Source organism: Tyto alba, unplaced genomic scaffold (genome assembly GCF_018691265.1).
Source record: "Tyto alba isolate M040663 unplaced genomic scaffold, T.alba_DEE_v4.0 Super-Scaffold_6, whole genome shotgun sequence".
Taxonomy (NCBI): Eukaryota; Metazoa; Chordata; class Aves; order Strigiformes; family Tytonidae; genus Tyto; species Tyto alba.
This window is the reverse complement of record NW_024881327.1, coordinates 2367612-2573484: the sequence shown is the minus strand read 5'-3', so window position 1 is coordinate 2573484 and position 205873 is coordinate 2367612. Positions and strand designations below refer to the sequence as shown.

At 39.6% G+C, this 205873-nt stretch overlaps 3 protein-coding genes and 2 long non-coding RNA genes across 13 annotated transcripts; 3 read left to right on the top strand and 2 right to left on the bottom strand.

Annotated features, from left to right (window-relative positions):
- The first annotated feature begins 4873 nt into the window (after nucleotides 1–4873).
- Nucleotides 4874–6983, top strand: LOC116959417. Its single transcript, XR_004405827.2, has 2 exons — nucleotides 4874–5010; nucleotides 6091–6983. It is a non-coding gene; the product is annotated as an uncharacterized LOC116959417 (long non-coding RNA).
- Nucleotides 6984–9727: 2744 nt separating this feature from the next.
- On the bottom strand, nucleotides 9728–57918 carry NEK1 (NIMA related kinase 1). Its single transcript, XM_042807835.1, is given in 36 exon segments — nucleotides 9728–11275; nucleotides 13350–13482; nucleotides 13732–13865; nucleotides 16013–16224; nucleotides 17104–17258; nucleotides 19923–19991; nucleotides 19993–20141; nucleotides 21106–21188; nucleotides 21398–21518; nucleotides 22070–22255; nucleotides 22913–23065; nucleotides 24125–24359; nucleotides 24450–24515; nucleotides 26011–26184; nucleotides 26742–26837; nucleotides 27854–27931; nucleotides 30901–30984; nucleotides 31563–31646; nucleotides 34654–34756; nucleotides 38115–38246; nucleotides 38329–38507; nucleotides 41536–41610; nucleotides 41700–41747; nucleotides 41894–41953; nucleotides 42203–42262; nucleotides 44297–44454; nucleotides 45594–45654; nucleotides 48419–48619; nucleotides 49862–49916; nucleotides 50969–51055; nucleotides 51176–51243; nucleotides 51704–51787; nucleotides 53309–53406; nucleotides 55445–55541; nucleotides 55618–55766; nucleotides 57710–57918. Coding segments are annotated over 35 exon segments (3909 nt in total). The 5' UTR covers nucleotides 55735–55766; nucleotides 57710–57918; the 3' UTR covers nucleotides 9728–11261.
- A 1138-nt stretch (nucleotides 57919–59056) lies between these two features.
- On the top strand, nucleotides 59057–132663 carry CLCN3 (chloride voltage-gated channel 3). 8 transcript variants are annotated; one of them, XM_042807833.1, is made up of 14 exons: nucleotides 59057–59193; nucleotides 74109–74284; nucleotides 103360–103517; nucleotides 105868–105967; nucleotides 108337–108524; nucleotides 109200–109322; nucleotides 110674–110880; nucleotides 114939–115019; nucleotides 116250–116795; nucleotides 120892–121078; nucleotides 122454–122552; nucleotides 124565–124781; nucleotides 127740–127815; nucleotides 129489–132663. In XM_042807833.1, exons 2-14 carry the CDS (start codon nucleotides 74125–74127, stop codon nucleotides 129645–129647), a joined length of 2301 nt encoding a protein of 766 aa, XP_042663767.1. In that variant the 5' UTR covers nucleotides 59057–59193; nucleotides 74109–74124; the 3' UTR covers nucleotides 129648–132663. The 8 variants fall into 8 exon arrangements, with proteins under 8 accessions (XP_042663767.1, XP_042663763.1, XP_042663766.1 ...); XM_042807829.1 differs by having other exon boundaries at nucleotides 122454–122852; XM_032983920.2 differs by lacking the exon at nucleotides 59057–59193 and adding an exon at nucleotides 59675–59694 and having other exon boundaries at nucleotides 122454–122852.
- A 1638-nt stretch (nucleotides 132664–134301) lies between these two features.
- Nucleotides 134302–143912, bottom strand: LOC104359300 (histone PARylation factor 1). 2 transcript variants are annotated; one of them, XM_042807827.1, is made up of 8 exons: nucleotides 143812–143912; nucleotides 142615–142774; nucleotides 140350–140536; nucleotides 139729–139827; nucleotides 138528–138678; nucleotides 137727–137814; nucleotides 136917–137089; nucleotides 134302–135129 (listed from the first exon to the last, which is right to left on the bottom strand). In XM_042807827.1, the coding sequence occupies exons 1-8, from the start codon at nucleotides 143866–143868 to the stop codon at nucleotides 134998–135000; spliced, it is 1047 nt and encodes a 348-aa protein (XP_042663761.1). In that variant the 5' UTR covers nucleotides 143869–143912; the 3' UTR covers nucleotides 134302–134997. The 2 variants fall into 2 exon arrangements, with proteins under 2 accessions (XP_042663761.1, XP_042663762.1); XM_042807828.1 differs by lacking the exon at nucleotides 143812–143912 and adding an exon at nucleotides 143478–143546.
- Nucleotides 143913–150367: 6455 nt separating this feature from the next.
- LOC116959418 lies at nucleotides 150368–153817 on the top strand. The gene is made up of 3 exons (XR_004405829.1): nucleotides 150368–150468; nucleotides 153122–153184; nucleotides 153496–153817. It is a non-coding gene; the product is annotated as an uncharacterized LOC116959418 (long non-coding RNA).
- Nucleotides 153818–205873: the final 52056 nt, after the last annotated feature.

Genomic DNA, 205873 nt, shown 5'->3' with positions numbered 1-205873 from the left:
TACTCTAATATCCCTCCATTCCTGATCACGAGATTGCAGAAGAAAAATTGGCAACTGGAAGGTAATAAAGCCAGAATATATTCCAAGGGTCCTAACAATACTTCTTGAGTAACTTCCTCCAGCAAAAACATGGCAGAATAAACAATCAGGGTATAATGAACTTGAAATGCCTTCCCCCTTTTGTTTTCATAGGACAAACTAACGATGTTTTGACTCCAGATAGTGTTGCACAACATGAAACATAGTAGTTTTAACCAAAATGCCAGGGTAATCCGGGCACAAGCTGTAACTTCATTTCTGGCATTTTTATTTTCAGTTTCCCAAGTGAATACTAGTGAGGACGTGGAAGTGTTTTTTAATCAGTTCTGATACACATCCACATACGCTGCCATCTCGAATGAGGTTAGTGCATTATAGCTGCTGCGGGAACCCTAACTCACTTGCACTGACTTTAGGAGGATTAAGTCAGGAACAATACTATTTTAATGCCATTTTTTGTATTTACTTGGCAAATACTCTTGTCAATTTAAAGTTTCCCATGGGAGGTGTCAAGAGGTCACTGAAATTTTCCTGGGCAAGGGGGTGAGAGTGGTTGAAACCTTGGCCTCCCTGCTGCTTCCTTCAGTGTTTTTCTTCATGTCATTATTGCTGTACTCGGCACTTTTCCCCCAGCTTCCATTAGAAGAGGGAGTGAGTGAATGTGAAAAAGTTAGTGAGAAGTGGAGGGAAGAAACACAGAGAAGGCTTCCCTGCTGTTTTATTTGGCTAATTCTAGGCCTTGGTAACAGTGGGCTTAGTCACAGAAAGTGAGCATATAGAATATATTGTCTAGTATGCACAAAAAATTCCCAGATGCTTTCAGCACTTTTTTTTTTTTTTTTTTTTTTCCCCAGTTCATTCTATTATTCTACACAGTCTTCTGTCCAAGGATCATAAAGCCTTCTGACCTCTCTGTTATCCTATGGCAAGGAAATACAGTTCCCTGAGGCTGAAAAAGCATCAGGGTTTGATTTCCAGAAATGAGGTACCTACAGTTTCAATGAACATCAGTGTAGCTGTGAGCGAGCAGCATATTTTTCAGACACCACTTATACAGAAATGCAGGACGGAGGGGCGGGAGAGACATTGTTTGCAAGGCCTCTGAATTTAACCTGAAAATACCTGAATTGAGGTATTGGACAGCTTTGTTAAAGCTAGTGACTGTAGGAAGGGATCTGACCTCTTTCATACTACGGATTACTGTGATCCCTCTAACAAGCACCCGTGGTTTATCATATGAGAGAACGAGCAATTTCACAATTACTAGATTTTTCAATCTATTTCAGTGATACATTTCTCATATTTTTAACTTCTGTAAGGTAGAATAAAACATCGGTGGGAAGTTTTGCCAGTAAGTGAAAACAAAAAGAGTGTTCAATAAGTACATTACAACTTGATTAATGCAAGATAAACATTATACACTACGCAGCTTCTGCTCCTCAGCAGGCCTATTTCACATTGTATGTTCATACATAAATTTCTCTTACTAACACTGCACAGTCTTGCACCATCCTTGACAGATGAGCTTTAGGAACTATTATGAAGCGGTTTAAGTTACAGCTCCATCTGCTATAAACCATCCTTCTGATGGAGACTGTTTTCATTGTGGCAGAATAAGCAGAATGGAAGATGTGTTCATATCCTCACCAACTGCAGCTCAGAGTCTGCTGACTTGGCTCAAACCCTTTTTCTCAGCAGTTTAATCAACAACGCTATGCTTTGTGCTGAGGCAGGAGGGTGGGTGCACATTTCATTCTGCTGGTCCTGATAATCATCAGCAGAAGGAAAGAATCATAGAATCAGTCACAGAATGGTTTGGGTTGGAAAGGACCTTAAATACCATCTAGTTCCCACCCCCTGCCCCGGGCAGGGCCCCCTTCCCCCAGCCCAGGGGGCTCCCAGCCCCGTCCAACCTGGCCTTGAGCCCTTCCAGGGAGGGGGCACCCACAGCTGCTCTGGGCACCCTGGGCCAGCGCCTCACCGCTATCACAGGGAAGGATTACTTCCTAATATCTAGTCTAAATCTGCCTTCTTTCAGTTTAAGGCTGTTAGTGCTCATCCTATCCCCACACCCCCTGATCCAGAGTCCCTCCCCACTTTCCCTGTCCCCCCTTTAAGCTCTGGGAGGCTGCTCGAAGGGCTCCCCGGAGCCTTCTCTTCTCCAGGCTGAACCCCCCCAACTCTCTCAGCCTGGCCTCATCAGGGAGCTGCTCCAGCCCCCCCAGCATCTTTGTGTCCCTCCTCTGGACCTGCTCAAGCAGCTCCGTGTCATTCTGCTGTTGGGGGCCCCAGAGCTGAACAGGGTACTGCAGGTGGGGTCTCATGACAATGGACTAAAGGGGGAGAATCCCCTCCCTGGCCCTGCTGGCCACGCTGCTCTTGCTGCAGCCCAGGACACGGGTGGCTTTCTGGGCTGTGAGCACACACTGCTGGCACACAGTCAGTTTTCCATCCACTGATACCCCCAGGTGCTTCCCTGCAGGGCTGCTCTCCATCCACTCCTCACCCAGCCTGTATTTGTGCTTGGGATTACCCCGACCCCCAGGCAGGACCTTGCACTTGGCCTTGTTGAACTCCATGAGGTTCACATGGGCCCCCCTCTCCAGCCTGCCCAGGCCCCTCTGGATGCCACCCCTGCCCTCCAGCGTGTCAAATGCACCACATAGCTTGGTGTTGTCAGAAAACTTGCTGAGGGTGCACTCGATCACACTGTCCATGTCGCCAACAACAACACAGGTCTCAACACTGACCCCTGAGGGACGCCACTCATCACTGCTCTCCATCTGGACATCGACCCGTTGACTGCAACTCTTTGAGTGCAACCATCCAGCCAACTCCTCATCCACCGAGTGGTCCACACATCAAACCCATGTCTCTCCAATCCAGAGACAAGGATGTCATGCAGGACAGTGTCAGATGCTTTGCACAAGTCCGGGTAGATGACATCAGTTGCCCTTCCCTTATTCACTAGTGCTGTAAACCCATCATAGAAGGCCGCCAAATTCGTCAGGCCTGATTTGCCCTCAGTGAAGCCATGTTGGCTGTCACCAATCACCTCCTTATTTTCCATGTGCTCTAGCATAGTTTCCAGGATGATCTGCTGCATGATCCTCCCAGGCACAGAGATGAGGCTGACTGGCCTGTAGCTCCCCAGGTCCTCTTTATTTCCCTTTTTAAACATGGGGGTTATGTTTTCCCTTTTCCAGTCAGCAGGAACTTCACCATAGTGCCACAACTTCTCAAATAAGATGGATAGTGGCTTAGCCATTTCATCTGCCAGTTCCTTCAGGACCCTCAGATGCATCTCAGCAGGTCTCATGGACTTGTGCACCCTCAGGTTCCTTAGATGCTCCCGAACCTGCTCTTCTCCTGCAGCAGGCAGTTCTTCATTCTCCCAGTCCCTGCCTTTGCCTTCTGCATCTTGGGCGGTGTGGCTGGAGCCCTTGCAGGTAAAGACTAAGGCAAAAAAGTCATTGAGTGCCTCAGCCCTCTCCATGGCCTTGGTGACCAAGTCTCCCTTTTCCTTCTGGAGAGGGCCCACATTTCCCTTGTCTTCCTTTTATCACCGCTGTACCTATGGAAGCTTTTTTTGTTGCCCTTGACTCCCCTGGCCAGATTTAATTCTATCAGGGCTTTGGCCTTCCTAACCTGATCCCTGACTGCTCAGATGGTTTCTCTGGATTCCTCCCAGGCTACGTGCCCTTGCTTCCACCCTCTGTAGGCTTCCTTTTGTGTTTGGAGCTCCTTGTTTTTGTGTCCAGAAGCAGCTTGTTCATCCATGCAGCCCTCCTGGCATTCTTGTCTGACTTCCTCTTTGTTGGGATGCATCGCTCCTGAGCTTGGAGGAGGTGGTCCTTGAATACCAACCAGCTTTCTTGGGCCCCTCTTCTCTCCAGGACTTTATCCCATGCTACTCTGCCAAGCAGATCCCTGAGGAGGCCAAAGGCTGCTCTCCTGCAGTCCGGGGTAGCGAGCTTGCTGTGCGCCCTCCTCGCTGCCCTAAGGATCTTGAACTCCCCCATTTCATGGTCGCTGCAGCCAGGGCTGCCCTTGAGCTTCACGCTCCCCACCAGCCCCTCCTTGTTGGTGAGAGCGAGGTCCAGCACAGCACCTCTCCTCACTGACTGCTCCGTCGTTTGGAGAAGGAAGTCATTGACAGTGCACTCCAGGAACCTCCCGGACTGCTTACGCATTGCACTGTCGTCCCTCCAACAGATAGCAAGGTGGTTGAAGTCCCCCATGAGGAGCAGGGCTTGTGAACGTGAGGCTGCTCCTATTTATCTACAGAGGGCTTCATCCTCTTGGTCTTCCTGGTCAGGTGGCCTGTAGCAGACCTTCACTGTACCATCTCCTGTTCCTGCCCTCCCCCTAATCCTGACCCACAAGCTCTCCGTTGGTCCCTCACCCATCCCCAGGCAGGGCTCCATGCGCTCCAGCTGGTCACTGACGTAGAGGGTGACCCCCACTCCTCATCTCCCCTGCCTGCCCTTCCTAAAGAGCCCGTACCCTTCCGTTCCAGCCTCCCAGTCACAGGAGCCACCCCACCACCCCATGATGCCGATGAGATCGTAGTTCTGCAGATGTGCACGTAGAATACAACAGACTGCTGAGAACAGGAGCGTCTTAACAGATCACAGTGGGATTTGACTCAAGCTTTAAGTTTTGCAGGGAGGAGGGAGGCCTTACGACCGTGCTCACCCATGCTTTGCTATTGTATGTATGGCTAGATACTGGTATGTACGGTGGAAAATGAATTGCTACTGATCTGAGCAGACTAGTTACTGTAGTATCGCTGCGTGGTTGGCAAAGGTCACAGGCCAGGACTGAACTGTGCTCCCTTTCCCAGCTGGCAATGCTTAACTCCGCTGCCTGTCAGAGTCAGAATTTGCTGGAGTCTCCTCCCAGACAAACAAGATTGCCCAGTGTAGAGAAAGCAAGCGGTGATCCGAGGAAAGGAGACACTGCAGCGAAGTAAGTGAATACAGGGGGTTAAGTCATTCAGGACACCGTGATCTTTAACTGATGTACTAAAGTCCCCAGTGGGACAGGATATACAGTTCAGTGCAATCAGGCTTTTCAACAGCTGAAAACAAATGCTATATTATTAATAGCTAAAAATCACATTAGAGATGTTTTACTGCTGTGGAAATAATTCTCCGTATATGTTTACTAACAGTAAAATACAGATCTACTAAATAAGGTGTTAAAACTATTAAGCGCAGGAAAATAAAACACGCTAATATTTCTTAGAATCAAAAAGGCATAAAAGTATGTCCAGTGTTAAGTCCAAATTTACTGAGAAGCTCAACTGCCACAATCTTCACCTTTTGATTTCCTCTTACAAAGTTTGAAGAACAAGACTAAACTACTCCAAACTGCTGTGTGAGTTATCAAAGCCAGTGTCGGTGGGAAAGGATCAGCTAGGCGCACCACAATCGTGGCAAATTAGATGCATTTTATTACTGCCCTAGAAACATCTTTATCAAGAGCTGTTACAGCTTAATACAGAGGAGGGAACAGTTTAGAGGAAGTCCAACAGCTACAGCAGTTTGTAAAAAGGAGACTGACTGACCCTTTGAGCAGTGGTCGTGTTGGGATAGCTCCACAGGAGACACAGCTCTAGCTCGTCATTAATGGCATCTCAGGTGTTCTGTCTTCTCTGTATCCCCATCAAATGAATAATTTGTTCAGAAAAAGGCTGTGTACCTTACTTGTGCAAAACTACTCTGATACCATTTTAAATAGTTCTAGCAGCAGTAGAACAAACAGCAGTGAGACCTCTCGGCTGCTGATGGGGAAGGCGACAGAAGGAAAAAATTGCATCCCTGAAGTATTGCTTGAGATCAAAAGTTGTATTAAGAGAGCCAGAACTGCAGAGTTCTTGCCTAAAATTTGAATCCGGGGCAATTTGATCCTATCTTGAAGATACGGCAAAAATGCATACCTCATCCCTTCCCCTGGAGAAGGGATTACTGCCAGGACTGTCTGCTGCAGGACACAGCAACAGTTAGGGGTATGTCAAGGACCTGATTCCCATCCCATTTTCCTCAGAGCACGCCTGCTTGAGCTTGAGCCACAGCGCTATTTAAAACCGAGCCGTATTCTCTCCTGGCTGACTACAGTCCCCGAGGGAGCAGCCACCAGCCAAGCAGAGGGGACTCGTGCGGCGCCCCGGCCTCACACTTGATACAGTCAACCTCAGGGATGACTTGCGGAGGAACCGTCACAGCCATCCTGGAACGAAGCAAATGCTGCCCCGCGGGGGTTTTCCCACCGTGCACCCCGCCTGGTACGGGCTCTTGTTGGGCAGTGAAAAAGCTCTCCGGGTCTTTGGCTCTGTGAGCTTTTAAACTGTATTGTTAAAAGGAGAGCTAACGGAATTAGCTAAATCCCGTGTTGGTTTAAAAATGTCTCGGAAATGAAACCTGGGAGAGTGCACCAGATCAGAGGTGCTCACGACAAACAAATTAGCAGGAGCAGCCGAACTCCTATATATGTCTCACAAGTAACTACAAATCTATCTTTACAGAAGCAGCTCAGTTAAGTTTTTAGTTGCTGAAGATATGTTTTTAAGACTCTTGCACAAGCCAACCGTTCAAAGTTATACCATCTGAATTGATGAACTCATCAGCTCAGCTGGAAAGCACATCAACTGGGAAATGCATCTGAAGTGCATATTGCATTAACACACAAATTTAATTTAAAGGAAGAAGCGCTTTATGGATTTTAAAACTAGTACTTAAGATCTGCAGATTGCTCCATCTCAACTACCGTGATAAAAATAGCAAAATGGTCTAGGAACGGTGACTGCTGGTTTCTATTTTATGCTAAATTTTAGTCTACATGGCTCATGAATGAACAAGTGTTAAAATAAGGTTTGAGAAAGCACACAGTTAATTGGGAAGATAAATGTTTAAAAGGATTAAAAAAATCAAGTGTTGCTATTTCTCTTTGGTTTCTCACAGTCAATGAAGTTAAGTAAAGGCGAGGTTCATTTGAGCCTTGGTGAGGCGCGTTTAGTGGAGAGGCAAAAGCCAAACCAGTGACTTAGCCAGGGGCACACTTCTGCCCTACCCAGGGAGAGGACTGATGGGGAGTCCACCCCTACACAGCGTCATAACCGGGCTGAAAGTGTCATATTTTAGTTCAATTTACGTATAGTCGTTTGGGGAACCTGGGCATACTGTGCCACGGCCCTGTCCCCAGGAAAAGGGGGTGCAAGGGCTGCACGGCTGATAGGAGCTGGGAAACTGAGCTCTAGCTAAAGGCTTGAGTAGGTTCTATGTGTCTCTCTACGTTTTTGATTCGTAAATTGTTGGTGAATAACAACGCTTAGTAAGCGTCCGGAGATTTGCGTTTACGTGTCGGGTGTTCAGAACGTGGCCAGGCACAGGGGAACGCTGAGAAGCCCGCGGAGCTCCGCCGTTGCCACGCCGACCCCGACTCGCCGTTTGGCACGCCACGTGGAGTGGGCCGGGTAGCCCCCCCACGTCCCCACGCCAGGGGCCACCTCCCGCAGGGGCTGGCACCCGCTGCCAGCCCCGCCCCCGGGCCACGCCCCCCGCCCCCGGGCCACGCCCTCCGCCCCCGGGCCACGCCCCCGCCCCCGGGCCACGCCCCCGGGCCACGCCCCCCGGCGTTCTGCTGCCACCTGGCGGTGGCGCGGCGGCCCGGCAGCCCCAGGCGGGCTCTGGGCTGTCGCTGCTCAGGGCTGGCCCGGGCGGCTCACGGGTCGGCGCCGGCCTCTAAGGCTGTCAGAGTCCTGAAAGGGTGTCGTTTCCCCTCCAAACAATCGTGGGAAAAAAAAAAAAAAAAAAAAGAACAGCCTCACGACAGTATCGTGTACGTTTTCAACAGTAGTTAGGCAAGGCTGTAAAGCTTCGGAACGAAAGCGACTGCGTGTTTTGAATAAATGCGCGTTTCCGCACAGAGCGCGAGGGAGACGGAGGCGCTGAAAGCTGACACACGGCATCGATAAATGCGGCAGATGCCTCAAGGGCACGGCCACGTGTACGCTGGGACGCTGGTTCAACCAGCTGTTTGCTGACCGGACCACACAGGCGTCCGCGAGCCGCTTCGGTTCGCGCTGCCCAGGCAGCCGATGCGTTTTCCCGAAGTACCTTCCCCTTGTAACTCCAAATAACGGCGCTCGGCAAACAGAAGAGCAAAAGCCCCTTTAGGCTCTGCTCTCGGGAACCGGCTGGAGGCAGCCGGGCTCGGGGTGGGCTCACGGCACCGCATCCCCCGAGAGGGAAGCGGGGGGGGGTCCCGCTCTGCCCCCGCCCCGGGTCTGGCTCCTGCCCGGTGCCGCTCACAAAACCCCCGAGGAGCCCGTGGAGGTTGTCACGGAGGGGGAGCCGGGAGGCTGCGGGCACCTCGGGTTTGGTTTTTTAGGGGGGGGCAGTTTTTAGGTGTGGTTTTCTGTTTGTTTGTTTTTTTTTTGTTTTTTTTTTCCTCCTTCTTTTTTCAAGATTCCTCCTCTGAACTACTGTTGGATTAAGGGGTCAAGAAGAAAGACTGAGGACGGGGACATAAAATGAAATAGTTTACAGAGTGTGTTTCGTGCCAAACCCACCATTCTATATATCTTAATTTGCTACTAGAATTACAACAGAAAATTCTTTATAGTGGATGTAACATGAATACAAGCCAAACGCTCAGCTAATTCATACAGACCACTAAATTGTGCTGCTCACATGTCCTTCATGTTGTTATAGCATCCATTTAAACAGAGATTTAAAATTTCAGCATCAATTTAAACAGAGATTTAAATAGAAATAGAAAGCATCAATGTAACATATATAGATTAAAAATATAGATTTTAAAAAATAAATAGCATCAGTTTAAAATTTCAGCATCAATTTAAAGAATATCTAAAATTTCAGATAGAAGTATTTCTTTAGCACACATATTTACTGTGTCAGTTATGTATTAGCTCTTGAAAGGTATCAAGGCTATCCAGTGTTGGGCAGTAGGTTTGAAGGTGGTTCTTGAAAAGCTGTGCACAATCTATACATCTTTGTCAATTCATTCATTGATAATAAGCTCTATGTCTGTAAAGCTTGAAATCTGCAGATTATGTCCATTTTCTCACCAGAAGCAAGCCAGCACACTGGCTAAGAAGAACGTCAATAATGCCATGATTTCAATTTAAAAAGAACTAACCCCTCCCCAATTCAACTGCAGTAAGACTGTATCAAAACCACGGAGCACACAATATACCAGCTGGTACATTTTCTCCTTTCCACGTGGCTAACCTGTATTCTTTTAAATCTAAAGGCTTTGGGCCCTCCCTTCCCCCAAAAGGTGGGCAAGGCATGGTTTGAAAAGCAAACCTGAAAGAATGAAATAATGCGGACTCATTCTTTGTTAAAGTCTTTAGAGTGTATTTGCTAAATGTCATGGGCAACGTAGCTCATGAGGACCATCCCTCTGAAGAGATTATTCATCAGTGAAAAGGGGAATGGAAAAGAGGCCTCATGAAAAGCCCCAAAGTTTCCTGTGGGAAGTTAAAAAAACAACCCAAACAACAAACCACCCACCCACCCACTCCAAAAACAAAAAGAAGGGGAAGAAGACAAGCAGCATAGGACAGAACTGGCACTATTTCCAACAATGATAATACTTCCTCTTTAGATGAAGCAAGATGTGTTTAATCAAGTGAAGAAGGACATATTAAAAAAATATATTAAAGGCATTTATGATTATTAATTTTATTCTGATCACAGGTTGCCAGGATACAGCTTAACTAGAGTAAGTTTGGTCTACCTTTAAGAATTGGATGTGTTTAAAAAAACTAACACTTTTCTGTGGGCAAAACTTTAATTAAACACCACCGTAAAACAACTATACAAAAATCATGTACATATTTTGACAGCTGTAAATAATATATATATATATATACACACACTTGATTTTACTTTGTGGAAAATAAACTTTTGACAGGTTTAGGCTGGGACTAGCTGTAGCTGAAAAAAAAAAAAAAAAACCAAAACCAAAACCAAACAGTAAATCTGTTTTTCTCCAATAGGGCAGTTGGAAGTTTGACAGTTCATTACATTTGTAACAAGAGACTTACTATATGGGTGAGCCAGTACAGCTGTTCCAGAGATGATGACTGGAAAACAATAGCATACCTAAATTCTGCTCTGTATGGTACTGCTTTTACAGGAGGAACAAGGAAATGTGCATCAGAAGAAACTTGCTTTTTCTTTCAGGGTGGTGGAAATCAAGCTACAAAACATAAGCCCAAAGATGACAAGTGTTACATAGCTCTCATGCCTGCAGTATTTAATTCTCCCCCAAGGCTGCTGGAGCAGCGAGTGTAACAGTCAGAATTTAAAAACAAACTGGGAAGACAGCACTTCTTTCAATTCAGCAGCATACTGTATTATCACTAACCAGATTCTGAAATTCAAAAGAGCTAATTACTTGGGATGTTGGGAAAGGGAAGAGGAAGAAAAATATCGGGGAAAAAAGTATTCCCACTCCCCATTAATTTTACAATCTCAAAAACCCCAAGACATTTCAATGACTGAATTACCAGTGTGCCTTGATTTAGAAACACCAGTAAGATATTTCAGATGACACTGGTTAAAAAGTGGGAGAAGCCTTCAGCTTCAAAATACAATAATTTCTTTATTAAGAAAAAAAGTGAAATACCGAAACTGGACGACTAGATTAAGATGCTATTAAAATACAACCACGGGGGTCAGTAAAAGTGAAGAAATTTCTTGACGTAAGTACACAGGGAGGCTGTTTCAAGTACACAAGTGAACAGCTAGATGTGGGGACTTCCACAACACGGCAATGCTTCCAGTTGCTTAACCATACCAGCCAACTGTTGATATGGCAGAATTGTTTTACATTAATAGGTGTCAGTTTTGTATCAGAACATCTACAGGTACTCCTGTCTATATTTCTTTTGGAATTGGAGAAATTACAGGCTTTGGGGTTTTTTGTTTTGTTGTTGTCTCTTTTTTTTTTTTTTAATTTCGGGCATCTAATATTTAACGAACACATATGCAAGTACACACAAGAGAAGTGTATAGGTATTTCAGTTTTAAAAGGCATGGTTTCCCTCTTTCATACAATCAACATTCATTTTTGAAGTCTTGCTTCTCCTGCCCCGTGTTGCATTCTCCACTACAGTTTGTTACTCAGCTGTGCAGACTTCAAACACTGATGTGTAGCATGGCATTAAGGAATCTCCTGAGTCAGCTTTATTCATCATTATCTGTAAAAAGCAGGAGAGACAGGGTGAAAAGGAGCGACGAGCACACGCACAAAAATCAAGCTGGGGTTACAAAACAAACTAGAAACCACAACGCAGGAATTCACTGAGCCAGTCACCTCATTGGTGACTGCTGTCAAACCTGCCTTGAAAGCACTGTGTGTGCAGATGTTGAACACCACGTCATCTTTCTTGGACTAGAGATGGAACTACCTTAAATTCTCAAGTGGCCTGCTTCACGTAGAACAGTCCTCTTGCTAAAGAGCAATGTAGATTTTTCACTAACTTTTCTATTTGAAGAGTATGAAACTTTTGAGACAGCAGCCCATGAACATGCCTCTGGCACTTGTCCTCTATGCACCTTTATCAGCACAGGAGATTTTCTTTAAATGTCTACATTTAAAGAACTACTTTAAACGTCATCCTTTATGTGCTTTGGTACTAAAGTACCACATGTACTTTAAAATGTCTGAAGTGCAAAGAACTACTTTTCCTTTACATTTCTGCATGCTAACACAGATGTTTAAAATACAGAACTAGAGCTGAAGCTATTGAAAACGGCCTTGTTCATCGGCATTTTGCAAGATGAAGGTCAACTCATTTTAAAAGGATTCACTCAGACAGCAGCTTACAATTTGCCAACATTTCAGCACGTTATCATTTAAGCCTTTTAGTACTAGTTTTAAAAATACCCTTAGGCAAAGTGGTAAGCAAGAGGAACTGGTAACACTGTAGTTACTGCTTTCTTCTCGTTCTGTACTTGCCAGTCCTTTCGACAGATGAAAAAATGGACTACTACAACGTATCTTTCCAATTATGTCACTGAATTAATAAACTCTAGTTGAAAAAAGTATTTTTCAGACACTTTTCTGTCATATTTCTATAAGACAGCATGGAAACAGCATGGCACTAGTTATTCTTACTGAGTGGTTCTGTATCAGTAGCGAAGACAAATTGGGAGAATGCTAATTTGTATTAGAATTTAAGAAAACTACTACTTTTTTTTTTTAATCTAGTTTTTACGACTTCCTCCCCCAGGCATTTACATAGAAAAACCATGGAGAAAGCCATAATCTTATTTGACCCTTTATTCACTGCTATTACAATGCATCTGGACAAGAATTAGAAAGATGCAGAAAGTAGACATTGGTTAACATGCATTAGAATATTTTTCTCAAAACTGAAATACATTAAATAGTCATCACCGTACATGTTTCTAAAGCCAATATATAATGCTTCTGACTTCCATAAAAATTTAGAATTTAGGTTTGGGGGGTTTTTTTGGTTTTGTTTTTTTCCCCTCTCTCTCTCTCTCCAGTAAAGACTTTAATCACTGGAAGTCTAGAATTAAATAACTGCAGCTAATTTTCTTACATGAGAGAGAAAAAAAAAGACAGACACCAACCAAACCATTTCTTATTGACCATGGTCTGTGTGGTATTTCATAGTGTGACCCTAAAAGATCTTGGAACTGTCCGTCTGCCTAGTAATCTGTGCTAAGCTAGGCAGGGCTCCCAAGGAAGATGAATTTTCTTCGTGTATTACTAAGCCACCTGAAATCTAAGATGGATGGTACCTCCACATCAAGTTCTTCTGAAAAATTACAAATGTAGGACAAAGAGCCACATGAAAGTTTGTTTTTAGAAAAGCAGTGATACTGCAACCCTTTAAAAGTAGAGTTTTGGGAAGAACAATATTCTTTTTAGCTAAGAATTCATTAATTCTTAAGATAAAATTGTTTTTAATTCGGGAAGTTTTACTCTAGACTTCCATCTTCCCAAACTCCGTAACTACAAAAATTGAAGAATTATTCTGCACCTTTCGTAAGACAACGGCTGGTACAGCTGGCAGTCCAGGTACACACTGTTAAATGAGAGTGGTCAGCAAGCTTAATCAAAGCTCGCCACGTTTTGTTGCAGGACTAAAAACACCCTTTGTGAGAAAAATTATTTTTATCTATTTAGCTCATCAATGTAACCATGCACAGGTATGTTTTAGAAGTGTATTAGAACCTACTGCACATGGCCAAGAAATAACACAGGGGGCAAGATGTAACTGCCAGGTACAGTGAGATCACCTTCTTGGTAGGCTCCGTCTGCCATTACTAGGTGAAGTATTTTGGCATACAGGTGTTTGTGTTCATTTCCAAGAACAGTCTGAACTATGGTTGAACAAATATCAATATTTTCATCTTCATCTTCGTGTATGGCCTAGGAGAAGGAACAAAAATTAAAATGGCCAAAATAAAAACGGGTATAAAATTGAATAGTTCAAATTTATTAAATGCAAATCACGGTTAAACCCAAAGTTTAATCCACTGGCATGGCATTTTCTCTGTTAGTATCAGTGTGTAGAAACAGAATAAAGACTGAAGAGAGAAGCATTAACTCTAGTCACACAATGCCATTAGTAAAGTAAACAGCCCTAGGTACTTATTTCTTAAAATATTTTCCACAAACCTTTATTTTCTCATAAACTTCAATGAATTTATCAAAGCCTATTTCCTGTTCCAGGTTATATCTCAACTCTTCCAAATGGCTGAAGATACTATCACATTCTTCACATTCACTGGCAATCTCTCCATCACTATTATCTACAAAGCAAGAAAACAACAGTAAAAACCCCTCAGCTCTCCTACATTCATGTTGTTACTACGTCCCCCAGCTTGATACCCACACAGATCTCTGAACGGAATGAAAGCAAGCAAACTCAGGAGCGCTGGACGATGTTGGCAGATGATCTCAGCCATCTCCAAGGCAGCTGGAACAGTCCCTTTCTTGACAAGAAATAAATTCTGAATCCAAATGGGAAGTTTCTAGCTATCTCCTCTAAATCCCTACTCTGACAGTTAGCCATAAGGGTATTCACACTGAAGGAAAACAAAGGATGACCTTACAGCAGACTTTTGTTTAGCAAAGCAATGTTAACAGGTCAAGCTCCACGTAACCACTCCACACATTTTTGAGGTGGAACTGATAAAAGGGTTCGGTGGCTGTCCCACACTAGGGAAAAGAGCTCTTTAGTAGAGCAGCTGTCTTCTAGCAGAAAATGAGGACATGTTCATTAAGAATCAGTTATTTAATTTCTGCACTGGGGTGCACCCTGTTCCATGGGGCGAGGCTGATCCAACACAGTACTAATTCAGCGACAGAGTTCCTCGTTCTTCTGTGAGCGCATCCTCCTTTGTGTAGCAAATTCAGTGTGCCAGTTGGTGCAGCAAGGTATGTGAGAGAAATCATCAAGATGATTTTGCCTACTGGCTACAGAAACCTTACAAATAGGTTTAACAGTCAAAAGTTAGGCAAGTTTAACAAAAAAAGGATGTATTTTAAAATACAAGATAGAATCCAGTTGTAAAATCCTATTATAAAAATGCAAACTGCTTTTGCCCATGGAAAATACTTCCTTAAATAAGTATCTGAATTATGAAAGGACTTATCTACCCAGGGAAAAAATACACAACTTTTGATAATGTAAGTTCTGAAATCTAAAGTCTTAAAGAAAAACAACATATTATTGCCTGGCAGCTCGCACACTTTGTGAGTTATTATTAAAACTCCACTACTTTCAGTTCCTGTATATGACAGGTATAATCCTGGCCAAATCATAGCCCTGATTCAAGTATCAAAAGTCACAGCAGTAAGAGATTATCACTGAAATAAAAAGAAGAGTTACATATGGGTTAAAAAAAAAAAAAACCAACACATTAGATGACTTGTAATCCTGTATTTAACTTCTGGATTTTGAGCAGATTTGGTTTCAAGTTCTGTCTGTTCCCCTAAGTTTTGAAAGCCTTCTGCCCACCCCCACCAACGAAACCTGCAATTCTTACTAAGTATCATGAATCTAGAAGGTGGGACATCGGCCCCAAGTGCCATAATGCTTGCAACAGCAGAAGCACAGAAACAGACGGTATTCTGAGTTACTAGTGGGTAACATCAGCATCGTCAAAAAATGAAAGATATTACCTAAGTTTGCTTTACCTTAAAAATACTTACTGGGATGTATTATATAGATAATATCTTACAGGGATATTCATAGATTTTCAGTTTCAAATTGTCTTCGATAAGCCAAAATTATACAAAAGCTATGTTTGAGATTAGTTATTGATCTTCTACATCCTTTTACACCTATATTTCTAAATGCACTTTACTTCTCCGGAGGAGTAAAATACTTCTATTTCAACCAGAATTTAAGAAACAGAACTGAGGCTTCAGGACACCGTTGTGTATAGCTAATGCAAAATGCTAACAGTAGTAAGAAATCTTTCTGTCTTTAGTTTGACTGCATTAGTAGCTATTTTGGGCTAAGGACAAGGTTAGTAATTTCATGTTCTTTTTGACTGCCTGTTAAATTACTTAATTGTAATGTAAGCTGGATTCCAGATACTCCAGTCACATCAACTGCTATTTCTTTTTCACCCTTCACTGCAGTCATGAATTATTCAAAATGTGCACACAGACTCCGATCTTTGAAGACAAGTTTTAGACAACTAGAGAAGTGACTTATCACTGCCTACACCAATAGCCAGCATTTAATTTGCAACACTGAATGCTGCTTAGATGATGACCTTAACTTTCAGAAAGTCTGAATATTATCTGATTTTTCTAAAACGTCTGTATAAAAACTATTAATTAGAGATTTATTCCATTATAAATACACAATACAAAAACGTTATTCTGTGTTTGAATTGTTAACATCAATAAATAACTTATAAAAGAGATATAATAGAAATTATACCTGACTGCCATTCTTCATTAAGCGCACTTTCACTGCTGGGGTTATTTTCATCTCCTTCATCCAGCTCTGTACCGTTTGTTAGGCATTCCATGACGTTAGCCTTTAAAGTAGACTCTTCCTCTTCACTGAATTCCTCACTAGGCTGCTCCCTAAGCAACTGTTCCATTGAGGCCCGGAGTTCCTGCAAATCTGTGTCTGCCTCCCCAAACATACTGAAAGAAAGTGATATCAAGTTAATTAAAACTTTGCAAGACAAACCCTGTAGGAAGAGTTCGTTTCATTTGTTAAGGCAGTGTAGCTGGAGGCAAAAAAAAAAAAAAACAACCAACAAAAAACCCTCCACAAGCTAAAGGACACAAGTATTTGTGTCATCAGGCCAACATGATTACAGCACTGATACCACTACATCACGCAAGACACAGGGAACAAAGGTTAACTAAACACACACCAGACTGTTTTGTAAAGAGATCATGATAGGTCCTCAATTCAACTGTATTATTAAGATATTTTCAAAATCTTTGTATTCATGAACTGTTATGGGACCCTGGCAAGTATAACCTTCCCAATCCAGATAAAAATGCATCTGGAGCAAAAAGAGATCTAGGTCTCATCCGAATAGATACACCAGACCACCCGAGGTGCAGGGAACAGTCAAGAGCCATCGTCAGATTTTGAAGCCCCTGAAAGAATCTGTGGTACTTGAAGGACATTCTGATACAGCAGTAGAGAAGACAGATGAGCAAAATTCCCAGAACATATGAAGGAAGGAAAGAATCAAGAAATCTTTATTTCTAAAAGAATGGTAGCCATCAACTTTGATCTGCTTCAGCAGAATGCAAGGTGCGGAAGCCAGACAGAACAGCATCTTGGATGGGATTTGGAAAGGACATCCAGACAGCTCTTGTAAGCAGTACATTAGCTTCTCATTTCTCTGCAATAAGACTCAAAGCAAATGATGATCCAATACAGGATTTTTTAAATTTGGGTAAAAACCCCATGCTGACATACCGTGTATAATTGTTGGTGTCTAACCAAAAATATTCTTGACCTAAGATGCCCGTTAAAATACTTGATAAACTTGATACACTCACATATCCTCAGAATCAGAGTGTCCTTCTTTGGCTTGCTCATCTTCCGTATCATCTATTTCAAGATTATGTTGATGCTGCACATCCGCTACACTGGGAACATCAACTAAAGTTCTGTACAGTTTGCAAAGATCCGGGAGCGAACACGTTCGCAGCATCTGCAAAGGTAATAAAAAGTCTGTTTGGTAACAATACTGAAGACAGTCTGAGGTTACAAAGTACTTTAAAATGAGATTTTTTGGGGCCTTTTTCATTTGAAGATCAATTTCAAAACAACAATGTGTCTAGCACAGATACTCTATTTGTTGGAAAGTTTAATATCTTGAATTTTGCCTCTCTGCCTAAAGGAAAGCATTCCTTCTGCCTTTATGGGTTACAGTGAATGAAAAGCTTTAAGAACATTAACTGACGTACAGATCCTTGTTTTGGGCAGATTTTTTCATTACCTTGATGGCTATATCTAAAGAAAATGAACACTGCAGTAGATAATAATAATAATAATAATAAATAATAATAATAATAATAAATGTGATAATAATAAATGTGATAATAATTTAATAATATAGATAATAACATATATGTGTAATTGCTTACAATATGTCAGTCACAGCTTAGAACAATTTAAGTAGCTGACAAAAGAATGGGTTTTTAAATGACATATTGTTTCTCTAGGTTGGTCATTATGGTATATCCCAAAGGCAGTTCCATAGTATTAGAAATAGGTTTAAGAAATATTACAAAGAAGTTCAAATTACAACAGTGATTTGTTGCAATGTAAATAAAGCAACAGGGAAACAAAGTAATGGTTTGCTCAGTCATCTACCAGATCTCTTTTTTAAGAGCCACCCCCAAAAATTACTAAATATTCACCATAGTGGTAGTAAAACAAGACCTGATCTGCACTAAGGTTTACCAATGAGCCTCACTTTCCTTCAGCATAGTCTTGAATACATGCATGTTCAGTGTTTGCTCCTAATGAACCCCCATAAATTTTAATTGAAAAAAAAAAAAAAAAAAGAATTCTTCAGCTGCAATTTATATGAGCACAGTCTATTCACATACATGCTCAAATATCAAATCTGTCAGCACATGACCAGAATATTATTGCCATCAAAGCAGTAACCACCCTTTTTGAACACTCCTACCAAAGTAACAGAACAGTTAGAAGACGGACTAGCTCATCATTTGAAAGTTTTGAGTTACTCTGAAAAATGCTTTTCCTGTTAGCCCACTTCTGTTGGCACCCAGACCTGCCTACAGACAGGACACTAACTCTGTCTGCCCTGCTCCCTGCTGAAGGTTTCCTCCGTTTCTGGGTAAGAGCTGCAGCAGAGGTATACTTGGCAAATTCCAGAAAGTTACATTTGCCCATACTGCAAAGCAGTCCTGAATGTCCTCTTGTTGCAACCAAACGTGGAAAGGGAATTTTCCTCTCTTTTGTTAAGTCTGCTGCAGCAGTAACAACACCACATCTGCTGCTTCTCTCCAAGCTGTTATCATGTAGAGCTCATCTGGTACCGCGTTAACAATTCTGTGACAAACACTCATGGCCAAAACACGTGCCAAATACGCAGTAACGAGTGACAGACCGAAGCAGTTCATACTGATACACTGAACTTCATTATAAAGCATCATTTCCATCCCTTTCTAAATCTGATAAGGGTACAAAGAATGTTCATCTTCCCCCTACTCACAAATCAGCTTTTCTGTAATCATGGTCCAACTGCCAAACAACTTCATAACCTACAGAAGTTAATGACAGACTAACTCTTGAGGAAACAAAATTAGTCATAAATCCATTGATGTGAATATATGGATCTGTGAAAACAGATACAAGCTTGTCAAGAAGCCTTATTTTCCCAGATGCAAACAGCACTATCCCTGATACGCCTCCTAGCAATGCATCAACCAATAGGTGTGATTCAATAGTCAATTAACCATCAACAGTGCAACTTCTTTCACGCACTCACAAAAAAAGTCTGGGAGTCAAAAGAAGAAACATTCCTCTTTACCTGGCATTCCCATCACCTAGGAAATCCTTTACTCCATATTGACTGAATGCAGCAACACAGGAGTGCAAGTTTCCAGAGAACCCTTGCCACCATCGTATCTCCAAAAAGCAGTTGCTCTTTTATGCACTTTCCACTTTAGAACCCAGGCAAGTACTGCGTGTAATTTAAGAAGTCTATTTCATCTACTAATTCCATACCTATTATTGAAATATTTTCAATTCAAATCAAAACTGCGTTCCACCATCCTATGCTCATTGAGCTGCCGCTCAACCCTATGTAACTGCTCAGGAAACACCCTGGAGAAAGCAGTTAGTTCCATTCAATCTTCTTCAGTCTTCCTGCTTCACAGCCAGACCTGTGCTAGGTGGTTAAATCCTACAGGAAAAAACCCAATCACTTGGTTGCCAGAAATGACAAGATACCTTTGCTGATCTGTTCAGTGTTTATGTTCGTGATGGCAAGGCAGTGATAAGTCCGAAAAATTGCACAAAAGGGAGAAAGCAGACAGAGGAAGTTAGGAATTTCCTCATGAACTCCCTCAGTTATGTTTCAGAGAAGCAGTGGCATTCCTCCACAAACACCTGGACGTAGAATGCTGAACGGTGAGACCCGAGACTCTCGCTGCTGCGCGGGTCCTGCTGATACAGTGACCGCAGTGCCGTCGTACCGCGGGGCAGAAACGGCTAGACACATACAGACACCTGCCAAAACAGTTATGCCATCTGTTCTGGCCTCATTCAGCCTCAATAAGAAAACAAGAATATTACTATAGAAAAACAAATATTGCTTTTTAGTTTCTTTTAAACTTGCCTTTGGGTCGTTTGCATCAAAAAGACCTGTAGAAAGTCCAATCAACAATGAACTTTTGCCTTTTTTTTTTTGCTGGTGATATGGAACGTGAACGAGGTACAAAAGGCTCTTCCTGTGAAGACTGAGCTGACAGAACTGGTGAAGCCGTCGGTCCAGCTGTGGGCTGTATTATCCTCTGGAATAAGGGTTCAGGTTGCAGAGAGTCACCGGAACAAGTTTCTGATATGGTAAAAGAAAGCCTGTTACAAATCTAAATAGATTAAAAACCCCAAGGTCATAAGCAAAAGGTAACTTAAGTGAATAAACCTAACTCATTTCTATTGTACGATTAAAAGGGAAAATAGATAGCACTGTCAAAGTATTAACATCTCTTTGGATTACTTTAGCAAATACATTATAATGTAAAATTCTCCCATTTGAACTTTTTTGAGAATATACAGCCCTCAGGTATAGCCTGCTCTGTTCTCATGCCTTCCAGCTTCTCATTATCCAGTCCATGCCTGAAATTACGGTGTCATCCATTTTCATCTCTTGCTTCCTGCCTTATACTAGATTTCTTTGAAGCTACCTCAACATAATTCGCCCAAACACCGGATTAAAAAAAACCAGCTTGCTTAAGGCACCCATAAATAAGATGCAATAGTATCACCAATGATACTTGACGGTATTGCCGATGTCTTTTCTATTCTGCTGTAAAACATGCAGACCTTCTGAAGTTACTTCAAAGGCCTCCAAGAGCAAGCAATTCTATGCAATAAAGATACAAGATGATCATTAGCAGCTGCTTAAAACATGTTTTTATCCAAGCTGCAGCTCAGTATTAATCTGAGATGTCTGTAAAAAAAAGCAATACTTTATTTACACTTTTATCGAGTAAATAATCAGATTTCATAACATGCTAAATAGTAATTTTAAAACGTAACATTCAGAGATTTGACATTCACTTGTAAGTATCAGCATGGGCCACTGCCTGGCTCATCTGTGCATGGTTTCTTCCAAAGTGGCAAAAATAACACCCCCAATTTGTCTTCCTAATCCATCAGAAACTTCCTTTTTAGAAGTATGAACTTAAAAATAAAATTAAGATCAGAAAACCTGCTCTTTTGGGGTTAGTGAAGAAGTGAGAGGGATGGCTCAAGTACTCCATACTGCCAGCTACAATAAACAAGAGACTTCGACTGACCTTCTGGAGCTTCCTGCTGTGGTTGCACCTTGTCAAGCACTAATTTCTCAGCAGCTGCCTCATTTCTCCTGTCACATTGTGCCCTATTATAAAATACCACATCCAGGGGAAACACCAGGTAAAGACAGTCATTAGTCTACTGAAGAAGTCACCAAGTGCAGTAAAATTAACACGTCAGACAAGCAGTGAAGCTTTAGCTAAGCTCAACATTTTAACTGATGTATCTAAATCCTACTCAGCTAAAGCTAGTTGTTTGAACTGGAGAGGGAGGGATCAGAAGCCGAGTACTTACTTGTCCTCTTTCTCTTTTACCCACACTTCATTAACAGTGATGGGAAATTCCTTAGGCTCCTTACTCTGGTGCTTTTTATCTTCTGTTTCTTCCAACATCTCTGCTTCCAAATCATCAGGCTCTAAAGTTAATAAAGTCATGTACCTCATTAAAAATTAATCCCAGCCAAAAAGACAGGAGAGGCTATGCATTTTAAGATTACACTTAAATCCTTCAGCATTACTAATTTTCTGCATTTTGCAGAAACAACTGAAGTTTTGTAACCCCAGAGCTAAAAGTTTGTTTCTGATACAAGAAAGGTATCAGAAGCTGCAGCAAACTAAGCCTTCTAAAAACCTCAGTAATGTTCCCCCAGACAGAAAAGATTCCAGCACAACTGATGAGAAACAAACAAAAAATCCCCAACAACAACAAAAAATTCGAAGCACTTCAGAATTCCGCTTGTATTCTAGAAAGTTTTCGATAAGCGCATGAAAGCTTTCTGGAAATTTACAAAGTACATTAGTGAATCAAATTACAACAGAGGCATTGAAAGCACTTGGTCCCACCTAAAAGGTGCTAATAAGGAACTGCACATTACTTATGGGAAGATACAGAAGTGTACAGGATCATTACTTCCCTCACTGAATTGGAAAACAGACTGTAATTAGAATTACTAATGAAACGACTTACCATCCAGCATAATAGGTCTCCTCTGCACCTGGGCAGGTCCAGCTCTTTGAAATTCTTCTGGTACAGCCATGTCAGACTCTGTGACACCAGCTGGTACTGAAGACTGAGCTCCGACGGCAGGAGGAGCTTTCTCTTCCTTCTCCTCTAATGAGGACCGATGATCTCCTTCCAGAAGTTCTGCAGTACCTAACACAAAATTATTCTATTATTTAAACTCTTTTGGCACAGTTTGATAATAAACTACAATGTGGCTACAAGGCAAGTTGAGAATTTTTGTTTCTTTAAAGGATAAACCGAGTAGAAAAGCTTGTATACTTTTACTATAAGTGCTATGAAGAAAAAAGCTAGAAATACTAAAATTTGAATTTTACCTGCTACATTATCATTAGTACAAGTTTATGCTTGGAATAAACATAAGTCCTTTTGTCATTGGAAAGGACAAAAAGCAGGAGTTGACCAGAAAAAAAAAAAAAATCCACTGACACAGTAAGTCACATGCTAACAAGGTTATTATAGGACCTACTGAACAGAATATTCAGTTGATGACATAATTTAAAAAAACCATACTTGTTACTATTAATAAGCAAAGTCCAAGACTTCTCAAAGCAGTGAAGATCCTTCCCGTCCAGCACATCCTTCTTAATTTCTTACCAAGTCTGAAATACTCTGGTGTCTTTCAGTATCAGCTCGTGCTGACATTTAGAACTGAGGCAACACCCCAAAGTGGAAAGCAAGAATGAGGATAGAATAAGCTTCTATGACTTCAAAATTGTTCTCAGTGAACAAACTGGCAATCTGGCACTTCCTACACTTCCAGTGTAGATAACTACCAGCTGTGCTTACCATTTACTACGTCTAGTTCCTCAAGTAAGTCAGTTTGCAGCTGCAACTCTGCTTCTCCTAGGATCTTCAGGACAGAATCTGTAGGGCTTTTGCCCCAGACTTTCCTGTGGGGTTCACCAATATCTAACCTAATTACTTCCCCCAGAGTTTGACCTGTTGGACAGAAACACAAATACAGAAACTTTTTGAAATTAGAAACTTGTATCCACTTTCTATGTAATAAACAACCAACCAACCTCCACAAAACTAAAAGCCACAAAGCAAGAACTTGTGTCACCTCATCCCAAGTCAGACAGCCTAAAGGCTGTGCTCAGAAGTCTGCAGTTTGTCTTTTGCCAATTTCATTTAGTAACAGGAGTTATTCAGTGCCAGTTAACATCTGCAACTTAAGAGCAGCAGGAGATTTTTGCAGCAATTCAGGCACTCTAGAAGAAAACAGTATGAGACATGTTTAAAACTGGCATGAGACCGTCTTAACTTTACCGGAAATGTGAAACTAGAAAGTCTCCTGTCCTGCTATCCTTTGACATTTGTTTCTGCTATTTCTCTCTTCAAGGAAAACTGAGGATATAAAGCAACAAAGAATAGAGCAAAAGAAGTTTTCTGATCTTTTAACTTCCTAGCTGTGTAAACCTACTATGCTATGAAGCAAATCTGTCACATTCTCAATTATTTACCTCTGCAGCATGAAACAGATCCTTAATAAGACACACTGAAACCAGGAAAAAGGTCTTCCACCCACAAGACCAGAGAAAGCAGATGAAAAATAGGTTTGATTTAAAAAAAGAAAAAGAGTGCAATAAGACTAACAGATAGAAATTGAGAAAACCCTGTCTTTATCATCCTACTGATAACATAAAAGGATCTTGAAGTTAAATAAGAAACTTTCATGTATCTTAAGTGCTTTTTATTCTTTTCATTAAATTAGTGCCTTCTAAAAAGATATTTACAAAGAAAGTAACCGTGCATTTAATTGGGTAACTATTAGTTGAAACTGGGAAGTTCTTAGTTGAATCTCCTGCAGGCCATTTAATTACTCAGCCTGTGCCTTACTCCTTATCCCAGGGAATACATAACCACTTCTTTTTTAGAAGCAGGTGACACACAACTGGTAACAAGACAATACTAATAAAGAGCACTTGCTCTATAGAATCAGACACTACACATGGTAAACTGATTTACTGTTGTCACGGTGACAAAAGAAGTACTTACGGTCTGTTCCAGAGAGAGAATCTTCCATTGATAACTGAGCTAGAGGAACTACCAACTCAGATGCCCCAGATTCCCATTTTTTGCGATCTCCTAGAAGTGGATGGTCACCTTCTTGTTGCTCCTTACCATCTTCAGACCTGGCTGATTCAGAGGTATTTTTACACTCCTTTTTTCCTATCTCATCTTCCTGAGCTTTCAGATTTTGATTTAATCTTCTCAGTATTTCTCGTTTATTCTGAAATAAGGGCCAACATATATCACTTAAAGTAGTACTTTTCTTAAAAGGAAAAGAAAACAAACTGAAACTGAATGCCATATTACATACTTGCACTGCAAAATCTGGCTTTTTTATTTCCTCCTCAGCTTCCTGGATAGCAGTTACATTTTCATCCTTCAAGTCCAAGAAGCATGAAATACAATGTAGAAAAATATGTCAGAAAAAAAAAAAAATCTTCAAAATATTAATAGATGCAATTGTGAAAAAACACCTCTAAAACCTTTTAATTGACAACTGTAGATAGACTGAAACAGAATGTATGATACTCCTGTGTTTATGAGGCTTTTCAAAGACAGAATTTTAAAGGCAGCTTCCATCTTTGAACTGTTCACTGTCTGAAACCGGTGAGCAAATGAATCTGACTCAGTTTAAGCAGACAAGTTCAGAGAACAAAAGATGTAGAGATAAAGGTAGATGCAACCTTTACAGCAAAATGTCACCAAATTCCAATGCTAGAAATGAGTAATCCTGTAATAGAACAAAAAAGTGGTGAGGATGGAATCAAGGAGCACCTGTAAAGAAGAGCAGAAGGTAAGAGAGACAGCTTTAGTGATATGTAAAATAATCAAACTAAAAATTGAAGGCAAAAATGTATAACTCATAAGCTTTGTGTACAAAGCTTGGCTTCACCAGCTCCCGTTGCTCTGTGTGTTAATTGGCAGTCGGCCATAGTCACCATCTTGTATTAGTGTAAGACAAGCTATCCACGTGGAAAAAACGTGCTGATGATTTAAGTATTTGTCAAAACATGATCTTCTTATTTTTCCAGCTATCAACTGATATTTTTCAGCGTATTACGTTTTATATACATTATTTAGCACTAAGTTTCACTATATTCCAAGAGTTGCAGCCTTCAGAGTTTTATACAGTACATAATCTCACGCTACACTGAAATCTAGATATAATTTAGGTAAAACCACAAAAGTTAGCATTCCAATTAGCACAGATTGTGTTAAAAACTCAAATTGTACAATGATTCACTCGTATGCTCAGTTTCACAACTGTTACTTAAATCAAATGGCAATGGTCAAGGTAAACACGTATGTATTTACAGTATCAGGACCCAAGATCACAGGAAATGGAAATTAGGAAGTCTCTAATACTGTTTTAGACAACAAGAAGAGACACCACTATCAGATTCAGTTCTCTCAAACTTTATATTCTGTTTATGTTCAGCAGATTCAAACTCACTGAAAACAAGAATGAATAAAATAGTTCTATCATTCAAAATGTATTTTCTCACTTCTACCAGGTTACAAACTCCTTAACTCCCCTCTTCAGGAGACTGATGAAAATGCTGGTTAGTTGATGTCTTCCACTAATCGTGACTGCCTTGACCAAAACTGAAATTGTAGCTGAGGATTTGTCATAAGCCATTTTGTTCAAAACTGACTGAATTTGAGTTTCAGTGTACAGATACATTTCAACAGCTTCCAAGTTTTGGTTTCTTGCTACATTTTTTTTTTTTTTAGTTTCCCTAATTAGAAGCAACAAGTATCCTTAATGATTTTTTTTTTACCCAATCTACACATTCTTCTAAAAATGATTTTTTCAAATCAGTATTTTTTTTTTCCCTCATTAGTTTTACCCTCTTAGCAAAAGTACCTACCACACCCACTTCCTTCAAAGCAGAAGTCATGGAAATGACTGGTGTACCAGGCTTCACTGGAAGTTGTGGCTTAGGAAGAGCTGCTCCAAGCTCTTGTAGTCCATGCACAGGACCATGTTCTGTAGCTCCCACATGAAAAGGCACAGTAGGATTCTTTACCCCTTTTGCTATCAGCTGTATAAATTCAATAAATAAATTTTATTGAATAAAATTAAAATAAAATTGAAATCAGCAAATTAACTTCAAGACTTCGCACATTAAACACAGTATTATCAAATAGGTCATGTAAACCTTAGAAAAGGACAATAATGTCACACGTTTTCATACAAAAGACAACTGCCAACTGTACATGTGAACTATTTCCAGTTTACGAGCTTCACAACATCCCGCCTTTTGTAGTGATATATTACTAGTTGGACTTGTTGCTCCACAGCACACAGAAGCAGAAGAAGATTAATTACAAATTAGTACAAGTTACAGATCATTAATAAAATACTTAAGGTGATCCTAATGATTCTTACGTTTGATGCTCTTAAATTCTTAAACCGAATTCTTCATTCAAGTATACCTAAGATTAGGCTTCTAATAAGGGAATTCTGAGTCACAGATGCTCTCCTCAGTTTCAAAAGACAAATTAATTATCTAAGCTTGAAAACTCACAGTATAGGATTTCAGTTATACAACAATATGGTACTACATACATTGACTGCATGTAAGATTTATTTTCTTACATGTTCTTCCCAGGCTCTTTTCTCTCTTTCATATGCTTCCTTTCTCTTTCGCTCTAACTGTTCTTTCAGAACTGCAGCTCGAGCATTTGCTTGGGCCTACAGTAAACAAACAAGCAAAAAAAGACCAAGTTAAAATCATAAAAAGCATTGGTATCCCATTCCATGGAACATTTAAAAAAGAAGCATTCTATGATTACTTCATCTTCCTTTCTCTCACTTATTTCCATATAGACTGTGAAGACTCCACTGAATCAAAATCACCAGACAAATATAACAACTGATCTTCTGTGTTGAAAATAATGGCAACAACTCAAAATTTAATTAAAGTTCTTTATTTGCATGGTTATATTTTTAGTGAACATAGTAATCCTAAAGAGAGTAATGTAAAATTAGAATCTCTACTTAAAATTAGTTTTAAAGCCAAATGCATAAATCAGAAAATATTGAGTCTAAACTTTACAAACTTACTCAACATACACAAAAAGCTTCAGTTGCTGTTTCACCTCTAGTTTTAAGGTTAGCTTGTTTTTACATTGCTCTTTGCAGATGGGAAAAAAAAAAAAAAAATCACAGAATAGATAAATACTTGTTATGTATTAGATGGTAGAGTTATTGATAGACGAACACCACATGGAATAACGTTCCAATCAAACACTGGATTTCTGTGAAACACATTTGCTTTAAATGTACTTTATCACAGGAGTATATAATTCACCTTCCAAACTACATGTAGCCCACATCAGCAGTTTTGTCTTCCCTTTATTAACTAATAGCAACTTCATTTTTAAGGTACATCTTCCCTTCCCTTTCAGTAACAAAATGCTTTTTACTTATACCAAATTGCCATTAGGGCTAAAGCTAACCTAGAGATAAATGTCAAAGGCAAGGATAGGAAAAAATCATTGACTTGCTATGCTATGTCCCAACATGTTTTAAAATTACTGAGATAAAACAGCTGAACAGAGTTGTTACCTCAATACAGTTAAAATAAAAACCTCTTGTAGGAGTAGTATGAACAAACTACCGATAGAAAAATTAAACATAGGAAGCTTCACAAGATAATAAACAGATTTGATTATACTAAGTTCCATCTCCTCCCTCTCCACAATTACCTTCTGCACTTCTATCTTTTTGCGTTTCAGTTCTGCTTCCTCACTTGATTCTTGCCCATCAGAACTGGCAGCTTCATTCTGCAAAGGAAGAGTCCTCAAAAGAATTACCACTAATTCATGTATTTAAAAGCAGAGTGATACAAGTGAAAACTTGGATCGTTTAGATGAATTGTATGACTAACATGGGTCATAATTTTACTAGGTAACTCCTCGCTCAAATGTACTGTCTACTTGGACAGCACTTCATCTTTGAGATTTGTGGTGGGTTTTGTTTATTTGTTTGGTTTGAGGGGGTGGGGGAAGTGGTTTTAAAAGACAGGAAGCTTTTACAAGCCGGAAAGAAAGTAATGTGCCTAGTGTTGCATGGCAAGTGACCTATCAATGCTGGGCTTTCACCTCATCCCTGCTGCATGCTCTGCAGGTAAGGTATACAGGAAAGATTTGATGCTCTAGAATTCCAGTTTCTTCCCCTGTACGTGCTCCAGAGAAGGTAGAATGGATGAGGGGTGGGAAAATGGTAACAAATAAAAATATGTAAGGTCTACCTCTGAAATCTCTGTTTCAATCTCTTTTACTTCTTTCCATGGCCTCTGCATATTCCTATTTATGGAACAGACTGACAGAGCTACGCAAAAAGGCTCCGACAGGAGCTTTTTATCGTTCATGACCAAATTGTGCAGACCTTTTATTTAAAATAAACTATTTAGAAAGCTATTTAGTAGGTTTCTTGCAGTATAAGAGTATTATCAGAAATAATTTGGCAAAACACAGCAAGAATTTTAGGTAATTTCTGAAATGAAAATTAAAAAAATAAGGTCATGCCCACCTTGGCTTCAGTCAGCCAACAGGAAAAGAAGATGACTGCAAAGAACACTGGAGATAGAAAAACTTCAGTAAAATAATTTGGCACTCTTCATAGACAAAAGAATACCTATATTAATCTACTGTATATAGAACAGGATACTCTGCAGTAGCGATCGACGTAAAATTGTTAATCAACATAGGGAAATAAACACATATGTGGCAAGATTTGGTCTGAAATGGTGTTCCTCCATGCTAAAGTTTGCATCTTCAGGTCATCAAGAAAAAAACGCCTTAAACTTCATCTCTGAATTCTGAAAATTAGTTTAGGCCTAATTCCTGGAAATACGCATTCATCTATTGTCTGTTGCTTTGTAGATGGCATACCTTCTGGGGCATGCAACACTAGCCCAGGTCAGGTACAGACACTGGGAAAGGAAGTTAGGTTCCTGATATGCCTAATAACCCATACTGAGAATTTATCAGTAACAGCACTTCTGTTTGATTTTACTAGCATAAGCAGCCTCAGCCTCCAGAGAAAGGCTTTCTGGAGAGTACCTTTACTTCTGCAGTTAACCATACTGCAGGTAGAGTATGGGTGCTCCAATTGTTAACGTGTTTACATTGCTAAAGTGTTGCAGCTTCTCAGTGAAAAGCTGAAAGAAACAGTGCAGGACAGCAATGGCTCTACACTGATAACATTTTAGCACTGTCCACAGTATTCTAAGGATACTCAGGAGACACGGTAAGATTCTGTAGGGCTCTGTATGAAGATGAATAGTCCCACTGCAGCACTTTTAAGTTTGTCCAAAAGGAGCAGAGGAGACAGAGTTACGAGCGAAATTAGCACCAAATGCAATTAAGACAGCATGGGCTTATGCTGCATCAGTTTACCACTTTATGTGAGTCGGCACTAGTGATAAACTTCACTGACCAGCTTCAACATTAACTTCATAGACTCACAAGACCTTGACTTTCCTAATACTCCTTAAGACACACTTAGGAGAACAGCCCATGTTGGTCCCATGCCAGACTTAGCCACTAGCACCACTTATAAAGCTTGCATAGTCTTCTCAGGTAAAAACATACGTAACTTCTGCTCTGGATCATTCATTTTCGATTTAAAGGGGCATGGGATCCTCTTCAATGCACCAAAGAAGTTTTGCACCTTAATCAAGGGATTGAATTTGTCTCTCTCAATTCTCACCAGTGAGATGCAATCAACGTTAAAGACAATAAAGAAAACAATTCAAAAGAAGTCACTATTACAGGAAAAAAATGGAGTATTTTAACATTGAAAAAAACAAACCCAAAAACTACAGCAATGCAGAACCCTGTTTAGCTGAGACAGTGGTCCAAAGAAACTGAGTGGTACTGGGCATGCTCTTGCTTTACACGTCCACTCTCCGTATATAAGACACCTGAAAGCACTTAATATGGGTGCTTAAGGTGTGTAGAGCAAGAACATTTCTCTAGTTTTAAATCATAAAATACAATGTGAATATATAAGCAGTAATCGCTTGAGGAAACCCAAACACTTAAGACAGATGGACAAGAAGGGGAAGGACAAACAAGAATACAAGATTGCACAGTAGGCTAACGGAAAGGTGGAAACAAACTCCATACCATACTCATAACCTAGCTTGAAGCAAGTAAATGGATTGCTACCAAGGGTGCCTTGCATTATTCGACACATGAAAAAGTGTTTGTTCTGAACCTACTTTAGGGGACATTATTTTGGTTTTGTTTTATTACAAATCTGTCTTGGAAAAGTGATGTTTGAAAAACAAGTGTATGAAGTTGAGCTCACACCAGAAATATCTAACTTCATTATGCACCTACAGAATGTACAAAAAGAATCATCTCGTGCATATTCCATGTGAGCATTGTCAAAAAGCGAATTCTGGAGGAGTTCCTGTAACTAAAAGCAAATAAATATAAACACGCTAGTGCTTGATGAGAAATTTACGTCTCCAATTCAGATATAACCTTAATGCTGTCTTGTTTTTAAGATGTTGCTAGTTTACAGGCACTGAAGCTGCACCCCCAGCATGGAAATAACAAGCAGATTTTGCATATTCTAGAAGAAGAGATGGAAGTACACAACTGTGGAACAGAATTAAATGTAAAAAACAAAATACATGTCTGTATATAAAACTGACTGTGAAGAAAGTTTTCCTGCAGGGATAAAAGAATACAGCCCACAGCCAACTTCAGTAAGTATTTAAGGTAGTTTTCAAACTAACCTTCTCTCCACGAAGTTTTGCTCTAATCTGTTGACGTTCATTAAAGTTTTGTAGACGGATCTGTCTTAATCTTGCCAAATATTCCTAATCCAAAAACAGGAAGTAAATTTCAGTTATACTGAAACTGTCTCCAGTATGGCTAACTTAAAATAAATAAGATTCCACAAATAAATAAGATGGGTTGAGGGGGAAAAAAAAAAAAAACAAAACCAAACAACAAGCAGAGCAACACATGTTTACTATCACCAGATTAGCATTTGCTAATCTCCAGAAAAACTCTCGTCTAATGAAAATAAAGCAAACTGGAACATGTATTTCCCAGTATTAAGCTATCATTACATTTTATATCATTGAAGGCTAGGAACGTTTATATTTATCTCAACAGGATTAACATATACAGAGTCATATCTATACGTACGCACGTTCAAGAACCTCTCTGAGACAGACTGACGTAGACAATTATTATTTTGATTATTTAAAAGAAAAATACCAACAAATGCATCCAAACTCTAAAACTTTATACAGTAAATTATTTCCTAGGAATTTATAAAATCGTTTTATTTCGTTACACAGATGAACCATGCAGGGAAAGCAGGCACAGTCAAGGTCAAAACAGTGCTATTTGTGCGATGAGCAAAGTGGCAAACATGCAGCAAGCATACCTCTTCCTCCTTGTTTCTGGATTTCCTTCCTCTTGCAGAAATTGGCCTGCCTCCATAGATATCTGCCACGTTTTGCAGTGTACCCTGTTTGCCATTTAATGGTATCAAATTTAAGGTGGCAGGGGCGGTAAAATTATCTGCTTTATCCAGTAACTGTTCACTTATAAGAAATCAAATCCATCAATGACCTGCAGTTGTTCTGAAGTTAATCAATAACCCCTGTTCACTTACACAAAACATATGGCAGTAGTAACTAAAAACCCTGAGTAGCCAGAGAGACTAGAATTTTAATAATATAGTTGCCTTCTCCCTGCAGTTTTGATCTTCTGCTACATTAGAAAGCCTGATGTGCATGAGTTTTTCTACATTTGTATTATATACAGATTGTGGCACAGAATTGGCATCTCTGCTATTGTTGAGCCATGCCTAAAATAAAAGTGGAATATTTATATGTTCCTGGATCAAGCTTTTTCCACAATGATGACTTTTAAAAAGATGCACTACAAGGAGCCAACTCAAAACCCTAATCAAATACTCAAATATATATTACATCCAACAAGCTGTGTTAAATGTCTCATACATATGCATTCAGTGTACTGCCTTGGTTAGCGTGATGTACTCCTCAGTGTCCTAGCTGGCACCAGGATTCGACCTTTAAGGAGGTCCAATACGAAACAGTAGAGGAATCATTTAACACCAGGTTTCCTCTTTGCATTAAGATCCAAAATACTTCAATTATTTTGTTCATGATACACCATAAGCCTCTACTGAACAGGTTAAAAATACCTTCATTTGTTAACTCAACATACAATAACGACAGCAAACATACATCTAATAGTTACACGGACCTTCTCCCTTATAAAATACCAAGGCTTTAGATTTCTCAAGCTCAAGTGTAAAGAACCATCGGTAAGTTAAATTCTTGATAGGAAGGACCAAGTCCAAATATCCTGGCTAAATACTCTCTCAGAGTGAAAAAAAAAATAATCAGTAACTCAAGGAAACAGCACACTTCTACACTTCTGTGGCTTAGTGACTGGGGGATCAGAGAGCAAATTAAAGGAACCATCCTGTGGATAAGAAGTAGCATACATTCATGAGGACTCCATGAGTTCTGGTATGACTAAATGCTCAAGCTGAAACAAAATGGAAAGGAATATTTTCCATATTCAACTTTTAAGCAAATATTTGGTTTTATTTTTAACTTTTTTATTTATGTTCCTGAGCTTTACGAAAGTTATTTGGCACTATTCAAGTAATCTCACTGCTCTTAATTCTAGCATGCGTTAGTTTAGGTATTTTCATCAAACTGACAGAGATTTATATCACTGCTCTTAAACAAGAAAGAAACTGGAAGCAAGAATTTTGAGAACTGATTTTCTTGCTGTGGATTGTTAATTTTTACTCATCTGCCTACATTAAGATGTTCAAGGGACTCAGTGTTTTGCAGTGCCACATGGCTACAGTGAAGTAGCAAATTAGGTCAGCAGCTGTCTTGAAGAGATGACTGAAAGCATCAACTCAACTAGTGAGTCAAACTTTAAACTGTCACTAGATAATTAAAATTGACAGCAACTACATTTAACAGAAGCTGGGTAAATTAGTGCAAGTCATTTGACTTATAAGTCTTTACACGACAAAAAGCAGCATATTAGTTGACAATTTCTACCGCTTTCTCCTCTCAGATCATCATGGTCTGGACAACAGCCCAACCCTATACAAGAACTACTGCCAGCCAGTCAAATTATCCTCCTGCACAAATAGAAGGAAGCTGCTGAGAACTTCTGCTATCAGTGGCAAATGACAGTACATGAATTTGGAATCCTGGCTTTGAGTTCTAAGTCTTAAACACCTAGAAGTTAATTTTACAACTGTTAGTAACCTCCCTGTTTTATTACGGCAGCCAGTTAAGAATAAAACATTTGGGTTCAGTTGAATACACTGGAGAAACCAGAGAAACATGAACCTGATCTTGCATCAACTGATTTCATACATTTATATTCGTGCCAAAAAAGTCAAGAACAAAATGGAAGCAGGTACTACTAAGGACTTGTCTAAGAAGAGGCAGTCTTAAAAATAATTGTTTGTTTTTTCATAAGTATTTACTGATCTTTGAGGTTTTAAAAAGCAGAACCGCAGTCTTAAAGTGGAAAACTCATGCTTTAAACCATATATACTAATCTAAGGATACTTCACCATCAAAGCAGTGAATCAAAGTGTCTAAGAATTGCTTACTATAAGCGAAATAATCCCTGAAATAAAGACCTTGCTGTAAATCATGATCTGATATTCAGATATAACTCAGGAGATGCTTCTATAAATCTGCAGGTGGTCTCATCTCACCGCAGTGCCAGCACAGCCAATTTAATTTCAGCAGCTGACAGTTATATTGTCACTCGGTTGTATATGAATAGTGTGGAGAAGCACTCAATGTTATGAAAACACATAGTTCAACCACACCAAGTTCTAGTGCAAAAGGGTCATTTCCAAGATATCTTTACTGCAAAACAAAATTTGTAAAGGAATATGGAATTTAGAAATGCAAGCATGAAGAACAAAGAACGTTTTGCGACACTGTCCCCTAGGTAATCTCTAAAGAATAAAGGTTTTAGAAGCATCAACCTTGACAAAGATGGAGATCTTTATAATACCCTCTCTATAAGCAGAGTACGTTTTTGTAAATCACGCTACTGTATCTGATCATTAGCTCTATCAGTTTAATCAAAGTTCATTTTAGGTTCAAGCTACTGAATAATACATATAGCTTAATTTTAATCCAAACTCTAAAGCTATGAACAGAAAAAAAAAATGTAAATTAATGTTCTGAAATCCACAATAACCAGTTAGACACATGCAAAAAGATATTCTTCTTTGTTAATAAATTTACAGTTATGAGAAATACATTGCACAACTCTGTTACATTTTAATAAAATCAACAACAACATGCAAAAAACCTACCTTGCATTCTCTCTTTTTTAAATAGAACACTTAAGGAAAGTATTTAGCTAGCATTTCATGGTTATGATGCTACTTCAAAGATTCATAAGGCATGCTGAAACAGTAATATACATAGGAAGATCAGATTTCATACCATATGTCCTTCAGCTCGAGCTTTGTTTTCCATGGCTTCTCTCTTTCGTTGCCAGAATTCTTCAACTTGCTTTGCTCTATCTGCAGCTATCCATCCTTTTTGCCTGAGTAATTGCAACACATAGCGAGATGAAATATGACAACATGTCTGAAATATGACACTCAAAAACCCCCCCTGCATTTATTCTAAGACACACACGCAAAAAGTAACTTTCTATGAGTAAGACATCTTCAAAAAATGCCTTTCATCAGCCAAAATACATGTCAGACTTCCACAAAACGGAGGGAGATGGGCTCAACCAAGTTAAAAGAACAATTAAAAGAAAAACAAAACAAAAAACCAAACCAAAATACCATGTTGTCCTTACAGATCCTGGTCATCAAAACGAAAATGAATGTCAAAATACGAACTTAAGTATGATTATGTCTGAAAATGTCTGAGTTTTTCATTATTGTCTGTGAAAAAGAAGACTCCTTCAAGATTTCTCTTCAGAGATGAGCAAGAATTCATCGCATGAGCCAGTCAGTAAGGTCAATACTGCAGCAGTCTTTCAAGACTGACTGACTTTTGGAGTAGGAGCTTCTATCACATAGATAATTAGTACAATGCTAGTATTCTCAGTGTTCTGGCAACTCCCTTTGGGGGATCTTGGGGAATTTTTGTTTGTTTTTATAGGGACCATGAAAAAATTTTCCTACCTTAGAATTAGCCAGAACATGATGGTTTTTTGTTTTTTTGTTTTTTTGTTTTTTTTTTTTTTTTCACATGCTCCACTGCAGGTCAGGGACCTGCTTGGGTAGACGAGAAGGCTACCTTCAAGTTACCATAACTGAGCATCTGGCAAGCCTCCTAGTACACACATGTGATCATTTTGTAGACAAATCAGTTTCTGATAAATTGGTCAGAAGTGGACTCAGAGGAAGCTTTCTATGAAAAAAAAAAAAAAAAAAAAAACCCACACTGAAAAATGGTGTAAGATATTCTAACAAATGGTAGTATGATGAGGCAATCCCCTTTCCAAGGCTCCCCTAGCCTTGTTTGACTGAGAAGTACTGGGGGTCCAGCAACAGGCAGGAAGAAATTGGAATAAGCTGATAGCAATAAACCCATCAGGCTGAGACAGTTAAAGAATCATTTTGCAATACAGGAGCTACTGCTAGTAATTCATAAATGAATTAGCATACTAACTACACATCCTTGCATCTTGTTTTTTCTCTCCACTCCCCTCCCCCTGGCCAAGCAACAAGGAAATTAAATATTTTTATATTCTACAATTCATTAAGTGGAAGACAGAGATAAAACTACTTTGATACAATGAAACAAACACTGTAGCTGCTCTGAAAATGCAATCAATCCATGTAGGTGATACTGGTAAAGAAACAAACACTTGATAATCTTTATACACACATATTTGACTCACTACAAGAGTTTTACTGTAACTGTTCATTACATATAAATTCAATTGGTGGAGAGTGAAATCTGTCCAAACCTGTGTCATATAGCTGAACTTTAACTTACAGTGATGGAGAAGAGGCACTTCCCCAACAAAAAAAAAAATACAACCCACTAACCTATTTCTCTCAAACAAAATTCACAGGAAATTACTTATTTCAACTACATTTTATGAAGATGTTTTTGCCTACTCTAAAGCTGAATGACTCATTTTGCTGAAGCATTTCAACTAGGATTCTTCTGGGCTGCATTTCTGTCCCAGAGACAATTTTTCAAGATTGCTGATGCTGAGTATACTTTGCTTTATAGTGGTCGTGGTAGTGTAATCAGAAAGCCTGCAACTTAAAGATTTCTCAACTTCTCTAATATATGTTCTAAGTTACCTCTCTTTAAGAAAGTTGCAATTTTTTAAATTCTCTGTTTGAGCTAAACATTTTTAAACACTTACCTTTTTATTTTACCTCCAACTGAAAGAATAAAGTGCCAGAGAGAAATACTGCTAGGCTAGTTATGATAATAAAATTGCTTCTAGGTAATAAAGTACAAATATCACATTATAATTGCTAAGAAACAGCACCTCAATTTAAGGCTAAAGGTAATCCAATTTATAAACAGAAAAAAAATCTCAACATATTTTGAAACTTCTGCACAGTATTTTCATTGTGTGCTTCCAAGTTCATGTATTTGAAAAATACTGAATTGGTTTCTCTTCATGATCTCCACATTTTCAGCCCTCTACTAAAGTTCATCTCAATTTTAACACTTTTAAAACATTTTACCCAGGTGTAGCCAAGTATCATTTAATATCATCAAATGTGCAAGACAGCATTTCCTAATCTAGGCAAGATTTGGGGATTGTGGCACTTCGTGCAAAATGCTGAGAATAGAGGAGGATGGAAATACATGTCTGCATCAGCTGGGAAAATACACCTTCCAGTACTGGGTTGTAGTAGAAAGAATTTAGTTAGCTCACAACTGCCCAAAATTACTATAAAGAAAATAAAATATACCTTGTAGCTTGCAAAATTGTAACATCAGTATTAAACAGGTTGTTATTGCTGCAAATTTTAAAGTAGAAAAAAATCTACAGAGATAAAATATATCAAAACATAAAACTGAATAAAATTAGTTTAGAAAAACAAATGTTTTCTTTGGTCACTTCCTTTGCCTCACATTAACTGCCTTTATTTCTTCCTCCATGGGACACATCATTGGATCTGCAGAAGTTTAAATAATGTGTAGGAAAATTTGTCCCTCTGGGAAAGTTAGTAAGCAACACTCATGTACTAAACTAGAAAACAGGTATTTTCCCATTTATTCCTCACAAGTGCAGACACAGTTCTGTCGGCAATACTAACAGCTCTGAAGGAGAACAAAGAAGTTTTAAAGAAGCTATTTGAAAGAGTGAAATAATAAAAATAAGAAAATCAATACTTGTTTGCAATCCTTCTATATATAAAATACTCCATTTATAGTAATTGAAAAGAATAAGCATCACCAAATAAGAAGTTGCACACCACACACCTGACATTCTCATTTTCAAAAAAGCTCACAGAAGTTTCCCACTGATCAATAAACAGGAGCTAACAATTCTGGGAGCGTTCTAGACACTCTCCTATGCTAGAACATCAAACACTTAGATGTAGAGAAAGCAGTCAGAATGAGATGACAGGAGGAGTAAGCTATCTTGGCAGGTAACACAAAAAGTGGAGCTATGAAAAAAGCAACGGAGGAGACTTATAACGTTATCTGCAACCACATTAAGCCAAGAATCTTGGCTGCAACCTAATTTAGTTCCTGTTGTTAGTAATCCATTTCTTCCACTATTGGGGAAGCCAAGGTTTCCACTGGTTCTAAAAGAACTGTGGTCTGCGAGGGACTAACATACAAACCGATGGCACAGCACCAATGGCTAAAAGTGATTCTGAGACATGTCCAACTACTAAACGAAACAAGACACAAAACAGAAATCTAACATGTAGGGACAGATTTATGGATTATAGTCCAACCTGTTTGCATTGGCTTGTTTAGACACCTCCTTCAATCTTTTCATTTTTTTCCTAACTGCACCAGCATCAGGTAAATGGTGATGACCTGCAGGCCCCTTAAGAACTCCTGGACGTATTCCAGGTGGAATTCCTCTGTAGATAAATATGTACAGTAACTTTCATTACTTTCATCTAAAGCAGACCACATGCAACTTCTAATGGAAGGTAGCCATACCTTTCAGCAACTTCTCGGCCTTGTACTTTCGCCCTCAATTTGACTTCCCTCTCTTCAGCTACTCTAATGTTTTCCTTTTGCTGTTGCATCTGGTCAAAAATAGCATGGTAGTGTTCGTATTGTCCTCTGGAAGACACAGGAAAAGGGCCAACACCACCTCCACCGCCATAGTATGGTGCCTGGAAATCAAAAGGGGTAGGGTGGAAATCTCAAGTACTGGTTTTAACAAGCCCTTCCAGTTTTCACCTCTTCAGCAGAATAAAAGCATTAATATATCCTGCAACAATTCTGAATTGGTCCTATTTTTATTTTTGGCACGTCCCTATTTTAATGAACTACAAAGATAAATTAAAAACTTAGTTTCTGTTAGCACTTCAGAATAACACAGCATTTTACCTCCCTCCAGTAATAGTCTAGTTACAGGTGAGACATCTGTCTCTCATTTTGGAAGCAGACGGTAACAAAGCCATTGAAGTGTAATTGGAGACAGATGTTCTACACAGCAAAAATCAAATTTTTAGCACAAAAGCTAAAAGCAATAGAGTACTAACTGAAGTACTAATGAGTGATTTGTAGCCAAACACCCATTTTTTCCATGAAACTACAAATAGTTAAGCACACTTCAAAGGCTGCCAAATGGCATTCGGTGCAGATCTGAGAATCCCCATTGTTACCAACATATAATTTGGTTTCATCATCAGAACTGAGATGTTTCCCTCCTAGAACTCAGATCAGGGGATCATCTACCAAAAGCTACTGCTTTATGCAAATTATCTCTGTCATTCTCAAAGAAGTAGAATTCTTACAGAACCTTCACGTGAAAATAATAATTAAAAAAAAAATGTTGCAAGCAGCTGTGTACAGTAGTAGCCAAGGATGGATGCAGAAAATGTGAAACTGGCAAAGTAAGGTTAAGGTTGTCAGCACATGCATACAAATGTTCCCTTTACACCTGGGGGAAGCAAACAGCCCATGGTAGTGAATCTATGGAATTTGCTTTAACAATAGTGTCAATGTTCCTTTCAGAGTGGTCTTAAGAATTTTAAATAAATTCAAATAGATGAGTGCAAATGTGACAGATCGGAGATTGCCCACTTAGAAGTTCTTGAACAGATTATATTTGACAGTGGAATTCAGCTCACATTCTGAGTTTCAGTTGCTCACCACTCAAGTAGCTCTCCACAATCCGTGACAGAAAACTAACTGAAAAATGTATCCAGACATTCAAATAAATATGCAGGTATGCTGTTCATCTGAATAAAAGTAACTTACTAGACAAGACTATAGTTTCTACAAATAGAAGGAAAAGTCTTTCTTTAGACACTATTCAAGGTTTCACCTATTATTAGAGCCCAGTTTTCAAAATTATTGTCTATAATATGATCAATCTCTAGGCAAATGCTAGGAAGCAAATGCTCAACAGTCTGCAGAACAGTCACAGCCCCTGCTAGAACCGCAAACCCAAAGCCAAATCCTTTCTACCTCTTTCCCTGCTTTCCCTCAGAAACAGGTGCCAGCAACCAACCCAAAAAGACATGAGGAGGAGAAAAATCATGCAGTGCATGATCCTGCTGTGCCTTCAGAAGAGGCTGCATGGCTTGCCTTAGTGGAAAGCTTGAACAGAGCTATTTGACAGCACTGTCAGAGAGTTGCTGCATACTCTGTTTTCATGTTGGAGAAAGGAAAAGGATAATTAAGTCAAGAATACTATAATAGTATATGAAAACCTGGAGTAATGATAACTCAACTGATTTGTAGTAACCTATCCTATTTGGGGAAGACATTTCGATGAATTTTAAAGCGTGTCTGCCACAACATTTTACATCAGTGACACTTAATTAATATATACACAGCCACTGGCCCTCAGTTTCCGCAGATGACTGAAAACACTGATAACGATGCAGCTGTAGCTACAACAGAACACTATACATTTGCAGTGTCTAAGGACCCTGCAACAAAACTCTGAAAATTAATCAGAAACATGATTGTTTTCAGCAACATGTGTAGCTCTCACCCAGTTCTGATGATGCTGATATATTGTGTTGTACGGAATCTTGTACTGGTGCCTGCCAGTTTCATCTTGAGATAGAGAGAAAGATGGCACAGGAACCAAATGACGTTTCTTGCTTTTTCCATTAGATCAACACCTTGTAGTTTTTAGCGTCTGGTATGCTTAAGTTTGCTTTTATATTTAAGCTTTACTGATATGTTGTGTGGCACACATCCAAAGATTATGTCTATTTTGAAATAACATTTAATATGCAGCTACTGAAACATGGTCAAGTTATTGTGTATTCCTCATATTCTCATACAAGGAACAGAAAATAAAACCTCTATTCATTTTGATGCTACTGCTCAGAGATTGTTTACAAAAACCCTACTAAATGTGTTTAGGCCAAGTATTTTTCTAAGACTCACTACCACCACAACAAACAGCTGTTTTTTAATCCCTTTTCTATTGCCAAGATAGATTTACACCACAGTAATACTTAAATTCCTGCACAGACTCGGTCTGATGAAAGTACCCAGACCTTTATATTCAATTAATTTCATAAGACTACCTCCCAGAACAGTTATGTTTCCATGAAACTATGACACACAGACAGGCAAAAAGAAACTATCATAGGAACTGGATTAAATAATGTAATTAAATTATGGAAGAAGTGAAGGGCTAAGGAGTTTACTGCTTTCAGAAAAAAATAATGAGATTTACTCAGGATTTTTTACCCTCCTCCCAAACAACTTATCGGTATATATAAACAATTATGCTGCTAAATAATAAAGACAGCTTTGAAGCAGGTGTTTAATACTGGGGAAGAGGGCCATTATCATAATATGGGAACCTGGAAAAATATTTCAAAAGAATTCAAGAACAAACTTGAATGTGAAAGAAGCTGTTCATGCATAGATTCAGCACAGGAAAAGTAGCAAAAGCAGGAGTGGAAAAAAGAAAGTGGTGCATGAAAAGCATTACTGGCAGAAAGAGAAGAGATTCAGAAGTCTAGTAGTATTAAAAATGAAAATTGAACATGATCTCCAAAAAGTCAGGGTAGAGTCTGTTATACAGTTTCTCTTAAATTATCCATAGATTAAAGATGGGCAGCCCCAAGAGTTGACCTCCAAGAACGGATCTTTCTGAAAAGACCATGCCAGATAACCAAAGGTGGGGGGAACAGACTACACCACATTTCTGCATCTGCTGCCAACCTTAACATCACCACTTCCACCTGAACCAAGCACATTCCTCCATCCTTGTTCCCTGGCTCTGTTTATTCGTTCCATCTGAAGGAGAAAATACAGGAAAATGTAATTGAAGGAATCACTAAGTAAAAGTTGAACTTCACTATTAACACATTTTAAACATATTTTACCCTTTCTTTTTCCAATCTTCTCATTTCAACTGCCTTCAGTAAACTGATCTGCAATGTGTAAGGATTAAACATGTTTAGTAACTGGGAAATCAACCTACTCCATATTCTTATGCAACATATAACACACCACACCACAAGATATTTCATTAAAATTACTATGGGTGGAAAAAGAAAGTCTCAAGAATCTTGTCTACCTGATCTCTCTGGCGTTTTTCTTTTTCAGGCAATTCTAACCTTTTCTTTTTTGAAGGTTCCTGAAAAATAAGCATATAATTTGGTATTTACTACTGAGCCATTCTGTCATGTCACTGTCAAGATAATTAGTTCTCCAATTGCTGGTGTATGACCCTGAAGATTAAAAAAAAAAAACCTTTAAAAATTACTGTTACATAATGTTTGGAAAAAAAAAATAAGGAGGAAAGGTTTGAAGATTTTATTTTCTCATTCTTGCTCTGGACTTAGTTTTTGCTTAGTTTGAAAATTAACAGACAATTTCATGATACCTCAAACATTTTCCTCCTTTCTTCCTCTGGATTCATTTTCTTCATTGGAGTTGGAAAGGCCTGGATAAAAGGTGAAACTTTAAATTAGATAGCACAATGCCAGAATGAGAGAATAATTCTAATCGGAAAAAAATAAGTCTTAACCCCACAACTTAGAATGTGCAAAATGATGTTTAAAAAGAATTAATTACTCAGGAGGTTTTAAATGAAAAGCATTGCTGAGATCTAGGGGTAAATGCTACCCTACTTGTTCATCCTCTACTAAAAGGTGTCTTGAAAGCTGAAGGCAGTAATTTTTAAATATGCTTTGTCTTTTTCTTCTCTGTCAGTATCAATCTGCATTGCAGTCTTTTCCTATTATAAGTGCATGAGAGTCCCTAGATATTAAGATTCTCTTTTATTTAGAAAACAGATTTATTAGGTTATACTTAGGCTCCTTTGCTTGGGTAGGGTTCTAACCAAAGTTCTTGTTACCTACAGAAGAGGGGAATGCAGACACTATCAAACACCTGGTAAGGAAGCAGCTACATGAAATAAATCATGCTGCTTACTACACTCTTCTCAAAAAAGTGATGCTTACTTTTAAAGCATTTTTTTTTTCTGACCATACTAAAACACAGAGAGCTTCATAATATTTTCTTTTGACAATCTAAAATCCTATCAAATGAGTATTTTAAAACCAAGTATTTCAAAAGACGTAAGCCTTTAGAGACTTAAGTCAATGTAGTTCAACTACAGTAATTTAACACAACATCACTAAACAAAGGAGATGAGCTTGCAGCTCTCAACTGGCTTTTCAGGAGCATGTAACAATCTACTACCCTAGAACAACAGCAACGAGAAAAAAAATTTATATTACACTGTAGCCATTGTTTCTATCCTACATCTTATCCCTGTCACTAGGTACAATCCACACAAAGAATATGCCTCAGAATTGCAGCGTACTGACTCCTTACATGCAGCAAGAGGATATTTCGTCAGGCTCTACCCTGACACTTTGAGTCTCTATGCAAGTTGGATCAGCGTTGGCTAGTGAAACTGACTGTAAAAAGCAGCAGACTAGTGGACAGTTGTGCAACCACGACTTAAAACATAAAAACCTCATGGTCTCATAAGGATACTCAAGAAGTCTGTGCATTCCTTTCTTCTTCCTCTCTTTTTCAAACTGTGTATCACAAGTCAACAAGGCTTGTGTGATCAATGAGCTCTTCCCTAAACCTCCAATAACTTCTGAGCCTCAAGGATAATTTTCTATCAACCTATCAATTTTGACAGATGGATAGAGATCTCAGTATTATGTTCCCCAAAGCGCCATGTAGAGAGAAAAAAAAAAAAACAAAAACAAACCCCACAAAAAACCCACAACAACAACAAAAATATTATTTATTCAGAAGAAAATTTGAATTAGTTCTCTTGCTGAAGTGCGAGCTTCTTGGTTGCTAGTAGTTTGGCACGTGCATTTAGCTCAAAACTAGCTGTATCATAAACATCCCCTGGCAATGCAGCAAATAAAGAAATAAAGAGAGAGAAGAAAAGTTTTATGCAATAAGGAGTACAGAGAAGATGACTGGAGGAAAGAAGTACTGTATGAAGGTATATGGAAGACTATTTGTCATTAGCTCATGGAATTAACTGGGAAACTCCTCTTCCAGTTACAGTTTGTCTAGCTGACAATGCTTTAGAAAATGACTAGAGAAGTCTTCTATGTTTTGAAAATCTGAGATTATTTTTGAACAAGAAAAAAGATGCAAAGATTCTTATCCAGTGTCAATGACTTTGGTATACCTGACAGACTTCTGGTATTTCTAGAAATGGGCAACACCAAAGGAACTGAAAACATGCAAAGCATATCTAATTCAGCAGTGGAATTAAAAAACAAACCTAAGGTAGCAGTCTCCAAAAATCATTATATTAAAACCAACTAAACAAACATACAAAATCAATAATGAAGCTAGCCAGGCATTTAAACTAGCACTACTTCCTTTGCAGATCCACGTATCCATACAGAAGACATTTTGAAAAGGAATGCTCAGTATTTTCATAGCATTTAAATAAGGAATGAACAAAACAGTTCAATTTTACTTAGCTTCTTACCTGTCTAGATTTAGCCAACGGCTTCTTCTCATTAGGCTTCTTAGATGCATCACAAGACTTCCTGATCACTAAAGGCACTCCATATTTTGCAGCAGGTTTAGTAATTTTCTGAGCTGGTGCAACTGAAGTCAGTATTTGTTCCTGAGCTGGTCTTTTAGCTAAAAAGAAAAAAATCCACTGTTTTACAGCTATGATCAGTGTACCATATTTCCCCTTCCCAAGGTTCTGGAACAGCAAAGCTGGAGGAAAATGGGTGAACTGCTAACGTTTCATTCACATGAGCTGATGCATAAGCGCAGTATACCCAGTTGTCTAAAACAGCTCATCTAAATTTCATGCTTGATAAGAAACAGCAGAACACAATCCCTGAGATTTTTCACTCAACACTTCAATTTGGAGAATTGAAGCTTATTTCAGCTGCCATACTTTATTATCCGGTTGTCATGGACACACTGAAAAGTTTTCCTAATGGAATGAAGAGACAGGCCTCCTTCCACTACGCCCCTGGACTGCAACCTGCAACACTAATGTCAGCAGATGAGCTCTGAAGAGCTTCAGTGGCCTTCAGGGATACTATTTTCTCTTTAGAGGTCCTGAAAATATTCCAGTATTGTGGATTTGATCCTGTGCTACCAGGGCGCTCTTACTACAAAATAGTATGACAGTAATGAAACACTTACACAACTCTATCAAAAGACACCAAAACACTTGCCACAGCTTCAAGTAATTGCAAGGAAATAAAATAAAGAAAGGGGGACAAAATCTAGGGAAAAAAGGGAAAACTAATGCACTAAAATGAAGATAAGACCACCTTGACAAAATGAATCATGATCTAATCTGCTACCAGTAGTAGAAATCCTGCTACTCTGGGCTGAAGTCAGGGCTTAATCATGGAATCTCTAACAAAACCTCCCACATTTTCACAAGAAATTGTGTTTCTCATTACACATTTGTCATTAAGGAAGGGGGAAAAAAAAAAAAAAAAAATCATACAACAAGAACATATAGATTATTTCCAGTATCTGCAGTCTTCACTGCCTCCTTAAATTTTTGAAGCCTATCATACTGCAAGAGGAAAACGTACACTGAAAATTTTACAGGACCACAGTTTGTATTTGCATCATTTGCACCCTGTGTACATCCAGCTCCCCAAGGTAAGGGGCAAATACTGCTTCACTCTTTTTTCCTGAAACTTCTAGAATCGGGTATAAGAATACACCAAAGCCAATTAAAGAACAAAGCTACATACACTGTCTTCCCAGACCTGAAAGCAAAAGCACACTCCACACTGACTTACCTGGTGCAGCATGTGGGCCAAACTTCTGGAAGATTTTGTGATTGAATTCTTCTGCAATAAGCTAAACAAAAAGTTGAACAGTTAGACAACAGTATTTATGATTAAAGCTAGAAAGAACTCCCCTTTTCAGAGAAGTGTGCCACTCCCAGTAAAAACTTAACTAACAGTATTTGCTCTAACTTAAATTTAACATGAATATTCAAACATTAATAGGCCATCATCTCAAATACTGTGTGTAGTTCTGAACCCAACACCTCAAAAACAATGTAGTAGAAATGAAAAAGGTTTAAAGAAGAGCAGCAAGGATAATTACAAATGTTGAAAGGCTTCAGTACAAAGAACAAATAAGCTTGCTCTTCAGCCTATAAAAAGATGACAGATGTAATGTGACTTGTCTAGAATACCACATGTGATTTGGCAGAGAAACATACAACGGCAGCAAATGGTAATACCAGTGTAGGAAGTGGGGTACTACTGAACATAACTAGGAAGGTTTAGAATAAACAACGTTGATGCTTTCTGTAAGTAACACACGTGTGAAATTTCTTACTGAGCCTAGAAGCTTACACAGGTTCAAGGAGAAATCAGAGAAGCTCACAGATGAGAAATCTATTGAGGATGACTAAATAGCAAAGACAATGCTTCCTGACCTGATGCAACTGACAGAACAAAGGATGAAGGCTGGGAGAGAGTATCCGAGGGTAACATCACATAGGCTTGCCTTCTATGCCTCTCCAGGCACTGTTTATGGCCAGGGTTCACTGCCCACAGGATATGGAGTGAGACTGACTTTTAGCTGAGCCAGTGCCACCTTCTCATTTTCTAACATCCTGCTCACAAACTTCTTGTGGAATCAGAGCGCCGCAACTGGTGCTACCAACACAAAACATTCAAAGGATGGGAAGAGCAAAGGTGTTTTTTTTTTTTTTTTTTTTTTTTACAAGAGTAGCACTACTTGCAGAGAGATAATAGCCATGCTACAAGACCACCTTTTTAGAGACACAGCATGCCAGGAATGTGTTATTTAATGTTCTGACAATAGACAGCAACATTAACTAAACAGTCGCTAAACCACAAGGTTTTAAGGAATAGTATTTATAAAATCTTGAACTACAGATATTATTTTGATTTGCTTAGAGGCTACCAGTCAGTTAAAATGGATGTCCAGGTGTTAAAACTGGAAAAAAAACAAACGAGAACTGAAGTGCAGAACTTGGGACTCTATAAGTGATGTCAGAGAAACTTTTTAACCTATACAGTCTGTCATCAAAAGATTTTGTAATAAGAAGTCACACATGAGAATGGTCTCCTCCTACTAATGGAATTTCAGTGACCTTGAAGCTTTTATTTGGGTGCTAAGCTGTAACAACAGAAGTGTAAAGCTTCCATGATACCAGCTACTGACAGAAAAGAAACATGACTCTCCAGTAACTTTCAAAAAATCCCCCTTTTTTTTTAAAATTTATGCTAATCACTATCCATTCTTTATTGTAACTTAGTAACTATGAAAATTCAGACGGTATTTATAGAAAACTGAAATACTAATTTCCTGTCACTTAAGAGCAGGATATCAGCAATAGTTGCAAAATGATGAAGATGTCAACTATAGAAGATATATTAAGATTAGACTAAGAAAAGAAGAGGACAACAGCATTAGCCATGGATGAAACAATAAAAATAGGCATTACAGGTGTAGCACAGAACAACCACCTCCAGCTGAATACAAATGTACCAGTGATCAGTACGTTCAGTAAAAGGTGCCTTCTAGCGGTGCAGGTTTGTTGTTGTTTTTAAGATTAGGCAACAGCTTTAAGTCAAACATGTTAGTGATTCAGCTGGAAAAATTGTGTGCAAGTATTCACACTCAATCTAGAGGAAATTAGCATCATTACCTGGTAGTAGTCTATTACTAATTATACTTTGCCTGACTAATGCCAAATAAAAATTTCATATCCATTCTAGCTACTGGAAATAAAATTAGACCAACTGCTGTGAAGGCAAGAACAAACTTATCTGCAAAGGCTTCTGAATCTTACCTTTCATTGGGCCTTTAATATGAACTATTATTAGGTGAAAGTATTTCACATACAACTGAAATTCCAATTATATATGGCCTTCTCATGAAATTTATTTAGTTGCGAGTTAGAATCCATTAGAACTCCTTATACTTAGGTCTCTTTTTGCCTGAATTTCCTCCATGTCCTTTCTCTGTCTGTATTTATTTACCTAGTCTCAGTACTGTTATTCACTCATTAATCTTTATCTCTTTGATTAGACTTATATTAAAAGGACATGAATAGATGTAACATGATATCAACAGATTCTAAACAAAATAGTGAGCAACTTCTTTGAGGTTACAGACATGTGATACATTTACACATCAAGAAATGTAAAGATTAGTCTACTTGGCAATATTTTATACAACACACTTGCAGGCCATTTCAAATTCCAAACAAAAAACATATTGAAGAAATTATGATAGAGCAGTAATGTGAAGTCATTGACAGGACCATTTTGTGAAAAAATGTATATCTAAACAAATCAATATCCCACTCGTAGTTCTTCATTATATAGAAAAACTCATAAAACAATGCACTTAAAATGCCAAATTAAAAATCTGTTTGTGGAAATTACCAAATACTTAAGTAATTCGCAGTTTTTATTTACAGCTCATAGTAAAACCATTTTTTCCTCAACTGAAAGTGTCTCTATAAAAGCTCTAGGGAATACCTTACACCAATTTCTCATGTTGTGTGTTAACATCAAAATAAAGGAAAAGTCCTATGACTTTTTTAGCAAAATTAGAATTAAAACTAACTCCATACCTGCGGTGTGAGAAATTTTTCAACCCGTTTGGCTATAAAGTTTTTCTCCAATATGGAGTTTACTGATGGCCTATTCCTAGGATTCCTTTTAAATAACTGTGACAGCAGATTACGTAGGTCATAGGAGTAATGCACAGAAACAGGAGGAAAAGGTCCAGAGATTATCTTCAGTACCAAGTTCTTCATGTTACCAGCTTCAAACTGTATCACACAAGAAAGTAAACAGTTATTACATATTACTCGCTGTCTGTCCACATGCAAGGCTGCATATAAAGATGAGGAGAAAACCAAACAAAACACCTTCCCTTGCCTCACCATACCAAAATAAATTTTCAAGGCCATGAACGGTTTTCATCAGCAGTTTAAAATAATCTACCGAGTATTCTGATTATAAATAAATCATAATACAGATACTGCATACTATAGAGATATCAATTCTGCTAACAGATAATTATTTCCCTCCAGACCTAGTTTGACAATGATATATAATTAAGGATAAAGGAATTACACAATTATCTGCTTGATGTCCTGTCCCAAACACTTTCAACCATCACACACCTCCTGCCCTTTCTAGTGAAGCCACATTTCAAATGAAGCCATGTAAAGCATTCATGCTCATTCAGTAAAAAATGCAAATGAATGCTTTAGAGTTCAGCTTAAGCTCAGGAAACAGAGCACACCAATTCCTTTGTACAGTAAAAAGAAAACAGTACGTATCACTCAGGTCACAGAAAACAACCTGTTGCCATCAACTCTCAGAAAGACAACACTGACAGCATTCCTGCCACAGAAAAGATCAAGCAATAAGAAATTACAAAAGCTTGAAATGAAATTAAATCCTTATCCCACGAAAATTTTTTATCCCCAATTTTCATATTGTTACCTTTTCTTTTTTAACAAAAATAGCTATTAAACAAAAAACAAACAACCCCACAACACAAAAAAAAAAACCACAAACGCACAAACAGGGCAAAAGTGTGTTTTCTTCCCTTCCTACTAGAAAATGAATAATAGATATATTCTTCAAAACAACACACACATTAAAAAAGCAACTCTTTCACATTGGGAGTTTTTTCTAAGAACTGTTCCTGTTTTAAACAGAAATGTATTAATGCTGACAGTCCAAATTCATACTTCCAATGAAAACGTCTAGTTTTTTGAAATAAAGGAACACTATTCACAGTATCATTTGTTACAACATCTAACAATTTTTTCAGCTCACAGTTCCTTAAAAGCCTACAGGAGCTAAGATTTCTAGAGATTGGCATGAACCAAAGCACAGATGGAAAATGTTTGTCAGTATAGGAAGATGAAGACGTTGAAGGTAATCTTCAACAGACACCATGAAAGCCTTTCATAAACTGAAATACATTTGCACATCATCAGGAAAAAGTCCTGTTTGAAATCACTGTTGTTTTAAAGACACAAGAAGCTTCTACTCACCGCATGTTTAAGTGTGCACATCTCATAGAGAACACAGCCAAGGGCCCAGATATCACTAAATCAAAGAGAACACATCTTAATTAGTTTTAGGTGTAACATTGCCAAGTAATTTATATCTGTGAAGTTTATCGTTGGAAAGGAAAAGGTTGTATTTTGAGGATGAACAAGCTCCCTTGTATGTACATCTTCCACCCCCCAAAATGCCAAACAAAAAAGACAATCACCAAAAATAACCAACCTGAAAACCAGACGAGGTTATTTTGGCTCCAGATTTTCTTTAGACCTTATCTTGTGAACCACCCCAATCACAGAAATTAGACTAAATATGCAAAAAGGCTTTTTTAGACAGACACATTTGCCTGAAGTCTCCAAATTAAGCAAACAAAAAACCAAACCAAACTCACCACCTAATTCAGCAATTACAGTTCTCAAAGGCAATTTATTCTGTTTAACATTGACTTACCTTACCCTCACTCATTACAGGATTACAGAATTTGGTTAGAATACCATTGTAGAAGACATTAGGGCACAAGGAACTGCGATAATTTTTATCTTTTAAGAAATCAATTGAAATTAGTGTAAGACTCACAGCAATGGATTCAGCAGCTTAGTGCAGCATAAGATTAACTTGATAATGACCATTTAAATTACATTAGGGACACTGTTACCAGATACAGGCTACTGCTAGGACAGTGAATGTATAAGCAAAGTATCTGTATGACTTATCTGAAGCAAGCTGAGCCACCTATATATGCATGTGCTTAGGGAATCCAATTACTGTGTTTGTGATTTTCCTTAACACACTTCCACCTTCGTACTGCATAGATTAATAGTACAAGCAGCGTGCAGATAGGCAAAAGTAGAGTCACAATTAAGAACACAGAGAGATCCGGAACTCAGAGCATTAAGCTAAATCATCTCTGCATCACATTGTTTTGTACTGCACAGACCTACTAAGGTGCCACTTGTAGAGTAAGACTCAGCATCTTCCTGGGTAAGAGATGAAGTAACAGCTGTTCACCATCATATGATTATAACAGCTTTAGATTCCTAAAAACTCCTTTTCTTCTCCTTACCAAAACTGTTTAATAAAATGCTTATTAGTACCTTTTATTGTTGTAAGGTTTGTTCTGACATATTTCAGGTGACAAGTAGTATGGCGTTCCTATGCAAGTGCGAGCCAATTCTGCAGTACTGAGAAAAAAATAAGAATGAATTTTAACTAGTTAACGCACATGAAGCGCACAGATTGTGTTTTCCTAGATCAAAGCAATTTAGATTAAGTCAGAGAAAACAGCAACAAAAAGAAGTTACCTGTTAAGAACTCTGGCGATTCCAAAATCTCCCAGCTGTATTGTTCCATCTTTGGTTAAAAATATATTCTTGATATAGAAATTTTAAGAAGTCTGTTAATTAAAACATTCATATAATTGCACACTTTTTTGTTCTCAACATGTTATGGGAAGAGTAAAGTCTTCTACCATTCACTCACTCTGAAGGCACTAGCAGTAGTTATTGACTACTATGACACACCAGACTTATCCTAGTCCTACTTCATCAATATTAAAGAAAATGCTGTTATACATTCTAAAACATAACTTTTTTTGTCCCCACACATATATGAGTAACACTCAAGTAGCTTCATCGAATAGCCTCATCCGTTTACACAAATATCATATAAAAATCTTCCTGATGATTCTGAAGGAAAAAGAAAACATTTTTCCAGCATTGGAAACGTTTACATAAAAAGACTGTTTTCCATAATTTGCCCACTTACACTAGCAAGAGACGAATGTAATCACTTTGGAAGTAAACCTGGTTAAAAAATAGTTACCTACGTACCTGTGACTTTATGTCCCGATGCAAGATTTTTCTATCATGTATATGTTTTAGTGCTAAACATATTTGTACAAACCAATCCAGAATCTGTGCATAAAAGAAAATGCAACATCAGCCTCCTTATTTATCTGAAAGCTTTCCCAGTTACATAACTGAAGATATTATCAAATCAGTTTTGTAACTCGAGATTTTACCCTCTTCACACAAACCTGTCTTCGTTTATACTATAGAATAATTAAAAACCTAAGAATACTGTCACTATAATGCTAACTTTTTAATGAAAGATGAGTATTACCCAAATTAGATATTAAGCTACTAGTTTCATTACATATTACAAACCTAACAAAAGTACACAAGATTAATTTGATTGGCTAAAATGTTTAAGATGGGGAACTTGCATCTTAAGATGGCACTTTTGCTGTAACCAATACAACAAGTCTTCTTGCAGTCTATCAACCAAGAGTCCTAGAAAGCCATACTGAAGTTTACAGAAACACTTAACATAATTTTATGTATTTTACCTCAAAAAAGAAAAATAGCACAAAGCAGTTTTCACTGAAAGCAGCAACAACCAACATATACGTAGATCATAAACAATCCAACAAAACCCATTTATTTTGTAAATTTGTAAAAATCATAATATAAAAAGTGACTAACAGCAAGAACTTTTCCATGTGAATAGGGGTTTCACATTCCCAACTTAGAAGTACATACATGACAAAATTACAGTATAGTGCAAGGTGCAATTTTCACTTTTCCACTTTTAAGTTCTTCTTGTAGAAATGAGCCCAAATTAGGAAAATTAAGTTTGACAAATTTTATCCAAAATGTTTCATGGTTATGCTATTCTAAATACCAACAATAGACCTAACATACTGCTAAGCCTTTCCAACCGCAGGTAAACTGAGATCCTACTGGGTGCAGACACAAGAGCATAGAAACAATTTATAAATAAGGAAATGTGTCAGTTATAAGCAAAAAATGGAATCCTACATAATCTATCTTCACTTAATTTAATCAAATCTGTACATAAAATCCTCTCATTTATTCAAAATTCTCCCACAGTACAAATGACTTTCTAACCAGTATTGTGGAAAATCTGCTGGTATGCTTCCAATAAAATATTTTTTTCTAATGGAAAACCAAACTTTTGAATGATGTCAACTTCATATTGCCATATTTCATATTCTTATACTCACAAACTTTGTTATTTTATGCTTCTGATGAATGCAAATCAGTATTACAAAACAAAGATCCTGTGACATTATATCTTAGAAAAAAATAATAATAGTAATTCCAAAGGTTTAAAAATATTCATGCTGCCCTTCAGTATTTTTGACTTCTCAGATTTGATTTACTTCGCAAGAGATAAAATTTTTTTTAAAGGACCTTACACATACAGACAAAACCCCAATTAACATACCCAAGATTTCCAGCTACATTTTCTTTTATTTTTTTTTTAAGATACAACTGTGAATGGCAACGAGGAGAATCACAACTTGAGAACCTCCTTTTAGATGAAGCAACCATAACCCTCAAATTGAACCAAAATCATTTAACTCATGATGTGTCATGTCACAAAACACTATAGCAGCGGTTTGCTGTTACCTGATCTTCAGAGAATAAGATTCCTTTCTGAGCATTTATTTTTTTAAATAGGTCTCCTCCTTCACAGTAATCCATCACTATGTAGAGACAGCCATTTTCTGTAAAATAAAACACAAAGTATTTCAAAAAGGAAAAAAGATTCATGTTTAACATAACTTACTTAGTATCTTCACTGCAGTCACCAAAAAAGCAACAAAAAGTCTAACCTTTTCACATGCAGCTTCAGATGTCATTTAATAGGTTTTTTTTCCTAACTTCAAGTGAAAATGCTTTTATTATTTTGAGTTTCACAACATAAGTTTCCAATTTCTGGTAACATCGGACTATTTTGATGTGGAGAGAAAAAAATACTACATCTGCTGAACCAATGCCCCCAAATGGGGTTCAAAACCATTATGAAATTCAGGTGTCACTTCATGAATGCAATATAAAACCATTCTTCAACCTGTTCTGAAACATCCTACAGATACCCTGCCCTAAAAATATTGACCTTAAGTTCTAATTTAGGTAGCTGCCTCTATCTACCCAATTCCTTCTTGGAGTTTTACCTGGACTTACACTAAGTGCAAGAAGGTAACAATCATCCACTCTCATACCAGACATACAGTTCATTGCAGAGACTGAAAAACAGCAGTAAGACTTACAGCAGACAATGACAGATGGAAACAATTATTTTCTCATTTTTTAAATTAAATCTGGGGAGACTTCCAAAAATCCTATGTAAATTTCCACTAGGAAGTATGAACATATATAATACATTTCATACAAAGTTACAGTTTTGTTCCCCAATGCATTATTTGCCAGTTACCGATGAAAAAAAGAGGTAAGACAGCAGCAAATTGCAAGTTATTAAAAACACAAGAACTACACTACTCACACATTAGCTGTAATTTTGAGAAGAGCTGAATAAATGCATAAAATCAATCACATGCTGGTCAAAAGAAAAACTCTTATTTTATGAAAGAGGTAGTCATGGCACTTAAACTTTAAATAGAGTCAAAATTAATTAGTCATCCAAGTTGCTTAAATTTTACTCCTGAATGCTTCTGAAATTTGTCTTTCAAAACATCAAACAGGATTTCTCCCTTGTGCTCACAGCTGTTTGCACCATGGTTAAGCTTTATAATCAGTAGTATGTTAAAAGAGGATCCTAGGAGTCTGGATTTCTTGCAGACCTGTTGCTGAAATAGTTCTCTTCTATAAACCAAATCAGTATGTTCAAAGTCAATGTGCTTTAGCAATAAAGATGCAACACAAAGTGTTGTGAACTACAGATTACAGGATCTGCCTTGTAAGAAGCAAAAAGAAAAAAGCAGCCTCTCTTACAGAGAAGATAAAAGCATGGATTTATAAACCAGAAGACTATGGCTGTGCAATACGACAATGGCACAAAATTCTGATTTCATTAATAGAAAAAATAAAAGCCCCCAATCGAAAGACACATGAAAGTCAGCAGAAAGAATGGAAAAGAGTACAGAGCAGTGTCCCTAAACAGTATCTCAAACAGTATTTAGGTTTGTAAGTAGTATTTTAATCTATACGATCAGCTCTTGGAATCTTTTATTTGTTCTGCTCATTTCCCAGGACATTCACTGTGAAAACAATGTTGCATTATATTTTTCCTTCCTTCATAGCTTGAAGAAGTAAACAGTCCCAACCATTTTACCAGCTCTGAAAGCAATGGTGTGACTGCAATTCCTGAAGACGGCATTTTAAGACGACAGACTTTCAGATAAAATTGCTCTTGCTAGGTTATCACATTCAGACTGTACTCGTATTTAACACACACAAGCATTCAAGCTGTTAGGATATACACAAGTATTCAAAGAGACTTAGACTCTGGAGAAACAAGAGAACATAACTTTCATTTAAGCATCAATCAAAACTGATGAATGTAAGGAAGAGACAGGAACATTTCTGTTTAATTGTTGCACATTTTTATTACCAGTGTTTTTAAATGTGCTGGGGAATTGTGGAAAAAATACAACCAAAAAGAACTGCACTAAATAATAAAAGTATGAGAAAGGCTGATTAAAGAGAGAAAACACACTGACTTTTAAACTGAATGCAATAAGTAGTGCACAGACAGTTACTTACTATCATTACTTCAGGTTCTGCTGTATTAATTAAACTTACCTTCAAATGACTCCCTATACAGGACAATATTCGGATGTTTCATGTTAGCCAATACAGCAACTTCTCTCCTTGATTCTTCTCTCTCCTTATTTGACATCTTCAGAAGGAAAATAATGATTTTTGAGAATAAAAATACAAGAAGAATGGATCAGTAATTAAGAATAATCACTCACCTTAGAGATGTTTATTTCTTTAATAACATACTGTTGGCCATTTTCTTTAGCTTTAACAAGAATTGCTTTCCCAAAGGATCCTTCTCCAATCTTTCGCACTTTAATATATTTATCCATAGTTATCTTCTTAAGGCATCCTTACTCAAGTACTAGGCAAAAAAAACACAAAACAGACTTAGACAGACGTACTTAGTCATCTAGCTTGGCAAGTCATGTTACAATTTTTCACTCAAAATATCAATCCATTTGTCTCTCCAGTTGCATCACATGCTTTATAGAATTTCTGTAAATCATTTACTCAGTCTCAATTGTATTTCAGTACAGTTGGCTCACTTGGTGTAGAAAAAGGTCTACATTGATAAAACCGGTTTAATCTTTCATCTTGACAGCAGTATAAAAATAGGATGTTTTTTATCTTCCAATAGAGCAAGCAGTCAGTGCCATAACTTCTGATTCAGCTAACAGACAAACAGCACATAGAGGTACAGCACTTGGTTATCATTCATTCAACTTTACTTGTAAGAGCCATGATAGCAGTGGGGAAAAGAAACCTCTACATGTTGTTTCTCAAGAAACACTAAATCCAGTATTTTAGAAGTTAAACACTATGATGAGGCCAAAAAATGGACTGAATTCCAGAGATCCCCATCAACTTTATAATCATTATTCAATATAGAAAGGTGTGACCTTAATTCTGACGGAAAACTTAGATAATTAATTTTTCCATGTTGCATATAAAATAAATTCATGACAAAATGGTGCAAATGAGCATTTTTAACGTACTAGCAATATAGCTAAGAACAAAGTGTTAAATGTTAAAAAAATCATGGTGGACTAAAAGGTCATCTTTTCTACAGTAGAAAGAACTTCCATATCCTGAGGAAGTTTCTGTAAGCTGGAAAAGGCAAAAGGTTCCTAGGCTTTTATGCACTTAAGCCTCATTTGACAGCACCAACAGCATTTGTGCTTTGCTCTGTGCAGCTTCCTTCCAACAGGAGACCCTAGTAGCTTAGATCCATACTTCACACGCATCTCAGGTGAGGGTCTTCTCCCTGATTTAGGATCATTTTTTTTTTTGGTCACAGAATTACCACATACAAGACACAGATGTTGCTAAAGAGTCTCAGGAAGATGAAAGACCCACACCATGAAAGCAGACTAAAATGAATAAGCTTGATTAGTATGGCAAGACAAAACACAAGAGGACTGAAGTAATCTTTTCTGAAAAATATGAGATGGGAAATCAACTAGGACTAAGGATAACAACTACCAGGAAAGAAAAAAGTGAAAATAACACATCTGCAATGTCTTGGTGTTTTGTTTATTTTTGCCTACAAGTACAGAAAGTGAGTTTAGTGCAAAGTTCTACCTCTGAAAAAAGACTCAGTATTACCATCAATATTAATTTTCAGGCAATGGTAAAACATAGCAGATGAGACATGATTTTAATTTCACATGGCTTTATTAAGTTGTCTTCCTACCCCTGCTTTGTTTATGAAACAGCCTATCCTGTACTACGGCTAAACCAGCTGCATTAGGTATAGCTTCAGGCTTCTACTGAACACTGTTCTGTGCAAATATAAACGATCAGTAAGCTGCCTGTAGGAGAGAAGGATATAATTTTGTACGAGTTACATGGCTTATTTTCACCCGTGGCATAGGAAATATGACTCTTGAGAAAGGACATGAGCGCTGACAGGGCGTTGGCTTTTCAACCCCTGGGCAAGAAGTCATTTTATCCATCGCGGACAAACCAAAGCGACATGTGCGCCGGGGCACAAGTCACACCCCGAGACAGCCCGAGCGACCGCTGGTCACGGAGAAAGCGAGGCCACAGACCCGAACCGCACAACCAGGCCGACGGCAAGCGGCCCCGCGCAGCGCCCGCCGGCCCCAGCCCAGCGGCAAGGGAGGCCGCCAGGCCAGGCCAGGCCAGGAGCCGGGCCGCGCTCCTCTGCCCGGCTCCCCTGGGCCACCACCCCACGCAGCTGGGGCAAGACCGAGAGGCGCGGCCGGGGACCCCCCCACCCCAGGGCGGCTGGGACTGCCAGCAGCCCCGTGCCCCGCCCGGCTCAGCCCCACGCCCGCGTACCTCCCCACGGCACCCGCCGCTACCACGGCCGCTCAGCCGAACCTCACACACGCCGCGGGCCCGCCCCCTCAGTCCTTATTGGCGGGCCAGCCCCGCAGCTCAGCTCCCATTGGGCGGCCTGTGCCGAGGCGGGTCAGCGTGTTCGTCTGACCGCCCTGCCCGCGTTAGCGGCGGTTCACCGTGGTAACGCAGGGCCCGGCGGGTCACGTGAGGGCGAGGGGCGGGGCTCCCCGTTGCGCCTGCCCGCAGCCGCGGTTTTTTGGGGAAACAAAAAAAAAAAAAAAAAAAAAAAAGACAAACCAAAACAGCTATAAATCTTTCGCGAACCAGCCATAACCCAGCGGCCTGGCAGCGGTGGTAGGCGTCCTCCCAGGGGAGTCCCCCGGGGCTGGGAAGCCGCCGGCTCCGAGGCGGCAGCAGCCCCTCCGCCCCGCTGGGCGCGTTACCGGCACGGACGGGCCGAGGCTCCCCCCTCACAACGCTCTTTTCCCGCCTCCTTGTCTTGAGCCATCATTGGGTACACACGCTGCAACGCTCTGCGCTGGCTTGTTAGATAAACGAATCTGCGGGTGTTTTATCACTTTTCCTTGGGAAGAAAGAAGAAAAAAACCCCACCACCAACCAAACACCTAAGCTGCCACAGTGTTTTGCTGGAACCTCCGTGCGGTCTATCCGTGCTTGTGTTAAGGAATCGCTTCACTAGCCCCTCGGCAGGCACGAAAACGCTTCGTGCCGGCCGCGGGGGGGGGGGGACGGACGGCGCACAGGAGCTGCGCGCTCAGCCCGAGAGCCGCGTACCCGCGGGCAGCGCTTCTGAAGCTCCTGGGGACCCTACGGCCAGAGTGCGCAGCGCCCCCGAAGTGCGGACGCGCCGCGCTTTAGCCAGAAGCCGAGCCGGTGCTGCGATCCACCACGCCGCCCCCTTTACCTGGGAAACCGCCTCCACCCCGTTCCGCCGCACAGGGACCCTCCTGCTCTCCCCCCCGCGGTAACCCGGGGCGCTAAACCCGCCCTCACGGCAGGGGCGAAAGGCAGCCCCGGCCCGGGCCGGCGGCGGCACCACCCGCGCCCGTTCCGCCTCCCGACCCCCCTCACCGGGCGCGCGCCCAACGGCCGCTCCCCTCAGGTGGCCGCCCAGAAGCCCCGCCCCCACCGCGAGCCACAGGCGGGGGCCCCGCGTGCCGGAGGCGGGCCGCGGGAACCGGAAGCCGCCGGGGGTGACGCCCCGGCAAGGTGCCTGGGCGGCGCGCGTGCGCGGCAGGAAGCCCCGCCCCCTAGGCCGAAGTGAGGCGGCGGCGGGGGGGGGGAGGGGAGGGGAGTGGAGGGGAAGGGGGGAGGGGGGGGCGGGACTGGGCTGGCGGAGCGACCGTTGGGCCGGGGGCCGAGCCGGTGTCCGCGGTGTCCCCGCGTCGTCCCCGCCCCGCCGCCGCGGGACGATGAGCCAGCGCCTTCCCGGGGAGCAGCAGGCGGCGCCACCCCGACAGGTAGCGGCGGGGCGGGGCGGGGCTGGGATCGGCTGGCTTCACACCCCACACACACACACCCCCCCCCCCCCCCCAATCGGCGGGGGGCCACGGCACGGGGCAGAGCTTCACGACGTGACAGGCGGCGCCGTGGGCGGTCCCGCTCCCGTCCTGCGTGCGGGGTGTCACGGGGCGCGGGGCTGAGGTGGGGGCTGCGGCCCGGCCGGGAGAAGGCAGCTCCCGCCGCCCCCTCCGCAGCGAGACCGCTTCGCCGGGAGGGCGGGAAGGGGGGGGGGGAATGGCGGCTCCTCACGGAGCCCGCAACTTGTCCCTCCTCCCCCCGGAGCGGGAGAGACCGGGGGGGGTGGTGGTGAGGGGCGACGGCTACCCCGCGTGTTTACACAGCGTGTAACCTTTCGTCACCGGATTTCGGTGTCCTTCCGTGGCAGCTCTCGTTCGCGTACGGAAAGCTGAGGGTTCTGCAACTCGGAAGAGCCGGAGCCTCCTCCTCGCGTAGGCAGTGGGAGAAGTATTATTCTGCTTCAAGCTGCTCGCTTCATGGTGGCTCGGGGGTTCGGTTAGTAAGGCGGCTGTTACACAAGAGAGAGCGGGATAATGGGCTCACTTCGGAGCCTCTTTAATTAAATGAGGAGGGTGCGAGTCAGCGCGGTTAAACCCGAAGATTTGACCGCATTCTCTCATATTATCTTCCCAACTTTTCCAAAATGCTCCCTTTCCCTATTCAAAACTGCGGAGCTGAGTGAAAAACAAGCATGTATCAGTTCTCACCTAAACCGAACAGTGGCGAGTGTGATAGTGGAAAATTGGGTGCCAATAGTGAAATGTCTTCAGTGTTAGATAGTAAATTTGCTGTGTCACACTTCAGAGTACTGAACTGAGTAAAACAAGGTCTTAAAAACAAATTAAAAATGCTTCTGGGTGCTAAATTGTGTTAGAATAGACACTTAAAAATATTTTTGGAAAGATGTCCCAAAATGGTAGTAATGTAGGACTTGAGCCTGCTTTTTGAGGTCGTTGGACCTCTGAAGTTTATGGTGCAGAGTTTATGAAAGAATGTAAGTTTGTGATGATTTAAGTGTCAGATGTATTGGTACTTTTTGCTTTCAGACACCTTCTTGGTGAACCTTTGAAGGGCTTTGTGTTCTGTATCCCTTGGCAACCTAAATACTTCTTTGCAAAAACAGCTATTTGAATGAAGGACACGTTGGCATGACAGATTTGAAAGCAGATAGTTATCAATACTGTTTCTCTATTTAAGGAAACTTCAATATGCTGTAATGTAAAATTAAAAAAGAAGTCATTTATGCATTACAGAAAGCATACCTTTGTGAAGTCAAATAAGCCCTTGGAGAGCTCACCAACTGTCACTATCATTTTTTCTAAGATAAAAGTCTTATTCTGGCCAACTGCTTTAAATTTGATGTCTGGTCTCTTTGGTTGGCAAGCAGATGTAAACTTAGAGCTCAGCACTCGGCGTTGTCAAAATGGGAAGCAGTTCTGCTTTGGGAAAACTATAGCTAGCGTGAAACTCACAGTTTGTAACAAAATTACTTTGTATCTGTCCACAACACCTGTGAAGATAAGGGTATATAGTGCCTAGAAGAATAGAGATTGTTTCTTGTTTGCTTCTGTATTAGTATTGGTATGTCAGTCCTAAAAATTCTTTGCCTGATGATAGTAGAAGTTATGCACAATGTGTATTGCAATATTTCTATAAATATATTTTCCTTGTTTTATGATTGATTCCCAAGGCTGTCTTTGCCCAAATCTACAGCATCCTATCGGTGTGTGGTTCATAATACCACTGTTCTCCCTGTGGTGCGTGCTTGCAGGTTAAAGTAATCCTGGTGTATGTCTCTCTTCTCTCTCTCTTAATATTGACTTGTTATATGAAAAGCTTATCCAAATCCTCAACTGGGAAAGACACTTGAAGTTGCTGGTCTTCGCTCTTCATGACTTCATTGCTCTGAGCCACTTCATTTTATCGGTTTGCTTGCATTTTTCTCTCGTGAATATTTGTATTTCCCCTTGTGCTCTGTTCTACACCTAATGTTTGTCACAAACTGATGTTTCAGTAACCTGCAAGTGAGAACACACTCTACACTGGTTGTTCTATGAACAGCTGGGTCTAGCTGCATAATATATATATTCTCCCATTTGCCAAATATGAATCCTGGCTTCTCCTTCCCCCTCTCCCCCAGTGTTGCTCTGGCACTATGGGGGCTCTGTGTGTTTCTTCCCTTGGCATTTGAACAGCAGAGTTGCATTCTTTGAATGTAAAGCACTAAAGCTGAGACAACTCTTCCAAGTTCACAACTGTTGCCAAAAGGCGTTCTAGGAACATTTGGAATTTTTTTCCCTTCCTCTTATTTAAGTGACTTCATATGCACGTGGATAGGTGTTATCATGCAGATCATATTTTCAGGGTAAATAATAATTTGGAAGTAGGCATATTTTTAACTTGGTTATAATAAAAAAGTGTAATAGAAACCCTACCGCTGAAGAGATTTGGGCCAGAAATGATAGTGGCAGTTGTTTGAAGGGTTAATTTCGTAATTCTTGGACTCTAGGTTTTGTGTTCCTAAACTCCTTGCTTTGGCACCTCCTTGACAGTGCCAGTAACCCAGTAATCTCTGAAGGCGGTCAACCATGACAGTGATCATGTGCATGAAACTCCTTGTACACTTTCCCTGTTCGTTTTCCCCAAACTAAGATTTAAGCTTTATACCCATATGTTCCAAGAGCAAGTTCCCAGTTCAGCTCTCCCTGTGCCAGTCTTTCCCTTCTGTCATAACCTGAAAGCTCAGGCTCTGTTTTGGCTGGCTGACTCCAGCTGTTCAGGTGTCAGGACACCTTTTTACCTGTGCTTGTGAATGAGGTACGCAGCTCCAGGCTCTGCTACGTAGTACTTTGTGCTTGTTTATATGCCAGGGCTTGGAAACTGAAGATGCTTGGAATATTAGAAAGTTGACAGTTATAATTTTTACAGTTGTTTAACTTGAAACTTTTTTTTGAATTTTGGAAGCCTTTATGAAATCATCTGAGAGAGTAATGTTGAGACAAAACAATACTAATTAAAATTGATTCCATTAAGAGGGTTTTAAACAGTCTGTAAAAATAATATTTGCTGGGACATGTGCTCTGCTTTAAAAAGATAGAAACTGAAAAATCAGCGTAAAACGTTGACATTGTGGTCACACTTAATGAGCTGATAATACCAGTTATTGTCAGAGATAAGAGAGTTGACAAAGTAATTCCTGGACTTTACCTATAATAGAAAGGATTCTAGACATAACTGTTAAAATAGTTGTAAATCTCTTTACATCTGGAGTATCCTTATTTGTCTGTATTAGGTACTAAATAGTCTTGGATATGTACTCCTGGAAATTAATGGAAAGAAGAGAATTTATAACTTCATTGTAGGTACCAGTGTTTTTTTTTTTTTAAATGACTTGCAGAGAGTCTGGTCAGTTATTTCCTCTTGAACTTTCCAGACATTCAGCTTTTTGTTTGTTAAGCATTTTGCTTAGGCTTTCTAGTTACAGCAGTAGACTCTGCTTACTTTGGGAGGGAAAAGTGAATCAAGTTCAGTCCTAAAGCACTGACTCTTTGATAAAAATAACCTTTGCTGTTACTTTTTTTCTTATTTTTGGTATATTTTGATAAATTTATCTAAAAAGTTAATTAAATAAGAACTATTCAAATGTGCGTTTTGCCTGTTCATACTACAATACAGTATAATGAAGAAGAGTTTGCTAATTGAAATAGTAAAAAGGTAATTTCACTTCAATAATATGTTTAAATTACAGATATTGCTACTGAGGTGACTTCATATTTTGACATTCTGCTAGTTAAAATTCAGTACTTGTTTTCCTCAGATAGGATTGTGTTTGAGTTCCTTTTACTCTTACCTCCAAATTAGTGTTTTCTGATGGAGTTGTTGGGTTTAATGTGTTATCTGCAGTTCTTGATCTACTGCAGCTTTCCCCCTGAGGTTTTATTAATTTCTCTATTGTGTATGTGTTGGCGAACAAAAAAAAAACAAAGCAAAACAAAACAAACAAGAAAAACAACCCAAAACCAAACCAAACAAACAAAAAAAACCCCAGAAAACAAAACAAAAAAAAAAAACAACCAAACAAGCAGTTCTCCATATGCTTCCAAACACACTAATTTTCTGATTCTGAAAAGTGAATCTACAAATTTCCGAAGGGAGTATATCTCTAGGGAAGAAAACTGAAGATTTTTTTAATTACTGTTTGACTTTTTGCTGCTTGTATTGCAGAAAGCTTTTATTCTCATATGGAACACTATAAGAATAAGTAACCAAAATTATTACCAGTCTTACAGACTTAGCAGTTTTCTCCTGTTTTGTGCTGTGACATGAATATTCTTTTAAATTACCCAACAAGGCTTACAAGACTGCAGAACACTTGAGGAGACCTAACAACCTGTGCGCTGAGTATTCATGTTATTACCACAATTACAAAACTCTCAATATTTATTTCGCTCTAATAAAATAAAATAAAATAAAAAAGCTTTTGTTTCTTTGGATAGGGGATGGATTATTTTTAATAAATTTGATCTATGAACCCAGTGAACTGACCTCATCTCTGTGGTTATGTAACACATTTAAGATAACTGACCTTCTTGTGTACTCTGTTAGCTAGAAGCCTTTTAGTAGAGTATTGCTGAATCTTTTTTGTGTAATTTCCAAAAATAAAAATCTACCATGAAGCCACTTTCTTTTTTTCCTCATAAAATTTCCACTTATATTCTTGCTTTCAACTTGATACCCCTATTTAAGAGTAATGATTTCCCTCCAGACTCTCCTGCCAGAAGTGAGGGGGAACTTGTTGTGCATTCAGAAATGTTAACACACTTGATTTAGTGAGTACTTCACTTCTGGTGGCGTTTGTGCCTCTAGGGCTTCACTGCTTTTTGGGGTGGTTTTTTTTTTAATCTCTTTTGATTAGCGCGTATATGTTTTTATTAAAAAGTAGAAACAAGGCATTAACGAACTTATTTATTAACATCAGAGGTTCACCGGTATCTCTTGGCAGATTTATTGATACATTCCATCCTTTGAAGATGACCAAATTGGCAATCGGTAATGGTTCTATATTCTGTATTTACGAAAATGAGGTGACTTCTGTCTAGCTAGAGCCAAGAAGGTCAGTCATGAGCCAGATCCTGGTGTTGACTGCGGATCGCTTCAGTCCTTCCTCACCTTGCAACCCTAACGTTGTTGCTTGGGAGGATCCAGAGCAAGAAAAAGAGTAAGACTGTTGTCAGGGCTCCAAGGCTTGAAGTTCGAATAGCTCTACATAGTGCATCTGCCAATTTATCCATCTGTTAGACATACTAAGAAGAGCCCCCAGCCTTTTTAGTTTTCTGATAGATATAATTTCTAACCCGAGTACAGTGAATGGGTTCCTCATTAGCTGGTACTTTCTTTACTTTGAAGTTTGAAAATTAGTAGTATGGAGAGTGAGTAAACAGGAACCACCAGGGGTCCCCACATGATTTCATAAGCAGTGGTCATATGCCTGTGCTGTATTTTGGGGAATGCTGTAGGATTTTTCCTTCATCTCTCATGGGCTTTTGTGTGTTTGTGAAGAAATTGGAATTCGGTAAAAAGACCTGAAAAATCTGGTAGCTGTTGTTGTCAAAAAGATGCTTAGAGTTAAACTGGGGATAACGCTGCCTTTCAGATTCCAGTTTGACAACCCTGAATTACAGTCTTGCTTATCAAGAGTGAACACTTTTCCTATGCTTCTTTTTCTGCTGAAGTCAGTGCTTTCATATGCTATTTGTCTTGCCTCACAGAGCCTCTTTTCCATGATTATCTCTTATATCCTTTATATTAAAGTTTTGTTCCTTGAGTACTTTCAGATCATTCAGATACAAATGCATTGACCTCGAACTAAATTATCTGAAAGACGCTGAGCTCAGGTGTGACCCTGAAATTATTGGTCTGTGCACATAGCTAAGGACTGTCCAGTGCATTTCTCTGAAAGGATAAAGAAAAGTAGTATAAATAACAAAGCTTCTGGTCGTTCTGGTAGTGTGTAAAAGCTCTACTCCATTGATTGTGTATCCCTCAGCTGACTGCAAGTCACATTCAAAGGAGCAAAATGTGTTAAAAACTGTAAAGATAAGATTGCCCCCTGTTGCTGTGTCTTTTCATCAAACAGAAAATGAGCATCATGGCCAAAGGTTCAACAGACGAAAGTTATGTTGTCTGTATCAGAACCTACAGTCATAGTTTCCTGTCCTTTCAAAAGAGGTGTGTGGGGTTTCCCTTTCAGTTCTCTTAACAAATGTCTGTTATTCTCATCAGAATATCATCACAGAAGGAACACTAGAGAATTTTTTTTGCCAGGAAGACTTTCCATCTTTTCTTTCCTGGACACAATATTTGCAGCTATAGGTACTGACCCATTAATTTAGAAACTAATACTATACCTGCACCAAAGTGGCAGCCATTGACACAGTTGTGGGCCATGAGTTGGTTAACGATCAGTACTTGCCTGCGAAGCTTAAACTTTGAGTTATATTTGCTTTTATATTTAGTTCAGGTTCCTGCTAAAGGATTATGTTCTTAATAATTAAAACAAACAAAAAAAAAAAGGCAGCTAACTGAAAGCCCCTTAAAAACTTTACCATTCCTGTAGCTGCTTATTACTGGGTCTGTGTAGGAGATGACTCCTCAACTCTGATACCAGAGTTGTTTCTAATAAATGAGGTTAATAAATCTGAATCTGAGTTTTCAACTAATGCAGCCAGTTTTGGCTGAAAGCAATTAACAGTGTTCACAGTAGTAACTTGGTACCCATTCATCAGGTAGAATAGTGTATTTGTGCCAGGTGGTACAAGTCTTCAGCTGTCACAGCTATAGGTAGCCGTGGCCTTAGCAGTTAAGACATTTTAGAGAGTGGAGATGAAGTCATTCTGAATACCTTATACAAACTGAAGTTAATGCCCTTAATGTTTGAAATCATATGACTAGAAGCATGAGTTCAGTATTCATGCTGTAATTAGGCTGGCAGTTTTCAGTTTGTTGGTTTTATTTTTTTAAAAGCTGAGAAGGTAAAAAGTGCAATCAAAAATGAGTATCGATTCTGCTTTTGTGAAGATCAGGTATAGTGGTGATATTCTGTACTGGTATGTATCATAAAAGTGAAAAAACTTAAGGCTCTTATTATGATATATTAAGCTTTTACAACTAAGTGTGGTAAGATTCAGTAGAGTCTAGAAAGTAGATCTGTGTCTTGTTACAGTTTTTTTTAGAGTCTTCATGCTTTACAAGTATTATCTTTTAATGTAATTTTGTCTATGTGTTTCTGTGCTTGTCCTTGTTTTCTTTGTTGTTTGAAGAACACTTGAGTATGTGTCTCTTTCCTCCTTGAATATTAATTTTATTTTGGAAGTAGCTGTGAATGGAACTAGACTAAGTTTTATGTATGTATATTTTTGGAAATTGACTTTTTATCGTCTGTTCTAAGAGTACCTACTGCATAAAATCAAATAGATTTTTTTTTTTTTAAAACTCAAGTAGTTTTAGTTAACTGGCAGTGCACACTTTTTTCTTCTTAAATATGACCTAAAAATTGACCAAGATCCATTTTCATTAAATGGCTTCAATAGGAGCAGTAGTGTACTGGCAATCAGTTAAGTTAGTTTCAGATGGGTTTTTCTGAATGCTGTAGAGAATGATCTCTGTATTTATTTTTGTAAGGTTACCATATGCTTTCCCTGATTTTTAACAGTTTGGGTTCTTGAGTATCTAAGAATTTTTGTGGTCTAAACTGACTCGAGAAAGTTCAGGAAAGCTGCTATTTTGCTCATCTTCCCTTCTGTATTTTATTTGAAGTGTAAGATTTTTTTTGAGCCTCTTAATGAAGAAATAGTCTGCTAGTGATCTAAAAATTATGTGGAGAAATTCCTTACAATTCATTCACCCCTTTCCCAAACCTGAAGTTTGGAAGATGAGTGATGTTCTCATCTTGTGTAACTATCTTCATGTGACAGGCAAAATAAATAAATGAAGGCTAGAAATGCTGGGGCTGTGATGAAAATGGGAAAGTAATTTTGACACTGCTGAGGTTAAAGATGAAAGAGTGGGCACAACATGGCCTTTGTTTTAAAACTGTTACTAAAGGCTTATAATTTCTGAGCTCAAAATTTCTTTCGAAGGGCAAGTTTCTTTAAAATGTAAAAAAGCTGACAGCGTACTATTTTTAAATTAATGTAATATAGGAGGTTTGGAATTAAGCATTCAAAGCTGTTCTTGACTGCATATACCTTTTGGGCAGTTGTTCTGACATATATATATGGGATATATGTTAAAATTTTAATTAAAGTGTGGGTATGGGGAATGTTTTTACGTGTTCTTGAAGTGTATGGTAGTTGGATACTTTTATTTAAGATCATCTGTATAAGATTCCTGGCTCCTTTATAACAAATAATCACCTTTGCAGGTTCTTGCCAGTTAAAACCTTCACAATTCTATGCTGTTTTTCAAAAATTTTCAGCAAAGGAGTCCTCTTGCTATCACTGCATTTCTTCTACTGTGCTACACATATAAAGATTGTATCTTAATTTTAATTGCATCTGCTTTTGTTTTATGTCTGCATAGCGTTTCTCACTAGGTACTGTTCTTGTGTAGGATTTGTAGAAAGGTATGTGTGAGTTAGGGGACAGATGACTGCTTTTTAGCTTTTAGTTCTTAGTACTGAACAGAAAAATTGAATATTGCTCTGATTTTGAGGTTTATCAAGATTCTTCTTGGTTTGTAACAAAACTCTTCTGTCAACAACATTAATTTTCAACACTGTACTTTCCAGCCCCTCTCCCCTCCCCACCTTCCTTTCAAGTATTTGAGAGATTTGTAATCTGGAATACTTTTAAGTTTTCACTCCACCCCTGTCCCAGGGAAATAATACATTTAAGAAGCCTTTGTTTCTTGTCACCCCTTGTTTTATGGGACAACAGAGCACATATTTGAGATTTACAGATTACTCAGATCACCTGACAACAAATGTCCTGTAAACCAGACTTCTTGCTGTCCTACTCTGTCTTCTCCAGAGACACTTCAGTGCACTGGTTCCCTCAGCTGACTCACTTCTCTGCTTGACCTTTTATTTGTAGAGCTTGAAAGATAAGCAGGATGTGTAGTGTTTGAGAGCAGAAAAGTGCCTGAGGTATTAGCCTGTGCAGAAAACTGAAATAGCATTATATGCTTTTTCCACTATTAATGTAACTGTTCCTGGGCTGTCTTGGTTTATCAATGTAGTTCTGCCTACACTGTATCAGGGGTCGCTGTTGGGACTGGTGCTTTTTAACACCTTTGTCGCGGATATGGACAGTGGGATCGAGTGCACCCTCAGCAAGTTTGCTGGGGACACCAAGCTGTGTGGTGGGTGACACGCTGGAGGGCAGGGCTGGCATCCAGAGGGGCCTGGGCAGGCTGGAGAGGGGGGCCTGTGTGAACCTCATGGAGTTCAACAAGGCCAAGTGCAAGGTCCTGCCCGTGGGTCGGGGTAATCCCAAGCACAAACACAGGCTGGGCGAGGAGTGGCTGGAGAGCAGCCCTGTGGAGAAGCACCTGGGGGTGTTGATGGAAAACTGACTGTGTGCCAGCAGTGTGTGCTCACAGCCCAGAAAGCCACCCGTGTCCTGGGCTGCATCCAGAGCAGCGTGGCCAGCAGGTCGAGGGAGGTTGAGGATTCTGCCCCCTACTCTGCTCTCGTGAGACCCCCCTGCAGTGCTGGGGCCAGCTCTGGGGCCCCCAACATAGGAAGGACACGGAGCTGCTCGAGCAGGCGCAGAGGAGGGACACAAAGATGCTCAGGGGGCTGGAGCAGCTCCCTGATGAGGCCAGGCTGAGAGAGTTGGGGGGGTTCAGCCTGGAGAAGAGAAGGCTCCGGGGAGACCTTCGAGCGGCCTCCCAGGGCTTAAAGGGGGGACAGGGAAGGTGGGGAGGGACTCTGGGTCAGGGGTGTGGGGATAGGGCAAGAGGTAATGGTTTAAAACTGAAAGAAGGCAGATTTAGATGAGATGTAAGGCAGAAATCCTTCCTTGTGCGGGGATGAGGCGCTGGCCCAGGGTGCCCAGAGCAGCTGTGGGTGCCCCCTCCCTGGAAGGGTTCAAGGCCAGGTTGGACGGGGCTGGGAGCCCCCTGGGCTGGGGGAAGGGGGCCCTGCCCGGGGCAGGGGGGTGGGAACTAGATGGTCTTTAAGGTCTCTTCCAACCCAAATCATTCTATGATTTAATTAGATCTTTCACAATTCAATATAGCTCTATGCTTATTACTTCATTCCCTCTCCCTAGGCGTAAGAAATAAGACATCCTGCTTTAGCTGTCTCTTCTTTGGTTTTGTTTGTGGTTTTTGTGTTGTTGACACTTTTTAATGTCAGAGGATTTGCTGTTAACCTGCTTTGTAGAAGAGTTTTGATGAGTCAGGACATCCTGGAAATACCTTAGTAATGGAAACATGATGGGTTAGTTGCAACTTTTTTTTCTGAGTTGAGTCAAATTCCTTCCTTGTTCAAAGAACTCCCTCAATATCTCTTAGATTTTCTGTTTTTATTCTTACAGTGCATTACTTTACTATTTTTGTTGTTGGGAATCTGGTGTAGGATTTTTTTGTTTGCTTTTTCAAGATACTGGGCTTGGCTAGCATTTAGCCAGTACCTTTTTTGCCATTTCTCTTGAGTAAATTCCATCTTCCCCAGCTTACCTTTTAGTGCCATTTGGCACTAAGTGAATTTGATATTATCAAATGACAGGTTGGCTGGTTAGTTCTCTCTTCACAACTCCGTAAGCATTCATGCTGGCTTTCTTGTACGAGTACACTCTTTCAGTGTCCACAAAGGAAAATTTGCACCAGATTGGGTTAGGCACAATAGCGGTTCTCTTTTGGCTGTTGTAGCCATAGAAAAAACATTTTCCTGTCTCTTCCTTTTCTTTATTATTGCTGCTCCCAGCAATCTGTTTTTGAGGAGGAGTCTAGTCTCTGTGTGCACATCACTGTTTCTTTCACTCAAGTGAGGCAGATATCTTACCTGCTAACAGAATTTGAAGCTCACAGAAGCATACGCTTTTAAGTTGTCTTGAACTATCAACACAGCTCAAGATAGTGCATCCCTGACTTTGTATCCTAGTTTGTTAAACAAGCCTTTTTCTTAAGGGCACACAAGGAAATTTGCTGTATGTTGACTTAAGCTGTCCTCCCCTCCATTAGTTGCAGGTAGTGGTAGACAAATTATTGACTGCCATGTTCTCGAGAATTAAAATTTTAGTCTAATGTGAAGCTTATTGAACAGTTAACATTCTCATGGTCTTAGTTTTCTGCATTCCTGCCATTGCTACTTGCTGCTGTAGGGCACTATCTGGAATACAGTGGCAGATACAAAACAGTTGGAGTACTTGACTGTTTTGGAATGCAGAGAATTAATGTAAAATTCTTAAGAATCTTGGTTAGAGTCCTCAAAATTATTTTAGTGTTACGGCTTTTGCTTGATCGTTCTGTCAGCAGCAATACTTCTGCAGCAGGAGACGTATACTGTTTCAGAACAAGAAAAGGCCTGTAGTATCATGCCTATCATGTAACTTAGGCATGTATGTGCCAGCAGAGTTGGCATGTGGGGTCACACTGGTGCAGAGATGATGCAGGCATTCATTGCAGTATGCTTGGTCTCACTCTGGAGAGTCTGTTGGTTTTGTTTGCTAGTTACTGACTAACTGATTAAATTTTCCTTTCCATTGAAACCCGGGCTGAAAGCATTTTCTCATTTATTGGAAGATTTAATCTCTGTAATCCACTACGGTGACATTTATCTAAAGTGATTTAGAAGACATCCAAAGGGAGAGTTATTTCTCTTCACAGACGTAGTAGTACTTTTGGGTTTTAGATTTGTTACCTCTTTGTTGTTTTGATACATTTCCAAACAACATTTTGTGATTGCTAACCGAACAGTGGTCTTTTTCTTGCTTGTTAATTGTTTTCTCCTTTGTAATAAAGATTACCACATAAGTGAAAAAAAAAAAAAAACGATGAAGATAAAGTCAGATATAGAACAGGAATGGAACACAATAGACTATCATTTATGATGTGCTACAGGGAGAGGTTTGTGTCTTGTGCGTTTCATCTTCTAATGGTACTTTTATGGACAGGGCAGGGGAGTTTTCTGTCTCATTGCAAACCTTATCAGAATGTAGGAAAAATTAGATGAATGTAAAAGTAACAAAGATTTCACTCAAGCAGGAAGCCAATTGGCAGATGTGAGTCTAGAATATAATTTTTGGTGCATGGAGCTGATGGAGAAAGGTGACAGATGATGCAGTGAGTGGAAACATTTCTAGGAAGTCCCAGTGTCTCATTTCGGCTGTGCTGTGTGGCTTCCAGTTATGATAGTACCTAACTGGTACAGGCAGAGTGATGTGAACAGGACTTTGTGAACATTATAATGAAATAGTTGGACTACTTGTGATCTGACTTTTTCTTAGGCATGTTCTTTGTAGGTACTGTTTTACTGGGAATGCCAAAAATTTCCGTGTGTGAAAAGTTAATATCTCTTGAACGGTTTCAAGTGTAACTTCTGAATAAATTATAAAATGTGATCTGATCTGTTTGGGGAAAAAAAAAAATGAGGCGCTTCCATTGTTTCCAGATGTAAGCAACTGTATTTTCAAATAGGATATGCTTCATCATATGACAATGTGGGTTTTGGTTGGGTTTTTTTTTTTTTTTTTTTTTTTTTGGCTGTCTATTAAGAAGCTTTTCTCAGTGCCTGTAAAATGGTAGAAGATTAAGAAGAATTTTCATGTAAAGATGAATGAAGAAATTTATGTGCAGTGAGAGTATGTTTTAAATTGTAAATATTCTAATTAATTTTTTTAAGGAAATGAGAATGCGTAAAGCCAAAGGTATCTGTCTTGCCCAATAGCAGATCTCTAGACAAGAGTGTAAGAACAGAATAAGCACATGCACATCTCCAGAATGCTTTCTTAGCCTCCAGCATTTCCACCAGAGGTGTCGTCTTTAATAGTGTTTGATGTATTTTTTTTTTTTCCTTCTGTCAGTTTGTCAGGCTGCTTTATGAACCATTGCATATTTCTGCAAAATGGCAAACAATTGCACTACTTCCCTACATGCTGTGTGAAGAATCAGCCCTTTTTATTCTGCTGGTCACCTCAGCTCTTTCATGATAACATGTAGGGACTACCAAAAAACAACTGATGCACTTCACGTTCTTCATGCCACTTGTGAATCTGCTGACATTCGTCGTGTCATCTGCATTATATCTTTTCCAGACCAAAGAGTCCTGATGCATTTTGTTGTCCTGTAGAAGGAAAGCTATTTTGTACTCTGTTGTCATTGAGTTGTTTTGTAACCTGTTTTGGCTCTTCTATAATCCTTTTGAACTTCTGGCATTGTGGAAAGTATTTCAGGTGTGGACAAACTGTGGATTTATACAGGGATTTCATGAAGTTTTCTCCCTTACCTGATAATTCTTGTATCAAATCAATTTAGGGACTGCTAATTCATGCAGAGCTCTTTCTTGTAACTATTATTACGTTTATGAGTGGTAGTAGTCAGGTTAGAGCCCACTGCTTTATAAGGTAGTTTGGGATTGGTTCTTCTGCTCCCTTGCCACGTGACGTGATTCATATTTATCTGTATGGAATTTTATATTGTGTTATCACCCAGCTGCACGGTACTGAGAGTTCCATCTGCAGCTCCCCAGCAAACCTGGTTTCATTTTTCACCTCTTCTTCTAGGTATCCTACTTAGAAGGCTGAGCCATTTGCCAGTAAGGGAAAGCTGTCTGTCTGACCTCCACTAGTAACTCTTGGGATTGGTCAACCAGTTTGGCTGTACATCACAAGGCTCAACAGCTGGCTAGAGGAGAGGGATCTGACCTGGAAGTCCTGTTACCCGTTTTTATTGCTGCCAGCTAGCTGGACATTCACAGTGCATATAGCTTTGTAGCAGTTACAGTGAATGGTTGCAGAGTTTGTAGCTAAGCAGAGGAGAAAGTGTGTAAGGAAAAGATTTGCAGATGGATTAGGTGGGATTTCCTTTGCTTGGAGGGAATAAGAGGTTTCTTATTACTGAAAAAACATGTATTGGGCTGTTGTACGTTAATAAGGAGTGATGATATTTGAGAAATTACAAACATGAGACTTCCTTTGGATAAAGGAGATCATGGAACTGAGGTGTGATTACATCTTGTCCTCCCTCCCACCCTAATTATGAAGTTATTTTTGTGGCTTTAACTCTACAAGGGAAAGGTGGACTTGGCCTGAGTCTGTGAAAACCTAATATGTTAGTGTTATACTGAATATACAAAAGGCATATAGGTAAGGGTTTTAAAAGCTTTATGTGGACACAGATTTTGAACTGGTTTCCATTTTTATATTTTCAATCTTCTGTGCAAAAGAATGTGAACAGTTGTGTTCAGGGGACTAAAACTTTAGCCTGCCACCTGTTTCACTTCAAGCAGACACAGATAAAGATTGCACAACTAAAGAAACTAATTTTTTAACTTCAACATTGTCTGGATTTTACAGCAGCTCCATGGTACAACACATATTCATATGCACGGGGTACACACATTCCAACCATCTGTACTGAAAGTGAAGTACTTTCATGATAATAATGTTGAACTAAAGAGAGCCCAAGGAAGGGAATGAGGAAGCATCATCCAGTTAAAAATCACTGAATATCTGTGTAAAATGTTCTCTTATATAAAATGTTCTGTATTACTGTTTTTTGTAACTTGTGGTATTGTGACTGACCTTAATATTTTTTTCCCCAAAGCATGAAAAATACTTGTTTTATTTGATGTAAACTTCTCAGTCTTTGTGCATATCCAAATCGAAAATATCTGATTTTCTTTATATAGGTTATAAAGCAGCTAAATGGAGTCTGAGCAGCTGTTTCATAGAGGCTACTATCGAAACAGTTACAACAGTATAACTAGTGCAAGCAGTGATGAGGAGCTTTTAGATGGAGCAGGTGTAATTATGGACTTTCAGACTTCTGAAGATGACAATCTATTGGATGGTGATGCATCAATTGGTAAGTTAATGTTAATTTCAGCTTAAAAATTCATCTGGGTTGTATTTTCATGGGTTGTGGGTTTTGTTTTGTTTTTTTAATAAACAAAACAGATGCTTTTGCATAACCAATCAGTGTTTCTCTTTAGCTAATATGTCTTTCAGAGGGATGCTTTAAATCTGAAAGTGGCTGAGCATTTTTCTGTGTGCTTGCCTAACAGTTACATTGTATGGGATGACTTATGGTACCAGACAGATGTTGATTTATTTCTGGCAAATGACAAACTTGCTGTCAAGTGGGGGAAGGATGGCTGTTTTGCAGCTACTTTGGTCTTTCTTTACTGCAGCAGGATTTCAGAAGTCTCACTGTTTTCAGTATTTCTTTGGGGTAGAAATTAACACATTTTTTTAATCGTTACTTCTAGAGATAAATCTGTTTCTGCTTGATTCGGTTTCAGTTCTGTAAAATAGAGGCAAAAGCCTTTTAAGTGGAGGTGGTGGTAGAAGCAGCAGAAAACACCAATACGAGTTGAACTTTTGACTAGGTAAAAGTTGTGAAGAAAACTTTCTACTGTAAGCACTGATGTAATACAAAGAAGAAAGAACAGGGAAACTTTTTTTTTTTTTTAAAAAACAAAGCAGTTAATGGCGTGGAAGTGTTAACATTCTCTTAGCAGTGGTCAGAGGGGAACAGAAGAAGGGAAAAAAAGCAATTTCTGTTTAAGCTGGTAAACTTGGTTAAATGTATACTCTTGTCACTTATTTTTTTGTTTAAAATCACCTGTATAAGTCAAGCACTTAATAGTTCAGAAATTATTAAGTGAATAATTGGCTTCCATGTGTAATATTTTGTTCTGAATTTCTGGCACTTTTAATAAAGTTAGTGCCTTGCTTGTCTAACATAGTATTTGCAACCTGTACTGAAAGTCTGAAGCTACTCTGGTTATTGTTTATATAAATCCCTTCCATCACTTCAAGCTTGAAGGAGAAGTGAGTTTGCAGTAAAACAGATTCAGAGGCAGTGTTCTGCACCTTGTTGTGAAATTAGATCCATAAACTGAGTCCAAACAGATGAGGTGGTTGTTTGTTTGCACTGTCAAAAGCAACGCTAATAGCTGCAGGTGCCAGCAGCCCCTATCTCATTGTAATGCTGAAGTATTATAATGTGCATTAGAACATACATATTAATGTATTATCTTTCCTGGAGTTTAATTTTTTTACTAATGATGTATCTGCTTGCCCTAATTCTGGTCACTCGGTGAGAGGCAGTAGTAGCAATAAGCCCTATTGCTTTATTTAGGTGAATGGTGATTTATGTGTCTCTATGCATGGCAAATATTTTCTTGTACAGTAAATCATAGCACATATCTTAGCAGTAGATCAGAATCTGGTGTAAATGTTCTCTTCAAGGTGCTACAAACATACTTGCAAAAAAGTTTTAAGCAAACTTACATGCAGGAGGCGAGCACCTGTGTTTCCCATTCCTTAGGTCTCCAAATGTGTAAGGTGTTTTTTCTTGTGTGTTTTCAATTCAGCAAATCTCATTGACAAGACCAAACAAGCACTTCCTTGCTGGACTGCATGTGCCCTTTTTGTAGTCCTCTGTTACTCGCTTGGCATCAACTGTTTATTTTAACTATTGCTTTTTAAATACTCTTACCCCTTTAATCATCTCTTTTATTACCGTATTTTTGTTCTGTTGAGCCTAAGTACAGGTGAATTCACAGATGGGAACACAGAATCTGTCCCACCTCCTGAGAAGAGGCAGGACTACCCTGGTACCTGGGAGATCCCATGCTTCTCAGTGCTGCAGGCCCTTCGGAGCATTAGATCTTTAAAGCATTAGTGCTTCAGCTGGTGAACCCAGCCATGAGCAGGAGCCCTGTTTTAAACACCCAGTTTGTGTTTTAAGTCTGTGGGGATGGAAGAATTTGTGAGCCTGGTTTCATAGCAACATGAACAAAATGGCAATAATGTATCTGTACTTAAAATGATTGTGGAAATAATGTAGTTAAATTGAAAGCTGCGTAGCTGCAGAATGTAAACTTGGAGTACAAATGAACACAGATATGAATTTACCCAATCTGAGTAAGATGCCACAGACAGTAGAGTGTTCATCATAATTTTACCATTTATGTAATAAAATATAGAATTACAGATTTTAAAAAATCAAGACCGTGCAATGAGGAGAAAATGAAGGATTACAAATGATCTTTCTTTTATTTTCTTTTTTTTTTTTTTGGCTACTAAAAATTGAACTGTAAACTGCACATATATTTTGCAAATAAAAAGCTAAAAGTATGGAATTTCTAAAGTGATTGTAATCTTTCCCCATCGGTCAGAGGGCCATAAGTTAACGGAAGAAGTCTGCCTATTTCAATAGGCTTGATAACTCCCTTGGCTGTCAAGGCAGCAATGCTATAAAGCCTGCACAGTACTGCCGTTCACATTACCACTCATAGTTGAGTACTTAACTGAGGCTTACAAAGCTGTTGAGGCTTTTACTCAATGGTGAATATGCGTTCTGTTGAAAGCATGTGGAAATTGGATGATATTGGGAAAGAATGCTAACCATCTATACTATTCATCTTACATGGGAAATCTCTTGATATTATATGGGACTAAACAAGTGAACATTAACTGAAACCACTCTCCAAGGTCTTATCACCGAGACTTTTAGGTTTCTTTAATATTCAGTTGATAGATTTGCCCTTCTATTGTCACCTCTGATTTGCAATTTGAATGATTTCGTGTAGTTCTGTGGGGGGGATTCTCCATTATCTTAAAAACAATGCTGTACAACAATCTTGTTTCTCTTAATACCATCTGAAAGCGTACATATGATTTGTCCTTTACTGTGTCATCTGAGAGAATACAGAAATTGTGAATATGTGGTATTATATATTAAACACCTATAAAAATATATATGTATAGTAATTATATATAAAGTGTATCGTAAGCCTGCTATGTTCTCCAGTAGCTGTTTTCTTCACATAAATTTCAGACTTTTGGTGGCAGCATTATGGAGAACAAGTAGGTATGGTGAAACTGTAAATTCTTTGAACGTAGTGTGTTTTAACATGCTGAATAATTAAATCACTACGCATGTGAAAGCTTGGCTGGCTTGCACCAAAGCCCCACCTAGAAGGGATACTGCCTGTCAGCTTTGGTCAACAGTTGCTTTTGTTACTTACCAAAGCTAATCTCTTTGTAGTACTGCAGTTGGTGTTTTTCCTCGTTGAACTGCTGTCTAATGAGAAGTACAATGACCTTCTACTGATAACAGAAATATCTGTCTCTTTGTACGGAGGATGTCTTAGCAATGCTTGTTGTACATGAGGTGTACTTCCATGTATACAGTCTGTGGATATCATTTCCATCATGTTTTATGATGAAAATGTTTGCCCTGCTTCTCGCTAGCTCAATTTAAACATGTTATACTTACCACTGAGAAGATTTCAGTTCTTTAATAATTAAGTCACATTAGCTAATATTTACTGGTATATTTATATTTTTATAGGAGGAGATCTGTACTGTTTAGCTTTTAAAAAATTGTTGCATTAGGATAGTTCATTGTTTTCTACCCCTTTAACACAGGAAGAAAATAATACTTTCTAAACAGAAGTGAAATCTCCAGAATTTAGATATATTATTAGACTAATATTTTAAGTGGGGAATAGGAAGGGGAAGATGAAATGTCTAATCCATTCTTTTTCTCTAGAGACAGGCAAGGCAAGCTGATGCTAAAAGTTTGAGACGCACGCAATTCTTGGCTACTGTCTGGGCTCGAGGGGTGTAACAAGTCTCTTCAAAAGTTCATACTTCCTTTTATGACTCAGGGTTAGCCAACTAGCAAGGTAAAACTGAGAGTTCTCCATAATTTTACTCGGAATTGAGGGATGTTTATATGATGCAAGAGAGGACTGCATCAGTTCTCACCATTTTTTTTAAGTGTAGGACAAGTTCAGCAGGAGGTAGATTTTTGTAATGTTGTCAGACTGCAAATTTTTCAAGGCACTGACTGAAATCAGATGATTAAGCCTTATTTGCAGTAAAAATGGTTTGCAAACAAACTATCTCCCTGGTGTTTACATCTCAAGGTACGTTGATCTGTATGTAGGAGTCTGAGTCCTAGTTCTTTTCAATAGCTGTAGTGATTCCTGTGTTAGTTGAAGGAGTTTAGTTGCTTATATTGTGACTTCAGTGTGGAGACAGTTTACAGTCTGGCATATGGTGTTAGCATAAAATTGGCAATAGTTAACCTTAATATGACAACCTGTAAACTGGTAATTCAAAAGCTGCTGCTACAGCCGATACTATCTTCTTGCAGTGATAGCAGCACCACTAAAAAAAAAAAAAAAGAATATGCCAACGAGTCATAGTGTAAAACACTGCAGCTTTCCTAAACTGTCCTTAGCCATGAGTTGGAGTCCTTTGCCTAAAGTGAGAGACCAGAACAATCCATTTTCAGTGCCCTAAATACTGATGTTAAGAACATGATGTAGTGAACTAATATTATGGCATGATTTGAGGAACAGAATGTAATGTTCAGCAAGTGCAGGTGGTTCTATATAATCAAGACATTCATACCACAACAGAGATTAATCATTTGAGCAAGATCTAGATATATTTATCTTTTCCAACAACACATAAGTGTCCTTTCACATATATGCTTGTTTTTATTTAGCTATTGCAGTTTATAAATAAAAGAAAGAATACAAATAAAGGAATAAAATAAGTTATTTCCTGTATAAAAAACTTAAGTTCCTGTTAAGTAGGGAATATTTTTGCTCTCAAATGATGCCAGACAAATTGAAGCATGAGATAACATGACTTGCTCTTATCATAAGGGCAAACATGAGACACAGTTAGTTTATTTGGAATAGTTACATTGGTTATTATTTCCTTTTTTTCTCTTGGATTGTAGTTAGAGCTGCAGATGTTTTGCCTGTGCTTCATATTACTAATGCAACTGAACACAGGAGAGCTGACAATACAGAACCATGTTTTCTTTTACTTTTTAAAATTTTTTTATTAGTAATGCATGAAGTTAACTTTGTCCATCTATCTGGAACTCAAGTTCTTATACGTTATGTTTACATGGATAACTGGGCTAATTAACAAAGTTCTTCATTCAAGGATTTTAAAATTCCTGACAGGAAAAATAAATGTTTTATCTTAATTATTGGATGTCATTATTGAATGAGTGAGTTGCAGATGTTTAAAATGTCTTTTGGATCTTACCTTTTTGTCGTGATAATGATTTTTCCTGAACTCTGATCTGCTTTGTTTTTTTTTTTGTCTTTTTTTAAAGCATAATTATTGTGCAAAATTAAAATTCATTTGATACGGTTTTAGTTGTACAGCCTGTAATGGTGTTACAGTGTTAGTCTGGGCCTTCAGATTGTAATTGCACTGGCGTAGCATTAGACTTTCTGGGGGATGGAAATCATGGCAGTGTGTATGTAGAGTTTTAGTAACCAGTTAGTTTCTTGTTCTCTTAAATGTTTAAAAGCAGATATTGATTGTTTCAAATTCTCACAAATGCCATGCTTAGTTCTTTGGAAATTTTTTTATAGGGTATGAGAATTGTGTTGGTTTTAGAACTTACCCCTACAAACAGTCCTTAAACGGTCTCACCAGTCTTCCCTGCCAAAGCTGTATTTACAAAATTAGGTTTCATCGTCTTCCAAAACACACAAGCATATGCGTTTCCAGCCTGATACTGTGGAAGAAGATGAATCATAATACTAGTAATTAATTCTTTTTGTCTTTCTGATATTATGTAATCTTGTTGGTTTCCTTCTGCAGCTCTGTTGAAGCGCTTAAAGCACGCTGGCTTTGTTAACAGATGCTGCTGAGCCAGTTAGTACTGACTTGACAGCCTGGTGGTGTGTTATTATAAGTATGTCCTTCTCCCAGGCATACTGTATGAATAATGTAAAATGAAGGAATGAAAGCAGAGGAAATGTGATGGCATGTGTGTAGAAAGAAGAGTCTGAAGCGTACAATAAAGTAATTAAGTCTAATATGACCCTAAAGTCTTTAGGTACTAAATAACTTTCACTACAGCTTTAATTATATTTCATTTATTTGTTTTATCTTTGATTTGTTCTCTCAGGTCAGCCAAAGGAAGGAGATATGATTTTAACTAAATTGATGTCAGGCCGCACTCTAGCTTTCTACCTTTGAGAATATTCTTGTTTACCAGCTAATACATTTTAAAGCGAAAGCTTTTCATCTGCTTGGATTAAACAAAAATGTTATTCTGGAAGAAGGTATCGTGATGTCCCTGAAACGCAAGAACAGCTGTTCTGGGTCCAACCGCAAATCCACCTAACTAATCATCTTTTCTCTGACAAGGGTCAAAAGTCAGTGCTTAAGGAAGGGTGAGAACAGGCTGAGTACAGGGTGAGTAAGTGATAGTTCATCTGAGTACTTGTACAGCGGTTTGGTATGGCTGAGTGCCTCTCAGCTGGGCGGTGGGTTTTAGAGTTTTAGTCCTTATCAATGCATTTTTCTTCCATTGACTTTTTCTTGAAGCAATTATTTAGCACCCGCACCATCCTTTGACAAGCTCTAATAGTTTAACTACATTTTGTGTGAGCAATCACCTTCTTTTCTTTATTTTGAACCTAAATCCAGGTAAAAATACTGCTGAGAACAGCTAGAAGTGCCAGAGTTGTGTAGGCTAACACCAGCCTATGCGTTACCATGGACCGACACATGGACTTCCTTGTCGCTCACCCTTGTACAGCATAAATGCTTAAGCTCTTTTTTTTTTTTGTGTGTGTGTGATAGTTGCAGCTGTGAAAAATATTTCTGCTGATACATAGGGTTTTTAGGGGGTATTATTAGCTTATTGAAATGAAACTGCTGTTGATACAAAAAGGTTTGATACGAAACTAGGACAGTGTGACCTGAAACTCGGATGACTTCATTGTCTTGCCAAATACGTGTACTCTGATAGGGCCTGTAGCATGGTGCTGTGACTGTAAATAGTGGTAGTTCATCTCCCACTTCTAAGAGGAGAGAGGAAAGAATTGTGAATTAAAATGCCAAGTTTCCCACCAAAAAGAAATGTATGAGAGCAGTGATTTAGTTACAGCAAATCAGTGAGCAGGTATATTAACCACCAGTGTAAGGTATCAAACTGTTTATAGCTTATGTTTTGCTATGCCTGTATACAATGTGTACACATTAACAAAAATTTCTTGTTGTCCTTGCTGTTGTTGTTTATAGTGGTCTTGATCCTCTAAACCAATAAATATCTGAGGAGCTCTTTCACTAGAACAGATGGTGAAAATTTGATTTCCATTGCTACTTACTTCTTTCCTTCCTCAAGTTATCTCTTTTTCCAGGTTAAGGACTTCTGGTTTGCTCAGTTGAACCCTGCAGCTATCCAATGCTTTAGATTCTTTTTAGTGCCCCTTTCTGAACATTTTCTAGTATCTGTAAATTAAGGGAGGGACCAGAACTTCACACAACATTTGGAAGATGAGCATGTCGTGGAAATTGAATAGCAAGTCTTATTCTGACTGCTATGAAGTATTGAGCTCGTAGTTTCATGGAATTCAAATATGCCTGACATAGTATAATATTATATATTAACAATATACAAAATTGTTGCTGACATGTTCACACAGCTTATGTATGTGTGGAGAAGATGCAGTATTCTTGAAGATAGAAAGTAAGCTTAATATCTATGGCATATCTAGGGAGGAATACGTGTTGGTACTGTAATTTTGTTCCCAGCACATACTTTGAACAGTAAGTTGGAAATAGTGGCCAAAAATAAACAACCCCAAAACAGAATAAAGGCAATTTATCAGATAAAACATATTTCTTTATATGCATTTAGGTAAGAGGAAAACCAGAATGATCTCAGTAGCAGAATTTTGGCTAGCCCTAGAAAAGGGAGAAGTAAACTTTAGGAAAGCTGCTAAGTAAGCCAGGATCACTTCTTGCTAAGGATGCCAAATCTTGTTGATGAGTTATAATTACAGTTTTAGCAGATTGGAATGTGAGGAAAGGACATGTATGCAAAGGTGAAAATGCAGCAGGACTTTATTTCTTAGTAAAAGCCTACCTTGTGAAGAAAAAGAACAGAAAAAAGGTAGAAAGTAGTTGAGAGGCTCTTAGAGAATCAGAGAAAGCAACTTATTTTCAGAAAATAGCCTGCTTTACTTTCCAAGTCCTCCTTCCATGCTTAGTACTGTAAAAGTAGATATTTTTGATGTCAGTGTAAAGCTGACCATTTTTTTTTTTTTTTTAAAAGAAAGAAAACAAGGGGGGGGTGGGGAGACAAAAAAAACAAAAACAAAAACAAAAACAAAAACAAAAAAAAACACCTCTCACAGCTGATAGCTATATGTAGTCTGTCCACGTCAAGGATTTTCTTCCAGCATCATTGGGTTATAGATCAAGAAGAGCGTGATGGACAACCCCAGAAAGAAGTGAAAAGAAAACTGAGGAGAGTAGTCTTACCTTGAGTGTTTTGGGCAAAGATATCAAAGCAGCCTTTAGGAACCAAACAATTGTTTTTTCCAGTTTATTTTTGGTCTTAGGCATTAATACTAAACCATGATTTCATTATTTCCCCTGTCTTCTGTCTATTTCTTCTCCTGCCCTAAAGTTTTGCATGGCAGTGGGGAGCCTTTACTCATATTTCACTGGTTTGTGGTGAGGGTTCAGCTACCCTGGGGGAAGTCAGTCTCAGAATCGATTACACAACATGCTTGTGCCTATATGACCTGTTCTGCTGCATTCTGTTTGCTGGTTAGGTTTGACTTCAGTTACCATCTTCTGTGTCTGGACAGCGAGTAAAAGCACCATTGGAAGTTATACAATACTGTAGAAGCATAATTTAAGAACCTGTGGTTGGCCAGTGTGGAAGCAAGCTTATTAGGCTAGATCCTGCGATAAAGTGTTCTCTGCTGGGTGACATGATTGTAAGCAAAATTAAGTATCTAATTTGTGGGAAACAAATGATTATGAAAAAAGAAACTGTGATTAGGAAGCTATTTTTTTTCTGTATAATAAAATGCAAATAGAAAGAATCTTATTTTGTATTACTGCTAAGCACATTCCTCTGGGTTTTTTTGACTCTGCTTTGTTTAAACCCCATCTGCCTTGAACTATACAACAGCACATGCTATACATTTGTTTTCTTATGCTTTTACATCATATTTGATCTAAAATTTTTTCTGTCATTGTCTGTCTGTCTCATTGAGGTTTTTGATGAGGTGGAAATGGAAACAGCTTAACAGAATCTTCTGTATATGGCCTGATACAGAGCTGGAAGCCTTTTGCTAACGCCACTGTGATCAAGCACAGAGTTCTCTATAATGCTGACAATTGAAGTTTGGGACTCTAAGATTTTTAAAATTTTTTTTTTCTTTTACTGTATATTAACCTGATGCTACATATAACTGAAATTTTTTTTTATTTTTTTTTTCCCTTTTCTGTGATTTTATCTTTGAATTATTTCATCCTGGACAATGTCTGGGTACCAGAACTGGGAGAAGGGTGTTTGTCCTTCTTTTACCATCTCTAGTGTTTCCACTGCTGGCTCAGTGTGACCCAGATGAGAAGGTTGTATGATTTTATGCAGAATGAACAAAGTCAGACTGAAGGGGCTGCACAAGTCAGTGAACTGAGACAAGTTAAGTATAAGGAGAAGTCAAGCTGGTAGAGGAATTAGACTTGAGCTTGATTTGGCCATATTGATTGGGAAAAGGGTAAATGAAAGAAGAAATTGGGGGAAAAGGCAGGAGAATAAAGCTGGAGAGAAAATTAATGGAAGGAAGAGCAATGGGATACAGTAAGTTTTGAGACATTTTGTGTATACACTGGGCACTCCGTTGCCAGTGGATGCTTTCATGCCTAACCTTCAACTGAGGGTGCATACAAGTTAAATTCTTTTCAGAATCCTTGGAGATAGTAACTGTTTTGAGGAGTGCTCTGTTACATAGCAATCTTTCAAGAGAACATTATCTTCTAGCTCTGCTGAAGGAGAAGCTTTAGTTTTGAATAATAATGGGAAAGAGAATGACAGTTAAGAGTCACCAAAATCTTTTGCATCAGTCACGCTAACATTTGTAATTATCAGAAACACTTTCGGCATCTTCTATTACTTTAATGAAAACGTTCAGCATCCCCAATCTTATATTTGGAATTTCATAAAAGACACGATTTAATTTTCATTACCTAGTGCAATGGAATTACATAGTCTGTCACCAAAATAAACCAAGTAATTGAGGGAATTAAAAGAATATCTTTGGTTCATATGTAATAAAGTATTTAGCTGTCTTCCTTAAACCCAGCTTGCTTTTCAACATGAAATGGTGGAATAGTGCTTCAGAATTAAGTTCTTCCCTCCAACCTTGGGTAAACAGGCCATCATACCTCTGTGATACACCCAGGGAAAAGTTTTGAGGTGACAGAACAAGGCCAGTGAAAAGAAGGGGGGTATCTGATTTGTCTATCCTCTGACTTATTCTTCTGTCTTCAGATACTTTAACTTGAATGTATTTCTTCTCTTTCCCTAAAAGGTGTGGAGGGAGGATTAAGGTGTCTTTCTTAATTCTTGGTATGCTTTAAAGGTGTGTCACCTGTATGCATTATGAGATTTCTAGAACAATGGATGTAAAGCCCTTTTCCACAAAGACAGATGCGTCTAAGTGATGGTTAGCAACAGTATGTGCCTGTTGAGAACAATGGGAGCATTCAGATGTGTGAAGTTATTTGGGCATGGAGGATTTCTGGGACTGAGGCCTTGGTCTCTAATTATTGTGATGAAATCTCCTTGAAAGCAAGCTGCTGTACAAACCTGCTGTTTACATATGAGTGGTTCTACGTACTAAACTGGCCATTTTAAGGGGTTCTCAGTCATTGAAAATAAAGCTATTGTAAAACTAAGTTTAGGCCTTGCAACAGGCCATGCAACATTCATAGTGTTATGTACTCAATAATACCCAAAATACGTGGTTAAGTAGAGACACCGTTTCACTAACTGCAATTTTAGAAATTGCTGAACTTCACAACAGATGTAACTGGCATACTCTTGAATATAAAATTGTCAGACAGTTAAAAAGTCAGACACTACTTCACACCAGGTAGAAAAAGAGTAATTTGGAAAGATTAAACTGTATAGACTTTTAGATATTAAATAATAATAATAATAAAAAAAAAAGATTGGCTTAACTAGGTCAGGTTAGCATGCATAGCATCTTTCTCTGCGTCTCTTGCTTAAAAACCCCCCATCTTTCATGGTATTGCAGGGAAGGGAACACACACAGTGGTAGTGGTTATGAACAATGAGAACACAAGCTGCTGGTAACTGAGAAGGGAAAATGACTGTTCTGCGCTTTTTAAGACTAGACAAAAGCCTGTTTGGCAGCCAGTCTGTAAGCAGTGACCTTGGATGAGCTGCTGCAGTTTAATATTAGGTGGACTCTTGAAACTTTATTGACCAAATGTGAGGTTGTATCTGTTTTACACTTCAGACTTCTTGCCGTTATTTTTCCTCATATCTACAGTTTATCAGATAAGTCCTCCAATTATTTTTACCCTTTATTTTTTCTAACTCGGACTGAATTTTAAACTTGCGTAGAAAGTTTGCATGTGCCTTAGTCCAGTGGACAAGTTTAGGCCAACAAGTGAGCCATTTCCTTGCTGTGACTGTGTTTTATTATCAGTTCTAAGACATTCCAGGCCTGCGGTAACCACACCATAGTCTTAAACTAGCAGTGATCTTCCAGACTGTGTTAATACAAGTCCTTTATATCCTTTATTTCATATTCTCCCAAATATGAAGTTGAATTTATAGTATTGTCTCCTATAATTGACATAGAATAAATGCACTAACAATTCATTCTGTAATAATTCTTTCTTAAGGTTTCAAAAATTGTTGTTGTATTTCCTCCTGCTGTGAATGACTTTTTCTTTAGAGCCTTACAATAAGATTACAGACTGTTTCCAGATGCTGTTGGGATAAGGAGTTGAGAGTACTCAGGGATATGTTGTACTTCTCCTTAAATCAAAGTATTGTGGATAATTTAAAGTTCAGAGGTGCTTAGGTTTGTTTTTTCACAGGCACAAATAAATGGTGAGAATGTGCAGTGGCTCTGAAAGTCACACTGCTTTTGGGTATTCAAAATCTTAGATTCAGTTGCTCTTGTTGAAAATGTGATTGGATGAGGCCGCTCTTCAGAAAGCAGTTAGATGTATAGATGACAGCAAATGGAGGTGTCTGTTTAACTTAATAGGAGGCACCAGTATTTTAGAACGGAGTGTCTGTACCTCAAGGGTTCCCCTTGCTTGGAGGTAAGATAGTCTTTAAAGTTTTTAAAATGTATTTTGCTATATGCTATTTTTTTTTTTCCTTTTTTCTCATTTGGTTTTCCATCTATATAGAGATACCAGGATTTTTTCAACATCTGTATTGGAGCCATATTTTTAAGATTTAATATATTGATAGGTCTGTGAAGTAAATTTAATATTTTTTTATATCCTGCTGTGTGCTCAAAAAGATAATTTCCAGTACACAGCTTGTAGCATTGGCTTATAAAAGAAATAACTTAATGAAGAAAGTACTTAGAACATTATTCAAGAAACTAATGCGTTTGAAAACTAAAATAGTTCTCTGTCTGTCACACTTAGAGGTGAAAAAGCATACATAATAAAATTAATTCCTTTTCTTGTGTCTTGTGTGAACGAAACTGAAGATGAGCCTTGGTGCTGCAGGTATGCAGTATTCTCAACTTTCCTGAGTGTGAATAATCTCAGTAATTTCACTGGGACCCCTCAGTTATGGAAGTCATGTGTGTTTGTGTTCGACATACGTTCAAGTGTTACGCTGAAGCAGTCTGTATAATGACTTGCATATTTTCTGCTCTTGAGAGAATTTTTTTTTTCTTTGATGGAGTTTGATAAAAATGAATCTCTGTAACTGAAGTGATGGTGTGGTTAATGAAGGACACATTTTACTGAAGCGGAACACTTAAAGCAACTAAGAATAATAATCAGGGAACAATAATTTTCTATTATGTGCTAGAGGGAAAGAAAAGGAAAAACAATATGCACATCTTACATATTTCATTACAACTGAACTAACTATGGAAATCTCATGTAAAATACTTCTCTTATCAGTAATTGCAAGATAGGACCAGTACAAGATCATACAGTAAACATGAATTAATCATAAAATCACAGAATGATTTGGGTTGGAAGAGACCTTAAAGACCATCTAGTTCCCACCCCCTGCCCCGGGCAGGGCCCCCTTCCCCCAGCCCAGGGGGCTTCCAGCCCCGTCCAACCTGGCCTTGAACCCTTCCAGGGAGGGGGCACCCACAGCTGCTCTGGGCACCCTGGGCCAGAGCCTCACCCCCCGCACAGGGAACAATTTCTGCCTTACATCTCATCTAAATCTGCCTTCTTTCAGTTTAAGACTGTTACCCCTCATCCTTATCCCCACACCCCCTGACCCAGAGTCCCTCCCCACCTTCCCTGTCCCCCCTTTAAGCCCTGGGAGGCCGCTATAAGGTCTCCCCGGAGCCTTCTCTTCTCCAGGCTGAACCCCCCCAACTCTCTCAGCCTGGCCTCATCAGGGAGCTGCTCCAGCCCCCCCAGCATCTTTGTGTCCCTCCTCGACCTGCTCGAGCAGCTCCGTGTCCTTCTGCTGTTGAGGGGCCCCAGAGCTGGCCCCAGCACTGCAGGGGGGTCTCACGAGAGCAGAGTAGAGGGGGAGAATCCTCAACCTCCCTGGCCCTGCTGGCCACGCTGCTCTGGATGCAGCCCAGGACACGGGTGGCTTTCTGGGCTGTGAGCACACACTGCTGGCACACAGTCAGTTTTCCACCAACACTCCCAAGTCCTTCTCCTTGGGGCTGCTCTCCAGCCACTTCTCGCCCAGCCTGTGTTTGTGCTGGGGATTGTCCAGACCAAGATATATGATATATGGATACAGTATATAATAACATCAGTTTTAAATGGAAGTAATTATGTAGCCAGTTTAAGATTCCCTCTCTTTAGATACTGGTTATTTGAAGTGCTTGGGTTTTGCCAAAGCTGTAACAGTTACTGTTTGGTGCTGTATCCCCAGAACGCCTTGGTTAGCATTCATGGGGGTTGTTGCCTGTTTTGTGTACTGTGAGTTTTAATGGCTGGGAACATTTTGTCAGTGTGTAGAGTAATGCAAGCTTAAGTAGGGACTTGTGCTTATTATGTTTTTGTTTTCTTCTCCTGCCTGCTCCCTCCCCTCCCTCCCCCCCCCCCAAGGTTTTCAATATGAGTATGGTTGTTATGCAGTTCTGATACCAGAATAGTCATCACAAAAAATGAGAGACACCAGATCATTGTAGTTAGATATGTAATTAAATTCTTGTTTGTTTTTTGTTTTTTTGTTTTTTTGTTTTTTTTTTTATTATTACATATGTTCAAATCTGACCTTCAATGCTGTAGAATTGAAAGTTCTACACTCTGAGTGGAGGGTGGAGGGGGTGTGAAAGTGAAAGTGGGGTAAGCGAACCCGGTGGAGCCAGCGGTTGGCTATCAGCGGGTTACATTGTTCCTTCACTGGTGGTAATCATTTTCGGTGTTTGAAAAGACTAAATAAAATTACTGGGAGACAGACTTACCCGCCCACCCAGTTATACATGAATTTACCATTTCAAATAATAAGATATTGTAAGTGTTTAAGAAGTCTCAGCTCGTGGGGCTCCAGAAAGGTGAACAAAATGGGGGTAGATAGGTTTTTTTTTCCTTTTTTTTTTCCCTTTTTTGTTTTTTTTTTTCCCCCGGGTTTGCCTTTTTAGCTGAGCCGCTCCCCCCCCCCCCCCCCCCCCCCCCCCGCCTCGTTCACTTGTTGAAAAAGGCTGCCAGTTTTCGGCAGCTTCAGGGGGCGAGCGGATTTCTTCTGTCGTCCTCCCGTCTGTCCCCGGGGCGCTTCCCTCTGCTGCCGGGGGCGGCCCGGCCAGGAGCCCCCCTCCCGCAAATCGCCAGCAGGCTCTTCTCCCTTTTGACGTGCGGAAAACAGACTCCACAATCTGATAGATTGTAAAGTAGGTATGTTTCTTCAGCGCTGGGCACACAGGGGATCGCTCCTCCTAATGTGTGTGCCACCATGTGGCACCGTTGCCTTAGATTTATAGAGCAAATGATTACATATTCATAATATTTCGCAATACGCCTATACATATGCATCACCTATCCCCGCTTCGTATTAAAATTAGCATTTCCATGGTCTCCTCCCAGTTGAGTCTGCGCAGTGAGTTCCTTCGGTCCTGGGCAGGGGTCGTGGGAGGCAGTATCTCCTCTTCCTCAGTGCTGAACTTTTCACCCCGAATTCCTGCGCAGTCTCTGTCACCCCCCTGGACCCGCAGAGCAGGTTTGTGCCGGTTGTGGGGTTAATCTTCACTTACTCAGGGGTGGAGGAGGCTTTTTACTTAAACAGGAGAAAGTGGTCCAGCAACACAAACATCTTCACTTACTCAGGGGTGGAGGAGGCTTTTTACTTAAACAGGAGATAGTGGTCGAGCAACACAAACACAGCAATATCTATCTTGTGCAATCTAAGCAAACTCTTATCTCGACTATTTCCCTTGTCATCCCCTTCTTGCTATTCCCATATTAACCCTTACATCCCCTGTTCCTATCTAGGCCCTGTATCACTTTCCCCTACCCCAACCCCTTAAAGACGCGGCTTCATTTTTCCCGGTGCCCCCCCCAAAAAAAAAAAAAAAAAAAAAAAAGAAAAGAGAAAGCAGCCGCGTGTGCGAGCGCTGTGCCGGGCGGCGCAGGTGTCGGGGCCGCGCCCGCCGCCCGCGCAGCCACTGGCAGCGGCTGCGGCCGCCCCGCGCTGACATCAGCGGCGGGCAGAGCCCCGCTCCTGCGCCCGGGCGGCGGCGGCGGCGCGCAGGCCGCGGCCGGCCCAGCCATGGCAGCGGCCCCCGCGTGAGGAGCGCCGCGGCCCTCCCGAGCCGGCTGGCGGGCCGCGGGCTCCTCGCCCACCCATGGACGTCGCTTCCGATCCGTATCTGCCCTACGACGGCGGGGGAGGGGACGGCATTCCGCTGAGGGAGTTGCACAAACGAGGTATGGCCGAATTCGCCCGGGAGGTTTACCCGTTTGCCCGGCCGGCTGCGCGAGGCTGCCGTTCCGATTTGAAGCGGCGGGGGAAGGAAGGGCCCGCGGATCACCGCAGTGCTTTGTGTTGCCGGCCTGCTGCCTTTTGTGGGAGGAGAATTCGGTTCTGGCTGGTCCCTGGGCTGTCAGCGACTGTTTTCTCTGCGGGCAGATTAGTCCTGCTTCACATCCCCTCATCGCCTTGTGACTCCATCTTCGGTGTGTGTGGTGTGTGGCAGTCTTTCCCTCTCTCGCTCTCTTTTTTTTTTTTTTTTTTTTTTTTTTTTTTAAATCAATAAAACCATACTGTACGCACTCAAAAAAAACAAACCCCCACCAAACTAGAATTGTGGTTGTGACTGACCGTGACCAAATTGGCAAGCTTATTAAATAAGCTATTTTCATGCCTTTCACTAACTTGAATAGGAACAGTGTTTGTCTAGCTTTGAAGTTTCCGTGGGTGCTTTTAGACTTGACTCTCTGTTGACGTCTTTGATATGTGAAGGGAAAACTGTACAGCTGTAATATGTTACTTAAGCCAATATTGATGAGCGCTTAAGAAACTGGAGCTTTGTGGTAGGTTCTTTACGCTGTTGCTTGCAAGGAAGCAGAATTAAAAAGAAAACAGTGTTATCAATGTTCAGGGAAAAGATCCTCTTCTGAGCTTGTCTTTTGTTTCTTACTGCAGATTTAAAGCAGAATATGTTCTGTAAAGATTTGGTTTTGTACTGAGAGAAGTTGTAGTAGGTAGTTGTAGTAAATTAAAGTTATGCCTTCAAATTCTGAGGATGTAAGTATTTTTTTTTTTTCTTGGTTGGATTTGATGGTTACGCTTTGATGTTTAGAAACAGTAAATATGGTAAATTCTTACTTTAGTTTTCTTTAAATTGGTTAATCTAAAATTAGAAAGTTACAAACATTCATGGCTACTAGGAATGGCATTAGAGAGGAGGTGGGTTGAGAATAAAGATACAATTTACATAAGATGGTTTTTTCTTCTTTCAGTGTTAATATATTGTTTCACCTTTCCTTGTAAACTCTTATTTCTGTGAATAAATTAGGTCACACTTTTTACGTTCCTCTATCTGCGTTTCAGTAGTTTACATAAAGGGTTATTTGTTGTCTTTTTATGATTCTTAGAATGTTTTTCAGCATATGCTGAGAATATCAACAAGTTCCAATGTGGCTTATTTTAAGACAAGCAAATTTTTCTCCGCTCAGATCATTATTATATAGCAAGTGCTGGATAGTTCTCTTAAGTCAGATTTTTAGAATCGTTTCTGAGAAATCGAGGGTGGTATTTTCTTAGAACATTTGCAGGGTGTGAATTGGAGATCTTACCGGTGTATATAAATACCTGAAGGGAAGGTGCAAAGAAGGAAGAGACAGCCCTCTTCAGTGGTGCCCAGTGACAGGACCACAGGCAGTGGGCACAGACTGAAACACAGGAGGTTCCCTCGGAATGTCAGGAAACAGGTTTTTTACTGCGAGGGTGACTGAGCACCGGAACAGGTTGCCTGGAGAGGTTGTGAAATCTCCTTCCTTGGAGGTATTCGAAAGCTGTCTGGACGTGGTCCTGGGCAACTGGCTGTAGGTGGCCCTGCTGGAGCAGGGAGGGTGGAGCAGGTGCCCTGCAGAAGTCCCTTCCGGACTCAACCATTCTGTGAGTTTAGATTTGTAGACAGACTTAAAGGTTGAAAACTGCCAAACAGCCTTAATGTTACACTTCCAAATGCTGCAAATTATAGTTAGACATTGAAATGTGATCAGCTGTATATTGTTTCTAGAAATTACCAGATTTTTGTTGATTTTACGATATAAAAAGGTAAACATTTGTAGTGCAGAATGGTGTCTGGCACATTGCTGTTAAATATACAGTTTACAAGTACTGTAATGAAAACAGTTGAGTGTTCAACTAGGTGTTCCCATTGTGGTGGCACTGCTAGGAGCCAGCAAGAGAATTCCCAGTGGCAACTTGTCACTTTTTGCAGTTTCATTGAATTCCGTTAGGGCTTGTAACTTCCTATATTCTAATACTGTATTTCAAAACCAGTGCTACTGGTGCTTCTTGGGTTTGCTATAGTGAATTTAGATAAAAAACAAACAAACAAAAAAAAAAACAAACAACAAAACAACCCATACAGTATTACCATAATCTCTTGCAAATCTTAATTTGTCAAGTGCATATGACTCATAAGAAAATTGAGTCTTCAGACCAGTTTGTTCCAGAGATTTCATCAAAATCTGTGGGTATTTCCTACTGATTTACAGTACCACAGTAATCTGTTATTGCCATCTAGCTATCAAATCAAGGCTTAAAATGCTAACAGACAAACCCAGAAATTTAAAGTAAATTCTTGACATTTCTTTATTATCTGTGAGTATAGATCAAGATACTACCAAGATTTTTTTTTACTCTCATGTAGATTACACAGCATTGTAATAACAAGCTTAAGAGAAAATGGATAAAGATGTTTTGAGAAAACAAGCTTAATTGTTAAAGCCTGTGGAATTTTTTCCCTTATTCAAATACTGACAGCTCTTCTGTCCTGCAGAGTAATGTTCATGCCATGCAAAACTGCTTTGTAACATCAAAGCATTTGTTGCACTAATTGACTGCAGTGTCTCACCCAAAGTGGCTGTACCTCAGCAATGATGAAATGACTGTTTAATTCAGTAGGGGTCTTTGAGGTTTAATTAATGGCCTTTACTAACATTCAGTGAGGTGATATACAAAGTATTATAATACGTTATTATTAAAAGGCTGGCCCGTTGGTTTGCATTAAGAAGATGTTTTATTTTTTTTCAGTGCAAATATGCTGTGAAACATCAAATGGAAATATTTTAAAATATGTATTTATTCATTATGTTTATCTCTTAATGTTGGTTACTCATCATAATATCTATATTTTTTTCAAAGAGATAATTGAATACTTAGCAGGAGTTTCTTTAACTTGCTCTGTCCTGAGACTTCTCTTTGTGGTCCTAAATGTATCATTCCAGACCTCCTTATCCTTCCTGATCCTCCTCACCCTCCCAGGTATACTGAAATAAAACTGCAGGAACACAGTTCACTTCTGCTCTCTTCTCTGCTAACCAAAAGGGTTAAAAGTACTACTTCTCTCTTCAGAAAGAGTTTTAAAGTCCTGATTTAAGATTGCATATGTCATAAGTAACTGACACGTACACTTTTTCATAAGAATATCTTATATGATAAACCATATGCTAGCATATACGTTGCATAAATAAATTATTTTTGTTGCTCAGTTCTTTGCCCTTGGATTTATTTTTGCATCATTTTTGCTAGCTGGGCCCTTTTGAAAGTTCCACATTATTAGTATCTTGCTTGTCTTCCAGCCATCCACAGACATGCTCGCACTCTTTCATTTCCTTCCCCCTCTTTTTTTTTTTTTTCCCTAAAAAAGCATTAATTTTGCCACTCTTTAAAAATCTAAAATCTGAGCAGTAGCAGTACATGTACAGTGGCCAAGCTGCCACTAGCAAAACTTGAGCTTCAGCAAGCATGAGGGTTGCTAACTCCCTTTTATTTATTACATATACACAAGCACATCTCAGGTTTTAGATTTCGGAAGTCCTCAAGCACAATTAACGAAGTGCTGTTCCGCTAATAATCTGCGATTGAGACAGCAGTCAGGAGATGTGAAAATTACCTATTTAAAGAGCACACCAAATTTACTGATGACTTAGCTTTAGAAAACCCAATTTTTGTTTGAGAGGCAAAATAACTCACAGTTTCATTCATCGTGCACCAATCACCACGGCATGTAGGTGCAACTCCTGTTGCTTAGACTATACTATTAACAGTAACATTGGGGAAACCTCACCGCTGCCCCCAGCTTCACCTGCTATCATAAGCTATGGGGCAGAGGATATTTAATAATATCCTAGTAGGAGTTCAACTCAGATGCATACTGAGCAAGCTCAGATCCTCTAAGTGCTAAAAGTTATACTTCTGTGGTTTAGGCTGCATTTCTGTTTATGAGCCTCTTGGGTTTAAGAATTAGTAATGAATCAAAAGCCAATAGAGCCTGAAATTCTCGGTGTGACCTTTGAAGTAAATGGGTGTGAAATTGTGTACACATACGCAGAGCTAGAGTTTGACCCTGAAATTCTATTGGTAGCAGAGGAAGAGTAATCAAAATAATTTTCAGACTAATTACAGATTCATGACAGAAAATGTGATCAAGATTATTGTAGTTGTCTAACATTTAGTACTGAGAGAAACCATTACTTGGAGAAACTCAACATGGTTACAGCACTGAGTTTCTGCTGCACTTTGTTTCAAGGTTTCTAGTATAAAAAGGGGATAAGGATTTTCAATTATGAGTTTAGCATATTTGACTTCAGTGATTAACAGAAAAAACTACGAGATATAACTACAGTTCTTTGTAGGTAGTTACAGGTTATCTATCTGCATGTGCTGTATGACTGATACGGTTCTCTAATTAGGTTTTCTATTAGGCAAGTATTTCTCAATTTTGGAAACCATTTTGAGAGGTACTGTTATCTGAGATATTAGAAAGCTAATGAATAAACCAAGATTATGCCTTTCTTGGGCCTGAACATGGCCTGATTGGGATAATCATATTAGCAGAATTATTATTTTTGTTGCATCCTCTTTGCCCTTCAAAAAAACATGTAAGTCGCTCTTACGTACATGCAGCAGTGCTTAGAAATCTGATTATCTAAATTTCTGTTCTTCTGGCTCTTATTGCCTTGGCCATTGCTAGATGATAGATTACTTCCTTTTTGTCATGTTTGCTATATCTAACTTTATATGTCTTTATACTTTTTATTCTTTGAATCTCCTTCCTGAACTGTTCACCTTATATTGAAGTTGTAAATTCAGTACTATGGGGATCCCTATAAATCTTTACTTGCATATTCATTATGGACATAACTAAATAAATGTAGTCCCTTCTGTGTTTAAGACAACAAGAAAAGATATCTGTAATAATAAAGCCATTTCTTCTGCTGCATCATAGAAACAGAAGTGTTTCTTCCACCTGAAGGAAAAAGCCAAAGCTGGTTTTTTTGTTGTTGTTGTTTGTTTGTTTGTTTGTTTGTTTTTTTAATTTAAATTATGCTGTACACATTGAGCAATACTTGACATCTGCTTTGCCACCTTCTCAGATTCCTGTGCGTTTGCAGTGGACGCGAGTCTTCAAAAGTCTTGGTTTAACCCTGGGGTGCTACTATTCAACTTTCATCTAACTCCTATATTTTTAAAGGTTATTTTTAAACCCAGATTTTTTTTTATTTTTTTTTTTTTGTCAGAAGAAATGGAGAGGAGGGGATTATCACTCAGTACTTTGATAAAGCATTTTATTTCTTTTCCTTGTTCTTCAAAGCTTGTTCTGAGTCTTCCTGTTTCCCAACTATCAGATTTTTTCCAGCTGATTTTTTTCCAGTTCACATGTATATATTTTTGTCATTTTTTGCATGCATTTTGATTGTAATGCAGAGATCAATTTGTGCTTGTAAGCCTTTGGTGCAGTTTAGAAGAGCCAACTGAAGAGCCAGGCTGAAAGTTCATAGTTACACACAGAAGAGATCATATTATTGATTGCGAAGACTTTAAAATCATTAATCATCAACAGTAGCGAATGATAGCACTCTGGCATGGCGTGCTGTGCTTATGGTTCTGAAATTTAAAAATTACTTCTAGCCAGGAAAAGACAGTAGCGTTTAATGACTCTTCTTGAGTGGTTACAGACAAATTTAAATAAACTGATTAGTGTTTCTTGTCGTCTTTTTTTTTTTTTTTTTTTGAAAGCCTCATATTTTGAGGTCTGAATATGGAGCCGGAAAGAAGCTGAGGCACTAACACATAGCTTGTGTACACAAATCTTCTTTGTTACAAGTGTAAATGATCCTTATGGTGTGCGTTGCATTCAGGGTGCTTCCCTGCCTCCATTCCCCTTGCCACCTAATACCCAAGGACACACGGGTGAAGCAAAGCCTTGGATTAGTGTCTGGCCTCCGGAAAGCCACAGCCCCTGCAGATTTTAACGCTCAGCAGGTTTGGATGGTCCTGTCAGGGAGAGCTTATTCCAGCCTTGCTGTAAACTGATTAGCTTCATTTTCCTTCACAGAGGGTACATTTATTTATTTTCCCCTTCCTTTCACACTGCTCAGAATAGCACAAATGAAACATGTTGCACTGCTGTCAGCCAAAAGGATGGCTGCTGAGGGGAGTACTGTGTAGATGTGCGCTGTCTAGAAAAAGGGATGTGTGAGCAGCAGCAAACTAGTGTGTATTCTTGCTGCAAGTTAGCAATTATGTAGCTTGCAGAGAAATACCTTTGAGAAATTGGGTCCTATTATTGCTCTGCCATTGCCTCCAATATTGACATTGTTTATCTGTTGTTGTGCTCACAACTCTGAAATGTTTCTAAACATAGCCACCTTTGGGATTTTTGGGCTCTGTGAAATGGATATTACTGTATAGTGTCTGGATATTAATATTTATATAGAAGTTTTGAATTTTTTCCAGCTGAAAGACATAATTAAAATCTAATAAGACCCCAAGGGTGCATTTATATATTTCAGTATAACTAGTCTGACAGTTTGTTGCTGTAGAAGGGGATGAACTTGCTTGTCATTCCCCATCTCTTCTCTCAGTTCTTGCTCTTGCACTGGCTCTGGTTCTTGTCTGACAGCACAGAAGCTTGATTCCAGCTCTGCGTTATGCCAGAATTTTTTTTTTTTTTTTTTTTTTTTACTTAGTTGGATTAGCATGTTTGCTTGGTTTACCGTGCAGTTGGATCCAAGCATGACAGAGCTGATCCAAGGGTGAGAGCTGGAGTGTGTGACCAAGAATGGCAGAGGGAAATAGGGGGAGAAGATCACCTATTTGGGTGGCAGCAGGCTGCTAGATCAGCTCAGCCTTATTGTGTAATTATGTCCTGAGAGATATGTCTCATTTCATAAAATGGCATAAGCTAATATATGCTCAGCTTGAGACAGTGCTGTATTTTGTGATGTGTGTTCAGAAGATGTATATCATATGCTGTATAGCATATAGAACGGGTCTTTATCATAAAATTGCAGTCCCTTTTAAGCTCTGCTAGCCATCTTCTTGAGCCTGTTCAAGTCTAGGTTCTGTACCTTATTCTCTATGGAGGCTGTAGCTGTGCAGATTTGTTCTGTAGGTGATATTGGGTAATTGTTCAGATCATCACATGGTGAAGAACCACATAAAAATCTATTGTGCGCCATCTGATTACCCAGGATGCAGCATTTGTCTGAAATCTGGATGTTTTTCTTCACATTACTTTTATGAGAAAAGAATGAACACTGCACACAAGGAAAGACTCGGGAAGGATCGTTGAACCAGTTATGTAGGAATCAGGAGCACTGAATATGTTGCAAAAACCCCTTTCTTAAGTGAAAATGTATTTGGATAACTGTGAAGCACTAGCTCCCTCATTTCTTTAACTCAAGGTGATTTAAGTGTACTTTCAGTGGGATTTTTAAATCATAGAGTGTGGAAACTGGAACCCACTCCCTCCCAGAAAGAGAGAACACCAAGAAGTGAGAACCCAGGTCCAGGATAGCAGCACCTTTATGATCATCTGGGTTCCTTCACTGGGGACTTGGTCCAAGAGATCCGTTGAGTGACAAATGCAACAGCGTATGAATGTTGGCAACTCATATTTTGATTTGTTAGTGTTTTAAAATGTTTAATTGTGAAAATTTTTTAATTGTACTGCCCTGGTTTAGGCTAGGATCGAGTTAGTTTTCTTCCTAGTAGCTGGTACAGTGCTGTGTTTTGGATTTAGCCTGCAAATCGTGTTGATCACACGCTGATGTTTTAGTCGTTGCTAAGTAGCGCTCATCCTAAATCAAGGCTTTGCGGTTTCCCCTGCTCTGCCAGCCAGCAGGTGCACAAGGAGCTGGGGGGGAGCGTGGCCAGGAGAGCTGACCCGCAGTGGCCAAAGGGCTGTTCCACCCCACGGAGCATCGGGCTCAGCACATGAACCGGGGGGAGTGGGCCGGGAGGGGCAGGTCGCTGCTGGGGCATCACTCAGCAGGTGGGGAGCCACTGCCCTCTGCATCACTTGCCTTTTCTGGGGCTTTGTTTCCCTCTCTTGTTTAACAGATTCCTTTGCGTTACTATTATTATTATATTTTATTATTGTTGTTGTTACTTTATTTTAGTTATTAAACCATTCTTCTCTCGACCCACGAGTTTTACTTTTTTTTTTTTTTTTGATTCTCCTACCCATTCCGCTGGGAGAGGGGAGGAGCGAATGAGTGGCTGCGTGGTGCTTAGTTGCTTAGTTGTAGTCTACATAAATCAGCTTTTTGTCATGTTTATCATAGTTCCAACATGAATCCAGACTGAAAACTGCTTTTATGAAGCTCATATATACAATATGAAAGAAGAGATATTCCTTGCCTCAGGGAGGACAATAAGGCAAGGAGGATTCTGTAATGTATAAAACAACTTGAGTGAGTATAGCAAGATACTAGTTCTATAATTTCTTTGTTCTTGCATTACGTCAGGCAGAACTAGCTAAGCAAAGCAGGAGGTTGGATCAGTGTTGGGAGCCAACAGCTATTCAGTGTAACTTCACGTTCAGAGGGAAGTGACAAGAGCAATATGGTAAGGACTGCTTTTTCTATCAGGCGTAGTGTCCTCTCAAGCTATTTTGGGTTGTATTTTTTTCATTCGCATTAAAACAATCAAACAAAACCCTCACTTATTCAGAGATGAGAGCTTTTTTATGGTGTTGGAATCTACTTATCTTATTCCAGTTTTGTGCATGTAGCATTTCTGTTTGGTTTTGCTCTACCTCATTCTGGTCAGGTGTCCTAAAGTACAGTGTTTTTCTGTTAACCTTACTGCTTATTACAGGTTTTTTTCTTTCAACATGATGCAGTATTCTTTATTAGGTTTTTTGGTTGGTTGGTTTTTGGTGTTTTTTTTTTTTTTAACAGTCTCACTTGAAGCAGTTCTTCAGCACTACTGGAGCTGATTGCAGAGAAGGGATTATGCTGAGGGGTTGGAATTATATGCATGTAAGGATAACAAAAGTCAGCTGCTTTCTTAGAAGGTAGTTCAGGCAAGACCCACAGTGACTGAGTCACCTAAAAGAGACAATCTCCTTTCTCTGAAGAAGTATGGTGCTTTTATTGTCTAGAAGCTTACTGTCTCCAAGCTTGCAGTGTGTGATTGCAGCAGCTTGCTAGTTATGTGTTGAGAATACAGGATTGTTAAAGATGCTATTGGAGAAGAGTGTGCTAATAAAGGGATGCCAGCTATCTTAGTTTTGCAAAGTATGGAAGAATTGTGTTGAATTTGCTTTGTAAGGATTCATGTGAGTTGTACTGAGCCTCTGAGAGAATCAGTATATTACTATTTGCCTCCCTGTAGTAACATGGGTTAGTTTGGAACAACAGTAATAATAGAAATTCTGCCTGCCATTTTTACCATCTGCTTCCCAGTCTAATAAAGTCTTAAGCAAACTCACGTGTAATGAAAAGAAGACTTTACTTTCTTTACAGCTGCAGAATGGCTCAGGTGTGTACATATGGAAAATGGAGGTGTTCTCTTGTCATAGCTAGAGGCTGTGCCTACATAAGTTGTGTGCTAAGTGCTTGTTTGGTTTTTTGTTTGGTTTTTTTTTTTTTTTTCAGACTAGAGGTGCTTGTATTTTGATGAAAAGCACTTGCATTGAGTTGTGGCCTGAGAAGGAGCCTTGAAACTTGAGGACTGGGGAAAAGGGGGAGGAAGGAAGGGGAAATACTTTCTGAACATTGGGAATGTCCAGAAGGCTATATTTGCTAAATGGTACAATTTATCAGGGTAATGATGATTTCCTGCTTGGAAGTTAGAATGTTGTGATTGAAAATCTATATTATAGTAAGGATTTTAACAAAAATCTATTGAGTTGGAAATAAATTTAGTAACACTTTGATGAAGCTGGCAATGAATGATGAAAAATTGCATGTGTTTGTGCTGATGGGAATCATTATCATCATATCTGGAAGGAGCATCTTACTGTGTGGAATGCTAGAGAAGGAAGGGAAGAAAGGGGCATGGAAGTTTGGAAAAGCGTTGAGTATTGGTAAAGGTATATTTCTCTAAATTCTCCCTTAGAACAGTTATATGCTACGTAGATCATAATACTAGTAGTATGTCCTCTCCCACTGCTGTCAGACTTCTATATCTTAGATACAGAGCATCAGATTTTTACAGTTGTCCTCTTAGTGGTCCTCTGTAGGGCAGCCTTTCTACCACACGCTAAGGCAGAGTATCACTGCTGCCTGTTTCTCACTGTACAAGATTAGTAGCTACTCAACTGTGTCGGGCATTCATAGCAGCTCTGTATTCAACAAAACCACGTCTTCAGCTTCACAACTTTTTCTGTGTCTTCTCCACATCGTATGATAATCATTTATCTTCCAGTATTCGGTGTGCCAGCAAATGCTGGCAAAGTAGGAACCAGACATGGTTCTGGTGGGATTTTTATTGTATCCAGGCAATGACCATTCTTTACAGTCCACTCCAAGTTCTGTTTGGAGTCTGGTGCAGCGAGTATGGTGCCATCCTGATAGTTTCCCTGGACAGAATTCCAATTCAGCACCTTGTGACATGCATAAAATCATCTGTTGCTGTTTGTGATACATTTACAACTCTCAACTTCCCTTTGCCTTGTGTGGCATAGGATTGCATGCTCCTTACAGCTTGATATTGCTTCATATATAGCAGGGCATAAAACCAACTCCCCGGTGGCAAGGGCATGCTTTTGTCCTACCACGATCACTCAGGTTCAGGAAACTGCTTGATCACATTGTAACTTTGTAGGAGATTAATAATTAAACTGTGTCTGAATTTAATTTATGCCCCCTTGCTTTGTGAACGAGGTTAATTTCATGTAAAAATAATATTTTCATGATCCATTCTGTTATTCTTTTAATTCTGAGAGCCAATCATTACAGTGTGAAATTTGTTACCACCTTTTCGACAAGATTGGCTTGCCCTTTCAGCTAGCCAGATGTGTGTCTTAGACTTCCTTTCTAGCTATGAGAATTGGAAACGGCAAGAGAATTGAATCCCTTATCCTAAAGCAAGGTTTTCACAATCAACTCTATTAGCAAATCTGATTTAATTTGTTGTTGTTAGCCTTTTATTAATGGAAGCATAGGTAACGCTTCTTTACATCTGCCTTAAGAGAGACTAGCAGCAGCTTTGGGAAGAGATTTACAGGGCTTAGCTCTGGTGAATAGATGAGGGAGAATTTAATATGGCATAGGCTGGGGAAAAAAACAGTATTGAGAAAGATAGCAGCTAGGCTAGCACAAGAGAATGATATTGGAATTGTTGACGAGTTGTCTCCTGCATTTGCATTCTCTTCCTTTTTTTTTTTTTTTTTTTAAAAAGTAAACTTTTTATAGGATTTTATAGCAGGCATGAACAAAACCTCTCAAATATGGATGGCTGAGGCACACCTTTGTGTCTGAGTATAATGCCAGGTGGCACACTGCTTCTGCTAGATCTCAGACTTCACAAATTTAAAGGGAAAAAGCACATTTTATCTATGTATAAATCTAATTGTCAGTTGTTGGTGAGAGTTGGGGCTGGTGAACTCAGCATTTTGTAGCATTTGGAAGTTTACAGGTAGGCCCTTTGAATGCCTTTTATTATTTTTTTTTTTAATAAGCTGGAAACTTCTGACAACACCAAGAAGATGACCCTGCAGTGAAAAAAACCTCAGAAAAACAAACAAGAAAACCCAACTCAAAAAAACCCTACCTGCCTAGCCATCAGTGTCTGTCTAGTGAAGGGAGTTCTAGGGTCTGTCTGAATTGATAGAATTCTTGGCCACCTTGGGCCTACACCTTTAAGAATAGAGATTATTGTGGTACACCATGTGCTGTTGCCCAAATTATTTTGTTCTTAGTCAAGCAAGTGAGAGTTATCATTCTTTAAATTCTTGTCTACATTAATTTCATTATCAATGCTCTCTTGATAGCAATTACTGTTGCAGAAGCAGTTTGCAGTGCATATAGGATGGTGGCCACACTATATTTAGGCAGCCATCCAGCAGGAAATTATCCTTGGGGTCTGTAAATATGCCACAGGAACTCAAAAAAGCCAAGATATTACAGAATTTATGGCATTTAAAAAAAAAAAATAATTAGAACTTTCTTGATCACTTGTGAAGAGGGAAAAATTCTCTGTACTACTCTTGCTTTTCTTATTCAGATCCTTGAAAGAAATACTGTTGGGGGATGTTGCTATGCAAGCTGCTTGTGAAGGAACTATTTAGTGATGACAAATCAGGAGAAAAAATTTTCATTATACAATATTTTCAACTTTTCATGATTTAAGGCTGTTGTGTGGGTTACCTGAAATAAAAACTTTAAAAAAAAAAAAAAAAGTATTTGTCTGGCTTTCTGTTACTTTTTAGCTATACCATTAATCTGTTGATAATGTATTTTAGGTCTGGTTTAGATATGTAGGAGAGACCGGTTATCAATGGTATATATATTTAAAAATAACTGACAACTTATGGAATTGCTGTGAACTTTAATCATCTGGTTTGGGGATTTTTTTTTTTTTTTACAGTCAAATTTTCCTCTGGTAGTTCATAAACTGAAATAAACTTCAAGTTAAATGTGTGTTGAAGCTGCTCATTTTTTCCACTTTGTGCTATTGAAGTTTCTCTGGAGTCTGCACACAGAACAACAATTTGACTAGTACCTTCATATTTAACTGGTGGAAATACAAAGTCACTAATGTGCAGATTTGACCTATAGATGAGTTACAGAAAAAAACAGTGACATGCAACATTGAGAGACCTAAATGAAGTAAAATATGCATATTATGGGAAGTGTTTTAATTATTTGTTCAGGAATTTTATATGCCGTAGTGTTATGAATATTAGAATACTTTATTTATTGCTGAATTAATTAATTCCTGTCCTTCCTCTGCCACAGGAACTCATTATACAATGACAAATGGAGGAAGTATCAACAGTTCAACACATCTACTGGATCTTCTGGATGAACCAATTCCTGGAGTAGGAACATACGATGACTTCCATACCATTGACTGGGTTCGAGAGAAGTGCAAAGACAGAGAAAGGCACAGACGGGTACTTGAGATAAATAACTATACTTTGAAAATATTTTTTATTGGATGTTGGGATTTAAGTCTGACCTAGTAACGCATGCAAATACGCACATACTTTAAATTTGTATGTAGTTTCACCATCTAGAACTACTTGAGTGCTATTAAAAAAGCAATGTTTCATTGATACCTGCTGTTCTGCAAGAGTATTATAACTTGGAAAGGAAACAGTAATTCAGTCAAGTGGGAATAGTTCCCTGTAACCCACATGACATTTTTACAGTACTGCCTTTTTTTGCATGCTAGTGTGTCTAAGACTATTTTCCAGTGTAGATAGATTTGTAATAGTATCATAGTGCTTGTGGTGGTACTTTGACAGAAAAGTGAGCGCTGATGTATATTGCTTTTATACTGACACAAGCGTGTCTGTGCTACTGCTGTGCCATGCTGCAGTTGTTTGGGTTATGGAAAATGAAAAATCTCAATATAGAAAACACATATCAGCGTATACATGCTTAACAAAAAAAGTAGTCTCAATATATATGGTAAATGTCCTTTCCACCCTCCCATCGCAGAACCTGCTTTTCTCCTTTTCTCTACTAATTTCTTCAGAAGATCTTCAAAGTTCAGGCCATTCATCTTAACCAGTGTGCTCTGCAGTGAGTTCTTTCATGAAACGGACTGAAGTTGGATTAGTCAGTGTCATGCTAGATACTGTCATTCATGTAACGAACTTGTTTAAAAGCATTTTAGGAGGAAATATACGATTTGGAGCCTTACTGCCAAGTTTTTGGGATGCTTACATTAATTAACCTTAAAAACAGAACAGATTTGGCGATGTGATTTCTCCTAAAATATTTTTAACTGATCAAAATGAATAGTTACAAAGTAATTATAATTGTATGGAGGAGTCAGGGGAGAGGTTCCTTCATGTACAACACTAGCATTATTCTGCTTTCTTTGGAAACACCATTTTTAACTTTCTGGAAGAAAATGTAGGATGTATATGCTGATCTACTTTGACATGGTTAAAAGAAAAAATAAATCTTACACTAGTTTAAAAAAGAAGCCATCCACAATTGCACTATCTAGTGGTTTGTTTTAAGGAAAAGAGATCCTTGGACAATGAATCTGAGAACACGTACATTGTTTGAATGCTTTTAATGAAAAGTAAGAAGGTGTTTTCCATGTAATAGTTTTTTTTTTTTTCATAATTTGATGTCTAAGCAGTAATTAACACAATGCCATCTTCATGCTGCAGATGTGTAGGTTAGTGTCTGGTGGAGATGCCACTGGATAGAACGCTGGGTCTGAGCAATTGCTGGCAGGGCAGGTCACACCTGGGAGTAGGTTAGCTAGCGTGAAGTCTCACAGCTGTTACTCATTTTGATGTCTGAGACCAGAAAAGACAGACAGGACAGTTCACACTCTATAGGCACAGAACTGTGACATTTATAAATATGCCCTGAATGATAGGAGCCTCTCTAGCCATGTAATCAAAGATACTGAAAGAAGAAGGAATGAGTACTACTAGTTGATGGTTATTTTGAAAGACATGCTACTGTAGAAACAACTTTTTTATTAAAAAAAAATTTGAGAATCTCACAAATGTAGAAGAAACTATGAAATATACTTATTCGCTTTAGGGGTGGTATTTTTTCCTACATTTCCTTGTCTAGTAATCTTCTTGCTGTTTGTTGCACATACTTTCTCCCTCCTTTTACAGTATGAAAAAAACGTAAGAATAGGATCCCACTTACATAATGAAGGTTTAATCATAAAACAAATTATGCACAAATTTCAGATGAGTGCACAAAGTAAATAAGGCTAAAATAAGAATTACTATTTTTTCAGTACAATAACATTAGATGTCATTAGTAATAGTTGTCTAGAAGTATAGGGGAGTTATCAAGTTTTTTGTTTTGTTTTATTTTTGTGTGATTTTTAGTCTAAAGATAAATGTTTATATTTGAAATAGAAGATAAGGAATTTGAATTTTATGGAATAACTTACTAGTAGTGCACTAACACTTTATTTGAGGTTCAATAAAAAATATTATTTAGGAGATAAATAATTTTACAATTGCACGTTTTAGATGCGTATCACAGAAAGTATTCATTTATCCTAATAATGCATTTCCTGGGTTTTAGTTCTTAAATTAAGCAAATTTACTTTGCTCTGTCAGTTGTTTGATGTCTGAATAACCGAGCTGATTTATCTATGTAAAGCACTAAATACAAGGAGAATGCTTGTAGTTTAAAGAGAGGGTATATTTGCTTGCAGCTTGTATCATGCAGTTCGTATATCAGACTTAATTTTCTCCTATTCAAATTAGAGAAACACATACAAGTATACATAACGATTTCTCTTTGCAGATTAACAGCAAGAAGAAAGAATCAGCATGGGAGATGACAAAAAGTTTGTACGATGCATGGTCAGGATGGCTTGTAGTCACACTAACTGGTTTGGCATCAGGTAAATTCAAACCCAAAGGATTTCTTTCTTAGGTTTGTCAGCAAGTATAGTTACCGTGTTTTTGTTTGTGTTATCCACCAACCTGGGTAAGAGCTGGCTTAGACTACCACCATAATTCCATGAGGGAAGGAAGAAGTTGACTGTCTTGACTTACAGGCTTTAGCATTTTGAGGGGAGGGTTTACTCATCAAATGGAAAACAAAATCCTCACTGCATTTAGTGAGAGTTTCTCAGAGTTATTGAACTTCTGCCTATGAAGCTGTCAGTGTTCTTTAATACTGTGATTGAGATTGGTGTTTTCCCATTCTGTTAAATTTTGCTTTTTTCCTCTAGGATTTCTTGCGAAAGTGTATTAACTGATCTTGCTAGATGTTTTTTCTCCTACGAATTTGTCTTTGTTTGGTTTTGTTTGTTTTTGTGTGTGTGTGATTTTTTTTGTTTGCTTGTTTTGTTTTATTTTTGTGGGATTTTTTCCTAGGAACTTTACTGAACCCATTAGCTTACTCCATATGGACCGAGAAGTAGCTCTGGTATATGTGTAGTTTTGGTGAACACAGTTCCTTGTAAAGCATGCGTTTATACATGAGCAAAGTCTAGTTATGTTTACATCATACTTTTCTAGAGGTTGTTGCACAGAAAACACTAGCTTTAACAGGTAGAGTTTGTTGGCCTCTACTTCAACTATATCTTTTCTTTTTAATGTATTTTAGGATGAGTTTTACATCGAAAATAATTTTGTGGGCCCACACTCATGCAGTGCTGCTTTCTATCAGCATAGTTTGGGGTGACCAAAACGTGCAGGAGTGAGAAGTCACAAACTTTGTGCTCAGTTTTTCCCAAAAAGTATTTCAAACAGAGATCTTGGATTAAATGCTAGGAAAATCGGATTAGTTGCAGAGTATGGGTGTGCTTGTTAAAAAAGTATAGTAACTGTATAATTACTACTTAGATATATACATAATCACTTTCACAAATCACATATAAATTAATATATATGCAAAGTTTGTAGTATGTTTATATACCTCCGAATGTACAAACTAGGAGTATATAATTACTGGCAATTGCTTGTAATAATTTGGGTGGGAACATGCAGTGTTGTGTTTCCACCCTGAAAGCTGCTATGTATATTAAAATTGCCTTACTACCTTTCTGAGCAACAAAGCGAGCAAATTCTGGTCATGAACATTCCTAGATTTTTCGGTTTCAGTTGCTTTCTGTTGTATGTGTCTAGTGAATCTTAAATGGTACAATGCTGATTTCAGTCGTGGGGAGGTCTTCTGTTTATGTATTTTAATTTAATTTTGTTGAAATTTTGTTCTACTGAAATATTCACTTTGATTTCGGTTGGCCCAGGATCTCAAACTGAAGGTCTGTCAGACTAGTAAATATAAATTAGTAAATTGGAGGTAATTCTCTATTACCAACTTACACAAGTGAAATGGTGACTGTAATTTTGTAATAATGTAATTGTGACAAAAAAAAAAAAAAGTAATAATTTTGACTGTCTCTATACAGCTAGTTCTAGTAGTGATTAATACATTAAAAATAGTAAATGATAACTAATTAATAGTTACACACCTTCACGAAAATAGTGACTTTAGAAGTAGTTTTTCAGTATCCTGCTACCATGAAAAACTATTTTGCTTTTGTAAAATAAAGAGGGGGTTTAATTTTTTTTAAATCCTTTGAAGCAATTTCCTAAGTAATACCTTTTTTTTGAGGACTTTTCAGCAAGTTATCTGCATGTAGTTGCAACACAGAATCCCTCGTAAGCTTTGAGTTTGTGAACTGCTCAGTATCTATACTGTTTTTCACCTGAAGTAGGAATTTCACACACTCACTGTGTTACAGAACCAGGTCATTTTGTATATGGATCACATGAATGTCATCAGGGTTTATTTGGTGTTTTATTTATGTCCTAAAACTGTTGTTGGCAAGGTAAGAATTACTTTCTCTAAACACGCTGTTCTGAACAAAACATAGTAGAATAGTTCATGAGTGCTCTGAGGCATGGCAAGGTAGTTTTGTCAGAAGTTCTGTTGTCTTTGTCACCACAAAAATGTATCAGTCCTCTTGATTCTTAACTCCTTAATTTCAGTGAATTGTTGGAGAACTGTGGCATTGGGTGGGTGGGAAAGATAGATGCATTTCACTTGGGAAATACACAAGGTACTAGATTCTTCAGCAAATACAAATCTTGCCATATTGCAAAGAGGATATGTTCCTGGAAATCAGTAATATTTTAAATGTCTATTTAGGTTTTCTGTATTTTTAATTTACATCAGTTAATACCATCACATTTCTTCATTTTAGCGGTGTGTGTTATTCCTATTTACCAGAATATTAATACAAAACTGTTTCTACAACAGGGGCATTGGCAGGATTAATTGACATTGCTGCTGACTGGATGACTGACTTGAAGGAAGGCATTTGCCTTAGTGCTTTGTGGTTTAACCATGAACAGTGTTGCTGGGGTTCAAATGAGACCACGTTTGAAGAGAGAGATAAATGTCCGCAGTGGAAAACATGGGCAGAACTAATAATTGGGCAAGCAGAAGTAAGTATATACCTTTTCTTTGATGGTCTTGCTTGACTGAACGTGAAAAGAAAATAATGGTCTTAAGGTTAGGGTACTAAACACGGATTTGGGTTGTACTATCTGCTCCATTTTTCAGCATTTGAATTGATGAATAGGTTACAGTGTAATAAATGTGCATTTCATGCTCTCTGAGGGGGCTTGGAGTGTTGCTGGTGTAAGGAAATTATGAGAACATAGAACTGTTAATAACATGAGAATTTCTGTTCTTGATCAGAGCTATACATAAAATAAAAATTAAATTTGTGTTGTTCTCCGATAACTAAGAATAGACTGGTTTTATTTTTTCTACCACAAAATTTTTTCAATTAAAGAATATTTACTTGGTATTCAGTAGATTTTAGCATCTAATAGCTATTAAAAAACCCCAACCTATGCTATGGTTATTTTTGCTTTTTAAGGTGAATTGTTAGGACAGTTTCTACCTCGTATAACCCAGTCTTTGCTGATATGCAGGTGTCATGACTATGCTTTTCAAACAAAACTCTCTTTCTCGGCTTGGTAATAATTACTGTCCCTCAAAACTTGTACATAAGTGTACTTGCAGCAAGAGTACTTCCAGGTTATTTTAAGTAGTGATTTTGTTCCTACATCAAATTTATATTCTGACATTTTTTTTTTTTTTTTTTCTTTTAGGGTCCGGGTTCATACATAATGAACTACATAATGTACATTTTCTGGGCTTTGAGCTTTGCCTTCTTAGCAGTTTCTCTGGTGAAGGTATTTGCTCCCTATGCCTGTGGCTCGGGGATACCTGAGGTGAGGTCTAACTAATATATATATTATAGATGTTTCATATGAATGTGAAAATTCCTGCTGCCTTACAGGGTCAGGGGAAAGGCAAGAGGGAGCGCTCTGTTACTTTGATGAAATCCATTAATAGAAGTATGCAAATTGAAGTAATGTAATTGTGCTAATTGTTGCTGAGAAAAATACCCCAACTTTCATAGAATCTCCTGAATTTGTAGATTTTGCTGCATGCTTCTGGCTGGACTACTTTTTAAGGAACCATTTCTCTTAGGAGAGTAGACTTCTGAAGAGTGATTTCCAAACACCCACCCCCCCACCTCCCTCTGGTGATAAGAGAGCAGTTGTTCATTGACAGAATACGGGCCCTTTGATACAGCAATTGATTTTTTTGTTGCACTGACTTGAATTGCCTTAACTAGCACAAACCATCAGACAGTCACCATGTAAAATGTGTAATATCCTTGAAAACTCATAGTTTTTACAATTGCTGTCTGCTACTATACACTGAATGGAAGGGAAAAACCCAAAGTCAGTGTTTGGTCAGTCTCACTTCTCCAGTCATTCTGTAAATATTTCTTTACGTATGTGTATTGTAGAAGTTGAAGGACAAATCCTGCCTCAGAATAAGGCTGGAATAGTTCTGTGCCATTATTCCAGACGAGATTTCATCCTAAATTGGTTTCTAAATTTAGCTAACCTTTACTTTCTAGACACAGCTGTCCAGTGTTTTGTGTACTTCCTATTTATAGACATGTTGTCCTTTCCTACGATAACTATATTATTTCCTACATATGGGCATATTTTCCAGGGTAATAATATGACATTGTTAGGTAAAGTAGTATCTTAGGCAAGTGGTACATCTTTTCTGGTGGAAAAAGGCTGATCTCCTCCATCTTTATGTCAAGGGATCTACTGTTAAGTTTTTATATGGAGATGGTAAAATATAAGGAGGAGACAGAGAGGGGTAAAATTGGTGCTAATGTGGTATTGCTACAATAGGTGACCTTGAATATAGTTTTTGCAGGTTTATTTTTCCTTTGGGAGTTTTCTGACTTCCACTTGGTAATTTACATCATAAACCAGTGAATGCAGACTTACATGCTACTGCAGATTAATTTTCTACTTAATGTAATTGCTTATATTGTATGTTATTGTGCAGTATCTTAAAGTTGCAAAGGGAAAGCCTCTAGCAACCAAATGGACTCAGTGTAGCCATCTGAACAGTACAAGTTTTAAAGTGTGATAAAGTTAGTAATTTGGAAAGGCTATTTTTTAAGTTATACACCTAAAATGATACAATTAATTATTTTCTAAAGAAAGCAGAATAGAGTAACGGATACTGTTTTTTTCTTTCTTCCAGATAAAAACTATTTTGAGTGGCTTCATCATCAGAGGTTACTTGGGGAAGTGGACTTTGATGATAAAAACAATTACCTTAGTCTTGGCTGTCGCATCAGGTTTGAGTTTAGGAAAAGAGGGTCCCTTGGTACATGTTGCCTGCTGCTGTGGGAATATTTTTTCCTACCTCTTTCCAAAGTACAGCACAAATGAAGCTAAAAAAAGAGAGGTAAGCTCTTGTAAAAGCATTTCTAGAATGTACTGAATATCCATGCATTTACACTGATATGTTTAAAAGATGATATTTGTTCTCTCAGACAGTGTTTAGGCTTGGATTGCCAATAGCTATGTATTGTGTTAAGAACAATGTATTACCCCTAGCATTCTCCAAAGTCAGTTGTTTCCATGTCGGAGTAAGTTTGCATTTCTCCCACCTTAGAGAGCATTTGATTTTATTTAAATTCTTTCTGTTCTTGGCTCTACATTTTGGTAACTGATGAGTGTCTTCACTTGTGGTGACAGCAGAGGACTTTTGAACCTGTGAACAAAAGTATTCCTCGAAAAGGGTTGGTGACAACAGTGTTTCTGCTCTATTTCAGTTTGTCGTTGTTAGTGGGGGTGGTGGGTTGGCCTGGGCACCCACCAAGCTGCTCTCTCGCCCCTCCTCCTCAGCAAGACAGCAGGAGAAAATAAGATTAAAAGTTCATAGGTCGAGATAAGGACAGGGAGGTCACTCCCCAATTACCATCACAGGCAAAACAGACTAGACTCAAGGAAGATTACTTTATTGCCAATTCATGACAGCAGGATAGTGAGAAATAAAACCAAAACTAAAACCACCATGCCTCCACTCTCCCTTCTTCCCAGGCTCATTTCCAAATTTTCTATCCCAAAATGGCACAAGGGGACAGGAAAGGGGGACTGCGGTCAGTTTGTAATACTTTGTCTCTGCCGCTCCTTCCTCCTCATGCTCTTCCCCTGCTCCAGTGTGGGGTCCTACCCACGGGAGACAGTCCTTCACAAACTCCTTTGGCACAGGTCCTTTCCACAGGGTCTGGTCCTTCAGGAATGGACTGCCACAGCCTGGATTCCCCCACAGGCTGCAGTTCCTGCCAGAAACCTGCTCTGGCATGAGTTTTCTGCGGGCTGCAGTTTCCCTCAGGGCACATCCACCTGCTCTGGTGTGGGCTCCTTCCACAGGCCGCAGGGTGGAGAGCAGCTCTGCCATGGACTTCCATGGGCTGCAGGGGGACAACTTGTGTCACCATGGTCTTCACCACGGGCTGCAGGGGGAATCTCTGCTCCAGCACCTGGAGCACCTCCTCCCCCTCCTTCACTGACCTTGGTGTCTGCAGGGCTGTTTCTCTCACATTTTTCTCACTCCTTTCTCTCACAGCTGCTGTGCGGTGTTTTTTACCCTTCCTTAAGTATCTTATCACAGAGGTGCCACCAGCATCACTGATGGGCTCAGCTTTGGGCAGTGGTGGGTCCCTTTTGGAGCCAGCTGGAACTGGCTCTGTTAGACACAGGGGCAGCCTCTGGTGGCTTCTCACAGAAGCCACCCCTGTGGCCCCTCTGCTAACAAAACATGGTCATGTAAACCCAACAGAGTCATGCTAATGAAAACAAGTATAGTCACAGACAGTACCAAGTATTAACATTCTTACTAATTTGATAAAATTTTTGTTTTATAAAATAAAAAAGGGTGTTGTCCCAGCTATACTTCAGTTCTCAGGCTGAACTGCTGTACTTCTAGAAGGAGACTGCAGAACATGAGAAATTTGGGTTCACTTCCTGTTTCAAAGCTGTATATTCTTAAAACACTTAATTTACCTGTGGTTTAGCTGCTCATCTCAGAATAATGTAGTAATTCTTCGAGTTTCTCTGTGTATTTTTCCACAGGTGTGTAAGGGCTACTGCCTGGGGGTCAGTGTTCTTGCATGGAATTTGTCCAATGTTGTTATAATTAGCATGCACTTTAACCATAACCTCATATATTGAACATAATTCATCCGTGATGCTGTAGGACCGGCTGCTGCTTCAGTTCCATAATACTTGTGATTGATGGACTTCTCCACCGCACACATCTGTAATAGAATAGGACAGACTATTTCAGCTGGAAGGGACCTACAGCGATCATCTACCCCCACTGCCTGCCCAATTCGGGGCATGTTATTGAGGGCACTGTCCAAACGCCTCATGAGCACCGACAGGCTTGGGGCATCCACCACCTCTCGAGGAAGCCTGTTCCGGTATCTGACCACCCTCTCGGTAAAGAAAGGCTTCCTAAAGCCCGGCCTAACCCTCCCCTGGTGCAGCCTTGAACCACTCCCCAGCGTCCCGTCCCCGGATCCCCGGGGGAAGAGCTCAGCACCTCCCTCTCCACGCCCCCCCCCGGGAGGTCGCCCCTCGGCCTCCTCTGCTCCAGGCCCAAAGCCCTCAGCCGCCCCTCACAGCCCGTGCCCCCCAGCCCCCCCCCAGCTCTGTTGCCTCCTCTGGACGCACCCCAGGACCTGGACGTCCCTCCTGGAGCTGCGGGGGGGGGGATAATCCCCTCTCCTGCCCGGCCGGCCGGGCTGTGTTTGACGCCCTCGGGGCTGCCGGGGCCCAGCGCTGGCTGGTGCTGAGCCTGCTGGCGCCCAGCACCCCCACACCCCTTCCTGCAGGGAGGCTCTCCAGCCGCTCCTCTCCCCCCTTGTACCCGTGCCCAGCATTACGCCACCCTAGGTGCAGAATTCAGTATTTCAACTTGTTAAATTTCATTCCATTCATCACTGCCCAATGCTCCAATCTATCTGTATCCCTCTGCAAGGCCTCTTGTCCCTCGAGAGAGTCAACAGCACCTCCCATTTTGGTATCATCAGCAAACTTGCTAACGGAGCATTCAACTCCTGCATCCAGGTTGTTGATAAATACATTGGGCAGGACTGGCCCTAGAATTGAACCCTGAGGAGCACCGCTGGTGACTGGCCGCCAGCCAGGTGTAGCCCCATTCACTACAACCCTGTGAGCCATCCAGCCAGTTCTTCACCCAGCACACCATGAACCCGCACATCCCACAGCTGGACAACTTGTCAGGAAGGATGCTGTGACAGACAGTATCGAAAGCCTCATTAAAATCCCCCAAAAATACCTCCACTGCCTTCCCTTCATCCGCAAGGTGGGTGACCTTATCATAGAAGGATATCGAATTAGTTAAACAGGTTTTTCCTTTTGTGAACCCATGTTGACTCTGCCTGATGGCTGCGTTATTCTTTAAGTGCCTTTCAATAGCACACAATATAATCTTCTCCACAATTTCTCCAGGAACTGAGGTTAGGCTAACAGGTCTGCAGTTCCCTGGGTCTTCCCTCACGCCCTTTATGTAGATTGGGATAACACTGGCTAGCTTCCAGGCAGCAGGGACCTCCCGTGACTCCCTCTGGTAGCTGATCGGGAGGGTCCTGCCATAACATCCACTAGCTCCTTCAGCACCCTGGGATGAATCCCATCAGGCCCCATGGACTTGTGAACATTCAGCTGAAACAGCCAGTTCCTTGCAATTTCAGTGTCCACAAATGGGAAGTCACCGTTCCCACACGTGTGGTCCTCCCAGCTCACAGGACCAGACAGCCCAAGGTCTATCAGTATTATCAAAGACTCATAGAAAACGCATTGCACACCTCTGCTTTTTCCCAATAGCCGTCTTCAACAAATATTGGTCCATTGTTTTCTTTAGACCTCCTCTTGCTATTAACGTACTTTAAAAAGCCCTTCTTGTTATCTGACACCTGTAATTGAGCTTTGGCCTCTCTTGTCTTCTTCCAGCATATATGAACCACAGCTCTGTAATCTTCCTGCGAAGCCTGATCTTACTTTCAGAGAACACACAATTTCTTCTTGAGCTCCACAAAGAGTTCTCTGTTCAGCCAAGCTGGTCTTCTGCCCTGCTTGCTTGACATATGGAACAGTGGAATTGCCTGCTCTAGCACAGAGAAAGCTTTACAATTTCTTAAAAATGCAGTATCAGCAGTTTCATAGTGAAGCATAGACTCCTTTGGGCGCTTCGCGGTAGAGGCTTTGAGCAGTGCCCTTGGCTCCATCGTGGCTAGTACCTGGTTGGTGGTGGCTGTGGCCACTGGCCACGTCTTATGAGCATTCTGATACACTTACTTGATTCTCTTCTGTTAGCAAGTATGTCTGTCCATGACGGGAACCTGGAAGAAACTGATAACTGAAATGAGATTGTCTTCATGTTCAAAGCATGTCAGATTATAGGAAAAACCCCTCATCGTTGTTCTTTTCCAGGTGTTGTCAGCTGCCTCAGCAGCAGGAGTATCTGTAGCCTTTGGTGCCCCAATTGGTGGAGTCCTTTTCAGTCTGGAGGAGGTATGTCAAGAAATAGCACTGAAGGATAGATATTTAAAAATACCTCTTTTATCATGAATAATCTCAGACTCCTTTAAGATATGGAGTCTTTCCAAAGAAGGAAATTATTTTTGGACCCACATTTCAAAGTCAAGAGTCGTGTTACCAGCAAATTCATAAAGATATTTTTCCTTTTCTTTGGATGATGTCAGCTTTGCTTTATTCTCGGTTACATTTTTCTGGAGAAGGGCAGTCGGTTAATAGTTACAGTTTGCATACCAATAGAGATACAGGAGTTTTTCACTTTAGGAGCGTATTCTAAAAATAAAATAAAAAGCTGGGCTTTTTTTCATTTTGAAAAAGGCTTTAGAAACCTATTTTATGGTTTTGTGAAGCAAGTTTTTAAACATTACTTTTCTTAAAGTTTCAGACGCTATACAAGATTGAGTATGTTAATCATTAAAAAGGCAACTATGCTATAAAACTGACCTCTGAGGCAACCAAACTCTCTTCTCCAATAAATGTTTCATATTGTTTTCAAAGTACATAAGCACGTTACTTATATCACCAGCATTTTTAAATAAAATCAAGTATCTAAAAATCTCTGAATTGAAAAAAAGGAAGCAAAATAGTTTTTCAGGTGTAGTTTTACTATATCATTAGGGGATTTTGAGGCATTCCTTTGCTGCCCAAAAGAATTCAGAAAAGCTCAGAAGAAAACTCTCTTGAAATTCAAATCAGGCTATGTGGGGCTTAAGTATGAAATCGCGTGTTCTGTTTTGAGGATTTTATTTTTATGTTTTAATCATACTTCATAAAAATAACACATCTGCCAGAAACCTTTCAATGTAGGTTAAATGGAGATGAAACGGTATTAGCAGGAAATTTGAGAGAACGGCTAGTACTCAGTCTGGTTCTTACAAATGCTAGAAAGAGACACTTCTAAACAGTGAGCTTTTAAACATAAATTACTATGCATTATTTCCTAGCAGTCTTAAAACAACAGCGGTTTCAATACTGTTTTAGTATTGACTTTAAAACTGATAAAAGTATGAATCATTGTAGACCTTTTTAAAAATGTAGTATGTGCTGGAGCACCAATGCTCCAAGTGATAGGAATAATGATAGTGTATGAGTACTTCTTTTTTTATATACACCATGTGAGCTGAAGTACTGTAACACGTGCATAAAATCATCTTTCCAGTATTTTTAATCGCGTCACTAACAATTCTCATGTATTGCCTATTGCAGGTCAGTTACTATTTCCCACTGAAAACTTTATGGAGATCGTTTTTTGCTGCTTTAGTAGCTGCATTTGTTTTAAGGTCCATCAATCCTTTTGGTAATAGCCGCCTAGTTCTTTTTTATGTGGAATATCACACTCCTTGGTACCTTTTTGAACTGCTACCTTTTATTCTTCTGGGAGTATTTGGTGGGCTCTGGGGAGCATTTTTCATCCGAGCAAACATCGCATGGTGTCGTCGACGCAAATCTACAAAATTTGGGAAGTATCCTGTCCTGGAGGTTATTATTGTTGCAGCAATAACAGCTGTCATTGCATTTCCTAATCCATATACAAGGCTAAACACCAGTGAGCTTATTAAGGAGCTCTTCACAGACTGTGGGCCGTTAGAATCCTCCTCCCTCTGTGACTACAGAAATGACATGAATGCGAGCAAAATAGTAGATGATATTCCTGACCGTCCAGCAGGCACTGGAGTCTATTCAGCTATATGGCAATTGTGTTTAGCACTCATATTCAAAATAATCATGACAGTCTTCACCTTTGGTATCAAGGTAAGTGTGAATGTACCGGCTGCATCATCTACTGTGATTAATTATTGCCTTTCTAATTTTCCACCTTTCAAAGCTAGCAGCTTTGTTTACAGAATTTTTTTTTTGGTGTGTAGTTCTTTTAACTGTTGATTAATAAGCAGGTCTTGTAGAAAACGGTATTTAGTTTAATTAAATTCAAACTAGTCTTTGTTCAGCTGAACAGAAACGTGCTAAATTTCATAGGGAACAGTAACTGTGTGGATGGATGGCTGGTTGTACAGGCCTGATTCAGCAATAAGGATCATTCTAAAATTGCCAAGAGCTGAGTTCAGACATAACCACTCAGGTTCCCTAGTTCCCTTACATGGAAGAAGAGAAGACTGTACCTCTTGGACAACTTGAAGGGCTTTCTTTAATCCCTTCTCCTCATTTATCACATAAAGTCAATTACTGCAGACTGTCGAAGGGAGCCAGTGATGATTTCATTCCTGAAATTTCCAGTGTTGTGTGTCATGACTAGAAAGTGGGCTTCGTTCACGTGACTGTGGTGGGAATTTCTCCTCCATTAAGAAGCAGCATAATTTTTGTTTTTCCTGGTCATTTCAGAAATCTGTTTTGGAGCTCTCTTCAGCTTCTCTCCAAGCCCTGGCTATTTTCTGAATGACCTATAACTGTCATGCCTTCATCATTTCCTGTCTCGTCAGGCTCCCTTCATAGTTTTTTGTGACTACATCATTATCAAACGTATCTTAACACAAACATACTGTAGCATGTTCACTAAGCAGCATTTGGGTTTAAACTGGATTTAACTTCTCAGTCTACGTTGCTGTTCCACGTAACTGCACGCATAAGAGAACACTTCTTTACTGTGAGGGTGGTTGAACCCTTGAATAGGTTGTCTAGAGAACTCGTGGAGTCTCCATCCTTGGAGATACTCAAAACCTGACTGGGTGCAATCCCGGGCAGCCTGCTGTAGCGGACCCTGCTTAAGCAGAGGTAGACAATCTGGAGTGGTCACATCCAGCCTCAACCATTCTGTCATTCTGTAATAGAGCAATATTGAGTTGTGTTTCTCGTGTTGGTATTTTAGAAGATATTGCAGTCTTATTTGAAGTTATTTTCCATACGTTTGTTGAGGGGTAAGAGAAATCAGTTGTGTGTATTTTAAATGCTAGTCTTCATAAGTCAAAATTTCAGACATTTTTCTATAACATGACCACTGCAGTCTGTTGCGTTGTTTTGTATTCACTTCCTGGATTTCACTTACATCTACGGCTCTGCCCTTCTAAGCACTATAACATTTTTTTGTCATTCATGTGTTTGTGTGCATTTGGCTCTTTCCCATGGGGTTGTCACTGCAGGATCATACATAATGTGTTAGAATTCACCAGATTACAGAATGGTAACAGGTTACACTTCATTTGGGGTTGGTTCATTTTCTCAGAACTTCAGCATCTGCAATTTGGTGGAAGTATTTTTGTGAAGGCGTAAGCTTGTATTTATTACTTTTAGGCAAGGAGTCATGCTGCTCTCATTGATGGGACTGTTACATACATTTCTCTGAGTCTTCAAAGCATATGGCTGGTTAGAACGTCATCCAGTAATTGGAGAAGGGGATGTCACTTTAATGTTATATTTATTTGCATTTTTAGCTTTATTTCTGTGAGGGGGGGGGGGGGGGAAAGAAAATTTAAAATGTTTTAAAAAATTTTTAAAAGACGACTTTCTGATTTAAATCATTATTAAGGATTCTCTGGGTTCTCTGGGCCTGTTCCTAGAGCTGAAGCCGTGTGCAAACACACATCTCCCCCACAGGAACTATTTGTCTGTGAGATAAGCAAATCAACTTAACTGCTGCCTGTGGGGCGTGGTGATTCCTGCTGCTCTTATTGCCATTAACAAGGATCACCAGGAAGCTGATATGGCAGTGGTTTGGTTTTTATTTGGGGGGTGTGTGTGTGTGTGTGTTTTGTTTTGTTTTTTTTCAGGCTTTTATATGTATGCTCTGCTGTTTATTACCAGTAGACTCGTTATTGTATCTAAATGCTGATGATCAGCAATTGGGATGGGATTACAGCTTTGCCTCAGAAGCTCACTGGTATGCATCTGCACTACCAAAGAAGTGGAAAGTTGCACCCATATACTGATTTCTTGCTTGTTTCAAAGATGGTACATGTGCCACAGAACAAGTCTTTTGTCTTTTCCTCTGTAGTATAACTTGAGTTAGGCTGGCCTGCACTGGAGAAGAAAGTTGAGACAAGGTAGAACGTAACTTTTTTTCCTCGCTCCTTCTCAGTGAAGGTTCTTCTTCACCTTGTGACTTGTGATTCAGAGGCTTATGCAAACAAATGCATCTGTAAAATCATAATTACAGTTAGACTTGTAACCATTTTCCATGCAATGGAAGTAAGAGGAGCTAGAGGCATAAAAAAAAATTAGGTTAACAAATGACCAGAAACAATTTGGATGCAATTTCCATATGGAGACTGAATTTCTGTGGCATACTGCTGTAGTGGTCTTGAATCTGAGGCAGTTTCAAAGATGTATTCAATTACTTTTATATCTGAAATGTTATTTTTTCAGGGTGCTATTGAACTGTTTACCATGAAAGAATTTCACCTAGGAAATAAAAAAAAAAATATTTCAACAGATAGAAAGGTGTTTAGATGCAGGATTAATTGTGGGAAATAACAGTAGTGGTGTAAGTGTACAATTTGGATATTCCACTAAAACAATAGCATTGACTAGTTACCTCTCTCAACATTGAAATACTAGGTAATTCAGAATGAGAACGAAGGATTATTAAACTTTTCCCCTAAAACCTATGCTGCTGGCTTTCAAACACAAAGTTTGCTATGTTCGTTTGCCCTTCGTTTGTCTGTTAAAAATCATGTTTGCAACCACAAGCATTGGCAGTGTAATAATAATGCAAATAGATTCTGAAATACAGTTTGGTACCAGCTATGGGATTCCATGGCAAAATCTATAATTTGGAATTGTACAATATTTAAATTTTACAGCTGTACAGCAGAGAAAAATTACATTATGTGCCAGCATAATTGTACAGCAGCAGTACAATTTTATTAATAAGTTATTTTGACAAGATGGGTTTAGGTGCATTTAGACAAGAAGTAAAAATTCTACTACTTATTTGTAGTCAGATCTGTACCTCAGTCACAGTAGAAGATATTTTGATACTGACAACTGCTGTGAGGAGAAGTGGGCATTTCCAGTTTAATGAGACATTTAGACACCAATATGTTTTTTTGAAAGAAGATTAGCTTCCTAAGGAGGAGAAAAGGTACACAACAGCAGTTTCTCGGCTGAATCCTCACTTTTTATGAAGCTGCTGAAAGCAAGACTTGCAATAATATTTTAATGAGCAATGTTGGTATGACAAGGCTGTGTGGCCTTTTCAAGTTTTAGTCAATAACAGAAAAATGGTTTAAATAACTAAAATTACAGTAGAAACTTCTTTTTTTTACAGTAATATGTTCTCTACTTTTTGCAGTTGCAGTTGTCCTGCCTTTTTCTCTCTTAGTATATTTAGCATTCTATATACACTCACTTGTATAGGGAGCTGCAATATAATAAGCAAAGCTTCTTTTTAAAATCACTTATTTAGTTGGCCATCTAATTTATAGCAGTGTTAGGAAGCAGTCTGGGAAGTCAGTCCTAAGTGCAAAGCTTGTTTAGTAAGTGAATGTTGACTCAGAGAAACATGAAGTAGTAAAGGAGGTGGGAAATAGTAAGGAAGACTTCTCAGTACTAGTAGCACAGCTCAGATTGGACACACATATGGTAAGAATTGTGCTGTTGGCACCGAGAGTCTAGTTTGTGGTCCTGTGTTGGTAATAGATTTGCTCTTAAATACAGTAAAATATAAATAAACGTGCTCATAAAATGGATGCAACTAACCAGGTTGATCAGAGGTATCAACAGCACTGTGTTAAGTTTCACTGACCTTGCAAAGTCAGTTTACATGGTTTTAACATGACGATTTGAGCATTTGCATCTCTCTTGGAAAAAAAAAACAAACCAAAACAACAAATTTGTATAGCAATGCATCACGTATGTTCCCGTCAGCCTGACAGCAGTTCTTCTGGTTTTGTTGCAGGTTCCATCTGGGTTGTTCATACCTAGTATGGCAATTGGAGCAATAGCAGGAAGGATTGTAGGAATTGCAGTGGAGCAGCTGGCTTACTACCATCATGACTGGTTCATTTTCAAGGAGTGGTGTGAAGTTGGAGCTGACTGTATTACACCTGGTCTTTATGCCATGGTTGGTGCTGCTGCGTGCTTAGGTAAATAACCTGTAACAAAGTAAATAAGTATCTGATTTCTTGTATGTTGCCAAAATAATGATGAAAAAGTAAAAGGAGAGGTAAGTGTGTTTAGTTTGGGAACATCTTTTTATATGGACTTCTCTCTTTTCAGAGTAATCCATTCACTGACTCTACATGAGACAGTCAGATCCTTCTGATCTGAGGAATAACACGTGAAATTTAAATTTATGAGAAACAGAAGAATTTAAATAGTAGTGTTCGCTTTCTCTTTTTGGTATCGAGAAGTGTCATTACCATATCAGTCAGAAAAATCAGTTTCTTGAAATGTATGAACTAGAGGATTTGCAGAGTCAAGTACTGTTGAAATTATTACAAGGAGGTGACGTGATCAGCTGCCACATCTACATGAATTGCAAAAAAGTGCTTGAAATTCATAATCCAAACAAAACTTTCGGAAGTGTCTAATGATTTGGGGAGACCAGCTTTTGAGGTATTTTAACAAGTTCTGATTTACAAACTGTTGAAAATCAGCTTCATGACAAGAGGCTTAAGTTGGGCACATAAGCTCGGAGAGGCTTTTTGAAGGCTTTGTCTTGTCCTAGTTTATAACTTCACTGCCTTAGAAATTAAACGTAAAAGCTATCGGTACGGATTCTGCAAAAAGTAGACCTTTTCTTTAAGGGAAAAGTGCATTTGAGCGATCAAGTAAACTAGTGGTACGAATTTAGTTTTTGGAGAGGTGGTTTTGGTTTTTAATAGTTCAACTTGAATCGCTTTTGAAAAGCACTGAAAGAGAGATCATATTCTTTTATAGAATGAGAATGTGGCATCAGAAACCTTGGCAGAAAAACCATTGTGAATACTAACAAAAGAGAAATATAATCCCTGCCTTCTCCTGTTGTCCAAGAAAGAGATTTCTTTTCATCAGCTCAGAGTTCTCTTCAGCTTTTATGATTCAGCAACAGCATTAAATTCCTAATCCTATGGACAACACAGCTGCTGAATTGCTACCTGTGACTTCCTTGCAGTAGTTTATTCTTTTTCCACATCCTTATCTTACTGGACTTCCTTGCATTTCACCGTATTTTTAAACTAGGTGTGGCATGGAGAAATACACAGTTTTCTTCTTAGTTTACATGAAATAACTGCACATATTTTTCAAATCCCTTTATTCTCTCACTTTCTAGGAATCTTCCCTGAAGCTCTCTTTTTGACTTCTAGAAGTACTGTATTCATTTTTCCCATCCGCTTCTGTTTGTGTTATACAGAAAGATGTTTGTCAGGTGACCTTTAATGGCAAAGTTACGTTTGTGGTTCTCAACGGGAAGGCAGGAAATTCTAAATTCATTCTTATGCAATACGAGAATGTTAATGGCTACCATCTTTCTTGCAGGTGGCGTGACAAGGATGACTGTGTCCCTGGTAGTTATTGTCTTTGAGCTAACAGGAGGGCTGGAATATATTGTGCCCTTAATGGCTGCAGTCATGACCAGTAAGTGGGTAGGAGATGCCTTTGGTAGGGAAGGCATCTATGAGGCACACATCCGACTGAATGGATATCCTTTCTTGGATGCAAAGGAAGAATTTACTCACACGACACTGGCGGCTGATGTTATGAGACCTCGAAGAAGCGACCCACCGCTAGCAGTTCTGACGCAGGATAACATGACAGTTGAAGACATAGAAAACTTGATCAATGAAACCAGCTATAATGGTTTTCCTGTTATTATGTCAAAAGAATCGCAGAGACTAGTGGGCTTTGCTCTAAGAAGAGATTTAACTATTGCAATAGGTAATTATCTTCCAGCATGGCATGATTATATCTGCCCATTTAAGTGATTTACAGATTAAACCAGAATTTACTCTTGTGTGTTTCTAGACTTATTTCAGGTTCAGATACCTCGTGAAGACTCTTCCTTTTTTGAAGTATATGATTATCTTCAATGGCCCACTCTGAAATGGAGAAAATGTTAATGTGTCTGTCATAAAAACAAAAATTGTCATGCTGAAGTAGGCCAAAACGTCATCTGGTCCAGCATTTTTGTTTGTTTTGAGGCTTTTGATAGTATCTCTTTCCTCATTCGACGCTTCACTAACATTCTCCTTCAAAACTGAGTAATTCTGATTTTGGAACAGCAGGATTCTGTGAGAATTACTGTCCAAGTAATTTTTAAATTTAAATATATATCATACTTTTCTCTGACATGTTTTTTACTGTTGTTACAACAACTAAGATTGTATCATGGAGAGATAAGTGAAATATTAATCGGTTTAGGTTTCTGTTTTTCAATTTGTTTGTGTGATGGGAAATTTGGCCCTGGGCACATGAGCACACAAGCCCTGCTTGGGCCCTCTTTCTCTGGGTGAGTATTAGAACTTCCGTGATACTTGTGACAATGCTTCGTGCACTGGTAAGAAAAATTCTAAGGATTTTGAGGACACTGTCATAACCAAAAGAAAAAAAATCCTTGTTATGTAAGAAAATGTTACAGAACTGTAACATTTGGTGCGTGAAATCAGTGATGGAAGTTTCATCTTTAACTGCCTTTTTTGTTTTGTTCTTCGTAAGATTGTGCATTGACAAGTATCTCTTTTAACAAAGACACTTGAGAAAGAGACACAGAAGTCTCCTGAAACTTTGTAAAAAAAGAGTTTTGTGAATGTGGTCTTAGTACTGTGTATACTACGGTATTACACTTTGTAGGATGTTCAGGAGTGTCCAAAATTTAGAAACTATTGCAGACATCATACTGGTTTAAGTTTGCATTTACTTAAGAGTAAATGAGAGATTAGCAAAGCATTCTTCTAATAATACACTTTCAGGGGTGAAACTCATCTCAGCTGCTGAGATTACACAGTGCAAGTCCCTTAGTCTTGGGTTTTTGACTGGTTTAAGAGAGTCATTGTCTAAAATAGCTCAGGGCACGGGCGTGTGCCTGGGGGGAAATGAGGTTGTCACCAAGGTAGTAAAGACCTGAAAAGGAAGAGGATCCAGTTCACAGAAAGCTAAATAAATTCATTATAAACAAGAAGACAACATTTTCAGAGTGATCAGAAATGAGTTCTTTGGTTTCAAACCAACAATAATTACAGCCACTGGAATCATGACAGGGGAGCTGTCAACTGAGATTGGCTTTCCTCTTGACAGTTTCTTCAGCAGCCATATATGTGTTTCCTGCATGTTATTTCTTTGAGTCTTTCCACCTCTTCATAGTAAATGAAAGTTATTTATTGGAGCGAGAAAGGTCGTAGCTGAAGAATGGCTAAAGCTGTTATGGTAGATGACTTTTGTGATTTCTGCACAAGCACTTCTTAGGGACAAAGCAGTGGCTGTGGAAACACATCAAAATAGCATCTATCAGAATATCGGCGTCTAGAGAATAACGTCAGAATCTGGTAGTGTTGATTGAGCTGTCTGTTTGCACTCAATTATCTTACTCGGAGAATGTAAATTCTTCTTCCTCTGCTATTTCCCACACCCCCCAACCCCTCTTTTTCTTAAAGAAAGTGCTAGGAAGAAGCAGGAAGGAATTGTTGGCAGTTCCAGGGTCTGTTTTGCCCAGCATACCCCATCGCTTCCAGCAGAAAGCCCTCGACCTTTGAAGCTCAGAAGCATACTTGATATGAGCCCTTTCACCGTGACAGACCACACCCCGATGGAAATAGTGGTGGATATTTTCCGGAAGCTGGGTCTGAGGCAGTGCCTTGTAACACACAACGGGTGAGTAGAGTGGCAGCAATGCTGTTCATTTTGTTAGCTAGAGTGATTTTCACTTCCAGGATCAGAGTATCTGAACCAGGATACATTCCAGGAGCGTGGTATTTGAACTCATAAGTTTGGTACTGCAACCGAGGACCCTAACTGTTTGTTAAGAAGGTGCTGTGCTGCGGCACCTCTCTTAAATTCTTACTCCTCCCTTGTATTCCACGTAAGCCGCCAGGGGATTTCAGTCATTTCAAGATGTTCTGTTAAAAATTGGCTCTCGTTCAGCAAGTCTTGTGTGTGCAGCTTGCATGTGGAGAAGACACGACTTGTCTCGCAGAAATTTAATCTCGCGTGGTGCGCAGTCCAAGGCCTGTATTTCTTCCTGGCAATGTGCAGTGTATCAGCTACTGAATGTCTGCAGATATCTGGGATCATAAAAAGCGAGGGAGAAAATGATCCAGTCAATACCTCCTCTTCTGAAGCTTAGTGATGGCAATTACCACCAAGCTCTTGTTTTCGGAATACTAACAACTAAATAATTGCTACTAGTTCTGGAACTTCAATCTGCAACTTTTGTTTCTGTTTCAAAATCTTTCAAGAAAGTAATTTTTAAAGATTTAGAATGTTTGTAAGTGAGACTATAGGGAGTTGTCATGTGATTACCCACTAAAATCAGCCCTAGGCACGAAAACATAAATGTTCATTTTAATTACCTCTTATCTAAACTCCTCCTTTTTTATCCATGATCTTTTTCTGTGTAGTTGTTCCTTTAACATTCTGCTTTCCTCTATCTTTTGTGTTTTGACACACAACATTGCAGCTCCTACCATGGTATCTTGCTTCCTCTTTAGCATGTCTTTTAAGGCAGCTGGGGAGTGAAACATGGTCTGCTAATCCATGTTGTTTAGGATCAATGCCATGAGATAAAACCCAACAAACCTGGGATATGGGTGGGACTTTCTTTTGATGTGGTCAAAAGGACTGCTGCTGTAAGTGGCAAATACTCAAATATCACAGATTTCCAAGTTGTGGGGTTTGTTTTTTTTTTTTTTGGATATATTTTAAAACAAATTTATTATAACTGTTCTCCTGGGTTTTTTTGTTGTTTTTTTTTTTTTTCTTCAGTGCATCCCTGTATTGAATGGCAAGTAGATGTTTTCAGAAGCATGAATGACTTTAAAAACCTTTCTCTGTTGGGGAAAGGACACCATGATCTGACACTTACAAGTCGGTGCAGGCATGCAGTTGTTCTTGTTTTGGGGAGGGAAATTTGAATTGATAAAACTTCAATGAAGAATATTGACTATGACGATTTTTTTTCTTAGTTTCTGTTGTAGTTGAGTGCTCAAACATTGACATTGATGTTAAAATCAACTTGTCATGGTTTAACCCCAGCCAGCAACTAAGCACCGTGCAGCTGCTCGCTTGCTCCCCCGCTCTCCCCTTTCCCAGCGGAATGGGTAGGAGAATCAAAAAAAAAAAAAAAAAGTAAAACTCGTGGGTCGAGAGAAGAATGGTTTAATAGCTAAAATAAAGTAACAACAACAATAATAAAATATAATAATAATAGTAATGCAAAGGAATATTAAACAAGAGAGGGAAACAAAGCCCCAGAAAAGGCAAGTGATGCAGAGGGCAGTGGCTCCCCACCTGCTGAGTGATGCCCCAGCAGCGACCTGCCCCTCCCGGCCCACTCCCCCCGGTTCATGTGCTGAGCCCGATGCTCCGTGGGGTGGAACAGCCCTTTGGCCACTGCGGGTCAGCTCTCCTGGCCACGCTCCCCCCCAGCTCCTTGTGCACCTGCTGGCTGGCAGAGCAGGGGAAACTGCAAAGCCTTGATTTAGGATGAGCGCTACTTAGCAACGACTAAAACATCAGCGTGTGATCAACACGATTCGCAGGCTAAATCCAAAACACAGCACTGTACCAGCTACTAGGAAGAAAACTAACTCGATCCTAGCCTAAACCAGGACACGACTCTAAAGCAAGCTTAATTGTGCGGAGCTGTGTCAAACTGTACTATACATTTTTCACTATTTTATGATAAAGGAGCAGCAAGTATGGATGGCTTTAATAATTTGCTGTTTTCAGACATGCATATTCGCTGTCCTGCTTCAATTTACAAAGTGGTGATGTTCCATCAGCACCCTGTCCATTACAACAAGTTCAGATAGTACATACTAGTATTTCGCCATGGTATATAGCCATGTGGACATCAAGGACTAATCTATATTTTGGCAAATTTTCTGCAAATTGAATATACCCACATAAAGGCACACATCACCTTACTGGTCCCAATCCAGGTTGGAACGGGAAGCATGCAGAAATCGGTGCTGATGACAAACATAGAGATATATAAAGACAACCTCACTCTTCCTAATTTGTAGCAGAACATCCATTCCAGGGAGTTGCTCTTGATTTTTACTGTCATGAACGAGAAATTTGTCTGAATTTGTCTGTTTCTAGGGTCATCAGATAACCCTGCTCTGTAGTGCAGTGTCAAATCTCAGTTGCTGTGGCTTTACACAGTTATTACTTTGTTCATCTAGTGTGGCTTGTGAATAATTATTTTTATGTGTGAGGAGAAATAACTATTAAAGGAAATAAAGTAGATTTTAGCTTCAGTGTCTCTAAAACCTGAAAAGGTGTGGATGAGCAGGGAAGAAGTATGCTTCTCTGATGTGTATTTGATATGAGAAACATACTGCTCTGGGGTGGTTGAAGATCCAATCGTGTTCAGCATTTTTGGAGAAAAAGAAAAAAGACAATGTCTGGGAAAGGGTACTGACTTTCAAATAGCTTTTCATTTAATTATCTCATTAGCTTTCCTGCAACCATTCCTTCTTTTTTCTTTTCCTTTTCTCTTTTTTTTTTTTTTTTTCCTGTTTCGCTCTAATCCTTTTTCATTATGATTAGAACTTTTTTTTAATTTGATTTCACACACAGTTATTAGCATAACATGATCTGTTTCAGGATTGTCTTGGGGATCATCACAAAGAAGAACATATTAGAGCATCTCGAGCAACTAAAGCAGCACGTCGAACCCTTGGTGATTAGATATATCAGATCTCATAATTAGACACATTAGAAGTCAGGAAGCATGAAACTTGTGAACTGTTCAGGGCTTTTATGACATCGGCTGAACAACGAAATCATCCTACGCTAAAAATTTGTATTAAACCATAAAACAATATGTGCAAAATCCTTTTGTAGAAATGAAGCTGTTAACGTGGACATACTGTTAGTCACAACATTAGAGGAAAGTAAACAATGGACTTTCTGATATTTTTGTTCTTGAGATCACACAGATCAATCTAGTTGGTCTGCTGATTTCCCCAGGTGGGAAAGCACGCAGCTAGGAATACTTTTTCCCTGCCAAATGCAAATTAAGATTTTCGTACATGCCAATTTCTTTCTCTGATCTTGACAGCTTTAAATAGCTGTTAAAATAGCAAAGTAAGTATCGTGTCTTTTGAGAAGCAAAGCCAAGCATATATTTAATGTATCGCATCAGACCTTCCCTCTAATCCCCCCCTATCGACATGATTTTTTAAAAGTACTCTTGTTTTTAGTCAACTCCTGTGATTCTGCTGTTACCTACAGCAATTAAGGTACTCCTTTATAAAATGCTCAGTGATACCCTAAGCCACTCAGTGGCATGCTACTACAGTGACTCTTGACTTCAGAACGTAGACGCTGTTTTAACCATGATGTTGTGAACTAACCTTAGATAGACAGCAGACTTTTCTCTTAATTCGGACATGGGTTGCTAGTTACATCCCTATTAAACATACCCACCAAGTTTAGCTGCTTCTGTTCAAAACGTGCTAATTATGTTCTCATTTTATGCTAATATTTCACAAGTATTTCATGCGTCCTTTAATAAGACAAAACGAAATGTACTAACCAGAATAACAAGGGCAGCAGCTCATTCATTCTGCTCTTTGCTTCTCCTGTGATATTATCCTTTTGGACAGCCTCACCATTTTTGGTATTTCACCGCGTTATAATTTTAAAAGCCATGAAGACCCTGCCATAAGAGCACGGTATCTAAATTGGAAAAAGGAAAATTTTCTGTTACTATTTGCAATTTATTTTCCGAAGCTGTGACCTCCAAAACCTAGCTGATTGTTCTTTATTTTACAAAGGTTTCACGGCCAATACGGTGCGCTCCTATGACTACGTTCAGCCTGAGCCAGTGCGTCAGACTGGAAGGATCTTTATGATTTAAAAATTGAGGGAAGGGGAGTTTGATTTGCTGTTAGGATTTTGGGCCATCAGGCGGTACGTCACTTCTGATGGCTAGGTTGGAACGTGCCTCCCTTATGAAACGGGATCAATATCACTTCTTTTTCATACCTCTTTTTTGCTTTGTCCCTCTTTGTTACTTTTTTGTTGGCACACGCTAATCGAAATTTCATTTCCGTAGAAACAAAAAGTTAAATACAAACTGTCACGGGCTCTACTTGTATTACTTGTATTGCATTAAACTGGACTACAGCTGTCAGAGACCATCTGATATGGTGTCTCAGCATTGCTGTCTTTTAACAAACGGGTGGTTCCTCAGTATTTTGATTAATAAAGTGGTTTTGTTTAAATCAGAAAATCAGGCTGTTTACTTTTGCTCTACTCCTGTCAACAAAAAGGACTTGGCTACAGATTTGTGCTGTTTTCTCATCTTCCTGCTCGGATTAATATCGATCTCCCGTTTATCCTTTTCAGGCGCCTCCTTGGCATTATAACAAAAAAAGATATCCTCCGTCATATGGCCCAGACGGCAAACCAAGACCCCGCCTCAATAATGTTCAACTGAGACCCATAGCTGAGGAGAGAGAGGAAACGGAAGAGGAGGTTCATTTGTTGAATAGCACAACACTTTAGTCTGGGGGAACACTTGTAAAACCCGAGGGCGAGAGCTGGGTTTTCGCGTAGCAGCGCTGCTGGAAATGGGGGGGGGGGGCCGGTCTGGGGGAGCGTGCGGCGAGGCGGTCGGGCTGGGGGGAGGGCAGGGAGGGCGAGCTGCTGGCCTGCACTGGATGCGTCCCGAGGCGTCAGGTCTGCCATGATAGTGCAGTGGGGGGGGAGCTGGGCGAGGCGCCGCGGTTCGACCAGCCCCGGCCTGGTGCTTCAGCCCCGAGGAGACGTGTTGCCAGTCCCTGTTTCGGGGGGGGGGGGGGTGGGGGTGGGTGTGTGTGTGGAATCATCGTCCAGGATTGAGCCATCTTGCGGAGACTGAGAGGTCTTGCCCTTTTTGCCATTGAGAACTGTTGTGTTAACTCACGAAACGTATTCATCGTTACACGCCGCCTTTCTACATTCCAGAAGAGCTTTATTTCTCTCTCTCCTGAGCCGTAACAAAGCCTCTTTGAAATCGGCGTGCCCTTCCCAAGCAGTTGTTTCTCATATTGAGATGTACTGCGAGTTACCGAGGTTCGATCGCAAGAAGGGGGGGGGGTTTTTCCTTGTGCCATTAAGCGTGTGGGTTTGTACATCGTGAAGTGGTTGGGGCAGAACGGGGCCACGGCGACAGAAGCAGGTTGAACAGGTAATGCCTCGCAAGAACCACGCGGGACTTCTTTCAGCCCCTGTGCTGGCGCGACGCGGGGGAAAAACTACAACCGGATGAAACGAGCGTTTCAAAGGAAAATACTGGTTTTGCTGCAGAAAATATCAATAATGTGACCTGGTCTTATGCAATTTTTGTATTATTGAAAACACTATGATATATACCAATGTTGTGCAGTATAAGGAAAAATACTGCTATTCTACTAGTTAAGAGCTGGAACAATTCTGTATATGTGTATCTGGTAAAAATTGCATGCGACAACACTGGAGATCTCTTTTTTCCCCCCCTGTAAAATTTGAGAACGGTCGTTTTTCTTTTTTCTTCTCCACAAAAGACGTTCCACTGCTGACATGGTAGGAAGAAATGTAACTCATAACTTGCACTAAATGTATATTATTTTTCTTGAAGTTTTACCATTCTTTATTTATATTTGTATGGATTTAAAAAAAATATAATCTATTAAATATGAATCAGTTAATATCTCACATAACTAATTACCTTTTTAATGTGATTTTATAGAATAATTCATAATCCTCTGCAAGTAATGGAGGATTAGCAAATGTTTACAACTAGATGAAGGGTTTAAACAAAATGGTTTCTTTATGATCCAACGTGCATCTAAGATCATTTTCAAATGTAACTCACTGCCGTTACCTTGAGATTTCCTTTTTCCTTTACTAGCAGATAACTGGAACAGTAATAATAAAATTTTATTTAAAAAAAAAAAAAACTGCAGGGTTTTACAAACAATAGGAAGAAAGCAACTGTAACTATTAGATTGCTTTTGACTTTTTTTTTTCTTTTTTTTTTTTTTTTCCGCCAAGTATACAGAGGTGTAAATGATTTGTAGCCACAGAAGATGAGCAGCAGGGCAGAATCAAATCCAGTACTTGAAACTTTGGCAGGACCATAAAATTGAGCACCAACACATGCTAGCAGGTGAACTAACAGATCCCTAACTTCTTCAGTTTTTTTCTTTCCAGTCGCTAGATTAAGTTGTTTCATATTCCTTTTATCAAGCCACCACAAACACATGCAGAGGAAAAAAGGCGATATGTTATAAGCCTGATGTAGGGAGGAAAAAAAATTAAGAAATCTGGCTGACAAAAAAATCACGCTTTATAATACGGGGTAAGATAAACTTTCCTTCTTTTAACAATTATGCCCACAAGACTGCAAAAATATAACTGGTAAAAGTCTAAAATAATAACCTGAGATATCTCTGAGGCATTCATCGCAGTTACCTCAAATGTCTTTACTCACAACATACTCGGTATGATTTTATCTTAAGTTCAGAAACATACTGAACCAAAATTCTGGTACTTTTGGTAAGCTCCAAAACATATGCCTGTGCTTAAGCACGCTGCTGAGCTTTTACTGATTTTCCTGAGCGTAGAACCGCTCTCTACGTCTCATCATCTCATCTCTCGCAGCAACTGGAACCACTAGAAAGCAAAATGTGCCAGGGGGCTCGTGGTGATCAGCCCCTGTGTGAAACAGGTTTGGAACTGAAACCGGGAATCGGGCTGTGTTAAAACGGGAGTGTTGCAGCAGGCAGCTGCAGCCTCCCACGGGAAGTCGGTGCTCGTGGTTGAAAATCTGTTGTTACGTTGCCTGAGCCTGAAGAAACTTTACAGAAAGAGCAGGATTTGGCCCGTTTAGAGAAGGCAGCTCTGGAAGTTGTTTGTGGTGCTGATTCGTGTTGTCTTAACTTTTTCCTAGAGTGGAAGAATATAAATGCACTACATGTATGAAAATTGCTTTAAATCAGTTTGAAGCCTCTGCCATGTCTCATGTTCTCATAAAACACCGCTGTGTGTACTGTATTAACTTGCACCTAATTCTGCAGACTGTCCTCTCTGAGTTAAAATACAGTTCACACACCTACTGTGTTTTAGAATTTCAGTATGGATCCCGAGTGCGGCATATAAATTGTGCATCTGTTTGCTCTTGCCTGCTATGCTGTTCCTGTTGACATTTAAAATGTCTTCTGGTAAACACACACGAGAGGTTCTGATGACGAAGTGTGCGTGCCTGTGCTGTGCAACAAAAATTTTCTAAGGTAAAACTTCTAGCGCCTTACTCAATAATTCGAAAAAAAATTGTGGTGGATGGGAGGGGGAAAGTGTCAGCATTTTTTTTTTAAAACCATTCAGTTACTGGTTCATGAAGAATGCATTCTTTGTTAATCTGTGATGTTGCCTAGAGCTGTATTTAATATTGATCTCAATGTTTTTATTTATAATAGTGTGGTAGAGCTGCATATCATTACAGTAAAAATTCTGATTACTGTGATGATTTAATCAAACATTAAAAACTTCTGTATGACCATTTATTGTTCTGTCATGTTTTCTCATTGTTTTCACAAACATTAGTGTTGATTTTTAAATTTATTTTCCCTGAGAGAACATTAACAGGTATTTTACCTACAAAACTAGTAAGTAGATAACAAAGAAAATAATTAATTTTAGGAGATGTAGTCTTTGTATTGCCTAGCATTTAGCTACACATCAGTAGCCAGGCCAACCCAATCAAACAGATTAGTATGCTTTTTGGTTTTTCTTTTTTTTCCAAAATAGACACTTTCAAAAATTGTTTTAATTGTAGAATAGTTAGCTTCCTGATTTAAGAGTTAAAACTGAATGATGCTTTTACTGTCTGAAAAACAGAATGATGTAGTATCTACACAGTAAATTTTTAGTACCTCTGGTTTTAAAAAAAAGTGCTAAGTTAGACATCTGTTGATAGAATAGTTCATGCTGTAATAGTTCACAGAATGGTTTGGGGTTGGAAGGGACCTTAAAGACCATCTAGTTCCACCCCCCTGCCCCAGGCAGGGCCCCCTTCCCCCAGCCCAGGGGGCTCCCAGCCCCGTCCAACCTGGCCTTGAACCCTTCCAGGGAGGGGGCAGCCACAGCTGCTCTGGGCACCCTGGGCCAGCGCCTCACCCCCCGCACAGGGAAGGATTTCTGCCTTACACCTCATCTAAATCTGCCCTCTGTTTAAAACTAGTAACCCTCCTCCTATTGCTACAGGCCTTACTAAAAACTCTGTCCCCAATTTAATGTTGTACAGCACTTCAGTATTTTTTCAGTTGGTATTACAGTTTTCCTTCTAAATAAGAGGTTAATAGACAATACTGAGCAGTCCCTACTATGGTCCCCATTTTTGTAGATGAAAATTCATATTTAAATAACAATGCAAGAGGTGAGTACTTCTTTTGTTACTTGTATGATTTACAGGGCATTAATATGAAGGTTTCTTCTGCTCGGAATGTTAAAAGTAAGGGGGAATGAGCCTGAATTTTCAAACAAGTGTATGTTTTTTATCTGTAAACCACAAAATGCTGTGCCTGTGAGAAAGTCCATGTATGCTTCTGCATACGTTTGACTAAATGGAACATTTATGTGCTGAGTGAAAGGGGTGGGTTTACTCTTGTCATTTAAAACTCAAGATACACTTTTGCAGCACTCTCCAACTTACCTTGTGAATTCTGCATCAGTTTATGCAGGAGGGGATTGTTGGGGGTACAATCCTTTGCTAAAAAGTAGGGACAACTTTGAAATTTGAGCGTGTTGCTAGTGGCCTATAATCTTCATCAGTAGTGCTGTCGTCATTAGTAAGGATGCGAACTGCTACAAGAAAAGTCAAGTCACTGACCAGTGGCAGGCCACTTGAGTAAGAGCAAATGTTACTTTCCCGTGACAGCAGTTACCCGAGAATAAAACTCTAAGTGTAGTAGCAACAAAACAAAGCATTGGACCGATGCACTTGAAAACAATTAACTTGCATCTTGTACAAAGTTACTTTCATTCTGTTTTAAAAGTCCAAATCAGCGAAAACAGGGCGTGACTTCATCTGATTTAACAAGCTAACAACTGCAGTGGAATTTCTAATTTGTCTTGTAATGCCAGTTCGCTGTTTTTTTAGTCCTGTTTGCCTCCCGTTAATTGAGCCCAATCCAGGAGCTTGAGACCAGATTTAGCACTTTATTATAACGCAAAAGGGAACGCTGCCGCCACCGAGTTTTTACGCATGTGGTGGGACAGAACCGAGAAACTGCGTAACAGCAGTAAAAACCACCCAGAGCGAGGAAATGGGAGTGAGGTCGGTGTAAATCGGCAGCCGGTCCCGACCGATCTGCACCAGCCGAGCCCCGGGCAGGTGAAATGGCGGCGGCGGCTCCTCCCGCGCCCCGCTGCTGCCTCCGAGGGCCCGGCTGCCCTCAGGCCCCGCGCGCAGAGCCCGCCCCCTGCCGGTGGGGCGGCGCCCCGGGGGCAGCCTCGCCCACTCGCGCCCGGCGGTTGCCGCGGTAGCAACACGTGACTCCTCCCCCCTTTCCCCGCCGCGCCTTACGCCTGCCTCCGCGCATGCGCACCGGGAACCTCACACACACACACACACACACCACACCCCCCCCCCCGCGGCCGGGCGCGCGCAAGCAGCACGCGCAGGCGCCTCCTTCCGTACAAAAGCTTTTACTGACCGGGGGGGCGGGCGGCGCCGCGCAGTACAAGAAAAAAAAAGCAAAAAAACAAAAAACAAAACAAACCCAAACCGATCGAACGCAGCCCCCCCCACACACCCCCCTCCCCAGCCAAAGCCCAACGGGGGCCCCGCGGCCGCGGAGCCAGGGGCGCGGCCTGGCCCCGTCCGGCGCCCGGCTCAGGGCAGGAGCTGGTCCAGGTCCTCCTGCCGCCGGCGGGCCAGGTGCGACTCGATGATCTCGGCAAAGAGGCTCCGCTTCAGCAGGGTGTACGCCAGGGGCAGCAGCTGGCCCACCGTCTTGTGGAAGTACTGCGGGCGAGGGGCGAGAGGGGAGAGGTCGGCGCGGCCCCGCTGGCACCCCCCGGGGCTCTGCCCCACTCCCCCCCGCTCCCGCCGAGCCCCGAACAGCCCCAGCACCCCAACTGCCGCAGGGCGAGAGGGAAGCCTGGGTTTAGCAGTGCGAGCGAGCTTAAGGCCCCCGTCCTGTCACAGGCCGCAGCCCGAGGGGACCAGGGCAGCGCTTACAGTAACCATTTAAATGCTTCAAATGTATACATACGTCAGAGCATATTTAGCATTTGTGATGGTCACTGCACATGTAAGCCCCTTACCCCTCTCCTGGGAAGGAGAAGAGGTTTAAAATCCTTTTCCATGTCTTGGGCTACAGGTAAAGCACCCGTGTTCCTCCCAGCTGTAAGCAGGGGGCCAGCCAGGCTCCAGCCAGAGCCAGAAAGCAGCTACAAGTATCTACAGACAACCAAAAACTCTGGGACCCAACTGCAGTGGTACTGATGTGCAACACCAGTGTTTTTCCTTTCTGTTTACTAAACTAGTAAATGAGGTGAGGTTTCTATTTTTAGAAAACAGCTGTTTCAAATGGCTGCGTAAGACACATATCAAGACATGTTACAGTATTGTAAAGACGTGTCACTGCAGGAGTCTGTCAGTGGTTAATCTCACATGCCGAGAAGCACAAAGCATGAGAGATGGGGGGCTGACCTCACCTATTTCACCAACTGGAACTAAGCGTTTCCTTCACTGCCCTTCCAGAGAGATGTAGGAAGGAATCAAGCTGCCGAGGCAGCACAGTCACTGAAGGAAGGGTCATAAGTAAGCAAGGTATCGGAGGAAAACGTAACACATCCTCAGATGTGGTAGGAAACTTAGGAGAGCAGGGCAGGGAATCTAAGAAACATTAGTAATTTAACAGTGTATGGAAAGAGCAGGGAGTTTTCCTTTGTTTCCATGGCCAATATATTTTAACTGGAGTTCAGCATAAACTTTTCTGGGCCTACATTTAGCACTGTGAGATTCTTATCTTTCCACATGATCCTCTGGAGCCCGCCACAGCCAATACTGTTTTTACTGTAAGAAACTATTTTACAGGGGCATTTCTGCGACCATCCCGTTCATATTACACTGATGCTGAAGCTTCTTTATATGTTATTTCCTAGCCATAAATTTATTACAGACATGACCATTTTCACTAATGGGGCAGTAGCTAATACAAAACAAAAAGTGTTAAGTAGAATCTTTACATTTGACTAAGTGCTAGTAAATCATCTGGCTTATTTCTGGTATTTGTTGTTAACACGGAACCAGAGACACACACCTGGGGGAGGTCTTTTATGCAGCCATACTGGCAGGGAACTGTTTTTTTCAGCTGGGGTTACCGAAAGCATCAGTCTGTCCCCTGCCCCAGTTGAGTATGAGTGCTTGTGCCCACACAAGTCATTGGGGATAGGGGGCTATAGCTATTAGGTGGATCTAGAGCAGACATTCTGCATTTTTAGGAGTCTAATGATAACTCATTGTATTATGCATGTCAAATCACAAGAGTTAAATGCTGTTTAAATGCTCCTGGATTGCAGGATTGCACTTTCAAACAAGCAGTTTTAAATTCAACATAGAATGATGCCCTAAGTGTGATTTTTTTAAAGATTTTACATTAATTTAGAATATTCTTGTAGACTTTCATGATTCCTAGGGATAATTATGCAGTAAGAGTTGGGAATAAGTATCTATAACAGAACAACTCCTGGTCCATTCATAAAAACATGCATAACTTTGTGAAGTATGATTGTTGTAGTACTCACGTGAGATCCATAGCAAAACAGGTCCATACCCAGTTCATACCCCATTCCATAGTCACACTCATCATTAGCAAACTGAACAAAGGTCAGCATCTCTTGAAGGGGTGCAAAGGCCTTCAGTCTCTCGTCATCAGTAGGGGCATCAACAATGGCCTTACAAATTTTTTTAAGATTAGCTGCAAAAAACAAGAGCAGAAATATTTGTAATTTTAAAAATAAATTTAATATTGCACAGAAGTCCTTTATGGCAAAACACACCCGTGTGTCACACTTATGTGAAGACTAAGTGGGCACACCCTGAGGTGCTGGTGGAAAGGCCTCTGCTTTTGCGTTGATGCTCATTCTTGCCCCACACCCATCCGTCTCTGTTCCCCACACAGAGACAAGCATTTCTGTCCTGAACTTGCATCAAGGAACTGATTCTGGTTAGAACAACACTGGGAGAATTGGGGGGGGGTGGGAGGGGGGTGGGGGGGGAGATAAGAAATAAACCCACAAATCCCTGAATGTATATCAGTTTTTTTGGACCTACTTCCTGCATGGCTGTGCCAATACAAAAGAGAAGGTCATCTGAACTACTACTTCAGGAATTATTATGTCAGATTTAGCATGTTCCATTGGTTCATTATCCGGTTCATTTAAAGAAAATACTTTGAGCTCAAGTATTATGATTAAGACTTCCACCTTTTACTCCCACTGCTCACATTCTTCAAGTAGGAAATACAAATGCGGTTTGGTTTTTGCAGAGTAGATGGGTGACTGAAGGTCATTTACTGAAATAAAACAGAAGGATATAGCAAACAAGATATTTACCATTTGTTTCAGGAAGTTCTCTGTACCCAACATCATTTTTGTCCACAGGAACAACTAGGCCTGCTCCATGAAATGCTTTGGTCACCACCTAAAGAAAGAGACAGGCAGTTGAAAATACAGCACTGTAAGTCACTACTGTGACACAAAATCACCTCACTACGCAACATTAACATCTGACTGCTGGTGGGCAAACTTAATACAGTGTCCAGGCTCCAGGACATCAACTTAGTTTCAAATTATACAGCAGTTATTTTTAAGTACTGAAGTTTAAAATAACTGGAAACTCAATTTCAGTCAAGTTCTGAAACCTAGGAATCCTTGTGTAGCACTGTACTACGTTCGTTTAGTCACCTCCTACCATAATTATTTCTGATAGGTATGTGAAAAACCTCTATTACTAATCCATATCATCCTTAATGGTCCTGTTTCCAGTAAATCCAACCCACCCAACTATTTACACGAGTCTTCACTTATATGTAGTTTTTTCCATGCTCCCCAATAGTCTAAAAACTAAAACAATCTCCTTGACTTTTTTTTGTTTGTTTGTTTGTTTTAATTGAATGCCAAGCTATGGCTTACAAACATAAAGTATTTCGATTTAATCCTATTATTTGGAACACATTTATATTAATCTTCCCTCTCCTGAAGTTTCATAGAGAGAGCTGATTAGCTCTGGAAATTCCTAAATGAAGCATCTTTACTGACTAGAAGGAGGAAAAACAAAAAATAAAAGAAACAGGCAGGCAAATGAAAAAAGTTTAACAGAACTTAGTTCTCTCCAGTGGATCAGGAAAGGCATACTTTCTTATCTCTCTGTTTCATCTTCATAGTTTTTTGTTCCAGGGAGTAACCCAGTTCTTTTGCTGTTCTTGTTAGTTTTTCGTCTATGTCTTTCAAAATAGCATTTATCTTTTTATCAGTCACTTCCTTAAGTTTTTTTGACAAAAATAATCTGCAAACAGAAGAAACGTGTCTTAAGAGAGCTTAACAGAAAACAAACAAAATTAATAGCTTTCTAATCACTACACCTCCAAATCTTATAATGAAGATGAGCAGTCATGGGTTTATTTATACACAGAGACTTGGGAACGCAAGCCTCTTAACAACAGAAAGGAAAAAGTTTGGCACAGACAGTACTTTGGCATCTCCTGTCTGTATCTGCATTACAATATAGTTCATGCAATCCGCAGGTGCTGAAGGTTCTCCTGGACGCTGCAGCTGCTCACCTTTCTATCTAAAGAATTCAGTTTGCTGCTTCAGTGCCGTATACGCTATCTGTCATCCAAGTCACGCACAACAGATACATAGTTAGGAGTGTCATCATGGTGCTTTCAAAAGAAATGTCCTCGTTTAACTCTGCAGTACACAGGGGGCCTTTCGCAGAAGCTACTCTCCAGCGCGCTTTCACCCGCTGACACGCGTCTGTTCTTAGAGAGTTTTCCATTTTTAACCAACAGGTGATGAAATCTGTTGTTTACGTTCATGATGCCGGGCCACGTAAAGCTTCATGAATCATACTGAATTACACACCCATACAAACATTATCCTGCCCCAGGTCAGAAACGGTACTTCTTGTAGTTATTCATCATATACAAAAATAATGTAGTTTTATGTAGGCGAGAGCACGAGCAAGATGCTACTCATTTAGTATGATATTCAGATTTCTTTCACTACTGTTTGAGATGCCCTTTCGTTACTTATGAAGTATTTTAACACACCCAGTGGACTTTTCCCTACAGAGCATATCCCCGCCAGTATATTTAAAGAATGAGATAATTAACACTTAACTATTTTACTTATAAATGGAAAACACTGTCAAGAAGCCTACTAAGGCTTTTGAAAGTACCTAAAAACTCACTAGCAAGAGCAGAAAGTAAGTGAGGGCTTCTTGAGAAAGAAAGAAAGACACGTAAGTTAGCTACAGTATTCCACATCACATCTCCTGATTAACAGTTTCTCTTCTGCTCTACCCTTTATAAATAAAAGTAAATATGAACCTTACTTGACCGCGGCAAAGACATTGTCACCAACTTGTGAAATCACACAGCCCTTCTTAGCTTCATTTGCACCAACCCACACTGGAAGCTCATCTGGCACATCCCTGTTTATGAAGAAGCACACACAAATCATGAAGCTGTGTCCCTCTCTCCTATTTCAAAGTAAAATTAATTTCCCTCCTCACCATGCTGCCATCTCCTTCAGAAACCTAACAAGAAACACCCTTAGATGTAAAGCTCTGAAATGTTCAGCCTAGCTTTGAAAGGAGCTCATATCACTACATGCAGAGAGAATACACATTCCCTTTATTTCACAAAGCTTGACTTTTCCTTGTAAGTATCATGGCAAAAGTTAAAGATTAATATGTGAAAGTGCCCTGGAGAGCTGGGGGAGGTAGTTTAATAAATATTTAAATCTAATCTTCAATATCTGTGATCTTTTTTATAAAAGATAAATCCACGTGTTAAATATCCTATTACAAAAGAGAAAGATTCTTGTTTGGTGGTAGCACACAATTCTCAAATCCTATCTCATGGGGGGGAAAAAAAAAAAAAAAAAAAAAAGGAGGAGGAGAAATAGCTACACATAATTATAGTCTAGCAAGAGTATGTATTAAATAAAATACCTGAAATATCCCATGTGAAACTGTGTTTTGCTGTCCCCAACAAGTATAGTCTGGAATTCTGGGGGATCATAAAAGAATCTCCAATGAAGATTGAAGTCTAGATCTGTTGATTTTGCCTTTTTGTGTTTTCCAGCAAGAATATCATATGGTCCAACCAGCGTAAGTCCAACACTTGACACAAGCGCATCTGAAAAGCAAAGCGTGAACTGACTTACTTTTTGGTGCATATCTAAACCAAGAAGTTCCTGTGTTGGGTATCATTAAATCCAAACAGTCAAATCCTGTATGCCAGACAAGGAAGTGGAGACATTCCTTGATTCTGATAGCTTTCGTTCAAGAGTTTGCTTTTCACACTTCTCGTAAGAAGTTGTGGCCAATGGTTCCATGTCCAGATGGAGATCAGTGATGAGTGGTGACCCTCAGGGGTCCGTAATGGAACCAGAACTGTTTGATATCTTCATCAGTAACATGGGACAGTGGGATTGAGTGCACCTTTAGGAAGTTTGCTGATGACACCAAGTCGAGCGGTGCGGTTGACATGCCCAAGAAACAGGATGCTGCCCAGAGGGAGCTGGACAAGCTTGAAAAGCAGGCCCACGTGAACCTCGTGTGGTTCAACAAGGCCAAGTGCAAGGTCCTGCTCATAGGTCAAGGCAACCCCCGGTATCCATACAGGCTGGGGAAGAAGGGATTTAGAGCAGCCCTGTGCGGAGCCGCAGACGAACGACATGCCGAGACGGGTTCAGTGTGGGAGATAGAGCATCAATCAACGTGTCTGTTTATTGGTCCAGGGTACATATATTTATACAGACAATGATAATTATTATGCCTACTAGTCACTAGCTGATTGGCTTAAGCTCTAAAGGTCGTATTCTCACGGTCCACCTACTTGCAGTTAGCTTACAGCACAAGCTTCTCATAACACTAAGTTTCTCATGCTACTATTTCTGATTCCTCTTGACTTGTTTTCGATACACGACAGTACCATAACACAATGGTTCTCAGACCACCGTTACCATAACACTAGGTTTCTCAGACCACTATTCCTAATTCCCCTTAACCTGTTTTCAACACACCACGGTACACAAGGCCGAAGCGTCCTTGACATTCCTCCTGTATCAGCAGCTGCAGGCAAACCCTAGTGAGGCCCAGCATCAGCAGCTAGAGCAGGCTCTGATCATACAATTGCTCCGTGGGCTCATGACCCTTGTCTCTGAGCCATTCTCCAACAGCCCTGCAGACTCGGGGATACTGGTGGATGAAAAGCTGGACGTGAACCAACAATGTGCACTTGCAGCCCAGGAAGCCAACTGCACCCCAGACTGCATCAAGAGAAGCGTGGCCAGCAGTTCAAGGAAGGGGATTCTCCCCCTCTACTCTGCTCTGGTGAAACTCCACCTGGAGTACTACGTCCAGCTCTGAGGCCCCCAAAGTAAGAAGGACATAAGGGCCACAAAAATGATCAGAGGGCTGGTGCACCTTTCCTATGAGGCCAGGCTGAGAGAGTTGGGGGGGTTCAGCCTGGAGAAGAGAAGGCTCCGGGGAGCCCTTCGAGCGGCCTCCCAGGGCTTAAAGGGGGCCTTATAGGATGGGGACAGACTTCCAGTGGTGTCTGTTGCGATAGGACAAGAGGTGATGGTTTTAAACTAAAAAATAGGATAGATTTAGACTAGATATAAGGAAGACATTTTTTATGATGAGGGTGGTGAAACAGTGGAACAGGTTGCCCAGAGAGGTGGTAGATGCCTCATCCCTGGAGGTGTCCAAGGCCAGGTTGGACGGGGCTCTGAGCAACCTGATACAGTTGAAGATGTCCCTGCTCGTCGCAAGAGGTTTGGACCACTTAACCTTTAAAAGTCCCCTCCAACCCAAACCATTCTATGATTCTAAAAGAAACTGTCATTTCTAGAGCACCCAGGGATGCCACATTCTGTTATGTAATAAATTTGGGGAAGCTGAAACCTGGATTGATATGAGGAAACTTCAGTTCCATACTAAACATTTTAGCTGTGCTTCAAGAAAGGCAGATTTAGACATTTAATTCCCTTTGTATTACATGACTGAAGTAATTATATTTTAGAAAGCTTGAAGCGTACAGACTTCTTTGTGATTATCTCCAGCATTCTTACTTACATATAAATATCCTGCATCTTTACTGAAAACTGAAGCAGCATTAGAATGCATCTGACCACCTCCAGTTTGCCTGCCTTCAGGCTGGTTTTGAGAGTGAAAGTTAGAAAAGGCAAAAAATATTTTAAAACCTACCACTTGGTTTCTCAGGATCTAGTTCCTCACAAAACTTCCAAAATTGATAGAAGTCTTCGGGCAGTTTAAGCCGATAGCATGTTTCTGCTTCTTGACGAAGGCTATCGGGGATATCTGCCTGATTTGACCTTCTCTTCTTGACATCTCCATTTTTCTCACACTGAAGATAAAAAAACCCATAAAGTTCATTTAGTTGCTTTCTGTCAGTTCTACTGAGGGATTTTATAAAGCTTCTGTATTAATGGAGGAACAAATGCCGATTAGAATATCTATTTTGGACAGAACCCCTTAAAAGTGCATTCTCTGAGGCCTGTGCTAAACAGGTACAAAATAGCAAGTGCTACTTCAGTAATAATGGCTCAATATAACCAACAGAAGCACTTTTATTAGTTAATCAAGCAAAGGACTAAGCAATCCCAAAGTTTAATCCAAGTTCTACATTATTTTAAAATGACCATTTCTAATCACACAGCAGCTTGCATCCAGGAAACTCGTGGGTTTTACAGACAGTTGGAGGCAGGGATACTATTTTGTTATGTTTGGTTAAATGACACAACAAGAATCCTTGAAGTCTCTACAATCTGAACCACTCCGCTATTCAAAACCCAGACTGGTGCAGCTTGCAACACAGCATTTTAAAATAAGTAGCTTAAGGTTCTTTTTAAAAAAAGATGCAACATAAATCGAAACGTGCCGGGAAATGATCCATTCAGGTGTACACACCACTCAAGCGGTAAACTCAGCGACCTCATTCACACCTAAGGCTCCAGGAATTAGTACGAATCATTACTTCCCCCCGGACTGTTTTAACGTTTAAAAAAAGAAAAAAAAAAAAAAAAAAAAAAAACCAAAAACAAAACAACCGCGGTTTCTTTTATCTTGTTGGGACAGCGCAATGAGGCAGACATTTCGCCGCCAGCCCCCGTCCCCGCCGCAGCCCCCCCGGGCGGGGTGCAGCACCCCCACCCCCGAGCAGCTCCCGTGCCAGAGACCGAGGGGCCCGGGGCTTTTCCTCGAAGCCACGGAGCGGACCCGAACGAGGGGCGGGGGGGGGCAGAGGCCCAGCGCCACGGCGAAGCATCCGCGCCCGTTCAGGCCTAGAGCTCGGGGCGGGGGGGCTGGTTACCTCAGGCCGCGGCTGCCGCCGCCGCCCCCCCCCCCCCCCCCCCAAACCCCCGCCCGCCCGCTAACGGCCACCTGCTCGCCGGCCGCCGCCGCCGCCCCGCGGGGCCTCCGCTTCCCGCCACCTGTCATGCTCCCGCCCCGCCGCTTCCGAGGTCGCGCTCCGCGCCTGCGCAGGCGGCGCGCGCCCGGCCGGCCACGCCCTCCCCCCGCAGCTCCTCCCTCCTCTCGGCGCCGCGGGCGTTTAACGGTCGTTTGGCGGGGGCGGGGAGCCGCCATCCCTGAGGGAGCGGGGTGGGGGGGGGGGGGTCTCGGGGTGCTGCTGAGGGGAGGGAGCCCCCAGCGGGGCAGAGCGCCTTCCCTTCCCCTGTCGGCACCTTCGCCGCGAGGTGAAGAAGCGCTTTTACAAGGGTAACGCAGCAGTTTGGCATCTGATCCCCCCCCCGATCAGAGCGGGCGCAGGCTGTGCGAGCCCCCGGGCAGAGCGAGCACCGCAGCGCCTGAGGGGGGAACGGAGCGACCTCGGTTCGCCCAACGGCTGCGAACGTGGCTGCGAGACCCAGTCGGGAAGGTTACAGCCATGTTTCCTCAGCGGTAGGCTAGCTCACCTCTGTATGCATTCCAGGCTGATTTTTCTACCTTAATTACACGTACTTGCAAATTCCTGTAATACAAGTTAGGACAGTATAGGGGGATGAGACAGAATTAAGAAAAAAAAAAAATTACCTGAACTAAATGCAATTTTTCCCTTCAGAGCTAAAGGCATGAGAGAGAGGGGAAGTGATACACAGGAAAAGGGGGAAAACACCCCCGCAGTCCTCTAAGCCTCTGCTTTAGCATTTGACAGCTGACTAGAATATAAAGGTGTCATCACATTATTTCTCTTCCAGTGAAAGAATCAAGGCAGCAGCGTGTAACATACAGCAAGTGGGGCACATTCCTCGGTTTAGAAAAGCACATAATCCTATTATGTAACGTCCACTCATCTAAGTATATTGCTGAAATGCTTTGCATAGGAAAAGGCCTAGATAACCAGTAGCACAGAAGGAGGTGGTGAGAAGTTGGTTATATATAATCCTTCGCTTTTTTGTTTCACTAAATCAGATTACAGTGGGTTTATTTAAAGAAGCATAATGCAGTTTAGCTACAGGAATTCTTTCTGGTATGCAGTGAATGTTCAGCAAAGATACATATATGGCATAATTTCAGAGTGATTTTTTTTTTAATCTTGCAATCCATTAAAGGGGTAAATAGTTGCTGTGGTATAGATTATTAGTTTAGGTTTAGGAATAAGCTGCAGTGCCTTTCAGCCACCTATGACATTGGCAGTTACATGACTAACACAAAATACTTGATAATTTTAAGTCTGTCTACAGCATTCACTTTTAGCTGTTACACACAGCATCGCAGGAAACTTGATCCTAACCGATGATGTTATTTCCTGTATGTAAAAACAGATAAGCACTTCATAGAAACCACAGGTTCATATCGTATAGATGCAGGACAAGCAGTGACTAAGTCTCCTTCAGCTGGAGAAATTGTTTCAATCCACATACATATGAAATTGTTTGCTTACTCAAATCCTGCACACATAGGGAAGGAATATTAAATTTCAAATCCAAACCTTGTTTAAGGGATGGATTATGTTTCATCACCTGAGGTTAAACAGAAACAATGTACAAAAGTTCACTAAGAAACCAAAACCACAATTTTCTTCCTGAAGAGTGTGAGGAGTACTGCCCTGAGGTTTACTTTGGGAAATGCTTTCTAATATTAGTCTCCATAATTTCTAGTATACCAAACCTCAGCCATCGTGGAGGCTAGACAAAATGGCACCTGAAGGCATGGCGTTTTGCTCAGCAGCTTGGTGCAAAGTGTTCTCGGTGACTTTAGAATGAAGACATACCTCCCCCACCACGACTGTCCTTTATGCACAGTAGCTTAATTTACCTTAATTCCAACCTCATGTAGCAATTCAGTTCAGTGATACCAAAGGCACCAGCATTTCCCATTTCAGCATGAAAACTAACAAATGGTAAGTTCTGTCACCTGGTACTAACTCAGGATAAGATTTTTTCGTTATTGCAAGGTGAAGTTAATTAAGGAAGTCACCTCACCTCTATACCTGTAGCTTTGCAGATGCTTGTTATGACCCCCTGTTCTTCTCTCAGTGTTAACTGAAAGAAACCCTTCACATAACCATTTTCAGTTTCACAGTTTTACTAAGGTGAAAGCAGAAGTGACATGGGAAGGATAGCCTAAGCATGCCTCATGACTTTGCCTAGAGTCTCAGGTGTATATTCATGCCACATTAGTCTTCTGCTACAAAACAAGTAAATGAAGTCATCATGAAAGCTTCTACCTTTCTTTTTTGTCACTGAAGATACAGCTCTTGTGAGCTTAATTGACCAGTCAATTTTTTTTATTGTTTTCTCCATGCAAGCTATTAAAGTCTCCAAGAGCACCTCTCTTCTAGGACAGCCTACGGTTTGGCGATAGCCCAGGAGAATAAGACACACAGTCCAGGAGGGGAAGATACTAAATCCTCTCCATTTGAGGAACTCTGTCTCACTTTCCGGGCAGGTACCCCAGCCACTAGATTATTGGATAAGAGTAGCAGTGTTTGGCTATATTAAAGATCAAATGAGCTTTAAAATGTATTTTTATGTGTATATATATCTATAGATATGTATATGTAGTACAACTCAGTTCTTTTATAGGTATCTTTCAAACAATTTTCGAATGAGTACCTCAAGAGAAATAGGTAATGAAATGCCCAGTTGCCTCATCCTATCCCATCAGGCTTGAAGTATGGGGCAGCTATCTTGGTTCCATTAAGAACATGATGGTGGTTATGTTCAGAAAACTAACTTTGCATGGCTAGAAATGTAAAAGGGGTATTTTTGAGGTTAGATGTATCTAGTCCCAGGTGGCAGCTGGTAGGATGTTTTCAGAACAGCAGTTTTCAGCTTAAGTACACACAGTTTGATAAACCCTTTCAATTGCTCTTCAGTTAAGCCTATCCTCATCAGTTCTCTGAGGTGTGGAAATGTATGGTGACACCCTACAGTCTAAGCCCTTAAAAGAGAAACTCTAGGATACTGAATCATTATTAGTGCACCACAGTAATTTTTTCCTCTCTGTAAAAAAGTGGTAACTCCATATGTGTCTATCTACCTCCAAATAATTTGTTCTCACTTCTGAAGACCTAGATTTGGAAAGCATATAATTTGATATTGGTAGTCGTATTGTCATTCAGTCTGTTAACGACCTGTAAGGCTGTAATATCCTTTGTTGTAAAAAGTCTTCCATAAGTGGCTAAAGCAGAGTTTACACTATAGTATTTTAAAGCCCCCTCCTTCAAACAAGTAAACATAGCCTCCCATGGCTGTACCATCAGACTTCTGAATCAGCATAAACAGAGATTATCTCACAAGATTAATCTGCAAAGTATCTTTACCGAGCTCTAAAGCCATCTGTATGATTAGTCCTACTCTGCACTGCGCCTAGCTTTTTTTTTTTTTTTAATTCATAACTATGCAGTAACAGATTTTGCGAGAAACCACAGAACTGGAGTCTGTTGTCTTGAAAAAGCTTTTCAAACCTGCTTTTTCAAGTGGTAAAATATGGTAAATACTTCCTGTACGTACATTTAATTTGCCCTTGAGTTCACCAAAACCTCAGGTGTCTTACCAGAAATTTTCTTCTCCTATGTCCATTTCCGAGATTATTGCTTAATGTCCAAAGTTACCAAAACTATGCCCCATGCTATGACAAAAATCTGAGTTCTTAATTTCAGCGTTTTATAGCTATTAATTAGTTAAGAAAGCCTTCATGAGTTAAAAGCCTAAGTGAAAGCTTTCTCAACTAGTAGGTACTACAAAGAAGGAAAGAAAACTTGTAGGGATGTTGAAATGCAATTTATGCTTCCTCACGGTCATTCACTGACTCATTTATGCTCACAGCTTTTCTCCAGAGTCGATTGCTTTCCTCCCACCCCTTACAAGGTTCAGATTTGCTCACCTGTAAAAAACATCACAAATAAATCAAGTTGTGCTATGCAGCTATTCTGTGCTGAGATATTCCAGAGATTTATATGTAAGGACAGAGATCTGTGAGACACAATATAGTCTAGTCAGCATTAGCAAGTTGGATAGGGTGCGATACATATGGTTCACAATCTATTTCTCCCTACCATTCAGCCTATGTAACTGAAAGGTAACAGTTTAAGTCATGCTTAGATAGTTTCAGAGTACATAGACAGCGGTGTGTGCAGTCTCCTCGTCAGTCACCACAACATACTGATGACTAAGCTATGCAGTATAATAAATATATATAAATTCTAATTTCTGTTCAGGGACTAATTTTTGCCAAAGAAGATGATACTGCATTTTTTTCTTGCCACAAGAGGGAGCCATTTAAATTCTTGTCATTAAAAAAGGCAGTTTGAAGAACGAAGACAAAAAATAAGTATCATAATGATTGACCACGTTGATGGCCTTTTGTACCATTCAATATAATTCCTTTAAAAGTAAACAGCTTGTTTCTGAACACCAGATCATTTAATCTTATTCTAAATAATGCCAGCATATGTAGCGAATGTTGGATTTTTGTGCATGTCAGCTGTCATGTTGGGGTTGTACGGAATGCAGCGCGACACAAATGCAGTGAAATTATGCTATTTTAAAATAGTTTTAACACTGCAGTTTAAGTGAAGGTCTGGTTCTTAATGAGTTGCTTTACAAAATTACCAGCCGCTTTCTCAGGTTAAGCCTCAAATAATCCTTAAATCACACAGAGACTGTTCCTTGGGTTATTAGCTTCTGCAGGGCAGCTCTATGTCTTCAGGTTCAGAGAAGGACACGTCCTCCCTTCCATCAAAAGAAGGATGAGCAGGAACTGTGGACACATTCAATGTCAAAGACAAGATTTGCCTCCAGGAGGGTGCAGTGCTGCAGCAGACTGCAAAGACACAGGGTGCCTCTGCTGAGTCATCACCTCACTGCTGCCTGTGCTGACAGGTTGTCCTGGATCCCTGCCAGCTCCCCTTGCAATTCTGCTGGGTAGGCTATATACCTCAGGATGAATGAAAGAAAAATACAGTGGGAGGAAGGGGGGGTGTGTGGAAAAAAAGTCAAGTCCCTGGAAGAAAACTCGTCAGGGTACTGCAGGACATATTTCCTGAGAAATCCTGGAGGCTTCAGGTTGCTTTGTGGTGTGAAAGTTTAAAACGGAATATGGGTGAAGATACACAGTAGTCTTGCTATGGAGGACATGAAATTAGATAAGCATTTTAGTATAGTGATTAATATTATTTTGGCATCGATCCAGTAAGCCTTGCAATAACTGCACTTGACAAGAATGGAAACTCACAGCTTGGTACTCCTGTAATCCAGCATTTTGAACCACTATTTATTTAGATCTGGCAGCTAGCAGTAGACTATGATTTTAAGGTGGTAATAGTATTTAATGGAAGCCAAAGCCTGTCTTTCTGTTTGATTTTGAATATAGGGAAACCATTCAGATCACATAAATTAGTGCTTGGAACACTAACCCCTTTATCTACGCTATTTTGCGTTTAAATTAATTGTTAGTCCTGTGATTGTACAGAAGTGCAATTTATGTAGGACCACGTGCCGTACCTACCAGTTAAGTTTAACAGGTAGCCGTAGACATAATACTGTAAGCTGCCTAGTTTACTTAGAAGCAGAGCTACATATGTTCAAAGCAGCAGCGAGGCACAGTTCAGCTGAACGTATTACCCCAGAAAGTTAAGAGTCTTCCAGTGAGAATCTACTCCTATAAGTGCCTGCTAATGTGAACACCTATCCAAAGAAGTGTTTCCCCCAACAAAAGTAGAACTGTTGAGTTAGTAAGTCTAATCCAATTTTATTTCTACTGGGATAGTTTTCTGAGCCAGGCAATCTAGATACAAGATTCATCTTTCCTGTTATGTTCTTTTGTCATTTATGGGTATTGTGTTTCTCTTCATCTGTAACTTTTCACCTTAAACCCTTCCCTGCATATGAACAAAATACAGTGTACAGATAAGGAAGAGAAAATCTATAGTCAGATGAGTGCCACTGGAGGCAAAAAAAGTAATAAAAAAAAAATCTTTGGTCTGATACATAAAAGTAGTCTAGCAGCAAGTTATTTTAATCAATATCTTCTCAGCAGAAACCCCTTGTGAGGCTATTTTAATATGAAAGAAGAATCACTTAATAAGCATGCTTGCCATCAACACAAACCCTGCATACATTGCTTTACCAACGGTAACTTTTAAGACTGTCATGTCTTTCATATTTACTTCTATTTATACACACTACTTCCCAATCTTCAGTTTCAGAACCCTGTTTTCATGGGACAGTTTCCTAACGTACAGAGCAATTCACATTCTGCTGTCACCAGATGTTAGGGTGGCAGTCAATACAAATAATGAAACAATATGTATTCACGAAGTGCTGACTGATGATGTTAACCTTTCATCTAGTACACACGCCTTGGTTTCCTCCCCCAACAGACAATGGGGTGAAGGGGTGGAAAACAGCGGCGCTGAGTCATTTTGGCTTAGGCTACAGTGAGTCTGGAGGCAAGCAACTAACTCAGTGTAATACCTTCTCTCCTTCAGGGTCTGAAGTTGTGTGAATTGATCATACTCCTATTATCTGGTCTTCAGAGACAGAGAATTGCTGGCTACAGCTGACTGACTGGCAAGACTCCTTTTGGAAGGGGGTAAATCCATTTTTGTATTTTAACATCCTGAGAGGCAGTAGTTTACATTTTCAGATAAACCACTCATAAATAATAGCCTTTGTAGTCATTACTGCTGTGAGAGTCCCTAAATCTGAGGATTTAGTGTATGGTTGAGGGTAAACAATCCAATTATATTTAGCAGCTTCTGTAAGAAACATTCCTTCTTGCCTTTTTCTGGGCACCCTGGCAACCGCAAAACATTAAAAGGAACAAAAGCTGGGTTTAACATAAATCTCAGAGGCAGCGCTGAAGTATAACATTGACTTTGGACTTGTGTTCATATTTAAGGCTCTTCCCTCAGACCCACTTGGATGTTTCCACTCCATATGGCTTCCTAGTGTAACAGTACAGCAGATTTCTGCTGTAGACTTCTGCTAGCTAGTAACACAGAACCTGGCATATTCTCACTGTGCCATTCCCAGCTAACAGCTTCAGTGCCTAGAGCATTAGCACAGTTTGTTCCCAAATAAGTTAGCCTTCTGTCTATAAGCATGGCTAATTAATTCAGGTGCAGCACTGTGCTGACACAGCTCTACTGTTTCTGATTCTGGAACCGGTCAAGTATGATGCTCACCCAGGGTTGCTACGCTCTGTCTTTGCACAGCATAGGTAGCACTGACAGTACATCCAACTCAGTTTTCTGTGATCCCATTTGCCATTCATCTGTCTTGATACTATAAGCTACCATAAACTAGTGCCACAGCAGGGAAATAGGTCTAAAGCCCTCCCCCGTGGTTACAGCATATTCAAAGACAATAGCGCTGTCTAAGGCAGGCTTACTCCCAGTGTCAGGAAACAACCCTCTTCTCATCAGGATGGTGATGGGACAAGGTAGAGCCTGGTGTCCCCCCTTGATGCAGACTTACTGAAGTCTTGGGCTTGCCACCCCTTTCACGTCAGGGCTGTCTGCCCTTAGTGCAGTAACCCAATTACCACAGACTCCACTCTGAAGTTGCAAATACGGTATGTCTAGAAGACCAGGCTTTCATGCCACAGGAAGAGACTGACATGCTTCCTGCCCTTCAAGGAGCCAACATATTTCTAATGTAGCATCAATTCTCTAGGGCCCACAGCTTTTTGTGCAGATATATAAAATACAACAGATGAGCAATTTAGACAGCCATAGCCCCAAAATACAGTGAATACTTATCTCACAATAGGATTTTGTCTTTAGCATCATCACTGTTTCCTCTTGAGATTTTGTAAAGGTAAGGTTTGTCTTGGTTGGGATGTGTTACTTTTCACAAGCCACAAATGCCCACAGCTGTTAGGGATTAAGGATATTCACGAGTATACTGAAGCTGCATTTCATCACCTACCCATAATAGTACGCCAGCTTTGTAAACCACCAACTTAATTACCAGCACGATACAAGCTTTAAGCATTTTTTTTCATAATATATTAGCGAAAATACACAGGCTTTGCCCCTGTCTTGAAATCTGATGTGACACCCTAGGGACTCCTGAGTTAACAGTTATTAGTGCCAGCTAGCTAAGATGGCTTTAAAGAAAATATGCCTCCCTGCCCCCAAGAAAACCCTACAATATTCCAAACCAAGAAAAAGCATTAAAAAAAAAAAAAATCACCAACCAACAACAAAAAAACCCAGACAAACACCACCATACAGAAAGCCAAGATCATAAAGAAACTCGAGGTATTACACAGATACAAGTCTCCACATCCAGAGAGATCAGTTTTACAGTTTAGAGGCCAACAGCTGTCTTAAGTTTATCATCAGCTCCACCCTTCACAACAAACTGCAAAAGAAGGGGAATCTTTAAGTTGCATTGGCAAAGAATTACATGGAAGCATCTCTACTCCCTTTGTGTCTTTCCTGTATTTACACCAAGAAAACTATTTGATAATTGTCCTTTTCTATTTTTTAAAAATCTCCTAATCTTAAGAACACCATACACAAAATAGCTGCAGCTCACAAGACATTTTTGTGTTATATTTAGAGTCAAATTGCTATTGTTTAGCCAAGTAACCCAGTTCTCACCACTCAGCTCCCTCATAGTTGAAGTATTTTTTTTCTGTATTTCATAGAAAAGTTAAACCAGAACTTTATCTCAATACAACCTAATACCTTTACTAATCAGTTGTTGTTTTCTCAGCAGAAAGATAGATACACCAGCTATTGTTAGACAAGCTCTCCATTCTTCTACTGCTCTCAAAGCAAAAGTGAATAAAACCTCTTATTAAATTACACATCCCAGCAGATTAAAAGAACAAACAACTCTAAATGAAAATTCTCACCATTGCAGGGCAAAAAAAATCCAAAGCACTACCAAAATCCGTGACTTTACAGAAAAAGCTATATGACTTGTTATTAACAGGCTTGTCTTCTTATATAAATACCAAGGTATCATCATTGGCTGATAGATTGCATGCTCTCAGCTGTACCTGCTCCCTGGCTATTTAACCCCTGCATTTCTGATACCAGTTTCTAGCAGGTGTAACTGGGAAAAAGGAGGTTTAAGATTTTGGGTTGTTTGGTAGGACATATCTTAAGGAATTCATAGTGCCCCCCAAAACACAGTATAACTCAACATAGTTGCTTTTTCCTGCAAAATTTCTGTATTTTTTCTTTACTTGTTCCATTTTTTTTACTTGCCTCCTCTCCTTTGTGTAGCCTATCAGAAGAGAGAACAGTTATCAAATTTCCTCTGAAAAAGAAAAGGAGAAAGCTAAGCAGGTAGGTCGTAATGGAAAATGTACTCATTAATATGACAGTTGGAAGTCTTTGTTACAATGTCAAGGCAGGCTTAAAAGAATAGCAATACTTCTTATATTGATTCTATTATTCAAATAATTCTGTGTAACTAGAGGGAAGTAGTTAAGGAAAAGGAAAGTACTGAAAAGCAGCAAATGGGATGGATGTTGCAAGTAGGGCTTGTGGAAACTCATGTTGAACTATCACTAGTAGTTCCATAGTGCATAAATAAAAAAGAAAGAAATCTTGGATATTACAAATACATTCTAAACCCTACTTCTTTTTAATTACAGATATTTAAAGTCTCAGCGTTTTCAGAAGACACCATTTAAGCATTACTGATTTTTTCAAATTGCTATCTATTAGGTGCTCAGTTTCCATCATTGGTCATATATAAAGCCCTCATGGTGCTGATGCAGCCTACAGCACGAAATTTAAGCTAAAATATCAAACATCCTACAATCAAGTCCCTTTTTGCTAGAAAAGTTTGGGTCTCTGATCCCTTCTGCAAGGTTCTGGAAACTCTGAATTGTAGGTTCAAGACACCTTTCAGGACTGGACCTCTGTGAGCAAAGTCATTGCATTATGGGTTTTGCAGCACAGTTCATAGTTCCAGCAATATAAGGCGCATGAATTTTAAAACAGAACTGAACTGCAGTATATAGGAAAATAAATTAAAAAATCATTGCAAAATCATTGACTCCATCTCTTGTTTTTATTGCATCATCAAATGTAAATCTTAGAGAGGTCAGCATTTTACAAGGACAGCCTTTACAATTTTCAAAAAATTGAAGCATGGTGATTTTTCATTACTGTTTGATCCCTGCGATATCTGAACAGAACAACTTAGTTCTGAAGCATAGTGTCTCCTAACAGAATTCCAAATGCTGAATGTTTTCTGTTGGATTCCTGTAGTATTTTACTAAAAGATTTCCATGAACTTCCCTGACCATCATCAAAACACTGCTGTGATCAGACAAGGAAGGGGTGTCCCTTGGAGCAGTAAACTATATAGCGTAATTCATGCCTTAAATAAGTTTAGACTAGTGATTTCTAAAGTTCATGGAAAAATGTGAACTACAAAAGTTATGCATAAATGTGTTGTGGACATAGGATAGAAAGTTATTAAGGGCTTTGGTTCCAAACTTATTACTGCTACATCCAGAAAATTCAGCCATATGGATTCCAGGGCTGATGTTCAAGTCCATGCAATGTCCTAAGACGTCCCAGAAAGATGGATTGAGTAGTGAAAGATAATTCTAGCATGTTTTAAGGTATAGTATTATATTCTTTACTGTATGTGAGTGTCATGGAGTGTCCGGTAATCATTGTAATTGTCTAAGGAAGATTGTAGGCACTTGTACTTTTAGGAGGTTCTAGCAAGACCTGTTGTTCTGTTGTGTAGAGGCTCCTGTGACTTTTAGCTGACCAGCTGGCATTAAGCCATTGAATGAAATAGGCTATAATTTTTGTCAAACACTATGGCTATATATAATTGTGGAATAACGTCTCAGAAACCCTGTAAAAAAGCATTTTCCATCTATGTCTTGCTAAAGAAAAGGTCAAGAGTATTTTTTTCTTTCAAAGATAATGACTGGCCCAATGAGGCCGGTTTCCTAAGAAAAATATGCAGATTAGTCCTCTTAATACTATACAAACTTTTTACTAGGACAACAATATTTACTGTTATGGGCCAAATTCTGATGAAAATATCAATTGGGCAGTTGACCAAGAATCCAAAGGAGAGTGATGGGGCTGAGAAGACTGCAGTGTATTATTTCTGAAGTACACCGAAACCAAGGAGAACACAGAGATTTAAACCTGCAGTTCAGATGAGAATTGGAGGTAGAGCAAAGTACATGCTTGAAACTCATCTTCCTCCTTAAAGCTTTCAGAAGATTTTTATTCCCTAGTCCCCACCCTTCCCCTGAGGGTGTCCTGACTGCTGAGAGCTTTGTGATTGCTGGTGCAGCCCAGCACTGCAGTCTGTGTAGTGATTCTTGAGAAGCAAGAAAATTAAAGCTCTGTGGAATGGGCACTCCATGGGAACCTTGCCATTTACTTGAAGTTTCTTCTTGGTATTTCTTTGAGTTGAGCCCCATAGAGCAGGCAGGGACTCCTGTGCAAAGCAGGCTCCGTGCTCAGTAGTGTGAGCGCTGACCATCTGTTAGAGGGGTAAGAGAATGAGGTAAAATTTGATCTATGCTTTGTAACAAGCTGTTGTTTAACTTTGCTATTGTCCTCTCTTATACTCACCACTAATATATTAGCCTTGCTTTGTGATATGACTAATATCTTTTTCCTCCTCTCCACCCCCTCTAAATGTCTGTTTTCACAATGTTTAAGGTGACAACCTGTGTAAAATAGTTTTCGAATTGACTTCATTTTTTTGGAGAAAAAAAAATTTAAAATCCAGAATGAGTCAACAAAGCCAGCAGAAACATAATTTGAAGTAGGCAGAATTATTACACAGTTATGGTGTGCACATACATTTGGAAAAGACTGTAAAGCACAACAACGGACGGTTGTTATTTACACCCTACAGTTGACTGCACACTCATCATATTGGCAACTGTGTGTACAGTGTGATATTGATAATCAAATGGTTTTTGTAGTATGAGGCCAAACCCAAAATGTCCACAAAATGGAGAGTTTTGCTGTGAGAGAAATTAAGAATTGAAATCATTACAGAAATCACTATTTTTTTTCTTTAAATTAATGGTGGTTTAACCACATGGCTGATAGTGGTGATAGGAGGCAAGCGGTTAAATTTCTATAAATCAGGAAGAGCATTAACCTCTTGCTGTTTAATCTTTTCTAAAGCAAATGAAATGTTGTATGATATGGTAGCATTAGTGACTAATAATAGTACTTATCAGCAATTCTTAAATCAGTCTATTATCACAAGATTAATTAGTGTCACCATTTTATTCTTCATTAATTAAGTAAGCAATTTGTAGCTAATTGCTAACTTCTTGGGTTTTTCAAAAATCCTTTCCCTGGATGTTTTTTTTCTTTCTGCCGGTATGATATTGTCTCTAATGCGATGCAGCGGAGCTGTTGAGTCCATGTGCTTTTTGGAAAAAGTAGGTAAATTACATGGTATCTGGCACTTCTTATGGGCATGTATTCAGTGCATGTAATCTTATTTCCATGTGATGCATTTATTTACTCTCTTCTCTTCAGTCGTGACAGTAGTTTTGGATTTCACTGAACTGTTCCACAAGTGAGAAGTGGATTACACTTTGCAGGAGCCTTAATCCAGTGGGGAATAAAACACGTGGCTAAAGAAGCTGGGAATCCCTGTGAGTATCCTATCAGAGTAGATAGAATAAGATGGAAAGTGGAAGCTCGTTGCAGCTAGCTTTGAACCAAAATGTGTCCTATCACTTTAACTGAACGGCTTTACTTGGGGTCCATCATGAGCAAAGAAAGTTGTCATGGAAACCTTGATGGGATAATTACTATCCGGGCAGAGCAATAAGGCCCCGGAGACTGTGTAATCAGGTGGCCATTTATTCTGGAAGACTTTGGCTTCTGCCTAGTAAACGAGTATGGAAATGGTTGATTAAATGAAAGCTGCTCTTGTAGGATCCAGTAATGAGATATAAACAATTTTTCCTGCCTATCAAAGACAATTACCGCATGGTGCTTTGATTTATTCACTGGTAAAAATATTCTAAAGCTGTTTAGAGGAGCCCAAGTGTGAAAGCTAAAGAAGGTTTTGTTCCGGAAGATAGTTTTGCTCCAAGTTCTCCTCCCTTCCACATTGTCTACACTTGCTGTAATTATCACGATCGTGTTCTTTCCTGTTAGCTTGGGTATCTCTGTATTACACTGCATTACACAGTGTACACATAACCAAAGTGCCAATTACACCACTTGTGTTAAATATCATCCTGTACAAAAAGAATATGCGTAATTAGTCTTGTTTAATTTGCATATTTCACAGTGTTAAGTGCAAAAGGCTAAAATAATCATGCGATTGTCTTTAGAAATGTTTAAAAAGTCCCTCAAGTACTTTTGTGAAATAGGTGATTGGAAAGCTTATCGAGTCCTCTCAGTCATACTATTCTGGTTATCCAGGAATCCAGAATTCAAGCTGCACATGTGTCCTTGATGTAGTTTTTAGAGCAGTTTCCTAAATCCATCATGTTTTTATATAGTTACCACAATAGAAAGAAGATGGGAACTAAAAATAAATGGCAAGATTGTTTGCTACCTCGATACTAGGACTCTAAATCCCTTCAGGGTCATGGCTTGCCCTTTAAAGGTATATAAGGTAACCATTCAGAACTGTCCACTTATTTACACTGGCACCATTTTGGAGACTGTTGTGTCTTAGATTGTAGGCAGTACTTGTAGGATGGTTAAAAATAAAATTGCAATTCAAACTGGCTCCTTCTGAGTTTCAAAACTGTCATGAAAGCAATCTGTTCACACACTACTGCTATACATCAGGGCTGGATGCAGTCAGGATGTGAATAAGGGTGCTATTGAACAGCACAACACATCCTCTGTCATATGACATGGAGAGCACATCAATCTGTGCAGAGCAAATGGGGTTGAGCGGGAGCTGTAGCTCCTTTATGTGTCCCCTGGTAAATCTGTCCTTCCTTCTGGTATATAGAGGCACCTGGTTTTGGTCTGCAAAGCTAATGCTTATCATGCCTTTTTTTTGTCAAATATCTGCAAGTGTGAGGCACATCAGTGGATCCAGTCAAGTGGCTGGTACCCTGTGAAACTCCCTAAATATCATTCCTTTAAGCAGATACTAACTTAGTGAAAAAATGGTGTGTGAACAGAAATTACTGGAGTGGAGGATCAGTTTTGCACAGGTGCTGGAGAAGAGGGAGGAGAGGGTCTGTGTTTACTTCCCTAGGTAATTTTTCTGCCCAAGGAAACTGATCCATGAAACAACCTGTGTGAAGGTTGGGTGTAAGGTAAGTCTACAACCACAAACTCAGCTGAGTTGTCTGTCTTTTGAGAACAGAGGTCTGTATACAGCTGTGTTTGTCTCCCTGAAGAGCACAGGCAGTCTAACTGGGTGTCTAAAGTATCTGTAAGACTCCTATCAATTTACAGAATCAGATGGAAATTTAAGACTTCACCTACAGATGGATTGGATTCCTGCTTTTTGACCCATAACTCAGGATCAATTTAGAGTCTGTTTTATGCTATCCTTATTCAAATACATGCCCCTTGGAGGAGAAAACAGTTAGGGTTTGTGAGGTGATATCTTATTACTCTCATCAGGAGCCTTAAAAAAATAGCAGTTCAATACCGTATGTAGACCTGCATATGAAAGGGTTGGATGTTAGAATGGATGACTGGTTAAAAACCTGTTTAAACTGTGCTTTGTTATCTGAATGAGCTAAAAGCAGGTATGTATGCTATATTAATGGTGGTAACATGCCATAAGTGCCTAAATGTCCCCCAAGACAGATCCAGCTAGTGATGATTTTGACTGCAGCATAATTCACTAATGTGAGCAGGATAGCATTTCACAATAATTATTCTTCCCAAGAATTATTTTCTTCTGTGTTGGGACAGACTGAAGAAGTCATGTAATCTGAGTGCACATCTTAAACATTTCAGTTGTGACATTTCTGGATAAACCAGGTCAAGACAATTTGGGTGATAAGAAAGAACTGCTTAAAATTTTTTTCACACTGTTAAATTCTTGATTGTAACCTGTCAGTTTATTGCAAGAAGTCAGTTGCTGTCTTATAGAGATCGGGATTTTATTTTACTTATGTTATCTTTATAGTGTTTTCAACAAAAAATTATGATGGGCAGGGAATGCAAACAAAATTCTCGTGATTGTCTGTTTGTCCAGAAGGTTTATGTACTTGTGTTTTCTATCCGTGTAGATGGTGTAGTGTAGAGGGAATCCTTTTTGTTTACATGTTTCTGGCAAAACTCGATCAGATTTTTAAAAATTCTCTGTTGGCATATCATAACTAAATAGCAGTTGGATAAATCCGTATTTTGTTTGGGCTTATCCAAGACTTTTTAACTCCCTGTCTTAGTTTCTGGTGAGCATTACTCTAGAAAGAGATGTCCTGTTGGCTCATGGAGTTAGTTACAGGAATGACAGAGCTCTGCAGGAGTTCATGCTAGAGGAACCTGTCTCAAGGAGCGAAACAGTTTAGTTCATATTCGTTAAACTCCCTAATCAATAGGGAAGGTAACTATGGAAACCTATGACTTTGTTCAGTTCTGAAATATGATGTGCTGTCACATTTGAAATCTGATATTCGTCTCACATAGGCTATGTCTTACTAAACTACAGTCATACTGCTAGATCAGCTCTGAATGATGACGTGCAGATAAAAGATTCTGCCATTATCGATATCCAGAAAAATCACTGCTAAAATTTTAGTCTTTCTACAGTAGTAACTTAGGTGTAGCCGCTGAATTAGATATTGACAATGGAATTTGCTAGCAATGTAGCTACAGGTTTTGACATTTTGGTATCTGAGCCATGAATATTCTGAGATTTAGTCAAGGTCTGGGGCGTTGGTGAATATTCGTAGATTATTAACCTAAATACTTCCCCAAAAGAAGAATTGTGGAAAGAAATAGATGCTTCTATTGCAGCTTGCATTATTCTGTGCTAGTTCTTCTTATCGCTTCCAAATTGTAGAAATAAATGTTGACTCTAGTCCCAGTAAAAATCATCTTGCTTGGCTGTCTTGAATGCTAGCAGTCAAATCCTCTTATGATGGATTGCAGCTGACAGACTGTTGCAACACACCTGGTGCATACCAGCTGAGAAATCAATGTTATGCAAGGTTAAAAGTATGATGCAAATATGTGTTGTTACAATAACAGTAGGTAAAATTGCACTTTTAAAATTAACTTTATGTGATCTAGACTTTCTTATCTTCCTCTTTTGCTTTCAGTCCCTTTTGTACTTGATTACCTTTACAGTGTCAAGATGTATATGACAACGTCCTTTTCTGTCTGCAAACCAGATTCTATGGCTACCAGCATATGAGATAAATTATTTGATTAATCCAAATGGCTTTGGATCCCTGATCTGGATTACCTTTACCCATTTATATTTGGTCATCGAAAAGCGGCCTATGAAATTGTGTCTTTCTGAATCTGTTGATAACATACCGTTGCCACTCTGTCACCATTCCCTTTTGCTACAGTGGCTCACAGTGGCATTTCACAGATCTCCATCTGAATCCCAGGTCTCGGCAACAACATCTCTACTGATCAGTTGCTCTTTTTAGACTCTCGTGGTATTAGTAGCTGTTACAAACCCACCAGTTCTAGAGATTTGATTTATTGGTATAATATGGAAAGTGATACTTTTCAGTCTTCTGTGTTTATCATTTTTTTACATTTTTTTAGGTTCATTTTTTTTTAGCAATACTAAGACAGTCATGAGAAAGTGCTTTGGATTCACTTCCACAACACATCAATAAAATTTTTTTAGCATTACCTGTCGCTGTGCATTTTTCCAGCCAGAGAAAGAATATGTATTTCATATATATATACATGTATGTGCAATAATATATGCAAAAGAAATTTTATATTTCTGATTGTGAAGTGCCAGTATAGTATTCCAAAATATTGCAATAGCACCTATCATAAACACCGATTCTCCTTACTTTCCCATGATAAGTCAGAAGGCCAGGTTAAACACATTTAGGTTCCTGGTGCTAAGAGAAGGGAATATGCTGTGACTCCCCTCCAGACCATGTGCTTGAATGCCTTCCTCTTTGAAAAAAATACACACATAACAAATAATGCATATACTGATGTGGAACCAGGCACATGTGCCTGTACTCAGGAAATAACAGATGCTCTCAGATCCCACGACATAGATAGAACCACAAAAGCCAGATCAGATTTAGGTTCATAAAAAATGTATTCTGCATCTGTAGCAGATTATTTGTAAGAAAGCATTATCCTCAACTGATTATTTTTCCCCATTTTTTTATTGTAATAAATAAAGGTTAAAGTGAAATAATTTTATTTGTAACAAATATTCTGGCAATACATGGAAATTGGACTAATTCCATTTGCCTTTTAATTTCTTCTTTCCTGACATTGAAAAGGACTGAGTATTTTCATCAGTAAAGATTGTAAAAGATGCTGATGAAGCCTTGCAAAAGACCTTTGAATTTACAAAAGCAGTATTTTAATTCTGTTGTCATGCTGGACTGTTACTGTCAGGATAGCATTTTTGGCATCATCTAACTTTCTGTGCAGTAAACCAAGTGTGTGCTGTTTTTCTCTAGCTTTTCCCACTTCCATGCTACTAAGTGGCAAAAAGGAAAGCTAATAACACAGACAGTTACAAATGCTTTTTCTGGAGTGTTGAGTTAATGAATTCTGTCTTGTAATTCAGTTTGTATTGCAGGGCTAGAAAAATTCTGCCTTTGCACCAAACTTACTTATTCATTTCAAAGTAAGAGTTACTATTCTGTGTGTCATCAGGGACTGACAAGGGAGGAGGGAAGGAGAAAGAAAACTTCGTTAAGAAATCTGAGTTCTTGCTGGTAAAACAGAAATGTCAGCCGTTATCTTTTTGGTATAATTGCAACACCACTTCTCCACTCCATAGATGTTATTCAAGCAGCTTCAGTGCATGACTCTCTCTCATGTCTTCCAAAGCTTCTGCTCATATGAATCTGTAGGCCTTGGTACCCAGTCTCCTTGAATAGTTACTTCACTTCATGAAATACTCTTGGCCTTCCATACGCACTGCATCCTGTCCAGGTGGAACAAGGGGCAAATTATTAATTTCCATCAAAGAACAACTGAAGTAATCTCTCAATTTTTCTTGAATGGAAAATCTGAGTTATTCTATTAACATTTCAAATATATGCATTTTTTAAGGAAAGAGCCCTTTTAATAACAATGCTATGAAAAGCATTTTAAACCACTGTGTAAAAGACTGATTGGCTTAGGCAGCTGTAAAAGTCTTCCTTCAGTACTGCCATGTTAGGTGAACCGTTTTGTGCTGAGGTTTTTCTTTTATTTTTCTTAAAATTTATTTTCTTCAAAACTCTGCCACTGACTTTCCAGCCCTTTTTTTTGCTAGGGTCCTCTAGGAAGCCACACTTTCTGACTTCTCCTACTATCACAGACTGATATTTTTCTCTCTGTTAATAATGCTTCAGTATCTCTTTCTTATCCATTAGCAAGTTGACATTTTTTTAAAGAAATAAGTTATTTTGCTGATGTTGAATTTACACAGGCATCATTCTAACTCTATGTAATTCCATCTGCTACAATAGTCAGGATAGTATTTCTTATTTAATTTCACTTTAAATGAGACTGGTGCTGAGATGGGCAATACTAACAGAGACTCTCAAGGTATCATAAATAGTATTCCAGAGAATTTGAACACAAATGTGTTTGATCTAAAATAACCACTTTCCCACCTCCAATAATGTGCTGAGTTTGAAAGTAGATGAATGCAATTTCTTCTCTCTAGTTTATAATATGCAAGGCAATATGCTAATAGAACAACATTTTGCTTTGTGTTGGACATTTACATATAATTTGCCTATTTTTCCTTTTTATAACTATTCATTTGCAGCACTATAGGACTTCTTCAGGCCTTTGGAATGGCATTTTATTTTAGGCAATGGCTGACTTTGTAGCTTTCTAGATGAGCAAATGCCTTGCATTTAAAGAATTTGAAGTTTGTCAAGGCTATTTTGTTTATTTTTCCTGACTTTCGGTATAAAATGTTTTCATTTTTCTGTGTTGTTTTGTTATGTTTATAAACGTTTAACCTTGTTCATAAAGTCACTCTGCATTATATAAAAGTAGAAGACTCCTGCTTATTACAGACTTCTGCAGGCCTTCCAGGTGACATAGAAAAAGGTGAATATTGGGAAAGTAACAATAAAACAACAACTTTTTTTACAGAAAATAGTTTCAAAAATCCTTTGTTAAATTTCTTCCAATTTGTTCAGACTTTTACAACTTACATAATAAATAATTCGGATATAAATAACTACTGTTTTATACACATATGTATGTCTCACACAGCAGCTTTCCTGTATGGTAGGATATACATACGTTACCTGTGGATAGAGCTGTTTGTTACAGGTATGTTCTTCATTGTTATCTTTCTGTTTATGCTTTGTGACATTTATATTGCATATGCATAGGTAATGTTTTCTGAATTACTGAAAGGTTGCAAAACTTTTAAAGCCTCATAGAGCTAATCTTTTCTTCCACAGAATCTTTGTTTATCTCAGTTATTATTAGGGTAAATCAGTTATTTGAGTGAAGATGAGAAGGGGACTGGTAGAGTCTGAAAGCAGTGCTGCAGGATTGCTGCTCTATTACTTTGTTTTATATCAGCTATTTTGAAGCCTTTGATATAGTTAGTCGCAATATATGTTAGAAAGGAGAGAGCGTACAAAGTTATTTAGGTGACAGCAGATGCTATTTTCTTTTTCCCAATAAGTTTAGATACCTAAGCAATGCCTGTATCTTCCATTCCTGCTGTAAATGGGAACGGTTGCTGTATTTTTGTTTGTGTGATCTAGCTATAGAAAATAACAATTGACTAAATGTAGGTATGTTTACTCAGTAAGGTGATTTGAAATAGGCTCAGATTTCTGGGTGGGGGAAAAACTAGGTGTTAAATGTTGACTAGTGAGAAGCTGGGCAAAGAGATTTTTACCCCTTCTCCTCACTTAGTTGCCCAGTCAAGTGGAGTTGTAGCAGTGGCACAGCTCCTTACTTTACAACTACGCTTCCTATGATGCCAAGCATAGTCCATAGTTTTTTTCTGTAAGGTGTAAGTGTACACATATGTGGGTTTAAATGTTGGATAGTAATAGCTGAATATAGAAAAGGACTGAAGTGATCTCTGGGTCACTAAGTGTAGCCTCCAGCTGTTTTCAGGAATTATGTTATAGAACATATTAGGGTCCCTTTCATGAACAGCTTAAGATGCATTTTGAAGTGAGTCATATTTCTAGCACCTACTACTCTTGTTGGAAGGCTCTTCCAAAGACTCATTTCTCATTTTACTGATTAAACCAGAAGCCTCTTCCTATTTCTGGCCTAAGTTTATTTGTGGCCAGTATGAATCCATTTGTTCTTGTGCCAGTATTGTTTAGCCTAGATTGATCTTCTCCTTGCTGCTGTTCTGCTTTCTGATGTGCTGTCATAATTGACTTAATTTTCTTTTTCCCAGGATAAGCAGGCCAGTCTCTTTAGTTCTTCCCTCAGAGGACAGGGAATCCCTCTGTTCCTTTGATTATCCTGGAAGACTTCGCTGCACCTGATCCAGTTTGACTGTATCTCTCTTGAACATAGATGATTGGAAGTGTAGACTGCATTCATGCTGCAACCCCAAAAATGCTTTATATAGTGGCATTTATACTTCCTTTTCTTTCTTGGAAATTGTTTTCCTGATGCATGGCAGGGTTTCAGTTGCCTTTTCCACAGCTGTATCAAATGGGTGTCTTGAGTATCCTGTGATGGCCATCATTTTCCTATATTGCTTCCAGTTGTCTGTATTTCGTAGCAAACCTCAAGTGCATAACACTGTAATTTGTAGTATTAAAATTTAATCCAGCTTCTCTTACTTCCATCCTCAAGGTTATATAGCTCTTTGTGTATGATATTCTGGTCCTCACCCATACTGGTGCTGCTTCTCAGTTTTTACGATCAGGAGACATTAATTAGTATATGTATTTGTTTGTGTCCAGGTCATCAGTGAAAATATTAAGACAAGACTCAACCTAAAATGGATCCTTGAAGACCTCCTTTAAGAATTGCCCCCCATCCAAGTAGTTCTGCTTGCAGTACAAATCACTGTGTTCCATTTAGCCTGTTTCTTATGTAGCTCACATTTATAGTGCTCATTTCCTCCATCATGTCTAACTAATATTTCATGCAGAGCAAGTCAGTGCCTGAAAGTAATTGTGTTCCTTTGGCAGTGTATGCTTATCTTTTCAATACCTTTCTGAAGTCCAGATGTGATCTTTTCAATTTCCCTTGGTTTTATTTAAAATAATGTAAGAATTTTATGGGAAAAAAAAAAAAAAACCTGTCAATAATCTTTCAGTAGAGAGGCAGATAATAGATACTTTTCTCTCTGTGTGTATTTATCAGAGTGAACATACGGGTACAGCGGACGATGAGGGCAGACTTCCCTGATAGAATTGTTGGCATGTTACCTGGGCTCCAAGCTTTCAGCAGCCCCAGGCACATGTCTGTGCAGCTGCCTTCATCACCAGCAGATTCATATAGCATCTACACCTTGGTTTCTCAACAGCATTGTTTAGGAAAAGCATTCTGCTTGCCTGGCTTTGAGTTATTGAAAATACGATATTTTCTCTCTTGGAATCTGTCATCTTTCCACATATTTATGTGGGATCACCTAGAGCCTTACAAATATTTTCTTTTAATAGGGCTGTAGTATAAGAGATGTTTTAATGTTATTCCTTTTCTCCTATCTGTAGTATGCTGCCATAACTCTGTGATACTCAAGTTCAGTCTGTCCATGCACAAAGATTTATTAGTTTCTCTCTACATAGTATAGGACTGTGTACAAGTGAAGGTGCCAGCTGTGGTTGTCCTGATCTCAGGAGAATGTTCATAATTAGATAATAACATTGTTTTGTGCTTTTGTCCTCATTTGACAGCACATCTCTTCTAGTATAAGGTAGTACTCTGACATCATGGTAGGCAGCAATTCAGTGTTGTCTCTCTTCTTACTGTATGCATCAGTCTTTCACTTGACTTACTTTCTTATCTTACATGAATTAATCTCTTCCCATTCTGCGTGGACCAATTGTTTCTTTAATTGGATGGTGCTTCTTAAGTCTGATCACCATGTCTCCCCTTCAGAAGGTAAATCATTAACTTTTAACACAATACTGTACTGGACAGATCTTTTCTGTCTCATCTATATTCAGTAGCAAATCTCTGCTTTTCAAATGGAGGTTGAGAGAGGATCTTATGAACTACTACAAACCTACAAATGCTCGGGGTAGCAGCAGGAGCTGTCACCATTCAGTAATTCACTTGGATTCTAAAAGCTAAGATTAATGGGAAGCTTGTGCTTGTGAGATATTTTATTGACCAGCTCTCGGAGCCAACCAGACCACCAGCATGGATCCTATAACGACGTTTTCCCCCATGGGAGAAAACCCTGTATCCTAAAATGGAAGAACTGTGATGTCCATTCACTTTCAGCATTTCTCTCTTTCTGTCCTGTGTAATCAATCTCATTCAAGAGCTTTCTTTTACATTCTAATGATGCAGTGCCAAGGGACCCTCGTCTCAAATGAGGTCTTTAAGGGCTACTGATAATGCGCATAAGCTTTTCCAGCACCAAAATTTGAACTCAAACTTAGCAGGAAAAGTCAGTAGCTGAAATTAGTCTAGAAACAAAGTTAATGTTTTACCAGGGAGTGTAATTAGGCAATAGAGCAGCTTCTGGTTGGAGTAGCTGATCCACGGTCATTAAAATGTCAAAGACTTACTGTGCTTTTGTTTGTTTCCTTGTATTTAATATGAGCCATATGGCAATGAACAATACTTCATTTTGAGTATCCAAGAAGGGGAATTCTTTTTAACAAAGGCTTTATAGTAGCATGTGAGAAAGAGGGCTTTCATTAGATTTGTAGGGTTAATTTATATTGGGTAATGTTTGGTCTTGGTTAATCCATCTGTGTAATATTTTAACAGTATTTTAATGAAACCTTGAGCCAGATGTCAGTGTAGTAAGAGTTGCCTATTTTATCCGTTTTCAGTGAAATATTGAGGAATGAAAAACTGAAAGCCTAACTAACAAAAGGGAATTACAGTGATTGTAATTGATTTCAACAGGGTCAAAATTTTATGGGGCATTTGTATGTTCAGAAGTAGTGAAATGTAAATATACAGATGTAAGATTACCTTTATGGATATAACAGAGGCGGTTATTGTAAAACCTGCAATTCTGTCATATATAGTGGGTCATAATGTTTTATAATAGATAGGCAAAAAAAAAAACCCCAAAAAAATAAAAAAAAACCCCAACAAATCAAAAAACCCCACAAGAACCCAACCTTTGTAAAACATGAACTGCATGTCAGCTTCCTTCCTAGTTAATGATAGTCACAAAGCTGGTGCCAAATATGCCATTGCTAAATGAACACTAATTTGATACTGGCCATTCTGTTTATTGTTCCTAGATGTTTGACTAGAAGTGTCTAGCAGACACTAATCAATGCTCGTTACATGCGAATTTTAACCATGGCATGAATCTTCAAATTGGTTGCTGCTGCTGAAGGAACGTAGACTTAACTTATCAGGGCACTACTAGACCTTAATGGTCCTGACCAGCCTCACCTTGGACCTCTGCCTACACCCCTGCCCAGGGGCCCAGGAGCCTGATTTGAGCTCAGCCCAGGGCCTTCAGTCCCTGCCTGAGCTATGCCAGAGGACTGCTAGCCTCCAGCTCAGCCACAGCCCTGTCCTGCCTGGCCATGGGCAGTGTTGATCAAGACCTTAACCTGAAGACTGATTTCATGGCTTGACCTCGGCCCTGACTCATCACCGTGAATTTGCCTGATGATCTGGACCTTTGGGTCTGTCCCGCCCTGTTCACCTTGCCTGGGTACCGTGGGGCTGGGCTCTGGCTGACAAGATGCCCTGCCCTGCTTGGCTGGGCATCATGCTCGCCTCCCGCCTTCCCATCCCTTAGGGAGCAGCCAGCCCTCACTGTACATTGCTATAACTGTCTACTGAAGGAGTTAGAAAAGTTTAGATTCAGCTCCTGTTCCCGCTGACAAAGGGATGTTGCTTATGGATGTTGGGATCATGGGTTGAGTCAGTCCTGGAAATATTAAAAAAAAAATCTGAGGCAGAGTCAGCCTTAGTTGGATTCTGGTCACTAAAGTGATCATATTTAATGGTTACATGCATGAGTTTGTGGCTAAGGAGTTGTTGCAGACAACATGTGCATTAGAGTATCGAACCTGTTTGGGACTGAATTTAGCAAACTTATGGGTAATCCAACCTATTGCAAAACAAGAGGCTTTTATCAGGCTGTCATTTCTTCACTTCAGAGTAGTTAGATACAGCATGATGTAACTACCCCAGATGTCTGGGTGTGCAATTCCTGCATTCCGGATTTACTGAGTCTTTAAAATTTCACTGCTGTCAGACCCTTGAATGCACTTGCGGCTGGATAATATTTTGGTTTCTGCGGCTTTTGGAGAAATCTAAATTTTAGTTATTCTGCACAACATTCATATCCCTCCTCCCCCGCCTTATTATGTGTGTAACATTTTTTGTCTTCAGACTGTTACATCTAGTGGTACATGACTCATGGCTCATTGCAGCTCAGTCAAATGTCACTGTTATGAATATATTGCACAATGAGTCTGCCTTGCACATCTTTGGTGCAATATTTATTATTCAGCTATTGCTGGAGTCAATGGAAAGATTCCCATTAATCTGAAAAGGCATTTAGACCAGGTTTGAGTTTGCCTTTAGTGTGCCTGGCTACTGAGCAAAAAATCTGTAGACTGGGTAGCCATCTCTTTCATAATTTGAATGTAGTCACTACTGGTGACTAAAATGGAAGTTTTGGCATACTCCGGACTCAAGACTACACACCTAGGGCCTCTGAAGAACTCATAGGTTTTCACATGGGCCAACAGCCAGTTGCATTAAGAACTCCACATCTGCTGCTTCTTGAACAGGAAGTCTGTAGCAGATGCCCACTGCGATGTCACCCATGGTGATCTGCCCACTAATCCTAACCTGTAAATTGTCAGCTGGGCCATGCCCATCCCTAGGCAGACTTCCGTGCCTTCCGGGTCTCCTTCCTAAAGAACCTCCTTTCTTTCTGAATTTTGCTCTAACCCTAACTAATTGCATTTAATTCCTGTTATCTGCAGTTTTGCCTGCCTTGAGCTCTTTTACCTGTTCACACCTTCCTCCCTAGGCCCACTATTACCTTCCCCATATTCCCTTGTCCCCATTCTTACTTGTCTCACTGTCTATCTTCCTCTGTCCCCACTTTGACTTTGGTATCTGCACATCAGTAGTTATCTGGGGCAGTGGAAGACCCACCCTTCAACAGATGTGCTTTGATGCCATTCCCTCAGTCCCTCAGAAGTTGTACTTTTTCCTCTATTGTCTTCCATGGCCCTCAAGGCTTACCTTTTTGTAAGGTAATCCTCTTGAAACAAAACCTCTCTGTTTTCTTATAGTCTCAGAAATTTTGTTGCTTAATTAATTAACAGTAGTTGTTATTACTGAAGCTGCTAAGTAAAATTGTGAATACACTGACGATTTCATAAGAAAAAATCAGGATGTATTATACCAGCCAGGATAATCTGTGATGTTGTAGTATGAGTAGGATCCAAAATATAGATATGCTTGGGGCTTGGTTTTCATGCAGTTCTGTTTCTTCTTGATGTATTTATGCCCCCAGCCTGACCACCATATATACAGTCAAAGAAACCACGTGTACAATTAGCCTTGTGCAATGTGATAAAAATGTACCATTTTTAAAGCCATCGAGATAATTTCATATGATGGCACTGACCTGTGCCATTCTGTGTGGGCTCACTTGTTTGGCAGAGCTCCACAATAGCTGTGATATCCCAGCAGGTTTTTTGCTCGATACGACAGCAAAACAGGAAATCACTGGCTCAATTTCAAAGCAGGGGAAAAAAAACTACATGGAAGACTAGCTTAAAATGATTTACAAGACAAATATGCAAATGGTTGGAGCAGTCACCATACACATTTAACCCATTCTTAAAAGTTTGCTTCTACTCTTAAAATTGTAAAACGGAGTAATATTGTTCTTTATGTTTCTCTTTGGTCTGAGATTTACTAATTTCTACTGCAGGAGGTGCAAATTCCCTTAAAATAGAATTTGGTGACAATACATCATTACTACAGCACATATAAGTAGTTTGAATCCATTGCTCCTACCTAAGTGGTACTCTTTGCTAAACCTTGAAATTATGGAATTGATTCTTCATTGAGGCTGATGTGAATTGAGACTACCTCTGCAGAAATAAATGGAATAATAGGAAGATAAGAGGGTGGAGAATAAGGCTCACCATCTCTGCAGGGAGGTGACATTTTTGGCTTAAAAGATTGTCAGTTTTTATATTAATTTTTGACTGATTCCCAGAAGACAAACATTGTCTAAAATTAAATGTTTCAGATTTGCAAGCCACAATGAGTCATGGGTAGATGTAGAGCAAAGTAGCAAAACTAGCAATGACAGAAGGCGTGTGTTAAGAATAATACAAAATAAATCTGAGATCTGATAGCTGAATATTCATAATTAATCTCATTCTATTTCAGTTTTCTATAAAGATGATATTTGAGCTTCGTTAGCTAGTTTTTCAACATCAGCACTCCCAAATAAGATTAGTAATTTGTTATCCAAAATAGCAAGACATTCAAATTCAAATAGGGGAATATATAGTACAATCTCTTTCAAAAAATATTTCACTGTTTTTTGAATGAGTTCTTGTGTGTTTCTCAATTGTAATGGAGTCTGATTTTAAACAACTTTATTTTTGCAAAAGTATTTAAAGTAGTTTCACGTAGTGCATCTGTCCTTCATTATTTCTCCTAAAACTTTTAGTTTGATCTTCACAGTACTTTGAATAAGATCAACTCATCCAGATGCTGGTTACTTAGCCTGGTACTGGCAGATCATGTGAGTGATAAACTTACCACGTGGAACTGTGGGATCATATCCCAGCGCATGTTTTTCTCTGCTGGAAAGGCTGTCAGTAGCTGGCAGTCATGTCTCTAGGGGATCGAAGCTGTATGCAGATGGGAGGCCATTTTCACAAAGATTTCCTTCCCTGAGGTGGGAAGATGAAACACAAGAACAAAGAAATTTCTACATGACTGCATCTTACTGCCCTGCAGTCAGGTTGCCTTTTCCTTTCACTCCTGAAAAAGGTGCTTAATAAAATAACAGATAATAAGATCTATGCATTTAGTATATGATATACTGAGAACATATTCCACAGAACCAGAATACATTTAAAAATAAATTAATTTTTAAAACTGTAATTCGTGCCAAAATGGGAAAATCACACTTCAACTTTTGATGGCAAAGTAGAAAATGAGACTGTTGTTAAACTTTAGTTTTTGATTACAGACAAAATGTCTTTTTCAGTGTGGGTTCACGGGCGCTTTGTTAATTATGCATCAATGAAGATTCTGACCCTGTTTCTATATTGGAGTATACAATTCCTAATCTTCACGTGTTAAATGCTATCCAGGAAAAAGTGTACCTTCTGTCTCATGTAACAGTAAAAAACCTTGATTTTCTAGATGTAATATGGAAAGGAAGGAAAAGACACTACCTCTAGAGTAGGGCAATTTATGGTGTCCAGTAAATCTATGCCTGGTCTTCTGTTGTGACTGTTCTATGCTGCACTGAGTCGTCCAAAAACTAATACAGAGACCAATCTGGGTCAGGAGGATTCCTCTTGAATAAAGCCAACACCAAGAACTTTGCTCTCTGCTTCCCCCTTTTCTTCTGATCTTTTCCCATACTGATTAATGACTGCAGCTCAGCTTTGTGGAGAAAAGTGAGGATAGCTCTCAAGCTGTCATCCACGTGCCTCCATTAACTTGAATTGTGATCATTTGAGTGGAGAATATGAGAAGCTGCCTGATAGCATCTTCCTTTAATCAGCAGAGAAGCTGCCCTTCTCTCCTACTTAAATTAGGATAGGAACCAGGGTTAGAACTTGAATGCAGGTTTTGTTAATTTAATGTATTTACACTGGAGCTAGAAATTACTTTTACATACTTTTACATATTTAAAACACAACAATGAAATAGTAATTGGTAAAAGGCTGCTCTGTTTATTATTATATCTAAATGAAGTGATTCTTAACGATTCTCCAGAGGACTGAAAATCAAAAGTAAATAGTAATGTCTCCCACTGCCCTGGTGATAGGTGATTATATTTTATCCACAGGCAAATATCAGAAGCATATGGAAAAGACATGTGAGGTACCTTACAATAAAGGCTTCTTTTATAAAATTGGAGACTTTTTGCCTTTAGGACACTTTTTGGGCATCACACTGTGCGATAGACAGCTGGACTGCACATACCCAACAACTTTTACACACCTAGAGCAATAACTCTAGCAGAGTATGTGATGACATTTAAGAATCTTAGCCTTTAGAAGAGGTGATTAAAAGGAAAGAGTAAAATGTGATGTATGAAATAAAGAATGAAATACTGTCAGCTGATTAAGTAGAGAAAGTGTAGTTAATTTTCCTAGTACAGTGTAACAGAGATACTTGAAGACCTACTCATGGTGGCTCTCCCAGTTGCTTGCATCACTGAAATTCAAGACTGATTCCAATATAGACTAATAGCACCACCATAAAAAAGCTGCAGGACTTGATGACTCAGGGACTTGCACTGGTTATCTTTGTTTAACTGTGCTGTGAGAGCTTGCTATCTGTTAGTGGGTCAGCTCCTTTTCTCCTTGCCTGCTTCTTTTGCTGCCACTTCTTTGATAGGTCTACTCTGAGGGTTTGTTGGGTTTTGGTTTTATTTTGTGTTTTTTTTTTTTTTTGTTTTGTTTTGTTTTTTGGTTTTTTTTTTTTTTTTTTTTTTTTTTTTTTTTTCCCCCTTCTGAGGCTGCTGTGGAAGCTATGTTTAATGCTCTTTTCAGGCTGCACTGGGTAAAGGCGCTGTTGTTTTCAAAGATAGTATCAGGAAGTTAGTTTTTAATATTTAAAATAAAGGGTTTACTTTGGAGCAATCCTTGGAGAGTTTGAAGCTGAAATAGGTTTCCCCACTAATACAGACTGCCCTTCTATTGTGTGAACCTAGGCTCCCATATGCATGCTGATTTACTGCTCCAGTTTACAGCTGCCAGTTCAGGCCTACTGGCAGGAAGATGTTATTTCATTCTTTTGGGTTTTTTCATTTGAGCACTGAAGTCTTTGATTTACTATCTCTACCTCATTTTGGAAGAGTTATCTCTGGCTGATGGAAGACCTGGGAAGAGACCAAATTAATTCACAGGCCATAGAAATCTACAGTGTTCTGTTAATTAACACTAAAACCACTGGGGTAACAAGCTAAACAAGCAGCCAGCTGGAAGGAGGTGCACAAGCACATCACCATAGATGTGACTGAAAACTGATGGCTATAATCAGTTTCATCTGGGAATGAAAATAATGTGCTAAATTTCAGTGCTTCTGAAGTCTTTTCTATGGGGTTTCTTTCTAATTCTTTAGGTAATCCCAAACCAAAACACAAATTATCTGAAGAACATAGGGTAGTGATTTGTCAGTGTTGCTGGAGAAATGGTCTAGTCCAGGAGGAAAGGATACACATTTTTTCAGTTTGACCCTGCTTCTCCTTTATAATACTCTAATAGCCATGTGCCAGCTGCAATGTAAAAGAATCCCCTATACTTCACAGCCCCTTCTGTTAATGTAGGTGCTCTCACAATCATATTTGTACTTAATTATTGAGGACTTGATCCTTCAGTCTTTGCAGGAATAAAACTGTGTAGATTTCAGCAGGAATATTGAGACAAAAGGTATGATCAGCCTTGTCACCAGACGACTGTCTTCATTTGTAGTAAAGGATATCTAATGCTGATTAAGTTCACCCTGTAGCCTTTAGGTTTGGTGGTACACATAAACAGGACCTTCCTTCAGACTGAAACTTCTAAACTCCAATATACTTTGCTTGGGGACTATTTCTTTCTCTGCCACTTTTTTTTTTTTTCTTTTTATCCACCAGTGCTTGGGTCAAACTGAAAATCAGTAGGTGCACCCTATGAACAGACTTAGGAATTTCAGAGAGTTACTCGACTTTTCCACTAACAAATACAAGAGTTGTCATTTAGGTTTAGGCTCAATGTTGGTTGGCTCTTCATCAAACAAGTGAACAGTGCCCGGTCCTTCAAGGAAAGATGTAAAAGCTTGGCACAATCCTCTAGTATTGAGGCTTCTGATCTCTACTTAGGGATTGGCCAAGTCTGTAAAGTAGCCAGACTAATGTCCTTTCCATGATCTTTATCGGTCTTATGCTACCACTTGATACCTTCAGTGGAATGCAAATTTTCAGTCTAACTTTTGCACGTTGGTAGATATTGGACAGCCTCCGGCAATGAGTTCCTTAGTTTTAGTTATGTTTGTGTGAAAATACGGTTTATCAGCTGGGAATTTACTTTCTTTTTGTTTGATAATATATGCCCTTATTCTCCTGTCACAAGTCAGAGACGATAGGTGCTGTGTTCCACTGATATACATTCTATACTTGATGTCACTTAGTATTCTTCTTCCTGATGTAAAGGACAAATCCTTATAGCATCCCTTCACCTGTCTTTGTTGATAACCAAACATTTCTGATTCTGATACATATTTTTACAGGCTAGGTGTCCAGTGCTGTACAGAATACACCAGGCAAGACTGTACTGTTCATTCATATAAAGGTATTGTCTGCAGTACTGGTAGGATTTGGGGACCTTTTTTTTTTCTATATTTTTAATGCAGTTCATCTGGCTTTCTGTAATAACATGCGGATCTCTCTGGACACAGTTAAGCTGTATGGGTGGTTTATAAATTTCTCTTAAAGGTGTATACTCTTCTGTGTGCATATTAAATACTCAATTATGCTATTATGCTCTTGTTTAAGTCTTTCTGCACTTTTCTCCTGTCTTCTCTGAACATTAAAAATTTATCAACTTGGTATGACATGACATTTTTTCACCTTGCAAATTATTTTTTTTCAATGGAGCATTGCATAGGCCCTTTAGTAATTCAGCCATTTTATATATAAACTTCATCCACACTGTCAGTTACACTATTTAGGCTTGATGACTTACAGTGTTTGAACCACTAATTTGCTTTTTCTTCCATACCCCTTTTTCTGAGTCTACCTTGCTGTTCATTCTGTCTCAGTTCAATGGTTTTATAGTGCTTGGCACCTGGATATTTCTTATCATTTGGGTACATTTGAATAATTTGATGAATGCCAGACTCATGCTTGAGTGTGAAGAGACAAAATCCAAACTGTTAGCTTCTAGCAGTGTCCTAGTCTGTGTTTACAGAGGTGTATTTCCTTGGATTTGAATCTGTAAAAGGAAGCTCATAAAAGCTGTCTGACAGGTTTCTTACTTCAGATTTTATATGAGAAAGCCTCTTAAAACTTAACATAGCTGATCCGGATAGAAATTTAATCCTCTGAAAAAAATAATGAACGGGTAACATAGTTTGAGAATGCCAATAAATATTCTCTATTAGTGTGCCCAATATTTCTACTGCCAGTCATCACAAAAAGCAAAGGTGAGTTGCCTTAAAATGTACTCACTCAGGGTAAGCTTCAGTGCCTAAACCTCTCATCTAATAGTCTAAAGGAATATTAAAACTAACTCCAGGATTACCCTGAAGGGTGGACAGTATGCACTGAAGCGAAAATATGATTTTACTTTAGAAATAATTTAATTTGGTCAAAGAAACTGGAAGTAAAATATTATGATAATCACAAGTCTCTTTAGCAGGGCTAGTGACACTCTCTTAATGTCTACTATTTTCCAGTAGACCAGTGGGCCTAAAGGGAAAAAAAATAGCCACAATTTATAGCTTGGACAGTATGTAAACAACAAAAAAGTAAAGAGCAACAGTGATGGTTTTATTCAAGCATATAGAACAAGTCATAACTGAGTTATATTTTGTATTGGATTTGGTTTGTCTTTGTCTGTTGAGAGAAAAAATAGAATCTGACTGTAAAACTTCTTTTTCAAGTAGCGGGATATGGAATACATTACCATAAGCTGTCACATTTTGATTCTTCTAACTCTTACAGTTATGAGTTAATACAACAAAAATGACTGATTCTTTCACACTTAATAAAATAGAAAAACCAATTGGCTATACACTTATAAACAGGAATAATGCTTAAGATGGCACAGACGGTATTTGCCATAAATACGATTAATGGATTGTTCTAAATGCAGTTCCTGAACAACTTTTGAACATGCCATCTAAAAAGAATCTAAACTGAACAACAGAGCAGAGTAATGGCTTGCTGCTTCAGCTGTTCTGCTAGAATATTTTATTATGTATTTATTTTAGCTATAGATAGAATATTTGTTTACTGAATACAGATTAAAGATGAGCAATATTCTTAAGGCAATTTGCTGCATTTCAAATATTACATTTTTTTTTTCCAAAGACAACCAAAGCCTTTATTTGCACAAAACCCCAAACTCAGTAGCTTTTTATACTATATGAATAACTCTAGCACATAATTAATTTTCTTTTTCAAACTCTGTCATTAAATGTTGTAATACATATCTCTACTGTGTGTATCCCATAGAGATGTATATAATCTGTTTTGAGTGATTTATTTTTGTGCATATAAATTCCACTTTTGTTACGCTCATAACCTAGAAAGCTCTTGGCAAGAAAATTTAATGATTACTGTAAGGCAAAATGTACTTTTGGAGAACAATTTTATTCTGTACCCAGGCTCTCCCCAGAAATAACCTTTCCCTCTATTTACACTGTGTTGCCATTGCTGTGCATGCATTCAACCATTCCATCACCACTGTGGCCAAGACAGCCACCTACCATCACATCCCCCACGAGTCCTTCTCTATTCACAAATAGCAAGTCTAAGAGGGCACCTTTCCCAGTTGGCTCACTGAGTACCTGTGAAAAGAAGTTCTCTTGTACTAACTTCAAGAATTTCCAGGACCTGCTTGTCACAGCAGTATGGTAGTCCCTGTTGACGTCTGGGAGGTTGAAATCTCCTGTAAGGACCAGGGCTACCCATCCAGACATTTATCCTAACTGCCTACAGAATAACTCATCAGTACTTACATCCTGGGTGGGCGATTGGTAGGAGATACTACAACATCTCCTTTGTTTTCTGTCCCCCTAATCTTCACCCAGAGGCTCTCAACCACATCATCACTATCTGTAAGGGCTGTATGATCAAATCTCTCCCTTACACATGGGGCAACACCTCCACCTCGCCTGCCCACATTCATTTGTGTTTGAAATAGCAAATACTGGTTAGCAGTGAAAAGAAGCAGAAGGTGATGAGAAGATGATGATGGGATATCAGGGAAACAGAACAGAGGTTGGTTAATAAATCAGCTCATCTTTAACATTTGATCTATTGCTGCTGAAATTCTGGCTATTGTATAAATGCCTTCCTTTGTCTTTTCATACCTAAAAAGCCCAAAGACTGCTTGGAGAGGGTTGTTATTTTAAAAGCTTTGTGATTTAAAATATGTGGTGATCTGCTTGCAGCTCTGTGCTAGACAATGCTGTACGCAGATATTCTTCAGAGAAAGAATGAATATGAACTAAAACCCCACAACGTTCAACCTTGCCAAACTGCGAGGAAATTTCACTCTCAATTTGAATCAGAATTAGAAAACTACCAATTGCTACCAAAGCTTGTGTGGATTCCATCAGAAATTGTAACTTGGGCTCATTGATGAAAAGCAGAAAAGAAAGGGAAGGGCAATAGCCAAAGTATAATAAAGCAGTTACAGAAACATAGCTAAAAGAAATATTCAGACAGTGTCACATTTATTTAATGGGAAGAAAAATACACCATTAACTAGGAAGAAGGAGGCTTCTTGGGCACAGCTGAGGCCTTGAAGCTGTGAAATGACACTGTGGATTTAGCTGAATAAAAAAAATGCAGGTAAGGTTGATAGGATATGAAAGGAGAAAAAATCATCCAAGTTGCCTGGAAATTTCAAATTGCCTATTGGTTTAGAGGAGAGCACAGGAGGATGGGGATATAGGGGAAATTATAGATGTTATATTAAAACTTTTATAGGTTATGAGCAGTCCAAATAATAGGAAAAAGAAAATGAATAAAAAAGAGGATTTGGAGGGTTTTGTTTGGGTGGGTGGAGTTTTATTTCTCCCTGGGGTTAGCTGAATTGTAAAATAGAAAGCAGGATGTAAATAATTCACTATAGTCCCAGCTAACAAGTTTTCTGCAGGAGGATAGTGCTCAGTGCCTGTGTCTGTACACAGTAATATCAGCACTCCTGATCAGCTGTTCCCTGAAGGACTTTAGAGCCTTTTGGGACTTCTTTTCAGGGCAAGCACAAATAGTGTATTGAGTATTATTGGTTGCAGAAATAGAATAACCCGGCGCGAAAGAATATCCCTAAAACAAATAGATAAAGAAATAAACACAATTCCCTGAAATATTTACAGTGAGAAATCAGATTAAGTGATAACTAGCACTTTCTGGGCCAGAGATATGAGGCAGCCTGTTTTAATTGTATCTAGCAAGGAGCAGTAGTACAGCCACACATTAGTCACATCCTCCGGGTGAGTCACGAGCTGTTTGTACTACCTGCTTTCAGTCACACTTCTTATTTGGAAGAGCTAGGATTCTCGATTCACTCGATACATTCTTTAGATTGTGCTAGCACTGCAATTCTAATAGCAGACTAAAAGAAACCGGTAAATAAATAGTGCCACTGCTATGCTTGTGAATTCAGCCTTCAGGCAGATTTTCAATAAATGATGAGAATATGAGAGGCAACAGCATGGAGTCCTGAAAAACTGCTGGTTTTGCAGGAAAGTAGAAAATAAAAAAGCATTAAAGATAACCTGCTTAGAATAGATATCTTTTTTGGCTACTAAAGCATTTTTATGGAAGCACTGTGCGGAAGTAAAGATGATTAAGCAAGTATTTACGTATCAGTCCTAACTACCACAGTGATTGACAAAATGTGATGAAAGCAGTATCAGCTATTTGGTGTGTATGAATAGACTTAAATGTTGTCTGAACTGATTTCATACAGGTTTTTTCATTTTCATGTAGTGTTTTACTCTCTTTCAGAGAAAGCGAAGTCAGAAAGAGGGCTGTGCCTTAAAAGTGTCTGTACCGTGGTGGTGCCCTGTTTCATAAGATTTAGTTATGAGAGTTTTCCTGTTGACTTCAGAGAGGGTTGGGCTGGGTTTTTATTGCTTGGTACATGGAACATTTCATTCACATTGTTTTCCTAAATATCAGGAGTTGCTTTTTTTTTTTTTTTCTTTTTCTTCTGTGCTAATGTTCAGGCTTTGTAGAATTTGTTCTGTAACACAGCTGATGTGTTACTGGCACACTACCACAAATGTGAAGCATATTTTTCCTCCTTCAGCATGCATCTGTTGCTGCTATATTAGCAGGAGGGTTAAAATGTTATTCCCTTTATGTGTCTTTTTGCCTTTGGTGGGGTGAGGAAAGGAGTAATACAATTTGGATCTGAACAACTGTAGTAAGTAGAGATACTGTAATGCATAGCATAGCACTGTATACAGATGTATGTTCATCTGCATTTACATATAAAGTGGAACTGTATTCTGTTCTCATTTACATTAATGGAGGCTATGAATAACTTATTTTAAGTAAGTGGATTTACATAAATTCAGGACTAGGAATAGAGACAAAGGTGTTAGACTAACAAACTGCATACAGTCTATGATACTCAGTAAAGGAAAATAATTGGATTATATTTTTTGTACAACAGTTTTTGAGAACCTTCAACAAACTAGGAGTTTGTCCCCATCTGCAAGTGAGTATTTTCAGTGGGTAGTTAAAAGACTTTATCTTAATCTGGCATCAATTATTCACACCTTTATCATTTCTCAGTTGTGTTACAACAGCTGTCTATCTGTAAATGAAGTCTCCCATGCTTAGGCACCATCCAATACAAAATGTTACTGAGAAATGTCTCCTGCCTCACAGATCATCAGTGCCACACTCAAGCTTTCTTTTCTGTGCTAAAATTTCCACTGGATTTTGAATTATATCACTGCTTTAACCCTGATAGTCAGCATCTTCCATGGTGTACTTAAACAGCCAACTAAAACCCTCAAATAAAAGCCATCATCAATAATTTTCTCTGCTTGACACAGAGCCACTCTATAGGTAAAACTCCTATGTTCAGATGTCAGATGTTTTTCAGTCTAGTCAGACATGGGACTAAATGAGTACAAAAATTAGACTGACACAAATCTCCCTGTCCTGCACTTAAAGCATAACATGCCATTCATATACATACCTTCTCTAACTTTAATACTTGGCAGCATATATAGTTAAAAAGATTTATATGAAAAATATTCAGTCCATATATTTTTCTTCTGTAGATGAGAGCAGAAATCTAAGTTCAAAGGTAGAGATAGATAGTCCACCTGCCTTTATGCAGCATGATAAAAGCAAATATTGCGGTGTTGAGCCACAATCATATGATATGTGGTGCTGTTGCTGATCTACACTAGACCAGAGCTGCAACACATGTTGCAGTGATATAGTTTCACGTAAAGGAAGTGTGGGAGATCGGTAATTTTAAGAAGAATGCTTACAGCAAAATGAATAAAACCATTTATTTTCTTCCTTTGATTTCATTTTCTTATGTTTCTTTTTTATTTATCTTGCATTTTTATCATTGCAGTTGTGTTGAATTCAGATAAGGATTATTCGATGCAGCTTTTTTGGGACATTTGTGAATTATTCTGATCAGTAACAGTGAGTTGTGGCAGCCCTTTGCTAAATTTTAGTGATACCATATACCTCATTCATACCCTCAGAACAAGAAGCTGAAGTTTTAGAATATTTCAAGAGAAGCAGTAAAAAATAGACAGATTTCCTTTTTGTCAAAACAGTTTCCATATTTTCATTAATATGATTTTGATTTATCTTTAAAAGCAAAAAGAAATATCAGCACTGAATAGCAGCCTGTATTAGGAAGTGGGATTTTACAGTGTTGGTGATTAAGGAGGCTGATTATTATTTGCAAATATAATTGTCAAGTCTGTTTCAAAGACAAAGTGAGCATAACGTATAATATTTTAATTGACCATTTTATCGAGGTGTTGCAGAAGCTGGACGCATGCAAACAATACTTCAGTTACCAATAGCTGAAATTTTGATTGAATAAAATTTCCATGTCTTTCAAAAAATCCAATTCTGTACCAGAACAGAAAACTGCACAATTCTGTTTTCATAAACAGCTTTTTAAATTATGCACAAAACTTAATAATAACAGATATGGGTAACAAATGAAAAATAAAAGCATATAACTGCACCCTAAGGAAAAAGTGAGGTGCTTTTTTTTATTTTTAACAGCTTGTTTTGCACTGCAATACTACAATAGCTGACAGTTAGAAAGAATTGCAGTAAAAATTTTGACATAGAAGAACTATCAGTTCTTCAGATAGCTTCAGTCTATCTCCTAACATTTACAACGTAGTCCAGCTCTTATATTCTTCACTGGAGTTGACTGAAGTTTTGCCTAAGTATAGAACAGAATGTGGGACTTCAACTGATACAGCCTAATGATCTATTAGTTCCTTTTTTGTTCACCTTGTTTTGCAGTTTTGTTAGTGGTGTTGAGCCAACTGGTCAAATTCTGTTGTTTATAATAGGTGGTAGATTTGGAACTACCCAAGTTACATGGAAGGCTGTAACTTTCCCAGACAGTGGCTCCACATTACAGATGTATAGCACAGTCAATACTTCAAGAACAGGTACAAAACCAGTACTTTGAGTGTTGCCAGTTTGTATCTTAAATCATAGTCTTATCTCATTTGGTGTGTTTTCATTAAATTACCAGCTTTGAGATTAGAATTGATTTGTTAGCAGAAGCAATAGTTCTTTTATTAAGCACTATTGAGAGGAACCCTTCCTGATTCTGGGACCTGTGCAGGAACCCTGCGCCTGCACTAGCTCCACGCTGAGGTGAGACCTTATTACACACTCTTTCTCCACTCTGCTTCAGTTTTCAGTGGAAGTGAACCCAGCCGTGTGGATTAGGCAGACACCCCCAGGGTCACTGCTGAGGTTCTAGTCTATAAAATCCACTTAGTTTACATACAGCCTGGGAGTGTTAGTCTTTAATTAAAGTAGTCTTTAATTAAAGAAAGCCATAATGGCTGTGAAAAAAAGTTTGAAAATGTGAACATAAATGCCTTGACATCAGAAGACAATTACAACTATCAGTAATCCGCAAAGTTTGAGATTTCATGATGTTTTTTTGAGGGGCTGGTAATATTTTCCTTACTTCTGTTCGGAAATAGATTTTTACTTTTTTTAAGGGTGTCTTTCTGTTTGCTATGTTAAACCATGCAGAGATGATGCTTGTCAAACAGATGAATCCCTTGTGTAATTTCATTGGCTTCCCTGGAGCTTTTCCCAGTGCTATTTCAGGAGAATCTCAAATGGTGCATAAATGCTTTCTCTGGTTGTCTTGTTCTGCGTACATGGAAACGATGACTGTAACGTGGCCTTTAAGCTTTGGCTGTTGGAAGAGCTGTGTTCCCCACTAAGCTTCATGGCATGTGTTACTGGCATTAAGTCTAATAGTGATGAAGACTGGTGTCACATTATGTGTCTCACAGCACTCAGCTTGAAACAACAGGTCTAGGATCCACCCTTCATCCTCTTGTGAGGCTGGTTAAGATGCTGAGCTCACAACTAGAAACACACAGGGTTTTTTTGAAGCAGAATGCACTTGAATGTTAGAAGATACTTGACTGCTTTAAATAAAATAGTTTTATAATTAAAAGGGTTATGTTTATTCTAGGAACCTTTTTTTTCATGAAGGGAACAAAGAAGTTTCCCCTTATCTCCTTTCCCCATAGCAATCTTTTACACATTTTCTTTTAAAACTAAACAACTCTCAATTTCAACATACTGTGTTCTCCTGGACTTCTTACCTCCACCCCTTGACTCTGAACCAGTATATCCATCAGTGATAAACCATTTCCCCTCCTGTTTCCCCCCCACACATTAATAGCACTAGTGTAAAGTGCTGTTGACAAGCAAATCAACTATGTAGACATGAGGGAGCATTAACTTCTGGTAGGTATGTATGGCAATGGGCCAGTCTGGACAGGGTGAAGAAAACTTGATTTTTGTCTGCCAGAAAAGTAATAGTGAACCTGGGAGGGAGGAAGGGAGCCAGAGAGATTGACCAAATCTATGCCAGAAGAAGAAATTCATGAACCCCTCCTTTCGGTTTCCTAGTCATCTTCTGAGTTGGACTTAAGTACAAGAGAGCTTGTAGAAAGAGTGAGGGTGTGTAAGCAAGGAGAGTTGGCTTTGGGGTAAACAGCATGTTTTCTGAAAGAAATGTGGTGGGCCAGCTGTTTTTTTAGCATGTTCAACCTAAACTGATGTCTGATGGTAAAATATGTCAGTTGAATATTTTACTCACTTGAAAATAATGCAGGTTTAGATTAAGCAAAACTATGTATGAATTCCACAATTTGGTCAAGAAACTCTATCATGTTTTCATCAAAAGTCAAAGTATTTTGAGGTGATTTTTTTTTTTTTAATTCAATGCTTCAGCTTTCCATTTCAGAACATTTTGTATTTAAGCATATTTACATATAGCAGTAAGGAAGAATAGTCTTTTGAAGATGGCAGCACTGTTTATAGGCTTCCTTGTTTGTTTCTCTAGAGAAAATCTGAATAAACACTTCAGGCTGAAGCATTTTAATTTTCTTCTCAGCTTCCAAGTCAGTAACTGATTTGGTACAGTTAGTTTCATAGATTTAGCTAAAAGCATCCCCTATGTCTTTTATTTAGCCTGAAGAGAGATGGGGACGAAGGAGATGAAGAATCTCCTGGATTTCAAGAGGTACAATTGATATTCATATATCACATCAAAGCCAAGGTTTTTGGCTTTTTTACCATTAATTTGCATGGGAAAATCTTGACGAATTTGTTTGCTCATGCCCAGTTCAGTTACATATTATTTGGATGCTGTTCTACTTCAGGCTGATACTCAGATTTCTGGAAATACATCCTTTACTTAAATTTGTGTTTTCACTTTGGATTTAGTTATCCTGCATCTCATTTTAACTGAAGTTGAAGTTTGACCTTTGAAGTTGTTCAGAAAGATTTTGTGATTCAATACAAATTTCATCTGTGGCAAGTTACAGTTTCTGGTTGTTCAAAGAATGACAGAGTTGCTGGAAGAGCAGGACTGAAAATTGAGTGCTAATTTTCTGTCATTATGTTACATTATCAGAATGATAGAGTGTCTGCAGAGATTGGCTGTAGAAAACAGTGTGCTTCTGTAGTGGTGAGAGGAATAAAAGGCTGATAGGGAGCATGAAACTACTTTCCAGATCTTCTAATATTAGTTGCAAATGATTACTGGCAGTGGCTTTATCTCTAAGTCACATTTTTTACTATTTAAAGAAAAATGCTACTATCAAAATTAATTTCATAAATGTGGGTATGTGGGCATCTTAGAAGACTCTTTCAAAATTTCAGAACTTTTTTGTTTTTATTTTTTCTTTGGGATAATCTCATTGATAAAATTTGTTGATAGCAATCAGTCAAAACCTCACAGTATCTTACTAAATCAAATCAAATAACTTGTACTCAGTTAAAGGAAGGACTATTTCTTTTTTTCTCTTTCACTGATGCAAAATATAAGTAGTTTCATTGCTATAAATAGAGCAAACCAGTCCAAATGAGAACACAGTCAGTTTGAACCATTTGAATGATTTGTATAGATACCAAATGAAATCAAGACAATTTATGTGCTGCATAATAGCTTAAGAAAAAAAAATATTATGCTGAAATTATATTTCTCCAGTTTTTCTCAATTCATTCTTTTCTTTGTAATAATGACATCGTCTTGTTATTAACAGCTAATAGAAGAGCATTTTTTTTTACACAGTAATAAAATTGAAACATAATCTTTAACCGTTATCACCAAACCCATATTCCCTCATGCCTTTTTGTTTCCTGTGATGTAAAGTAGTTGTACAACAGTTGGACTTGATGATCTTAAAAGTCTTTTCCAACCTAAACGATTCTGTGATTCTATGATAATAAATCAAATATTTAATAAGCTACCACCTATAAAAACAGAAGAGTAATATGGGTTCATGTACTTTTAAATTAATGCCCTTCGTAATTCTTTTTTAATATTCGTGGTTAGAAGGGAGAAAGTTCATCAGAGATGTGCAATAACTTAAACATTTCATATATGGTATTAGGGAAACACACTGGAGAGCAATAAAAAGACAGAACTTGCTATGATTTCTTGTATGGCAACAATGCAGAATGGCTGTGGTTTACCTATTAGTTTCAGAAGACTAAGAAAATAAGAAAATCATGAAGAAGATACGTGTTCAAAGAGAGGTCCTTCTTTGAGTACCTGCCCAATACTAGATCAATTCAAGTTGCACTACTTTTCCAAGTGCATCTGGTTTTCTGATAGCTGCATTTCTTATGCTTAAAGCATACTGCCCGTGTGAATTTGTTAGTCTACCAGATCTGATTTTGGCTCAGGTTATGGCTTGTTAATTTGTTGTTCTGGTTGTTGGTTCTTTGCGAAATTCTTATACAATGTATGCACAGTCCTTTGCATAGGAGGTAGGCTGATCCTTTTTAGGATCTAGGGTTCCTAGTTATTATGGTGATACAAGTAAGAAATAAATATTCATCACAACAGTGTCCACCAGAGATTTCTGTCTCATTGATAAAAACTTCCTAGACATAGCACCAAAGTCATAACATTTCAGACCATCTCCTGAAAAATACTGCTTTCTGCCAAATCTCATTGGTAGTTATACGTAAACCAACTGTTAAGAGCTCACACTCAATGTCAATGAGTTGATGTAATGTGTAGCTTAATCCAGATGTCATATCTGCATTCTTTGATATATTTCCCCATATTTTAATGGTGATACTTACACATGGATTGTGAAGCTACATATATTTCTGGGGAATAAATTAAATTTATTTTTATTGGATTTATAATTTTGTAGTTGGCTCAGAGTTTCTACTCAAATGTTTGCTGAGACATAACACAATTTTTAACTGTGACTTAAAAAAGTATCACAAGTGACCTCTGAACAAAGTGATCCAAGTAAGGGGAGAAATGCTGGATTAACTAGTCTAAAAGCTGAGAAATATTTTCCATTTTAGACCTCTGCTCTCTTCAGGCACTGTCTGTGTGAACCTCTTCAGAGAAGTATTGAGATTCAGCAGATCTATGTCATTAATTTCACACAGGGCAGGCAATATCCTACAGAGGCACTCAGTGTTCTCTTTTCTCCTTTTTTAATCAGTTAGGATGCTGTTAAACAACAGGAAATTCAAGTGTTATGATTAATGCTGATAATAAAATAAACTGCCTATCAACCCTGCAAGCAATGTACAAATAATTTTTGACTGCTTTGGGGAAAAAAAACAACAGAAAAACCCCAGACCACCCAAAACAAATATATTTAGTATATATAAAAAACAAGTGCATTGAAAGGCCGGTGCTGGGTTTTAGCTAGGGCTCAGTGGCAGCTTGAAATGTACAGTATTTCTCAAGATGGTAGGGGCCATATTAAATTAAAATGGATTTCATTGCAGAACATGTGGAAGCCCCTCACTAATATTCTGCCACTTACTGAATGACAAGGTTGCTCTGATTCCCTTTCATACAACAGAAGAATTAATTCTGCTTCTGGTTACTGTCAGATCATTCCTGTCAAGAAGCAGCACAGTCCCACAGGTAAAGTCTCTGGAAAGAAATATTTAGGGGAAGTATTTGGAGTGAATGAGATTGCACCAAGGCTAAACTCTTTTAGAAAAAAAGATAATGAGGAAAGCTCCATGTCCCATTGTGAGATACTCATTTACTCTGTGCTATTTCGAATAAAACAAATTAAATCCAACAGTTGATTCTTTATGGTCAGAAAATAGGATGGAAACCTTACAAAAAGTGTGAAAAGCAGTTCTTGGCGTAAGTAGAGTATGCACTCTTTGTTCCTGCTGACTGTTTAAATCCACTTGGGATGGGGACAGTCATGTTTGTCCCGGGAGGTTATCCTGGGAAAGAGTGAAACTTTTCTTTCTGGTACCGTAGGCGTCCCCTGTGCTGACTCAGTGACAGCTGGGGCACGCCAGAGACACCTTGGCTCTGTCCAACACGCTTCCAGCCAAGGACCCGCCTGGGCATCAGCCCCTCCAGCAAGCTCTCCACACAACAGTGCCAGAGCTCCTTCTTGAGCAGATGTTTTGGGGGTACTCCTTTTACATATGCTACGCTGCTCCACAGAGTAGGGTGTGATGATGGTCCTCTTCATGTTATTCCACCACCAGGCCTATACTCTTTGATTCTGCGAAGCCCACACTGAGGACTCCTTCCTTACGTTTGAGAGCTTTCGCAGCTGCTTTGAAGGGCTCTTGTCCCTGAGTGTGTCTCTGGAAAGACACATTAAAGTTCCTAGCTGAATTAGCTCTTGTATGTAATCTCTGCTCAGCTGGGGACAGAAATGTAGGACCAGCCTTGGCCATCTATGATTGCAGCACAGCAAGGGGGGTTCTGGCCTTTCCGAGATAAGGAGATCACATACAGAATAAGACATTGCTAATTACAAATAGTGGCTACATATGAAACTGTTCTCTCTAAGTTAGGCCATCTCTAAGACCATTAGGTAATTGCTAATTTTGTCAATTAACTTCGCCCTTCGTTTTATCTGTATCCCTCCCATTTGAATCACTGCTATTGTCTCCTGTAAGTACCTGCTCTTTCAGTGAGATCAGAATTCCTCATCTTACAATTCCTCATATGAAGAAGTTATCAACTAAGGCAGATGATAAAGGACTAGGAAAAAGTGGTCCCACTGGGGCAAACGTTTCTTTATCTGACCACCCTCATGTCTCCCATAGTGTTGTTTCTTATTATAAGGAAGTCAGGACCAGGGAGTTCAGCCTAAGTGGATTTTGGTGAGTCATTTTTCTCTCTGAGGAGTCTGCCTTGCCCAGTTCTCATCTCTGACTCACTGCAGCTGTAAATGGCGGGGCATATAATTTTCAAAGGGCACATGCTAAAACCCTCTTCAGAACAAGTTCATCTGCTTTTACCACTAATTTCTTTCTAAAGTACATTTTGTTCTCTTCTAAATCTTGATTACTGGCATTGGCAAGTTCTTCAACTGGACCGCAGTCACAGAAATGTTAAAAGTGTACAAGTATTCCTTAAATAACACTTATTTATGTAATTATTTTATATATATATATATATATATAAATAGGTTTTACTGACTCAGTTAAAACTATAAAAACTTGGATATAGATTTTTTCCCTGTGGTTGAAACAGAGGTGTCCACTGTTATTGCTTTTGTACCATCTGGATTTAATGAAAACTTGTACTCGATGGATTGATCTTATGTCAAACTTTGCCCATTCTATTTTTAATTAGATCCACATGTGAAATTGGGATAAACTTTTGCTGTCTTGATGCAGGCAGAACCTGTATTAATATCTGAGGTGCTTTCTATGTGACAAAATGACACTTGTTTGTCCCTGGATACTATGTGTCTCAGCTATAGGAGAAAAACTAGTGAAGGCACTGAATTATATACATAATCTCAGGTCATGGAGTGATATACCTCCTGTGTTTTGCTATGGTTATTTATCTAGGAAAGGAAAAAAAAAAAACAGTCTTGCCTTTCTGTGCTTCTATTTTAGGAACTCATAACTTCGCAGAAATTTTTTCTTTGGGTTGGAGTTCTCTATGTTTGTTCTGAACCCACAGGTGATTTTTGAAGAGCAAATCCAACAAAAATGCTAAAAACCCAATAGCTAATGTTTTAATCATAAAAAAAAATGTTACCAGCCTTGAAAGAAAGGGAACGGTATGTTTGTTACCTTGCATGCATAAAGCCTGTGCTCAGGATATTTTAAGCCGTGACATTAGGCAGTCAAAATTTGACCTGCAAATTGAGCACTGGGATCCAAACTTTGTTGTCTGAATCTAACTCCGGTTAGTAAAAGAACTGCAAAATCATGTCATTAGTACCTATGATAATAATACTATATCTGCTTTTACATGACACTTATTATTGACAGATCATCTTTTTCCTGTTTCATGGATGATGGCTCCAAATGCGGGGTTTAGTCTTGTCGCTGGACTAGTTACAAAGCTCAAGTTTTCTGAATTCTGGTTCAGTGCTCTGCACTTCACTCTGATAGAGCCATGACATTCAAGCTGAGTGCTTGTGTGTTCAGGTAGCATTGGAAGTGTCTAAATTGGTCATGAAGATGTAGACATTTATACCTCGTCGGCTGGTAAAGTGTTGCCTTCCTTCCTGAGCAAGGTGAGCGTGTGTCTGTAGCCACGGCTGCTGCAAGAGCCAGTAACTATGAAGCACTGTGTGCCACAGAGCTTGAGCACACAGGCGAACCAGGCAAAGCCCTTTTCTGCAGGGCACAGAACAAGGAAACGTCTCGCTTGCTTAGATGTTGCATGGCCAGCAGCCTTAAACCATACAGAGAAGCTGCCAAACTAGTTGATAAAGTTTGCAGCAAAGAATCGCTAAGTGGCATCGTTTGTTTGTCCTCAGCAGGATTACACGTGCAGGCTGTGCTTCATACCACCAAGCCTGCAATAAGGAAGCAGCTCTTTTAAGCACAGTTTCCATCACAATAGGTGAGTAAAAGAATATTAGTATGACCATCAAGACTGAGTTTCTGTAATGATACAGCTAAAGATCCTCTTTAAATAATGTCTGCACTGACTACCACATTTCCCACTGAGAATTTGTATAACTTTTTAGAAATATATCCACTTTCGATCTGGGATTTCTAGGTATGTAAACCTATACAACTTATTCCAAAATACTATTTGAAGCTTCAGTATATATCGCTTAAAATGATTGCTGCAATATACACATTGAAGCTAACAACAAATGAATGTTTCGGAATCACGGAGAAAACTCCAGACAAAATGTCATGAAAGACCCTGGGTTCAGACTAGCAGGACTTAGTGTAGCGTTTAGTGTAACCAGCTCATTCTCTCAATCACCAAAGCCACTTCCCTAAGTACCAGAGTTGAGGATGAAGGTCAGCTCAGCTTAGCCCCCATTCTCTTTTAGTGCACCCACTTCCTATTTCTCAAAAGGTGAAATCACAGATCTGGAAGTGTGGCTGTCCACTCACCAGCCTACCAGCATCTGTCACAAATCAGCAACAGCAAATTGGCTCTTTCTCAGAAGTCTACCAGCAGGTATTGACACTTAGAAATTACTAGGCAGAGCCACATACTGATTTTCTAATAAATACCAAGCAAGCATCAAAACCACCGGCTTTGAGGTTGTTGGGCTTTTTTTGAGGTAAGTATAATGTATACTGTACAGTATAAATGATATATACACTATGTTATTTTCCATACTATGCATACAATGTATATGTAACGTGTGTGTTTATGCTATACAGAAGTATTTTGTGCTGGTAAACAGTCAAAGAAAGAGTGTCAGCATCTCTGAATGGTGTGCAGCAAACTGGGGCTCGGTCTTCCCTTCTGCCATGGATGTTCCATGTCCCTCTGGATACCCTGTGCAAAATGAAACCCTATCCCCATGTATCTCAGTGACAAAACATTGCTGCCATTTACCAGTGTAAGGTCATAGTCTTGTGCCTCAATGGCGCAATGGGAAATGGGTGTTCTGACTCTTCTTTTTCCCTGTCAATTTTCTTGCCTCGTTTGTTTAGCCCTCAAGTTCTTTGCTTTCTGAAACAGAGCTGATGTTTTATTATGTACATATTTGTACTGCACAGCAGGGACCTGAATCTGAGTTGGAGCTGCAGAAATAAATAGAGTAATATAAATAAAATTCAGCATCAGCTAGTGTATCAAAGGCAGATAAATAAAATGAGGAAAAGACAAACATGTATGCTTGAAAATAGTCCCTTAGAACAACCTTTTCCTTTTGAATTAGGGTGATTTTTTTTTTTTTTTTACAATACAGCAGCATGTTCTTTATTACCTCTTGGAGGTAATAATGAGGTTTTGTCTTTGTTTTTGTTCTGCTCAAAGATTAATGTGAGATTCCACCCTTGCATGACTATTTTTACTTTGTTGGGTTAAACTTTTGTTTGCCTGATCAGTTCAACTGACCAAACTAAATTAGCTGCTCTGAGAATACACTCAAAGCAAAGCATTTTTGTATGGTTTCTCTCATAAAAGTTTAATGCAGTGTATAATTAGAAAAGGTTGAGTGCTTCCATTAATTCTGCAAAGTTTTCTCACCCATTTATTCTGATAAACCTAATATTTTGCTGACAGAATGAACCTAGGCTCAATTAAAGGTGTATGCAAAGACATGCATCATTGTACCCCAGAAACGACATCCCACAGGAGGGAAACAAACCAGGAGTTTTCAGGAGGCTCAGCTGGCATTTGCTGTCCTCTCAGAGCTTTAGGGAAGATGGAGCACTCCGTGGGAACGTTAAAGTCTGGGAATCCCAGATATGTGGTTAATGGAGTAGAGCGATGTGCCGATCAGTAAGATGTCCCTGAGGAACTGGTGCCTCTCTCTTTCTGTTGCAGTTCCCTTACCCTAATAGCACAGGCTGGGCAGGAGCTGTGATGTTGCCATAGTCATGTAGCAGCAGCAATAGAAAGAAATTTGCAAGAGTTAATACTGCTTGAGGCATCATTAATTCCTAATGGGGCTTGAGGAGAACAATATTGTAGAGATCTCTCCTGCTTGAAATCCCATGCAGTCTAATCCCTCTGTGGACTTGTAATAGTAGTGATGTAAAACTATGCAAGGGTCTGTTGTTATGTCTTCTACTTTGCTCTCTGTTTGTCTCTTTTTATTGGAAAGCTGGCTAAAATTAGGCATTCTCAGGAATTTGCAGAAAGATTTATCCTTAGGATTATGACTTCAGGACTTTGAATATTATGTATATTTCTGCTCTACTTTGTGGTTATAGCAGCTTCCAATAAATCTTGGAGAGTACTATATAATTTCTTACTGAAATAATTTTAATGCTGTTTCCAGACAGCATCGCTAACTTCAGGAGAAAACTAAAGTGGAGCAAATCAATCTGTAAATGTGACTCACAAGACTCACCCCGCCTTTTTTATTGTCAAGTTTCAATGCAAGATTTCACTGGAATGCATAGACTTCCATATTTTAGCACACTAAGCTATCAAGTGTTTTTAATACAGACACTTCTGATCATCTCGGGGAGGCGATTTCATAGTCTCTGTTGGGTGGCCTTATAACGTGTGTGAGATTTCTTGACTCTTCTGAACCCAGGAGAACAGCAGCATTTTATCTCTCCTTAAAACTCTTCCGACTTCTTGGCAAAATAACAGTTTGGTGATTCCTGAGCTGGTAAGTTGGCCGCTGCATGGGTTCCTAGCAAGGTCAGCACTGCAGTGTGTTGTAGGTGTTGGAAGGCAGCTCTTACAGCAGGTGTGTGTCGTCCTCCCTCAGAACTGTCCCCTCTTCTGTGCTTGTATGGGCGGGGGGGTTGTATGCGTGGGTATGTGCGCTTGCACGTGTAGCTTTTCCTCCTTAGGTTTAGTTGGTTCATCACTGGAGCATGAATGGGTGGAAGTGAAAAGACCTTGTACCTTTAATAAAAATTTCTCATAAGCAGACACTAAATGTATGTTCAAATTGTTTCAGTGCGCCTTGCTGCTTTCTAAGATGCCTGTCCTAAGATGCCTACTCTCTGTGCACATATAGGGAAACAAAGGATACACGATATAAGTTATCTGTCTTTGAACATCTTTCCCATTTTTCCAGAAACACCAACTGTATTGCAGTATTGCTGCAACAATATACTTCTGTTCCTTAGACATGCACCCAGATTTTCTGAAGTGTCAGGGACAGAGGTAGCAAGGTTCAAGAGCCAACTGTCTTCCTAAGAAAAAAATTAGCAATATTTTCCTAGAAGAAGGAGAACATTAGCCCACAGCCAGATGTCCTAACTGCTAGCTCTTTCTGTGAATCAGGTCTGCAAAGTTACTCCGATGCTTTTAATTTGCAGCAGAGCATCTAGCACGTAGGCTATAATAATCTCTGCCATGGTGCCACTGAAATTCATCAGGGCTGTCAGGAATGGATTTGGCTCCACGGTTTGTTGGCCTTTTGTACTTTGTCAAAAAAGATTTTCCATTGTCTGTTTCCCAAAACAGTTGTGTCTTTCCATGGAGGGTTGTACTGGGTCCAAAGGAGAGGGAACAGATGCCTCATCATCCACTCCAATTAAAGAATTTTTAGAGGAAAGGAAATCCTGCCACGGTGCCTGAGTCACCAAGTTAACATCAGGGACCAGCATTTTGTTCCCATTGTGTGCTGAATTGATGCTTCCTGATATAATTAAAATTATACCACTTTTTCTGCTCTCGGGAATGTAGAAAATTATTCTGGGTTCCTAGTTGCATTGTAATGGGTATCTTTTACCGAAATTTAGGATAGAACTTGGAGACACAAATACTCATGCACTTTCTGAACTATTTATCTGAAGCAACTTTTGTGCCACAGAGTTGTTTAAATTTTTAAAAATTGGAAAGCAAAACAAATAAAAAAAATGTTAAAAAGTCCCAAAGCCCTACTTGTCATGATTGTAAAGAAAACATTAAAAATATGTCCCAGGCTTGGTTATATGATGTTATTCAAAAGCAGCTATTCCTGAGTAACTCCATATGTGGGATTCTTATTCCATAATTAGCCTGACTCTCATTTTTAGCTTAACTCCTTTTCCAAGTGCATTAAGTTGAGCAAGAGCATAGCAGTTTGGGAAAAGAAGTGAAGTTTAAAACCAGCCTCCTGAAGAATGCCTTCCTGTTTTAGTATTGTAGTTAGTTTACAGGATGCTTTGAAGGAGGAAAATGGGAAAGATCATACCAAACCAACTGTCAGCCCAAAGTGGTGACATTATTGTCATGGCTGCAGTATAGAGCTAGTAATAAGCCACATTTTTTTTTTTTTAAATACAAATTTACAACTATGAAATATGCACCATAAAGCTCAGGTGGGAAATGCTTTAAACTGTAACACGTGCAGCGGGTCATCAGCAGGGACATGGGAATAATTTTACCCCTTGTTGATAGAAGGCACTGTGTGGTGGGTTGACTCTGCCTGGATGCCAGGTACCCGCCAAAGCTGCTCTGTCGCTCCCCTCCTCAGCTGGACAGGGGAGAGAAAATATAACGAAAAGCTCGTGGGTCAAGATAAGGACTGGGAAAGATCACTCACTGATTAGTCACAGGCAAAACAGACTCAACTCGGGGAAAAAATAATCTAATTTGTCAATCAAAGCAGAGTAGGATAGTGAGACCAAATCTTAAACCACCTTCCACCCACCCCTCCCTTCTTCCCAGGCTTAACTTCACTCCTGATTTTCTCTACCCCCTCCCGCAGAGTGGGACAGGGGGATGGGGAATGGGTGTGCCAGTCAGTTCATCACACGTTGTTTCTACTGCTCCTTCCTCACACTCTTCTCCTGCTCCAGCGTGGGGTCCCTCCCACAGGAGACAGCTCTCCATGAACTTCTCCAATGTGTGTCCTTCCCACGGGCTGCAGCTCTTCATGAACTGCCCCAGCGTGGGTCCCTCACAGGGTCACAAGTCCTGTCAGCCAACCTGCTCCAGCGTGGGCTCCTCTCTGCACGGGTCCACAGGTCCTGCCAGGAGCCTGCTCCAGCGTGGGCTTCCCACGGGGTCACTTTGGGCATCTACCTGCTCCTGTGTGGGGTCCTCCATGGGCTGCAGGTGGGGATCTGCCCCACCGTTAACCTCCGTGGGCCGCAGGTGGGGATCTGCCCCACCGTAAACCTCCATGGGCTGCAGGTGGAGATCTGATCTGCCCCACCGATAACCTCCATGGGCTGCAGGGCACAGCCTGTCTCACCGTGGGCTTCCCCACGGGCTGCAGGGGAACCTCTGCTCCAGCACCCTGAGCACCTTCTCCTTCTGCACTGACCTTGGTGTCTGCAGAGTTCTTGCTCTCACATATTGTCACTCCTCTCTCCTGGCTGCTGCTGAGCAGTAGATATTTTTCCCTTCTTAAATAGGTTACCATGGAGGTGCTATCACCGTCACTGGTGGTCTTGGACTTGGCCAGTAGCAGGACTGTCTTGGAGCTGACTGGCATTGGCTCTGTCGGACATAGGGGAAGCTACTAGCAACTCCTCACAGAAGCCACCCCTGTAGCCCCCATGCTACTAAAACCTTGCCACACAAAACCAATGCAAGCTGTTAATTAGCCAGTCAAGCACAGGACCTGATACCTCACATAGCAAAGAGGTATTTTTTAACTCCAAGGGAGTTTAATGAAGTAGAAATGGTCAGCTGACATAGTGGATAAGGAGGGAAAAAAAATATATTTTATGACTCCTGGCAGGATTTTAAATGGGAGGTGGCTTATAGGGGTGTCATTCTCCAGCATGGTAAGACACTGTAATGGTTGTGACCTGAGATGTGTGTGTCACTGAAAGAGGCAGCCTTTCGTCAGGAAAATCTGCAGCTACTCAACTGTACCATGAAAGAGAGGTGCAGGTAGAAAGATGCTCTTATGTGCGTCTTTAACTTGTTTTGTGGTAAGAGTGGTTTTGAAGTAACTGGGTAATAAGAAGACATTCCACACCTGGAGCTGTGATGCCTCTAAAGCCATCACACCTATAAACCGGGGCATCGGGGACATTGGAGCGAGTGCCTGTGTGTTCTGCAGAGTATCCAGAGGGCAGTAGTTGCCCCATCCGGGTGGACAGCATGTATTACTGGCATCCAGAGAGAAAGAAGGATTTTCTGGTGATGGATTAGAGCTGATGGCAGAGCTCACTGACAATCGAATCCACTGGAGAGTGTTCTTGGATTCTGGCTGGCCCAAGGGGAGTTCACCAGTCAGCAACTGCTCTTGGCTGGCACAAACTGCAATTTCAGCACCTCTGGTTTGCTCGAGCAGTAAAAAATGTAAGTATCACACGGCACAAAATACAGACTCCATGCCCCAGTGTGCAGACCACACGAGAGTGGTTATAGGGAAACATTTAACCTCCAACACACGTGACAGAGGTGTGGGGAGACTTTCAGAGTCTGCCTCAGTGACTTTATGAAGTCTTTGGAGATTCTGTGGTGGTTTTCATGGGTTGACTGAAATTGGAAGCAATTGTCTGCTGAAGTGTTGAAAAGAAACAAAGTAATCCTTTGTGAAAATAACAGCCAAAATACCTCTGAAAAACACTGCCCCTTGTTTTGTGAGACTCTGTACTTCCTCTTTATGCATGAAACATAAAAAGAGTGAACGTTGCTTAGAAGTGAAGGAGCTCCATACAGGAGTAGGTTTTATTTTTGTATCAGTTTGTTCTTCTTTAGCGTATTTGAATTGTTTACATTTTGCTATTTTCTTTCTGTTGCCTGGAAACATTTAGTAAGTTGTCAGCACTATATCATCAGCTGATTTAAGATTCAACGAGAATGAGCGTTAACACAAAAGCTTATATATAGTCTGTTTTTTTAAAACACCCCAAGAATATTGAATTAAAGTAGTTTTTGCTTTGCCAGGTTTTGAGCAACTAGGAACTAATTTTACTAGGGCAATAGCATTGAATATACTTTTACAGTAAGGTCAACTTCTTGTCCTTCTCCCTGTATGCACTGCTGAGGCAAAATTTCTCACCAAAGCCATAATCCCTTTCTCGGAGAACCAGGCTGATGATGTTGCATGTGTTACATGTCACTAATTCAATACAGATTTTTTAAAAATTGCTCTTTCAACTTTCAAGTTCCTTTTCTGATTTTAATCTCAGAAAGCTGAAGTATCTGCTATGTGACAGGTCTATCAGGACTTTGACTCTGCCAGATTTTGAACACCTCCCTGAGACATGCTGTTAGCTCCCTTTAGAGTGTATGGCAGTTAGTGATAAGGAGTGTTTGACCAGCGTTGGTATTTCGGCAATACTGACCACAGGACTCAAATCATTCAGTGTGAAGTTGCCCTGTGTCAGACACATCTGCAAAGAGTTCCTGTCTGGCATTTTGGAGTAAATATCCCACCAGTACTTCTGAATGTCTGATTCAGTATGTGGGAATCTCCAACAGGAATTCCTAAGCCTGAAGTAGGATAATTGAAATGGCTTGATTATATGAAATTGTTTCCAGGAGAATTCATGTTAATGATCGTTCTCAGTTAATACCTATCTCTAAATGTTTATTTTGCTTATGGGACTGTTTGAAACACGTTGATATCTCTCCTCTAAATATACACCACTGTTTGTAGGTGAAAGAATATGAATAGGTTCACAATGTCATAGAATCCACACTATTTATTTTTAAGTAGTTTGTTTCTAGAGTATTTAGTGCTTAACTATATTGTGACTCATAAACCTTCACTACTTCTTCTGCACTGATATTTTCCTAACTAAATGAGCTACCAGGATGATCTTCCTGAAAGTTCAAGTTGAACAAGCAAGCTAGCCAACAGGTTTTTTTGATACATGTTGATTGCTTGAGATGAAAAGCGGTGCTGAGAACTTTCTGACATCTCATTTTAAACACAGTTGTATGCGTGTTTTATGTCTCAGTTCTTCTGAGAGCCCTCTCCACTCAGTCCTGGGGATGATCATATACATATCCTGTACCCCATTTGGAAGTTATAGGAAAATCTTGGAATAAACAGAAAGGCCACATGCAGTAATGGGGAACAAAGAAGCAATAGCAGAGAAAAGACTGATGGCAAATATTGGGAAAGAGCCTGCACCCTTCACAATGGTACTATTCATATATATAAATCATGTGCTTATGTGTTTTTCTGGATCAGGGCCTAACAGCACAACTGGATTTCTTTCAAGCAGCAAGTAAGAGCAAGAAAAAGCAGAACAGAAACTTAGATTCCTCTGATGGAGGGTGTAGTTCAGGCCCACAAATCATGAAGTCAAGCTTTGTAAAGGAAAACTGCAAAAGACCTGGAAAAGAGAGCAGAATGTGACTTTGCACAGTGGTGGTTTAGTGTTAGTATTTAAAATTGAAGATGTTTATTTGGTGAGCTTGAAGGTTCATTTTCCACCTTCTGTTAAACTTTGGTTGCATTTTAAGAGAATGGGACTGGATGTGGACCAAAGTCCTTAAGAGGTAAAGAGCAAGGCTATATTTTGGTCTCTGAGGAAGCTGGCTCCTATTTCAGTGCAGAGTAAGGTTTTGAAAGCTTTTGTAAGAGTCCATTATGAAACCCTGGACTGGTAATGGATGGTGACTGTGAAAGATGTCAAGGGTATGGGGTCTGGTAACAGGTTGGTGAATATTCTGAGTGCTGCGCAGTGTAGAACTAAAGTGCATGTGGGTCACAGCAGATTCCCTTCAGATCTGAATGGTGTTAATATGCAGAAGGCAGAATACAGTTTGTTCATCTGCTGGATCAGAAATCCTGCTACCTTCCTTAATCTGACCTTTTGTCAAGTAGCCAGTTGGCAGCCTAAACTCTGTGCCATATATTTTTTTATTTTTAATGTTTGCGTGTTGCATAATAAAAATAGGAGAGGTGTGGAAATAAAATTGCAGCTTGGTCAGTTTCATTTTGGAGCAGATCATTCATTTGAATGGAAAATTAATGGCTATTCTAAGCTGTATTTTCCTCTACACAGGTACACATGGAAATAGAAAAAGCATTTATTAATTGATGATACATTAGTGTAATCTAAAGGTGTAGTGAAACAGAAAGGTAATTGGATTAATGTGTAAAATAGAATATTTGAGCCCAACATGTCTAACAAATGTGACACTGTGCTTTATCTAATAAGTGTAAATGAAATCTCACATGAGATTAGTGAATGCAGTGCTTTGTACTGCAGAATCTTCCATTCCCGTTCCAACTACATAGCCATAATCATAAGTCATTCATGACAAAAATCAATGATCTTAGTTTTCTGACAGCTTTTGTTCACTGTTCCTAGGAACTGTTTTCTATCTTTTCTCAAGAGGGTATTTAGAATTTAAGCTCCCTTGCTCTGCTTGTTTATTATGTACAGTGCCATTCATTTGCCAAGTGACCGTGGTGCCAAGTTCCAGCTTGGCATTTGTGGAACATTTTCCTTTCAGTCCTTTGAGAATACATGCTTTGGCCTCTCTGAAGCCAGCAAATTCTCAGCACTCTAATGAAGTGGTGTGGTGTAGGCTGAAGTGGGCAGAAAAGTTACCAGCATCTGTCTCAGTATTTGTGGCTACAACACAGTGCAAATGATAGACTTAACTATGATAGCTTTTGAACAAAAAGAATATGAAGGAAGACTTATTTTTTTCTGATGCTCTATTTGAATAAAATCTCTCTAATTGCATGGGTAGAGCATTAAAGTTTTCTAGTATATATTATATCCTATAGCAGACTCTTAAGAGAAAATAAAAAGTATGCAGCAGTAGGCCAGACTTTGGAAAGATAGTGTAGTTCTGCTCCAGTAAAATTGGCCTTTAACACTCCATCATATGGTAAGTCAATATAAAGGCAACAGACATAATTTACGAACTGGGAATTCCCAGTGTAGTTGCTTTCCAAACAGGGTGCCTGATCAAAAGCATTTGATATCAATTCTGTTAACCGACAGTGCCTTAAAACATTTTATTCTCTTACCTGGAGGCAAGCTGAGGACAACCACCTTCACTGGGAAAATATTGATTTTTTCTAGGATATCCTGTGTTTGTTCTGCAAATTGCAAAGACACAGAATTCAATTTATACCATTGTGAGAAGAAAGTGTTGTGATTAAGTCTGGAATCTGTGTTCTCTTAACCCTTCATGTCTCAATTTTCACAAGTTAAAAAAATCATATAAAACTCTCCTTTAAAACACAGCAATAGGTCTAGTTGTACTTTGTTAAATTTGGCCATTACAGAATGAGAAGATGAATAAGCATACAGGGTTTAACCAGGCAGAGGCTTTAAAACTCTTAATTCATCTTGATGTGCCTAGTTTCCCTACATCCTCCCTTAGAACAGAATAGTTGGTCTGTTAGGTCTCTGAGGACTAGCTTTTTGCTTATGTGCTGGCAAGCGAATCTCATGCCTTCTCGTAAGTTAGTAATGGGGAGAGACAGGGCAAGAAGAGCCACAACAAATTTCCATTAGGGTTGGACAACCCTGTGGCTGCTCAATAAGAAGCAAAAACTCTGGTCAGAGCCTGAGTAGGTTAGGACAAGGAGTTGTTGCTGAGCTGGCAATGGGTGGCGGTTCTTTGGGGGACGCGGAGTAGGGACAGGGAGCTGATTTTGCTGGAGGTGTTTTTCAGTAGTAAGTGTGGGACTGTCATCTTGATTCTATGTCTATTGGACTGGCCCAGCCTGCCTCCAGCTCACTCCCGCCTTCCTGTTCTTGTCTGCGTGCAGCTTGTCCAGATCCACAGCGTCACAGCCCTTTTCCAGTGCTGGGGCAAATAAAGAAGAGGGGTGCTTTGGTCACAATATCAAGCCGAAAGGAAGGAATTGGGTTCTCATGAAAGGGTGTGACTCCACCATCCCAGCACAGAGCCTTTGGTGATGCTCCCAGTGCCCTTCTCTAGTCAGGAAACAGGCTTGAGTTTCAGATGCAGTGCCATCACCTGAAACAGTTTGGGGACTGCATCTTGCAGCACCACCCATAGTCTGCTGGACACTGCCGTTTGTCGTGGTTTGGGCCTGGTTGGCAGCCAACCACAATGCAGCACCTCTCTCTCCCTTCCCCTCCAGCAATGAGAAGGGACAGAGAGCCAGGCTTGGGGTTCAAGATAGGACTGGGATGGGGAGAAAATTCCCCTTTATGGTCACAAGCAAAAGGCAGACTCGTTAGGGGAAGAAAAAAAAGAACATACATTTATTACAGACACTAACAACACGTAACAGAGTAGGACAGTGAGAAGCACTGCCACACCTTGAGAACACCTTCCCCCCACCCATCCCTTCTTCCCGGGCTCAGCTCTGCTCCCGATATCTCTACCTCCTCCCCCAGTGGCGCAGGGGCAGGGAATGGGGGGTGCAGTCAGTGCTGCCACTTCCTTCATCTTCGGTGAGGGGAGTGTCCGAAACTTGTTCCTCCTGCTCCAGCGTGGTCCCCCTCTCACAGGAGACAGTCCTCCACAAACTTTCTCCGACATGAGTCCCTCCCACGGGCCGCAGCGTTCCCCACATTGCTCCGTCATGGGTCACTAACTTCCTCCGACTGGATTCCCTCCCACGGCTGCAGCCCTTCCTGAGCTGCTCCAGCGTGGGACACCCACGCATGCTGCAATCCTCCCAGCGCTGAATTACAGCAGTGGGGCTGCCTTTTCCCATGAGACCCCGGTCTTCTTTGGGCACAGAACCTTGATCAGACGAGCAGGAGCCACAGGCCATAAATCAATGTCTGCTCCACCGTAGATCTCCATGGGTGGCAGGGGGGGCCGCCCTGTCGTCTCCCCACAGGATACAGGGGGGTCTCTGCTCCGGCACACCTCCCCCCTCCTTTCTTCCTCTGTTCCTCCACTGACCTGGGTGTTCACGCAGCTGCAGCAACTCCTCCTCACAAGTCCGACTGCCCATCACCACGTCCCTTCTTAAATACGTTATCGCAGAGGTGCAGCCGATTGGCTCAATTTCCCAAACAGAAGTGGAGCTGACGTGGAGCTGGGGAGCTTCGAGAAGCTTCTCACAGGGGGCCGCCCTGATAGCCCCCTCCCCTGCCACCAAAAATCTCCACCACTCACTCAACCCAGGACACCATTCCACATGGTATGAATAATGTTTGCCTCCTTACGGTACCCTGGGTTACCCTGAGAAATGTCTTTAGCTACTGCCTGACGACTGACAGCTACCTACTGGGAGCAATGAGTTTCCATGCTGCAGTGAGCGCCCTCTTTGGTGATGTTTTAGCTCCTGAAACAATTTTACAAGCAAGACCCCAGTAATTACCTCGGTGTTGGGTTTTGTTCTGAAAAACATGTGAAACGTTACTTATTTCAGAGGCTTTCAAGACCCTGCTTCCCTGCTGAGAAGGGATGGGTTTTCTCTGGAGTTTTTTTCTGAAATTGGTGTAGAGTAGGAACATAGTCCTCAGTGGTACTGTGCCGGGTAACATTTGGCTAAAGCTCTGGGGCTATTTCTGGTAACTGTAACAGGAGTTAGTGTCAGGGTAGGTCTATTATATGTTCTAATAAAATAACTAGTAGTCTGATGCAGACAACATGAATAACAGAGATTTGGAGACTTTCACCTCATTTGTGGCATATATATTAAAGAATGAGCTCTGTGCTTAGCAGAGATTACACGGGGATTAGGAAATGTAGAAACTGTAGTTGCAAAAAGCAGTTTTATTCAGCAGCAGATTACTGTCATTTTACTGCACTTTTGAAAAACTGGAGTTTCTAGTTAAAAGAATACAGAAAAACAGACTCCATTAACATGTAAATATTAGCCTATATAGAAATACAGCATTTCAATTAAAAAACTGTGAAAAAGCATTTATCAATGCATTTGAAATTAATATAATTTACATAGTGTCAACAAGCTGTCTGCAGTCTCTTAAAAAATATCTATTTTAGAGAGGCTCCAGGACTTGGCAAGCTATCCAATGAATAATATAAACCAGTCCAGATAATGGGTAGCTGATATACAAGCTTAGGGACAGTGCAAATGTGCTACTGCATCCATGATGGGAGGCTAAGCAAAAAGAAACACATTAAGGCAGAGATGTATCATACATGACTTTTTTGAAGTGAACAAACAAAAGAACGTAACATATTCATATACCCATGTATGACTGAGGACACTTATTTCACTTATATCTCAGGAATTATGGGTTTACCTGTTCTGTTGCTGCTGTTCTGCAAAAGAAATCGACTTCAGCCTATCGATTAGTTCATCCTGCACCAATCCGGGAGTAGTTAATTGTACATCTGCATAATTAAAATTTAATTATACAGATGGGTGTGAGTGACCCTGCCCCAAAACAGGCAACTGAAAAAACATTAGGATCCTCTATTTTAAAATGTGAGGAATTTTAGGGCAAAAAAAAAAACCAAACCAAAACACAAGCAGTAAAACAAAACACACAAAAAAAGGTATCAAAATGGGGAATGGGGAATGGAAGCAGGACGATAAATCTTCAGTGGAATATTGATTTTTACACACAAAGAAGAGATCACACAGGGTAGATAATATTTAACCAAGAGGAAGACAGCAGAAAAGAAATGCGCTTCCACCAATCCCTTAAGGAAGCTGCAGTCACCTAAGCAGAACCATAAAAAGGACTAGAAATATCTTCCCTGATAAAAGGTATCCCAAGAGAAGGGCTGGGCAATATGTTTCATATTTTTGTGGTAATTTACGCTGGGGTTGGGGGTGAAAATGTCATTGTTTTTAGGAATTTTCTTTTTCTCCACTTGAGTAAGTTTAAAACCAAACTAAATTATTAGATGAGTTAGAATTTAATACTCTTTTATGATAAATCACCTCTGGATGTTTTGAGTGAGCAGAAAAACTTTCCATTTTAATCTTCAATTTCTTTCTATTTTTTACTGCCTTTTCCCGAGGCTGTTTTCTCTGTATGTATTAGAGAGAAGGATAATGAAGCATTTTAAACAGGCAGGATCCATGCTTGTCTCCTAAAAAGGGGGCTTCTTTTTCTGGCTGATATTTTTTTTTTGAATCCTGCTTTCTAACTAAGGTAACGCTCATCAGCAGGAAGGAGTTAAAGGAAACCCAAACAGCTCAGGAGCTGTTTGCCTGTCAGGGCTAATCTTGAGGAAGAAGCAGTAAGAGGGTTCAGAAAGAGGGCGTCAGGATTTATTTTGTTTCTCTGTAATTACCAATTGAGAACGAGTGGGCCTGAACGATTTATAAATGAGTGGTTTATCTGGTGGTATAATCAAAACCTATGCAAGAGGAGACAGAGATACTTCAGAAAGACCAGCTTGTCCATCTCGAACGGGAGCTCCCAAGCTCCACGGCTCCACAATGGGACAGGGTGGCAGTCAGTGGTTGTTGGCCCTTGATGCATAGCTAAGTAGTCTTGAAAATAATTGAAAAAATGGTAGATGAGGGAGATAAGGCTCCCTCCTGATAACTCTTGTACTATTTCCGTGCCTATAGTGCTTGCCTACATAGGAAAGGCCTGGTTAGAGTAGCTATAACAGGAATCTGTTCTCAAAATAGAAATTGGCTATAGAATGGCAGATTGATTTGATACTGATGCTAAATGTCTACTCAACCATAAGCAAGGCTTTACATGTATTCTCCATGCTATACAAGGCTGGGTGTTTATTTTTCTCATTCTTGCCACGTCTTGTTATGGTATGAAATAGCTGCTTGTTACATAACTCGAGTGTCCCAAGTCTACCACATTTATTGTTCGCTGCCGTACGTTCTGATTTTGAATAAGAAATTGGAAACAACTTCAGTTTATATTTCTGTCTTTGACCAGTTTACAGACTTATACATGATACCATGGATTCGCAAGTCAGCCTTTACTGTAAGAGTATAATGACTCAGTGTAGGCCTGGGAGCCAGAGAGCTAAATATAGTACATAGATAGCATTAGAGCCTGGTACATCTGGGGAAAAAAAAATAAATCAATTTTGGGACTTATGAAAGGTCAGTTTGGAACAGAGGTGCCTGGAGTGCAGAAACACTTGCCCTGACCACTAACTTCACTCAGTTCTTATTTGAAAAGTAGCACTGTGGAGCTGGTGGGAACAGAAAAAAGCACAGGAAGGTGAGACGGGGAGAGGGAGAGATGGAAGAAATGGACACTGAAAAGGAATTGATTCTCAAGTCTCTTAGCTGGTTATTCCAGGCACTAGTGCAGTATGTGGGCTAGAAAATACATAGTGCTGTGGGAAAGTGATGCTGTAGCACTGCAAATACCTGGGTTGCCAGATCTCAGTTGTGCACTGGCTTTCCCTGGCTCCAGTCTTAGTAGAAGAGCAGAGACCCCCTCACTGTCCCCATCTTTGTGGAGATACTACTCAACGGCAGCTTTTAGTTTTGAAGCACCTCTGCAGTACTGATGTAAGGCAGTCTCCTCCACATGATAAACATCTCATCAGAAGAAGCACTGGGGCTGGGGACAGCCTGTTTCATAGTGTTCAGGAGTGCAGCTCACTGGGACCAACTGCTCGGTGGCACCCTGTCTTCCTGAAAAATGCTCCAACAAAGCTGCTGGACGAGTTCAACGTGCTGGAGGAGAGCATCCCGAAGTGGAGCTGTTCCCTCTATAAAAAAAGTCACAGCATATCAAACTGTCCAAGTTGCAAGACAGGGCCCCATGCTGAGACAATAAAATAGCATATGGCTCTAGCCATATGTATTCCATTTTTATCACCAGTTTGTGACCCCTTCATTATTTTTCATAGATATTTGTAGATAAATTGTGGTTGTCTCAGCCCCATTAACTCAACTTAAACTGTTGAATAAAAATGCTTCTGAAAATATTTTTCAAAATCGGAATACTCTTTCAAACAGCGGAGTTAAAACATGAAATAGCTATTGTTTTCCTTCTACTGGCTATGTTTTTCAGCCTAGAACAGGCAGCTGGCAAGAGCAAGTCCCTCCCACTCCATCTCTGTCAAGCAAGTTGTGTAGCACCAGCAGAGCCAGGACAAGGTATTGCTGTGTCTGCTCCAACTACATCCTGCTGAAGACTGTTAGGGAGTGATATAGTTCAACTGCTGTGAGACAGGAAAACCATTTCACCTCATCCTTTTAGGGTGGATGAAGGAATGGGGGTGGGTATGGCAACCCACACTTCTATTTTGTCTTGGTACCAGGGTGCCTCTGGGAGAAGAGACATTTGCTTTGTTGGTCCCAACTCTGAAACAGCTGTAAGACTTTTTGCAAGGCCCCATAGCAGGGCTCAGAGAGCAAACAGTGAACAAAAAAAAGTGCTTTGGATTACATACAGAAGTGCTGACGTGCTTCCAAAGAGAAGAT

Excerpts from the sequence above, each read along its gene's own strand:
- LOC104359300 (XM_042807827.1), bottom strand. The coding sequence starts at position 143,868 with ATGACAGGTGGCGGGAAGCGGAGGCCCCGCGGGGCGGCGGCGGCGGCC. Across the intron at positions 139,828-140,349 it reads TTTCACATGGGATATTTCAG|GGATGTGCCAGATGAGCTTC; the intron begins GTATTTTATTTA and ends CTTCATAAACAG. Across the intron at positions 137,815-138,527 it reads TGAAACAGAGAGATAAGAAA|GTGGTGACCAAAGCATTTCA; the intron begins GTATGCCTTTCC and ends CTCTTTCTTTAG.
- CLCN3 (XM_042807829.1), top strand. The coding sequence starts at position 74,125 with ATGGAGTCTGAGCAGCTGTTTCATAGAGGCTACTATCGAAACAGTTAC. Across the intron at positions 122,853-124,564 it reads AGATTTAACTATTGCAATAG|AAAGTGCTAGGAAGAAGCAG; the intron begins GTAATTATCTTC and ends TTTTTCTTAAAG. Across the intron at positions 124,782-127,739 it reads TGCCTTGTAACACACAACGG|GATTGTCTTGGGGATCATCA; the intron begins GTGAGTAGAGTG and ends GATCTGTTTCAG.